Source organism: Lissotriton vulgaris, chromosome 8 (assembly GCF_964263255.1).
Source record: "Lissotriton vulgaris chromosome 8, aLisVul1.2, whole genome shotgun sequence".
Classification (NCBI taxonomy): Eukaryota; Metazoa; Chordata; class Amphibia; order Caudata; family Salamandridae; genus Lissotriton; species Lissotriton vulgaris.
The window spans coordinates 1358194762-1358482148 of NC_141696.1; the positions used below are offsets into that span (position 1 = coordinate 1358194762).

At 46.5% G+C, this 287387-nt stretch overlaps 1 protein-coding gene across 3 annotated transcripts; it reads left to right on the forward strand.

Moving 5' to 3' along the window:
- Positions 1 to 7836: 7836 nt before the first annotated feature.
- On the forward strand, positions 7837 to 242109 carry LOC147698732 (transmembrane 4 L6 family member 5-like). 3 transcript variants are annotated; one of them, XM_086935310.1, is made up of 6 exons: positions 7837 to 7913; positions 206630 to 206812; positions 213847 to 213912; positions 218769 to 218914; positions 228319 to 228505; positions 241535 to 242109. In XM_086935310.1, exons 2-6 carry the CDS (start codon positions 206642 to 206644, stop codon positions 241553 to 241555), a joined length of 591 nt encoding a protein of 196 aa, XP_086791436.1. In that variant the 5' UTR covers positions 7837 to 7913; positions 206630 to 206641; the 3' UTR covers positions 241556 to 242109. The 3 variants fall into 3 exon arrangements, with proteins under 3 accessions (XP_086791436.1, XP_086791434.1, XP_086791437.1); XM_086935308.1 differs by lacking the exon at positions 7837 to 7913 and adding an exon at positions 75351 to 75613; XM_086935311.1 differs by lacking the exon at positions 7837 to 7913 and adding an exon at positions 75359 to 75521.
- Positions 242110 to 287387: the final 45278 nt, after the last annotated feature.

Sequence of the window (287387 nt, forward strand, 5' to 3'; positions counted from 1 at the left end):
AAGAGGTCAGTGGGCGTCCCACCAGGGTGACAATCGCAGGGTCAGTTAGCCAGTGACGTAATTGAAAATATTGAAAAAGGTGAGGGTCTGTGATATCATAGCCTTCTACATCGCCCTTTTAACTGTTGTTCTTGTCAGGAGCAAATTTTCAACAATTTATAGTGTGGACAGTGGTAGGTGAATGCCCTTGAAAGTATATTTGTGGTAGTCTACAGACTCACAGGACCAACTTGTATTTATATTTGTGTAAAGGTAGTTAAATAAGACCCATACTAGAATTCAAAACCTGATACAATAGGAGCCTTAACATTATCAGAGAGGATATTATCAGAGTTCTGATATAACGATTACACTGCAATATGTCACCTTCCTGCATGGCACCAAAGGGACAAGTTGATTTCTTACAGGACGAGTCGATTTCTGAAACATCCTGCATCTTTGACAAGTAGAAATCGGATAAAATTCCACATACAGTGGCTTAAAAAATACCAGCATGCTAAATATTGTAGTCTAAAAAGCCAGTACTGGGTTAGTAGTGATTGCTATTCCTTGAAACTTACTCCTTCTACCTTCCTTTTCTACCCTCATATACTAGCCTTCTGAAGCGGAAACTAGAGTTAGGCACAGGCATGCTTTCCGTACAATGTGTTATGTACATTACCCATTGGAGTAGACCTCAGGCATATTTCATCATATTCCAAGAGTATGAGAGTTGCTAGTCAAATTACAGTGAAATTATGAAAATGTCACACAAATGTAATCTGAAACCTTGGCAGCTATGCTTATTCCGTAGCAAAAAATCAGAATTGCGGAAATTTGTCATTATCGCTCCAGTGTGCACTATAACTCCAAGAAAACCTGGTGTTGACGGAGACTTCTGGAAAGCTTACTACTGCTGTGCCCAGCAAATGAATGTTAATCAGCCTTCATTCTGTGGCTCTAATTATGCGCGCAACGCCCATTGGGCTGAAAGGCGAAGCCATCCCCGTTGTGTGTCGGCCCAGCCCAGCACTTCACAGGTCTTTAAAAGACCATCTACTTGTTAAGAAGGCTTTGTTGTGTTTTCACACCTTCTTAGAGCCCCTGCAGCTCCGCTCTACCGTTGGCTTGAATAATTAGCGCCCTCTCCCCGAAATTATTTATTAACCACCCCCCCCCCCCGAAATGTGGCTCTACTTTCTCCTCTACCTCTAATCCCTCAGCTATCATCATCGCGTCAGTATTCCTGCTTATTTGTTAACAGCACACTGCATAGCTCAATTGTTTTCTAGGTGCTTGAGAGGGATACGTTCGAGGGCAATACATTTTATTACCAATGCCTAGCCAGTTCAGGGGTGGAAAACCCTTCAGAAGCAGTACTGTCCCATACAAAAGGGAGAATTGGTGTGTACATCATTCAACACAGAAGTTAAATGTATATAGTTACAGAGTGAGTCAACAACAGTAAAATAATTTACAGTAATTGCCTACATAAACTAGAAGACTGTCTCTGTTATTACTAAAAGATGGCACTTTACATCTTTCAGGCATAGGCATTGTCCAGATGCAATTTTCCTTTTTATAGTAAAGCAAATACTTGAACATTGCATAACTGTCAGAGATGATTTGCTTCACAATGTCCAGTGTTTTAAAACTGCTTTTATTATATTTGTGCCTATCGATGTAAACTGTTATTCATGATTGTTTGTATTTTGTGTGGCCTGGGGGCTAAAACACCAATTAATGATTGGCTATCACCCTAAAAATCCATTACTATCAAGTAAATTACAGTGAACTAAAGTCCTTTATTACATTGGTTTAAAGCACATTAAGTAATTATTTTAAGAATTGTGAGAGCCCAATTTATGCTAGGGAGACGAAGTGTATGTGGATCCCGCGGCGGATGTTCTTAAGGGCTTTTATGTGTATAACGAATAATAATGGCCACGGGTGGAGGCCTGTAGCACCCTGCAGTTTAATGGCTAGCTGGGGAGAAGAATACTCCTATGCAAGGTGAATATGTTCAATCGAGGCATGGTAAACATTATGACCGAAATAATAATGAAAGTCAGACTATTTCCAAACCAAAAAAACAATACACAGGCTCCCCATCCACTGTAGAAAAGCTTATTTTGACAGAGAAACAAAATCAAGGCAAATCTGAAAATCTTGAGGATTGCTCTGTATGTGACATTGTGCATGTAATGGGAATTCCTGAAAGAGCGCTCAGCAATATGGAACTGTTGTTCAAAAAAGTAATTTCTGGACTGTTTAATATATCTGAGATATCGAAACATTGTACTTTTGAGCACATGCATGGATCTCTCACTCTGGTTCCATTCTGCTTCCAAACCAATTATTGTTAAACTATCCAGCTACAAGTATTGTGATTCTGTCCACCTACTCATGCTAGACTGTCAGCAATATAAATGTCTTTTTCAGACTTCACACTTTAGTACAACCGGCCCAATTCTACCGCCTGGAATTGGTTATTTTGGATGACCATTACACTTACCATAAAGCCGCCAACGGCCAACCGCCTTGGCTGAAGACTGCACATAGCACTTTACTTTGCCTGTTGCACGGTCATATAAGATCCTTTCTAATTAAACCTTCTATGGCACGGTTGTACTTTGCGGTCCTTGCACACACATGCTTATGAGGCTACTAGCCTTTAGCTAACCATGTTGGCAATCACATTCTGCACTTTATTTTGCATGCTGTACGTTCATATATACTCATCTTAATTACCTCTGCTCTTGCACAATTGGGGGCAGGCAGCGCATAAGGTACTGCATAGCTCAATACATATAAGGTCCCAAAGCCGAGACCGTTTGCATTGCAAATGCTTGTTTTATATTTCCCATGACTCACCCTGGTACAAACCTTACCTAAAAGTGATTTTATCATATTTCCCAGAACCAGTGTAAGTGTATTCATTGTGCTAGCCTGTTTTAAGTATTTCTTCTGCACTAGTAGGTATAATTCATTGCCTTTGCTTCTTTTAAAATACTTTATATGCCAACAGTAAAAGATATCGGCCAGCAGTTACTTCCCTCTGCAGGTCAGCCTGAGTTGTAATGTGAACAGTCAGGAAACGAAAGCTGCTTTTAGTACAGATGGAATTACTGGGAGAAAAGTAAACGAGGACGGAAAAAACAAAAGCCTCTTTTGAAGGGCGGGAATTTCCCGGGGAATCCCCGCCGGCTCTGCAGCGTCAGTGGTATTAACATTATTTCACAGTGCTGGATTTTCAGGGCCATTAAATAAAGATAATGAGCGCCCTTGAATTCCAGTTACTGGCCTGGCCGCCTGCCTCTGGTGCAAGACTTTCCAGGGCGACCCTGCAGCGGGCGGAGGCCAAGAAGGAGTCCGGTATTTATTTGTAATCCTATAAAATCGAAGAACGTTTTTATGAGCAGTGATTTTAATCTTCGTTAGACATTAAGGGCCAGATGTAGGAGCCCTAATACCGGTCGGAAACGGCCGATTTCGGCCGTTTCCGACCGGTATTAGGGTTTTGAGATGTAGGGGGTTTGAAAATTACAGATTCGGTATATTTACAAATGTAGGTAGCACAGTTTACAGTGCCACAGGCCGTTAAGAGTCGGTATTTTACCACACAATCCTATTGTGTGGTAAAATACCGAATTCAGGTGTGCATGCACATCTGTGCATGCACACCTGTGCAATGTGACACACAGACATGCCCTTAGGGCATGTCTGTGTGCCACATTGCACACAAGCCTGTATTTGGGGTGCTAGAGGGTGTCAAAGTGACACCCCCTGCACCCTTGCTGGAATCGGTATTTACCGAATCGGTAAATACCGATTCGGTAATGCCCATTGATTCCTATGGGCTTCAATGCCCATAGGAATCAATGGGCATTACCGAATCGGTATTTACAGAATCGGTAAATACCGAATCTTAACAATTCAGTATTTACCGATTCTGTAATACCTACATCACCCTCCCTCTATTTTACCACTTCTTAAATACCGAATCGGTAAAATTCGGTATTTAAGAAGTGGTAAAATGAAATTACCTACATCTAGGCCTAAGAGATTCAAACAATTCAACTTAGAGTATGAAGGAGAAAGGGGTAGTTCAGAAGTACAGTCAACAAGTTGCATTTTGGCTGAAGACTTAAGTTCACATTATACACTTGGCTGGACGATAAATTCTGGCTTAGTGTAAAAGCAAAAGGAGAACATATGTGTTAGAAGGTGGTTCTGACACTATGGGCCGCCCAGATTTTTCGCTTTTTCAGCATCTAAGTGTTGAGCTTTTACTGTGGGGGAGCCTCATAAATTGGGACTCACCCACAGTGAACTTATGAGGAAAGAGACTGCATGGGGATTTTACTGGTGCCCCCCTGGTTTGACCAGGCCACTGCGCAGCAGCTGGAGTAAGGGACACCGGGCTCCTTACATGCAGACACAGGTGTACATGCGTGTGCACACGTGTAGGGGCTGCGCAGCGGAGATTCCTAGCGTGCGTAGTCCAGGAGCTGCTACAAAGAGAATGGTGTGGCAGGACTTATGCAGAATTGGGTGGTGGCATGGAATAGGCTTTATGCACTGGGAAGGAACATGACAGGGAATGTCCGTGTGTTTTACTGTTTTTCACTTCATTATTCCCCTATGGGGGTGTGGAGCCCATGGGCTAGAGTAACGTTCATAAGGCCTACAGATTCCAGACACGCACTAAAGTCCCCTGTAACGGATGTGAGAAGAGTATTCTGCGGAGTCAAAAGTCATATTTGTACTGCTTTTGGGTCATCCAGAACTGTCATATTTCTTTGAGCCAGCCATAACCAGGGCCTGGCTGAGGGCTGACCTCAGCAGGATGGATTGATAACCTTTCTTCCACAAGCTAAGGCCTCCTCTCCACAAAGAAAAGATGGGTGGGGCTACAGGCTCATCCATCAGCAGCTATCACTGGGTGCCAAGCACCAGGCTGCACCAAGGAGGGAAGGCAGCGAAGGGGGAAGGGGCTTTTTCAGAGACCATGTGGCAAGAGACCCTGGACAACGCCATTTTGAACAAACCCAGAGGCTGGGCAGGAAGGAGGTAGCAGGGGCAGTGAAGTGATGTGTCGCTGTTTGATAGGACAGACCGAGACTTCCTGCCAGCCCCTTATTCAACTTTTAAAAAGTGCTTGCACAAGAAGAGAAGCTCAGTCTGGGGTGTGGTCTGCTGAAGCAGAAGGTGCTGGAGCCTGGCGAAATGGGCAGTTGGAAGGAGGACCCCCCTGACTGCCTCCAGGGTCCTGAACAACACCAGTAGAAGAGTCCAGGACCAGTGCGCAGAAGCAGGGGCCTCTGCGCAGGGAGAAAAGAGGCCCAGGAGGAGAGCAGGCAAAAGGCTGATGCAGGGAACCAGTGAAGACCTCACCCTGCAGAGTGCACCCTCTTGGGGATCAGGAGAGCAAAAGAGAGTGTTCCCAGTGGCTGGGGCTGGCCAAGAGGAGCAAGAAGAGACGGAAATTATGAACATCAGCCACCGGGGAGCCGAGATATGCCCCCCAGAAGGTAGGTGACCTTTGACCCCTGGAGGAACCGATGACGCCGCCGGTCCGGGAAAATGCCCCCGGGGTGGGTCAGGTCCTGGGGCTGCCCCCGGAAGAAGGGAAGCTGGGGAGCGCCGCCGCGCTCCCAGTGAAGGTGCCCTGCAGGGGGGCCAGGAGCCAACCCTGGCCGCCCACCGAAGATGGAGGCAGGGGAGCCCCATCACGCCCCCACCCCACGAAGAGGTAAGACGGGAAGCGCCGTCGCACTCCCCGTGAAGGTGCCCAGTGGGGTACCAAGATCCCACTCTGGCCCCCGCCGAAGATCAAGTCGGGGAGCGCCGTCACGCTCCCCGTGAAGGTGTGCGGGGAGAGACCCCAACTCCGGGCCCCGCCAAAGTCAGGGCGCGTCGTTGGGCACCCCGTGAAAATATGCCCTAGAGGCCTAGGACCCCATCCCCGGGCCCGAAGAGTTGGCAGAGACTGAGGGAGTGCCACCACACTCCCCCGTGGCAGGAGCAAGGCTGGGGAGTGCCGTCACACTCCCACGAGGGCTGGACGACCGCCGGTAGGCTCGAGTCTGCCCACCGGAGCGGGCAGACCAGAACAGATGTGCCGGCTCCCGCGACAGCACACAAGGGTGCTGGCCTGGAGGGGAGCCGGCGGGGGCAGCCGGGGGTGGGCTCCCCAGGCTGCCCTCCAACGTACTGCATGGCGGGAGGCCCAGGTGGGACCGGGCCTCCGTGAAGCGAGACACAGCCGGGAGTGGGCTCCCCAAGCTGAGAAAACCTACCTGGGGGTCCAGGTGGGACTGGGCCCCCCAATGAGGAACTGGATGTGGCGCAAAGTGCCAGGCCAAACGGCAGCACGGCTCTCCCCTATGCGGGGGAGCCGCTATTGAAATATTCATGAAAAGGAGCACAAAGCGTTCCAGAATGCCTTGCCAGGCATTAGGAAACCTGTAGTTTTGGTGCTTAGTGGACTCCAGAGGAGGGGATTATTTTTTAGAACAATGGTCCTTAGTAGAGCATCTATAAAATAAAACAGATCAATATAGGTCTTAATAGGTACTATAGTTTTTCAATGTCCAGCCGGACAGAGAATTTTAATTTTCAAAATAAGAGAAATTTTGTTACAATAAAATCACAAACAATAAACCGGGACACAGTCCTGCACCCGATATTTAGGAAACAAGGGGACAATAAACATTAAGCATACAGTACAAGAAGACACAGGCACCAGTTTGCGCAATGGGGGCTTGATTTGGTCATACAGTTAAGCAAGCTCACCCATATAGTAACCACAATAATCATATGTAGAATAGAGATGAGTGGCACTAATCAATTTGTCGACGGCGTATAGATCCCAGGTTCAAATTAACATGGATCATCGTCAGGACTAAAACAATAGATTTGCCTGTTATTTAAGAACAAAAAATTGCCTTGAGGGCTGCGGTGTGGAACCCTCAGGAGTGGAGCGGTATGCCCGTTAGGTAAATGGCGGTGAATCCGAGCTTACGCAATTCAAGGAAGACCATAGGCGGAGTACAAGGTCATTCCCAGGTTGTGGGGAAACCAACTATCCCAAAATGCCTTGATCGGAAACTGCCATCCTTGCAAGGAACCGCAAACGCATCGCCGTCACCGCAACAGACGCGGACTCCAAACATATGTCGATCCAGGGGGGGGGGGGTTTGGGGGTGGGCAGAAAGCCCACTAGAAACAAGGTTTTTTTTAAACGTTTGATGTCGGGGTGGGTCTGCCCAAGATGGGTATGCCAATGCCCACACCCCTCCCTCCAAAAAATTCCAGTCACTCTACCCAGCTGCGGGGTAGAATACCCACTAGAAACCAGGGATTTATTTTAGTAAGTAAATTAGGGGTGGGGTCTGCCCAATATGGGCACACCAAAGCCCCACTCCCCTGCACAATAACAGCCTGTCGGCCTCCCCCGGGTGCAGACGGGGGCAGTAGCCACCATATCTGCTCCCGGAGGGACAGAAAGCCCATTAGATGCCAGGGTTTTTCTATTACAATTAATTTTGGGTTGGGGGCAGGGGCGTAACAAACATCCCCGTGGTGTGGGATGCCCCCAGTGTCCAGTACATGAAGGGGGCCCCCTCAGCTCCTCTGCAGAGAGCTGTGAGAGAGAAAGGCTCTAAAGCAGCAGCTGCAGTGTGCAGCCTGCTCTGAGCTCCTCACCTGACCCAGGACTGAAGCGAAACAAAATAACAAGTTACATTGTTTCTCTTCAGTCAGAGCCACAAGCCAGGCCCGGAAAAAGGATGTGGGTGGGGGCCCCAGAGACAGCATTCATCACAGGGCCCTGCCTCTGAGAAGGGAGGAGGCAGCACAGATGAGAGCTCACATGGGCAGGAGAAGGTTTGGAGCTCCAGGAACAGGACTCTGCTGGGACGCATTGGAAGGTAAGCAAGCATTGAAAGTGCAATAGGCTTCGCATTTGTTTGAGTTGGAGCGTCTCCCTGGATGGCACAGAGTGTTTCCTCAGTGGCCTGCAGTGTTCCCGATGCTGACAGTGAACATGTTAACGTTCCATGGTCTCCACAGAAGAGATGAAAAAAAATGGCTCAAGAATGTTTGAAAATGGATGTACGTGTAGAAAATGACAGAGAGTACTTTTTTTAATAAGGATTTCTGCGTTGGGTTTTCAATATACAGGAAAAATTGGCCCACATAACAGGTTGCGGTGAGAGTACGGGTGAAAACAGACTAAGTACGGTGCCACTAGGTCAAGGGGAAACCCAAAAACCCCTGAAATAGAGTGGGCAAGAGCCAACCCTGTTCACTGTGAAGACAAAAGTTTGGTGCACACGTTGAAAAAATCAATTCAAAAGGGACCACATGTATCAATGGTTTTGTTTAGAAAGCAGAAAAACAAAGGACAAGGTCCATAACAGAAAGTAGTTTTTCTTTGTTTTATGTGATAGTTGGTCCTCCTTCCAGAGGAGATACCAAGTAGCGATACCAATGGTTTAAAAAGAAAACTTCCACTATTCGGGAGCAGGGAAAAATTACGGAAAATGCTGCATGTGCAGTAGTGTCAAAGAGGAGTAATGCTCCGGATCCGGATTGAGTATTACTCCTTTTTTGACACTACTGTACATGCAGCATTTTCCGTTTGTGACGGCTGTACCCGCCCGTCAGTTTTCCCTGCTCTTGAATAGTGGGAGTTTTCTTTTTAAACCATCAGTATCGCTACATTGGCACTCTCTGTATGATTTACTACCCCTTTCAGAACCGGGTTGGAATTATCACCGGTTCCCCGATCCCACGTTGATTGGCCTTTTTTCAGCCCTGAAGAGTCACGGATGACTACCCGCCTGACGAAACACATGTCGGCTGGCGTTTTCTTGGTATCTCCTCTGGAAAGAGGACCAATTATCACATAAAACAAAGAAAAACTACTATCTGTTGTGAACCTTGTCCTTTGTTTTTTTGCTTTCTAAACAAAACCATTGATACATGTGGTCCCTTTTGAATTGATTTTTTCAATGTGTGCACAGGACTGTTGTCTTTACTTTTTTTAATAGTTCAATATAGCGCAAGCTCGCCCCCAAGGTATTGGAGCGCTTTACATGAGCACCAGTTACATTACACAAGGCCACACTTATTTTGTAAGCACGCGGATATTAAGTGATTTGCCCAGAATCACAGGATGTTGAACCAATGCTCAGACTCGAGCATGATCCCCCAGTTCCAAAGCCAGCATCTATGGCTGTTATGCCACTTTTCATTTGTATCAGTGGTCTTCCCAAATGCAAAGGAAGGTAGAACATGTCTGTGGTTGTTGCACATTTTTGAGCGACATTTGAGACCAAGTGTAAAACTATCTGGAGCCTTCAGCAAAATTTCATTTTTTCTTTTGTGCTCCCCCCTTGGAACACATTGGTAGTATATGATGCTTTTGGTGTCAATTTGGCACTGTCTGGTGCTGGCACCTAGGCACCTGCCTAGTATTATTGACTCGCTTTATCATCAGCCCTTTATTCACTTTTAGACTCTGGCCATGTGCGTACGTACCAATGGTGCAGCATATGCAGTGGCATCGGGGCCTAGGAATGGGAAGGGCACACTGACTATAGCTGTCTTTCACTACCCAACCAGGAGCCAGGGGGCCATTTCCAACTCCTTAAATGAGGGCAAGGGAGACTTGTGCTATGCCACTGACTCCAGCTTAACTGAAAACTCACATTTTAGGGGCCTAAGCAGTACTATAGAGTTGGGGAAAGTCATTCACAGGTTCCCCAGCACAGAACCTCAATTTTCTTTTTTTTAATACATTTTAGGTATTCAGCTTACGCCCATGCTGTGCACTTTTTATTTTATGTTTGTTTTCCTATTTCTTGTTAGTCACATTGATAATATTTTTTATTGAAGAATTCAATAAAGAGCATGTTATAAATTGGTACTTACAGTCTAATGAAGCATAGAATGAGCCCCCAGAACAGCAACAAAATGCCAAAAATAATAGAGATATATTCAGGGAACTAAATGGGAATGGAGTGTAGCAAACTATCACCAGAGTCATATGGGAGAGAGTAGGACACACATTAGAAGGGAAGGACATTGTGGGTCGGAAGGGGAGAATCCATGTAAGATGTCCTATCTAATAAGCGTTGGCAAAACCAATAAGTCTGACGTTTGTTGCAGAACTATTGACTGTGCCAAATTATGTTTCTTTTGCTTTAGTTTATTATGACTTTATTGTTCCAAGATGGCTAATGGAGGCTGAGAGGAGAAAGACATGAAGAAATTATTGAAATACTACAGGGTCTAGATACAGTGGGTGGACAGTGGTCTATGAGAGACATTGAAACACTACAGGATGTAAATACAGAAGATGGACAGTTGTGTATGAGAGACATTGAAATACTACAGGGTATAAATACTGCAGGTGGACAGTTGTGTATGAGAGACAATGAAATACTACAGGGTGTAAATACTGTGGGTGGACAGCGGTGTATGAGAGACATTGAAATACAGGGTGTAAATACTGTAGGTGGACAGTGGTGAATAAGAGACAATGAAATACTAAAGGGCATAAATACAGTAGGTGGACAGTGGTGTATGAGAGACAATGAAATACTACAGGGTGTAAATATAGTAGGTGGATAGTGGTGAATAAGAGAATGAAATACTACAGGGTGTAAATATAGTAGGTGGACAGTGGTGTATGAAAGACAATGACATACTACAGGGTGTAAATATAGTAGGTGGACAGTGGTGTATGAAAGACAATGAAATACTACAGGGTGTAAATACAGTAGGTGGACAGTGGTGTATGAAAGACAATAAAATACGACATGGTGTAAATACAGTTGGTGGATAGAGGTGAATAAGAGACAATGACCTGCAGAGTGTAAATACTGTAGGTGGATAGTGGTGTATGAAAGACAATGACATACTACAGGGTGTAAATATAGTAGGTGGACAGTGGTGTATGAGAGACAATGAAATATGACATGGTGTAAATACAGTGGGTGGACAGAGGTGAATAAGAGAATGAAATACCGAGTGTAAATTCAGTGGGTGGACAGTGGTATATGAGAGACAATGAAATGCTGAAGGGTATAAATACAGTAGGTGGACAGTGGTGTATGAGAGACAAAGAAATACAAAAGGGTGTAAATACAGTGGGTTGACAGTGATGTATGAGAGAATGAAATACAGGGTGTAAATACTGTAGGTGTACAGTGGTGAATAAGAGACAATGAAATACTAAAGGGTGTAAATACAGTGGGTAGACAGTGGTGAATAAGAGACAATGTAATACAGGGTGTAAATACTATAGGTGGACAGTGGTAAATAAGAGACAATGAAATACTAAAGGGTGTAAATACAGTCGGTGGACAGTGGTGTATGAGAGACAATGAAATACCGGGTGTAAATATTGTTGGTGGACAGTGGTGTATGAGAGACAATGAAATACAGGGTGTAAATACAGTAGGTGGACATTGGTGAATGAGAGACAATGAAATACCACACGGTGTAAATACAGTAGGTGGACAGTGGTGAATGAGAGACAATCAAATACTACAGGGTGTAAATAAGGTTGCACGACATAGACCATGAATTAACACTGGGCAGGGAGTAAACACAGTGGGCTCTGAAGTTGTGTCCCCCAGATGTCCTGCAGAGAACTGTACGTCAGTGCCCCATAGCCAATTACAGACCCTGCATCACGCACATAGGTCAAGCTGTTTTTATTCTCTAAAATTTCTTCCCATACTTTCCTAAATAAGTAACCATTCCAGAATGGTTGATGTGCATTTTACCTGTAGAAGGGTACAGGGGACATATGGGTGTCCTTGTGTACTGTTGGAAGTGCTGTGATGAGAGTGGGTGGACTATTAGAAACAAACAAGGAAGACGTTCATATCTTGTTCTCTCTTTTCCATAGTGCCTTCGACATGCCTTGGTGTAGAAAAAACTATCACTAGGTAAAGAGGGGAGCATGTCATGGCCACTCGTGAGATTCTACAGAACAGCCCCATTTCAACACCAGCAATGTTCCATGATTGTGTTATCTATATCTATACTACTATTATAAAGAGAGAGCTGAAACCTTTGAGGCGGGTAAACTCAAGAAGTACAGCACCAATCACAACACCCAATACAGCATTGTAAAGGGGAGATGCAGCAGATGGACATAAGCTATACAGCTGGCCACCATATGCATTACAAAGGTCAAACAACCTTAGGGGTAAAGTAGTCCCTTGTGGGCGTTGGTGTGGGCGTGCAGCGTTGTCAGAGGGGCGTGGCACAACAGCGTTGTCAGAAGGGCGTGCCACAAATAAATAAAAAAATGGCCGCGAACTTCAGTAGCGTGCCTTTCAGAACCAATGTGCACGCCCATTCACACTCCGCCTTCGCGTCTCACACGTCCGTCTACAAACACCAAGCTGCGCCGCATTCACGCCCATTGCCAATCAGGCGCCATTAATCATATATAGTGCGGCACAACCTTTGTGGGCGTCAGCGTTGTCAGAGGGGGCTGCACCAAAATTTAAATAAAAAGGGGCACGGCTTTCGCCACCAATGTGCGCGCACATTCACGCTCTGCCTTGGCATTCTGATCACTTCTCACACGGCCGTCTCAAAACACCAACGGGCGCCGCATTGACGGACCTTGCCATACTGCCTACAAAACTTCACTAACAAAAGAAAACTTTACTCCTTTATGCACGTAAGATTTGTCAGAAGTGGCTGCAGAAAAAAAAGGGGGCGCACAATCGCGCCATTCACTCACCGCGACATTCACGCTCCAACGGCTCCAGCGGACACTGAAGGCAGGCAGCGTACCACACGATCAAAGCCACTTCACAATTAAAATTTAGTCCGGGGCTCAGGCGGGGCCTCAAACCAGCCCTCGCAAGCAAGGGATCACGCCGGGCACTGTCAGCGTACACACATTAACATCAAAGACAACCCGCTTGGGAATTATATAACCAACACACTCCACAACACACAAAAGCTGCAAAACTTAAAGCTGAGGACACACACATAACGAAGGACATGCAAATACGGGACAGCTAAGGAGGCACAAATGAAGAACGCTGTTACTAACAGTGCATGCACAACCGGACAAAGACGTTCCAAAACATTGCACACATAAGATTTCATACCCGGACAACGTCGGGACGGGCTGCTAGTTAATAAATAAAATAACATGACATAATGTTGGTCCTGCCATAATGGTGGTACATATCGGCCCAATGTGCTCACCCATGGTATAATGGTACCCAAACCGGGTAAAATGCGGGCCCTGGCATAATAGTGGTAATTCCTGTCTTATTGCGTGGTGGTGCAGAGCCCTCATGCTAGCTTCGGCATAATGGTGGTAATTCTTGGCATAACATTGGCACATATGACATGCCAATATGACACATAGATATTCAAGGTAGGTTAGAGAAAACAAGGGTACCCCGTTAAGCGAACCTGGGGTTGTAATGTACATAGAAAGAACAATGGTTCAGGGGTGGCCTAATTAGGTCCAAGGACACCAAAAAAGTTATTTTGTCTAGATACTGAATTAATTAGGCAGCAGAGCATGTAGGGCAACATGTGTGTTTTTAATCATTATAGGTTGCAAGTTGGTATTACACAAACACATTCAGGTGCTCACATGAGTGATAAGGTGCGTAACACGAAATATCACACGCATATCCGAGTGACGTAACGAAACTTCAGGGGGCCATTTTGATGTCTCCTCAATATGTTTTGGGCCCTTGCCTGTTGCAGGTACTTGACCTACCCACGCGAGTGAGGTACCATTTTTATCGTGAGACCTGGGGGAACGCTGGGTGGTAGGAAATGTGTGCATCCACATAGATTCCAGAACTTTTCCTCACAGAAATTTGAGAATAAAGGGATTTTTTCAGCTAAATTTGAGCTTTGCAAGGGATTCTGGGTCAGGACTCCCCTAGGGGTCTAGTTTTCAGAAATGTGTGTTTGGTAGTTTCCCAAGATGGATGCTGAGCCCGGGGCCAAAAACCTAGGTGATTCCTTTTGCAAAACCAGGTTGTTTTGTGATAGGCAATTTTTATGTCTCCTCAATTCGTTTTGGGCCCTTGCCTGTCACGGGTACTTGACCCACCCATGCGAGTGAGGTATCATTTTTATCAGGAGACCTGGGGTAACGCTGGGTGGTATGAGATTTGTGGATCCACATAGATTCCAGGACTTTCCCAGATAGAAAGTTGAGAAAAAAGTGATTTTTTTTTCAGCTAAATTTGAGGTTTGCAGGGATTCTAGGTAGGAAAGCGTTGGGGGACCCACACAAGCCATACCTCACTGGACTCCCTGTGTGTCTAGTTTTCAGAAATGTGTAAGGCCAGGAGGTTTTGACCCCAAGCTCGGCGGCCATCTAGCACACATTTCTGAAAACTAGACACCCGGCGGAGTCCAGCGAGGTACAGTTTGCGTGGATTCCCCAATGTTTCCCTACCCAGAATGCCCTGCAAATGTCACATTTAGCTGAAAAAAACACATGTTCCACATATTTGTGGGTAGAATAACTGTGCCCGCACAAATGTCCTACCCCACAGCATTCCTCTCAGTGTCCTGAGTAAAATGATACCTCACTTGTGTGGGTGGGGAAGGGGCTGGGACTGGGAATAGCCCAGAACATAGGGATTTAGTGTATAGCACAGACAATTCTAATCGCTACATTTTTTTAAAAATACGTTTTAAGCCAATTCTGCATTGGACACCCACCCAAGTGAGGTATCATTTTACTCGGGACTCTAAGGAGAATGCTGTGAGGTAAGAAATTTGTGCTGGCATGGTGATTCCACATAAAAAATATGTGGAAAACATGTTTTTTTCAGCTAAATTTGAGGTTTGCAGGGGATTCCGGGTAGGGAAACTTTGGCGGATCCACGCAAGCCATACCTCATTGGACTCCCCAGGGTATCTAGTTTTCAGAAATGTGCGGGTTTGGTAGGTTTTCCAAGATGGCGGTAAGTTCGGGGCCAAAAAACCAGGTGCTCTCCCAAAACCTGGTAGTTTTGTTATAGGTAATTTTGAAGTCTCCACAGTACGATTTGAGCCATTTCCTGTTACAGCCACTATGTCTACCCACACATGTGCGGTATCATTTTTATGGGGAGGGCTGGGGGAATGCTGGGTAGTAGGAAATTTGTGTCAGCCCGGTGATCCTACAACTTTGTCACACAGAAATGTGAGAAAAATCGTGTTTTTTTCAACAAATTAGAGGTTTGCAGGGGATTCTGGCAAGGGAAATGTTGAGGGACCTACACAAGCCATAACTGGATTCCCCCAGGTGTCTGACGAGGAGCAGAACCTGTATGATGAAGCATGACATCTAGCTTGCTAGGTGTGTGACGGTTTTAGTTCCGAAAAGGGAATTCCCCCTCCCTTTTTACCTTCTTCTACGCTACACGCACACTTGTCTTGCACACTCTCCCCGGGGAACTTTGTACCCCTCTTGTGCTACTAGTCTTCCGGACATGTACACTGGACCCTGTTAAATAACGTCTTCTTACGGTTCCCCCCTTTGTTAATAAACTTTCCCAAGATGGCCACAGAGTCCGAGGAAAAAAACCCAGGTGACCCCCCCTTGCAAAACCAGGTTGTTTTGTGATAGGTCATTTTTGATGTCTCCTCAATACGTTTTGGGCCCTTGCCTGTCGCAGGTACTTGACCCTCCCACACGTGTGAGGTATCATTTTTATAGGGAGGCCTGGGGGAATGCTGGGTGTTAGGAAATTTGTAGACCCATGTGGATTTCAGAACTTTCCCACACAGTAATTTGTGAAAAAAGTGATTTTATTCAGCTAAATTTGAGGTTTGCAGGGGATTTTGGGTAGGAAAACTTTGGGGAATCCACACAAGCCGTACCTCGGTGGACTCCCCCGGGTGTCTAGTTTTCAGAAATATATGGGTTTGGTAGGTTTCCCAAGATGTCCGCCGAGCTCGGGGCTAAAAATCCATGTGACTAACCTTGCAAAACCAGGGTGTTTGGTGAGAGGTTATTTTGATGTCTTCTCAATACGTTTTGGGCCCTTGACTGTCGCGGGTACTTGACCCACGCGAGTGAAGTACCATTTTTATCGGGAGACCTGAGGGAATGCTGGGTGTTAGGACATTTGTGGATGCTCGTAGATCCCAGAACGTTCCCACCAGGGCCGGACTGAGACCAGCATCCAGCCCTGGCAGGTTGCTTCTCCACCGGCCCTGGTAATGGGAGGGGAGGGGGTTGTTACCCGCAAAGCACTGCTCCCGCTTTTCTTACAGAGGGCCGATTTTGCAGCACTGCTACAAAATCGGCACTCTGTAAGAAAAGCGGCCCCCTGCGGCCACAAAACCGGCCCCCACCCCTCCAGCCCACCGGGGAAATGCCCGGTGCCCGCAAATGCCAGTCCGGCCCTGGTTCCCACACAGAAATTTGAGAAAAAAGGGATTTTTTCTGGTAAATTTGAGGTTTGCAGGGGATTCTGGGTAGGATAATGTTGGAGGACCCTCGCAAGCCATACCTCCCTGTACTCCCCTGGGTGTCTAGTTTTCAGAAATGTGTGGGTTTGGTAGGTATTCTTAGTTGTTTGCCGACCCCGGGGCCAAAAACTCTTGGAAACCCCTTGCAAAACCAGGTTGTTTTGTGATAGGCAATTTTGATGTCGCCTAAATAAGTTTTGGGCCCTTGCCTGTCGCTGGTACTTGACCCACCCACACAAGTGAGGTACCATTTTTCTTGGAATGCGGGGTGGGTGGAATTTTGTGGGCCCACACAGATTCCGGAACTTTCCACCACAGAAATGTGAGGAAAATGTGTTTTTCTTTGACACATTTTGAGGTTTGCAAGGGATTCTGGGTAACAGAACCTGGTGCGAGCCAGACTAGTCACCCCATCCTGGATTTACCTGGCTGTTTAGTTTTCAAAAATGTTTAGGTTTGCTAGCTTTTTTTAGGTGCCAGCAGAGCTAGGGTTCAAAATCTACAACTAGGTACTTTGCAAAAAAAGGGTCTGTTGTCACTAAAAAAATGTGGTTTGTCCACATTGCCTTTTGGGCTGTTTTATGTCGCGGGCACTAGGCCTACCCCCACAAGTGAGGTACTATTTTTCTCGGGAGACTTTGGGGAATGCGGGGTGGGTGGAATTTTGTTGATCCACGCAGATTCCAGAACGTTCCACCACAGAATTGTGAGGAAAATGGGTTTTAAAAAACAAATTTTGAAGTTTGCTAGGGATTCTGGGTAACAGAACCTGGTGAGAGCCAGACGAATCATCCAATCCTGGATTTCCCCGGGTATCTAGTTTTAAAAAATGTATAGGTTTGCTAGGTTTCAGTAGGTGCCGGCAGAGCTAGAGTTCAAAATCACAGTTAGCCACTTGGCAAAAAAAAGGTCAGTTTTCACTGTGAAAATGTGGTTTGCCCACGTTACGTTTTGGGCCGTTTCCTGTCGCAGGCACTATGCCTACCCACACAAGTGAGGTACCATTTCTCTCGTTAGACTTTGGGGAATGTGGGGTGGGTGGAATTTTGTGGCTCCACACAGATTCCAGAACTTTCCACCACAGATATGTGAGGAAAATGTGGTTTATTTTACATATTTTGAAGTTTGCACAGGATTCTGGGTAACAGAACCTGGTAAGAGCCAGCCAAGCCACCCATCCTGGATTTCCCTGGGTTTCTAGTCTTCAAAAATGTATCGGTTTGCTACATTTCCCTAGGTGCCGGCAGACCTATGGTTCAATCTCGGCAGCTAGACACTTTAGGAAATAAAGGGTCTGTTTTCACTGTGACAATGTGGTGTGTCCACGTTGCTTTTTTGGCTGGTTCCTGTCCCGGGCACTAGACTTACCCATACAAGTGAGGTACTATTTTTCTCAAAAGACTTTGGGAAATGTGGGGTGGGTAGAATTTTGTGGATCCATGCAGATTCCAGAACTTTCCACCACAGAAATGTAAGGAAAATTTGTCTTTTTTGACAAATTGTGAGGTTTGCAAGGGATTCCGGGTAACAGCACCTGGTGAGAGCCAGACAAATCACCCCGTCCTGGATTCCCCTGGATGTCTAGTTTTAAAAAATGCATAGGTTTGCTAGGTTTCCCTAGGTGCCAGCAGAGCTGTCTTTGTTTTGGGATAGAAGTTACTTCTTTTTTAATGACAAATTATAGCCGAGCGTACGGTGCGCATTTAGGTTGAAAGGCTGAATGTGAACTGCTAGTAATGTACCGAATGCTGCAGCTGGTACATACAGCAACACACATACAACCACACACACAACCACTCATACAACTGCACACACACACAACCACACACACACACAACCACACACACACAACCACACACCCAACCACAACCACACATACAACCACACATACAACCACACACACAACCACACACACAACCACACCGTCAGTGTACTTTTTCACCAGGCACAGACACCATCAGTCGCCAGTGCACGCTTTCATCGGGCACAAACACCACCAGCCGTCAGTGCATGCTTTCACCGAGCACAAACACCACCAGCCGTCAGGGCACGGTTCCACCAGGCACACACCACCAGACGCCAGTGCACGCTTTCACCAGGCACACACACACCACCAGCCGTCAGTGCACGCTTTCACCAGGCATACACACCACTAGCCATCAGTGCACGCTTCCACCAGGCACACACACCACCAGCCGGCAGTGCACACTTCTACCAGGCACACACACTACCAGCCGGCAGTGCACACTTCCCCCAGGCACACACACCACCAGCAATCAGTGCACACATCAATTGTTAACGCATCCACAATTAACTATTGTAGCAATCGCAGTATGGCGCACTTTACTTTCAAACATATTCATCTAAAGCGCAGCATGCCATCATTGCTACAAAAATAAATACAAATTTTTTTGACCTACAATTTATAGACTTTTGTTGCAATTGGTGTTGCAATATTTAGCAAGGCTAATAGCTCAAACTTAATTAATGCGAGAACTATTGCATTGCAAATGCTTGTTCACTGAGGTGGCATTTTCTACTGCACAAGATACTCAATTCTCACGGCTTCTGGATTGTGCTGGATGGTGATTCTTAATGATATCACGTCTACTCCCTCTCCAATAGAGTAGTCCACTTTGCTAGCAATGAACTTTCATCCAAAGTGGACCTGCTTTTAACATAGGAGATTGTGTTCCTCATGTCCAGGTCATGATACAAATGGTGGTCGGTGGAAGCTGATAGTTTGCTATACATTTTTACTTGCATTCCAGATTGGGGAGGCAGCCAACTCGTCCTTCCTGGTTAATCAGTTCAATCTGCTTTTGTAGGGCCTTTGCCACCACTGAGTGTGAAAGGTACATATGTAGTGTATTGTGGTACTGGAGTCAAGCTATCCTGGCTGATGATGGTTGAAAGCCCAAAACCGGTCCTAGGATGCTTGTTTCCAGTCCAGGGAGGACCTGGCCTGGCAGTTCAGCCTGGACTGTTCCCATTGGGTTCAGGGTCAAGACTCATTTGCATATGGCGGGGTCCAAACTGGAATGGCATGGTGAGTAAAAAAACGATGGATTTAGGGTGAATGTATGACATTGTTCTGCATTCTGTCCATCAATTATTCTTTTTGCATTTTCACCCGAGTGGGACGGGTATGCTCAGACGTGAGTCCCGTGCTCTCCATGCCACTGGAGTCAAGCTATCCTGGCTGATGAGCGCTGAAAGCCCGAAACCGGTATTAGGATGCTTGTTTCCAGTCCAGGAAGGACCTGGCCTGGCAGTTCGGGCTGGACTGTTCCCATTGGGTGCAGGGTCAAGACTGATTTGCATATGGCTGGGTCCAAACTGGAATGGCATATTGAGCAAAAAACTTATGGATTTAGCCCCAGATCTCTGTACTGGGGTGAATGTATGACATTGTTCTGCATTCTGTCCATCAATTGTTCTTTTTGCATTTGTCACCCTGAGTTGGACAGGACTGCTCAGACAGGAGTCCTGTGCTCTCCATGCCACTGGAGTCAAGCTATCCTGGCTGATGAGGGTTGAAAGCCTGAAACCGGTCCTAGGATGCTTTTTTCCAGTCCAGGGAGGACCTGGCCTGGCAGTTCGGGCTGGACTGTTCATATTGGGTGCAGGGTCAAGACTGATTTGAATATGGCTGGGTCCAAACTGGAAAGGCATGGTGAGCAAAAAAACATTGGATTTAGGCCCAGATCGCTGTACTGGGGTGAATGTATGACATTGTTCTGCATTCTGTCCATCAATTGTTCTTCGTGCATTTGTCACCCCGAGTGGGACGGGTATGCTCAGACGTGAGTCCCATGCTCTCTATGCCACTTGAGTCATGGTATCCTGGCTGATGAGGGCTGAAAGCCCGAAACCGGTCCTAGGATGCTTGTTTCCAGTCCAGGGAGGACCTGGCCTGGCAGTTAGGGCTGGACTGTTCCCATTGGGCACAGGGTCAAGACTGATTTGCATGTGGCTGGGTCCTAACTGGAATGGCATGGTGAGCAAAAAAACTATGGACTTAGGCCCAGATCTCTGTACCGGGGTGAATGTATGACATTGTTCTGCATTCTGTCCATCAATTGTTCTTTTTGCATTTGTCACCCCGAGTGGGACGGGTATGCTCAGACGTGAGCCCCGTGCTCTCCATGCCACTGGAGTCAAGCTATCCTGGCTGATGAGGGCTGAAAGCCCGAAACTGGTCCTGAGATGCTTGTTTCCAGTCCAGGGAGGAACTGGCCTGGCAGTTCGGGCTGGACTGTTCCCATTGGGCGCAGGGTCAAGACTGATTTGCATATGGCTGGGTCCAAACTGGAATGGCATGGTGAGCAAAGAAACGATGAATTTAGGCCCAGATCTCTGTACTGGGGTGAATGTATGACATTGTTCTACATTCTGTCCATCAATTGTTCTTTTTGCATTTGTCACCCCGAGTGGGACGGGTATGCTCAGACGTGAGTCCCCTGCTCTCCATACCACTGGAGTCAAGCTATCCTGGCTGATGAGGGCTGAAAGCCTGAAACCGGTCCTAGGATGCTTGTTTCCAGTCCAGGGAGGACCTGGCCTGGCAGTTCGGGCTGGACTGTTCCCATTGGGCGCAGGGTCAAGACTGATTTGCATGTGGCTGGGTCCAAACTGGAATGGCATGGTGATCAAAAAAACGATGGATTTGGGCCCAGATCTCTGTACTGGGGAGGATGTATGACATTGTTCTGCATTCTGTCCATCAATTGTTCTTTTTACACATGAAGGGATGGCACCTCAGTATGCTCCCTCCTCATGTATCTAGTGCTATGTAGTTAGAATGTCATATTAGTAGGATTCCTTTCCGGCTGCTGTCCCCCATGTCACATTGCCAGTCTGTGCAGTGCTCACTCTTCTGCCTTCTCCCTGCTCAGGCCTTTGTATCCAGGTTGATATGGGCTGGTTTGGACTAACAAATTCTTCAATAAAGCAAAGAGAAACTCTTTATGCACACCCCTCTTGTTTCAGCAACTTTGAGCAGGAAGGCACTACAGTTGATGTCCCTTGCAACAAACAGATGTATTTACCTTGTGCCCTTTCCTGTCCAGCTAAGTAAAATGAGCAGCATCCAAGCACAGCCTGTGAATTTCCAGGACGAGTCTGGAGAGACTATACACCTTTAGATGTTGTTATTATTTTGGGGCACTTCATTTGGTGGTTTGCCAGATTATCCAAGGACAACACTGTAATAAACACATGTCGCAGCTAAGGTAGGGTGCATTGCATTTAAAAAGTGGGACATGTGATTTTAAGTTTTCATGTCCTGGTAGTGAAAAACTCCAATATTCGTTTTTCACTACTGTAAGGCCTACTTCTCCCATAGAATAACATTGGGCTACCTTATTACATTGAATTAGTGCTAACTTTTGATTGGGCGCAGGTAGGAAAGTCTTGTATGGACTCAAATAATTGTAATTTAAAATACTCTTTAATGCTAAAGTCAGGTTTTGCTTTGCAATTTTGAAAATGCCACTTTTACAAAGTTGATGTTTCCATTCCCAAAAACTTCTAACGCCTTCTAGGAGTTTCCAGCTGCCTGGGCTTGTTAATGGCTTCCCCATTAAGAATGTGTATTGGGCCCAGACAGTGAAATGTAGTAGACTAGACGTGGGTGGGAAGGGCCATCCCAGAAGGATGGTTGGGGGTGATGCTGATCCCTGCCCAACTTACATTTCAAAGGGCTTTTCTCCAGCACACAAAGGGGAACACGACATTAGTCTTTTGTCACCTCAGACTTCTTGAAGCCTTGACAGCGTAACAGAAAACTTTCCAGAACCAGATGTGGTGCCTCACAGAACACCTCACCAGGCAAGTTCAACAGTTCAATATCCAGCTTAAGGTACCTCTCATCAAAAGACTGAGAATTTCATCAGAAACACAATAATTATTGCTTCAACAAATCCAATAAACAGAGCCACATAATAATGGTTTTCAAATGTCGTCCACTGCATTCCACCGATATGTGCCTACTACAACTCCCAACACGCACTGGTTTTTTTTGCATATTTTTATATAGCGCGAGCTCGACCCGAAGGTATTGGAGCGCTTTACATGAGCACCGTATTTACATTACACATTCAGGCACTGGGAGATGATTTTCCCAGAATCACAAAATGTGGACGCGACCTTGAGGCTCGAACCCTGGTTTCCAGCACCAGCGTCAGTCTGTATGTAATCCCTATTGATACTCACATTGTTGTTTTTTCTTAGCCACCTCGTCACTTTGGAACCAGGATCGAGTTGGGACTGGGTCAATTTAAACCTGTGGGGAAAACGTCTGGACCATGAAGGTGTTATGTGGCCAATTACGGGTTAATCTGGGTTAGCTTCAACTTGAACCATCACCTCTGCTACCAGATCTATCAACACACAGGCATATCCGGAAAGCCAACTAATGGGTCGCGCCAGCAGCTAGGACTGGGAGTGGTGCAGTCCTGATATGGACTTCGGTGCTCCCCAACTGGAACGAACCGTCACTATATCTATTTGGTTACTTTCACCTGGAGATGCTGCAACATTCTTATTAGAATGACAGACAAAGGTTGTTCTTTCAAAGCTCTATATAAAGAATTAAATTAATAGGCAGATTACAATAAACAGTTTAGCAGCAAAGCATACATATCATGAGTACAAAGAACTCAGTACAGTTCTAAGTGAAATCAGTACAGATTCACCTTCTAAAGGTGGGGAAAAGGGGGTCTCTTGTTTACAGAAATCCACATCCTTTTATAGGACTTTAGAGAAAGAAATTCATATATTCCATGCAAATATGTGATTTTCAGGATTTTCACCACTAGGGAACAAGCAAGAAGAAACATTTTACTACAGAATACATTCAAAGATTCTCTCATGGTAGCAATACCTTGGGTTTTAGTCATTCTCACAGCTTGGTTGAACGGTTAAACTGATACATTGTTTAGCAATAGCCCGGGACCGTTGGGATGGCCTTGGTTAGGTACAGTGAGGAAAAGTTTCTGTGAACGCTCTCTGTGAGGATCTCTTATTGCATTATTTAGAACTGAATGACAGCAATAGTCATCATGTTGTATATTGTGATGCTGATTAAAGATTGAAGATAATGCAAATATTATCTAATGTTAGAGTAAGCTCAGTTCATAATGTGTTTTATAAAAAAAGAAAAGCGGCTCCTTCATCATCTTGGAACAGTAAATTAAAACAAAATTAAAATGATTGCTGTGTTCTTTATGACCATGTGGAACAGCATCAGCCAAAAGCATTAGCAAAGCCTAAAGGTCAGGTAATGCCATTCAAAGACAAGTTTTATTGGCTTTTCTAATCCATGTTCTGATCTGGACAAATGAAGTCAGTAGGTTTTGAGATGTTTATATTAGAAAAATGCTGCCGGGCTTCAAAGAGCTCTTTTTCGGTATACTTCGATCAGAGTACTACACAGAAGGATGGGAAAGACACTTAAAACACATTAATATTGGCATATATTTTTGGATCTTGAAAAGAGGTCCACAAATTATGAACTAGCCATTTGGCAATGCTGTGACATACTTTAACGTCAGTGGTTCACTAACTGTTGTGGTTTGCAAACTTCAAAGCAAAAAAACACCATTTGTGTTTCATTTGGTACCTTTCCTGTTGAATGCAAAGTATTTTTAGATTTTGTGTTCTATACACTGCTTCGATATAAACAAAGGTCATGATTATGGATTGAGGCGTTATTTATCCCCCCTGATAAATAGCGATACCATGGGATACATTATCCAACTTGTGCGATAAATAACACCTATTATGAGTTTATAGGGAATAATGTGCAGATTTTGGTGTTTAACGTACCAAAATCCGCATGAAAAGGTAATTATTGTATGTTTTCCCTATTAAAGTTCATCAGATTTGACCTGCCAAAATTGAACAAATGTCGCATTATCTAGGGCATCCTTTTTTGGAAGCATTTAATGAGCCACTCATAATTATGTCCAAAGTGCTTAACATAAGTGTAAACATGTAGACTGGCAAGGCATTTTGTGACTTACGCTTAAAACTTTCAATCTTTTATGAATCTATGTAAGCACTCCTTCAACTTTTTGTTACATATGAAGCATATAAATATTTCAACATTGATAATAATGAATACAAATCTTTAAAATATAGAAAACTATAGGCTAACTAACAAATAAGTACATTAGATTCTGTTGAGAAAAGATATCTATCAACTCGACTTGCCAAACAACCGCCTATCACTTAGATCTCTTCTTGGTAGCAGAATATACAGTAACCAGGGACAGAACATTTAGGAGTTGTGTGTGCTACCTGGATAATGTGCTTGCGGCAGTCCAACCGCCAAACTCAAAATAGGGTGGTTGTACCACTGGTGTGGCTGTAACCGCCACGGCTCAGCGGATTTGGCAGTTATATGGACCGCCAAACTCGTAATCACCCCCTTAGTCCAAGGCTACTAATAAAAGCAGCACATGACAAGATTATAAAGTTAATAACCTCATGAGTTTATTCAATAACAGTATCATTCAAGAAAGCAAAACGTTTGATTAATTAGCAAAAGAATTAGCATAACTATAAGTATCTAAATAAATGTGCAAAATAAAGTGATATAGAGTTGTCTCCCAAGAAAGCTCAAACTGTCACTGCAGAACAGCTACATCTGGCTCTCCTCCAAAATAACACATCTTTTATCCTTCATGACAACCAATACATCTGTTAGTTGGTACAACACCCCTAAAAACTCCTACTTCCGACAGTATATTATTGGTAAAGCTGGACAGATTTACTTAAGATTATGAAATCATGCATTATGAATCAAAGGAATGCAATCATTGTTCAACTACCAGCAGAGTTCCGCTAAGTGCCCTTGAACCTGTAAAAGAAACACATCCTTCCCTCAGAGAGCACAACAAATTATTATACATTTGTATTAGAACAGACCATGGCTAAGGCTGTAATTTCGATAATTTTCTCAAACGAAGAAAGACACATGCATGTGGAATGCTTGTACACCTGAAATAAACATATACTTTTCTTCAGCATTTCATGAATGAGCATGCCTTTTTTAACGATTATTTTCTAGTAAAATAAAACTCTCTATTAAATCCCTTTGATCATTAATAGCTAATTATCCCTCTACTCTATTACAACACTTCTTTCATCATTCTTGTTTTTTTTGTCAATTTATTTTCCTGCAAGGCTTTCAAGTCATCATAGATTCTGACCTTCATATCATAAAGAACAATCTTCTGTTTGTTTAATCACACGTATCACCTCTATTTTATTACTAAATTTTTACCAATCCCACCAAACTATGAGCCTTTCCTTTCCCAAACAGAAAGTGAGAAGTAAAGAGGAAAATGCTGCTGTTGCTGCTTCCCGGCTGGCCATTTTACTCTGAGCTATTTGTAACAGTAATGTGCAGTTTTTAGAGTTGGTACTATTTCTGTATTTGTTTGCTGGTTTTGTTAGTGGCTTTATCCCAGGTCCATGGTCAGTTGAGTAGGGAGAACACTCTGCAGCAACTAATTTGGCTGTGCCTTTCCATGAAGACATATTTTTCTTTTTGCGGTCTACTTGGCCGTCACATGACTTCATCAGTAAGCCATACTCTCTTTAAAAAGAGGGTTGATGCACAGATGCACTCCTGATGTAATATCAGGGAGAGCCATTTTTGAAGCATACATTGGCAACCCATTGCAGGCAACACTACAATAAACAAGTTGTTCCTGCGACCCCTTTATCATAGGTGCGTCCTTGTTTTTATGTGTGGGGCATGCACTATATGTGAATAGCATGTTCTTTAGGTTTGGGTATTTATTTGAATTTGTGCCCTTGCCTTTTAGATAACTTCTACGGTCTACTTTACATATTTATATATTGCGAGATATCTATCAACGAAGTTAAAGTGTGTGTCAAGTAAAATCTATAGAAGATGATGTAGGTGGGTGGATTTTTAAATCTCAAGATTTTGTCAAAGTATGTTAACTATTTGGGCAATAATTTAATACTTTATTAGCTCTCTATTTTTTGACAGATTCCTACAACTAGTGGATCACGGAAGAAGTATACAGTTCTCTTCCATTTACATTTGCCATTTTGTTTTCTTTACGGAGTTTTATATAGTACAAACTTGACCCGAATCAGATATCAGAACACTTTACATCGCACCAGTTGTGTTACATGGGGACACTTTCATTTTTTGTTAGGCACAGGGAGATTAGGTGATTTGCCCAGAATTACAGGATGTTCAGCGTCATTGCCGAGACTCAAACCCAGTTCCCCAGATTCGAGGTCGACCACCCTAGCCGTTAGGCCAACTCCTCTCCCCTAATTTCAAGCAAGAGACGACTTTCTTTTGGGTCTCAGTATAATAATTTTATCCGGTAAAGCTTTCTCACTCAGTCCTCCTATTTTGAGGGTATTTAGGGGTAAATAAGTGAATAAACAACCATAAGGATCATGTGATATATGCACAAAAAATTATTTTATTAAAATCTTTTTTTTTAAATGGTTTGGAGGGCATATTGTATGGCTGCTTCTGTAGGTAGATTCATTTAACAACAGGCTACTGTAACAAATGTAAAGCCAAAATTATAGTTAGCATTGCTGTTATAGAGAATGTGTTTTAAAAATATAATGTCTTCATGTACTCATAGTTTTTTAATTGTTGTTTAGATAAATTGAAATAATTTCTGTCCTGAAGAAGGCAAAGAAACTTTTTGACAAAACGCTGCGTCGACAATCTTTCTGTTTTAATGTGATATATTTTTTTTTAATTTGTATTTGTCATTGAGTTCTTAAATAATGAAGTGAACATAAAAAATTATATCTATGCAATTAGGAAATTAATGTTTTGAAATACACTGGTGAACATATGAATTTGCACTTTATAAATTTGTATTTGAAGAATTTCAAAACAATTTGTTAATGTTTGTATATGGACTTATAAGGGTTTTAAATAAATAATTTAAATGTGAGTACATTATTGATTTTTTAGCTATTATTGTTACACATTTCAGCAACTTGTATATTAATTTGATGTCTTTTCTTTCTATGGTTACAATATTAGGAGTTTTCGTTTATGCCAGAACAAGTACCTATACCACATGATCCAAGTTTTGGGTGGGTGTCAATAACCACTTGTATATTCATCTTATTTATATTTTGATCTCTTTGAAAGGGGGTTTCTTTCTTTTTGTGCCTCACAGACCCGTCCCTTTTCTAAGCATAGGGTACCCCCTTATTTTGTTGGATCACTGCATCTTTTACTGCAATTTGCACACAGGGCCGGCTTTTGGGCAGTGCGACTGGTGCGGGCGCAGACCCGTGGAGGAGGCGCTGACCTCAGGGGGGTACTGTGTCTACCAATAACTTATGATTGGAGAGATGAGAGGCACCTTTGCCCGGTGGTAGTGAGAGAATATGATGAGGCTGTCATGGGGTGTGGGGGCACTAAAAATGATTGTCGCACAGGTCACCACAAAAGCTAAAGCCAGTCCTGTTTGCACTGATTTTGCACTTTTTAATCAGCCCAATCTCTTTTCCTGTAAAATTCCAAACTTCTCTTTTCACCATGTGCCCTAAATGTGGAGGTAAGTCCTCATCTGTGAGAACTTGGAACAAACCAATTTTTGTTTCTGTTGATTTCATTTTGAAATCAACATCAGGATATTTTTTTTTAATGCAACCACAATTCAGTGTGCAATAAATTACACAATTTAACTTTCATAACAGATCACTACCTAATACATTTACTGGTCTTACTTCACTAATTATAGATTCATGCTTATTTATAGGAGAGCCTATTTATATAGGAACATTTGCTGGCAACTAACTAGTCATCTGCTTATTTGAAGCGCCTACAGCTAGAGATTTCCCCAAGGTCAAAGGTTTGGAGCTTACACTGGTCTAATCCTGGAACGGGCAGCAAATAAATCCACCAAAAATGATACAGAATGGCTATTCACTTCTCCTTCAATAAGTGGGCCACTCTAGTCTACCTCAAGGGCTACACCAAGCATACAATGCTCCTCTCCCTAAGGCACCATCAGTGCGTCTGACTCAGCCCATAAGGAACTCCGAGTGTGGCTGCAAATTGTGGAAAAGTATCACTTATTCCTAATTCATTTGAGGTTGAGCTACGTTTTGCTGACATTTAATATTCCGTAGAAATCCCATTACACTATTCTTAATTTGAGGTTGGAAAATTGGGACTGAAGGCTATTTCCATTGAACTGACTTGTATTTTGCATATTTTACACAGCACTGGTAAGGCTGGGGCCACTGACTGTGGCATCCCATTTTGTGCCATTGAGTCAAGATCATCATCTGCTGCATGGGATTCATTTGAGCCCTCATTTGTATTCCAGTTGTAAATAGTTTTTTCATTAAATCACTAGGGGCCAGATGTAGGTAATTCCTATTTACCGACTCTAAAATACCGACTCATACCGAATCGGTATTTAGGAGTCGGTAAATAGGAAGCAGGCAGATGTAGGTAAAAAATTACCGAATCTGTAAGAGTCGGTATTTACAGAATCTGTAAATACCGAATCTGTATTTCACATTGAATCCTATGGGCCTTGAAGCCCATAGGAATCAATGTGAAATACTGAATCGGTATTTACAGATTCTGTAAATACCGAATCCTGCAAGGGTGCAGGGGGTGTCACTTTGACACCCTCTAGCACCCCAAGTACAGGCATGTGTGCCATGTGGCACACATACGTGACCTAAGGGCATGTCTGTGTGTCACATGGCACAGATGTGCATGCACACATGTGCATGCACACCTGAATTCGGTATTTTATCACCCAATAGGATTGGGTGGTAAAATACCGACTCTTAAGGGCCTGTGACACTCTTAGGAGTGTCACCTACATATGGATTTACAGAATCTGTATTTTTACCGATTCGGTAAAATACCAAAGTGGTAGATTTACTGAATCGGTAAATATACCGATTCTGTAAATTCAGACCCACCTACATCTCAAAAGCCAAATACCGGTTGGTAACGGCCGAATTCGGACGTTACCGACTGGTATTTGGCTACCTACATCTGACCCTAAATGCTTTTCCAAAGGTCATCTTTACCAGAAATGTGACAAGCTCTAGATTTCATCTGACCATTATTAACATTGCTATTAAAACTCCTACCTCTAGAACCATTTCTTTCACCTCCTGGAGGACCGTGGAATCACACGCCAGGAGTTTGAAAAACTCCTTGACCAGGTTTCTGAAGGAAATGAGTCTGCGACAGCATCAACTTCACTTTAGTTGACCTCTTTTTCAATTCACATTAATAACGAGAATATTTTGCATATGCAAGCATTTCATCCAATGACTTTGCTTGGCTACACATCACTAACAAAATCGGGAAATGAACACATGCTTTCTAGTACTGCCACATACATGCCTTTCCATTAAACGCAACCGTGCATCCATCCAGTTAAAGTATTTCATCAAGGCAGGCACTGCACCATCACACACACACACACACACACACATACACACTTAACTAGGCACTGCACCAGTAATAACCCAACCCAGAATCATTATAGTTTACCCTCAAGCACAGAATAATCACCACTTTTCCAAATTGCTTCTAATTCACAACTTAACTATTAAGGATCTTCAACTTCAAAAATAACTTCAACTTATTTTTAAACCTGTGTGGTACCTTTAATTCTTCCATTGATACTTTTATCTAACTCAAGTTCTCCAAAACCCATAAATCCTCACATGAAATATACAATGTCAAGACAAATAAAACTTCAATTATTTTTAATAATGCACCATCATCGACAGACCATGATTTACTACATACCGCTCAGGACACAATACCCAAAGCACAATCCAGGCGCTGTTCAATCTGTTAGGCAGCTTAGTGCACTCGGAGTTCTTTTTCCTGCTTTGCAATGTCCTGTGTGTAGCGTCGTGCTGCTAATAATGACGCTAGGCACGGTTGGTATTTACGAGCTCTTTATTATACTTCTTTACTGTTCCCCGTCCCTACCCTATCTAACCCTTTCCTGTCACTGCTCCTCCTCTTCCTCTGTACCCCTAGCTCCACCCACCAACAACTAGACTGCACACAGTATTACATCTCCCCCTTTGTTAACAAAATGATAAAATAAAAGTCTGACTTGATCATAGTTCTTCGATTAGCCGCACAGGTCGTCAAATGTCTCGTCTGGGTCGCAGGACTACACCTCTCTCTTCTGCTTCAGCTTCGGTTGGAATCTCAAGTCTCTGTATGGCAGCTGCACTGCCAGGTCTCTCGGAGCCTGGTTGTTCATTCATTTTGCTGAGGGCATCCTTAACAGCCGGAGTGCACCGTTAAAAATGCGAGACATTCCTAGTAATCCTCCTGTTCTCTGACTCAGCTGTTACCATTGTACCCTTTTGTTGGGTAATCATTAAAGGTTCAGCTCTAAACTTGCAATCTGTCTTTTTCTGTTGTTCCTGCTTGACCAACACACAGTCCCCTTCATGAAGAGACGGAGATCGGGCTCTCCTCCGCGTGTCAGCATAGGACTTCATTTTGTTCTTGTGCTTGTGGTCGGCTACCACTAGCTCCTTATGTACTTGTGTTGGCGACACCGGTCGCAGGGCTCCTTCCCACGTAGGTATTCTTGTTCTGATTGGTCGTCCTAGCATGAGTGTGGCAGGACATTTCCCCGTGGTGGCATGGGGTGTCGTTCGATAGGCTCTCAGGACTTCATTGAGGGCCACTTGAAAGTCCTTTTTATCAATGGTGGCCTGTTGGAATGTTTTCTTTAGTGTTGCCATGAATCTCTCTACCATTCCATTGGCCTGAGGCCATAGGGGAGTGATCTTGCGATGCTTGAAATTGAGATGCCTCGCAAATTCTCCGAACTCATGTCAATTAAAAGGGGGGCCATTATCCGTCTTGAGTTCTTAAGGAACACTCCAGGCAGCAAACACTTCATCCAACACAGCAATGGTGCTCGTGGCACTGGTGGATGATACGAACTGTGCTATGGGAAATCTCGAGTATTCATCCATTATTACTAGGACATATTTGCCCGACGGAAGGGGTCCATAGAAATCCATGGCGAGCTCTTGCCAGACACTAGTCGGTAGCTTTGACATCTGTAGAGGAGCTGGAGGATCTCCATGATTGACCAGTTGGCCCTGGGGGCAATCTTTTAAAGTGAGTTCCACCAATTGATCAAGTAGCGGGAACCATACTCGCTCTTGGAGCGCTCTTTTTGTAGCGATCACTCCACGGTGACCCTCATGGGCTAGATTGATGACGCCCTGACAGAGTTGCATAGGGATGACAATTTGTTGATCCCTCAGTAGGAGCCCCTCTGAAGTGGCAGACAGTTCTTCACTCACATGCCGGAAAGCCTGCATCTCTTGACGGACATGTGGGTTGCACCCTTCCTCCTCATTGTCGTGATGCCATTGATTGGTCCGCAGTCGACGCATCACTTTTTGAAGGATATCGTCTTGAGCTCTGGCTTCACACATCGCCTCCAAGGGAACCGCCGGTGGTCTGGCTTGGTCCACTACGAAGTGGATGTACTCTTCTGCCACAGATGGACGTGAAGCCTGTGATGCTTGAGGGTGTCTTGACATGTAATCGTATACATGTATTCTTGTAGGCGCAAACCCCAGCGCTCAAATCGAGGTGGTATTTTGGCCCTGGGGTTGCCGAAGATGGCGACTAGCGATTGATGATCTGTCACTAGCGTAAAATGTTTGCCGTATATGAAAATGTGAAAGTGCTCACAGGCCCACACGACAGCAAGGCTTTCCTTTTCGGGTTGGGAGTAGGCCTTCTCAGTGTCCGACAAACTCCGGCTGGCATATGCCACGATGTGACTCTGTCTGTTTCGTTGTCAAATTGCACCAGTATTGCACCCAGTCCCACCGGGCTGGCATCAACAGTGATTTCGGTGTGTCTCCTGGGGTTGAAATATGCCAAGTTGTCCACTGACTCGACCGCTCGTTTGATGTCCTGGAACGCCTGCTCACATTGATGAGTCCAGATGAATGGTTGACCTTGTTTGGTAAGGACACGTAGCGGGTGACTGATGGTGGCGTAATCCTTTATGTATCTAGCACAGTAGCTCGCCATGCCTAAGAATGATCGAATGTCGCTCACATCTTGTGGACTTTTGGTATCGTTCAGTGCTATCACCTTCTCAGGATCAGGCTTCATCCCTGCTCCAGAGAACACATGTCCAAAGAACTTAAGAGTTGATTGATGGAACTCACACATGGCTTTGTTGAGTGTGAGGTTGGCCTCCAGGAGGGCATGGCACACCCTAGTGCCTTGTCATGCTCTTGAACATCTGAACCGTAGACTAGAATGTCATCACTATAGTTTAGTGTATTTGGTATGTGGCGTATGGTTTGGCGAATGGCTTCCTGAAAGATCTCCGCCGCAGATGAAATTCCAAAACTGATTCGTTTGTAGCGGAACAAGATGAGTGGCAAATGTTGTTATATAGCGCAACTTTTCATGTAGTTCCAGCTGGTGGTATCCTTTATTTAAATCTAGTTTGGAAAAGACACCATTTAAGGATGAAATCATGTCACTTAAATGAGGACCTGGGTGGCGCTCCCTTTCAATGGCAGTATTGGAAAGCCTCATATCTACACACAGGCGCACCTTTTCGGGTGTACCCTTTTTGGCACGATGACTACTGGTGAAACCGACGGTGTTGGCCCTTCCGTCCGCTCGATAATGTCCGTTCTCAGTAACTCTTGGATTTCAGCCTCCACGGCTTGCTGAAGGTGGAAAGGCACCCGCCTGTGATGTTATGCTACAGGACGTATTTGTTCGTTAATGTGTAACCGGATCTGGCATTTGTTCATTTTTCCCAGTCCGGTGAACAGTTTAGGGAATTTATGTATGATGTCCGGCACATCGCTTACCCTATACAGAATTTCGACCAGCCTAAGACGCTCCACAGTGGGCAGACTGAGGAGACAGTCAGCTTCCGGGCCTTCAATTACATGTATATAGGCCGGCACTGAGGTGGTTTTGTGCTTAAGTGTAGTTGCAAATTTTCCCAGGCATGGGAGAGATTTCTTCGACATCCATGTGAACACTCTGACATGGGCCGGGCTCAACGTGGATTGTGGTTTCATTTTATTGTATTCAGTTACAGGGATATAGTTCAGTGATGCCCCACTGTCCAGTACAAACTTGGTTTCATGCGTTCCTACACTGATGTCTAATCTTGGTATTTTTTTAGTTGGTCTGGATCGGCTACCATGCTGGCATACTCATCTATGTACACCGATTCCAAACACGCTGACCTCAATTCTCTGGATGGAGACCTTCTAACCCATTGGGACCTGCAAGACTCTCTGCTGCACCGCCTTTGCATGATGTCGCCTTGTGTCTGGTCGAGTCTGCAGGGCTTTCGTCAGGACTAAACAGACATACAAACATAGAGTAATTACTTACACATTTTGTGAAGTTACTTAGATGGCTAACTGGTAAATTTATTCAGTGGCCATTCCAACTCTTTTAATCTATATTTAGAATAAGAAGAGGCTCCGTCAGGGGTACAAGCTGTGTTCCAGCCACAGAGCCACGTAGGAGAAAGCTTCCGCCTCTTGTGCTGACTCTGCCCCTGGTTTAGTCCTGACGAAAGCCCTGCAGACTCGGTTGAGCCATAGGGGGCTGAAACATGTCGACACAACTCTTGAAGTCATACTTTTAGACCCAGTCACACGGTCTAATATAAGTACCATAACTTTTTAGTCATTAGATCCACACCATTAATAAAAACTTGGGTGTAGACCTAATTTTTAATTTTTATTTTTCATTTTTCTTCTTTTTTTGGGGTCCCTACAATTGTAACTCTCACCTCAATCTATCTCTGGACACTGCAAATCGAAACCAGAGGAGCCTCTGAATGAGGCAGGCACCTAGCACGTCTTATGGTATTCAATGATAACTGCCACAACTACAATGTAGGGGCAGATGAAAGATTTATACCGCTATTCCAACCAAAACATTGTGTTTTTGAGAATACCATAAATCTATCCAAAAGTTGAGATTTGTTACAAGTGTCCATTTCACACCTAATAACCTACTCATTATAAACGTAGTCATCAGTTCCTCCTTTTCTTAACGGGCTTGGTGAAACATGTATTGTTCATAGTCCACATTTCTTTTATGTAAAAACCTTTTATTTAATGCATCTCGCACCTTGACATATGATCCTGTCTCAGCTGTCGGCAATTCCTTTATTAACTTACTGACTTCTTCCCCTACCAGATTTCGTAGTGCGATTAACATCTCATCGTCATCCGTGACTTTCGATCCTTTCATATAGTCCTCAAAATCCTCGAACCACTCCTGCCATCTGGGGCCCATGGCTCCTCCAGCTTTCAGGGCCAGTGGTTCTGGGGCACGCAAGTATGAGACGCCCACTGTATTTGGCGGGATCGCCGCTGTGGCCACGACATTTCGCTGCGGTTAAGTCGACATTTTGATGTACTACTTTATCTCTCTTCCTTTGCTCATGTTTCCTTGTCTTTCTTTTCTCACTGTCTTTGCCTTGGTTATGCTTGTTCTTTTGCCTCACCTCTTACACTTGCATGTGCTTGTTTGCTTATTTCACCCTTTGCATTAGATTGTGCTTGTTTGCTAGTTCATCTCTTGCAGCAGCTTGTGCTTGTTTCCTGATCTTCTTTGCACTTGCTTGGGCTTGATGACAAAATTGGAAACTGCCTGACTTCAAAATGGCCGCTTCTTGGCCTCGAAGGGGGATATGTGGGGACAGCCTGACCTCAAAATGGCCGCCGTGCTCGAAATCTCGTTCCTCCCGAGATTTTGCCTCCCTCCAATGCAATGCAGTTACCGGCCGGCTTCAAGACACTCACCGGGCACATGAGGTCTACACTGGATGCTGGTGGCTCCGTTCTTGGCCCCTTCCACTCGCCCAGGATCTCTTCTCACCAGGTAGGACCGGGGTGGGCTCCTGACGTCGCTACCACGCCTGCAATTCCTTGCGCATCTTGGGTGAGCACCCGATGCTAGCGCTCAGCGCGCTTTTCGGCTGGGCAACTTCAGCGCTTGACCGCGCTTTTCTCGCTGGAGCTTCACGCGACCGGCTGGTCACGGGGCAGCTCGTATTCACCGCTGGCCGCTTTTTCTCGGCGGCGGTTCCTGCCAGGCACACGTGTCGCGACGGCGACTTCCTCAGTGTGCGGCACGGGACGGGGAACTCGTATCCAGGGGTCCAGGGGTGGCAGACTGCACCATCCCACCCTCATCGCCAGCTGTAGCGTCGTGCTGCTAATAATGACGCTAGGCACGGGTGGTATTTACGACCTCTTTATTATACTTCTTTACTGTTCCCCATCCCTACTCTATCTAACCCTTTCCTGTCACTGCTCCTCCTCTTCCTCTGTCCCCCTAGCTCCACCCACCAACAACTAGACTGCACACAGTATTACATCGTGTGACCCAGGTGTGAGGAGCTGGTGTGTTGCTTCTGATGTAAAGTCCCGAAGGTGAATAGCACATATGTAAATAAATGTCAAATAAATATGAAAATCAACTCAAAATTCAAAGAAAGCTCCCTGATCTGTTCCCCTTTTCCAATTCTCTAACATTATCACATGCCTCATTGTAGAAATAAAACAGTTCCCACAACTGTCAGAGTTTTCTGCCTCCCCATTCACCCAAGCCAGTGGTGCCTCTTCTCAGCACCTTGATTCAGAAAAGGGGGTGGTGATGAACAGAGTGTCTGAATTAAGCAGACCACTCTTACCCAGTCCAAAGATCAGGGCTTGATCCATCACCGTTTTTTAGCTCACTGCACCATCCCAGCTCAGAACTTGGCTATATGCAAATTAGTCTGACCCTGGCCCAGTGCATCATGGGAACAGGGCAGACCAAACTACCAAGCCAATTCTCAGCACCTTGGCGCCCTTGGTCTAAGTTCGCGCTTTACAAGTCCAATATTCATTCATTCATTCATTATCCTGCTAAGGGTGCCTCAGCTCTGTAAAGTAGCCTCGTTTAGTTTAGTGTTTCAAGTAAACAGTTGAACAGGTTCATCCAATTGACCTGCTATAGGGTATTCACGCTGCCCTGATCTTCCCTCTGTGTGTAGGGCCATGCCCTCTCCCACAGGCGACTCCCTTACCTCCTCTTTCCATCGGGATGGCCCTTTGGGGGATCTCCAATGCTTTGCTATGGCTCGCCTAGCCAGTACCAGCGTCAAGACCAGGAACTTTGAACTATCTCTACTGGGTCCAGCGGCACCTGTAAGCCTCAGAGGCAGATCTCCAGGGGGCGCAGGTTCCTCTTTTTCACTACCATTTCCATTGTTGTTGTGACCGACTGCCCATAGGTTACGATCACCGGGCACTCCCATGTCAGGTGAAGGAAGTCCGTGTCTCTCAGAGTGCACCTAGGGCAAATATTGTTGTCAGTGCTGTTCAGTCTGTGGGGTGGTAAGCACGTGGGGGCAGATCTACGAGGAAGTGCTGCAGTGTGGCACCACAAGACCTTTGGCTGCGCAACGCTGCAGCACTTCCGAAGCACAGGGATGTGACATATTTACAAGAACATGTTGCATCTTTGTGCTTCCCCCTGTGCTGGCGCACAAACTGCAGCCGTGCGCTGGCGCAAGCACCCTTGCACCATGGTGCAAGGATGCCTGCGTCGTGGGGAGATTGTTTTTGTGCATGAAGGGGCACCTTCCTGAACAAAAACAATCACTACAGGCATTTTCCACCTTCAATGCGTGCTGTAGAATGCAGCACACATTGAAAGAGGAAAAAACAAGGAGAAATGAAAACATTTCTCCTCGTTGCGCCTCGCTGCGCCTCCCCTGGGGAGGCGTAGCATTCACACGCATCTCCAGATTTACGATTTCTCGTAAATCTGGAGATGTGTTCCATTGGTGTTACGTGGGAACACCCACAGCAACACCCATGGAACGCCCCTTCAATGCAAAGTGCTGCGTGTGAAGGGACCGTATTTACAAGGAGAGGAAAAGCCACGCAGGGTGGCTTTTACTCTCCTTGTAAATATGGAGCAGTCAAATTTGGAGGAGCCCCCTGCGCCACCAGTACGTCATGAAAAGTGACGTACTGGTGGCGCAGGGGGGCTTGTAAATCTGCCCCTTGGTGTGTAGATAACTGAAACGTGTGTATTTAATACTAGTGTGTCTGGACACCAGTCTAGTGTACTCCAGCACCTTGGCCCATTTAGGATCCCTAAGGTCCCTCCCCACTACCGCCAACCCCCCCACATCCCCAGACCACCTGCAACCTTGTAAGGGTTGGCAGCAGCGCTGCTAATATTGATGTACATATTCAGAAAACAAGGCTGCAGCCCCCTCCAAATGTAAGCAGTATTTGCAGTCATTCATGTTGTGGAGGTTGATTGTGGTAGTCCTTCCACAGTGTCCCTAGTGTGTGCCTCAGGACGGCACATACCAGGAGCAGTGAGTTTAGCAGCCGGTCCTCGGGGACCATATCCTCGAACTCCCAAAACTAGGGTTACCACCTGACCGGTTTCCTACCAGCATAACTGGGATTTTAACCAGTTCAAAAATAAGCAAAATCACCAAACGCCTGTATTGTAGCCCTTATGTGTACATGCTTCAAGCAGAAAATATGAATAGAACGCACTTTTAAATGTGATTTAGTGCTGTGCTAATGATCCCTGACTAATAATTAAAATAAACTAAGGTGGAAAACTCATGTTACAAATGAACACATACGATTTTGCTAAAGTCCTATTTAGTGCCATGTCCGGGCCTTTGCAGAGTATTAATACATCACGAAATGGCCAGTATTTTCCTTTTGGAAAGGTGGCAACCATATTCCCAACCTGGTAACCATCAGTTGCTGTCTGTAGTCCTGCTGCTGTGAAGAACCAACCCCGCGCTGTGGGAATTCCTACTAGTGGATGAGCTGGTGACCGGCGCATACAATGGGCAGTTGTATGTACAACTCTCTTCCAACATTCAATTGCAATTTTGAGTAGTCGTGGGAGTCTACCAGTCCGAAGCTTGGTGTCCCATCAGCGGTGCCACCAAGCCCTCCCCAGACCCCCGGTCACTGTCCCCCAATGTGCCTAGCCATACCAATCCCTGTCAGTCCAGCCACCTGGCCACCCACTGAAGTCATGCCACCAGGTAGTACGCCTAGAAGTCCAGGGCAGTGCGTCCGGCCTCCTGTGTAGGTCTTCTGAATATCACTAGCGAGACCTTCAGTGCCTGCCATCCCAGATCATCTCCCTCAAAAACGTATCCACCACCTTGAACCAGGACTGGGCAATCCGAGCTGGCAGATTCACAAAACAGTATAATATTCGCTGCAACATCACCATCTTCGACAGCTCAGGGTGCACCATTATGGGCCGCTTCAGAGAGCGCCACAAATCTCAATTGCCTCTCAGTGCCCGGATGGTTTCCCCCAGGTTGCCTTCCAAAGATCTCTGTTGTCCTGGTATAATTTCACCCCAATGTATCTGAGTGTTTGGGGCTCCCATATAATACCCATCCATGTCACTGCCACAGGGGCATGCCGCAAGGTGGGAGATACAAGGAATGCGCACTTATTATCCAGTTTGTGCGCAGGCTACAGAATACACCAAGGCCCTCAAGGAGAAGCATACCGAGGGTCAAGCCAGACATGGGCGGCCTTAGGCATGTGCAAGCTGTGCACCTGCACAGGGCCACCAAACCCCAGAGGCCACCACACCAATATATATCCTTAATATAATAATCCTCTGAGGATGGATACATATTTACATGGCGGCCCCTGGCAGAGATTTGGCGGCCTCCGGCTCTGTTCCACTTCCAAACACCCTGACACCCCCCCCCCCCACCCCCTTTTCATTGGCCTCCGCTCTCCGCCCCGACTGGACCACCTCTTCCGGGGACCCCTACCTACGCTCCCTGCCCACGGCCGCCAAGAGCCTAGAGCCGCCCCTGAGCCAGACTTCGCATTCCGGAGGTCCAGGAGCATGTCATCAGCATGTAGGGACACAATATGCTCCACATTGTGCAGCGCTATGCTCGTCCCTTGGCCCTCTGTCCGTAATACGCTAGTGAACAACTCAACCTCTAATTTTGAAAGCATAGGGGTGGTGGGCATCCCTGCCCCATTTGCTGGGTGGTGGAAAATGCACCTAATATATACAGGTGCCCGTTAGGAACAATGACCTGCGGCCGCATACTAGAGCATGACCCATCTGAGCATGCCCTCGCCCAATCCCATCCGCTGCATCACCGCCAGCAGGAAATCACATTCAAGTGTGTCAAACACCTTTTGAAAATCGACGGAGAGAATAGCTGCAGTTGGGTGCCACTCCTCTGGCGTTTCTTTAAGGACCCGGAAGAGGTGTCTAATGTTTAGTGACATATTGCGTTGGGGTATAAAGGCATTTTGATCCCTGTGTACCAACATTGGCAAATCTGGGCATAAGCGCCCTGCCAGGATCTTGCTAAGTGTCTTGTAATCAAAATTTAGTAGCATGGACTTGGGCATTTATGATGATGTCTTCAGTGCTGCCCTTCCCTGTTTTGGGACGTGGACAATAAGGGCCTCCTGGGTAGTTGGGGGAAGTGGTTCCCTGTACATTGCCTCTTTATAGAGCTCTTCCAGGTCTTCTATAAGTGTCTTTGCTTATTTTTATATAATTCTGTGGGAGCCTGTCTGCGACAATTGTATATTCCAAGCCAGGCAGCTGGTTTAATCTCTCCTGCTGTTATCAAGCCACTTAGCTCCTCTCTCTCCGCTTGATGATGGTGCTGCAGTGTCACCCTATCAGAAAAGGCCCTCCTCTGTCGCCTTGTCCCACAGCCTATATAGCACCTCGTAGTACAATGTGAACGCCTGCGTGTGTGCTTCTGCTAGTCTTGTAATAGGTGTGCCTCTGCCCTTAGAGTGTACTAGCCAAACAAGCAACGTGCCCACTCTGCCCCCTCAGTGTAGTCCTGGTGGAGATATTTGCAGTGTGTGAGCACACGCCAGCATGCTGCAATCTCAGTATGTCTATTTTGGGCCTCCCGAAGTGCCTCCCCATCTGATCGCGTGGTGTCCATTCTACACTTGTGCATATGGATAGCCTTCTCGAAGGGAGTGAGCTCAGATTCAAAGGTCTTCCTTACCTTACAGCCTAGGCAAGGGAGTGTCCCCTCACACACCTTAAAGGCTCTCCACTCAGTGCTCACCGATCCCTCAGCATATTGGTTGACCCATAAGTACTCTTGTATGGTTTCAGTAGCATAAATTCGGGACCCCCTCTAATCTTAATTTATGAACAGGGAAAAGAGAGGACAACATCTATCATAACACAATGAAGTTCCTCCATGGCCTTAACATACTTTTGCATAAGACAAAGCTCATATACTTAATTAATAAACCTTCAGATTGACACAGGTACACACATGATTTTCATATATTTTTTGATATTTTATCATTTTTTTGTAGTATATCAAAAAGGACTTTTTTTCTTTATATTTTTTCTCTTTTACCATATGTATTCCACAATTAATCAATAATACATATGTACATATAGACATTCAAATTCAATACATAGTTTCTTTGTCTCTATAATTCAGTATCTACATAAAAACACTTTCTGTAATGGAAAATGAGCACCCTGTCAGATACACACTTCTCAACATTCATACCTAATCATTCATACAAATATATACACTTCTATTTACACCCTGAACAATTTCTGTGGTTGAGGTAACACTGATGTTAATCGTGAATCTCCACGCCAGGTCGACGCGCGTTTCGATGGACTCGTACCACCTTCCTCAGGACCAACAAAGGAAGAGCTTACTCTTCCGCGTGTGTACACAGGGTACCCTTAATGCAAATTTGACCAGATGTATAATATAAGATTCTATTTCTTCAGATGTTTGATAGGTCATATGGTTTTAATCATTTAGTCAGTTGAAATTTGTATGCCCAAAATTTAGTTGAGTCAATAGACTTAATGATTATACTTGTCTGCTGTCTTCATGCCAGTTTTCAAAAGAAAGGGATGGCAGAAAAAAGAAGGAAAAAGGAAAGGCAGCTCCGTTTTTATTCTTATTAGTCGTCGATGGCCTGATCTCTGTGGCTCCTATTTCTCAATTTTATCTGATCTCTTTATATATTCGTCCATACTCGTTTCTTAGTCACATCAATGTGTCAAAGTATAGGTGAGATCGGGGCGCCAGCACATCCCGTACGATCTGGTCGAAGAAACGCCGCATGGTTTCTCCTAATGGGCCTGCGGGCGTAGGATCCTACAGGTATTGCACCGGCAGACTGCACGTGGGTATCGGAGTCTCAAAATAAAATCTTTGATCAGGACGAACCTGGGTGATGTATGCAACCATGCTCCATCGTGTTCACTGTTAAATTGCGCTTAGGTCCTGGTTGGTGTACTGCAACCATTGACTATCATTGGCACTTTATGACTTCTTGGCGCTATTCCTACCTAACACTTAAAAAAATGATATCTCTGGTTTCCTTTACTGGATTTTTGTAATTTGGTGTTATTTTGCTTATTAAATTTTACTCTATTGTTTTAATTTGGTTTGGGATTTCCATTGTTTTTTTAAACGTTATTACTGTTTTAGTGCAGCATAAAAACTTTACACATTCCCCTTAGTTAAGCCTGTCTGCACTGTGGCATGGTTACCGAGGGGTTGAACTCAGGTTAATTTGGTGATTTTGACTGTCCACACTGATAAGGGTTGTGATTATACCTTCAGGCGGGTAGTCACTCATCCCAAATAATAATTCAGTTTCTTACAACAAGTATCTAAATAAATCATCAAAATAGACGAGCTTGGAGTCTGCCTCCCAACAAAGTCCAAAAGATCACTGCAGAACAACTCCAAGTACATCTGGGTCTCCTCCAAAATAACACATCTTTTATAATGTTTCATGGACAGAAGGCACTTGCATTTCATAGAATGACATTATGCAAAAGGGATGAATCGAAAATGTTTCATTCAAGGTAAGCCAACAAATCTATTAGTTGGTATTACACCCCAAGAAATTCCTACTTCCTGAGGCATCCTATTGGTTAAAGCTGTATATATTTAATTAAGGAGATGAAATAATACATTATAAAACACAGGAATACAATAAGATGTTGAAGTATCAGCAGAGCTCATCCAAGAGACTTTGAACTTGTAACAGAAACAAAATCCTTTCAAAGAGCAGAATACGTTAATATACATTTTTATTGGGACAGTTTATGGCTGAGGCTGTATTTTCATTCATTAAAAGACACATTCATGTAGAATGCCAGGAACACCTATAATAAACATGAACTTTTCTGCAGCATTTCATGAATGATTGTCAATGTGGCCTGGTGTAATCTAGTTATGCTAACTGAAGCATGTCGAAATTCATGATTATTTTCTAGAAAATTAAAACTTGTTAACATTTACATCACGCAACTGGAATGGTGGGACTCCTGGCTAAATTGTTGTGTAATATGTTTCCTTTAAATGACATTTCTCAACCATATGCCTTGCATTGAGTCCGCTAGCACAGCATATTTATTTGGGTTCTCTGAATGTGTGCCTTCCTCCCTTCTCCCTCAGTCGCCTCCAACCACAGTGACACAGGCAGTAGAATCCAGTAGTTTCATCTGAGTTCAGCTCACGGCTCCATCCATGTGGCCGTATTCCTTTTGCGCCACCTTTAGTTCAGTCTCAAGAGCGATGATGCTCCTTGGTTTTTCAATGAGCCTGTTTATATCCATTGATATAGAATGGTGGGTAAATGTGCATTATGGAAACCATTTGTGGCAGCATCATGCACCTTGCGAAATACCATTTAAGCGACAGGATGGCCAGTGAATCGAATGTTGACTGTTGCTATCTGTGTGACCAATAGGTCACACGTTAGAGTAATTTTCATGCTTGCAAAATCAAAATTTAAGTACCACAAACCTCAACAATAGTGGTACCTGTTTTTACAGTGCTCAGAGAGAGTACATTTTTGGCATTATAGTCTGTGTAAGTTGTCATGCATGACACCCTGCAATGTGACACCTGAACCACCTGCCCCACACCCCTTTAAATGATCAGCCCATCCCAGAGGTGCTCCCATTTTGGAGACACTGTCAACAATTCGAGAAATCTGTGCACATCCAAAGTGTTAAAAATGGGCATCTGTGGGGCCACACTCAAACTTTTTGTCTTCCTCCTCCCTTTTTGCTGAATTCATTTTAGCTGGCCTTGGGCCTCTGTGCACTTTACCAATGCTAACCAGTGCCAAAGTGCGTGTGCTATCTCCTTGAAACATGTTAGAATTGGTTTGAACCCAACTGGCATATTTAATTTACTTTTAAGTCTCTAGTAAAGTGGCACTACGTGTGCCCAGGGTCTGTAAATTAAATACTGCTTGTGGGTCTGCCGCACTGGTTGTGCCACCCCCTTAAGTAGCCCCTTAAACAAGTCTCCGACCTCCCATTACAGATCCTGTGAGTGCAGTTTAAACTGCCATGTCAAACTGGCAAAATAAGCATTTTTGCCAGGCCCAAACCTTCCTTCTAATACATATGTCACCCATGGGTAGCCCTGGACAGCCCAGAGGGCAGGGTGCAATATATTTAAAAAGTGGGACATGTACTATTAAATCTACATGTTCTGGTAGCGAAAAACTCCTAAATTAGTTTTTCACTACTGCAAGGCCTATCTCTCCCACAGGATAACATTGGAGTTGCCGTATTACATTTCATAAGTGTAATTTCCAAAGGGGACAAGCTAACTGGTTCATATTCGGTGTCTCTGGAAACCAAATTTAAAATCCTAACTTATGGTAAAGTTGGATTTTAAACAGAAATTCTGAAAATTCCACTTTTAGAAAGTTGCAAAAGAAACAATTGATGGAGGGAATGCTGGACAATGCAAACAATCATCCCCAGTCACAAGGATCTGGGTCAAATCCATAATTATTTTGCTCACCATATCACCCCAGTTTGGACCCAGCCATATGCAAATCAGTCTTGACCATGTTCCTTGTCGGAACAGTCCAGCCCCAACTGCCAAGCCAGGTCCTCCCAGGACCGGAAACAAGCATCCTGGGACCGGTTTCAGGGCATCACCCTTCATCAGCCAGGCTAGCTTGAATCCAGTGGTGTAGTGAGCACAGGACCTACGTCTGGGCATACCCTTCCCACTTAGGGCAACATATGCAAAAGAAACAATTAATGAACAGAACGCTGGACAATGCAAACATTCACCCATAGTCACAAGGATCTGGGTCAAATCCATCATTCTTTTGCTCACTACACCACCCCAGTTTGGACCCAGCCATATGCAAATCAATCTTGACCCTGTTCTTTGTGGGAACAGTCCAGCTCGAACTGCCAAGCCAGGTCCTCCCTGGACTGGAAACAAGCATCCTGGAACCGGCGTGAGGGCATCACCCTTCATCAGCCAGGCTACCTTGAATCCAGTGGTCTAGTGAGCATGAGACCCCCGTCTGGGCATACCCTTCCCACTTAGGGCGACATATGCAAAAGAAACAATTGAAAGTTGGTATTTTCTTGACTTTGCCAGTTGGTGCCTGCAGCCTGTCTTTGGTAGAATACTGGGTGTAGTTGAGCTTTGTGTATACCTTCAAGACAGCCACACACAAAAGGAGCTTATGTGTGACTGGATGGGCCATCACTGGAAGGATGGGAGGAGGAGCTGGGCACAGCCCAACTTACGCTCAAATATCTTGTGCCCTGTCTTCACCCAAAGACTCTAACAACCCTACATTGACACTTCAACCAGCTTGGAGCCAGGGAAGAGGCGGTAGGGAATTACTTGCACTTCAAAGACACTGTCTGGAAGCTTCTCTCACCTTCCAGAACCAGAACAACAGTGTATAAAAGAAAGACATCAGACACCACCACTTCAGTTCACTTCTGGACCTGTGGATACTCTGCCAGGAAGACGGATTGCTATTCTGCTAAAGGCACTGCCACTCTGTTGGACTGCTACTCTGAAGGAAATGCTTCCTTGCTGTGCTGACCTGCTACCTGCTGCCCTCTTCCCTGGGGAAGAATAACTGGACCTACAAGTTCACCTTGAACCCAGGCCCCAGAGTGACACAAAGGGCTAGACTGTTGGTCTCCTGATCTGAGCATCAGGGACATAAAAGGCTCCCCCACAGCTCCTGGACCCGTCTTCAGCAAGTTCCTGACTCTCAAGAGGCACCTCTCATGTCCTGGACCCTTGGTGTGGCTCTCAAGTTCCTAAATTCAAGCTTTTTGGCTCTTTGTGACCGTGGACAGGCACTTTTACACTGGAACCATGCTGCTAGAACAGAAAATCAATGTGAGCCATTTCAAGTCCGTCTCTTTGTGCAGCAAGCATCGATATTTGTTTTGACCACCAACGCGAGGCTCTAGACTGCCCATCCGCGTTACCCGGCCATCTCCTTGCACCACGCCGACCACAGCCAGTAACACTCTCCTTGCTTCCGGTGATCTTCTTTCACGCAAACAGACTCTTGCCACAGAACTTGATAAGGTAAACTTAATCTGGGACTCTATACGTTCCACGCTCCATCACAGTCACTGTCAAACTGAACTTTTGACTTTGGACCGGCCTAGCTTGATGAGATAACCACAGTTGATGCTTTCTGTTTCTAGGTGCTATTTTACAGAGTAGGCTTCTCTTGGCCCCCAAGAAGTGAAGGTATACCAGCCTACTGTGTGAAGCAGAGAAAACAGGTGTCCCTTTAACTCTTTCCTAATGTACTAAACATCACTGCCACAGACTGTGAGATTATAGATGAAATTGTCTCACCCGTTCCTCCTCTCCAACACATACACAAGATATCTGGACTAATGTTATTGAAAGCCAACTGTAAGAAAGTGCCCCTATTTGACATGGTCACCCCCACTTTTTTGCCTGGCATTTGATGTGATTTCGTCTGGAAGTGCATTGTACAAGTGTTTCCCACAATTGGCAATGGATTTAGCGCTCTCTATAAGCCCCAAGTAAATGGTACTCCTGGTACCTATGGCCTGGCTCTGGCCAGAGGGTTCCTATGGACTGCAGCCCAAATTGTGCCACCCTAAAGGACCCCTCACCAAACACATGCAAGGCTGCCAATGCAGGCTGCGTGTTTTGGTGCAGACAAAAGTAAAAACACAACATGGCACACATACAGTGTGCCACGTCCCTTAACACTGTATGTGATATTTGTAAGCCACCCCTACCACGGGTCTGGGAGGCGTAAGGCAGGCTGCCTAATATTGCATGTGAGGGCAAACCTGCATGAGCAGATATGCCCCGGTGCTGGTCACTTTCACTACTATCAGTGTCGGCGGCGTTTGACACGGTCCTGCATTCACGGCTTTTTATGCGCCTTACCGAGATAGGGGTCTCTGGGGCAGCCTGGGGCTGGATCAGGTCCTTCTTGGATGGACGGGTTCCGCAGGTCTGGATTCAGCTGTCCTCTTCTGTTCCCCAGACAGTGAACACAGGGGTCCCTCAGGGGTCCTCTCTTAGCCCCCTCCTTTTTAATGTTTACGTTACACCTTTGGTTTACATGGCAGAAAAACTGGAGGTGAAGATTATCACCTACGCTGACAATACCCAGCTTCTCTTTACATGGGCGAAAAATATGGACTCAATCTCTTCTGCGAAACACTGCTTGTCTTCCGTTTTTAAATGGCTTGCCTCCGCGCAGCTTAAATGCAATGAAGAGAAGTCCAAGATTCTCCTCTTCGGTAAATTTCCACCTAAGTTTAGGGACACTCTCTTGCCACCAGAGTCCCCCCCGCCTACCTCTATTGGGAAGCCCGTTAAGAATCTGGGGTTGTGATTCGAGGAGAACCTTTCTTTCTACACTCAGGTCAAGAAGCTTGCCGGCACCTGCTTCGGCCTGCTTAAAACCGTAAGAAAGTTTTTCACCCTTCTGCCTAGGGCCGCGAAGGAGACAGTCATCTGTGCCCTTATTCTATCTCGGCTGGACTAAGCCAATGCTCTCTATGTTGGCCTTCCTGGCTACCTGCTTAAAAAGCTTCAGGTGGTCCAGAAGGCGTCAGCCAGGCTTTTTCTTGACTTGCCCTCCAGAAGCTGTATGAGCCACCATTTGTGCTCATTGCACTGGCTGCCTGTGGCTGGAAGGGTTAAGTTTAAATCATTAGTCGTTGCCCATCGTGCACTCTACGGTCAAGGCCCTACTTACCTGCAGAAACGCTTCTCTTTCTATGCCCCTCTGAGACAACTGTGCTCCTCGTCTCAAATTCTGGCTCTGGCTCCCAGTTTTAAATGTCAGACGTTAGGTAGCAGCTCTCTCACCCAGAAAGCTCCCGTGGCATGGAACTCCCTCCCCTTTGCTCTTCGGAACATCAAGGATCCACTGGCTTTTAGAAAGCTCCTGAAAACACATCTCTTTGTTTAAGCTTCACTCTCCACCCCTCATAATGGCTCAGCGCCGGGACACTCTTGAGTATCTGTGCGCGTTATAAAAATAACACAACATAACATAACACGTGACCAGGGAAGCAATTTTAAGACATGTGCTGCACACTGGTGAAAACAAGTTCCCCAGCAACATGATGGCTTCACTAAAGATAGGGATGTTTGGTATCAAACATCTTGTATTAATAAACTCACACTGATTCCAGTGCTGGGTGTCTTAATACATGCATCCTGAGGACACCTTAGAGGTGCTCCCTGAAAACCTACCAGCCCCTGGTGTGTTGGCTGAATGATTTCTTCCATCCTGCCACCAGACAGGAGTGTCTGACCCCCAAGGGTGAGAATCTTTGCTCTCAGGAGGCCAGAAACAAAGCTTGCTCTGGAAAGGGTGTTTACAACACCCTTTAAAATGTGAGTCTGGCTCCCCTCATCAGAGAGGAAGCCGAAGTCTATTTGTCCAGAGCCCTTTGGAGGGAAAAATAGCTAGTCAGGTATTCGTGCCACCCCCAGGCTAGGACCACCCTATGGTGGCCTAATCTGAGGTGGATACAACTTTTCAGAAGTGGCCATCTTTGTGAAGGCAAACTTAGAAATTATGGGACAGGGTTATGCCAACTTCATGCAGGAAGTAGTCATATAGGGGGTGTGGTGACCCCAAGGGTCAGTAGCCCATCAGCTACTTACCCTGCACTCCCCTAACACACCTAAATTAAGCTTTTAGGGGATCCCCTAACCACAGAAAATCAGATCCTGCTGACCTGAAAGAAGAAGACGGAGATGAAGAGTCGCAAATGCAACAACAGAAAACCCAGCAACTGACTTGGCACCAACCCTGTCGGCCTGCCTGCTGACCTTGACAATTTCACCAAAAGGTGATTTGTCTTGCAGCTGCTGAGTCCCCAAAGCCCTGCATCCTGCATGCAACCAAAGTCACCTGAGAGGACTTTGAGACCGCAGAAACCCGATGCCTGAAGACACCATTGCACCCGTGACTACAAGCCTGAGCTGAAGTAGGCCAACAGTGTCATTGTGGTCCCCCAGCCCTCCAATGACCTAGTCCACTGTGGCTTTGCCCCAGTGAACTCTCCGACGTCAGCTGTAGCCTTTGCACGCAGGCACCCTCGACCGCGACTGCTCCTTGTAAGAAAAACATGACACCATGGAGAAGAGGACCAAAGGTGTCTCTACGTCCCGGAGCCTCGTGAGGCCTCAGCACCCCTGTCAGTTCTGCCCAAATGCCCCCCCCATCAAAGTTTGCAGCCTCTTTTCATAAAGACTGATTCCAATAGAGTAACATTGGGCACTCAATATTGTTTTGCACCTCTGCACCTGGCTGACCTTGTGCCACTGCTGTTCTTTTGGTGCTGGCTTGGACCTTGCCCACTACTCACCTTAACTCCTTAACCGTGGCGCGCATTCCGCTGTGGTGCGGGAGTTTTAATGAGTGGGCGGGCTGCGTCGGCCAACAGACGTGCGCAGCACTAGCGAGGTAGTGCTCGTGGCGGCCATTGGCCAATGCGCGCACGGAACGGGTTAACTCCTGGAGATTGGTCCCAGAAGTCACTGTACTGTATTTGTATGTCACAACTACTTTTCCTCCCTTAGAATAACATTGCAACTTCTAATTGCACTGCATCAACTTTTTGAATTTAAACACATTTCTCTTGAAACATTCCTTACCTGAACAAATTGATACTGTGGCCTAAACATATATAAAGATACCTGTAATTTTTATAAATTGGTGTTGACCTCCTTTTTGAGTGGTGTGTATTACCTATCATCTATTTTATGCATTTCCTGATATCTTGCACTTCTCTATGATATGCCTAAGGCTGCTCGACCATACTACCCCTAGAAGAGTACCTTGGGATTGCTAGTGCAAGCTCATGCCCACTCATAAAGGAATCCCTGGACTCTTTGCATGATTTATCTCATTTTGACATATCACATAAAGAGCCAGCTTCCTACACCAACATAGTAAGGAATATATCCAGTACAAAAGTAACAATTATCATACATATTGTGGCAATATCAAAAATGATGAAGCTGTTCTGCATGGAGAAAGTTAGAATCAAATTAGTTGGTATTTTGTCCTCCTATTTAATTTCCTAATAATAATCTTTAGTAGCTAGAAAGCCTGCCCTACTGAGAAATGGACTACAGAATCCCCATGCCTAATGAGAAGGGAAAGTTGTGCTCAGCTAACACAGCACACAGTCTGTTACAGGTGTGCTGAGCAGATGACATTGAAGAGGTGTTATTCATGCCAGAGACATAGCATTGTGTTTTATATGCAACCTATCTCACAAGGAACATTAAACGGTTTCTTCATGATATTGGCATGTGGTGGGAATAATAGAATGACGATCTAAGTTGCAATACATACACATATAGGTAAAAGTCATTTTGCCTGACTTGTCATGTAATCCATCATGTGCTGCATAATTTACAGACTTTAACAAAAAAAAATGTTTCTAGCTCAGACAGATCAAAAGTTACTAAAAATACACCATTCATGCCCGATGGTCAATGGGAGGCCTTGTGTGAAGATTGAAAGATCATCTTTCGATTGCCGATTGCTCTAAATATGTATTAAACTGATACTAATGGGTAACACCTTTGTCCAGATAGTGCTATTATGTCTAAAAATGACAAAATAATGAAGTAAAACTGTCACAAGTTGTTCCACAAAACAACGCATAATATGCCTTTTATTGCCTCATCATTCATTCTCTCCTGCTGCATCATTTGGTCTCCGTGCTGCACAATTCCATTGGACCAAGCTATAGGCCAGTGACACACACCTGCCACAAAACAAGGCATGTATGGGTAATGTGTGTTGTAAAGTAAAACTAATGTGACAATTTCATAAATGTAGTTAAGCACTTACAATCAAGAGGTAGAGAATCAAGATTCCTAAGGTTGCTTGTCCTTTTACCCCTCCGTTTTGCTTTTCACTTTGCAAATCCGGGCATGATTGAGGAATTCCTCGTTTACTTACCGGTAATTTTTATTACTCCGAGTACTGGTCTTCCTGAAGCCAGAAAGGAGAAGCCTCATGGGTAAGGAGTACATCCAGGAAGACATACGAGGAGGTAATGAATGAGAGCCCAAAGGGCCCTTGAATTCTCAGAATCCGGTGTTACTGGAGCAGGCAGCCTGCTCTGTTGACAAAAACCCTGTGCCTAAGGTTCAAAATTCATGTTTGAAAAAATATTTATTCGCTCATACGACTATTGAGGTACCATATTTTGAACAGGACTCTGAATATGATGTAGGTTAAAGCACTGGGTGGTACAATCATTCTGATGTTTACTGCACTAGGGCATCGGTAGTGGACTTGAAAAAGCTGGCCTGGACAAGACCCCTCTAAAACCAGCGACAGAACAGATTAAATTACTATGGCCTCCCAATTAATTATCAAATTATTATCTCACTATGGAGTAAAAGGAAATAAGATGCAATTGAAAAACCTAGTATTTATTTTCTTTTTTTAAACAAATGAGGGTGGGTGTTGTAGGAAGGTGGATACCTGACTATGGTTGCCCCCAACTTTTTGCCTGGTGTTTTGCTGGTTTTCCGACTTAGTTGGCCTGGGACCCTGCCAATCAGGACCCCAGGCCTACTGCTCTCTCTCTAAAATGGATTCCATGTACCTTAGGTACATTTCCAATTGGTACTGGGCCACCTTATCAGATCCTGTAACTCAGGGCATAGGTGTACCCAGGGCCTACCAGGGGCTGAAGCATGTATTGTGCTACCCCTGGCTGGCCATCTAAATCTGACACAACTGGCTGCACGACAGCTGGGGCAAGGTGGTGTAAACACCCTTTGCTTTAGATATAGTATACCTATATCTAACCCTAAAATGGACACACAGATTCTTATCAGTCACTCCTATGGCAGGCCTTGACAATCCTGAAGGCAGAGTGCTTGGAATCGTGTGAGATGGTGCTCTGGCATGAGCTGAGCCCGTTTGCAGCTTGCGGAACCAAGTCCTAATAGCTGTTCCATGATAACGCATACCATATACTCTTAAGTGCATTATAATCCTCGCGGTTAAATGCTATCTTTGGTATCGCTTTATCAAAACATGTCGAGTAAGGTGTCATACGAATTGGAATACTAACCCCTCACCAATTCTGGCGACGGGGTTAGCATTCCACCCTTCTAGAGGGACACGACATGTATGTAACTGTGAACCCCGGTTAAAGTTAACTCGAGCCTCAGCATCACAAAATGGATGCTGCCACCACAGACACAAGTCTGACCCCCTGCAGCGGGGAGTCCTTCCAGCGAGGGGAGCTTGGACAAAGGGTTTCCTGTCAGGGGCGGTGCTAGCACCATCCCAGACAGGGTTTTGTGTATCCTGGGTAGGCAGGGCTTTACAGGAAGGTGACTGCAAGTGGCACCCCGGTGCTCACTACGCATCTGCCGGCTAGAACCAGTTCCAGGGGCACACCAGCCCCTGAGCTGGGGAAAGTCCGGCATGGGAGAGGGGTGTAACCACCCCCCTTCCTGGTCCCACCCCTAGGGCAGGACCTAGTCGCGTACCCACCCCTTTCTTTAGGATAAAGGCAGGAGCGGGGACCCTTCCAAATTACATCATCTTTGAATCAAGAAACTACTTTCTACGAAAGGAACTCTCGACTTCTTCTCAAGATTTCTCCCTTGTGGCTAAGGAGTAGTCACCCTGCATCCGCAGGCACCATCTAAGAACACTGCGGTTTGCTGCACGTCCTTCCTCCGGAATCCGACTAACCAGCTCGACGAGACCCGGCTTCCCTGACACCTCTGACCTCTACCTACCTCCACAGCTAAGCTGAGAACCGTAGGTGCGACGAGAACTCGAGGGACCGGCCATCATCAGAACTGCACGACTTCTATCCAGCACGACCGCCGAGGGATCCTCTGGTGAGTGCTTTGGGGTCCGAGAAGCCCCGACCCTGAGCAGCTCCAGCACCGAAGACCAGCCCCCCTGCATCCACGAGATCTGCGTGGGGCCCTTCTGCTTTTTGGCTGCTCACCGCGTTGTCTGGCTACTAGCCCGCTGGCTTGTGGCCTTCCCGACGACGACCGACGACTTCACCACTGCTAGTCTGGTTGCTCCAGACTGGCCCTTGCTCCCTTCTAAAAGAGGAGCACCCCGGACCCTCCTGGTCCACTCCAGATGCCATTTTAGGTCCACCGCGTGGGCTTGAATTTGCCAAGACTTGTTGCCCCAATCCTGGGTCCAGCGACGTCGACAGCATCAACCATCGTGGGACAGCTCGCACCTCCATCCTGGTCGCCGACAATGCCTCCTGGTCCGTGAGACTGCAGAGCCCAGCGTCGCCCACTCACCTGGTCGAGGTGACTCCATCCGGTGCCCTCTTGGTACCCATCTGATCACTGGCTAGTGATTCAGGACTTGGTCCCCTCTGCTTACAGGTGTCTTCCATCTTCGATCCAGGCTTGGATCCACCAAACAATCTTCACTGGTCGCCTGCCAGCAACTCCTTCTTTCAGGCTCCTGGTTCGTCAACGAAGGTTTCCGACGTCTTTTCAGACCTATGCAGCCGCAGCCCCTGGGCTAGGTAACTTCGGCATTTTGGTGCCCCAGCATAGCCTCACTATCCAAGGGTCCAGATTCACTTTCGTTTTCAGCCTACCTTATCGGGTTCGCCCGAGAACACTAACTTTGCTTTTACTAGCCTCCATAGACTTTGTCCCGCATCCCGCGTGAGAGTGCACACTCTGCACCCGAGTCCCCTAGGCCTCCTGCTAGTAATCTGAAGGTTCAGTAACGTAGTCCTAGCGATTCCAAAGCCTATTAGTCCAGTACTTACCTGCTAGTAATTTCGCATTCCACTTTCATAGTATATGGTTTCCCGTGCCCCTCGGGCATTTGTGTAAATTGTGCAACTTAAAGTATTTTCGTAAGAGTTTTGTTGTGTGCTTAGTACCCTGTCCTCATAAAGAGTACAGGGCTGTTGTGATCTAAATAAATACACTGTTTATTTTCATAACACTTGTGTGGTGTCCTTTCACTTGGTGTTCAAGGGGTATATGTGATGGTATAACAGCTGGCTTAACACGCCCTCTAGAGTTTAGCCCGAAGACTGTCGTATCCATGCTACTAGGATAGCTGGTCTATAAGGTTGACTTACAACCAATCACCATAAGGGTCGGTTGGAATGATACACAGTGATCACTAGAATAGTGAGCACTACATATCAGGCCAACTTCTCACATTGGTGAGCAGCGGTTGGGATTTGAGCTTGCTGTTGTTTTACCACACGTATCCTAAGAATATCTTTGTGAAAGATCACATAAGTATAAGGTACATATAACTTAGCTTAGAATACTCTGAGTTCTACTGAACCAGCTGTTGTAGTTCAACAAGGCTTAGCACACCTTGACTACAACTCTTAGCAAGGGATCAGTAGAAAAAAAACAAATATTGTAGGTAGGTGCATCACTTACACCACACTAGAAGCATGTGTAACCACGGAGAGTCTTCAGAGACCCCTCTTGTGGTTGTGGACCCTCCACAGGTCCCTTCCAGATATGCTGCTTTTAGCTTCCAGGAGATGAGACAAATCTGTACATCCAGGAAGCTAAAACAGGGTTCTAACCCTACCATTCCTTTTCTGATTGGTCTCTTAGAGACTTATGATGCAAGGAGGTCTGCCAACACAGATCCTTCTCATCCAGATGGGAATCTGCCCACCTTAGAGGGACCCTTTAGTAACCCTGACCACCCCCTCCAGGCAGCAGATGATGCTGAGGAGGAGGAGGAAGAGGAGTTATCAGAGGATGAGGCAGACAAGGGACAGGTAGAAGTCAGGAGACTCACCAGGTCCAACTTAAGTAGGCATGAGAATGGATTTGGGGGACCCCCAGGGCCACTCTCAGGCAGACTTAACATTGGGAGTGGACGAGTTAGGTCTCTGTCCAGAGGCTCTAACAGATCCATTCGAACCAATGGCTCTCAGACCTCTTCTCACAGAGGGATGACATCCCCTCAGAGGAGAAAGCATGAAGCAAAAATGAAGGAAGTCCATCTGAGGATTGAAAGGGAAGAACTTGCCCTGGCCAAAGAGAGACTTGCCTTTGCTAGAGAGCAGAAATTGTGTGGGGCAGACCCCACTTGTGGCAGCATTCTCCCAAGAGAAAAAGACAAGAGTTTAGACACTAGACACCTGAGTAAGATAGTGCCCCCCTTTAAACAGGGGGATGACATCCACAAATGGATGACTGCTTTGGAGAGGGCTTGCACTGTACAGTGTGTCCCCCAGAGTCAGTGGGCAGCTATCTTGTGGCTCTCCTTTGAAGGCAAAGGTAGAGATAAGCTCCTCACTACTAGAGTTGAGGATGCTAACAATTACCAAGTCCTGAAGAATACACTGGTTGATGGGTTTGGTTTAACCACTGAACAGTACAGGTTGATGTTCAGAGACACCCAGAAAACTCAGTCTCAGGATTGGGCTGACTTTGTTGATTGTGCCACTAAGGCTTTTGAAGGCTGGCTACTAGGAAGTAAAGTTACTGATTTCAAAGGATTGTACAATCTAATTATGAGAGAACAAATCTTAAGTAATTGTCAGAACCAGTTATTACACCAGCACCTGGTAGACTCTGATCTGACCTCTCCACAAGAATTGGGTAAGAGGGCAGACAAATGGGTCAGAACTAGGGTCAGGCCTAAGAACCAGGGTGGTGACCAAAAGAAGGAATCAACCAAGCCTCAAGAGAAGGGTGGGAATAAATCTTCTGATCAAACCACAGGGCCCCAAAATTCCTCTGAAAAGGGTAGGTCCCAAACTTCTCCTAAAACCCAAAAGAAACCTTATTGTCATACCTGCAAACAGGTAGGCCATTATAAAAGTGACAGCAGTTGCCCCAAGGCCAACAACAATAAGGAGAACATACCCCCAGGTAATACTCCCAGACCTCCTGTTACCACTAGTGGTAATCCCCCAGGTGGTGGGAGTGCCCCCAAGAATGTGGTGGGCATTACTTTGGGAAACCAGGTGGATTATGGCCTAGCCAGATCCCCTGACACAACTCTTGTCTGTGAGACTTGCATGGGGTTTGCCAACTTCACTACTGGTTCCCACATTTTGGGAAAGTATAGACAAGAGCCCTTTATCAATGGTCAGAAAGTTGAGGCATACAGAGACACAGGAGCCAGCATCACCATGGTGATTGACCATCTGGTCCCCTCTGCTCAACTGACCCCTGGTTTCCTTTATCAGGTGACAGATGTTCATGGAGTGAAAAGAAGGCATCCCATGGCAGTAGTCGAGCTCAGCTGGGGTAATGTCACAGGGACCATGAGAGTGGCAGTGACAGACACCCTACCTGTAGATTGCTTACTGGGGAATGACCTGGAACTCTCAGCATGGGCTGAGGTGGAGCAAGAAACTCACTCCAGGGTGATAGGCCTACCCAGAAAGGTTAGTGGGGCAGTAATAGCTACAGCCCCAGTCCAAGCACCATTCCTCCCTGAAAAGGTTGGAAGGGCAGTGGTAGCCCAGGCTCAGACAGACTTTCCAGAACAGGATAGGAGGGCTGTGACAGTCACAGCCCAAACACAAACTGAGTGCCTTCCTGAAAAGGTTGGCAAGGCTGTAATGGTCTCAGCCTCTACTCAAACAGATAGTGGGGTTGTGAAGCCTGAAACAATGGATCACTCCACCCAAACAGAGAGCATTGAGGAGGAAGAAAAGTCTTCCCCCTCCCAGACACTAGGTGAGAGCCAGCCTCCTCAGGGAACTGACTCTACCCCTGGTGAAGGAACTGCCCCAGAGGTAGTCAGGCCTAGCCTGGCAGAGCCCCTGATGACAGTGGAACCTTCCCAGGTGGGACCCAGTCTGGAGCAGGTAACCTGCCCCTCTCTACCCTGCCTCAGTCAGCCCAGGGCTGTAGAGGTCAGGAATGCCAGTGGTGGGCCCCAAAGGGCCCCCTGTCCAGAAATTCCCAATCAACAGATTAGGATCACTGAAGCTAGTAAGCCTAGCCAAGTGAAAATAAAACAGACTCCTGAAGGATCCTCCTTAAAAGTAGTTAGGGAACTCCCACAGCTGGACACTGTTGGGCACAGCCAAACCTGGGGCCTAAAAACCCCAAACCTGACCTGTCCCTCCAGTAAGCCAAACAGAGGGACTCAGCCTCCAGCTTTAGGTAGCCAGATGTTGACCCTGAGAGCTCATAGCAACTCAGTCATGGAAAGAAAGGCAGATTTGGTGAGTAGTGAGTGGAGGAAGTTGAGCCCAAAAGTAGTGGAGCCTCACTTCAGTACTCCATCCCAGCACCAGCCTTTTTCTTTGCCAAAACAACCCACAGGTAGTGATTCCCTATGGTGGAGACCCTCAGATACCCTTAGGGTGAGGGATTGCTTAGTGGACCATGATACAGGGGGTAACCATGCCAGTGCATGTACCACCTCATATGGCCACTCAGGCAATATAGGCTTACCTGGTCAAGGATAGCCTTATCTCCTTTCGTTTGAGGGGGGGGGGGGGGGGGTTGTGTAGGAAGGTGGATACCTGACTATGGTTGCCCCCAACTTTTTGCCTGGTGTGTTGCTGGTTTTCCGACTTAGTTGGCCTGGGACCCTGCCAATCAGGACCCCAGGCCTACTGCTCTCTCTCTAAAATGGATTCCATGTACCTTAGGTACATTTCCAATTGGTACTGGGCCACTTTATCAGACCCTGTAACTCAGGGCATAGGTGTACCCAGGGCCTACCAGGGGCTGAAGCATGTATTGTGCCACCCCTGGCTGGCCATCTAAATCTGACACAACTGGCTGCAAAACAGCTGGGGCAAGGTGGTGTAAACACCCTTTGATTTAGATATAGTATACCTATATCTAACCCTAAAATGGACACACAGATTCCTATCAGTCACTCCTATGGCAGGCCTTGACAATCCTGAAGGCAGAGTGCTTGGAATCGTGTGAGATGGTGCTCTGGCATGAGCTGAGCCCGTTTGCAGCTTGCAGAACCAAGTCCTAATAGCTGTTCCATGATAACGCATACCAAATACTCTTAAGTGCATTATAATCCTCGCGGTTAAATGCTATCTTCGGTATCGCTTTATAAAAACATGTCGAGTAAGGTGTCATACGAATTGGAATACTAACCCCTCGCCAATTCTGGCGACGGGGTTAGCATTCCACCCTTCTAGAGGGACACGACATGTATGTAACTGTGAACCCCGGTTGAAGTTAACTCGAGCCTCAGCATCACAAAATGGATGCTGCCACCACAGACACAAGTCTGACCCCCTGCAGCTGGGAGTCCTTCCAGCGAGGGGAGCTTGGACAAAGGGTTTCCTGTCAAGGGCGGTGCTAGCACCATCCCAGACAGGGTTTTGTGTATCCTGGGTAGGCAGGGCTTTACAGGAAGGTGACTGCAAGTGGCACCCCGGTGCTCACTACGCATCTGCCGGCTAGAACCAGTTCCAGGGGCACACCAGCCCCTGAGCTGGGGAAAGTCCGGCATGGGAGAGGGGTGTAACCACCCCCCTTTCTGGTCCCACCCCTAGGGCAGGACCTAGTCGCGTACCCACCCCTTTCTTTAGGATAAAGGCAGGAGCGGGGACCCTTCCAAATTAGATCATCTTTGAATCAAGAAACTACTTTCTACGAAAGGAACTCTCGACTTCTTCTCAAGATTTCTCCCTTGTGGCTAAGGAGTAGTCACCTTGCATCCGCAGGCACCATCTAAGAACACTGCGGTTTGCTGCACGTCCTTCCTTCGGAATCCGACTGACCAGCTCGACGAGACCCGGCTTCCCTGGCACCTCTGACCTCTACCTACCTCTACAGCTAAGCTGAGACCCGTAGGTGCGACGAGACCTCGAGGGACCGGCCATCATCAGAACTGCATGACTTCTATCCAGCACAACCACCGAGGGATCCTCTGGTGAGTGCTTTGGGGTCCGAGAAGCCCGACCCTGAGCAGCTCCAGCACCGAAGACCAGCCCCCCAGCATCCACGAGATCTGCGTGGGGCCCTTCTGCTTTTTGGCTGCTCACCGCGTTGTCTGGCTACTAGCCCGCTGGCTTGTGGCCTTCCCGACGACGACCGACGACATCAACACTACTAGTCTGGTTGCTCCAGACTGGCCCTTGCTCCCTTCTAAAAGAGGAGCACCCTGGACCCTCCTGGTCCACTCCAGACGCCATTTTAGGTCCACCGCGTGGGCTTGAATTTGCCAAGACTTGTTGCCCCAATCCTGGGTCCAGCGACGTCGACAGCATCAACCATCGTGGGACAGCTCGCACCGCCATCCTGGTCACCGACAACGCCTCCTGGTCCGTGAGACTGCAGAGCCCAGCGTCGCCCACTCACCTGGTCGAGGTGACTCCATCTGGTGCCCTCCTGGTACCCATTTGATCACTGGCTAGTGATTCAGGACTTGGTCCCCTCTGCTTACAGGTGTCTTCCATCTTCGATCCAGGCTTGGATCCACCGAACAATCTTCACTGGTCGCCTGCCAGCAACTCCTTCTTTCAGGCTCCTGGTTCGTCAACGAAGGTTTCCGACGTCTTTTCAGACCTATGCAGCCGCAGCCCCTGGGCTAGGTAACTTCGGCATTTCGGTGTCCCAGCATAGCCTCACTATCCAAGGGTCCAGATCCACTTTCGTTTTCAGCCTACCTTATCGGGTTCGCCCGAGAACACTAACTTTGCTTTTACTAGCCTCCATAGACTTTGTCCCGCATCCCGCGTGAGAGTGCACACTCTGCACCCGAGTCCCCTAGGCCTCCTGCTAGTAATCTGAAGGTTCAGTAACGTAGTCCTAGCGATTCCAAAGCCTATTAGTCCAGTACTTACCTGCTAGTAATTTCGCATTCCACTTTCATAGTATATGGTTTCCCGTGCCCCTCGGGCATTTGTGTAAATTGTGCAACTTAAAGTATTTTCGTAAGAGTTTTGTTGTGTGCTTAGTACCCTGTCCTCATAAAGAGTACAGGGCTGTTGTGATCTAAATAAATACACTGGGGGCGTGGCCAAGATGGCGGGGTGAGCGGACGCTTCCTCCCGTAGCTCCTCCGGCCCGGCTCAGCTCGAGCACCGATTTCTGCGCTTTTCTCCCCCCGCAGCTGCTTTGCGGGTGAGGGGACTGTGCCGGAGTTCCTGGTGCACCTATTGATACTACTTTGACTCCTATCGCCCCGGGGGACGTGCCCCGAAAGTTTGCTCAAAGTTCGGAGCACGGTGGAGAGCCTGGGAGGCGGAGCGTATTGCATTGCTGTCCAGGCGCCTCGGCTGGGCCTGGTGCTGAAAGCTGGCGATCCCGAGTGTTCGGGCCCGACGTGCTCCGGTGAATAACAGTGCCCCCCGGCCGGAGCCTATGTGACCGGTGTCACCGACACGCAGCGGACCCTGGACCTCAGCTGGCGCCTTGGCACCTCGATACCGACGACGGTGCATGGTGTGGTGCGGGCCCCGGACCTGACGGCGAGGACCAGAGACATCTACGCGGCAGCCGGCCTGGATGGACCCGCTGGCGAGACTGTGAGACACTGGCTGCGGACCTTTCTTGCTTACTGTGCCCCGGGGGTCGCTGGCGGTCTCGCCAGCCCGGGCCGCTCTACCGGGCCCCGCCCTGCCGCCATCTTCTCCCTGTGGAGCTGGAGCTGGCGACCTCCACCCGTGCCTTAGGCGGGCGGGTGCCTCTTTTAGCCTTGGCTCCTGACCTACTTTACCAAGGGGCGCGCTGCTGAGGGACCCTGACTTTGGCCCCCGATTGCTACCCTGGTCGGTACAGCGACCGTCTCGCCCCGGCCTGAGCCGCCATTTTGTCGAAGGTGACGCAGCACTTTTGTCTTCGGCAGGGCCTCACATCTGGTGCCCACGAGTGGCTGGACGCATCTGCGGCGGCCGGCCCTGGACCTAGCCCACTGCAGCGACCACGGTGGCTGGGAGAGGAGGCTCGAGAAGGGGTGACCGCACGCTGCCGGACATGCTCAGCAGAGCCCAGCAGCTGAGGGACAGGACGCAGCCGTCGCCGGGGTCCTCCCGGGCCTCGGCAGACGCAACTGGAGGTGAACCGCCGGTTACGAGGTCCTTCATGGAGGACTTATTTAGTTCCCTTAAGGACGACTTCCAGACGCTAAAGAAGGAAGTAGCCAGCGAGGTCCGTGAAGTGCGAAGGGAGGTGGAGGGCCTTGGCGAGCGTCTTGACACGGTGGAAACGGCGGCCCAGCGCAGAGATGAGGAGATAGTCCATCTCCAGCAGGACGTTCTCCGTCTCCGGGAGCAGTGTGTCGAGCTCCAGGCCCACTCTGAGGACCTCGAGAACAGGTCCAGGCGGAACAACATCCGGGTGCGGGGTGTCCCGTCCGCAGACGAGGGGTCGGATCTGGTGGCCTATCTGCAGGACTTGTTCCGAGAGATTTTGGGAGAAGATGCAGAATTCCCGATCCGCATAGATAGGGCGCACAGAGTGGGCCGACAGCGCCAGTCATCAGCACCCCCACCGGACATTCTGGCGTCCCTGCCCGATTTCCCCTTGAAGGAGCGCATCATGGCAGAGGCCCGCAGGAAGCAGCCTCTAACTTTCAGAGAGCGGCCAGTGGCGCTCTACCAGGACCTGTCCGCCATCACGCTGCAGAAGCGCAGGTCCTTCCGGATTGCTACAGACTTTCTGCGGAAGCACGAAACGCCCTACTCCTGGGGTCACCCCTTCCGCCTCATCTTTAGGTGGAACGGAGTGTTACATCAGCTGCGCTCCCTCCAAGACATCTGTGGAGTATTGGGACTCACGGCCACGGAGGAAGACGGGGCGACGCCCACATGGAGGCGCTCGGAGAGACGGAACCGGCGGAGATCGGCGAGGAGACAATCGTCGGCGACTGCGAGTCGCCCTGATTCCCCTACCATCAGGGCGGATATGGAGGAAGCCCTGAGGACAGCGGCCAGGAACTTGCCTGAATCCAACGGCGTGGCCATGACGGCCTAACTTCACTCCGGGGGGAGGGATGCTTAGCTTCTACGATGCTGGGTTGGGGCTGGAGGTTGGGGGGGAACGGTTGGAGGTGAGTGGCTGAACGTCCACTTGATTGTTTTCTACAGACTTGCCCGTTCGGGCTGGACTGAGACAATGGGGTGTTTTTCTTTGTTTGTGTTTTTGGCTGGTTGCCATGGGTTGGTTCTGGGAGGGCTTACGAATTGTTTTGTTGTGGGGGGGGTCCCGTCCGATACTGCCCAGACACGCGTGAGGCCGGTTTTGGCCTTCCCTGAGCTCCTGCCCCGCGCGCCCCCACCGCTGATCCCTCGCTTGCTGCACAGCGCTCCGGTTCCCTGGGGGAGATGCCATCCTTGAAAGTGGTGACCCTTAATGTTAAGGGTCTGAACAATCCCGTGAAGCGCAGAGCGATCCTATCCCTACTAGAGGGGACGCAGGCGGACATATGCCTTCTGCAGGAAACTCATTTGCTATCCGAAGATTGTCATAGGCTGCGCTCTGCCAAGTTCCCCACCCAATTCTTCTCTTCGGCAGCGACCAAGACTGCAGGTGTAGCCATTCTTCTAGCTAGCTCTTTCAGGGGCGAGGTCTTGTACAATTATGCCGAACAAAAGGGGAGGCTCCTGGTGTATAGGATGCGGCTTGGGGGTATTGCCTTCACGGTTGGCTCCGTTTACAGCCCGAATGATCACCAGGATCGTTTCCTGGAATCAGTGTTGGTGGATGTCACTGCCTCGCCCGATCGCCATGTTGTCTTGGGGGAGACCTGAACATTGTCTTCGACTCGGCTATGGATAGATCTGCCCAGCGCTCTCCACAGACGGGGGAGCTTTCCCGCGTAGTGCAAGATCGGATCGCAGAGATGGATTTGCATGACCTCTGGCGCGCTATGCACCCCACCGATAGGGACTATTCCTATTTCTCTCACGCGCACCGCACTTATTCGCGGTTAGACTACCTCCTGGTGAGTGGTCCGCTACGCACGGCCGCCACGACGGCGGACATTGGGGTCCTGTCCCTGTCAGATCATGCACCGGTTTCCGGTGTCTTTGCGTGGCCGGCGGCCTCCCCCTCCAGAGGGTTATGGCGGCTCCGGGATACTCTTCTGCATAAGAAGTCGGTCGTGAAGCGAGTGGAGGAGATCATTCAGGACTATCTAGTCCACAATGGCAACTCCGACACATCCCAAGCGACGCAGTGGGCGGCCTTGAAGGCGGTCCTCAGGGGGGAATTTATCTCCATTTCCTCGGCCGAGAACAGGGAGCGGCAGTGCAAGAGGGACGAACTGACTGCGCAGGTCAGGGAGCTTGAACAGGTTCACCGTCGCACGGGGGCTCCTCGAGTTTGGAGGCAGCTGAAAGCGGCGAGGAAACTCCTTTCTGCGCTAGACCTAGATCGAGCGGAATATGCGGCGTTGCGCCTGAAGCATGCCTTTTACACGGGCGGGGACAAATGCGGTAAGCTCCTGGCCCATCGGCTCAGGGCTGCGCAGCAACGCAATGTGGTGAAGGAGCTCGTGGGTGCAGACGGAGTTTCTGTTTCCGGTGACGCGGAGGTAGCGGACTCCTTTCGTAGCTTCTATGAGGAGTTCTATGCCGCAGAACCCTCCTCGCCGGGGGACGCTGAGGATTATCTGGAGTCTGTGACCCTCCCGGTGCTTGAGCCCGCCCAGGCGGACCACCTAGAAAGAGACATCCATGTGGAGGAGGTCATCTCCGCTATAGCGCGATTGAAACATGGTAAAGCCCCGGGCCCGGATGGCTATACGGCCTTGTTCTACAAGACCTTCTGTTCTACAGTGGCGCCTATCCTAGCTCGCCTGTTCAACTCCTTCTCCGCACCGGGGGCTATCCCGCCGGACCTCCTTTCCGCGACTGTGTCGGTCATTCCGAAACCCGGGAAGGACCGGACCCTGTGTGGTTCTTATAGGCCTATTTCGCTTCTGAATGTTGATCTTAAGCTCTACACGGGGATCCTAGCGGCCAGACTTGGCCTGCACCTACCGGGCCTGGTGGAGGCGGACCAGGCTGGCTTTGTACCCGGTAGACAGACAGTTGACAACACCAAGAGGGTAACGCACATCTTGGAAAAGGCCTCGCGCGTCCCGGGGGAGCGGATGTTACTGTCGGTCGATGCGGAGAAGGCCTTTGATAGGGTTCATTGGCCGTACCTTGAGCTGGTTCTCCGGAAACTGGGAATCGGCGAGAAGTTCCGCACCATGGTCTTCAATTGCTATAAAAGACCGTCAGCATCGGTTCGGGTCAATGGGCACAGCTCGAGTAGTTTTGTCATTGAGCGCGGCACGAGACAGGGCTGCCCCCTCTCGCCGCTTTTGTTCGCTCTCTATACGGAGCCGTTTGCCCAGAGGATACGCGATAATCCAGACGCTATTGGGGTTAAGATGGGTCAGTATACACATGCTATTAGCCTTTATGCGGACGATGTCCTGTTGACCTTGGATGACCCCAGGAGGTCCCTCCCTGCTTGCGTCCAGGAATTGGACGCCTTTGCACGCGTGGCCGGTTTTAAAATGAATATGGCCAAATCGGCTGCCCTGGACGTGTCGCTTGCCGCGGACACCAGGAGAGACCTTCAGCGTCTTTTCCCCATGCAGTGGTCTTCATCCACGGTGCCATACCTGGGGATCCTGCTGGCGCCCTCGCTGCCTGAAATGGTCAAGGCAAATTACTCTTCCCTTAGTAAGAAGATTAAGGAGGAACTCGACCGATGGAACAAGGGCCTGCTCTCGTGGTTGGGCCGTATCGCAGCGGTGAAGATGACGGTGCTGCCTCAGATCTTGTACCTTTTTCGAGCTCTACCTCTCCAGCCCCCTGTGGGTTGGATACAGCAAGCGCAGGCTGACATCTCCCGCTTCGTGTGGCAAGGACGCAAGCCTCGGATGAAGAGAGTTCTCTCCACGCTTGCTCCGGAGGTGGGAGGTCTTGGTATCCCGGATCTCCGGAAGTATTTTCAGGCGGCGCAACTCAGATATTTGGTGGAATGGAGCAGGTGGGAATCTGACAAGCATTGGCTCTTTCAGGATCAGGCGGTAGCGGGACGTACCCTTCAGGAGGTTCCGTTCCTGCGGCGCGCGCATCGCCCGGCTAACCTCTACGCCTCTTTTGTCACCCGGGTCCCCCTGCGGGTGTGGGACGCGGTTTGCGAGCTTCGCGAGCTGACTACCTTCCCATCACCGTTTACGCCCATAGTTGGTAACCCGGACTTTACTCCGGGCTTAGAACCGGGAGCTTTTACCCACTGGGTTAGTGCGGGTTGCAGGGCACTTTTTCAGATTTACGGGCCGGAGGGCGTGCTTCCTTTCCAGCACCTTCGACAGGAATTTGGTTTGACAGAGGTGGACAGATTGCGCTACATGCAGGTCCGCCACTGGGCTCTCCAACCCCAAGTGCGCGATGTCGCAGCCCGTCAAATCACTCCTTACGAGCGATGGCTAGTGACTCGGACCTCGGATGCCAAGCTTATTTCCGATCTATATAAATTTCTTCAACCCCCGCCGTCTCATTTCCATAATCCGGGGAGGGAGCGCTGGCATAGAGAGTTGGGCAGGACCCTGAGCCACAAGGAGTGGGACAAGATTGCATATCGGGCGAGGCACTCTGCATACCACACTGGGCTGACGGAGACTTTTACTAAGGTGTCTACCTACTGATATTACACCCCGGAGAGGCTCTATGAGATGCACAAGCTCACCGATAAGGGGTGCTGGCGGGGCTGCGGACAAGAGGGTACTCTATCACACATTCTTTGGGATTGCCCGGCACTGACTGCTTACTGGACGGAGGTCTTGGATGAGGTGGATAGACACTTTGAGATTGAACTGCCGCGCTTCCCGGCGTATGTCTTGCTAGGCCTCCCCAACGACTTAATGTACCCGCTGAAGTCCCGTAGGGGTAGGCAGATCGCTATTGCGCTAGGCTCGGCGGTCCAAAATATCCTTGTCCACTGGCGCACCTCCACGACCCCCTCCATCACTGGTTGGTTGCATAGACTCTGGCAGGTACTGGGTATGGAGAAGATGTCGCTTACAGTGGCTGGAAATGTAGATCAGTTCGAGGAGCTCTGGCACCCCTTCCTGGCACTGCTGTCCACAGAATTTAGGGAGCTCACATGTCCGAGGTACCTGCGCCTTCTTAGGCTTACGCCACCGGCGGCCCCGGCGGATTAGGAGGGATGGGGCTGGAGGGCTTAGGGGTTGAGGGTAGGCTGTTCGGGGCGGATGTTTCTTATTAAGGGCTATTGGACGGGGATGTTGGGGTATTATTTCCCTTTTTTTTTTTTTTTTCCTTTTATGGGGGCGGGGGGCTTGGAGGGACTGCGTTGTGTTTTACTGTGTTGCAGGAAGCTACTTGCTCTTAGCTTTGGTGGGGGGGTCGGGGAATATAGGAGGGTTGTGCGCACTACCTTACTGCCTTACAGCTGATGCTTTCCCTTCCCCTCCTGGATCACCGACCTCCCCCCTTTTCGACTAGAACTGCTGCGACATGTCTCTTTTTTCTTTCATTGTACTGTATGTAACCTTGACCTCCACCTCCCTTCCCCATGTTCCTTTTGTTATAACAATAAAAATGCTTTAAACCTAAATAAATACACTGTTTATTTTCATAACACTTGTGTGGTGTCCTTTCACTTGGTGTTCAAGGGGTATATGTGATGGTATAACAGCTGGCTTAACACGCCCTCTAGAGTTTAGCCCGAAGACTGCTCGTATCCATGCTACTAGGATAGCTGGTCTATAAGGTTGACTTACAACCAATCACCATAAGGGTCGTTTGGAATGATACACAGTGATCACTAGAATAGTGAGCAGGTGTGTTTTAATATCCCAAGGAAGGCTACTCCAGGTTTTTCTACCAGGTAGGAGAAGGCACGTCCCCCAGAACGGGTGGGGCGCATGTGAGGAATAACCTAGAGATTACGTGAAGTAGAGCTTTGCATTCCTAACAAATGATGATGGAGAAATCTGTCAGCGATGTATAGGATGGGCCTGACTTTTTATAGAGCTTTAAAGACCAGGCATAAAGTTTTGAAGGTGAGCTCTTTGGATCAAGGCAGCAGTGCTTAATTTGAGCCAGTGGTTTCCAGTGCTCAGCACTAGCGTTTAATTGTCAGCACTGGCTCTAGTGACAGTTCACCACATGGTGGTGCTGCCTATCTAATTTTGAGATGAGCACAACAAGTGAGTTCAAAAATCAATATAGATTAAAAAAAGAATAATACCTGCCACTCACACCATTTACATAGCTTTAGGGGACCCGTTGTAGTCTGAATTTTCACACTGGTAGGAGTGTGATGGTTAGTGACACTGGAAGGGGCAATGTGTGGTGCAGGCTACAGTGGCCTCCTGAGGAGGGCCCTGGTACTTACTTTTTTTTTTATAAATTAAGCTCTGATTTAGGTAGCCAATGCAGCTTCACGAGATGAGGGACAACAAAGGCTTGGAAGAGAAATGTATGATCGTGGGAGCTGCAGAGTTTTGGATTGATCAGCAGAGCACTCTAGGTTTGGAGAATTACGATAATCAAGCCTAGAGCAGTGCTTAATTTCTGTTGGTGTTTGCTGCTGCTTAACACCGGAAGATACTTATGAAGTCTACCACAAGATGGCACTGTCTATGTTTGTGAGGATCGTACTCATTTAACAGTGAAATACACTTTAAAAAAAGAATTTTAGCTCAGCCTGGCCTTTCTTACTGCTGTGGGTGGCCTAGAATTGTCCACACCATCATATTTATAAGAGTGTGATGTTTTAAAGGAGCGTTTCTACTAGAATGCGGCAGTGATGCAGTTCAAGTCAGTAGTCAGGGCCGGCTTTAGCTCTGGTGGTGTCCGGTGCGATAATCTTTTTGGCATACCCCTCCCCTATGGCCTCCTCCTTGGATTCCCTCACTACCACCCTGCAAAAGTGCCCCTCGTTCCTCCATAGCTCCTCTCTCACATACATTTCATTTATTTTAAAGCGCTGGTAATGGCTGACTTTACTAATCCACTCAGCTAACCATATAAAATCCAGATCTGTTCTTTGCAGGAGGCATATTAACCCTCTGAGCTACTTTATGGCAAATCAAAACTGCCACTGAACACAACTCCAATCTCTCTCTCTAGCAGGAACATTAATCACAAGAGTTATTTTGACATTGTTATTGCTATCTGAAAGCTGGACTGCACAAGGACTCTGCAGCATGGGCTTTTAAATGGTAATTTTTTGCTAAACACAGCGACCCCCCCTGGGGTCAGTGCCCTCCCACTTCTGGTCAGCACCCATTGCGGCTGCAGTCGTTGCACCACCGGAAAGCCGGCCCTGTCCGTAGTGCAAACTGCAGCGGCCTCCTGAGCAATACCCTGGCTACTGGCACATGTTTATTTACAAATTAAACATTGGCCTAGAAGTAATCAGCATGTGGGTTGCCATTCTCTGATGACACCCCAAAACATTGTGTGCATTATTGGATGCAACATTTGTTAGGGCCACAAAGATGTGTGCAGCAATGGCAGGTAACAAAACAGATATATGTGTTTCTTGTGACATAGATGCTATGCCTGCTCCACCATGGTTTCTGGCCATAAATGTTGCTCCGGCCTCAGTAGTTTGAAGAGCACAGTTTTAGTAAAGCATCCACATATAGCTCCTGACATGTTTGATGTAGATATTGTAATGGCATGGGGTGGCATCGAGAGCTTGTTGTGCTTGGCAGGTGTGGTACATGTAGCTCCTACAGTCTTCTGTTTCAGAATGCCAGCTTCATGCCAGGGTAGTGCTCAGAAGGTAAACCATAGCTGCCACTGAATGCTACTGCAACTCGGGCACTATTCTCACTTGTGGCAGCACATTATTGCCCTAGCTATTTGTGGTAATCTAGTTGCCCAGCTAGGTGTGTGTGTGATGTTTTTGCCAATTTCTGTGAGTACGCATAAAGATACTACTTTGTAGATGTTCAACAAAATTAAATGTCATGATCTTGGCCACCCCACTTCTCTAGGTACAACCACTTCTCAACTCCCATGTAGAAATGATAGATACGTAATGCATACAGGTGATGGTAAAATCCCACATGTAGTCTGCATGTGCATTTCGACTTTCTAAACCACAAGACATTTCACATGCATACTTTACACCTTTTTCCGAGTGTTAGTTACATGTGCACCTGGAAGACGGATATGACTTCATGTTTTAATGGCAATCAGTCAAGTAAGTTCAACATAGACCTGCCAAAGTCACAAATTGTGGCAATAAATGGCAGATCCCGATTCACATGATGTGGATCTGTTGAATAAATGTATGCTCACGAACAAGGGAGCAGCCAGAAAATTAAAATACCCCCGCTTGAAACATAGCTCTATTCAGACCGAGTGTGTGAATTGAGTAAATGCAATCCCCCTCAAAAGAATTCCCTCCACCCTCCTTCCATCTATGCAGCCATCTGTCCTTTCCCTTCACCTTACCATCTACCTACTCATTGCCTATCCATACATCCGAACTCATGTATTTGTCCATCCAAACCCATGCATCCATGCATCCACCCACCCATCCATCTATCCATTGAGACATCCATCCACCCACCAATCCAACCACCCATCTGTATGTTTATATATCCACCAGTCTTTTAAGAATTCTTCCATTTACTCTTCTCCATCTGTCCATTCTTCTATCCTTCCACCCATTCACATTTTCACCTGCCAGTCTCTTCATTCTCCTATCTAGCCTTTCCCTCTTCCAGTAATCTTTTCTCACTTTTATCCAGTCATTCCTTAATTTTACCCTTTCTTCCTACTTTTCAATTTTCTTCCATCTTTTCTTTCACATTTCCTTCTTTCCTGTCACCCTTCCTTTCTCTTCTAGTTCTTTTTCTCCCCTTTCTATCTACCCATTTATTTCCTCTTAACCTTACTTCTTTCCGACCTTTCTCTTGCATGCTCTTTGTTTTCTTATGAACTCCTCTCTCTGCATTTCCCCTATTTTTAGGTTTTGCCTGGTGAAAAGATGCGCTCTGCGCATCTTTTTCGCGCAGGCGAAAACCTATTGAGATATATACGGGAGACAGGAACGGCCTCCGCCTTTCATTGGCTAGCTCCATAAATGGAGGCTAGCCATTTGAAGACGGGCCTGTCCGTCAATGCCGGACCAGATTCGGGGGCGTTCCCGAGAATTTTTGGCTTTTGGCTACGTCACGCGACGTCAGCCAAAAGCCGGGAACGCCCCCGAATCTGTTCCGGCATTGAGCCGGCACCCGCCTTCCTGACCTTCTCAGTTTCTTCCCTCAGGCTCGGACGGGAATAATTATCTCTCCCCTCCACTCCTCTTCACACCCACTCACTCCCCTCCTCCGAATTCCGCCGCCGCCCCCTCCTCCACGCAGCCGATTCTACCCCTTCCCGCCCCCTCCCGCCCCCTGCTCCTTTCCCCGCCGGCACCAAGACACCAAGGTGACTTAAACTTGGTAGAGTTGGAGAAGGGAAACTACGTTGTGCAATCTGAGGTCGATACGTTAAAGCGGAGCTAATTGGAGGAGGAAAGGGGCAGACAGCCAATGTGAGGAATCCGCAGCGGAAAGGGTGGAAGGAGCGTCCAGAGCGCAGGAGTGCGACTTGCAGCCAATTGGAGGAGACCGTGTTTTTTCTATGGACCGCCCCGTTCGTCTGGGAGGACCACCCTAGGAATGTAACGCAGGTGACTCCCTCCTGCTGTACAAACAAGGTGGGTGGGGTGGGGGAGGGGAGGGGAGAAGCCTGAAGGGCAGGTGTAATTTTCTCTGTAAATAACCCCTCCTTAATGATGCCCCTCCTTCCACCAACCACACCCAGCAGCGCTCCTATCAAAGACTGTGCACTCAGCTAGTGGGGTCAGCAGAGGGTTAATGTGCCTGCAACAGGGCAAGAGATCATGTGGTTATTGGAACCCACTAGTTACCGAGGCATACCCTAGTACATTAACGTGGTGTGTAACTATTTCTACTTTGTGGCTCATGTGCAATCTGAGGTCGATACGTTCCAAACCATTTAGGATAGCTCTGTGGGTTATTGTGACAAATGTGCAGCCAGTGGGGGACAGATTACAGGTTCAATATCATAGCTCAGTGGATTGCTGTGCCTGCTGCAGTAATCATGTGTCACCTGGTGGAGGTAAGTCACTATGTTCCATCCCCAGTATCATAGCTCAGTTGAGTAGGATGCGCACAGCAGTGGTCAAGCGCTTATTTTATCTGCAGTTACCCATATTTCTTTTGGGTTGTGAGAAAAAGTGAAGCTGCAACTAGTAAATTCCTGCATATATTGAAGCAACACATGTTCACACTGGAATGCCTGATGGGTGTTGCAGCTACATGCACCCATGTGTAATCCATCACTACATTCATATGAAAAAATATGAGCATTGTAGCTCACATCGCAGCTGTGTAAGCTTCTTTAGAAAGTTTTCTCCTGCTTTTAAACGCCCCTACCCGTCAGCCGGAACAGCTGTTTGCTTAGCAGCCTCAATAGCAGTGAGAACTCAAGAAAACAAGCTTATTTTCCGTTTTAACTGTATTTAAAAATTAATGCAGACAGGAATGCAAAATGTAACATCTACTATTTAAAAGTATTATTACACGGGCATATAAGCGATTCTAAGTTGTGCTGGAAGCCTAGCAGAAAGCAAAATAGGTATGTAATTGTGTCTGCCCGGAAGCAGAACGTTAAGGAAAATTCCCATCACATAAATAAGGAAAATTCCCATCACATAAATAATTGCACGGGGCACTTCATGGTTCACTGACAAATACGTCGAAATAGAAATTTTTGTTATTTCTGTACTTAACCCTTTTTCCTGGATGCGAGCTAACAGTAATGCTTGAACTTGTTTCCTGCTGAATATAGCGCAAGTTTCTATTCTGCTGCCATTGGAATTTCGTTAACTCCCTTTAGCTGACAAGCATGCCTTTCATTGAATAGCAGAGGCATTCAAGTTTGTTACGCAGCGAGCCCCGGGGGAAGCAGGGCAGATGCAGGGGAGAGGGAAATGGAAGGCAGCCTCTGCTTGCACGAAATGTGGTTTTCAGCGCAGAGCGTTAGGTTCCCGCCCCCCCTCCCGCTGTCTGTTGCCCCCGTCCCGATGTCTGTTGCCCCCCTCCCGCTGTCTGTTGCCCCCCCTCCCGCTGTCTGTTGCCCCCCCCTCCTGCTGTCTGTTGCCCCCCCTCGCGCTGTCTGTTGCCCCCCCCCCTCCCGCTGTCTGTTGCCCCCTCCCCGCAGATTTGTCATTTTCCTAATGCAGCTTCAAGAAGCTCGCGCGAGGGCCTCGGTGCATGGATGATGCATCCGTCTTCACCGCCTGCGAATGAGCTGCGTCAGTGTGGCCTAATGTGGCATCCCCGAGCCCAGTGACACTCCTCCAGGGCCGGCGGCGGCGCCCAGTGCCGAGTGCTCAGCTCAGTAAGTGCGTTTTAATGACAACGGAGCTGGTTAATGGCCGAGGGCGGCTAGTTAGTAACCCGTGGTATTTAATGGCGCTGGAATCGCTGAACGTGGATGGTCTGTGAATTAACAGGAAGGCCTGGTATGTGGATGAATCTGGATTTGAGAATCATACGTTATAGGATTATTTAAGGCAGGGTCCTGCGTGAGAAGGGACAAGAATGAGGGGGTGCATGCAATAAGGATTGCTTTGTGCAGTGCCACATGGGCACCCTGGAGCCACTCCGGTTCACCATTACTAGAGGGATTCTGCACATGGCCTGGGGGGGGTTGCCAATGTGTACATGTCTTTGGCTTTTTTAAAAATAATAAATAAGATGACTATTTCTGTCTATTAGCAGGCATGTCTAGCCAAAAATAGTGCTGCAAACATTCCAATCCGCGATCCATTCGAGAATGTCTTTGTTTTAGAGGTTCCTGCTGAGAAGTATTATTAGCCTCCAAAGGCACGCTGTCTTGTAAGTGATCAGCTGTCAGATACATGCTTGCATGCTCGCTTTCTGAGATTTATAGATATAAAGGTATTTGTTTGAAATGTTAAGATTCATGATTCTCTCTCCCCTGCACAATGGCCTCTTTACTATCCTAACAGATTATGTTGTCGACGCCGAGACTCGACCCTGGCCCCCCAGCTCCATAATGTCCGTGTTCCCGTTCCTTCCCGCACCCCCCACCCTCCCCCCCTCCCGCTGTCCGTGTCTCCGGCCGTCTGTCCCACCTCATTTACATTAGAACATCTTCAGTCCTGCTCTTTAATAACCAGCTCCCGCAACAACTCCCCGTGCCAAGTCCTCGCACACACTCTTTACATAAAACGATATTCTGCTGCCATTGGAATTTTGTGTGCCCCTGTTGCCTGCTTGTGCCTCTGTGTGCCCCTGTTGCCTGCTTGTGCCTCTGTGTGCCCCTGTTGCCTGCTTGTGCCTCCGTGTGCCCCTGTTGCCTGCTTGTGCCTCCGTGTGCCCCTGTTGCCTGCTTGTGCCTCCGCGTGCCCCTGTTGCCTGCTTGTGCCTCCGTGTGCCCCCGTTGCCTGCTTGTGCCTCCGTGTGCCCCTGTTGCCTGCTTGTGCCTCCGTGTGCCCCTGTTGCCTGCTTGTGCCTCTGTGTGCCCCTGTTGCCTGCTTGTGCTGTGTGGGTGTGTGTGGAGGGCTCTGTGTGGCTGTGTGTGTGGGAAGCTTTGTGTGGCTGTGTGTGTAGGAAGCTTTGTGTGGCTGTGTGTGTGGGGGGCTTTGTGTGGCTGTGTGTGTGGGGGGGCTCTGTGTGGCTGTGTGTGTGGGGGGCTCTGTGTGGGTGGGCTCTGTGTGTGTTTGTGTGTGTCATTTGCGAGAGATAAAGCTAGTGGCATTGTAAATGACAATGCCATTTATTTATGTTAAAAAAACATAAATAAAAATAATGTCAAGAGCAATGCCAATAGCTCTAACTTTAACAAAGGCAAAACCATTGCATTGTAAATGCTTGTTTTTTTATGATGTGCATGCCAGCTGAAAGCCTATGACCTTCTCTCATGGTATTTCCTAGCAATGCTATTTATTAGTATTTTCTCTGCAGAAGTCAGAGGCCCCATAAAAAAACAATTCATGTTTATGGGCACCCAGTTCACCAGCTAATCAGGCACAGTGGCAGCCCGCTTAAACTGCTGAAGTGTGTGGGAGGGGGGTACCTAGGCCACTGCTCACCGGTTGACCTTATGTACTTGGAAAATCTGCAAGCACTGTGGATCTTCTGCAGTGATAGCTTTAAGGTTAGGGGGGGGGGGGGCAGGGTGTTGCAAGAGGAGGGCTAGGAGGTCCCACTGGATTTTTTTTATGAAAACCACAAAGCCGTACCATTTATGGATCCTCTCCAATATTGCCAATCGTATAAAAACACAATTTTGCACATACCTTTAGTGGGAGAAACAGATTAGATGAAGTAAAGATTAGATGAAGTACAGCAAATGCACATTTGAGTCTGACTAGGGATGAATTCCTCTACCTGGGCAAATATTAACCCGGGGGAGACAAAACATTTAAACAAAATTAAAGCGTCTTTGCATCTAAACAACTAACAAGTGAATGATGATTTAGGTTTACGTGTATGCATAGAGATGTACAGTTCTGAAGATTTTGGTGTCTCAAAAACCTTAGTTTATTCGTATGACTCATTAGGTCACAATTTCTTTATGAATGGGACCCCCTTTGTGTCAAATGGTGTCAAATCCTTAAATGGGCCTCCATTTCTGACATAACCCAAGATGACGTAAACAAAATGTTTCTAATGTGGTAAAAGGTGGTACACTAACCCCGAACAGGCACCTGCATAGGTAGACGAGAGCCGAGCGCTTTAGATAGGTGTGCAAGAGCAAAGGCCATTTGTGCTTGTCCTTTAGCCCTCTTAAATAGAGCACAAAGTTATCTTTAGCGCTCCATGTTTCTTCATTTGTGCCATGTTTATGTTGGGGATGTGTGCCTGATGTAGTTACACCAATACAACATTTGTGTCAGCTCAGTTCCACATTAGCGCTGGTTCTGATAGGTGATGGGTATGTGCTACTACACATTGCAGCATTAAGAGAAATAAACACATGAACATAATTTGCAGCGCAAAAACAACTTATGGTCTCGAGCTAAAAGAGCACAGACACACATGCACAAAAATAATTTGTAGAGAGATCTTTTCATGATATGGCCAGTGGTGTTACACCAAATGTTTGGGGTGGGGGGAGGGGCTACAGGATGTGTTGAGGGGCCACTGAGTCTTCGATATCTTACATGGCCATTAAAGGATTGGTGGGCATCAAAATTTGGGGACTCCCTCCACCAACACTGGCACTAGGAATCTACCAGCATGTCTATGATTTAAAGGACATAGTCTGTCTCGAGGCCCAGGGTCATAGAAGAGGCAACTGCGTCAGCACGTGCATGCTTTTGGGAGGTAAAGAAACACTTCCGCCCGTCTGGACAGTGTCCCGCTTTGTGAGTTGAAAGGAGAACCCACGGCTGCCCTGTTAATCAGTGATAACGGGGTCGTCGGCCAGGGGGGCAGCGCTGCACACTTCCGGCTAAACTCAGGCAGACGGAGCACGTGAGAGCGCGGCGCTCGCGGTAGCCTGCCGCCTGGCCAATCCACGGTGGGCGCTCAAGGCCCTTCCAAATTCCTCTGCGATAGCTGCTGTTTGTCCCGCGTACTCCACCAGACAGAGGGTGGTCTGTGCACTTCGGAGGCTGGCGCTGAGTGTAACGGTGAGCTAGAGGGGCCATTATCAAATCCCAGGTGTCCCAAAATTAATATTCGTCTTCGCAGGCCTTTTTCACTAAGGATTCTTAAAAAAAAGGTAAGTGGACAAACATATCGTCCAGCATCGCAATGCCAGTGTTAATTTCTAAGAGAACTGTTCCTTGAAGATTGTTCAAGGCTGACGGGGAAGTTAGACCTGGGCGCGGTGAACGCAAGCGCCGAGGGGGTGCTTCCTTTAAATGCGTATGTACCAAATGCAACGGCGCGCGCCGCAGCACAAACAACCCCGCGCAGTAAAGGGCGCGCGCACACTTCCAGGGCACCGCTGGGGTCAGCAACACTGCCAGCGTCGAGAGTCGAGACTCTAGACGCAATGGGTCACGTGATGGGGCCACGGCACATCTGTATTTAGCACTAAGCCTGTGGCCGTCGTCAAGTCTTGCAGCGCGCGCTCAGTCAGCTGTGTGGGGTTCTGTAGTGTTTTTATGTCCCCGCGCGCCATCTCTGGGGCAGCAGCCCACTGAAAACATCTGGTGTCGGCGACCTGAAAAGCTGAGTGCAAGTGATGTTTACATTACAGCATCCTGAGAACAATGTTCGGATGGGAAAAAGCACAGCCATAGCTACTAGAAAATTAGAACCATTAGACTTTTTTTTCACTTTGAATCTTGAAAAATGACGGGAAATGACTGTGCGCTCTCATGAAGCATTCTTTGGAAGTGTATGTATTAGTGAAATCTTGACAGAAAATCCATCTGTTCTACATGGGCATGTTTTCTTTATGGACATTTGAATACCTGATTAGGAATTTCAAATTTGCCTCGATCTTACATATTTCTTTATTATTCAAACATTAGACGCGGGAGGGGTATCCGGTGAGGGAGGTTCTTGTTTAATGGCAGTGGACTCAACTACCCATTTAATAAACATGAACATTAGCATATATGTATATATTTATTTGTATTTTTGTATTGTGTTATATGTTTTACAGGCTATCATTATTGATTACCATTTAAACGTGAGTGACATTAATAGGGACTATTACCCAGGCCTTCGATTATCAATGTTATATTGCTAACGTGTTCCATGAATGACTTATTGAGTTTCGAAATCAAACTTATAAAGAATGCCCCGAAGTTGAAAAATCCTCTCCATGCAAACTAACCCATCAAAATATCCACGGTCATTGTCTGTCCCTGGAAAACTGTGCAGACTTTGGCTAGTTAGCGGCTGTATATTCAGCTGTCTTGTACTTAGGTATGCCTGTATTTATTATATTCCATATTTAATTGAGGTTTGGCACAGTAAATAAATAGACATCTAGTAGCATGGATAACTTCAGCTTGGGCTGGCAGTTTTTTAAGCGAGTAGATGGTGGCGGTGCTTCCGGTAGAGCAGCTGTTATTAACCTTTTGACTTCTGTAGACCCTCGATAACCCGGGTACCACTACCCGAGAGATGTCTCTGATTTGACCTGTAGTGAATATTGCGTGTTTTCAAAGCAGAAGCCCTTCCCTAATGTCAGTGGCGGCTGGTGACATCTGAAAGTGGTGAGGCGTAAACTAATTTTCATACTGCGCGTCGTGAGCGAGACAGCCTGAACAACCTAGGAGGATTCGGTAGATTCTCCCCGCAAAAATTTTGAAAAAAGAGTGGACAAATGGTGCATTTTCAAGCAAATTTGCGAAAGCAGGAAGGTTATTAAAGCAATTGTGAAAGTGCAGTTATTACATTAATAAAGAGATGTCATATAACATAGGTAGCTGCTTATTCAGTATACTGATAAAAGCAGTGACTCACAGACCTATTTACATCATGTGCATTTTTTGATCTGCATAGGGTACATGTTCTTTGCAGCAGGCACATTACCCTTCTGCACTACCTTTCCATGAGTCAAAATTTCCACAAGACAAAACTCTGATATCTCTCTCTCTCTCTCTTCTCTCTCTTCTCTCTCTTATATTAATCACCAGCGTTATCATGACCTTTTTCTTGTTTCTAAAAATTGCCAGAGGCCAGTGCAGTGGTAGAGAGTGCTCTTAGAACCATAATATACTTGCAACTTCATTCAAATTACGCACTAGACAAGAAAGAGAGCAATATGCTGCCTAAATAAAAAGTACCAACATCCTGGAAAAAGCAAAGTAAAGCATGTGAAATATAAGCAGGAAGAATACCAAACCACCCATCAATCAGTCATTGCAGTGCCACAGGATTGGTGCACTTCCCCACCTTGGAAAACAATGCTGTTCAAAAAAAGACAAGAAAACAAAAGTTTAACATTTTTGCCCACTCTTAATAATAAGAGTCCGTCGTTTCTCAGATGGCCTGAAAGAGGCCTACCCCAGCTCACATAACGTACAGATTGCCACATGTGGTCGCCGGCCTGGGCTCTCAGGTTTCATTTCTCTTACAGTAAACGCCTGGGTACTGGCTTGTTCTAGTCAATAGCTCTTCACTAACGATGAAGCCATGAACCCAGAAGCAGTTTCTACAATAACCCAGCTTGATTATCTGTGCGTGAAACCAGGATGCAGAGTGAGAGCCGGGGATAGACCTTCACAAGATGGACATGACGTAAATACCATGCTTTACTAAATATTTACTAATTTACATTCGACTGACTCAGTACTGACCTTGTTGTTCAAAACTGCAGAGCAAAAAGCTCAACGTCACAGCTTGCTCCCAATAAAGCAGCCTTTTGCGCACAGGACAGAATGGTGACATAACGTTTCCCTTTCCAAAATAGATGGAATTTGACACCCGCGCCTTGTCTCCACTTTTGTCTATTTGTACAGTAGTTGTATTCCACCAGAATAAACATTTAACCAAATGCGACGATGGAGACTGATCCGAAACAAAAGAGACACACGCAAGATGCACTCTGCACGCCGAAGCCCTGAGCATTCAAACAATATCCTAATAGGTCCTTTCATTTCCCGACACCCAGAGACTACTCCGCACTTCTCACCCGACCTAGCAGCACCTCCCTGTTCCTCAAGTGCCTAGAACTGGTCCCTGATCTACAACTCTTCCAGCAACATTCCTCACGTAATTATGCTTTATGCAATCATTCTCTAGTTTTTCAATCTACGGGAACTGTCTGGTGGCAAACTACTCACAATTAGTCGTGGACGGTTCTAACAGGGACCTGTAATGGTGGGAGCACAGACGTCGGCATTGCACCACAACAGCAAAGCAATTATATTATCATAGTCTCGGCTGCTCTGCAAATAAGTTTGCAGTGAAAGCCACAGTGTTTTATTTAAAACATAAAGTGCAACGACAGACCTTGTAAGCCAACACGCCGCAATAATACGCAGCCACAGCACCGCCACCTGCACACTCCAATCAGGTCAGAATTTGCCTGGTGGCCCAAGTCACTTAAGTGCTGCTTAGCTTTTCGAAGGAAATTTTCATTAATAGGCTGTCCGTGTAATATGCACTCAGTGCAACAAAGTGACACCTGTTTGTCGTGTGTGGTATAAAGCGCTCTGCCTCGACGAAAACCTGAAGGGTTTGCTTCAACAAGGTGTGAACTAGCCAGCGACTGCGATGTTTTGCTGCTAACTGCCCGTCTCATTTAAAAACGTGGCATGCATGGGTGTCAGGGGCCTGGCCTGGAAATGTCATCTTAAACCATTTACGGGATCCTCGCAGTTGCTGCTCGCGGAAGGGGGGGGGGGGAGTTGGATGGAGGTGGGGGGGGGGTGTCGCACGGGGATATTAAAATACAATTTTAAAATCCTACCTGAGCAGGTCCGCGTCGCTCCGGGCCCGTTGGCGCCTACAGCCCCTCGCTCTCAGCCAATCCTAGCTTAGGGCATGCCATATAGCCATGATAGGTGATTGGCCATGCAGTACGGTAATCATCAAAGCAACCCAACACCCACGCGCGGCACCATCCTGCTGCAGCAGCCAATCCTGGTGCAGTGTTAACAGCGCCACTGCGCCAGGATTGGCTACGAGCAGGATACGATTCTGCCCATATTGAGACCAGGACCCCGGGTCCCTGCCTTTGTCGCTGAGGAGGGAGGGGGGGGGGTTCTCCCACCCTACGCATGCGCGAGCCAGTCTAAATAGTGAGACTCCTGGCTTTCACATGCGCAGTATGTACCCCGCTTCTCTCTCTCTATTCTGCCTGTGCGCACTGTGTGCCTGCCACTCTCTGCCGCAGCCCCGCCCCCCACGGCCCACTTCCTAATGCGTTGCCCGATTCTGTCGGGCTTTTCCCGCCGGGGCCGGTAGTGAGCAGTTTAAGTGTGCGCGCTGCTCAGATTTATTTAAAAGCATACTTTAACTTTAATAATGTTGGCAGTGCCGTGCGGTCGCGTCCATGGCTAGTGGGGCAAAGCCCCAACGCCCCCAATGGACGCACCGCCACTGCCTAATGTATGAAAACGTGTGTTGTGAAACACCCAACAGGTGAATAACGGTGATTCCATCTAAAAATGCACGTTTCTAGAATGTGCTTTTGTTTTGCCAACTTGTCATGTTTGTGATAAGCTAATGCAAACCCCATTAATAATAGTTAAATATCTATGTGATTGTTTAAATTAGAAACATTTAACACGTTGCTGCAAGAGCACTCTGGCGCCCCATGTTTATTGTTTAGATTAGAAGTTATTCTGCTGTCATAAATCCTATGACCTTTTCCTTTCAATTTCCAATCTCTTTTATCTCTTCTATTTCCTTTACATGCATTTAGACTCTTCTATTTCGTGTACACTATGCATTTAGACTCTTCTATTTCCTTCACACTATGCATTTAGGCTCTTCTGTTTCCTGTACACTATGCATTTAGACTCTTCTATTTCCTGTACACTATGCATTTAGACTCTTCTATTTCGTGTACACTATGCATTTAGGCTCTTTTGTTTCCTTCACACTATGCATTTAAACTCTTCTATTTCCTGTACACTATGCATTTAGACTCTTCTATTTCGTGTACACTATGAATTTAGACTCTTCTATTTCCTTCACACTATGCATTTAGGCTCTTCTGTTTCCTGTACACTATGCATTTAGACTCTTCTATTTCCTGTACACTATGCATTTAGACTCTTCTATTTCGTGTACACTATGCATTTAGGCTCTTCTGTTTCCTTCACACTATGCATTTAGACTCTTCTGTTTCCTTCACACTATGCATTTAGGCTCTTCTGTTTCCTGTACACTATGCATTTAGACTCTTCTATTTCCTGTACACTATGCTTTTAGACTCTTCTATTTCGTGTACACTATGCATTTAGGCTCTTCTGTTTCCTTCACACTATGCATTTAGGCTCTTCTGTTTCCTTCACACTATGCATTTAGACTCTTCTTCTGTTTCCTTCACACTATGCATTTAGGCTCTTCTGTTTCCTTCACACTATGCATTTAGACTCTTCTGTTTCCTTCACGCTATGCATTTAGACTCTTCTGTTTCCTTCACACTAGGCATTTAGACTCTTCTATTTTTTCATAGAATGTGTGAATGTAAGACATGGGCATAGATGCTTTCATTAGTGCACCTGCTCTGTAGGATTGTTTGTTAAACTAAAATATATCAGATACATATGATATTCGCGCTGATGCCTTTCCAACAGTGGTAGTTTGTCCTCTTGCTAAGTTAATCATTACATCGATCTCTATGAGCTTTATCGTTGTTTTCATTATATGAAGTAAAATAATGTCAAAGATAAGGGCTTTTTCAACAAATCTCTTGATCAGATCCTATAAAAATCCAAGCATCAGACTGCAGGGGAGAGAGGACTCCACATGGGCGTCGAAGGTCAAGACTGAGCACAGCATCAGCATCCGCTTGAACAAAAGGCTGGGGTGAGGCATTCGACCCCCACAGCCTGGTGCCAGGGCTGGGCTTGTTCTTGGACAGACACAACTACCCTTGCCCTTGAGATAAGAATAGCAGGCTCGGTATTCTGGATGAAACAACAGACCCTGTTGTCCCAGACCATGTTTGCACACCACCTTTGAAACTCAAGAGTAGGCTTATTATTTACTAATCTGTTAGAGCTAGCCTAGTGCCTAGGGATAGCACAATGAATGTGTTAGGGCTATAACATTCAATAACCATGTTAGAATTTTTAATTTATTTCATTATTCATGAATTGCTTTGGTGCTTTGTTTCTGTATTCTGTGATTTTACCATTCATATTGTGTGCCCCAAATAAGGCTTTTTACAATAAGCATGTTAAACTTCATATTCTGTTTCTAGTGACCCCCTTTACATAAGAGGGTATGGAGTTCCTGAATTGTCTTATGAGACTGATCATTACCAGGAAACACTTCCTATGCAATACTGGTCAGTGGGTTGTGTCTTGCATGCACTCCAACTGGATTTCTAATTCGGGTTAGCACACTGACTAAGTCCTTAGTAGCTATAAATCTGACAACTGCTACTCGAGGGGACCCTAGAGAACATATCAGAACCTCAAACCAATACACAAAAAACGGAAAATAACAGAATCAAGTATGTATATAAACATATACACAAATTATGACTATTTATTTAATTTACAAATAATACAAAAACAAAATGTTCATATTAACGGGAAGGTTAAAGCTTTTCAATACATGCTTTATTTCTAAAAGTCAATGTGCTGTGTTAGATACTAGCCCATCACTCTATTTTTTTTACTCTTTATGCATGTTGTCCTTTTGTTGGCACAAAACACTGCTTTATTTGAGGCCAACAGTCATTCACACTAAACTCAGTTTATTGTACGTGCATCACTCCCACAGATAAAAGCTGGGACAGCAACATCATTTTTACCCCCAATTTTTATTTTTTTCACAATCTTAAAGGTGACCTCTGTAGGAGAGTAGGGTCTGCAATCCTATGATCACCCAGATTTTTTGCTTTTGTTTCACTGGTTTACGACTTTCTCTGGCTGTGGGCCTGCTAATCAGACCCACAGCCTGGCTGTTCTCTTTCTAAATTACGAAATGTACCCTAGGTGCATTTACCGATTGGTACTGGGCCACCTTATCAGACCCCGTAACGCAGGGCATAGGTGTACCCAGGGCCGCCAGGGGCTGAAGCATGTATTATGCCACCCCTGGTTGGCCTCCTAAATTTGACACAACTGGCTGCACGACAGCTGGGGCGAAGCCGTGTAACCACCCTTCGCTGTAGGTATAGTAGCTCTATATCTAACCATACAATGGACACCCGAGTTCCTATCAGTCACTCCTATGGCAGGCCTTAACAATCCTGAAGGCAGAGTGCGTGGGCTCGTGTGAGCTAGGTTCAGGCCCGAGCCGAGCCCGGTTGCAGCTTGCGGAATCAAGACCCAATAGCTGTTCCATGATAACGCGTACCATATCGGTAACTCCGGTGTCGCGTTATCAAGGCATGTCGAGTAAGGTGTCATACGAATCGGGGTGCTGCCCTCTCACCAATTCTGGCGATGAGGTTAGCATCCCACCCTTCTAGAGGGACACGACATGTACGTAACTGTGAACCCCGGTTAAAGTTAACTGAAGCCTCAGCTCCACAAAATGGATGCTGCCACCACAGACACGAGTCTGACCTCCTGCTGCTGGGAGTCCTTCCAGCGAGGAGCACTTGGACAAAGGGTTTCCTGTCGAGGGCGCTGTTCGCACCGTCCCAGACAGGGTTTGTGTATTCTGGGTAGGTAGGGCTTTGGCGAGAAGGTGACTGCGGAGTGGCACCCCGGTGCTCACTACGCATCTGCCGGTTAGAACCAGTTCCAGGGGCGACAGCCCTGGCCTGGGGAAAGTCCGGCAGGGGAGAGGGGTGTAACTACCCCCCTTCCTGGTCCCACCCTTAGGGCAGGACCTAGTCATGTACCCACCCCTTTCTTTAGAATAAAGACCGGAGCGGGGACCCTTCCAAATTAGATCATCTTTGATTCAAGAACTACTTTCTACGAAAGGACATTCAAGACTCTTCTCAAGATTTCTCCCTTGTGACTAAGGAGTAGTCACCCCGCATCAGCGGGCACCAACTAAGAACTCTGCGGTTTGCTGTAAGTCCTTCCTCAAGGAATCCGACGGCCCAGCTCGACGAGAACCGGCTTCCCTGGCACCTCTGACCTCTACCCACGTCATCAGCTCAGCTGTGATCTGTGGGTGCGACGAGACCTCGAGGGACCGGCCATCATCAGAACCTGCACGCTCTTAAAAACCAGCACGACCATCGAGGTAACTCTCTGGTGAGTGCTCTGGGGTCCGAGAAGCCCCGACCCTGAGCCGCTCCAGCACCGAAGTGCAGTCTCCCAGCATCTCCACGATCTGCGTGGGGCCCTTCTGCTCGCTGCTCAGCACGTTGTCTGGTCACTAGCCGCTGGCTTGTGTCCTTCTGTGACGACATCCGAGAATCCGTACTGCTGGTCTGGTTGCTCCAGACTGGCCCTTGCTTCCATCTTTGCGAGAAGCACCCCGGACCCTCCTGGTCCACTCAAGACGCCCTCTTAGGCCCACCACGTGGCCCTGAGAACTGCCAAGGCTTGTTGCCCCATCCTGGGCCCAGCGACGCCGACAGCATCATCCTTCGTGGGACAGCTCGCACCTCCACCGTGGTCGCCGACAACGCCTCCTGGTCCGTGAGACTGCAGAGCCTAGCGTCGCCCACTCACCTGGTCGAGGTGACGGCCAACCGGTGCCTTCCTGGTACCCTCTGACTACTGGCTAGTAGTACGAACTTGGTCCCCTCTGCTTTCAGGTTTCTTCAATCTCCGATCCAGGCTTGGATCTCTACGAACTATTCAGCACTGGTCGCCGGCCAGCAACTCCTTTTCTTCCGGCTCCTGGCTCGTCAGCGAAGACCCCGACGCCTGTAAGACTTGTGCAGCCGCAGCCCTCGTGGCTAGGTAACTCGGCATTTCGGTGCCTGCATAGCCTCCTTACTCTAGGGTCCCGAGTCCCTCGCTTCCGACTTGCCTTATCGGGTCCGCCCGAGACCTTAATCTTTCCGTGTCCTCGGACACTTGTTCCTAATTGTGCACTTGAAGTATTTGCTAAAGAGATTTGGTTTGTGCTTAGTACCCTGTCCTCATAAAGAGTACAGGGCTGTTGTGATTCTTAATAAATATACTGTTTATTTTCATAACACTTGTGTGGTGTCCTCTCACTGGGTGTTCAAGGGGTACATGTGTGGTAAACAGCTGGCTTAACACGCCCTCTCGAGTCTTTAGCCTTAGACTGCTCGTATCCACGCTACTAGGATAGCTGGTCTATAGGTTGACTTACAACCAAACACCATAAGGGTCGTTGGAACGATACATAGCGGTCGCTAGAATAGCGAACGTTGCATATCGGGCCAACTTCTCACATTGGTGAGCAGCGGTTGGGATTTGAGCTTGCTGTTGTTTTACCACACGTATCCTAAGAATATCTTGTTGAAAGATCGCACAAAGTACTGTTAGTACATATAACTAAAAGCTTAGAATACTCTGAGTTCTACTGAACCAGCTGTTGTAGCTCCTCAAGGCTTAGCACACCTTGGCTACAACTCTTAGCAAGGGTACAGTAGGTAAACACGTAGTGTAGGTAGGTGCATCACTTACACCACACTAGAACCAGTATGTCGGACAAAGGAGGAAACTCTGGGTCTCCCCTTGTGTCAGTTGACCCTCCACAGGTCATCCCTTCAGGATATACTGTGCTGAGCTTCAAGGAGTTAAGACGACTGTGTCACTCCAGGAAGATTCAGCAGGGGTCTAACCCCACAACGTCCTTTCTGATTGGTCTCTTGGAGACTTATGATGCCAGGAGAGCTGAGAAACTTCGTAGCTCTTCTAATCCAGAAGGAGACATGCCTCCCCTCGAGGGAACCCGAGACGATCCTGACCTCATTCACCTCGCAACTGAGAACGAGGATGTGGAGGAGGATGAGGATGAGGATCTCTCTGGGGATGAGGCAGATAAGGGACAGGTAGAAGTCGTCAGACTAAGCAGGTCCAACTTAAGCAAACATGATAGCGGTACTGGGGGACCCCTGGGGCCACTATCAGGTCAGCTTAACATTGGGAATGGACGAGCCCGATCTCTGTCAAGAGACTCTGGCGGATCCCTTCGAACCAATGGCTCTCACAACTCTTCCCAGAGAGGGATGACGTCCCCTCAGAGGAGAGTGTACGAAGCTAAGGAAAGGGCAGCTAATCTGAGGATCGAAAGGGAAGAACTTGCCCTGGCCAAAGAAAGGCTTGCCTTTGCTAGAGAGCAACAGTTAAGTGGGGTAGTCCCCACTGGTGGCAGCAATGTACCTAGTAATAGGGAAAAGAGTTTCGATACGAAACACCTTGGTAAGATAGTGCCCCCCTTTAAACAAGGGGACGACATCCACAAATGGATTACTGCGTTGGAGAGGGCCTGCACTGTGCAGGGTGTTCCCCAGAGTCAGTGGGCAGCTATCTTGTGGCTCTCCTTTGAAGGAAAAGGAAGAGACAAGCTCCTCACCACAAGGGTGGAGGATGCTAACAATTACCAAATCTTGAAAAATACACTCGTTGAAGGGTTCGGCCTAACCACTGAGCAGTACAGGGTGCTGTTCAGGGATACCCAGAAAACGCAGTCTCAAGATTGGTCTGATTTCGTCGATTGTGCCACTAAGGCTTTTGAGGGCTGGTTGCTGGGCAGTAAGGTTACTGATTATCAAGGATTGTATAATTTGATGATGAGAGAACAAATTTTAAACAATTGTCAGAACCAGTTGTTGCATCAGCATCTTGTCGACTCGGATCTGACCTCTCCCCAAGAATTGGGAAAGAAGGCAGACAGATGGGTTCGTACAAGAGTTAAGCAGAACCAGGGCCAGAATCAAGGTGGTCAGAAGAAAGCAGACCAGAAGGGTAAAGATTCTAAAGGGGAACAAAATGACCAGAAGTCTTCGACAGGTCCCCAACAACCCAAAGAGGGTGGGGGTCAGGCTCCCCAAAAGAAGAAAGAAGGCCAATCCAAAAGATGGTGCCAGTACTGTAAAAGTAAGTCTCACTGGTTTAGTGAGTGCACCAAGAAAGGAGGAGGGCAGACTCCTGCCACTGCAGCCCCTAAGGCACCTGTGCCCCCTAGTACAGTCAGCAGTGGTAGTGCACCTCCCAAGGGTTTAGTAGGGTTAACCCTGGGTTCTGAGGGGCGTGACAACTTAGTTGGCACACTCACTCAGGCTGTCCTTGTCAGTACAGGGGACGCAGACGTATCCCCTGACGTAAGCCCCAATACTTTGGGCAAATACCGACAGACGCCTTTCATAAATGGAAAGATGGCTCAGGCCTATAGGGACACTTGTGCCAGCGTCACCATGGTGACGCCTAACTTTGTGGACCCTGGACAGATCATGCCAGGTACAGAATTCCTGGTGACCAATGCAAGCAATGTCACTACCAATCACAGTATGGCAATTGTAGCTTTCTCCTGGGGAGGGGTAACTGGCCACAAGAAGGTTGTAGTTAGTCCAGACCTCCCAGTGGATTGTTTGTTGGGCAATGATTTGGAGTCGTCACAATGGTCAGAAGTGGAGCACCGGACTCACATGGAAATGTTAGGTTTGCCAGCACATGTGTTCGCTGTGACTAGGTCACAGGTCAGGAAATGCCCCACTGAACAGGTGCTGGATCCTGGAACAACGGACCAGACACCTCCCAAGAAAAAGAGCGGTAGGGTTAAGGCTGCGCCTTCCCCCTTGCCCCAGGTCGAGGATCAAGTCTCAGAGGAGGCTGACCTACAGGAATTGAGGGAAACTGAGCCAAGGGAATTCGAACTTGATCAAGTTGAATTCTTGGGTTCAGGGGGACCCTCAAGGGAAGACCTGGGGAAGGACCAGTTAGACTGCCCTTCTCTTGAACCCCTCAGACAGCAGGCTGCTGCTGAGGCTGCTGGGAACGCCACAGGTACCCACAAGGTATACTGGGAAGATGGACTCCTGTACACTGAGTCAAGAGACCCCAAGCCTGGCATGACCAGGAGGCTGGTTGTACCCTTGTCTCAGCGTGGTTTCCTACTTACCTTGGCCCACGAGATTCCCTTAGCAGGTCACTTAGGCCAGACGAAAACGTGGGACAGGCTTGTCTCACACTTTCACTGGCCTCACATGAACGAGGATACCAAGGAGTTTTGCCGCTCCTGTGTCACTTGCCAAGCCAGTGGTAAGTCAGGTGGCACGACAAAGGCCCCCCTTATACCAATGCCTGTGGTGGGGGTGCCCTTTGAACGGGTGGGGATCGACATCGTCGGTCCCATGGAACCACCTACAGCCTCAGGGCACAAGTTTATACTGGTGGTAGTGGATCATGCCACCAGGTATCCTGAAGCTATTCCCCTTAGGACCACTACAGCACCTGTTGTGGCAAGAGCCCTAGTTGGAGTATTCTCCAGAGTGGGCTTCCCTAAGGAGGTCGTCTCCGACAGAGGTGCAAACTTCATGTCGAGCTACTTAACTGCTATGTGGAAGGAATGTGGTGTTAACTACAAGTTCACTACACCCTATCATCCACAATGCAATGGGCTTGTTGAGAGATTCAACAGGACCCTAAAAGGGATGATTCATGGACTACCGGAAAAGCTTCGGCGTAGATGGGACGTCCTGATCCCCTGCCTCTTGTTCGCCTACAGAGAAGTCCCGCAGAAGGGGGTTGGCTACAGCCCTTTTGAACTTCTGTACGGGCATCCTGTAAGGGGACCCCTGTGTTTGGTGAAGGAAGGATGGGAGAGACCTCTCAAAAAGCCTGCAGCCAACATAGTGGACTATGTGCTTGGCCTCCGCTCGCGGATGGCTGAATACATGGAAAAGGCATCTGAAAACCTTAAGGCCAGCCAAGAACTCCAAAAAGCTTGGCATGACCAAAAGGCTGTCTTGACTGTTTACCAGCCCGGACAGAAGGTGTGGGTGTTGGAGCCAGTGGCCCCAGCAGCACTCAAGGACAAATGGTCCGGGCCCTACACCATCCTGGAGAAAAAGGGAGAGGTCACCTACCTGGTCGACCTGGGAACTCCCCGGAGCCCCCACAGGGTGCTTCATGTCAACAGGCTAAAAGCATATGTCGACAGGAAGGACATGAGTTTGCTCATGGCCCTAGATGAGGGACAGGAAGAGGAGAGCGACCCTCTCCCCGACCTGCTCACTCAGAATCCTGACGATGGCTCGGTAGATGGTGTTGTCTTTTGTGGCAGCCTCTCCGAACATCAACAGAGCGACTGTAAACAGGTTCTTCAGTCGTTCAGGCATATGTTTTCTCTAACATCCAGTCAGACCGATTGGTGCACCCATGAGGTTGACACTGGTGACAGCTTGCCGGTCAAGAGTAAAATCTACAGGCAGCCTGATCACGTTAGAGACTGCATCAAAAGTGAAGTGCAGAAAATGTTGGAGTTGGGAGTCATTGAACCCTCGGATAGCCCTTGGGCTAGACCCGTAGTTCTAGTGCCGAAACCTCACACCCAGGGTGGTAAGAGAGAGATGAGGTTTTGCGTAGACTACAGGGGTCTCAATGCAGTCACTAAGACTGACGCCCACCCAATACCAAGGGCAGACGAGCTTATCGATAGATTGGCTTCGGCCAACTACCTAAGTACGTTTGACCTGACGGCTGGGTATTGGCAAATCAGGTTAGCTGAGGACGCCAAGCCTAAAACCGCATTTTCAACCCCTGGTGGGCATTACCAGTTCGTGGTGATGCCCTTTGGTCTGAAAAATGCACCTGCCACCTTCCAACGGTTGGTGAATCAAGTCCTTACTGGGCTGGACGACTTCTGTGCGGCGTATCTTGACGATATTGCTGTCTTTAGCTCCACCTGGGAGGATCACCTGGTCCACCTGCGGAAGACGTTAGAGGCACTGCAAGCAGCAGGTCTCACTATCAAGGCCACCAAGTGCCAGATAGGGCAGACACAGGTTGTATACCTGGGCCACCTTGTAGGTGGAGGTCAGGTTCAGCCACTGGAGAGCAAGATACAGTCAATCAGGGACTGGGCTCCTCCAACCACCCAGACTCAGGTTCGAGCTTTCTTGGGCCTGACTGGTTACTATAGGAAGTTTGTCAGGAACTATGGTTCAATTGTGACACCATTAAACGAACTGACAAGTAAGAAAATGCCAAAAAAGGTTCAGTGGACAGCGAGCTGTCAAAAAGCATTCGATGACCTAAAGCAGGCCATGTGCACGGCGCCTATCCTCAAGAGTCCGGACTACTCCAAACCATTCATTGTCCAAACAGATGCTTCTGAGTTGGGTGTGGGAGCTGTTCTTTCTCAACTGAATTTTGATGGTCAAGACCAGCCCATTGCTTTTATAAGCAGAAGGCTGACCCCTAGAGAGAAGAATTGGTCAGCTATTGAGAGGGAGGCCTTTGCTGTGGTTTGGGCCCTGAAAAAGCTGAGGCCATACTTGTTTGGTACTCACTTCAAGATTCAGACCGACCATAAGCCCCTCTTGTGGCTAAATCAGATGAAGGGTGAAAACCCCAAACTGCTTAGGTGGTCCATTTCCCTACAGGGGATGGACTTTACAGTGGAACATAGACCTGGTACTGATCATGGCAATGCCGATGGGCTCTCCAGATATTTCCACTTAGAACAAGAAGACTCACCTGGTCAAGGTTAGCTTATTGTTCCGATGTTTGGGGGGGGGTCATGTAGGAGAGTAGGGTCTGCAATCCTATGATCACCCAGATTTTTTGCTTTTGTTTCACTGGTTTACGACTTTCTCTGGCTGTGGGCCTGCTAATCAGACCCACAGCCTGGCTGTTCTCTTTCTAAATTACGAAATGTACCCTAGGTGCATTTACCGATTGGTACTGGGCCACCTTATCAGACCCCGTAACGCAGGGCATAGGTGTACCCAGGGCCGCCAGGGGCTGAAGCATGTATTATGCCACCCCTGGTTGGCCTCCTAAATTTGACACAACTGGCTGCACGACAGCTGGGGCGAAGCCGTGTAACCACCCTTCGCTGTAGGTATAGTAGCTCTATATCTAACCATACAATGGACACCCGAGTTCCTATCAGTCACTCCTATGGCAGGCCTTAACAATCCTGAAGGCAGAGTGCGTGGGCTCGTGTGAGCTAGGTTCAGGCCCGAGCCGAGCCCGGTTGCAGCTTGCGGAATCAAGACCCAATAGCTGTTCCATGATAACGCGTACCATATCGGTAACTCCGGTGTCGCGTTATCAAGGCATGTCGAGTAAGGTGTCATACGAATCGGGGTGCTGCCCTCTCACCAATTCTGGCGATGAGGTTAGCATCCCACCCTTCTAGAGGGACACGACATGTACGTAACTGTGAACCCCGGTTAAAGTTAACTGAAGCCTCAGCTCCACAAAATGGATGCTGCCACCACAGACACGAGTCTGACCTCCTGCTGCTGGGAGTCCTTCCAGCGAGGAGCACTTGGACAAAGGGTTTCCTGTCGAGGGCGCTGTTCGCACCGTCCTAGACAGGGTTTGTGTATTCTGGGTAGGTAGGGCTTTGGCGAGAAGGTGACTGCGGAGTGGCACCCCGGTGCTCACTACGCATTTGCCGGTTAGAACCAGTTCCAGGGGCGACAGCCCTGGCCTGGGGAAAGTCCGGCAGGGGAGAGGGGTGTAACTACCCCCCTTCCTGGTCCCACCCTTAGGGCAGGACCTAGTCATGTACCCACCCCTTTCTTTAGAATAAAGACCGGAGCGGGGACCCTTCCAAATTAGATCATCTTTGATTCAAGAACTACTTTCTACGAAAGGACATTCAAGACTCTTCTCAAGATTTCTCCCTTGTGACTAAGGAGTAGTCACCCCGCATCAGCGGGCACCAACTAAGAACTCTGCGGTTTGCTGTAAGTCCTTCCTCAAGGAATCCGACGGCCCAGCTCGACGAGAACCGGCTTCCCTGGCACCTCTGACCTCTACCCACGTCATCAGCTCAGCTGTGATCTGTGGGTGCGACGAGACCTCGAGGGACCGGCCATCATCAGAACCTGCACGCTCTTAAAAACCAGCACGACCATCGAGGTAACTCTCTGGTGAGTGCTCTGGGGTCCGAGAAGCCCCGACCCTGAGCCGCTCCAGCACCGAAGTGCAGTCTCCCAGCATCTCCACGATCTGCGTGGGGCCCTTCTGCTCGCTGCTCAGCACGTTGTCTGGTCACTAGCCGCTGGCTTGTGTCCTTCTGTGACGACATCCGAGAATCCGTACTGCTGGTCTGGTTGCTCCAGACTGGCCCTTGCTTCCATCTTTGCGAGAAGCACCCCGGACCCTCCTGGTCCACTCAAGACGCCCTCTTAGGCCCACCACGTGGCCCTGAGAACTGCCAAGGCTTGTTGCCCCATCCTGGGCCCAGCGACGCCGACAGCATCATCCTTCGTGGGACAGCTCGCACCTCCACCGTGGTCGCCGACAACGCCTCCTGGTCCGTGAGACTGCAGAGCCTAGCGTCGCCCACTCACCTGGTCGAGGTGACGGCCAACCGGTGCCTTCCTGGTACCCTCTGACTACTGGCTAGTAGTACGAACTTGGTCCCCTCTGCTTTCAGGTTTCTTCAATCTCCGATCCAGGCTTGGATCTCTACGAACTATTCAGCACTGGTCGCCGGCCAGCAACTCCTTTTCTTCTGGCTCCTGGCTCGTCAGCGAAGACCCCGACGCCTGTAAGACTTGTGCAGCCGCAGCCCTCGTGGCTAGGTAACTCGGCATTTCGGTGCCTGCATAGCCTCCTTACTCTAGGGTCCCGAGTCCCTCGCTTCCGACTTGCCTTATCGGGTCCGCCCGAGACCTTAATCTTTCCGTGTCCTCGGACACTTGTTCCTAATTGTGCACTTGAAGTATTTGCTAAAGAGATTTGGTTTGTGCTTAGTACCCTGTCCTCATAAAGAGTACAGGGCTGTTGTGATTCTTAATAAATATACTGTTTATTTTCATAACACTTGTGTGGTGTCCTCTCACTGGGTGTTCAAGGGGTACATGTGTGGTAAACAGCTGGCTTAACACGCCCTCTCGAGTCTTTAGCCTTAGACTGCTCGTATCCACGCTACTAGGATAGCTGGTCTATAGGTTGACTTACAACCAAACACCATAAGGGTCGTTGGAACGATACATAGCGGTCGCTAGAATAGCGAACGTTGCATATCGGGCCAACTTCTCACAACCTCCAGCTTCCATATTTTAACCAGTGCCCACACAGTGGAATAAAGATGGATTCTGCAGCGTGGATTATGCTAACTTAGAACATATTCTCTGTGCACACATCTGCCATACAGTATAGGTATGTACACATGCAGACACACATACACTACACCCACACACACTGGGATGTTATATAGGACACAGATGTAATGAGCTTTACAGATAGTTTACACTGCAAGGCTGGGAGTCTACTTTCCTCCAAAGGCATCAAGGAAACAGTTCACACTGCCACCAGTGTCCGTACCCTACAATCCGTTGAGGGGACAGGATCACTGACAGAATATCGACAGTCAAAATATCGACTTGCCAAAATATCGAGGTAAAAATATAGAATGCCAGAATATCGACTTCCTATCTACAAACAGGTAAGTACAAAAATATCGACTCCAAAATATCAATAGGAAAAAATACAGACAGTTAAAATATCGAATTTTTTAAATATCTTAAAAGTAATTTAAATGTAATATAATAATAAATCTAATTAATTTAAACATACTTAAAATACTTAAATAAACATAAAATTAATAAATAATTATTGTAACTTAATTTTTTTGAAACATATATATATATCTATATATATATCTATATCTATATATATATATATTTTTTTTTAATTTATTTAAAAAAAAAAAAAATGTTAGGGGCTTTAATTAAAGAAAAGCATCACATAATATCTGCATGCTGGTCATCTTTCTAACCAGATTGGAGTGAAGTGTGTTAAAAATATATATATATATATATATATATATATATATATACATATTATTAACAAAACATATACAATATTTTTTTCCGTAGGATAGCGAGAGGGTTAAATTTACTATTCACACTCCAGAGAGTGCAACAGTAGGGAAAGCGTTGGATAGCGTAGGGATAAAAATTACTATTCCCACTCCAGACAGCGCAACAGTAGGGAAAGCGTTGGATAGCGTAAAGGTAAAAATTACTATTCCCACTATAGTGAGCGCAACAGTAGGGAAAGCGTTGGATAGCGTAGGGGTAAAAATTACTATTCCAACTCCAGAGAGTGCAACAGTAGGGCAAGCATTGGATAGTGAGAGGGTAAAAATTACTATTACCACTCCAGAGAGAGCAACTGTAGGGAAAGCGTTGGATAGCGTAGGGGTAAAAATTACTATTCCCACTCCAGAGCGCGCAACAGTAGGGAAAGCATTGGATAGCGTAGGGGTAAAAATAACTATTCCCACTCCAGAGAGTGCAACAGTAAGGAAAGTGTTGGATAGTTTAGGAGTAAAAATTACTATTCCCACTCCAGTGAGCGCAACAGTAGGGAAGGTATTGGATAGCGTAGGGATAAAAATTACTATTCCTACTCCAGAGACTACAACAGTAGGGAAAGCATTGGGTAGCATAGGGATACAAATTACTATTCCCACTCCAGTGAGTGCAACAGTAGGGAAAGTGTTGGATAGTGTAGGGGTAAAAATTACTATTCCAACTCCAGAGAGTGCATCAGTAGGGAAAGTGTTGGATAGCATAGGGGTAAAGATAACTATTCCCACTCCAGTGAGTGCAACAATAGGGAAAGTGTTGGATACCGTAGGAGTAAAAATTACTATTCCCACTCCAGGGAGTGCAACAGTAGGGAAAGCGTTGGATAACATAGGGATACAAATGCCTATTCCTACTCCAGAGAGTGCAACAGTAGGGTAACCGTTGGATAGCTTAAGGATAAAAATGACTATTCCCACTCCAGTGAGTGCAACAGTAGGGAAAGCGTTGGATAGCGTAGGGGTAAAAATTACTATTCCAACTCCAGAGAGTGCATCAGTAGGGAAAGCATTGGATAGCGTAGGGGTAAAAATTACTATTCCCACTCCAGTGAGTGCAACAGTAGGGAAAGTGTTGGATAGCGTAGGGATAAAAATTACTATTCCTACTCCAGAGAGTGCAACAGTAGGGAAACCGTTGGATAGCGTAAGGATAAAAATTACTATTCCCACTCCAGTGAGTGCAACAGTAGAGAAAGCGTTGGATAGCGTAGGGATAGAAATTACTATTCCTACTCTAGATAGTGCAACATTAGGGAAAGCGTTGTATAGCGTCGAGATAAAAATTACTATTCCAACTCCAGAGAGTGCATCAGTAGGGAAAGCATTGGATAGCGTAGGGGTAAAAATGACTATTCCCACTCCAGTGAGTGCAACAGTAGGGAAAGTGTTGGATAGCGTAGGGATAAAAATTACTATTCCTACTCCAGAGAGTGCAACAGTAGGGAAACCGTTGGATAGCGTAAGGATAAAAATTACTATTCCCACTCCAGTGAGTGCAACAGTAGAGAAAGCGTTGGATAACGTAGGGATAAAAATTACTATTTCTACTCTAGATAGTGCAACATTAGGAAAAGCGTTGTATAGCGTCGAGATAAAAATTACTATTCCCACTCCAGTGAGTGCAACAGTAGGGAAAGCGTTGGATAGTAGGGGTAAAAATTACTATTCCTACTCCAGTGAGTGCAATAGTAGGGAAAGTAAATACTTCATATATAAATATAAATAACATAAATATTAATACCAATTACAAAATAATTAAAATATTTTACAATTTTATAAAATATATTAATTAATCAATTAAAATTACAAATAAAAATTAACTTATAATAAAAATTACCTACTAGTACTAAATATTTACCAATTACCAATAAATTAGTTTACTATATAAAAATAAATAAAAATTAGACACAAAAAATATTTAAAAAATATAATTACTTACAATTAAATTACTTCCCAAGCTATTCTCCTATAAACACACAACCAACTACAGAAAATAATGTAATAAAAGTAACATATTTATCAATTAATCAATTACAATAAATTACAAATTATATTTTAATTAATTACCAATTATTAATTAATTAACAATTAATTCTAAATAAATAACAATAAAATAACATATTTAATTAATTATAATTAAATTACTTCCCACCCTATTCCCCTATAAACCCATAACCTGCTACAGAAAATAAAATACTAAAATTAACATATTTATCAATTAATCAATTAACTAATTACCAATTACATTTTAATTAATTACCAATTAATAATTAATTAACAATTAATTCTGAATAAATAACAATAAATAAAATAACATATTTAATTATAATTAAATTACTTCCCACCCTATTCCCCTATAAACCCACAACCCACTACAGAAAATAAATTATTAAAATTAACATATTTATCAATTAATCAATTAAAATTCATCACCAATTATATTTTAATTAATTACCAATTAATAATTAATTAACAATTAATTCTAAATAAATAACAATAAATAAAATAACATATTCAATTAATTATAATTAAATTACTTCCCACCCTATTCCCCTATAAACCCACAATCCACTACAGAATTATATTACACACACATTTTAAATTAATATTAACTTACCTTAAATTCGATATTTTTGTTGTCTATATTATGTCTAGTCGATATTATGTCCATTCTATATTTTTGATTCGATATTATGTTCATTCTATTCGATATTAAAATTTTCTAGTCGATATTTTGGTAGTCTATATTATGTCTAGTCGATATTATGTTCATTCTATATTTTTTACTCAATATTATGTCTAGTCGATAATAAAAACTCGATATTTTGACTCTATACCGAGGGGACAGTAGGCCCACTCTCTATGAAAGGTACACTTGGTGCGACCCTGCGGACCAAGAGCCTCTATCTGGGTCAAAGCACTATATGGTACCTATCCGCAGCGGCTCTCAGTGCATGTGCATGTGTTAAATGTGTGTTGAGACTAAAACAAAAATGCAAAACTGGGCAGAAACTTACATGCTGGTTCACTTAGAGGATCATGTCTGCAAATCATGCAGGGGACAGTCCCATCCCAGCGCCTTGAGACCCTTACGGGTGAGTAGTCGCGCTCTACAACACCCTTTTTGTTTGATTGATCACAAGAAGTGACTCTGCTCAGTTATTACAGTGTTGTTATTTATATTTATATATATTATCATTATTCTATGTCTTCATTATTTCCTGGGATATTTTAACATAAACTTTGATTGATTGATTGATTGACTGGTTATCTGTTTGAATATAGTTCCCTTTCTGAGAGACAGTGTTGTTTTGCTAGTGGTGGGCCCCCATGTTGTTTGAAGGTTCCCAGGCCATGGTCTTGTCCATACGTCTGCTCTTGCATAAGATTGACCGTAACCACATAACCTGCAACTAAAATCTTCGGCCATTTCTCACTCGCTCACTGAAAAGTGATCGCAGTCTATGCAGAATAATTTCAGGGATTAATATCAGCCTGAGGACCGTCATAATTCTCCCCCAGAATTATGATTTAGAAATGTCAGACATCGTAAAAACTGAATGCCAGCCCTCATACAAATAAGAGCGGAATTGCAGAAATGTATGAGATTCGATTAATTGAATTAAATCATTCAATCAATTAAATATGTTTTATTCCATATATAGATAAATAATAAAACCACAGAATACATATTACCATCATAAAACATCTAAGGAGACATTACATTTTTTTTAATCATAAATAAACATTACTGCAACCCCCGCCCCTTTAAATCGGTTCCACAAGAACAATCCATTGCACCCTCACCCATATCTATTCCTGTTTACAATTGATCGTTTTAATAAAGTTTAAAACTGCACAGATTAATTTAATTAATTTCAGCACAACGTGGCGCGTGATCACGGAATACATGATTCAGTCACTGCAATTTTTCTGTGTATTAATGGATTTGTAACAGTAGCTGCATCGTCTGGCATTTACTGCTTCATTTGCACAATCAACAAAAAAAAAAAAATTCTAGCTCCCACAAGCCAAAAGCTTCTAAAACAAGTATTGGCAAAACAAGAGGTCTGGCTTTCTTTTAGTGAAGGCAGAGAACCACAATAATACAGGTAGACATTTGGTCATAGACAGCAAACACATATTCTTACATGTACAACTAAGCCCCGCACAGCCATACAGGTGTTGATGCACACACATCTATGAACTAACTAGCCTGTGAGGTGCATGTATGCAAGCTGGCTGTGTGCTTTTGTGATAGTTTGTGGTGCCTGTGTACTCAAATCTTGGCACAGATGAGTTGGTCTGTGTATGGACTGTAGCAAAGCCAAATCTGCTGGAAATGCCAATGCTTGTTGATAGGTCTAGTTTTGTTGTTATTTGTCACTGTATTTATATCGCGTAAACTCGTCCCGAAGTCGACGAGCGCTTTAAGCACGATTCGCCCAGAATCACAGGATGGTCGGTCGACGCCGAGACTCGCACATGGCTCCCTCGCTTCAAAGCCGGCAGCTCTGGCCATGACGCCACCGTTTTGTTTCTACCTAGAAGTATCTTGGCCGTCATGTCGCTCCATTTTATGAGAATACCAAGTATCCACTTCTGATATTTATTTCATTGTGTCAACGCTGAAAGATTGAAATGCTTTGGAAGGGCGGTAATGTTACTGGGCAGAAAATCGCTCAAAAAAAGAAATATTGTATCGTTTATGGATGCAAAAAGAATGACTCCTTTGTACTTTTTAGCGTGTAGGCATTTTTGATAGCGATGAACGTCACTCTTCGGGTGCAAATATTGACAGCAGTTGCACAGACACTGACAAAGTTTACACTCACAGAAAAGGTGTTAGGATAGTCCTCGATGGCTGTCCCCTGCGGTAGGGTCTTGGTACTATCCGGTGCACATGTAATACCCCTCTCCACTGGCTGTTTGCAAGAAGAAAGGATATCTTCTATTGGCAAGCTTCGTAGGGGCTGCAGGCTCGAAATAGGAGACCCTTGAGAGGTCACGGCTCCCTTACAGGGTCAAACCTCGAGAGACCAACTCGAGAAACCTCACCCCGCATGGGGGCGCCCCCATTAGCGTGGGTGAAGTTTGGGACGGCCCCCAGGCTATCTTTCAAAGACCAGCCAGGTCCTTTGCACATCTGTGGTGTGGGTTACTACAGCACAAGAGACAATTAGGGATGCATCTTGCATTTTTTTCTGTAATATGTCATGTGGGTGTGCTGATGAGTTCCCTTAGCCAAAGCACAACATGGTGCCTTACTCGAGTTTAATATGACCCTTGAACCCCATGATGCACATCTCTTTAAACATAGCTGCTCCTCCTTCTATGTTTTGTAACATATGGTTTAAAGTGAACTCCCAACGGAGGCCGCAAGATGTCATTCCATCTTCTCAGTAGAAATGGGGGCCCATATGCCCAAATCTCAATCTATACATTATTTTTTAAGTGTCAACTCTGCTAAGTTTTCAACTGCTGTGATATATGTCACTATTAACGGACTAAGAAGGATTATTTCATTGTGCTTAAAAAATGTAGGGGTTAGTTATGATCAGACGAATGTATGACGTTACAACGCATACATTTACAACGTATGCCTTTTCAACGCAGTTTTTACATCGCAACATCCTTTACAATGCACTCCATTACATCGCATGACACTACATCGCATTTTTAGAAACTACCTTTACAACGCATTCCATTACATCGCATTATACCTTTACAATGCATACCATTACAACACATACCATTACATTGCATTTAAGGTAAGTATTGGATAGTATAGGGGTAACAATTACTATTCTAACTCCAGGGGGTTCAACAGTAGGGTAAGTGTTGGATAGTGTAGGGGTTACAATTACTATTTTAACTCCAGTGGATGCAACAGTAGGGTAAGTGTTGGATAGTGTAGGGGTTACAATTACTATTCTAACTCCAGGGGGTGCAACAGTAGGGTAAGGGTTGGATAGTGTAGGGGTTACAATTACTATTCTAACTCCAGGGGGTGCAACAGTAGGGTACGTTTTGGATAGCGTAGGGTTATTATGCGTTGTAATGGTATGCGTTGTAATGCCTGCGTTGTAGTGACATTCGATGTAGTGTCATGCGATGTAGTGTAATGTGTTGTAATGTCTGCATTGTAGTGGCATGCGTTGTAAAGGATGTTGCGATGTAAGGACTGCATTGTAAGTGTAGTGTGATGTAATGGTTGCGTTGTAAAGGATGTTTCCTGATCAGACGGATGAGCTTTATTAACAAACGTTTATGAACACCCATCTGCAAACACATTAGGGGATCACTAAATTAAATTATACAGTTGTGCTTGCATAACATCTGCTGCATTGTTATGTGCTTACTTTACCCATACAGAATTTTCCTCAAAGATCAGAGCTTGCATTGAAAGTGTACTTTCTGGACAAGAGGAGCAGTCATTGCTTTAACCCCCACTGCGTTGTTAATTTTTTAACAAGTCATTCTGAAATATGAACACTGAAAATATGAATACTGAATGTCCGTGAGATCGTAGCGGGCCATCCAGGTGGCAGAATTTGCTAAGACTCAGGGGTATATTCACAAGAACGTGTGATAACTACCGCAAGAGCTGCGTAACGCAACTTTCAACATCGCAGCCAATCGTGGGAAAATAACCCTGTGTCAACGTAGAACTCACAACAATGCAGAAGCAAGCGACAGTCATCAGATAATGCTTCAAAAATCGGAGAGAAAATCAACATCACGCCGCAAAATTGCGAAATGCGAACGCAAAAAAACATGCGATAAGGCCAATCGCGGTACAAAAATCAGAGAAAACCAGCCACAGCCCTGCAAATCCCACGCGTCTGGCGGGAAAATGTACTATAATAGAAAGAAAGGGAAAAAAAACAATTCAAACTGCGTAGCACCATGAATGCACCCGGACCGAGCGAGTGCAGCGGACAAGCCGAACCCCACAAGCCCCACGGAGGACCTGCATATTCGGGGAAGTGCAAGGACAAGAGGAAGAGGAAGATGGGGTTCAGTCCGCAGGAGGACCGGATCATCATCACGGAGGTCATAGGACACTACCAACAACTGTCCAGCACCTCCAATGCGGCACAGGAAACCCAAACGGAAATATGGCAGGCCATCGTCAGCAACGTTAATGCAGTCGGAGAGGCGAGAAGGTCACTGGAGGAGGTCAAGAGGCTCTGGCATGAAGTGCACAGCCAAACCAAGGAGAAGCTCTCCGCCAACAGGAAGGCAGCAAGGACGACTGGAGGTGGGAGTCCTGCAACACAGGAGGAGATTGATGAGCTGGAGGACTTGGTGGCCACAGTCAGCAGTGTGGAGACGGTGGCAGGAATTGGGGGCTTGGACACAGCAAGATACAACCTGACCCAACAGCAACAGGGTGAGTAATGGCCAGGGACGGGGGAGACCGGGGGAGATGGGCACAATGGCACACATGCACAATTATGTGTAGCACACTGCACACGCACAATGATCAAGGAACATGACACGGATAGCCTTGGCACACGGCAGCACACATAGAAAAGCCAAGAAGGCCCCCGTCCACACTGTGCACAAAGGGTCGCCCTCCAGACCACCAATATCACAATGCAGCACACACATAGCAATCACAGAACATCAGCAATGACGGCAATGAGGTACAAAGTACAACACAAGCACCACAGGACATGACTCCGAACAGGTCCTGTACGTGTGAAGTAACTGTCCAGTTATGTCTGCCAGTGCCTGACACTGTGTGATGATAATGCACAGGTACTACCACACATCTGTCATGTAGTCGAAAAAAAACACTGACTAACATCAAATAGCCAGCTACACCAAAACAGTCACAATGTACATTGTCATGCAGTCTACATGTATACACCTGCAAATCTACAACATACATGTATGATATGATATGATAAATGGGATTTGTAGAGCGCACGTTCACCAGCGGTTTCTTGGCGATTGAGTGGAAGGGCTGAGGGGTACAGTAACGTGATGGAATTAGTTGTGGGCTAGGGAGAAGAGCAAGGTTTTAAGTGACTTTCTGAAGTGAGCATAGGAATGGAGGAGACGGAGTTCTTGGGGAAGGGAATTCCAGAGGAGTGGAGCCTGGGTAGAGAATCTCAGGCCTCCATGCCTCTTGCGACTGAAGGAGCAGGGGGACAGTAAGTTGGAGCCGGAAGAGAGTAGGGCGCGGGGAGGGACATAGCGGTGTAAACGGGAGGAGATGAAGGTGGGTCCCTGGGAGGATAGGGCTTTGTGGATCAGGCAGCTCAGTTTGAAAAGGCTGCGCTGGGCCACTGGGAGCCAACGGAGGCTCCTGAGAAGGGGTTTAGTGTGACTGAACTTAGGCTGGCCATGAATAAGCCTGGCTGCTTGGTTCTGGATGAGTTGGAGTCGTTGAGATTGGTATGCAGGTATGCCGGCGTACAAAGAATTCGCGTAGTCAATACGAGACATGACTAGTCCCAGAGTGACCTGAACGAGAGCTTCACGAGACAGCAGTCTGCTGAGTTTCCGAATACAGCGCAGATGGAAGAAGCAGGCGGAGACTACTGAGTTAATTTGAGCCCTCATGGAGAGGTCATTGCTGATGGTGATGCCTAAGCTCTTGACAGAATCGACTGGGGAAGGAGGGGGACCAAGGGAGAGGGGTCAGAAGGTGGAGTTCCAGGGGTTACCTTGGGGCCCAGTGAGGACTAACTCAGTTTTGTCGGGGTTAAGTTTGAGCTGGTTGGAGTTCATCCAAGAGCTGATGAAGGTCATGATGGTATGGACGTTTTGAATGGAGAAAGGGGAAGGGTCAATGTTAAAAATGAGCTGGAGATCATCAGCATAGTTAAAGATGATCACTGATCTTTTCTGAAGTTCAGAGATCAGGGGAAGGATATACAAATTGAACAAAAGTGGTGAGAGGGAGGAGCCCTGCGGGACTCCACAGGTGAGTTGCTTTCCTTCTGAGGAGAAGGGGGGAAGGGAGACTGCTTAAAAACGGTCTTTGAGGACGGAGGCGATCCTTCTCAGTGGTGGCCCCCGGATGCCGGCGCATTTGACACGGTCGAGAAGGACAGCGTGGTCGACGGTATCGAACGCCGCCGACAAATCCAGGAGCACCAGTGCCTGTGAGATGTTCTGATCAGCCCCCTTTCTGAGCTCATCATGGATGGCCAGGGCAATTGATTCAGTAGAATGTTGAGGCCTGAAGCCGACTTGGTGGGGGTCCAGAAAGTGGGTGGATTATACGAAGGTACTTAGACAATTTGCCACAAAGGCCTCCAGGATTTTGCCCAGGTAGGGGAGGAGAGAAATTGGGCGGAAGTTACAGAGTGCTCCAGGATCAGATCCTGCTTTTTTGAGAACGGCGAGACCACAGCAATTTTGAAAGAGTTGGGGACCACGCCAGAGGAGAGGGAGTTGTTCAGAAGGGAGAGGGGGGGGATTAGGGATGTTAAGGATGATCTCCCGGGTAATGTGAGGGGGACAGCTGTCCAGGGGAGAACCGGACTTCACTTTCCTAAGGAGGGAGAAGAAAACTTCTACAATAAGCGTGGGGAAATTGGAAAACAGGACGGGGTTAAGGTGTGCCTCATTAACATCAAGAGGTGAGACGGCTTTGGGAATACTTTTTTTGATTATAATAATATTTTCGATAAAGTAACTGTTGAGGGAGTCACAGAGGGATTGTGAGGGGAGGGGTTTGACAGTGACACGATCAGGTTTCACCAATTTGTCCTCGATGGAAAAGATGGTTTTAGATTTACAGGTCGAATTCAAAATTTTTGCGGAGAAGTATTCAGATTTAGCTAGGAGGATGGCTGCTTTGTAGTCCCGTAAGGCCGTAAGAAAGATCGCTTTCTTGAGGGGACAGTAATCTAGTCTCCACTTGCGCTCCGATTGACGCAGCGCGAGTTTCTTGTCTTTAAGGTTTTTTGTGAACCAAAGTTGGGCATCGTGGGGCGTCTTCTTCTTGAGGACTTTCAGGGGGGCAAAGTTATCTCTAGGCATGAGCGGATTTTGCGGATTGACAATCCGCGAATTTGCGGATTTGCGAATTGCCAAAATCCGCGAATCCGCCCGGATTTTTTTTTTTTATGTTCGCACGGGTTTCTGCAAGTTCGCGAGGGTTTTGTACAATTTCGCAAATTGCGAAATTGTACAAAACGTGTGCGAACTTGCAGCAACCCGTGCGAACACAATTATATGAAGAGAAAGAAGCTCCTAGTCACAGGAACAGCACGGGGATTGCGCTCATGAAAGTCAAGGATGCAAAGGCCTCTACCCAGCATCACAGCTGATTTTCTACAGTAGATTTGGGAAGAGGCACACCTGTCCAGCCTCGAAGACGCTCATGATTGTTTTTGGGCTAATGAATGAGTCACTGATTTTGAGCATCAACTAGTTCGAGCGACCATGCAAAGGCCGCCCTCTACCCAGCATCACAGCTAATTTTCCACAGTAGATTTGGGAAGAGGCACACCTGTCCAGCCTCGAAGACGCTCATGATTGTTTTTGGGCTAATGAATGAGTCACTGAATTTGAGCATCAACTAGTTCGAGTGACCATGTGTGTGTTACTATGCAATCGCCCTGAAGGGCGCAGGGGTCCCTTGAGTGACCTGTGTAAGGCTGTAACTATTTTACAATGGCGCCAGCAAGCTGCCAGCGCTGTTGTAAAATAGTTACAAAGTTAGCTTGCACAGGAAGCACCTGCTTCGTTTTATCTAGTGGTTCCTGTGCAAGCTAACTTTGTAACTATTTTACAACGGCGCTGGCAGCTTGCTGGCGCCATTGTAAAATAGTAGCATGAGTGGGGGTTCAACTTTTGAACCCGTTACGCTCGCGGATTTTTTTTTGCGGATTTTGCGGGAAATCCGCAAAATTCGCGGATTGCGGATTTCCCAAAAATCCGCAAAATCCGCGAGCGTAACGGATTTCCCGCTCATGCCTAGTTATCTCTCGCCTGGGCCAGCCAGGTGTCAAGATCTTCAGCCTGTGTGTGAGGTGAACAAAACAGGTCGGTTAAATGGGAAGGGGAGTGAAGTGTAGAGGTGAGGGCAGTACAGAGGGAAGGGATGTCTACACGACTCCAGTTCCTGACCATGTTAGGGCCAGTCGTGTGGGCTTTGGTGGCGGTCGGTAGGATAACGGAGAAGGAAATAAAGTAGTGGTCTGACCAGGCACAGGGGTAAACCCGGAGATCAATGATGTCCAGGTTTAAAATCCAGACCTGGTCCAGGGTGTGCCCTTTGATGTGGGTGGCCACTTTAATCTGCTCTGTAAAGTTCAGCCCGATTAATAAATCAGTGAAGTGTTTAGAGCAGGTGTTCTCATACATGTCATGGGGACAATAATTAAAGCCCCCTATAATGAGGAGTTTGGCGTGGTTGATTGTTAGCTCTGCAGCCAGGCTACTAAAAACGGGAGAAATTTTTGCGAGGGGGTAGGTGGCCTATAGCAGATAGTGCATGTTAGCGGGAAACTATTAGAGTCAAGTTTGAATAATAGAATATCAGCAGAGGGAGTTTTGGGGGTCGTGAGGGAGGTGAATATATGAGAGTGGGAAATGATGTCTGCAACTCCCTCCCTACCTTCCCATCTGGTCTGTTGGCCTGGAGAATGTAGTAATTGTCAGGCAAGGCAGCCAGGATATCTGACATGGACTCAGATGAGAGCCATGTTTCGGATAGGAGCAGGATGTCTGGTCTGATGGAGTCTAAGAGGTGGAAAATCTCAAGCTGGTGCCTGACTAGCGAGTGAGTGTTTAAGTACCAGATGGAAAGATGGTTGTGGTTTAAGCTAAGGGGGAGGGAGGGGGTTATGGGGTGTGGGGCCCTAGGGCTCGCTGAGGGGATTTGAAAGGTCAGGTCTTGCGGAAGGGCGAGGAAGATGTGGGTGGATGATGATCGAATCCCAGCGTTGTATAACGTACTGAGGAGATCAGTGTTGATGGGCCATTTTCTCTGGAGAGCTTTAAGCTCAGTGGCAGAGTAGGAGAGAGTGAATCGGGCAGGGTCAGTGGCCCCTGGCCACGGCTGGCCGCGGACAGGCGCAGACGGGCTTGCCTTTGGCACGCTAGCGGCGCGCCCGCTGAGCGCGTCCGCTGCGCGACGGGAAACACATCTCTAGTTATGGACAGCGGCACGGCGCGAATCGCAGTGCTCTGCCCCCAACTGGCAGTGAGGAAAGAATGCCGTCCTGCGTGAGCCTGCACCCTCCACAACAATCGGGAGAGCCCTGTGGTGGACCGGGGTGCAGGCGGAATGCGCAGGAGGTAAGAGAGGACTCTCTTCAGGGACGTCAGTGCAAATTAGCAATTAGGTAGGTTAAATTCAGAATTTTTAAAAGTACAAAGTATAAAACTTTGAAAGCGGTTGACTGGGTACCAGGGGTTCTATGGGAGACTGCTGAGCAAAAAAACGCCGAGCCTTATGCCTCAACAGAGCTTCCCGCAACGTACCTCTCAGCGCGCTACCACAGTGCGAGTAGAAACACCTCCCCAGTTAAGGACAGTGGCACAGCGCGAATCGCGGTGCTCCGCCCCCAACTGGCAGCGAGGAAAGACTGCCGTCCTGCGTGAGCCTGCACCCTCCACAACAATCTCTGTTACCCTGCATCTCCCCTTTCTCATTGCAGAGGGACAAACAACACCTCCTGCAGAGCAGACCACACATATCTTCAGTGACGATGAAGAGGACACCCTGATCATCTGCACCGACACCCTCTAACGGATTGTAGATAGCCTCCGCACCCCATCCCCAGAAGCAGGCCAGGGCAGCTGCCCCGAGGTGAGCCCACCACCTGCTTAGACCACACATCAGGAAACACACACCACAACGGCTGTCTCCCAACACCCCCGACCAATTCATGGAGTTCCAACAACGTATGTGGCGTTGCCAGGTGGAGTTGGCTGGCCAGCTGCGGGTGTGCAGCCAAACTCAATGCCATACGTGGATGTCTGAGTCCCATCAGGGACCACGTACAGTCTCTATCGGACGCCCCCTGTATGCACTGTGCTCCACCACAGATCTTGGCTGAACTCACTGGAACAATGAATCTAATACAGGAACTGTGTGGTCAGACAAGTGATCAGAGCCGAGTTGGCACAGATGCGGAGGTCAATGGAGACTATGGAGCAGATGCAGGCTGGAAGTCGGTCTGCCACGACTGGACACCAGCGAGTAGTTACTGGGAACTTCAATGCCCTGCAGTACTTCATCTTGCCATTGCTGCCACTGAGCAGGCCCAGATGACTGCAGCGGGAACATCGACACACACAGCTCCTACCCCTGATGTGTCCGTGGCACACAGTAATGATGCACTTTCACCTTCACTGTCTGTTGTGTCAGTGGCACACAGTGATGCAGCTATCACCCCGCCACACACACCGGACACACCGTACACAGAACCCGTATCAGGGGAGTAAGAATGGTATGGGAATTACTGTGTGAGGAAGGAGGCAGTAGCATCCACCACCGCCATATGACCCGTCCCTGCCTGGTTATGACCTGTGCATCCTGCCCTGTGAAACAGCTCATACGGACCCCCGGTACACTCTGCGACATACACCCAGACCCCGACACGGACTGACTTTTCATCACTTCTGGCAATTACTCAGCAATTCTGCTGCGGACTGCACTCTCCCACTTCCTAATCACATCACAATCCCCAAAGGACTGTGTTTGGCCAACCACTGGGCTTCCATGTGATGTGGGCTTGGATGGCCATGTACAGCACCAGCTGCATCACTCAGCTGAATGTGAATAAAACATTCTAAATCACACAGATGTGTCAATACTATGTTCAATCACGTATGAAAGTATGGCTGGATGTAGGGACAATGATTGCACATGAAGGACACCATGGTAACTGTCACCTATGCACATGTGTATCCCTGAGACACATTGCTAATTGGTTGACTGTGGAGGTGAGTAAATGCTGTGTCCCCATTGCACATCAACAATAATCTCACGACCCCTCAAACTGGGCACCCATGTAGAATAAGGTGAAAATCTCTGGTATTCAAACATCTTTTTCAGTCCCAATGTGGCGCAGGCCGATCTTTCCGCTGTACCTTTTACCCTTACCTTAGTAAGCGTTGCTTCCTTCCTCCAGTTCCCGCCCATCACCCTAGGAGCAGTGGTCGTCAAACATTTGTATGCCGAGACCCACCCATCAACATTTTTGAGGCGTAAGGAACCAATGAGAATTTCTAGAACCTGGTACTCTATATCATTGACAACCATAAATGTTCACCAGAGAAATTGTCAATCTGAGGTTACACCTCAATAGTACCAGTTTAATAGCCAAATATAGCAATAAGCAACAAAAGGGTGACCAGCACAGCTTTACAAATGGCCTTCTACTAAGCGTCAACACCTGTTGCTGCTTTTTAGTAACTTTTGAACCTTTTGTATAAATACATTTTTTGGGTTAGAATCAGCAGATAATGTGGCAGATGATGGATTATGTGGTAAATGCGACAAATCTATAATCATGCTAAGATCGCTGCGGCCTCACATTCACATAATTTCAGTAGCCCTTGCTGTAATGCATGGGCTGCAACTTTATTGCACGGCATTAGAGACAAACCATATCATACTTCATGGGATGCTGACAGCTTGGCATTTACTGCTGCATGTAACTGGAGGTAGCTGAACATCGTTCATCATATTTAAAACATACATACATTATTTAGGTCTTTCACCGTCTGGTGGCTACATATAAAATAACAGGCAGCTTCAATGAATAATAATACATTTTAAAAAGTTGTTACTCAGTCGGAAATGCACTATAATACATTATGAAAACTCTATGAATGAATGCACTGCATATGTGAAACTAGAGAGCCACAGAATTAAATTGTGGTTGGTGCAGTGGAAAATAGTGACTTGTGTATTTTTAGTGCTATGAGTTCACAGTCTGCGACAGAAAGCACTGTGAACATGTAAGTCTTTATTTTATACTTGCATTACACACAGTATAAGATAGACTGCTACAAAATGCACAAAATGTATTACAATAAAATGGTGCTTCCAAAATATAGTGGCTGCTTTCAAATATAGAAGCTTATTTATAAGCCCCTTGCCCTGTATCATTTTTTATGACTCTCTGGTTGCGCAGACCCATATCTACGAGGCCATGCAAATTCACTTTGCGTGGCATGTCATGGCCTCCTAGATATGGTGTAGGGCAACACTGCGCAAGTTGATGTGTTGCCTTACACTGTGCCAGGGGTGGGGCGTTCCATGGGTGTTGCAGTGGGTTTTCCCATGGGTTTTGACACATTCCCAGATTTAAAAGCATCTGTGAACCTGAGGATGCGTCAAAACTGTGCGCTGCCCCAGGAGATGGGTAACGAGGAGAAATATCTTTATTTCTCCTCAATTGTTTTCTCTTTCTATGTGTGGCACACATAGAAAGAGGAAAAAGCCTCCATGGGTTGTTTTTGCACAGAAAGGCGTGCCTTCTTGCACAAAACCAAGCCTGCAAACAATGCAGACACCCTTGCTCCATGGTGCAAGGGTGCCTGCGTTGGCGCTAGGCACCAAATTGTGTGCTGTCAGAAAGGACAGGAATGCACTGTATTTTATAAACACAGTCCAATCCTGCCCTTTTGAATTGGCGTAGGGCAGCACAGCAAAAATACCTGCGGAGCTGCCCTACACCATTTCATTGTAAATGAGGTCCATATATTTTAGTAATATCCAGACCCTATGTAATGCAATTTTTTTAAACATAACTGTCCCTTCAACACATTCTCAGGGATAGTAAAAGCTATGTAAATACAATGATAATTGAAAGCAAGCACTTCACAGTTCAGTTGACTCTGCTTTACCACTCAGAAAGTTTCAAGTGATTCAATAAATGAACTTCAACAGCACTCTCCTTTCCTGAGAAATCAAAGCCAGGCAGACAGTTAAACACACCTTTCTGCCAGTGTACTGGTGGCCTGAAAGAAATGCAAATGTGCACAACAAGTTCATCTGCCAATCCTTTACATTTGCAGATTAACTCGTTGTGCACATTTGCATTTCTTTCAGGCCAGCAGTAACCTGGCAGAAAGGTGTGTTTGACTGTCTGCCTGGCTTCTGTTTCCCAGCACGGGAGAGTCCCTGAATAACGCTCCAGGGAAGGCATTTTAACTACCCTGTCTGGAACGTTTTCTTTTAGCAAAGGAAGAGCACGACCACCTTTCCATGACTCCATGGCCCCCTTTCAGTCACGGCCCACAGATTGAAGACCTCTGCCCTAGAGCAATCCTTGGAGATAACGAAAAATTTAAAATCCGGCTGACGTTCTGACCCATGCCCTGCAAAAACACTAGCTGTTTTATCTGAGACTAATAACCTGGAGGTCAATACGGTTCTGAATCTTTCATTGAGCAGTGGCCAGGTCCCCGCCATCTGGAAGAGGGCCAAAATCCTTCCTTTGTTTAAAAAGCCCACAGCGGACCCAACAATCGCATCTAATTACAGACCCATTTCCCTCCTGCCTTTCCTAACCAAAACCATAGAAAAATACGTGAACTCAGTGACTACCGAGTTCGTAGAAGCCAACAAACTCCTCCACATGAGTCAATCCGGTTTCCATATAAACTTCAGCACGGAGACGGCCTTACTCGAGATCTCAGAATCCATCAAAGAGACTCTTGATGCAGATGGGAGGGCGGCCCTGATCCTGCTGGATCCTGCTTTCGACACCGTGCCCCACTTCCGACTACTACACAGATGAGGGAGGTGTGGCTTAGGTGGCACGGTGTTAAAGTGGTTTTCCTCCTTTTTGGAGGAAAGAAGTCAGGAGGTCTGGTCCCTCCCTTTTGCGCCTCGCATTCCTGGCCTGAAAGTTGGTGTTCCTCAGGGCCCCATCCTTAGCCCTTTGTTTGTTAACTTGTACTTGGCCCCCCTGGCCCTTCTGGCGGAAGCCTGCGGTGCAACAATTATAACCTACGCTGATGCTACTCAGCTGCTGTTCACCTGTAAAAAGGGTGAGGATCTTGACGGAGAGAGGATTATTAAGTGCTTAACCAAGGTTTTTGCCTGGTTTAGACTCAACCAGCTACAAGGCAATTCAGAGAAATCCGAAAATATTCTTTTCGGCCCGTTTATTCAAGACGTGTGGAAACATTGGTGGCCATCCGACATGTCACCCCCTCAGGCATCAACAGGTGTAGGGAAAAATTTAGGGGTAAATGGGATGATTCTCTTGCTATGAAAACCCAAGTTCAATCGGTAGCTGGCACCTGCTACAGCATTTTAAAAATGCTTCAAAAATGCCTTCCCCTCCTGTCGCTCCCCCACTGAAAGACAGTGGTCCAAGGTCTCATCACTTCAAGACTAGGGGCTAGATGTAGGTTCCAAATACCGGTCAGTAACGGCTGAAAATACCGATTTTCGGCCGTTACCAACTGGTATTTGGATACTGAGATGTAGGGCATCTCAAAATACAGATTCGGTAATTTTACTGAATCGGTAATTTTACCGAATCTGTAAAATTACCGATTCGGGAAAATTACCGAATCTGTATTTTGACGTGTAGGTAGCACTGTAAACAGTGCTACAGGGCTTTAAGGATTCGTTATTTACCACCAACTATTAGTTGGTGGTAAATAAGGAATTCCTATGTAAATGCATAAATGCGCATTTACACATGTGCCACATGGCACACATACATGCCCTTAGGGCATGAATGTATGCCACATGGCACACAAGCACTAATCAGGGGTGCCACTTTTGACTTTTTTGGTATTTACCGAATCGGTAATTACCGATTCGGTAATTGACATTCATTCCTATGGGCCTCCAGGCCGATAGGAATCAATGGCAAATACCGAATCGGTAAATACCGATTCGGTAAATACCGAATCTTAACGATTCGGTATTTTTTACCAAATTTTTATCTACATAGGAGTTACTGATTCTATAATACCAAATCGGTAAAATTCGGTATTTTAGAATCGGTAATTTCCTATTACATACATCTAGCCCTAGATTATGTAATGTTCTATATCAGGGCCTCCTGGAAGGTTTACTAAATAAGCTCCAGGTTATCCAAAACGTGGTAGCTAGGGCCATTCTTATGTTGGGTCCTAGAGTATGGATCTCCTCTCATTTGAAGAACTTACACTGGCTACCCATTTGCAGCAGAATACTCTTTAAAGCTCTTGTGCTGGCCTTTAAAGCACTACATGGCACAGGAGCCCACTACATCAGGAAACGGGTGACTTTTTATACTTCCGGTAGAAACTTGAGATCATCACACCAATGCCTGATGACTGTGCCTAAATTCACTCGCTCTCGCCGAGGTGGCCAATCCTTTCAGGTGCAAGTGGCTCACATCTGGAATAGGATGCCAATAACACTCAGACAAACTACCGATCTGTTGTCCTTTAGGAAAGAACTCAAAACGTGGCTGTTCCTGCAATAATATACCACTAGAATTCTGCCCTGAAATCTCGTCATTTCTCGCATGTACTGCCTAGCGCCGGGGCACTCTATTGAGTAGCTGAGCGCTCTACAAGTATTAAATAACATAACAGGGCTGTGTGTAGGAGTGACCAAATCAGTAGCAGGCCATCAGAGGTGACCTACAAGACATGTGACAACAGGACTGCACATCCCACTTACGCACATCTGTGTGGACACATTCTGTTATGATGTATGATATTGCTCCACAAGGTCAAAGGTTGCACACAACACTCACATTGCTGAAGTCACTTAAGTGCACATGTCTGCCAGCACCTATCCCAAAACAATGTCTGGCTCACAGAGGGTGAACTTGTAAAAGGGGCACACCTCCATTGCACATGCGTAAGTCAGTTCCTCCCTGTGTATGGACGATGCTCATTGTGGCATACGAGTGGACAATCAAATCCACACACATCACAGTTGGACACCAGTGGGATGACATAGACTTTATAAGCATGTACTTGTCACTGCGAATGAGGCAACAGCCACAAAAGGCAGGGACACTTGCACGCAGCATGGGTACATGTCAAGGTTCAGACATTGTTGTCGCAAAAATGGCCGCAAATCATCCCAGATAGCAACGCTCCCAGCCCACCTCGACTTGCTAGATGAGTCATGTGTTGTTTGGCGTCTGCCCACTGCCCCGTGTGAAGGGGCACGACTCACTGTCCATGGGATCTGCATAGTGCTCTGCCACCGAAGTGCGCTGATTTCCTGCTCTGCTGAGTGCCACAGTGCTGTTTATGTGCTGTCCCTCAGCAGTGTGTCCGAACTGGCAACGTTGCCAAAGGAAGCTGTGTTTCTCCGACCATGGACCTGCTTCACCTTGCACAGGAGTTTGTACACACTCGTTGTTCCACACACATGCATCCAGAGTTTGGACGCTGGCAGATGTGTCCTCTGTTGGGGTGAGATATGTGAGCAATCCCCACGATGAAACATGTTGTTGAAACCTGTGTTGGGGGTGCCAATCGGATGTCAATCAATTAGTGGTTTATAAGCATGCTACTCACCCGTGAGGGTCTCAATGCGCTGGGGGGCGGAGGGGGAGCAGCTCCGGGTCAGTTGAAGAGCCAGGTCCTCTCCTGGAATCCTATGGGAAGCCGGTAAGGCCATCATTAGGGGCTTTGCCAAGGGCCATCTCAAGCTTAAACGTACGAAACAAGATTCCCACCTTACACTCCTAGAGGCTCAGGCTGCTCTACTTGAGGCTCAGCCTCCAGAGGGGTGATGGGAGGCCCACGACAGGAGACTTGCGTTTCTCAGGGACGAGATCAAACAGACCTCCTTGGAGGCAGCTAAACTGCTGTGGAGGTCCTCCGTGGGCAAGTATATGGGTGGTGAGACAAAAATGGGAAAACACCTACACCACTTGGCCACCTAAACAATGGCCAACCGTATCAACCCAGAGGTGATCGGCTCAGACGGAGTGAGCCAGCGAGCCCCCTTTGCAGTGGCCCAGTGCTTTGCCACTTACTACGCTACTCTTTACTATGCGCAGCCTCCCACCCTCTCGCTCCCAGAACTCCTCCAGCGTGAACAACTTTCCCTTCCGTGACTTAGCGAGTCTGATGCAGAGGTTCTCGACCTCCTGGTCACCCTGGAGGAAGTCAGCGATGCCATAATCACGTTTGGCAATTTAGGAAAATAAGGGGCCCCTGCCTGATCGGATGAACCCTGGCAAGGAAACAGCATGTAGGGGTAAAGACAGAACAAGAGTGCACCGGGTTATGTGCCTGGTAGAAAAAGGGTTATGTGCCTGGTGTTGATTTCTTATGATATTTTATTTTTATAACATTTTTTTTCTTAGCAATTGTTTTTCTTAATTCATTATACGTGCAAATTATTATAGGTAAAAAGAGACAAATTATGTGCAAATGGTGTAAAACTAGACAATTTGATTAATTCTTAAAAAATACAGAAGTGCATTCCTTTTCAACGCGTTTCGGCGTGAGCCTTCTTCAGGAAGTCTGTATTCATGCCCCAATATCTTAAACTGCTGGCGGATAAAGCACAAGCGGATATAAGTGTACTGTAGTATGATAAGGAAGTCAGTCCACCTGCTGGTATGTAGTTGTGTGGAAGATATTCTATCTGACGGTGGTCTATGGATGCGTAACCGATCGGTCCTCCTATGTTCACTGATTGTATCGGTGGGTTAGCGTGGTATTCTTTCCAATGCACTGACTATATAAAAGTATATGGTACCACCGATCAAAAGACGCTTGTTTGATGCAGGTAAAGTGTTTACCCTCATGAATCCAGGGAGGACTCCATCTATGATTTTAAGGATCCGTCCATCATCCGATCGTCCGTCTGTACGGTCCGCCAGTGAACATAGGAGGACCGATCGGTTACGCATCCATAGACCACCGTCAGATAGAATTGTCTAGTTTTACACCATTTGCACATAATTTGTCTCTTTTTACCTATAATAATTTGCACGTATAATGAATTAAGAAAAACAATTGCTAAGAAAAAAAGATGTTATAAAAATAAAATATCATAAGAAATCAACACCAGAGTGTTTCCAGTCATTAGTTATTTAGTTTTCCTTCCCCCTTTTTCTACCAGGCACATAACCCGGTGCACTCTTGTTCTGTCTTTACCCCTACATAATCACGTTTGGCTGCAGGTAAGACACCAGGGCTGGGCGAACTCCAGCAAGAGTTCTATGCGTCCTATTGAGACACGCTGATCCCCCATCTTCTGGAGATGTATCGAGAGGCATCTGATCGAGGCTTATTCCATCCCAAGATGGATACGGCCACTATCGTGGTGATCCCAAAGTCTCAACCCCCCTCGAGGCATTGCCCCGATTACCGCCCCATCTCCCTCAAAATATTCACCTCAGTCCTAGCCAATCGTATACAGTCGCACCTGGCCACATTGGCCCACCCCGACCAGTGCAGGTTTATGCCCTCCTGGGGAACCCAGCACTGCCTTCGACGACTCCACCTTGCTTTAGCAAACCGGCAGCAGCTATCCCCGTACCTATCCCTTCTTCTCATAGATTTTGAAAAAGCATTCGACCAGGTGGAATGGCGTTACCTAGAGGAGGTATTAATAGAAATGTGTTTTGGGGCCCCCTTCCGCGGCATGGTTAAGACTCTTTATTGCAAACCCAGGGTCCAGGATTTAGTCAATGGAGCCCTGTCAAATCCCTTCCCCATCAGGAGAGGCATGAGGCAAGGATGCCCCCTCTCACCTTATTATTTATGTTGGCGATGGAGCCCTTTGCCCTGTCTTGTATGGTCTGACCAGCTCCTCACAGGCTGGAGATGGCCTGGCTTCGAGGAAGATAAGATCGCCCTTTATGCTGATGTCCTACTGCTATTCCTAGCAGACCCGGCTCAGTCAGGCCCCCGATGCCTCCGGGCCTTGAATCTCTTTGAACAAACCCCCGGCCTTCGTTTGAACTCAGCTAAATCCGTTCTGGTCCCTCTTCATCTTTCAAGAGAGTGCTTTGACTGGCAGTCGTTGATACTTCTTCGTCGACAGTCCTTCAAGTATCTGGGGATTTGGGTTGCCCTCCTCCCTGACCTCGCTTGGTTCCTCAACATCACCCCATTACTGAAGAAGGCCCGAGCTGACCTCCTCAAGTGGCAAACCTTACCACTGAACCCTATGGGCAAAATAGCTTTATTTAAAATTATGGTCCTGCCCAGATTCCTTTATGTGCTCCAGAATACACACCTCTCCTTCTCACGGTCGTGGTTCCGAGAGCTGGACAGAATTGCCATCAAGTTCCTTTAGTGGGGTCGGAGGCCCCGATTGGCCCTTGGCCACTGTCAGATGCCGCCATTTGACGGCAGTCTGGGAATGACAAATCTCTACCTTTATTTTCTAGCAACTCTGCTCCTCACCATACATGATTGGTTTAATAGTGGCTGGTCTGACCCGGCATACCACTTGGTACTATACACCCTGGGCCTATCTATCCTCCAAGGGATGCTTTAAGGGAGTGCTATCCCCCAAACTCGCCGGGTGCTTTTGGCCTGGCGAGCATCTTTGAGCCACACCCAGTGGTCGTATAAACGAACCCAGCTTACCCCACTGTGGTGCGGCACATGGCTCGTGGAGGTCACCAGCTTCTCGGACTTTAGAACGTGGGACCTCATTGGCATTTCCCTACTGGGTGACATCCGGGGTGGAAGTCGCATTCGCACCTTCCAAGAACTGCAAACTCGTTACTCCCTTTACGCTTCCCAGTTCTACAGATACCTCCGCAATACGCCATGCCCTTCATTCTCACATTTCAGATGGTACCTCCCTACCCGAAAATAGCCCGCCTGAAGCCCAGACCATGACCGGTAACCTGGGGAAGAGGGGAATCTCTTGTATTTATCGTTCTCTTATCAATAACACCCCTAACACACTCTCACACCTCAGGGTAAGATGGGATGGTTGGCTTGGGTCTTTGGATGACGCCGACTGGAGGGATGCATTGATGGCCCCCAAAACAGTCATGGCCTCAGCAATGCTTTGTCTGGTTTAAGTATATTACTTTCACACTGCTTATCTTACGTTGCTGCATCTCCTTCGCGCTGTGCTCCGATCCAACGCATCCTGTCCCGATGCACCCACCGACAAGCTAATTTTTATCACATGGCGTGGCATTGCTCCGCTTTTACATGCTACTGGGAGTCAGTAACTGGGGAAGTCACTGAGGTTCTAGGCTGCGAGGTTCCTCTTGACCCTATGAAGGTTCTGCTGGGTGTCACCGAGGTATCTAATACACAATATTTGTGTGTATATCCCATGAAGGATATACACCGATTTACACAAATAAATGAATGAAGCACTGATCCCAATTTATAGAAAATGATTCTTTAGCATTCAATTCTCTCTTAAATCTTAATTATACAAAGCATTAGGTATACTGTCCAATATACATAAAACATAAACTGTGAATAAACAAGGGGTGTAGGTTGTGATTTGTGACTGAATGTGACAAGTGAAAACAACGTGTATACATAAAATGAAAGTTTTTTAAGGTATCCACTGTAAATCACAATAGTCTTAATGGATTAAATTAGTTCTTTTGTTCCTTGGGACTTTGTGCAGTTGGATATATAACATAGCACGTCGACGTTTCGACCCTAGTGATGATATGCTGATTATGCGCATCTGGAGCGGGTCTTCATCAGGACTAGAAAAGGGTAGGACAGACTATGAATGTAAATAACACGGGGTCAGGACCTTCTAGGGGTCAGTGCTTTAAAAACGGAGGAAGGGACACCCTTAATGAGCTCACCTTGTTATTGCGTGTGTGGTTCGTCTGGTCCTTTACTGATGATGGTGCTTATCAGCCGACAAGGCACTAAGTGCTGTGAGTTCACTGCTTCTAAAAATAATTTATGATGGAAACCTTTGCTAAATACCAAACTAGAGATCTTCAATTTTTTGGTATACCATGGTCAAGGGGTCTCACCCTACCTTATCTTCTAGATTCTACCGGACCAGCCGGTGGGATTATTTTCTGGTCTGGGTCGCCTTGGCAATTGCCTAGGGAAAAACGGGTGATGTCTAAGTAAATGTGGGTACGGCCTGTACATCTTAGTCTAGCTGATAGAACGTGGGTTGTGATTGAGCTGGTTTAAAATCCGATCGTGGGTGACCCTAGGAACACACCATCTTCAACTGGTTATGGCACCATGTACAGCACACGACGGTGCTGTTTCTTTCTGCCACTCGAGCGAATTTTCAACTCGAGCAGTAGCTTTCTCAACACCAACAGGTTTCTCAATGCGAGTAGTACCATGTGCAGCACAAGAGGGCGCTGCTTCGTTCTGCCACTCGAGTAGATGTTCTACTTCAGTGTCAGCTTTCTCAAAGCAGACAGAAGGTTTCTCAATGCGAGCAGTAGTGGCCATCCGCAACCGCCTACATTGAGAAATCTCACCAGGAAGAGGTCTGGACTTGCTTTTCCTTGCTCGCACTCGCCAACTTAACGTAGGGGAGCACGAGCGAGTAAAAACTTCAGCTCTGTGTAGTAGGGTGGAGTTTTTTGGAACTGCGCGCGGAGTGCAGAGTGCGAAAAACTCTGCAAACTCCATGAGCGGAGTGGACTTTCACGCCCATGCTTAATTTTAAGCTCATCCACATATCATTTTATTATATGTCTGACAGTTTACCAAATAGAGAACATAAATATCGACCTAAGTGACGTAACCTCACACAAACTATTAAACCCTGAAGTAGAAGGCTGTATAACCAATTATCAGTATTACTCTTTTGAATGCTTCCCAGTGTAGGATTGGGACCCTACTGATGAAGCATATCACACTATGCAGGTGAGTCTTCATCAATCTATGTGAGGAAATGGATGTTTGTTAACTCCATTAGACTCTTGACTATTTCTTCTAGTTGGTTTGTACTTCTTGTATGTTTATGAACATCTTAAACCATTCATTATACTCCTCTCACTCAGTGTGTTTGCTACTTGTGCTGTACCTGCCTGTATGTGTCAGAGAATCGTGTTATATTCCTTCTGCAGCTGCCGCCTATCTGTTACTTATTTGTGCTATGGGAGGTTGCAGTGCTGCTGTCCATGTTAAACCTCTTTTGTGTTGTGAAGCTGAGTATATAAGGTTCCACTACACATATGAAAAATGGATTCACAGTGCCAATGCTTATTTTAAAGCATTATGTGAGTAAAATATTTGGCATGCAGATGGGGGAAGGCCAAGAAAAGATCCCACTTTGTGAGGGAACACAAACTAGAAGAAGTGCAAAGAAGTTAGGGGCAGATGTATCAAACGATTTTTTGTCGCAAACGCTGCGATTCGGTAAAAAGCAGCGTTTGCGACAAAAAAAAACTGAAAATGCTATGTATCATATAAAACGCATCGCAATATTAAGGAATCGCAAATTTTGCGATTCCTTAATATTGCGTACGCATTTAAGGAATCGTAAATTGCGATTCCTTAAATGTCATGTAAGAAACAATCAAGTTTTGCAAATTCACACTAAGAAATCGCAAATTACCACCAACTTGTAGTTGGTGGTAATTTGCGATTTCTTTTACAAATGCACTTTTTGGCATTTGTAAAGGTGCCATGTGGCGCTCATACATGCCCTTAGGGCATGTATGTGCGTCATATGCACACACATGTACATTTCAGGGGTGCAGCAGGGTGTCCTTAAGACACCATTGCACCCACAAAATTATTCTCAATTTGCGATTAGCAAATTGTGAATCGCAAATTGAGAATAACTTCACATTCATTCCTATGGGCCTCCTGGCCCATAGAAATGAATGGGAAATGATTCCTCAATTGCGATTCGCAATTTGCTAATCGCAATTAAGGAATTTTAAGAAATCGCAAAAAAAAATCGATTTTCTACATACATACCATTTTGCAAATCTCAATTAGCGATTTCTAAAAAATCGCTATTTGAGATTTGCAAACCTGGTTGTTGATACATCTGCCCCATAGTTACTTAGGCATTCTCTTTTCTTACAATAGTACCTGGGGTGCCCATCTAGAAATGGTAAAATCCAAGTTTGTTAGATCAGCGGAAGCATTATTAGATTTGCATGGAAAATAGGAAACAAACCCCTTCCTGAAATGTTACAGCTCTTTAAGAGCAAGTGCTACCAATTGTTTCTTTTGGAGCATCTGTTTGGGGGTTGGATGACTTGTCATTGATACAAACATATGAAACCTCTTTTCTATAGACATTTAGCCATCCCATGTTCTGTTCTTGCCTTAATAACACATGGTCAAACAAATGTTTTCTATCTTGAAGATAATGTACTGGTCAGTGCGATCACTAGTTGGCACAACATATGGAGCAAAAAAGGAACTTAATTTATTAGGGATGTTGTTACAGATTGCCTCACGCTTAAAAATTACGATAGCATTTCTTCATTGGCGTATATAGGTAAATTAATAAAAGAAATAGAGGAAAATATAAGAATCAGGAGACCTGCTAGCATTTTGCGTTTCAGCAAAAAGGAATTGAGAATGCTATTCTTTCAAAAAAGAAGACATGTTAGAGAAATAAGAGAAGGCAAGAAAATGTGCGTGCAAAGATATATGGCAGGCCCTGTACAGCAAGGACTACAAGGGTATATATTAAGGGTTACAAATGCCCAAGTGCGTTTTTTATCTGACCAGACTACGGGTAGGCATTTTGAACCATCTAGCCTTATTTAAAAAAAGGCATGTGCAAAAAACAAACTTAGGTGTCCATGTGATGGGAAGACCATTCAAGCAACTGTACATTCTATCTTGTTTTGTAAGTTCTATTCTGATATTAGACAAACCCTTACACCCCCACCTTTTTTAATGGAATTTTTTAATTTTACCCGGGTGCTTTAATTTTTTACTTAAACTTGATAGTGGTGTTATTTGCCGATCTCTTTCTGCCTATGGACCTCATAATGCATTTTTCATTGCAGGTGTTTGACCTCCCCCTCCCCCACCGGCAAACCAATCTACACACTGCCCACCAGATCAGGAGTTTTCTCCTGTCTGGCAGGCAGTTCTTTGGCATTCCCAGGGTGATGCCTATGAAATAGACTCCGCAATGGGAACAACAAAGGCAGCCCCTGAACCCCATGGACTGCTGCAGTCCATGTCTACTTACTGGTGTGCATGCTCACGGGGGGCACATGTTGTTCCCCCCTGTGTGCATCCACATGGCGTGACTCACAAAGGGGTCCTGTAGGGCCCTTTTTGTTTCCTCACTGCCACACTTTTCATGGCAGTCACACCGCCATAAAAGTGTGGCAGTGAGGAAACTTGTAATATGCTTCGCCAACCATATTGCAGCCTGAATACTGCTGCGCCACTGCCACTTGTGATTGCGGTGGTCCCCAGGCAGACGGACCGCCCTGGTCGTAATGGGGCGGTCGGAACACTGCCACCACTGCACCCCACGAGTCTAGCAGTCCCTGAACCACCAGACTCGTAATAAAGCCCTATATCTCCCAAGCATTGAAGAGATGAAATTTACTTCATCATTTTGAAGAGATCCGTTATGAAAAAGAATAATTAGATGTCAACCTTTTTTGCTGCTAGATTATGTGCTTTGATCTCCTTCCCGTATATACACTAGCCTTAAAGAATGCTTATGACGTGTCTGAAATCTATTGCATCTAAGCTAGTACTTTAGGTACTGAATTTGTACCCTTGGATCTATGAATCTATGAAGGGCTCTTGGCCTTTTCCTGCAGAGCGAGACTGATATAATTTATTCTTGATAAATTTTAAATAATGTTTTAATGTATGAAATTGATAATTAATTAATGCATGGTTTTTTATGTATTATAATTGCTTTGTGTACTTTTATGGATTTGAATGTAATCCGAATAAAGTTTTTTTATTTGAATAAAAGAGTTAGCCCTCACAAAATATATGAGCAGAGTTTACATTTGAATTTACTCATGAAACAACATTTTTTTTTAGAGGAGTTCTCCACGTTAAAACATTTTTGAAACACTGCTGACAAGACGACTTTGTAACATTTTTGAAGATAGTTGATAAGCGACCATTTCTGTCTTTTTAGCCACTAGCATTTTGTATGCTGGGTTTTAAGCCTATAGTGAAACTGTTAAAAAGGAAAACTACAAGCCCTGCAATGCAACATGCTGTTGGTTGAAGAAATAACAAAATAGATTATACTAGCCGTAGAATGGTGCCAAAGAGCAGAGTCGTGAAATGCAATCTAAAATGTACTTCCTGCTTTCTTTCTTTGTTCTTGTAAAAATTGTAAATTGATACTTGTATAGCTTACTACTCACCCGCAAGGGTCTCAAGGCGCTTGTACGAATACCACTGTGGAACCTGTCCTGGCTTTCCCTGTGAGGCGTCCACTCCTGGGCACCCCCAGGGTGAAGGCCAGGCATCCTTAGCGTTGTGGGAGCCGTTGTGGAGATTAAGCAAGCTATTGCCCGGAGTTGCAGAGTGGGACTCTATGATTTATATACAATAAAAAATTACAGAAATTAAAAAGAATAGGTACCGAGGCGAGAATTATCAGGTCTGTGGAGTTTTTGAGCCCAAGACCCGCCGAGGCAGGGAATTGAACCCTGGTCCCGGGCTAGACCTCTACATCAGGGTCTGCCACTCTAACCATTGAGCCACACTTCTTCTTTTGTGTAGAAAATCATGTGTTAAGTAACCCAGGGGGTAAGAGGACAGAGACAGCCTTTCAGATGCAGTTGAGATTATCATACTCCCTAGAAGACCTGAAAAAACATAATTTACTACAACAATGCGAACAGCAGCAGCTAGGCATGTCTAGAGATACTCAATAATGAAAAATAATTGTCCTCTCACCACTATTCTCGAACACATGCTTGACCTAGAATTTGGCGCAATTTAAGTGGTGCGCTTACAGCACCACTATGGAGTGCCCTCCTTAAACAAGTGCACCACATGCTGTCTACCAGTGCTCCCAGCACATGATAACACAGAGCTTACTGTAGATCTCTATCTAAGGAGAAAGAAACGGTACCAAAAAAAACCCCAATAAAAACCAAACCACAACATTCTTTAAGTCTGTCTGCAGACAGCTTCTGCTTTTTGAAGGACTGCTTGTCAATCATTTTTCAAAAATTCAATTAGGAGACATGGAGAGTGTTGGGATATGGGCCAGCTTTTCATAGCCATTATCTTTCCTGTGGTTTTCTTGGTTTGTCATTGCATGAATGAGCTGTCCATCATGGCCATGTCAATTCATGGATAGCTATATTATCCCATTTGTGTTCCCATCAGGTTGGGGTATCAAGTAATCCTTTTGTAGACTGCAATGCACATGACGTGTAGCTTTTAGTTAAGAGGGGAACAAACAAAAGAAGCGAGAGGAAATGTACAGGTCTGTTGTTTTTCCCCTGCCTTAATGGCAACTATGTTGACAAACAGATGAAAATGCACTGGATAGCTCTGTTTGTCAGGTAACTGTGGGCGCTGGTTGGGGCTGTCATAAAACTCACTGATATTTATGTTAGGAAGCTTGGTTCTCAAACACAGTCAGTGTCATTCTTCATCATTGTGCTTGCTTCTTACCTCATTGAAGATCCGCAATCAAAAGAGATAGCCTGTGGGATTCATTGGAGAGGGCAATGTTTCAATTGCATGTCTGGAACCCTATAATACACCAGAATGGGTGATCAGTAGTATAATTTGTCTCAAAGATACTAATGGTGCCCCCTCCAGAATAAAATTCATTTAGGATAGGGACGTAGCATAAGAGACATAATTATCCAGCCTGTTCTTTCCTGTTTGTTTCTACAGCCTGTAATTAGGAGATAGTGTATGTTGTTTGATGTATTTACTTTTGGCTCTATGACATTAATTAATGATTGATAGTCATTTTGTTCAGGAAACGGTTGCTGTTTGGATGCCTTACCCTGTTATAAAGATCTGGTTTTATTCACTAATCTGCCTTACGTGTTCATTTGTTATTTTCCTGACAATATATCATGTTGTTTAGACAAGTTCTTTAGTCATACAATTAAGATGTGTGTGCATTTAGGCTTTCTGAAAGGTGCAACAAATTAGTAGCCTTTTGTGCTGAATCCGCTGCTGTTCCATTTTACAAAGTAAAGACGAGTGCCAATTCAGGCTTTCTTAAAAATGCATCAACATACTTGCCTGTTGCCCACATTCAACTGCTGTTGCAACATTGTTAGTAAACAACTCACTGAATTCTCTTGCTAGCAAAAAATACTAAAAGTGAATTACAGACAGCTATCTTGCCTTAAACAATTTTCATTGCACACACCATGCCTCTTCCACTAACACCGACTGTTATAAGCGTGCTAAAAACCATTCTCTACCTTATTTCTTTTGCTCAAACTCCGGCACAACGAAGTATTAACATCTTATTACAAGTATTACCTTTGCACTGTTACTTCAAACATACTAAATATTCGCCATTTATGAAAAAAAATCTCTTGTACCAAAATACCCATATATGCAGACTTGTTTGTGTTATTGTATAATACTGCTGTACCACGCCACCTATTGCTTCATAGCTTTCCATCTCTTTTCAGAAACTTCCCCTTTTATTATTGCTTGTACTGTTGTGGCAATAAACACCAATTTCTATACCGAATTACATGCAAATGTCAAAAAAAGACAAATAAAAGAATATATTTCCTTTACAAACACTACCTATAGCATGTTAACGATTGCTAAAAAACGAATTACTAGCCAATCTTACTAACCTTTTTATTTTCATTCGATTAATTTCTGATGCATCATATTCTACTTTGCTGTCCATAGTTGTTACACACAAAATAAAAGCACATCTGTTCATCTACATGTGAATCAAAGTATGTGTTAGGGTGGTGATTCTTGACCTGTGGTCCAGAGACCCCTGTGGGTCTGCAAAGTCTACTTAGAGGATCTGTGACTGCTTACAAAATTAAATAATATTTACAGATAAAGTGTGCATCATTGAAGAGGCAAAATATACAATTGAACATTTTAAAACGTTTTTAGGTCGAGCAGCGTAGTCTGCTCGAGACCTTTTGTTGCCCGTATCTGGGAATGTGGACAGCAATGTGCCACGCACTTTTCCTTTCCAGTTTTCACCACGGGAGCACGCCTCTCAGACGCGCTTGCGCAGACACGCACACACAGCCCCTGCTTTCGCTTGGCTTGCATGCAAACAAGACGCACACACACACAGCCAGCCCCCACCCCCTGCACACACACAGGCGCGCGCGCACATACACACGCTGCCGCCCCCCCTGCACACACACATACAGACATGCACACACAGACACGCACGCATACACACGCACGCATACACCCGCCGCAGCCCCCAACCCCCCCCTGCACACACAGACACACACCCCCGCCCCCCCTTACAACTAAGCCCTACTCACCGCATCGCCGCCACTCCTGACTTCGGCAGCCACCGCAAGGCTCTCCCTCAGGCATGGGAGCCCCGCCCGCGTCACCAATGCTGCTCTCTAACACTCCGTGGATGCGGGCTGCACGCAGAAGGCGGAAGTCCCGCCCCACGACCGGCTTCACGCTGCCGAACTTCCGGTTGCTAGGTTTTATAGCGCGCCTATCCTGTGGTCCATGTTTCGGTGCCTAGCCACAAAAGCGTAGGTAGTTTTATAGTTACTTCTTGTTTTCTCATTACCCGATGCATGTATATTTGCGCCTTTATACGCAGTTCATCACGGGAGCTAACTCATATTTTAACTTGAGAATCTCTTTATTCTTTCTGTCCTAGTTTAATATGGAGATTATTATGCGTTCTCTTCAGTGGTGTTCTAACAGAGATCTGAGATCAGCATTTCATTTGGCTGCATCTGTCCTCCCGTTCTAGTTGAATCAGTGAGACTTTTTATGCTTTTGGTAAACTTTATTTTATCCGCTGAACTTCATTGGTAACTAAAAACGCGCTACATGGCAATGAAAATTAGTATATCTTTTAGGGTAGTTGGCAGACTGCCTTTAACTACTGTCTGTGAGGTTGCGGGTTCGAGGGAGGACGGCGTGGAGGAAAGGCTGGAGGACGGCATGGAGGAAAGCACTGCTACTCATTTATCCAGTGTCTCAGAATAATCTATTGCCTCCGCTCACCCCGATGACAGCAGCACCAAGTTTAACCTGCATCATTTGGCACAGTGCTGTGTCACTGAAGACTGTTTGATTGGGTTTTTGTATACATTTTATTTTAGAATGATTTACTTTTGCCTCGGAAAGATGGTATAGAAAAATGAGTTTAATACGAAAAATATATTCTGGAATTTTTTTTATTTTTATTTTTTAAATGTATGACATGTAACACCAGTGATACCTTATATAACAGTACAAGAAATACTTTTATCACATAGCGTACAGTCTGTCATTCACATATACATGGCATAGGAAAAGTGCAATACCATTCCACATTCCGTGGAAGAACAATATTTGTTCATCTGTGTGGTTTTTTTTTTGTGGTTTTTTTGTACTTATTGGCTTGTTTCTATTCTGTCTGCTTTACTATCTCTCATGAACTCTGCCTTCCCTTCTTCATTGCTCTCTGCTTTCCTTTTTCCCATGTTGGCTTTTCCTTCTCTCATGCTCGCTGTCTTACTTTTACCCTTGCTCGCTGCCTCCCTTTCTCCCATAACCCCTCCTTTCTATTTCCTGTCCCCCGATACACACTGCCTTTTGTTCTGTCTTAAGGTCTACTGTTGCTTCTTTCGTGGTCTCTCATCCTTTCTTCCATGCAGTAGGGTGTAAGTTTCCCCTTAGTCTGTGCCTTCTGTTCTCCCATAAACAGTTTTTAGGTTGTGCCTTCTGTCATAACTTCTATCAGAATCTGCTCTCCTTTCTCCATTAGTCTATTTGTCTTCCATACAAATATTTTATTTTGCATACACTGTTTCCTCCCTTAAACACATGCACTCTCTCATACATTATCACATACAACCTACATTCCTTACTCCCATACAGTCTGTAGTCTTCTCCCATTCAACCAGACTTTCTTTCTCCTATATGCGCAGCCTTCCAATTTTTTACTGTCTCCCTGAATTTGCCTCATACATGATGCCTCATTTCTTAGGATATCCTATCTCCCATTCACTATACCTCCCTATTTCCCATACAGCATGTGTTCCTTTCTCCCATGCAATATTCGTAACTTTTTCTAACCTAATCACTCGGGGACACCACCACATCACTCGGGGATACCACCACATCACTCGGGGACACCACCACATCACTCGGGGACGCCACCACATCACTCGGGGACACCACTACATCACTCTGGGCTACCACCACATCACTCTGGGACACCACCACATCACTCAGCCCAACCACGTCATCACTCAGCACCACAACAGCACTGTCCTTGCTTGCTACCAACAAGCATTGCCATAGCCAATAGGACTCGCATTAGGAAAGTGTAAGCTATTGGCTTTGTGAATAACAATGCTATTAATTTATATATTTTCAAAGCCAACACATATTTAAAAAATTTGTCATTTACAATACCAATAGCTCACACTTTCCTAATGCGAGACCTATTGCATTGCAAATGCTTGTTATAAATGTGAAGAAATCTAAAATTGGAGGTTGAAAAGTAATTTAGGATCGTCAGATTGATGTGTGTGAGCATGGCAAGAGCATCAAACAGAATATAGTATGGACAGTATTAGATCTGCCACCTTTGGGTGGTACTCCCTCAAACCTTTTGTCTTCACCCCTCCTGTTTTGCTGATTGCGTTTTTGTTGGCTTTAGGACTCTATGCATGTTTCCACTGCTAACCAGTGCTAGGGTGCTTGTGCTCTCTCCTTTAAACACTGTAAAGATGGGGCACACCCAATTGTGCATTTAATTTACTTGTATGTCCCTAGTAAAGTGATACTACATCTATCCCTGGCTGGACATTAAGGGGCCGATTCCGATCTGGGTCGGAAACCACTCAGACCGAGCCGGATCCGGGGTGTTTTCCGACCGATCCGGACTCCTGCAGTCCGACCGAGCGAGTACGATGCGGCCGTATGCTGTCGGACTCGTTTCGGTCGGACTCAGCTGGTCGTACAACGCGTACATGGGATCCCATTGACTGCATGGGTACGTTCCGGACAAGTGCGCCTCCTACAGTGTGTACGCGTCAGTGCCATCTGCACCGTACATGCCTGTGTTGGGGAGACCCATGTCTCTCCCCCTGTCTCTGAGCCGTAAGGCTGCGGGTAACGGGGTCCAGTGCGGACCCCCAAAGAGCAGCTCCAGGAGCTATTTCGAACCGGAAGCTCCGACTCGATCCGGCTGTCCGAATCGCGCATCGTACTGACTCGGTCGGAATTTGCCTCCATTGCGCGCCACGGTTAGCTTACGGCCGAGACGTACGGAGCGGTTCGGACCCGGAAACGATTCAGCCGGAGATTTCGCACTTGTTCGCATCGTACTTCGTCGTCCGGTCCCGTGTACGAACCAGACGGAAATTCAGCCTCCGATTCTGGCCCGCTAATCCCGAACTCGATTCGGAGTCCTTCAAGCTGAGATTGGAATCAACCCATAAGAGCCACTAGGGGGCCTGTAGCATTTATTGTGTCACCCACTCAAGTAGCACTTTAAAACATGCCTCAGGCCTTCCATTCCAGTCTGTGTGTGCAGTTCTTACCTGCCATCTCGACCTGGTAAACCCTTAGCCAGGCCTAAACCTCCCCTTTTTCTATTTTCTATTTTTGCTGGCATTTCTTTACATATGAATACAGACTCAATACAATCAGTTTCTCTCTCTATATTTATTTATACAAAGGGAAGGAAAACTCTTGATGAGTGTCCTATGCTGTCCACTAAGCCTTCCTGGCCAGAGCTCGACAGACTGACAGCATGTGAAGTGTGGAACAAGTATTTGAAACGCCTTTGAATACAGCCTGGCTCTGCAGTCGTTCAATCTTCCATTAATTTACCCTCTCATCTCGAGTCACACCTCTCATTGCCACTGAGCAGGAAGCATGTTCTGCATTGGTGCTCGTGAAGGAAGATGACGCTTTTGCTTGTTTACACATAATAAGTAATATTTATTTAATACTACTTTAATAAATATATAATACATTTCCTAAACCCAGAGGTTCTCTATTTATTGCTCAGGCCGCTGTGGAGGACTTCAATTTCCAGGGCTCTTAATATGACATCTTTCCCATGGTCGCTAACAAATGTGTTCGTTTTCTTTTTCAGTACCTTCCCGTTTAGGTGCTATGAAAAATAAAAAAACACCATGGTGTATTTTTAACAAAACTTTTGTTCGAAAATAAATATTATAAAAAAATAGATGAATCAAAAACGTTAAAAACATAAATACCGTAAAAACGGAATGGTATCTAAAAAAATTATAACCAATTAATCAAAAAAGGTACTTTCGGCACTTGTGATGAAAAAAATGACAATGGCTGGCGGGGAACGCCAGGATTACTTTAAAAATAGAATTCAATCCAAATCGTGCATTGTATAGTAAACACACACCTGCTACAACCTTGAACACAATCTAGACATTTCTGCCAATTTATTTAGAAAATGTCCAGGTTTTAACACCCTGGCACAAGCGTTAGAAGACCTGCAGATCTTATGCTCTACAGAAGGCTCTCCTGTTATAGCATCACTATTTTCAGTCCTCAATGCTCTTTTTAGATCGAGCCTGGGCATCGAATGCGCTGCCCTGCGAGGCATGCTGTATTCGAGTATGGACTTGAAGCTTCGCCCTTATTTTTCATTTGCTTGTATCATTGTCCTTTGTAAATGCTGGTGTCTCATTCGTTAATAGGCTTTTTAGACCCACCTTAGTACAGCCTTGTCTTCATTGTAACCTCCCATGAGGACTGGCCCTTTTACTTCTTTTGTTACACGGTACGTCTTATTTAGTCTGTAAGCACTATTTTTTTTATTGAATTTTTCCTACTGCCGTCAGGACATGCTTTCCTACAATATTCAGCACACTATGCACGCCTTCACTTTACAAGCAGCCCGGGACAATGGCGGCCAAATCTGTGAAGTTAAATGAATCTCACATTTACAAGAGTTTGAGCTATTGGCATTTTAAATGAAAATGCTTTATTTATGTCTTGATTATCAAAACAGATAAATAAAAGGCTTTGTCGTCAGTCCCGGCCCGTGGAGGTTAGTGTGGTGGGGCCGGGTGGGTGGGGATCTCGACTGACGATGGTGAGAGAAAATTAATTATTTATGGAATTTCCCCTCGTGGTTGTCTGTCGAATCCTCCTCTAACACTGCTCCACCGCTCTTACCTGCACGGGCCACGGCTGATTGCCATTTACAATGCTAATAGTTTAAATACTGGCAAATGCGAGACCTATTGCATTGCAAATGCTTGTTAGGGATTTGTCGCATATATATGTATCTTGTTTTTCCTTGTCATTGAGGGGCATATTACCAAGCAATAGCGATAATTATCGCTATTGCTTGGTTAGAGACAAAAATTTACCGCTGAGCTGCGGCGATTTTTATCGCAAATAAACCTTGGTATTACCAAGGTTTATCGCAAATGCGATAAAAATCGGCCGCAATGCATGAATATCGCTGAAAAGTCTGCGATATTCATGCATTACCGAGCTAATGCTCTTAGCCATGTTAGCCACCTCCAATTGGATAACATGGCTAAGGACTGCTTAGGGCAGGTGTTAGCTTTTGGAGATATTCGCGCTTAGCGCGAATATCTCCAAAAGTTGTTAATAGGAGATAGCGATGTTAGCGACTGTTTCCAGTCGCTAACCTCTAGGCACGCCCACTTTGCATGTCATTAGTGATAAATATCACTGACATGCAAAGTGGGGCCCAAGATGGTCGCTATCTCCTACTAGCTGTCGCTAACTGGTGTTAGCGACAGCTAGGTAATAGGGAGATAATTTTATCTCTGCTTTCTTGGCTTTTAAAGCCAATAAAGCAGAGATAAACCCCCTTGATAATATGCCCCTGAGTTCTTTGCATTCATCCCACGTCCATTCTACGGTTCAGTTTGTCTGTTTTCAGCTGTGTTTTAATCAGTTATGCTTCTGCTATTCTTAACCTTTAGACCAGCACCTGTGAAATACTATTCCTGCCAGTGCTGTGAGCGTTCACCAGTCTGGACTGCGGGAAGTTCCTTCACTTTGTGTCTACCTGTGCTAGTGTGACCTTCTTTTCTGCTTGTTTGTCCTTTTTGCTTCGTTTAGCTTTGGTTTTTTTCACTTCCAGCCCGGGCTCTGCTTGTGTTTTTTTTGCTTTTTGTTTACTGATTCACGTATCTGGTAAGAGCTACTTCTTTTATTCTCCATTTTCAGAGCATTTCTGGTTGTGTCTATATGCTGCTGTAATCCGAAGAGCGGCCATACACGGTAGCGTGGATACTCCATTGGGGGCTGAATTAAAATGTTCAGAACTATGACTGTGTTCCCTTGACAACTTCAGAGAGCCACTTATTCGCCAGAGTACAGTTTCCTGGTTCTCACTGTGAACACTTATCTATTTATAGAACTCAGCCTGCGTGGCCACTTTCGGCTGTGCTCTCTTTAGATGCCAGTTTGTGGCTATGGACAACAAACAATTGAATTGAAGGCGACATCTGCAGTTTTGCGTAAACTGGTGCAAATCACCAGGCCCTGCAGTATGTGTATCCCTCTCAGAACAATGCCCAGCTCCTTAGCCGTCAGGTATCGACCTGAAACGGAGACTACCGACACTTCTCAGAAGGGGTGCAGTAGTTTTAACGGGAGAGTATCAGCACGTCTCAAAAGAAAATAGGTATTCTGCGATAGTGAGTACCTGCACTTCGATTTTCTATGAGCACATTTGTAGCCTTGTCCAGTGCTTCATTTGTAAATAATATGCTTACAGGGGCCTAACGTTTTTCTTAGAAGCCAATTTCCGAGATTTCGGAATACCAGATCTGCCTTGGTTGATCCCATCTCATGCCTCTTTCCCTCCACTCCACCTGCCTACCCTTCCTTTATTCAACACTTTCTTTGTCCAACAGTCCCACCTGCCTCTTTATCCCACTCTTGTTCATCCCTGATTCCCCCCTTTTCGCTGTTTTCCTACCTTTCTCCATTTTCTGCCATTCTTGCTCCTTGCCCTGGGTCTAATTCTGTTGATGAAAAGAAGCCGCGCTCCCCAAAAAGGAGAGCTGGTGCCCCCCACTTGAGATCAGTGGAATAATGAAACCTTTGAGGGAAGCGCCTGCAAGGAATGGTGAGGGGGCCCCTGCTGTACCCATGCCCTGGTATTCACAACCTGCCCTGTCGAAGTAATTCATCGCTGTTGCCCAAATATGACACTTTACAACGCACGCATTACAACGCGTGTCCTTACAACCCATTTTTTACTTCGCAAAATCCATCACAAAGCATGTTGTTACAACTCATAATCCATTACAACGCAATTACTATTCTAACTCCGCTGGGGCATTACTTTGGGGAATGTGTTGTAATGGATTATGCGATGTAATGACATGCGTTGTAATGGATTTTGCGATGTCAAAAATGAATTGTAATGACTAGCGTTGTAACACGTGCGTTGTAAATGATGTTTCTCCTGTTGCCCACATGCACAAAACCAGTGGAGTTTTAGTGGTAGAGTTAACATCAAAGATAAAACGACTAACCACGTTGTATCAATGTACACTGCAGTCATTCACATAATATAAAATCGTTTTTTTAGTACTCTGTGGTAAGTGCTTTGCTGTGTTACATAGTAAGACGTTTGCTGTGCACTGGGGTACATCTTTCACATAGCTCTGAGGTAAGACTTTTACAAGCACCTTGGTATTTCCTTCATAGTGCTCTGGGGTAAGTATTTTGCATTGCTTTGTGGCAAGCCTCTTGTAGTGTTGTGATGGAACTGTTTCAAGGCACTCTGTGACAAGTCACTCCCAGAGCACTACTCTAAATAGGTCACAGAGTTGTGCAATAAGTCTTTCACGGCATTTTGAGGTTCGTGTTTCTTATGCCTCAGCAGCAAATCTTTTGTAGTGCTCTGGGATGTTTGACTGTGCTTTGTGGTAAGTCTTTCACGTTGCTCCAGGGTAAGTTTTCTGACTGCTCTCTGGCATGCCCATGGCAGTGCTCTGTGGAATGTCTTTCAATGCTATGGCTTCTGCAGTGCTTTGTTGTATGTCTTTTCAGTGTATTAAGGTAATATTGCTGAAGCTGCCACTCTAAGGTGCATAGTTATCATAGGGTTGCATCACTTTTGCGCCAGGCAACAGGCTACAAAAGCGACGCAACTCTTAAGTTTGATTTATCAGGCCAAGCAAGGCCACCTTGCGTGCCCTGAGCGGCTTGCTAAATCCAGAGTAATGCAACACAGTACAAATTGCTGCGTTGCATTACTCTGACCCGGGAAGGCGTTCCATGGATTCTGAAGCATTCATAGATTTATCAATACTGGTAGACTTGGGAATGTGTCAGAGGGCTACGCCTTTCATGGGGAGGCGTAACAAGGAAAAATACCTTTTTTTTCTCCTTAACACTTCCTCTTTCTATGTCTGCTGCATTCTGCAACACACATAGAAAGAGCAAAATGCCTCAGGAGATTGTTTTTGTGCAGGAAGGTGCTCTTTCCTTTACAAAAACAATGCTGCTTACAACGCAGGTACCCTTGCACCATAGTGCAAGGGTGCCTGTGTTGGCGCTAGGCAGCACTTTGAACACCAGCACTGGGAAAAGACAGGAGTGCACTGTATTATGTAAAATACAGTGCATTCCTGCCCTTTCCTTGTCACGCAAGCATAGCGCAGCAAGGTGACTTGCTGTGCTGTGTGACGTTTTGGTAAATATGCCCCTCAAAGATTATATCTGCAAGGAGATGCCGCTAGGCGCAAGCCCAAGTACATGGGAATTATCACGGAGCTCAGCACTACAAGACTTGCATGAGGAGACTTTATGGGATCAAAATCTACTTTACACCAGTTTTTAAAACACTGCTCAGCAAACAAGTCAGAAGCATCTCTTTTTCCTGAGGACAAGGGAAACCTTGGAGGAGAAGCCATTCTTGGTTGTCAATTAACATATATATGTTTACAACCTCAGTGCTGTGTTGCAGACTGCTACAAAAGTTATTTCAAATGAAGGTAGATGCAGTTGTGCTTTGGACTGTGCTCATCTCTAGACTTCATCCTAAAATGGGGCGAAACCACAACCGGCAGTGCGTCAGACTGTGCAAAGAATCACTATTGAATTTACTCTGCATTTTCACAATCCTTTGAAATCAACAAAGTAGTCTTCTGTGGCGGTGTGCACTGCTATGGATGGAGCGTAGGTAGGCCACAGCACATTGGTGCTAATACAAGTGACACCACGCAATGGCCCGAGCGACAATCTGCCCCTTTATTTATCTCCTCGTTCCGAGCCCAGCTCTCGGAGTAAAAAGTGGATTCATTGTTGGGTAGAGGTCAGGTGGCACTCTACATCCCTCCCATTTTTTAAAAGTTCAACACCGGTAGCTCACAGCACCTGGGTAGAACACACAGAGTCTTGCAGTCGCTGGCTGGGAGTTGGATTTGGTCAGAGACGATACTTCAGGCTCCGGGAGGTGTTTTCAGTTCCACAAACAGGAGGGTTCCCTCCATCACTTTCCCTAGCTGGGGAAATCAGCAGGTGCTCCCTTGCGCTCAATGGGGAATTGCCAGTCCTGCAAGGCCCTCCATTTTCAGTCTGTTTTGCAGGGTTACTCTGCCACAGACGGGTGGGTGTTGCCAAGTACTTTTCCTCTTCCTCAACGTCTTCTCCAGCACCACTTGCCACCGGATCCATTTGTAGCTGGGACTTTTTTAAACCATGTGATATTCCTCGCTACTGTGTGGTTACCTCTCTGAATGGTGACCATGCTGCCGTCAATCCTTACTACCTTCCAGACTTCCGGCTCATAGGGTGTTCGAAACTTCCTCCGGGGATGTCTGTCCTTCCTGAGAACTTGGGCCCGATCTGCAAGGTGGAATTCAGAACTCTGCACCCCTGGCTGGCTTAGTCATTGTTGACTTGTCTCCTTCTTTGTGTAGCTGCGACATCCAAACCAGCAGATCGCCACTCGGGATCATCTGGAATGCTGTCTCGTGTGGGCTTCCTCAACAGCAGATTGACCGGGACGCAGTTTGTCATGCTGTGTGGGGTCTGTCTGCAGGCTCGCAGGAAATTGTGTAAACAACACTCCGTATCCTCACCCGGTCTACCTCTATCCTCAAAGCTCTGTTCAGGGTATTATGAATCTCTATACTTCCCCGTAGGCTTGGACCCAGTTAGGGTAATTTCTTATGGTGAATGGCAAGCGACGCAATGTACTCTTGGAATTCTTGCTCCTGGAAGGGGGTTCCGTTCTATAACTTTATTTCTTCCGGAAATGTCCTCTCAAGTAAAGGTCTGACAATAGGAGAACCCCTTACATACGTGGAGAAGTGTAGCTCAATGGTTAGAGCGGCAGACCCTGATGCAGAGGTCTAGCCCGGGACCAGGGTTCAATTCCCCGCCTCTGTGGGTCTTGGGCTCAAAATTCCACGGACCTGATAATTCTCGCCTCGGTGCCTATTCCAATCATGGAGTCCCACTCTGCAACTCTGGGCAATAGCTTGCTTAATCTCCACAATGGCCCCCACAATGCTAAGGATGCCTGGCCTTCACCCTGGGGGTGCCCAGGAGTGGACGCCTCGCAGCACGCCCCTTTTCGTAGAGAACTGGGATGGCCCCAATGATGAAGCATGTCACCGTGGGGCAACACCGGTGAGTGAGGGGACTCTAGAAAGAAATTTTGCTTTCTTACATATTTTTGGTACACACTGACTTAGTAAGCAGTAACCATACAACACCTACCAGGTCTCTGGACCCTTCACATAGGGTTCCTGTATTGCATGTACGCAACCGGCACACATTCTCTGTCAGCTTTCTTGCATCCTCACTGGTCCGGAGTCCTACCAGACTGGCTTCAGCCATCAGTTCAGTTTTCTTCATGGGTGAAAATACGCCATGGTGACTTTGTCCAAGAGGGCTTCTTTTATGGCACAGAACACTTTTTCAGCTTAAGGGCTCCAGTCCCGCGGAGCACCTGTTGGTGTGAGGACTCTTAGTGGCTCAGACACCATGCCAACGTTGGTAATAAATTATCCGCAGTATGTCACCATTCCCAGGAAACTACCTACTTTGGTCGGGTTCTGTGGCACTGGTACCTTGCGGGTGGCTTCGGCTTTCCTTGGGTCAACTTTCAGTCTTTTCTGCCAGAAGATATATCCAAAATTCCCAATGAAGTCCTGGAAAAAAGAACCCTAGTTTTTGTGCAACATCAGATCACCAGGCATTGTGGGCTGGCTCTCAAATGGGAGTGGTGTTCTTCTAGATTCGCTCAGGTTGATGACACCCAACAGTCCAGAGAGGGCTTCTTTAATGGCGTTCTGAAACCTCTGCAATGGATGAAACTCCGAACCTCAGTCTCTTATATCTCCTAAGGCTGACATGTGTAAAAAAGTCATAATGTTGTGTCGTTCAGGGGTAAGTTCTAACTAGTGATAGCATGAGTTAAGTTCCAGGTTTATGAAACATTTTGCCCCTTTGAGATCTGCCACAATGCTGTTAATCGTTGGTGTTATATGGCGTTCTTGCTGAATCGCTAGATCTGGCAGCCTCATGTCTACATACAACCATATGGCTCCGGGCTTTCTCAACTTCATTGCAATGATGAGTGGAGACACCCAGGGAGTGGGTCTCTGACCTTCTCAATGACCTCTTGCTCCTACAACTCTTTCAGCACTCGCTTGACTTTTGGTCTTAGGTGGAAGGGGACTCTCCTGTGCCATAGCACCGTAGGTTTAACGGAGTCATCGAAATGCAGTTTGATCTGCCTGCCCTTCAGCTTCCCCAGGCCTTTGAACAGTTGTGGGAACTCAACAAGTAGGTCGTCCGCATGTGATTCATGCACTTGCCTTGCGAAAAACCCCATATTATTTAAAGACAAGGGAACCCAATAGGATTGTTCAGGGGCCTTGGGTATTAGTATGCTGTGAACACAGTGGTCCCTCACAAGGACAATGAGAGAAGGAATGAATATAGAAAAACAATTAGATCCATATTATGCTGTCCAGCCGGACTGGAATCTCTTTAATGTAATAAAAATTAGGAAAACAATAAAGTGGGAACGAAGTCTTGTGTCAAGCAAGAAATGGACAGAAAATTCTCAGGCAAAACTTAGTGCTTGAAATTTCAACAATTCGAAAAGCAAAAATGAAAAAAGACACCATTACACATTTAGAATAGTAATTTTGGTTGTGTTAGGGTGTCGAGGAGTCGACGATGTTTCGATCCATACATAGAATTGAGGATCATCATCAGGGCATTAGGTTACATGCCCGAGTGATTGCCAACTGCAAGAGAAGAATGGCCTGCAGTGGTATAATGAGTTTCCAAACGGCTGGTGAGCACTAAGGCCGATACTAAGGAGGGATCCATGAAATTGGGGATCTGCGAGCAATGGACGAGTGCGATCACTCGAGCCAGCAATCATACATGCCTGTATGTGAGCCGCTCAGTGGCAAAGTGTTCAGAACAGGTGCCGGTATAGTTACACCAGCTCAAGACCTTAGGTTGTGTGGCAACCAAGCAGTGTGCGTTTTCCACCTTCCATGACATGGAACTTTGCATATGTCAAGCGTACATTGTTCTTGCCTCTCACTTCACCCACATGCATTGGATGTAGTCGCCTTTAATGGCTGACTCTTCCAGTGAAGGACACTGTGAAGACATTGTCTTCTTCCTCATCCTGATGCATGCCAGTTCCACAGCTGCTGAATGCCTCCGCTTCAGCTGTGTCTTTGAGCTATAACTGACGTAAGGCTGCAGTCTTTCTCCTTGAATATTCAGTGTTGGGCTGTGGTCTTCCACTCCGGCAGACTTTCGCGAAGTTGTTGTCTTTGCCACACTTTGAGCACATCTTTCCTTTGGTGAGGCATGCTCTTGGAGTCTTGTGTTCAAAACCACAGTTTCCATAGCCCCCACTGGGCTCGGGGTTTATAGCCGTTTTTGCCAGGCCTTGGCGTCTCAGCACTGTGTCAACTTGTTCTTCTTTTATGCTGGGATATTTTTGGAACCCAGGGCCAGTCACAGAGTTTTCCCGGAGCTATTTCCATATTTTCAGCCCGGCTATTCCATAGATCGTGTCACTGTTCACCTGTTAATTCCGAGGCACTATTAACTAAGGCTTGTAATTCAATTGTCCTGATGATGATCCTACTATTGATTTGAAAGAATCGAATGGTCGTCGACCAATATAAACAGCATGCACATTAATCCATTGTGTTAAAAGAAGTGCATTCACTGTTTCTACTAAGCTTCCTACAATTTGTGTTAAAAGAAGTGCATTCACTGTTTCTACTAAGCTTGCTACAATTTAAATTCAACAAGCTACCCTTGTCTTGCCTGAAATGTTTTTTTTTCTTTCTGTATATATCATGTGTGTTTATAGGATGCAGGACTGTGTCCCACTATATTAATGTGCTCTTCTTCTTATTTTTTTCAATCCATTGTTTCATTAAATCGAATGTCCGGCAGGACACTCCCAATATAGCACTGATTCTAGTCTATATTTATCGTTTATAGTTTTGCTTTGTGTAAGGACCATTGCCTGAATTGGCTGAGGCACTGCTTCTAATACAAGTGACACCACACAATATACTTATGTGTCGACAATTGACCGAGCGACCATCTGCCCCCTTATTTGTCTCCTCAGACAGAGCCTGGTCCATGGAGGAAACAATGGGTACATTGTCGCATAGAGGCTGGGTGGCACTCTACACCTCGCCCGATTCTCATCCTATACGGCATCAGAACCTGTTGTCATAGAATTATGTTTTTGCTTGATGGACGATTTTCCAAGGGTCACTATTAGCATTATCAAATTCATGGATAACGTACTAGAGCATCTTTTATTCCTCATTAAACTTTCACTTAAGACTGAAAACTATGTACTGAGCCACCCGGGCTATCCAATACATCCATGTGTCAGCAGGCACCACCTTAGCAGGGGTCAGTCCCAGAGTAGTAATTGCAGTGTGCTTGTGCTCCCTTCATGCACACTGAGTGTATGGTTTGTCCTGTGCTGTCCACCCCCCCTCCCCCCTGCCCCCCCCCGCCCCAGTTCAAATGATACTGTCCTAGAGAACGATGAGGCCTCTTCAAACACATGGGCTATAGGTCGAGCATGGCACCTGGATTAATTAATATCACTGTGTTTGGCAAATGACTTCAGGAAAATGAATTGTCTTGTTTTGCATAGGAGGAACGTGTCTTTATAACGCACTTGCACTTTTGGCTGCACAGGACGATAATTTGGCACTTGACATTATATATTAATCTACTGTCCAGATTTTAATTTGTCAGAACTGCCTAGGCATTTGGAATATTTTATGATGTTTTAATGAAATCAAAATGTTTTGCGTAGTTCAGGTGGACTGGATTTAATGACACACTATCACTTTTTCCTCCATAGGATGCCAAACTGGCACTAGGCATTTGTGCAGCCATGCATCTTATTCGCTGTCCAGATTTACTGTGGCTTAGATGATTAACTAGTGGCACTAGGCACCTCTGGTGTTTGTAGGGCGAGCCTGGGCAGCGCATGCGCTGCTCTGCAAGGAATGCTGTACTCAGGTAGGGACTTCAAGCTCCGCCCACTCTCTGCCTATATTTTTCATTGGCTTGTGCCATTGTCCACTGTAAACTGTGGCTGTTTATTGGTCAATAGGCTTAGTAGTCTCTCCTTATTACCGCCCGTTCTCATTTTGTAACCTTCCATGGGGACACCCCCTGTTACGTGTGTTGTTACTCGGTAGACTTTAATTACAGCCTCTGAGCACTATTTTCTCAAATAGCTTTGTCCTTCGTGCTGTTGCGGGCAGGACACGCTCTCTCCTAATGCTTTTAAAAACATTTTATAGCACGAGTGCATTTGCAACGCAGTAGGTCTCGCATTTGCAAGAGTTTAAGCTATTGGCATTGTAAATGACAATGCCTTTTATTTATCTGTTTTAAAAATAACACATTTACAATGCCAATAGCTCAAACTCTCGTAAATATTGCAAATGCTTGTTTTCAGCTTGCTATTCAACATCTGGTTAAAAAACTTGATACATTGTCCCTGTGATGATATATCACAGCAGTCACTGATACATTGTACCTTGCTTTGTAAATTTTATACATTGCCAAGGAACAAGTATTTAAACCTTCTACTGAAACAATGGGGTTTGAGACAATGCAGACCGGCATTATTGAAACTGAGAATGCTAGAAGATGAGATGTCTATGTACTTAGTTGCTATGTTTTTAAAAAGTGTAATTAGATGCAGATCAACTATGAATTGAAATATTTAAGACTGTTACTTGTCACTTCTTTAAGTTTTAAATTAATTGTATTAATGTTTATCTTGTATATTTGCTTGTGCTTTTGTGATTTTCCTAATTGAAATCGAATAAAGCTATTTTCTGATTGATTCTGATTTAGCAGGTAGTCTGTTTATGTATTTTATTAACCAGATAAAATGTCCTATTACTTTACAGTAATCTTAATTACCCCGATTTAGAATCCTCCTCGTCCCAGTCCACATCCCTCCCGACCTTGTGTGCACCTCCACAAGTTTTTTGGTATGTTACAGGAGGATCAGTGGGAGGAGAGGAGCTTTATACTTCTATCATGGAGATAGAAGAAAACTTCAGCTGAAGGGATCTACGATCCCTCTCGGGGAAATTTCTGTCAGAGGCGGAAACGCCTCACAAGTTAAGACTGGGACGGGGAGGATGTAGATCAGGGGGTAATGTTACCTTACCTGCATGGTTGAGTTCTAACTTCCAGACATCGAGCTTTGTAAAGTTGAGGGTGAAATGGATGGTTTTAAAGGATGGACCAGTGACGTTGCAGTATATGTAGTTCGGGTAGGCACAAGATATCTATAGCCCATTTCACAAAGAGATTCATAAACCCCTGCACCGTTGCAGTACTCTTGCGCATCTGTGCACACTTATGAGTTTTTACATTTCACAAACCTTTCCAGGAGGACGTCTGAAAAGCTGCACCACTCCCAGCTTTCCAGGAGTACTACTGGGACAGTCAAGCAAATTATTTGAGGTTACTATTCCGAGAATGCGGAATTGTGCTAAGAGCACACTTCTGTTTTGGTGCAGGGCGGCCCAGCTGCACAGTTGCACATTTTTCTCCATGGGAAAACCAACTTTCCTTGTAGAAAAACCCCTTCTTCGGCTACCCCCACAACATTTGGTATTTCCATTTCCTTTCCTCTCCTGGAAATGAATTTATTTCATCCCTTGGCAGGAGCAAATTTCAAACCATGTCTAGGGTGGGAAATGGACACAAAACAGTTTGTAAATGTTACCAAATGCTCAGGTTTGTGGGCATTTAGAAGCTTATATTGCAAATCACGCCTTGACCCACCCACTGCCTCAACCAGGTGCGAAGTCTACTCCTGTGTAATTGTATGAAGCCGTGGTGTACAATTATGCAGGAGCTGCTAGGTCTCATTTTTAGGTATCTCGCCTAGCGTTGCAGTGCGCAGCACGCGAGACTTCATGTAGGGGCTTCTGAAAGCTGACCACATGCTTGTGCGTCGGCTTTTCTTTTCGTGGACTGCCATTGGCTTTTTCATGCGTCTTTTAAAAAGACAGCACGCAGTTTGGCCAAAGGCGGGCACATTGATCCGCCCTTGACCTAGTGGTGTCTGTTACAGCAGCTGCATCCGGTTTTAATTATAAACATGTGATTATAATTAGCGTGGGCTCACTTTGCTGCCTTGCTCCCTCGCCCCTGCTCCTCTGTGGTGCGCGCGCACCACTGGTTTCGATTCCGTGCTTGTTATTAAGCGGTGCTCATACCAAGTACAATCGCCACCCGTCATCACTGGAACGCTTTATCACACGGGCATCTTGCCCCCCGGCTGTGGAATGACCTTCCTCTCGCTCTCAGATCTAGCCCCAATCTGTTGGCTTTCGGGAAAGATCTGAAGACCCTGCTTTTCAAGCAATAATACCGCCCCTCTAAGCTACGCTCCTTTCACTCGTCCTCTTTCTCCACTCTGGACCTGTGAGGCTCCGACAGCGCCGGGACACTCCTCGGAGTAGCCGTGCACTATAGAAGCACCCCCTATAACATAACATAACATCTACCACACAAGACCGGTTACCACATAGTATATTTTACCACTCGCCATGTCACCTTATCCTACACATGCATTTGCCATATTTTATGACATTGAGATCTTCCTCAGAGCGGAGTGCTGCCGGCAAAAAACGCTTCAACGCCTCGTCAGGGGTAGTAAATGCTATATAAATGCAATTATAATTTTAGCATACGGGACACTGAACCCAAGACGACAAGTGCCAGCTTTTCATTCGAGAAATAATATCTGACCACACTTGACATTTACTACATGAGCTTCACCCGTCATTTGTCAAATTTTTACTGTGACTCTTTAACCCACTGGGAGTTTAAGGACACTGAAATTTCCCACATTTTATGACATGGGAAGTTTTACACACAAATGTGTTTTAACTCTACAAAAAGAGCATTTATCATCTGATGTTAAAATGCTGACACCTACCACACGAGTCCCTTTTCCTGCGCTGGCGTTTGCCATATATATGCTATATGTGGCCTTTAAAAACACACGTTTTCTAAAGACATTTCCCTCTTCTTAACTTCTACCACTGAGACTTTCACCACTTGCAAACTTTTTCTGAAACGGTAAGGTAACAGCCCTTTGAAGGAAGTATTTAATTAACGCAGACAACATCTTGCATGCAATAAGACACCTGTCACCCCATATGACATAACCATTCACCACATGTGAGCTTTCACATACTAGCATTTCCATCTTCAATTTACCCCACAGACCTTTAGCTAGAATTTACCCTCATGCTCGCTGAGGTGGCCGTCCTGAAGGGGGCACTGGCACTTCTGCACCGCCGCAGACTGGGGGTATTTAAAGCGAGATGGAGCTCCAGGGTGGCGACTTTCACATGGATGTCAGGAGAGCCTACCTTCACACTCTCACTCTTCACTCGCTTTACCGTCACCCCTCTAGTCCTTCCCTCATCTCTTATTGCTCCCTCTCTTACTTTCTCCTTCTTCCCTGTGCCTCGCCGAGTTATTCTCTGACTGAATGCTGCAGAGCCGATAAACTTCGATAGGGGCGCCGCACGAGTCAGTCAGATGCACAGCTCACTGCTGCCCTCCTGCCCGTTTAATAGCTGAGCGGAGCCGAGGGGGCGGGGCTATGAAAAGGCGGGAAGATCGCAAGCGGGCTGCCTGGAGCCCTGATTCTCAGTCAGGGTGCACCATAGCTTCCTGGCTTGTGTGGCGTCACATGATCACCACAGGACACTCGCCAAGACACATACGAGATAACATCTATGTGCACAGCTCCACCACAACCAATTCCACAGGAGCATTCAACCCGCTAACGTCTCACTCCAGGGCACCCTCACTCACAGACTCCCTCATGCAGTTTTGAGGAATATTTCTGTACTAACTGGCACATACATAAATCTCAAATCTCATTGGACTCTCCGTTATGCATACACTTCAACGGAGTCTCTCATTCATACACTTCAATGGAATCTCACTCATTCACACTTCATACACTTCAACAGTCACTGATTCATACACTTTAACAGTGTCACTCATTCATACACTTCAACAGAGTCTCACTAATTCACACTTCATATGCTTTAACAGTCACTGATTCACACACCAACGGAGTCTCACTCATTCATACACTTCAACGGAGTCTCTCATTAATTCACACTTCATACACTTCAACTGTCACTCATTCATACACTTCAACAGTCTCACTCATTCCTACACTTTAACGGAGTCTCACTCATTCATAGACTTCATCGGAGTCTCACCCATTCACACTTCATGGAACTCTCACTCATTCATACACTCCAACGGAGTTTCACTCATTTATACACTACTACGGAGTCTCACTCATTCATACACTTCAACGGAGTCTCACTCATTCACACACCAACTGAGTCTCACTCATTCATACACTTCAACAGAGTCTCACTCATTTCTACACTTTAACGAGTCTCACTCATTCATAGACTTCAACGGAGTCTCACCCATTCACACTTCATGGAAGTCTCACTCATTCATACACTCCAACGGACTCTCACTCATTTATTCACTTCAACGGAGTCTCACTCATTCATACACTTCAACGGAGGCTCACTCATTCATACACTTCAACAGAGGCTCACAAATTCATACACTTCAACAGAGGCTCACAAATTCATACACTTCAATGGAGGCTCACTCATTCATGCACTTCAATGGAGGCTCACTCATTCATTCACTTCAACTGAGTCTCACTCATTCATACACTTCAACGGAGCCTCACTCATTCAAACACTTCAACAGAGGCTCACTCATTCATACACTTCTTAAAAGTCTCACTCATTCAGACACTTCAACAGAGGCTCACTCATTCAGACACTTCAACAGAGTCTCACTAATTCATATACTTCAACGAAGGCTCACTCATTCATACACTTCATGAAAGTCTTACTCAATTCTCACCCCGTCGACCTCAGAGGACTGTAACAAAAAGAATGAACACTTTTTCTTGTAAGAAAATGGGTGCAGAGAGCTGCGCTTAATTGACCAACACATTTGAGGACAAATATATATTAACCTTTGGGTTCAATTATTTTCTGATTTTATATCTGTCAAACAACTTAAAACTGTGCGCATTCGACCTTTCTCAAAGCACATCTAAGCTTTGGTGGATTTGGAACAAATTTCCTGAGGTTGGTATTCATGTGTTTCGGAATTCGGATGATCAGGTCCTGTGGCAGGCACGACTCGTGGGCGGCAGAATTTTTCATCTTGGAGTTTTCAGCCCATACATACGATGTTAAAAAAGCATTTGCAAAGCAATAGGTCTCGCATTTACACAGGTTTAAGCTACTGGCATTGTAAATGACAATGCCTACTATTTTTGTTTTTTAAAACATAAATAAAAGACATTGTCATTTACAATTCCAATAGCTTAAACTTGAGTTAATGCGAGACCTATTGCATTGCAAATGCTTGTTGTTAATACCTGTGTAGATCTAGCCATTTTCTGGAGTAAGCAAGCTTTTATGGCTGAAAATGCCAGTGTGAATAAAGTCCATCGTTTTTTACTTCTCTCCTACGCCCATATCTGCAAAGTTGAGAGAGGTCAATTCAGCTGACTGATGAATGTGCTTTTTCATGAACTTTGAAAAAGTCAATACGTGTGATTCTCGTGCACACGTCACATCTAATTGTGTAACTCAGAGGGAAGGACCAATTGAGGCACCTCTGCTCCTTGCACTTAGCGGGGAATGCCTTTCTCAAAGTTCTTTCAAAATAGGCCTACGGTGAAAAAGAAAGCAACGCCATCAGCACTGGCCTCACGTAGGCTGAGAGGTCCAGTGCTTTCAGGCCACTGACCTCTGCACCAGTAGTGTGAAGGTGGAGAAAAAACGACCTTTACCACGCTCATGGAGGAGTGGCTGGAAAGGGCAGTTCCCTGGAGCGGAGAGAATAATGAAGATTGACATATTTTGCTGAAAGAATATTGTAGGTAGTAACTTCTGGAGCTACATCGCTATAACTGAATTATGAGATTTGGAGTCATTACATCACAGATAAGTTTTTCTCCCAAATGATTGTTAGAACTTTACTTCGCAGGAAAATGTATATACATTTACACACATACTCATATATATACACACACATATATTTAGATACATATATACACACACACACATATATATCGTATATAAAAGTGTATATATCTATCCATTAATAAACATATACATTGATATAGTTCGGGCACCAAGTTGCAAGCGTGCAGCTTTCCACCAAACAATGTGCTTGCCAGGGATGGCTTGCACTTCGTCTAATTATTCTATAATTTCATCCCTTCCATAGGCATCAAAGATGAGGCAGGCGGCACACCAGCTCCTTGCAAGGATTAATTGCATGAAAGAAGGATGTGTTTCGGCTCTGCAGTAGCCTTTGTCAAATTGGAAAACACATATATGCCTTAATTTAAAAAAGTGGAAGTCATGTATGGAATTAGAAGGCATACATTCTGTCCAGCCAGGAACCACGACTAACCGATGCATATGATTGTTTAATCAATTTCGTATCAAGAATTCATGAATATATACTTATTTTCTACATTTTTCGATAACTGTTAATTAAACATGCAAATGAAGAAAAAGGAAACATCACTGATTCATTGACATAAAAGAGAGACCAAAATCCAGCCTGATCCCAGAGTGTGGAGCCTGAGTAAGGCAAGAGAATATATAATACAAGTTCATAAATACATGCATTCGAGCGCCGTGCAAATCACCTTCAATAATATTAGATAGCAAACGTAATGGTGCATAATGGCGGTACAAAAGGGGGTGGTGATGGATGGAGCATCTGAACCAATCAAACACTCACACCCAGTCAACAGATCTGGGTTTAATCCATCACCGTTCTTTAGCCCACTCTGCCACCCCAGTTCAGACATGGCCATATGCAAATCAGTCTGCCCCTGTGCCTCATGGGAACAGTCCAGCCTGAACTGCCAAGCCATGCCTTCCCTGGACCGGAAACACGCTTCCTAGGACCGGTTTCTGGCATTACCCTTTGTATCGCTTTGTTCGCCCTAAATTGGCAGGGTATGCTCAGACGTGAGTCCCTTGCTCACTTGGCCACTGGATTCAAGATAGCCTGGCTGATGAGGATTATGAATCCGAAACCGGTCCCAGGATGCTTGTTTCCGGTCCAGGGAAGACATGGCTTGGCAGTTCGGGCTGGACTGTTCCCATGAGGCACAGGGTCAGACTTATTTGCATATGGCCATATCTGAACTGGGGTGGCTGAGTGAGCTAAAGAATGGTGATGGATTAAACCCAGATCAGTTGACTGGGGGTGAGTGTTTGATTTGCTCAAACGCTCCGTCCATCATCCCCTTTTGTATTGCTGATGCATAATGGCGTTCAAGTTGATAACATACCTCGTAAGAAGCTGCTGCCCTAAGTGATTCATGAAACAAATTACTGACAGGGATATCCAACCTCAGAATTACATCCCCCCTGAGGTATAATAGCTCTTGTGTATATGCTCGCTGTTCCTGCCGTATCTGGAAAATACATTTCTAATGAATTGAGCATAAACCGTGTGGTTCTAACAGTATGTATCACAAACTAAAAGCATTTTTTTAAATCAGATTGGAAAAAAAACTTTTCTCAATAGACCCTATAACCCATGTGAAAAGTAACGCGCAAAGCTGGACAGGTCCCATAGGCATGTATGCAAAAATATTAGTGGACATAGATTCCAAATGAAATATATGGGGTTCGATTGGGGATGGCGTGACACTGTACATACAGGTACTGCCTGTGCCTGGCTGGATAGACAGGGTCATACATCATAACTAACTATTATGGAATAGTTCCTACTTGGATAAAGAGATTCCCAATGTAAGATAAAACCAATTGTATCACATGTGTACCCCCTAAGACAGCCCATGGAAATTCTAACGCATAATCAATCTGTCCAGGGAAGGATAAATGTAATCAGGTGCATTTCAGGTAAATAAAAAGAACAGAGGAAATAAATTGGCAGTAGAAACTTTCAGCAAACTCGCTGACTTGCATTGGGCACTCACCTGCACGCTGTACTGATGACATGAACAATCCCTGAGAAACTTGGAGTCATGATATATAATTCAACTCAACTTCAAGTTTCCTTATGGATTAAACTGTGACGAGGAATTAGCCACACACATTGGTACCTAGTGCTCCTGTTTTTCCTCCACACATGTTTCCGTATCAGGCAGCTGGTGCTCCCACTTTCCAAAGCTCTGTTTACTGCACTTGAAGAATCGGAGTGAGGGCTGCACACGCTGAGAGGGACGCATGCATGTGACTCGGACTACAATGTAGCGGAAGTGAGTATAAAGATTGTGGACATTAACAAAACATGTTTTCCCCGCACAGAAAGAACTTGTGGGTTGGAATTATCACCACATGTCAAAAAGCCTTGAAAAAGTTGCATGTATATATAAAACAAGAAGCAACGAAACACATGTTGGCTCACGGCTCACGAATCTGAAGAGACTACAAAAGAAAATAAAAGAATCAAGTTTCAACTTCTAAGCAGATAGTGTTCATGTACATGTGCTGCTTGAGCTATAGCATAACCCACTAAAATGGCAAACCTACATAAAGTTGCTGTGCAAAAGGCCTTTTTCTTCCAAAAACAGCCATCATTACAAATGTACGGGGACATACCCTCCAAGAACAACTTAATTCAGGCTGGTGGGAGGGAGTAAAGTTCAAATGAATACTACGATTTGTTGTGGATTGTAAATCCCATCTGAACTCTTTGGGTCAGGTTTGCATCAGAAAAGTAACAAAAACCAAACACTTAGAGGATCATTAGGATCCCGCCATCCCAACCTGATTTACCCCCCGCCATAATAATACGGCGGGGGTAAATCATGTTGGGATGGCCGCAAAGTGCATCCGTCACTTATCCGCCGGTCGGCCATCGTTAAGATTGCCTGCCAGGCGGACTTGGCCACTAATACGGTGGCAGTGCCTACCAGGCACGCCATCCAAATTAGGATGTGTGCTGAAACTGTCCTTTCCATGGCTGGCAGGGTTTGCATTGGGGACCCGTTGCGGGCCCCCGGGTGGGGTGGAGGGTAGGGATGCACTTGGGGGCACCCATGGTACCCCCTTCATTCCCATGCACAAGGTGGCAGGCACCGTGCAGTGCCTGCCACCTTGTGCATGGGAATGCATGACATTGCACTTTGGCATTGCGGTGGGTGCTGCTTATCGCAGCACCGCCGCAATGTCAACAATGCGGAATGTGACCGCCAGGGTGGCGTTCGCATCCTAATTAGTTGTGTGGGGCAACCGCACGTCTGGCAGCCTTTCCCAGACCCGCGAGGATGGCAGGCGGACTAAAGTCCGCCCGACATCCTAATCAGCCCCTAAGTGTTTGTAAATCTGAGCCTTCCAACACATACATATGCAGGGAAAAAACTACAGAACAACAAACTTTAGCTAAAACTAGGAGTAATGGGAAAGAGCACATATGCAAAATTAATAAATTGGAAAGTGAGTCCATATAATTGGAAATGGATTAACGCAACAGTACATCCGCCACTTATCCGCCGGTCGGCAATCGTTAAGATTGCCCGCCGGGCGGACTTGGCCACTAATACGGTGGCGGTGCCTACCAGGCACCGCCATCCAAATTAGGATGTGTGCTGAAACTGTCCTTTCCATGGCTGGCAGTGTTTGCATTGGGGACCCGTTGCGGGCCCCCGGGTGGGGTGGAGGGTGCGGATGCACTTTGGAGGGCACCCATGGTACCCCTTCATTCCCATGCACAAGGTGGCAGGCACCGTGCAATGCCTTCCACCTTGTGCATGGGAATGCATGACATAGCACTTTGGCATTGCGGTGGGTGCTGCTTATCGCAGCACCGCCGCAATGTCAACAATGCGGAATGTGACCGCCAGGGTGGCGTTTGCATCCTAATTAGCTGTGCGGGGCCACTGCACGTCTGGCAGCTGGTCCCAGAACCACGAGGATGGTGGACGGACTAATGTTCACCCGACATCCTAATCAGCCCCTAAGTGTTTGTAAATCTGAGCCTTCCAACACATACATATGCAGGGAAAAAACTACAGAACAACAAACTTTACCTAAAACTAGGAGTAATGGGAAAGAGCACATATGCAAAGTTAATAAATTGGAAAGTGAGTCCATATAATTGGAATTGGATTATTGCAACGGTACAGGGAAGCAATTATCTTGTCTGGCTTCAACATGAAGTAGGAGTAAAGAGGGGCAACAAAAGGGCAGAGAAGTGGTGTAGCAAAGGACGTGTACCCAAAGTTAATTGCTATTCACAAACTGCACTTTTCAAGTTACTACAGCCAAAAAGGGACCCAAACCAGTAGTAAATTACGCCAGCTCACAGCTGAAGTATGTCCAGCACCACACATGGCCAACCATTGGTACTGCAACACCCTACCTTAGAGAATAATGGAGATTGGTAGTTAAAATGAAATCCCATAGGAAATATCACAAAGTTACATAAAATGATTTAAAATAGTAAAACATATAAATACATATCATTTTATATTTTAAAACATCTAAAAAGAAACATTTATTTGATTATAAAATATTGTAAAACATTTTTGAATGTATACATTATTGTAACATGAACATTTATTATAATATAATTACATTTCTCTTCATTCATTCTTTATATCACCCTTAATAATTATTAATGCATTATAAAAATATTTTTTTACTTTAGCCATGAAATTATGATTTCTTTTCACATGTCAAATGAGTTATTTGTATTTAATATATTTAAATGAATTAACCATTACATTAAAAATGAAGGTAATAATTCTGTAGCATTTTAAAAAAAAATCTACATGTAAAATAAATACATAAAATTATTTTACATTAATATTTTGCATACAATATTTCTATTAGTGTTATTGGAGGAAAATAAAACGTTTTTACTTGTCCCTATGCTTTGCAATAAGGAGACTGCACAGCTGGGGTGAAGATCTTGTGAATTTCCAAAAGTAGTAAAGTTACTCAAAGGTGTAACAGTTAATTTCAGGTGTAAATTGTAAGTGTAAGTTACTTTTATGGATAGCCCAATATTGTATATGTCGGAGTCCAGTATCAGTGTCCTAATATTTCTGTGTCAGTGTATTTCAGTCCCAGTGTTGTGGCTTAATGGACTTAGTGTCACTGTCTGTATGTCTTGATCCCTGACTCTGTGTCTGTGTCACAGATTTGATGTGCTCTTGTAGTCAGGTTGTTTGTACTTATAGTGTTTATGCAACACCAATGCTGCTTCCAAGCACTATGAAGAAATTAAAGCGAAGTAAGGGACATTTTTTTGAAGACTAACGTGACTCGCTTCAAAGAAGAAGAGCTGGCAAGCCTGAAACAAACAATTACATGTTGGCAAATTTATTTTACTGTGCTGGCTGGTTAATATATAAGTTACACTTTTCTTGTGATTGTGTACGGTGTGTTTTGGTGAATAAATACATTGCATCATAAAGTGCATCAAAAGTACAGTGAATAAACATTTTTCTTTTGTTGAAATGTTGCAAAATGTTCTTACGTTTTGTGTAAATTGAATTGCAGTACAAAACAGAAAGGAAATGTTGGTTGTTTTGAAAATGTTTGAGTGCCGAACAGGGTTTGCTCTTCAGCACCAATTGTGTTGTTATATTCGAAAATGAGCTACACGTTTATTTTGCTAGCATCATTTCTTGACCTAGAAGCCCATGGTTGTTGCCAGGGGCATATCATGAGGGGGGGGGGGGGGGGGGGCTAACATTTATAAGGGCTTGCATCTAAAGCCCCCTCAAGCCCCGTGGCAATGGCCCTGCCTTTACTGGACGTGCAAGTAGTCAATCAATCAAGGATTTATAAAGTGTGGCAAATCACCCATGAGATTCTCAAGGCACCTGAGATGCTAATTGCTTCGTGGTGTCCGAGTGTTTACAATAGCAACACAACCAGTGGAGTGGTGTGGCTCACTGGTTAGAGGCGGCAGACCCGGAAGCAGAGGTCGGCCCGGGACCAGGGTTCGATTCTTGACGCGGCAGGGTCTTCGGCCATGGTCAGCGGACTCGATAATTCTCGCCTCGGTGCCTACTCCAACCATGGGTCCCACTCAGCAACTCTGGGCAATAGCTTGATCAATCTCTACTAACGGCCCCATCAGCGCCGGGGATGCTTGTCATTACCTTGGAGATGCCCAGGAGGGACCATCTCACAGGGAAAGCCAGGATGGGTTCCCCAGCGGTATACAGCGCTGGGACGCCCCTTTGCTGGGGCAGCTGTGCGCTTTACAAGTATACAACATTTAACATCTGCCAAATGTTTTGCTTGATTGGCTTGATGGAGCCCAGGTATCCATAGGGACTGCCATTGATTCCTCAAAAATAAACAATGGAATCAAAGAGCGGAGATTGAAAGACAAATCTGGATGCTGTAGGAACCAGACGTCTGGTGGCCGGAAAAGAATCACCAGAATGGTCCTGCCTCTTCTAACATGAAAAAGGGTCATCTTGAATCATTTCCCAAATCTGAATTAACACATCCAGATCAATTGCCTCCAGATTCACGCTCCACATCTCTAAAAATGTAGTTTCTTATTGAGATGGGAGGCAAAAATGTTCTGAGGCCCTGATACATACGGTATATCCCCTAATCTAGGGCCAAGTGTCCTGAAGAGGATGTATGTTAGTACAACGTGATAATTTTGATCGCAGTACTTAACAACACGGTTTTCACAATGAAAATCATTACAACGACTTGCGTTGGAGGGCGCTGGATAGTGGATTATTTTAATTTTCTATTCCAACTCCAGCCCACGTCACAGTAGGGAAGGTGTTGGAATAGAAAATTAAACTATTCCTTAACACCTTGGCTGCTAGGTGTTTTCCCCCCCTGTGCTGGAAATTACTCTTCTGCTGTATTCATGACGAGCTCAGCTCGTCATCAGCACAGCTCAACTGTGCATCATGACGAGCTGAGCTCGTCATCAGCATCGAAAGGGTTAAACAAGAGCGCCATCCAGCGCAAGTTGTAGTAATGACTTGCGTTGTGATGGCTGTGTCGTTAAGGCCCCGCGGTGTAAACACCGTGTTGTAAAGGATGTTTCCCGAATATTTATAGTTCCAATTTGCCACTGTTTTGGATAAGCATAGTGGGTTTCAGTTTGTATCCTACTGTTGTCCAATCAAAATTGGAAAAAATCCTGCGCTAATTCAACTGCTACCTATTTCTCATATTTCCCACCTGAAGCATACACAATCCACCAAACTTTTAATAGTGAAGGAATCTGCAAGTTGTGGCATAGCAGTGGAGCCAAAGGCCCTGATATAAGCAGTTAAAACAGCCCCCTTGTTCTTGGTTGTGTGGTTAAAGAAAATCATAATTGGGGTTCAGTGCACCTCTAGTGAACTTGTGCCATGGTGCCACTGTTGTACAAAAGACAGCTCCACCCACATCTCGACAGACTGATCAAGCTAGAGCATTTATAGAGTTCCTAGTGCAGAAGCTGATGGGGAAATAAGGAGACCAGAGGGCAATTTCTGCTAGGAAACTAATCAGGAGTGAACCAGAGAGCACCATGGATTTTTGCACTAGTCATGCTCACCGCCTCCTGCACCCCATCCTGTAGATGTACTTCGCTCTGCTGCTACTGTTGTCCACAGATTATTTTGGATGCTGCAATATTACTGTCTCTCAGGGTGCTGGTTTGACTGAAAGATGACAGGTTAGCGCTATGCCAGAACACAAATACATAATTTCTTCTGTGCTAGTCCTGTACCTCGCTTCTCACCATATTTACTTGCACTTCCTGCCCCTTTAACTACTCCCCCTGCCTGTGCTTCTACCATATCACTACCGCCTTTAGCAATTCTATCATTCAGTAAGGCCTCCTATTTATACTATTTTCCTCTTTATTTCCATGCTTTTCTCTCTCCTAGTCCTTGCTCGCCTCTTTCCTTTTCTCCTATTTTTATTTATTTTCTGTTCGTCATTCAATTCTGTCTTTATTTTCTCTTGTTTTCTCTCTCTCTTTTTCATCACTACCAAATTATAAATAAGCACCAGCTATAAAGAGATGGCAAAGAGAGGGTAACTGGTGTCAGAACGGGGAATGTGTGAGAATTATTCAAGCCTTTTCATCACCTTCCCGTTGTAGCAGTTTACACCCTAAGCATGATGTGTATGCCCAGACGTTGGTCCTGTGGTCACTGAGCCATAGACTCAAGCTATACCTCACTGATGAGACTCATGAGACCTAAGTGCGCTAAAACCGGCCTGGGATTGCTTTTGGTGCGTTCTGGAGGGAGCCTTGACTGACAGTTCGGGATGGACTATTACAATGAGGAGCAGGGTTGGTACTGATTTGCATTAGACAAGCCTTTTTATAGTGTGGCATGGTGGGCGAAAAACAATAGGCTGGAATGCGGCCTGAGTAATTGCCATTGACTGATATTTATTCAAGTATGCCATACATCACCTTCTTGTTGTAGAATGTGGAATGGGAGCATGAAATAGCCCAACATGACCTGCTGACCCCTACGAGCCTACATCTACATTCCAGTGAATTCAGAACTGCAGAGATTTCAAGTGATCTGATGTGGACCAACATGAAATGCCTGTAGTAGCAGCAAGAAACCAGTGGTGGGGACAACTACTGCAGCCATCCATCTCATGTGCCTCCCTCCCAATTCCCACAACTTCTAAAGTGACTGTTTGAATTAGGAAGATTTTATTGGGCAGAGATAAGTAACTGGCTTCTCCTAAAATGTCTTGATCTTTTGATGTAAATGTAAATGTACAGGAATTTATATAGCACAAATCACCGAGCGGTTTCTAAGCGCTTGCTTAGGGAACCCGTCCTGGTATTCCCCTGTGAGATAATCCCAGCAGGGTATCCGCAAGGTGAAAGCCAGGTATCCTGCCACGAGGGGCCGTTGTGGAGATTAAGCAAGCTATTGCCCAGAGTCACAGAGTGTGAACCCGTGAATCGAGTAGGCACCGGAGCGAGAATTGTCGAGTCCATGGACATTTTAGGACTCAAGACCCCGCCGAGCTGGGAATTGAACCCTGGTCCCGCGCTGACCTCTGCTTCCAGGTCTGCCTCCTCTAACCAGTGAGCCACACTTCTCCACTGATTGATTGATCTATTGTAGGGGTGTCAAACAGTGGTCCAGTAGGGCCAGAACTTACGTGTAGTAGATTTACCTAAAACTATTTTACAGTCAGTGTTTATCATGAAAATCTGATTGTGGAAAAAGGTAGGGCTAGGACCTTTCTCAAGATTTGCCCGGCGCTAACCGCCCTTGTACCATTCAAATTTACCAAGCAATGAGGCAGGCGCCGGAGACCAGAAGGCAGGAAACAGAAGTTTTATTCCGACGGAGCAGAACACATCAGATCAGACAACAAGGTATCGTCTCGAGGTGCTCTAACAGCCTCTCGGAAGCCTGGCCTCTTATACACTGGTTTATGGCATGTGACCTTTCTTTATTACAATCAGAACATTGTGGCATAAAGGAAAAGACATCCCCGTAATCCTCGTGTCAATCCCACCCCCATATACCTTCACAATAGAGGTCCTCAACCTGCTGATAAGAGGAGGGGGTCATCACGCAGCTAAGTGTTCCGTCGAGTCTTAGGATGTGTGCGCCTGATCATATCACAGGGGGTGGGGAGGCCTGGATCAATAGAGGGTCCTTTGAAGGAGAGCGACCTCATACAATAAGGGGCAGTAAATGATATCTCCCGGCTTAGGCAATGGCCTCGGACCTGAGTGGACAGCTGGACACGGGGTGAGGGGTCATCAAAGGAGTGGTATTCATGCCGTGTGGACAGACCAGTGCGGAGGGAAGGTTTATCAACAGAGGGGCATTCATGGGAGGAGAGGAGGTGTTGATCAGGCGCTGGCGTGACTCCCAAGGACAGGGTCATGCAGAAGGGTTATGCTCATGAGGGGGGGGAAGGGGGAGCCAGGGTGCGCGGAGGATGCTTGCTGGGTCAGAGGGGCGCGCTGGCGATCGATCGTGGACAGGGAGACCATGATATCTAAAATGGCTGCTGTGCACGTAGTACATAGGTGACCTAAAATGGCTGCCGTGCACGTAGTACATAGGTGACAAGCTGGCGCAGATGATGTTCAGATCGCAAACTAAAATTCCACAGTCCTCCCTTTTAACATGTCTCGCCAACTTGTCAGTTTGGATTTATCCCCATAAGGCCACGTATTTCTACTTCATAGAGGGGGCTCATGTGCTCATTTCGGAAGTCCAAAGTCTTTGGGCACATACAGTTAGAAACAAGGCCGCACAAAGGTGGCAGACATTGGATACCTAGGCAACACCCACATAATATCACAACAGGTATCAGCACGAAGGAAAACAACTTCCAGCCCCAATTCTTCAAAGTGTCCCAAAACCAGCTCCCAAGCGACCATCCTTCCTGTTCTTGGTGAACCTCTGAGGAAAGTCTGTGGAGGTGTTCAATGGCTTTGTAGACTGAAGGCGAGTTGTCCAGCACGTAGGTGCAGCAGCTGGATCCGATGATGCGGCATGCTCCTCCTCGGTCGGCTAGGACCACGTCTAGGACAAGACGATTTTGAAGGGTCACAAGGCGGACCGCCTGAAGCTCCGCAGTGTTGTTGGCGAGGATGCCAGCCGTGATGTTGATCGTTGTTTCTACTGCCTGGGTCAGGTGTCGGATAGCACGGCTGTTTGCCATTGGGCCCCACAGAGGAACAAGACCCTTTGCTGCATCCCGGAACTGTGCTCCGGTGGAGTCGGCTTGTCCAAGTTCGTCTGCACGCCTCTGCCGGTGATGGTTGGCAGGGGCTACATATGTGGGAGGAAGAACGAAGGCGATGTAACAGATACCCTTCCAACCCTTCGGGAGCCAGGTGTAAGCTTTGGTGCCACACACAAAGTACATGTTCGGAGAAGCAACAAAGGAAGGGGGGTCAGCTGAGTCCAATGTTCTGGTGATTCGGCAGGCGCTGTGACCCACCAGCTGCGTTCCATGGCCTTCGAGACACACGAGACCTGTGACATTGATAACAGACAGGGCCACAGTCAGAGTGGCGGTAGTTTGTTTCTGCAGATGAGTGAAGGTGGTTCTGGCTGGATTGTGGAGCACCTGTACTTCGACTCGTTCTTTGGCTGGAATGTCTTTGAGGAAGGTGGCGCCTGCGAGCGCAGGACACAGGGCAGCAGGGGTCTTTCCTGTTTTGTTCAGCCAGAACCCAGAGTAGAAGTGTGACACTGTCCGGCTGGAGGTGGCGTTGTCCTTGTGGCTCTCTTGCATGAGGATCAACCAGGCGAGGCAAGAGCCGTGAACTGAGAAGGGTGAAGGGATGAAGGGGATGGAGTGTCCAGTGGCATGCGGGAGCAACCCGCAGATCCAACAGTTCGTAGCATTTGCAGCAAGGTTGTGTTGGTGCAACAGTTGCACGAAGGAATTGTTCCAGAATTCCCTGCGCCTTTCTCGGAGCTGAGGCGACAGGGAGATTAGGTGATGCTCTTTCAGGGGTGTCGGTTGTGCAGTAGGTAGTAGTGCCTTGTGGGCCGGTGTGCTTTCCTCCAGAATCCAGAAGGAGGTCATGAGGAGGAGGCAGAAGAGGAAGACAATGAAGAGTGCGATTGTCTTTGATTTGTGCAAGTTGTCAGTCTCTGGATTTCTATACTGGGTATTTCCTGTTGCTTCCATCATCTTCTTATCTGGCTCTTCCATCATCTTCTTATCTGGCGCTTCCATCACCTTCAAGGGGCTCGGTAGTGGGCAGAACCACAGACTTCGTTTAGCTTCTCTCCCGGTAACCCTTGATTGTGTTTAGGTCACCGTTCTGAGATTTAACTTAGTCCGTGGCCTACTTAGCCGAAACTCCCTCCTTTCGACGCAGGAAATACCCTTCTCTGGATGGCACAGTGGGATCAGAGAATTTTGCAAGTTCGAGTGCCTCAGTATCGGGATAACAGTCCAATATCGGTCGGTCTTTGCTCAGGAGCTCTTCTTGGGCGCTGACGTTTTCTGTCGTGGCCAGGTTTGCAGAGACCTTCCGGCAATGATGCGCGTGCAGCCAGTGCTTCTTCCCCTCCACTCGGAGTGCCGTTCGGGTGGTGATCAGCACTTGCCAGGGGCCCGTCCACCGAGGTTCCAGACTCTTGGTTCGCTGGAAATTTCGTATCAACACGAAATCTCCCGGTTGGATGTCATGGCCGGGGCCCCTGGAAGCATCGGGGATGGCCTGCTGCACCTGTTGATGAATGACAGACAACGTTTTAGTTAACTTGCACAAATAATCAGATAGTAGGACGTCTGGGACGTCATGAATGGAGGTCGGTTTGGGAGCAGTCCAGAGATTCATCGGTCGCCCAAACACGACCTCGTAGGGGGTCAAATGGTGCTTGGTGGGAGTGGAGCGCATCGATAACAAAGCCAGTGGGAGGGCATCCGGCCAGTTAAGTCAAGTGGTGGCCACTATTTTTGCCAGTTTCAGCTTCAGTGTGGCATTATGGCGTTCCACTAGACCGGCGGATTGGGGGTGGAAGACCGCATGAAACCGTTGCTTCACCCCCAACCCCTTTAGGATTAGTTGGATAACCTCAGCTATGAAGTGGGGGCCATTGTCGCTCCATAAAATTAGACAAAGGCCATAGCGAGGGAAGAATTCCTTCAGTAGTACTTTGGCAGTAGTCATGGCAGTGTTGTCACGAGTTGGATAGGCTTCTACCCATTTGCTGAAGGCACACACGATGACTAGTACATACTTCAGGCTTTGGCATCTCTATAGTAGGATGTAGTCCATCTGAAGGACCTCAAAGGGGTGATTGGGGGTCCCAAACCCTCCCCGGGGTACTACAGTTCCTTTCCCGGGGTTGTGTTGCAGACAGATAAGGCACTGCTGAACTAGGCGTCTGGCGGAGTCAGGGATTTTGTCGTTGTGCCAGACTTTGGAAATGAGTTCGATCATGGGTGCAGATCCTATGTGTGCGGGGGAATGTGCCATCGTCAGTATGGGGATCAGATATGAGTCGGGCAGCAACCATTTGTTTGCATCCTTCGTTCGCCAGCAGCCCTCTTCGTCCTTCAAACCCACCCCTGTCCACTTAGTCAGTTCGTGAGGGGTGCTGGCCGACTGGATGTCTCTGATCATTTCCCTTGCGTCAGTCCATCTCTCTGCTTGTGACCTGGTCACATACATGCGTGTCATTGTCCTATTCTCAGCTGTGGTTCGTGCAGTGATGTCGGCCAATGCATTCCCTTGTCCGACTAAGTCTGTTACCCTTTTGTGTGCCTGACATTTGATCACCGCTAATCGTTTGGGGAGGAGAACTGCTTCAATCAGAGCGGAAACTAGATCTCCGTGGAGGATTGGGGTGCCGTGGGACGTCAGGAATCCCCTCTCCCTCCACAGGAGCCCAAAATGGTGGACCACTCCGTAGGCATACTGGCTGTCCGTATATACGTTCGCGGTGGTCCCTGCGGCTATGATGCATGCTCGGGTGAGGGCTATCAGCTCTGCTGCCTGGGCAGATCGTTGTGTGATGCAGGCTGTCTCAACTACTGTTCGGGCTGTCGTTACTGCATAGGCAGCTGAAGTGGTGCCATCTGGGAGTTTGATGCATGAGCCGTCTACCCATAGCTCTCCATCGGGGTCAGGAAAAGCAGTGTCTCGGAGGTCAACCCTACTCCTAGTTTGTTCGTCCGTGAGGGTCACACAGTCGTGGATGGGAGGAATGTCGGGGTCATTTTCAGGCAGGGGCAGTAATGTGGCAGGATTCAAAGTCGTGCATCTCTTTAGTGATGTGGGGTGCAAGCAGAGTCAACTCGTACCCTGTCAGTCGTGCGCTAGTCAGGTGTTGGGTCTTTGTCTGGTTCAAAAGGGTGTCAACTGCATGGGGTACTAACACCGTGAGGGAGTTTGAAAGTACAATTCCTTCGCTCTGGCGGATAGAGACAGCAGCGGCAGCTACCGCTCGAAGGCAGGCAGGTAAAGCTCTGGCTACAGGATCAAGAGTGGCGGAGAAGTAGGCACAAGGGCGCTGCTTAGGACCAATTGATTGAGTTAGGACAGACAATGCACACCCCTCCCTTTCGTGGGTGAAGAGGGAGAAGGGTTTGGAGTAATCCGGGGTTCCGAGGACGGGTGCTGAGCAGAGTGCATCTCGTAATTCCTTAAAGGAGGCTTGACACTCAGTGGTCCAAGGAAGCAGGGAGGGGACATCTTTGGTCAGCAGGGCAAGTAATGGTTTCACAATGAGGCTGTAATTAGGCAACCACTGTCTGCAAAAAGAGGTTAGGCCAACCAAAGAGCGGACCTGTTTTTGTGTTTTTGGGATGGGGGTGTCTAGGATGGTTTGGATTCGGTCGGGTGTAAGTTTCCTCCCTTCCTTGGACAGGAGATGGCCTAGGTAAGTCACTTGTGGCTGGCAGAACTGTAACTTCTTTTTGGAGACTTTATGGCCATTTTCTGCAAGAAAGTGTAGGAGTTGGACGGTGGCTGTCGTTGCAAGTGGGGTGGTGTCGGCCGCCAAAAGGATATCATCGACATATTGGATCAACACCACTCCCTCTGGTAGCTGGAAGGCATCCAGCTGTCTTTTGAGGGCCTGGCTGTAAATGCTGGGACTTTCAGTGTACCCCTGGGGAGCTCTACAAAATCGGTACGAGCGGGATTTTAAAGTGAAGCCGAAGAGATAACGGCTGTCTGGATGGATGGGGATAGAGAAAAACGCGTTCTTAAGGTCGATAACAGTGAAGGTGGTGGCAGTGGACGGGATGAGGGTCAAAATGGTGGTGATATCAGAGACTACAGGATATTGGGGTACAACCACTTTGTTAATCTCTCGTAAGTCGATGATGAAGCGGTACGCTTTCTCATCTCCTTCACCTTGCTTCTTAACAATAGGTAGGATTGGGCTGTTGCAGACGTTGCTAACCACCTCTTCAACCACTCCTGCATCTACCAGAGACTGAATGATCGCTACCAGTGCCTTCTCACCCTCTGGCGATATCCGATATTGCGGAAGTTTCGGGAGCATAGCGTCCTGTCGTACAGTTATGTGAATAGGATCAATCATCATTCGCCCCACATCAGAGTCATTTTTGGCCCATAGGTACGGACTACGGAGGCAGGGTGTCAAGCAAGGACATGTCAGCGTCAGTTATGGAGCACATGTGTAGTGGGGGACGGGATCTGGGCAAGTCTGGGTTGTCGTACAGGATGACTCGTATTCCATCTGGGGAACATCTAATGGTAGCTTGAAAATGCTTCAGTAAGTCAATGCCCATAATGGCGTCAGGGGAGTTGGAGGAAAGCAGAAATGTCGCGTCAGTAGTGTTGTTTTCTAGGTCAAAGGTAATAGGTACGGACAGGGGGTTAGTGGAGGGCGTTCCATCGAAACCTATCAACGTTATGTGTGAGCCAGACAAGGGTGCCCTTGGAATCAGTCGTTTTGATAACACACTACGTGTCGCCCCAGTGTCTACCAAGAATGGAGACTCTGTACCCAGGACCTTAGCGGTGACATAAGGACCTTGCTGGTCAACACAGAGCTCGACTGGATCCCTCCCTTGCCCCTGGCAGTCCTATGCAAAGTCGGGGGTATTTTCACCTTCGGACAGCTGATATTGGTTTTGTCGGGGACGGTCAAATGTGTTCAGTCTCCCTGATCTGTCATTGTTGGTGTCGTTGGTGTGCCCTCGTCCTTGTACCTTATTTCTTGGCCCTCCTGCCACATCCCTGGAGTCCCTATTTCTATTCATCTCTAGTAGAACCGGGCACTGGGATTTCCAATGGCCGAACCCTTTGCAGAAGGCGCATTGGTCATTGCTAATATCTCTACGTCCAGTGTGAGGTGTTGGGGTGTGATCTTTAGGAGGTAGATCTCTATGGGTGGTTGATTGGTAGTTCCCCCTTTGGTGTTCCCGTCCTACCGCTATACCCTGTATCTGGGCTATCATTACCCTTTCCTTTAAATCTTTCTTCTTTTTCTCGGACGCCCTATCATTCTCATTCTTTTGGTGCTCGTAATACTGAGCCATCTGAAGGATAGCTGCGGGTTTGGAGGCCCCCCAACTACTGTCACTCGTCTGCAGTTTTTGGGAGACTTCTTGTGTTAGGCCCTTTACATAATTTTGTACAAACAGGTGCTGTCCGGTTGCGGTGGTCATGTCTTGGCCACTGTAGTCGGAGAACACTGTCTCGAATCGGGAGAAGTATTCTGACACATCTTCCTGGGGTTTCTGTCGACAGGCCGTGACTATCGACCAGTCTACCTTTCTTTCTGGGATCAGGGTCTTTAATTTCTGGACTAGTTTGTCTGGGAGTTCCAGTATGTCTTTTACTGGTTTCCTCCCCGGCTCTCTCTGTCTATCTAGTTTACCGAGTTGGTCCCAGGTATGTCCAAACAGATCCGTGTGGTCAGCCTTCCGGATTTGCTTCCACACATCAGCTGGCAGACATAACCCAAAGAACAAGTCAATGTCTGCTAAAGTCATTATTGTCGAACCCAAGGCTGTGCCTAATTCGGTATAAAATGCCGTCGGGTTCTTCCTTAAATCGGGCAGGGTTTGTTTGAAGGTTAGGATATCTTGTCGGTCCCATGGTTGGTAAACCCAATTGTACACAACCCTCCCTTTTGCATTTTCATTATTAATATCATCGCTTGTTCCCTGGCCCCGTGGCGGGATCCAGTAAGGGGCCGCTTCTCTGATAGGCATCATAGTATTGGCTACTTCTACCGAGGTCGTTTCAGGGACTGTAGCCTTGGCTTCTGGTTTTTGTTCCGTGAGGTGGCGGAAGACCTCAAGCATCTGCATGAAGAGCTCCGTCGCCTCACGTTCAGTCCCATCTCCAACATCAATTTTCCTATACAGTGTTGTTAGTTTAGCAGGACCCTTACTTTGATACCTATCTTCATATGCGTTCAGGGTGTAGTAGCTGAATCGCAAGATGAAATGCCGTCTGTGGCTGTCGGCATGTGAATTATATACGCTCATTGTATAATCTTCGCTCTCCCTTCGTTCTACTAATGTCTTTGCTATTTTGTCGATCCCATCCCGCTCATCTTTGCTCAACCTATTTAGTCTGGCTGGTGATTGTTTGCTAGCCTCGGGATCGTCTGACGAAGTTGTTAATGTGGCTGGTGCGGAGGCCGTGAGGGCCGGTGCACTAGCGCTAGGATCACTTTCACTCATACTTGGGGCTTGCAGACTTTGTTGGCTGGGAGCATACGGAGGGGGCATATAGATGATTGGGGGACCTAGTAGTAACTCATCGTTCGCCCGCTGTTTGGAGGGTAATTCAGGGTAGAGCGCAGAGGGGGTCCTAACAGGACATTGGCCTGTCGACCCCGATTCTTGGGTTTGTATAGCTTCCTTTCTTTCTTTTATTTCCTCTTCTAGTTGCTTTGCGGCCAGGTGCTGCCTTTCGTAATTCTTTCCCTATTTTTGCTTCTTCTCTTTTCTTTCGTTGTTCCATTTCTTTGCGCCACATGCCGATACTGTCGAGCATAGTGGGCGTGGTCTTATTCTTCTGGAGCGCTATTTCTAATGTTCTTATTTTATTTTCATTAAAGGAACCTATCAGTGGCCACTGACTTTCAGGGTTCTTTTTCGTATATTTATGCCATAGTTTAGTGTAAGCTATAGCGACTAGTCCATACTTAGTGAACATGTCCTTATTAGGGGTGCCCTCCAGTGGAGCTGGATGGTTCATCTCTATTAAGCGGTCCGGGCTAAACAGGCTACCAACCAGTGGGGAGAAGATAGGCATGACGGATTACAACGGGGACAAAAGTCTGCACTACCTATCTTATCACGGCGGGCAAAGACTAGACAGAATATTTCTATTCTCCGTTGTTTGCCGGCGGTGAATACCTCAAACGAACCAATACCGAATAATCGGTCAATCAAAACAATTCAGTGGGGAGAATAAGTGGGCACGAAAAGTTATCGTTACCTACTCTTTCTCTCCATGCAAAGAGAGACCTTGTTCTTCCCTGTTTGCAGAAAAAGAATCTCCAGACAATAATCCACGAACGACAGTTCGGGAAACAGTGGGGGAGGAAGATAGGCACGACGGATTACAACGGGGACAAAAGTCTGCGTTACCTATCCTTCACTGTTTGCAAAGAGAGAGCCTGTTGTTTTCTCCGTTTGCAGACAGCGAATCTCCAGAGGTTTCAACAAAGCGTAATACTAGTATTATCCAAACAAAAACAATCTTTTCTCAATTCGTCGTGTTTACACGACCTTACCCGGACCGCATGGACGGTTTCCTGTCCTCTGGATCCAGCGCCCGATCGTCCTCTCTCCTTCGTGATGTTCGTGGCACTCCTGATGGTTCCCAGTCAGGACCGTAGATCACTCGAGAGAGGTCTGTTCAGAACTAGTGAAGGTCGGATGATCGGCTGTCAGACGAGGGTCTATCGGACACGAGCTCTTCCCGATCGTTGCAGTCGTTCACTCTGTCATCGGGACCTCTCCCACTGGATCCACGTGTCGCTGATGGGCCCCACGGTTTGGGACGCCAATTGTGGAAAAAGGTAGGGCTAGGACCTTTCTCAAGATTTGCCCGGCGCTAACCGCCCTTGTACCATTCAAATTTACCAAGCAATGAGGCAGGCGCCGGAGACCAGAAGGCAGGAAACAGAAGTTTTATTCCGACGGAGCAGAACACATCAGATCAGACAACAAGGTATCGTCTCGAGGTGCTCTAACAGCCTCTCGGAGGCCTGGCCTCTTATACACTGGTTTATGGCATGTGACCTTTCTTTATTACAATCAGAACATTGTGGCATAAAGGAAAAGACATCCCCGTAATCCTCGTGTCAATCCCACCCCCATATACCTTCACAATAGAGGTCCTCAACCTGCTGATAAGAGGAGGGGGTCATCACGCAGCTAAGTGTTCCGTCGAGTCTTAGGATGTGTGCGCCTGATCATATCACAGGGGGTGGGGAGGCCTGGATCAATAGAGGGTCCTTTGAAGGAGAGCGACCTCATACAATAAGGGGCAGTAAATGATATCTCCCGGCTTAGGCAATGGCCTCGGACCTGAGTGGACAGCTGGACACGGGGTGAGGGGTCATCAAAGGAGTGGTATTCATGCCGTGTGGACAGACCAGTGCGGAGGGAAGGTTTATCAACAGAGGGGCATTCATGGGAGGAGAGGAGGTGTTGATCAGGCGCTGGCGTGACTCCCAAGGACAGGGTCATGCAGAAGGGTTATGCTCATGAGGGGGGGGAAGGGGGAGCCAGGGTGCGGGGAGGATGCTTGCTGGGTCAGAGGGGCGCGCTGGCGATCGATCGTGGACAGGGAGACCATGATATCTAAAATGGCTGCCGTGCACGTAGTACATAGGTGACCTAAAATGGCTGCCGTGCACGTAGTACATAGGTGACAAGCTGGCGCAGATGATGTTCAGATCGCAAACTAAAATTCCACATGATGCATGTTGGAAACACTGGAACTCTTTATCACTTAATACCAGCATAGACAGGAATTGAAATGGTAAGGCAGTTCAGTAAGTTGATTTGCCTGCTGTAACAATCTGAGTGTAAAATGCTTTTCACAAGTTGGAATCCTTGTGTAGTGAAGAAGCTTTGTGTATTCATGTGCATGCTGTACTTGGTTACAGCTACGAACGTAGGCTATCTTCAATATTCAACAGCACACAACATCAACCTATAGGATACTATACACTAATGGTAATGTAGTGAAGTTATATTTGTTAAAATAGGTGTTCTGTAGAGCACAATGATGTAGCTTTTTGATGACTAGAACAACAACAAGGTGATGGATGGAATGTTTAAATGAATCTAAGCCCCTGGCAATCCCTTGGATAGCATTGGAGTCCATTGTTTTTCATCCTCCATGCCACAATAGACAAATACTCCTCTTGTGGAGAAGTGTGGCTCAGGGGTTAGAGGCAGCAGAGTGGAGAAGTGTGGCTCAGGGGTCAGAGGCGGCAGACCCTGAAGCTGAGATCGGCCCTGGACCAGGGTTCAATTCCCCGCCTCGGCGGGTCTTGGGCTAAAAATTCCACGGACTCGATAATTCTTGCTCCGGTTCCTTCTTGACTCACGGGTTCACACTCTGCGACTCTGGGCAATAGCTTGCTTAATCTCCACAACGGCCCCTCGCGGCGGGACGCCTGGCTTTCACCTTGTGGATACCCTGCTGGGGTTATCTCACAGGGGAATACCAGGACAGGTTCCCTAAGCAAGCGCTGGGAAACCCACTGCGGGTAGCTGTGCGCTATATAAGCTCAAATACATTTACATTTACATTTGTGGAATCTGTACCAACCCTGCTCCCCATGGGAAAAGTCTGTTCTGAACTGCCAGGTGGGTGCACTTCCAGAAGAGACCTCAAGCAACTCCAGACCAATTTTCCTGCTTGAGGCTTGTCTGTAGGGTGTAGCTTGAGTCCAATGGCACAGTGAGCATGGGACCTACATCTGGGCATTCCCGTCGCACATAGGGCATAAACTGCAACAACAACAAGGAGAAGGATGGAATGATTGAATTAATTTCAGACACTTGCAATCCCTTAAGGACGCATTCTAGTCCTTAATTGTTCACCCACCACACTATTCTAAAGGCCTGACTTATGCAAATCAGTACAGTTCCTGCTTCTCATGGGAATAATCCATCTTGAACTTATAGGTGAGAACTTCTCCGGAAAGGGCCATCAAGGAAGTAGCCAGAAAATGTAAATCCCCCCCACTTTGCAACAAATCTTTTATGGAACCAGGCAAGTGAAGCAAGTCATTGCCTTCCTGTCCAGAAGTTATTGCTTGTCTCTTTCATTCAAAACATCTAGTCTTTATCCTTTCCTCCATCCATCAACCCGCTGATATCCACCATTTCACCTTTACATTCTGTCATCCATTCAATCTTTCATCCATTGTTCAGTCTGTCACCATTCTGTCCATCCGTACATCCATATCCAAACCTATCCATCTATCTTCAAACGTATCCATCAAATCTATCCATCCAGACAGTCACAGTCATCCATCCTTTCACTCATCCATCACCCTTTCTTCCATCCATTCATCCACCTGTTCAATCATCCACCTATCCTTTTCCTCATCCATCCACCCTTTCACTCCAACCCCCATCCACCCTTTCACTCAATCATCCAGCATCCCATTCACTCATCAAGCCATCCACCCTTTCATTTAGCCATTCATCCTTTAACTCGTCCATCTACCCTTCAACCGATCCATCCATCCATCCATTCATTCGTCCACTTACGCTTTCACTCATCCATTCTTCCTTTCACCTATCCGTCAATCCATTCACCCATCCATCCATCTACCCTTTCATCAGTCATCCTTCTACCGACTTTCACTCATCCATCTTTACATCCATCCCTTCACTCATTCGTCCACCCTTTTACTCTATCTATCCAGCCTTTCACTCACTCATCCATCCATTCTTTCTCTCATCATCTATCCATCAACCATTTCATCCATCCATCGGTCCATCTTTCATCCCTTTCACTCATTCATCCATGCATCTATCTAACCACTTTTTCACCCACCCACCCACCCATCCATCCATCCATTCATTGTTTCACTCACTTACCCACACTTACACTGTAATTATTAACCTTTGTCTGCTGAGTTTACAGAAGAGGCCCAGCAAGAACCCCGCCCCTGCTGTAGCTGCTAAAGTGTAGGGTTGACAACACCCTTGAGGGCCGTACACATTCCTTAGACTGATTTTGCCTTAGATGGGGCTCGTTAGTAGGGTGTAGCGTGAGTCCTATCTTTACTTCAGTTGCTTGTGTTCCAGCTCAGGGAGCTTCTGGCTTGACAGCTCAAACTGGACTGTTCCTATTGGAAAAGCTCCAAGGCTATTTGCTTAAAAGTGGGTCTAATCTGAAATGGCATGGCGAGGAAAATATTGATGGACGATGGACTTTTGATTTAAACTCCCTCTGAGGCGGAAGCCGGAGGTATTTGCACGCTGTATTTTACTTTTAAAACCCTGTCACTTGTTATCAATTGTTGTTGTTTTTAACTAAATACTAGAAAACTTACGAAGCTCACCTGAGCAAAAGCGCCGCTTTCACGCGCTCAGCCTGCCCTCCCAGACCCTCCAGATACAGCGAGTCCCCGCTGTTAGAGGGGGAAAACGCCCACACCGCCAGCGCGGCCAAAGGCGAAGCCACGCCCACTGCGAGGCCACGCCCACCAGACTACATAAACGCTTGAAAAGCGTTTAGGATCACTTTTGATTTAAACTCCCTCTGAGGCGGAAGCCGGAGGTATTTGCACGCTGTATTTTACTTTTAAAACCCTGTCACTTGTTATCAATTGTTGTTGTTTTTAACTAAATACTAGAAAACTTACGAAGCTCACCTGAGCAAAAGCGCCGCTTTCACGCGCTCAGCCTGCCCTCCCAGACCCTCCAGATACAGCGAGTCCCCGCTGTTAGAGGGGGAAAACGCCCACACCGCCAGCGCGGCTAAAGGCGAAGCCACGCCCACTGCGAGGCCAAGCCCACCAGACTGCATAAATGCTTGAAAAGCGCAACAAATCACTTTTGATTTAAACTCTCTCTGAGGCGGAAGCCGGAGGTATTTGCACGCTGTATTTTACTTTTAAAACCCTGTCACTTGTTATCAATTGTTGTTGTTTTTAACTAAATACTAGAAAACTTACGAAGCTCACCTGAGCAAAAGCGCCGCTTTCACGCGCTCAGCCTGCCCTCCCAGACCCTCCAGATACAGCGAGTCCCCGCTGTTAGAGGGGGAAAACGCCCACACCGCCAGCGCGGCCAAAGGCAAAGCCACGCCCACTGCGAGGCCACGCCCACCAGACTACATAAACGCTTGAAAAGCGCAACAAATCACGTTTGATTTAAACTCCCTCTGAGGCGGAAGCCGGAGGTATTTGCACGCTGTATTTTACTTTTAAAACCCTGTCACTTGTTATCAATTGTTGTTGTTTTTAACTAAATACTAGAAAACTTACGAAGCTCACCTGAGCAAAAGCGCCGCTTTCACGCGCTCAGCCTGCCCTCCCAGACCCTCCAGATACAGCGAGTCCCCGCTGTTAGAGGGGGAAAACGCCCACACCGCCAGCGCGGCCAAAGGCGAAGCCACGCCCACTGCGAGGCCACGCCCATAACACTCACTACAAATGTGCCGGCCATTCCAGCGCAGCGGACGAGCGCAGCGGGAGCGCCTAAGGCAAGCCCGTCTGCGCCCGTCCGCGCACGACCGGGCCCAGGGCCAGACCCCCTGGCACACAGAGCTGCCATTAAGATTACCTACTCCCGTCGGGACCTTTTAAGCCTCAGACCTTCCATCGCCTCATCATGTGGCTATATTCACGACATGAATGGACCCTTTATTAGCTGTACTAACTGCCAGCCAGCCCAGCTCAAACTCTTTACACGAGTGCCTATGCCTGCAACCCACCTAATAGAAGACCACGAGATTGATATCCTCTTCCTGACTGAAACGTGGCTCACCCCACACTCTGACTCGGACATAGTGTTAGCCACTCCATCGGGCTCTCTCATCCAGTCTCTCCCTCGCCCATTAGGTAGAGGTGGAGGCATTGCCATCATCTACCGGGACTCTTTCACCTGTAATTCCAACGATGCACAAATTCCAGACTCTGAAAGCCTTCAATTCACAATCAAACTAGACCCTACGAATTCCCTCTCAGGGATACTAGTCTACCGTCCCCCTGGGCATTCCGGTTCTTTCCCCAATGCCCTCTTAGATAGTAGTAGCAACACAGGTCCACTCCGTCACAAATTTCATGTTAGTGGGAGACCTGAACATTCACTTCAACGACCCTTCAGACTCTGGAGCAGTCGACTTGATCACTGAACTAGCGGCCCTGGACATCCGTCTCCTTAACTCAGGAGCCACCCACATCAAAGGCCACCTGCTGGACCCAGTGTTCACCAGCACCCCCGCGATGCAAGAAATAGACTCCATCCCCCTACCTTGGACGGACCACTTCTTGGTCCTATTCCAACTCCCAGGAACCCTTAGGAAATCTCAGAAACTGCCCACCTATACCAGAGGCAGGACCTGGTCCAAACTTCCCATTGAAGAATGGGCTAAGACCCTGATATCAACTACCCCGGCCCAATGAAGAAAACCCGGCTAACGCCGATAGCAATTTCAGAAACTGGATCACGACCTCCCTTGATTCCGTGCTCCCACTCAGAACGCGAGAAGACAAAACCAACAACACGGGCTCCGCCCCGTGGTATACCCCAGAACTTCGTCAGCTCCGCAAAAACTGTAAAAGAGCCGAACGGCTTTGGAGAAAAAACTGGCAGAATGCCAGCAAAGAGGCCTATCACTCTTCAGTTAAACTCTATAAAACTGCTATTAAGCTCTCCAAAGCCTCCCACTATGACACCCGGATAAAGGAAGCCTCAAATTCCTCTAGGGAATCCTATCTTATCGTGAAGGAGCTATTGAAAGTTCCCATCTCTCCCGCTCCCACCACCCCCCAGGTAGACAGAAGCAATGACCTAGCCACATATTTTAACAACAAAATTGCCCGTATCCTTACATCCCTCCCCTCTCCTAGTCCCCCCACCCACAGGAACAACATTCAGCTCCCCTGTCAGACGGGAACACGCCCCCAACTTGAGACATTTAGGCCAGTTACGCCTAACGAGGTGGAAGCAACCTTGAATAAAATAAAAAGCGGATCTCCTTTAGATCCTGCACCCATGAGATTTCTCAAAAACGTGGCCCCCGTCATTATCCCTACACTCACGGAGCTCATTAACTGCTCACTTGCACGAGGATCGGTCCCCGATAGCTGGAAAAGTGCAGTGGTGAAAGCACTCCTTAAAAAGCCCCAGCTCGACCCAACAGATATGGCAAACTACCGGCCTATATCTCTCCTCCCGGGGATTAGCGAGATCACCGAGAAATTGGTTAATGGTCAACTCTCCCAATTCCTCGAGACGAATAACATCCTACGGCAATCCCAAACCGGGTTCCGCCCGGGACACGGTACGGACACCGCCCTTCTTCCCGTCATCGAGGAGGCAAGGCGCATTCTGGACTCAGGAGGATCAGTGGCAGTGATCCTCCTGGATCTGAGTGCCGCCTTCGACACGGTCAACCATCGCGTCCTCCTCCATCGGTTGGCGACAGCAGGGCTCACCAGGATGGCTCTCAGCTGGATATAGTCCTTTCTCACCGGATGCACGTTCCAGGTCTGGGACGGCAACTACCACTCGTCCACCCTTCCACTCACTAGCGGGGTGCCTCAGGGCTCCTCCCTGAGCCCCACGCTTTTTAACATGTATATGGCCCCTTTGGAAGACGTGGTAACACCATTCGGGATAAAAATTGTGAGCTACGCTGATGACACACAACTGGTCGTCTCCCTATCCCAACTAGACGACAACCCAGACAAATTACCAAACTGTCTCACCGAAATTCACGGTTGGATGTGTGAATCATCATTAAAACTTAACGGTTCCAAAACCGAAGTGATGCTCATGGGTAAACAATGGGTGACCATCCCCCCGGCGGTCTGGCCAGACGTGTTCGGGGAAATCCCCACCCCGAAACACGAAATCAAGACCCTCGGAGTCTGGCTAGCACCCGACCTCTCAATGAAGACTCAAGCGGCCAAAACGGCAGGGACCTGTCTTGGGCTCTTGCGGACTATCCGCAGAATCTTTCCCCTTCTCCCTCCCGTGTCCAGGAAACTATTAGTCCAAGGCCTTATATTGTCACGGTTAGACTATAGCAATATGGTCTACCTAGGTGCACCGGAAGCTACCTTGGCGAGACTGCAACGAGCCCAGAACGCAACAGCTCGCCTACTCATGAGCGTACCTCCCAGAGTATCCGCCAAACCCGCTATTAAGGCTCTGCACTGGCTCCCAGTCCGCCAAAGGGTGGAATTTAAAGCCATGTGCACGGCCTATAAGCTGATTAATGGCTCGGGACCTGCGATCCTCAGCGGCCTGGTTACTCCTTATAAAGCATCTAGAGCTCTACGGTCCGAGAACGAGCACCTTGCCAATATCCCCAAATTTAAGAGGACACGCACCGGAGGTCGACGTTTCTCTGTAAAAGCGTCCACTGGATGGAACTCCCTCCCACGCTCCCTCAGACTGGAGCCCAGCTACCTGGTGTTCAGGAAAAAACTCAAAACTCTCCTGTTTCCTAAATAAGCCCTTCGCCCCTCTCCCTCTCAGCAGGATATAAATCTTTATAGCGCGGGGATGCCCTCGGGTCACCAGGCGCTTTACAAGTCGCTAATAAATAAAAAATAAATAAATAAAAATAAATGTGGCCCACATAATTACTAGTTGTTAAGATTAATTCAAGAACAGTGCAAAGGGCAGAAACGCCTCAATTGGTCCTTCCCTCTGAGTTACACAATTAGATCTGACGTGTGCACAAGAATTACACGTATTGACTTTTTCAAAGTTCATGAAAAAGCATATTCATCAAGTAGCTGAATTGACACCTCTCAACTTTGCAGATATGGACATAAGAGAGATGTAAAAAACTATGGGCTTTATTCACACTCGAATTTTCAGCCTTAAAAGCATGCTTGCTCCAGAAAATAGCTAGATTTACACAGGTATTAACAAAAAGGAGACCTAGCAGATGAAAATCCATTTACTCCTGCATAATTGTACACTACGGCTCGATACAATTACACAGGAGTAGACTTCAAGCATGTGATTAGGGCAGTGGATGGACCGAGAAAGAGAGTGTATATTTTCAATGAATGTAGTATCAACAGTGACTAGCCGTGTGTGACCGTTAATGGACTCTGAACTGTATTTTCAGCAGGCACCTAGTCGGTGTGTTCATGAAGCCTCACTCACCAACCTAGTTGGTGGCATGTTTCATCATCGGGCCCACCCAGTGACATCTAATATGTCCCGGGTGTGCTTCGACGCCTGATTACAGAAGAGCAGGTATTTTTGCTGAGTGTGCAGTGAGGTGAGTGATAAAGTGAGAATTAAAACGGCTTCTTGATGGTCCCAGTACCCGAGGGTAAATTAAAGTTTAATAACTGGGCCTCCAAGAGCGGTTAAAAACAAGGCAAGTGGATGTGTGGTGGTTAAGTTAAGACCACCTACATCCAGTGTAGGTCGACATGTTTCAGCCAGTGCCTTTAATAATGCTGGCTTTCCTCAGGACCAATAAGTGGTGAAAGTTAAAAATTATATTTGAGTGAGTGTTGCACAGACTAAAAAAACTGTTGGTTTTCCGCAACTGTGGCATGTAACAGCGCCAAAGTCCCTGCACGTATATTATTATTATTATTATTATTGCATTTCTTATATAGCGCCAGAATCGACCCCCGAAGGGGTATCTCCGCGCTTGCCTTGGGAACCCGTCCTGGTTTTTCCCTGTGAGATAGCCCCTATAGGGCATCCCCAAGGTGAAAGCCAGGCATCCCGCCGCCAGGGGGGTGTTGTGGAGATTAAGCAAGCTTAATGCCCAGAGTTGCATAGTGTGAACCCATAATTAGGTCAGGCACCGAAGCGAGAATTATCGAGTCCGTGGACATTTTGAGCTTAACACCCTGCCGCGTCTGGAATCGAACCCTGGTCCCGGGTCTGACCTCTGCTTCAGGGTCTGCCTGCTCTAACCAGTGAGCCACACTTCTCCATATATATATATTTTTAACAATTAAGCAACGCTTCATGTGCTTCTTATGATAATTTGATAAAATAAATAAAAGATAACTTTTCACAGTGGGGGAAAGGCAGTTCTAACCTCAGATTATTTATCCCTAGTAGTTTCATATATTGAAAACTGTAATGAAGCACTAGCTTCCATCAATCTATGCCTCATCTTCGTCTCTCTTCTTTCTCTTTCAATCTCACTTTTATATTATTCATCTTCTCCTCTTATCTCCTTAATGAATTTTACATCTGGTCTTTTTAGGGTAACACATCTGCTTTCTCTCTCCTTTCTTTTTCTTACGTGTTTCCTTTCACCACCTCCTCTTCTTTTTCCGTCCTCCCTTTTCTCTTCCCTCTTCTTCCTCTTGCCTTTCTCTCCGCTTTCCATACCTTTCTTTCTGCCCTCTTTCTTTACTACCCCAGTGTCTCCCTTCCTCCATTTCTCTGCTATTTATGCAGCAGAAAAAGTTATAACTTCATCTGACAAAAAACTTGAATGTCTGACTCGCTTTTGCCTAATTTTTTCTAAAATTAAATACATTTTTCTTCCACAAACCTCCAAAGTATTATATGCGCTCAGTGCATTCCAGTGGCAAGGTCAGGCAGGCCCGCTTTTCAATGCCAGAGGATGCTTGTCACAAACCTGACCCCTAAAGTAGCCTGAGACAAGACGTGCGCTCCACTCCAGCTTTATTGTGCCCTTGAATATATGCTTCTCAATTGCAGAGGTGCAAGCAGGTGCGCATCAGAAGGAATTCCCATCCGCTTGCCAGGCAGCTGACTCTGCCCAATGGTCTTAAGGGGCAGAAGACCGTTGTGTCACCTGGGAACCTTCATAAGACCTGATCGGGTCATTAGATAGCGCTGCGGTTTTACTCAAAAGCAAAGAATTCTGAGACTTTCAGTTTCACTCTTCCCATTAAACATAGACCTACCTGCTGCCAGCAAAGTGCCCTTGACCCAAGACACAGGTCTGGTTTTCGGATATCAGGTAAGTCAGAGTTTTCCCCATTCTAGGGAGGCCAGCTCATCTCGCCAGCCCCGCCCTCAGATTGCTTTAAACTAAGCCCCGAAGGTACCGAACATACCGGATGCGAGGCAGGAGTCTGGTCCCTTCTATACAACCTGTCTCCCTCACAGTACTCGCTTTGAAGCGGCAATCACAGTGAAAGGTGATTCTATGTCAGGACAGGAGGCTCCGATTATGCTTTCTCATTTCTTTAATGAAATGCTCAGCAGCCAATCAAAAAACAAAACTACAAATCCCATGAACACTTGGGAATGACCATAGAGGATACACTATATAAGGTCCAAACACTAGTCCTTCTTTGCTGCTCCGCAGCCAGTTAAGTCTCTTTACCTTTCTTGCATTGCTTTTATTGATATTGCTCTGCTTATTGTTGTGTACACTTGCCTTATATTCCGCTGCTTGTGATTTTGTGCGCAGCGCTTTGTGTACTCTTACTCGGCTTCAGTGCCGGTATTGCGCGTCCGTTGGCGGCGTGTCTTCCTGGGAGCATGTGTTCACCTTCCTGCGCCTGGCCGCTTTTGTGCCCGGTTGCTTTGGTGGAGTGGGAGCAGGGGCCGTCGGCTTCTTGGGAGAGCGCGAGCGCTCTCGAGCCGGTGTTTTCAGCGGCAGCAGCGTCGCGCATGCGCGTTGCTTTATTTCCGGTTTCCAGGCTGTTCGCCGCACGCCGGTCGAGTGAAGGAACGCTTCTCACCAGCGCTCACCCCCACAGCCCTGAACTTTCGACCCCGTCTACGCCGGAGCACAGGAAAGTGTTTTGGCTGACTATTGTTGTGCATAGGCTCTGCCTAGAGTGGTTTTTGTTGGCAGGCTTATCTCCCTCCACGTTTTAATTATTTGCCTGGGGTTTGGTTCTTCCAACCTCTGCCTAGCCTGCTTTGGGGTTATCACTCCCCCTTATTTGTATCTTGGATACTCAATATTTGGTCAGTCATCTAGTGGGCATTGAATTTTGCATTTTGTGGCAATGGCTGATTATTATGACGCAGATGATGACTGCTACTACGATGAAGAGGAGGATGACTCTCTGGAGTACAACCTGGTTGAAGAACTAGATAAGGGTGTTCAACTCTCAGTGAACAAAGCGCTAGTTAGGGCTATTAACCCCCTAAAACGTCATTTAAATGAGTATGCTGTTCAGCAGGGCTGGTTACCGCCTTCCTAGAAGTCCGCAAAATCACCTCATAACCCTCATAAATCGGACTTTCAACGACTAGCTAGGGTTTTGTCTTCGGAAAAGCCCAAAACTTCTGCGTCACATTCCATGGAGGAGTCGGACCATGCTCAGGCCTCTTCAGGTCACGACTCTTCTCCTCCTAAGAAGCGTCTCTGCAAGGAGTGTTTTGTTGACGCTCCTGAGCGTCCCCCTCTTTTGAATTTCGAACCGGAGGACATTATCCATCCGAATTCAACGTCATGGTTGCCCGCTCCGGCAGTGGCTGCTTATCTTGAGGCGCATGTTCGCCAGCCCTTTGAGGCCCCGGTCCGGGCTAGACTGCGCTTGGAGGTCTTGCCAAGATAAATTGATGGACATGTTGGGGCCCCTCTCCAAAATCCTAGATCTGGGCTTCAAGGCGAAGGAGGCTTCGGCGACTGTCAATCCGGATGACCTCATTGAATGGGCCCAGAGGGCTGTCTGCATGTTCGGGAATGTTAACTGCGCCATTTCTGCTGAACGGCGTAGGTCCATTCTCCTTAAACTAGATCCGAAATTGGCGGAATTGGCAACTTCTGAAGCAGGCCCGGAGGCGCAGGGCCTTCTGTTTGGACAACCCTTCCTGAAGGAGCTGACTAAATTTGTGTCCGCCTTCAGCGGAATTGATAAGGCGCAGGCGTCCTTGCGCCGGGCCATGCGTCCGGTTTTTAGCAAGGCCGGACGACAAAGGGGACGATCGTTCGGCCGTGGGTCGCAGCAGCAGTCCCAGAGGGGTTCCTCGCAGCAGCGTGGTGGTCAGTACGACTCTGGTTACTCCACCCGCGCCAATTTCTATCCTTCCCGTAAAGGAAAAGGTCAATACGGCAAGGGGAGATCTGGTGGCCACCAAGGCCAATATCAAGATTCCGGAGCTACAGGTGAGCCTCATTCAAGCATGCGATGTGATGTTGGGGGGCAGAGTGCAATTTTTTCTGAACAATTGGCGCATGATCTCCAACGATGCTTGGGTGCTAGAAACCGTTCAGGGGTTCAAGATAGAGTTCTATCACCCAATACATCAAACCCGTCTTCCAACCCCTATGCTCTTTTCCAGTCACTCTCAGGCTTGTCTGTCGGAGGAAATAGAAGTGCTCCTCAGCAAGGGAGCGATTGTTCCTACCGAACGCCATCCAAAGGGCTTTATCAGCTCGGTCTTTCTGGTCGAGAAAAAGGAGGCGGGTCTCGCCTAGTTCTCAACCTGAAAGACTTCAACAGCGGGGTGGTCTACAGGCACTTCAAGATGGAGGGCATCCATCTTCTGCGGGATCTCCTTCGGGAAGGAGATTGGATGGTCCGTCTGGACCTGAAAGATGCTTATTTGTCAATCCCGATTTACGGGCCCCATCGCAGATTCCTCCAGTTTCAATGGCTGGGGCAATGGTACGAGTATCAGGTTCTCCCGTTCGGCCTTTCGTCGGCACCATGGTGCTTCACGAAATTGCTGAGGCCAGTTGTAGAACATCTTCGTTCCAGGGGGGTCAGGCTGATCATATATCTGGACGACATTCTTTTTATGGCGGATTTTCCTCTCAGGCTTCTGCAACATCTGGAGTGGTCCATCACACTCTTGCAGTCTCTGGGTTTTCTAGTCAATGTTCCGAAATCGGTTTTGGTTCCCACTCAGTCTATCGATTTTCTGGGATTTCAGATAGATTCAGTGACTTGCCAGCTTCTTTTGCCCAATCAGAAACTCCGTTACATCAGGAGGGAATTGACGTCAGCTTCCTCAATTTTACAGCTGGAGACCGGACCCCTTAGCTCTGGCCACGGATGCTTTTCTCCAACAGTGGCCATCGACTCTGTGTTATGCATTTCCCCCGTTTATGATGCTTCCCAGAGTGCTTGCTTACACGAAACGATTTCAAGCGGAGCTGATTCTGATTGCTCCCTTGTGGAAGGCTCAAACGTGGTTCCCGGTTCTCTTGGAGATGTGCTGCGCGCCTCCCCTCCTTCTTCCCCTGAAGCGGAATCTGTTGCAGGATCCTCTCGGAGATCCGCATCCCCTCATTCTCTCCGGCACTCTCCAATTGCTAGCGTGGCGAATCTTGGGGATCGTTGGTCAGTCCCAGGCATTTTTAGCGAAGCTGCCAACTTCATTAGTAATGCCTGGTCTCCCAATACCCACAAGCGGTATCGGGGAGCCTGGAAACGCTGGTGTGATTGGTGTGTTCAACGGGAGGTTGATCCCGTTTCAGCAGATATCAGTCTAGTCATTAATTTTTTGACTTCCTTGGCCACTTCCGGTCTGGCTTATCGGACCGTTAATAGTTTTTGTTCGGCTATTTCTGCGGGCCATGTCCACATTGATGGTAAGCCTGTTGGTGAACACCATTTGCTTTCCAAACTGCTTAAAGGTATTCGTCTTGCGAAACCCCCCACACCGAAGTATGTATCTTTGTGGGATGTTTCGGTGGTTCTGAGATTTTTGGAGGCTTGGCCTTCTAATCTTTTATTATCCCGTAAACAATTGTCTGCAAAACTGACCATGTTACTGTGTCTAGTTTCTTGCAAACGTGTTTCGGATATTCGCGCTTTAGATCTTGCGGGTCGCAGTTTCACCCCTGAGGGCGTTACTTTCACTCTCTCTAGGAGGACTAATTCCAACACTTCCTCCATAACATATCCTTCTTTTCCTGATCATCCCAATCTTTGTGTTGTCCAGTGTTTGAAGGATTATGAGGTGAGTACCGCTTCTTTACGCGCGGACATGCAAGGTCAGTTGTTGATCGCCTTACAGAAGCCTTTCCGTCCTGTTGCACCAGCTACTCTGGCTCGCTGGGTGCGCTGGCTCATGTCCGAGACGGGCATTGATGTTTCTGTGTTTGGAGCAAATTCTGCTAGAGGGGCAATGGCCTCAAAAGCTTATTCCATGGGTGTTACTCTATTTGACATTATGAAAGCTGCAGACTGGTCTTCAGACTCTGTTTTCAAACAATTTTATTATAAACCAATTGTTAGTGTTGCCTCTGTTGTGGTGGAGGAGCTTTGAACAAGCATAATCGGAGCCTCCTGTCCTGACATAGAATTCAAAATTTGCAAACATTCGTGACAAGAATTTTCAATTCTATTAAGGACTAGGAGGCGAGGATTATCCCACCCTGATTGTAACTATGTTGCATTTTCATGTACGGTATAACATTTGCATACTGTTGCATTTCTGATTTCCTTGTTTTCTTCCCCCCCTGTCTTGCTTTGATTTTTCTCCATTATTGGGATATTACGGCTCTGTATCTTGTTTCAGGTTCAGACCAGAAATGATGTGGTTGTTCTGCCTCGAGAGCCTCCTCTGTCTCCTTGTTCCCGGATCCAGGATACCTCCATCTTCTGCTACAGGATCCTTTGGATTTCGGCGGCTTGTTTGGAACTTTTGTTGTTACTCTACCTGGGATTGTTTTTTGATGTGGAACTATATACCCAAAGAAAGAGGAAGAAGGACTAGTGTTTGGACCTTATATAGTGTTTCCTCTATGGTCATTCCCAAGTGTTCATGGGATTTGTAGTTTTGTTTTTTGATTGGCTGCTGAGCATTTCATTAAAGAAATGAGAAAGCATAATCCTCGCCTCCTAGTCCTTAATAGAATTGAAAATTCTTGTCACGAATGTTAGCAAATTTTGAATTCTGTTGGCGCACGGACTCTGTCCGTGGCACCTACCTTCCTTCCTTTCACTTCACTTCTTGGTTCTCCTTAATGGTGAGAGTAAGCGGTTCGTGGAGAACAGTGCCCCATGTTTCCGAACCTGAAGGAAATTAATTATTTAGGCTGCACTCCACTCGCTCACTCACCAACTTCACTTGCAGCGAGACTCTGCATTTGGGTGTTTAAGAATAAAATCACGTATTTGTAGATACTTAAAAAAGTCATGCAGACTCTGGCTGCGCTGCAACAAGGGTCACTCCAGACAGTCTTCCAGTCCCAGACTCTCAGTAACTGAATTTGCCGCGGCAGAGGTTAAATTTACTGCAGCTGCTGCCTAGACTGAGACAGCGGAGCCCCACGGAGGAAATGGCAGTCGGCGGTGCCAGCAAGCAGTGCTGCCAGTGTCCCCCATGGTTATTTGCCACAAAATAGCCCAGCGCCTGCTACCCTCCCACACGTTAACTCGTAGCAGAATGTGATTTCTGGTCCCCGCGGCGCCTCATGGTTCACTGTAGCATTAAGCATTGCAGCCTGCACAAGGCGCACACGCCACAGCGTATGCTGCCAGCTGCCATTCCACAGTTTTATTTAGGCAGCACAAAAACAGCTTGTCCTGACAGCTCAGGCACTTTGCATTATGGTGACAATGCATTGTAGTGCGGTGATGCGGAGCACCACGCTGAAATGCGTTAGTCTCTAACACCTAATGCGTGGTATTTGGCAGGACTGAAAGTCAATCTATTTTGAAAGGGAGAGAGCGTGCCTCTTAACATAATCTCACTCTTTACATGAAAAAACGTGCGTCACTGTGATCTTATCCTAAAAGCAATTGGCCCAAAACTCTTTCATTTTCAAGGTGCTTTAAACTACAATCTCTCATGATAAAATGGAGAATGTGTTTCCTTACAAAAAATATTTTTCTATCAGTTAAGAACATGCCCTTTTAACCAACGTGTGTTTAATGTATACACAGGACTGTTACTGTTAACCAATATCCAACTCTGAAAAAGAACACAAAGTTACTTTAATTATTAAATAAAGTGGAGCACCGATTCCGACTTCCTGCGCCTGTCCTAGCCCTCCAGGATCTGTCTACTTACCACGTCTCGTGTTCTCCAACGACCTCACTTATGTTCGATTCCAGTGTGCTAAGATGCACATCATCCGTGCCTCCTTTTTAAACGGTGTCAAATAGTTAATTGTATGTACGTATGTATGTATAGGCATTTATATAGCGCACTACTTACCCGGAGGGTCCCAAGGCGCTTCGACCGCTGCGAAACCCTTCCTGGCTTCCCTGAGAGATGGACCCTTAATGGGTATCTCCAGGGTGAGACCAGGCATCCCCGGCGGTCTGGTGGGGCCGTTAGTGAAGATGAGGCAAGCTAATGCCCAGAGTTGCCGAGTGTGATCGCTGATCAGAGTGGGCACCGAGGCGAGAGAATTATCGAGTCCGCTGACCCTGGTCCAGAAACCTGCCGCGCCGGGAATCGAACCCTGGTCCCGGGCCGTCCTCTGCTCTCGGGTCTGCCGCCTCTAACGATGGCTCATGTTATACGTCCATTTGTTTTCAAATGTTAAGACTTCCTACTTTGTTTTGTTGTTTTATTTTTTACAACCAGAGGCCTGTGGCAGAAACAAAATGATGTAAAAATAATCAAAAACCCAAAACACAAGTTACATGTTCCTGGTTTTCATACTATCCTGTCTTTCCTCTTTTACTATACATAAATAAATATATAAATAAAAAATAGAGACCATATATTTTTACTGCTTATCCTCCGGGATGAAACTCATGGCTTTAATCATAATTCATTAGTCACTCATTACACACTACCCCTGTGCTACAAGACTCTTCTCCATCTTTTTCTTATTTATAAATAGCATGACGCTGCTACTGTGTTTTATATTTTTTCTCTTCAGATAGCAACTTTATAAAATGTCATTTTGAACTAACATTAACTCAAAAAGAAAGAGAAAATATTACAAAATAAATATTTTTACTGAATGCATCAAATATTGTAAGTAGTTCCCATTACCTAGGCTACTCCCCTTCTTTGGGCTAGGGGGTTGTTCTCTTTTTTGCCACAGGCCTCTGGTTGTAAAAAAAACAAAAAAATAAATAGAAATGAAAAAATAAAACAGAGTAGTTACTCTTAACATTAGAAAATGAAAGGACGCGTAACAGGTGCCATCAATTAATTAATTGACATTCTTTAACAAGCATTTACAATGCAATGGTCTTGTCTTTGTTAAAGTTAGAGCTATTGGCATTGCTCATGACATTATTTTTGTTTTTAAAACATAAATAAATGACATTGTCATTTACAATGCCAATAGCTTCATCTCTCGCAAATGCGAGACCTATTGCATTTGCACCCACACACACACACAGAGCCCCACACAGAGCCACACACACCCCCCCACACACACAGAGCCACACACACAGAGCCACACTGCCACACACAGAGCCACACACACACAGAGCCACACACACCACCCAACACACAGCCCAACAGACACAGAGCCCAACACAGAGAGCCGCACACACACAGAGCCCAACACACACACACACACAGAGCCACACACACAGAGCCCAACACACACACACAGAGCTCTCTGCCCAGTAACGTTCCAGGGAACAGAGGCAAGAAACTTCTGACAAACAAAATGTTTATGGAGTAGGTTTATCTCCGCTCTATGTGTTAGTCTTATTGATTTTATGTGGTCAGCACTGCACCTTGCACTTTAGTGGATTTGGCTCCTGACAGAGCCGAGTGCTGCTGTATCTACTGTATGATTAAGCCATGAATTATTTTCCCTTGATTGTGGTTTTTATATTGTGATGGTTTTAAATAACTAGAATAAAACTATCCCAAATGATGAGCAAATCCCTGCATGGTGTGTACACCAGTGATGTGCACATGGAATTTACACTTTCCTGCGCTGTGAAAGCTGTGGACTTTATATATTAAGTCGAAATCGTCACTCAGGCATCCTGTGCTAAGAAGCAAAGGATGTGAAATCACCAATGCTGTGAACTAACCAATAATGCACATACTGTTCTATTATAAACACTTCCTTTGGGCTGCACACTGACCAATAAAGTGTAGTAATAAATTGGGAGCACATTTATCACTTATATGTACATATGACAATTATGAAAAGAACTCGCCAATTATGCAGTGCACAATGGCCAATTATTCGCACATCAACACTGTATGTGCTCTCGAAGGAGGTGGCAAAGTATGCACTAAATGATGCACACACACATTTATTGTATTCACGCAACTGACCTTTATACACACACCCAGAATTGGTGTACATGCCCCATTACAGTGCACATTTGCCAGTAATTTGCCCAAACATTCATGCACTGGCTCATAATGAATGTGCATTCTCGTGCATTTAGTGCAAACTCCGCAATGATGTGCTCACTTACGCATGCAATGCACTTCTCAAAGTATCTTCTCCCCAGTGGTGTGCACAATCCCCATGAAATACACTAAACACAGAGCACAACAAACGAAGGAGTGTATGTTCGTGTGTTCCATGCAAATCTGTCAGTTATCACGCTCTTTTGCACTCTGTGCACAAATGTCTTTGATTGACATATTCTTATAGGAAGTGCCCAATCATTTGTGGTGTGTGCACACTCCTGACATGCAGATTACGTGTTCCTGTATTGTCCAAACTCCGGCCCTCATTCATAATGCGTATGATTGTCAATTAAGTTAATTCATATAATCTGGGCAGGTAATGTATTCACTCATGAATGAGGACACCTGTACATGTCGTGCACGCTGAATTACGCTTTTATTAATCACACTCCTTCCCCTTCAACTGCTACTCTTCAATGGTGTGCACGTTTCAGGCAGTTCACAAGCGTGTGCTGTGTAAACTCCTGCATGCTGTGTCATGTATGTATCAACCTGTCTTCTACGTGCACCCGTCCGTGCAGTGTACGCACAGTCAAAGGGCATATTCAAGTATTGTTTACATATGCCGACTGTGTGGAAATGAGAGCATGTTGTGCACTTACCAATGAAGTGAACAGTTGTACATGTGGAGTCATTAACCCTTTGGCTTCAAAGTGTACCCTCATACACACTATTATTGCACCCAGTGTACAAGATAACGGGTGATCCCTCGTGAAATGCCTACTTAGCAGGGATTGTGCAAATAGCACATGAAGTTAACTTGTAGCCACGTTGAGAAAACAATTGCTTGCTACATGGCTCCTGTATTCTGCTCACACACGCCAATGTGTGAATTGGTGAATGCAGGTCACACGCACTAATAATGTACAAGCTAACGAATGTGCCCACTGTGTGCAAATTTGTGAAAGCTGCGACTATACATCATTTACATGGACACAGCCTTGGCTCGCGCCGTGCTTGCTCCTATGTCTAGTGCTCTTTCATCAACAGTGCACACACTTCAGAATGATGTACAGCAGCTAATAATGCACTCACCAGTCATGTGCAGTCCTGGGCGGCATGCAGGCGGTCGGGCTGGGCTGGCGGCGGTGGCTGGGCTGGCGCTGCTGGTCCCCATGCTTCTCTCTGCCGGGGAAGGGGGGAGGGGGAACCGGCGGAAGGCGGGCGCATGCAGCGCAGCGGGGGAAGCCTTCTCTGCTCTCAGCCGGGGAAGGGGGGAGGAGGAGTCGGCGGAAGGCGGGCGCATGCAGCTCACAGAGGCACCCGCACATATTAAATATTTAAATGAAACATTAAGTCGCAGGGTAGGCACCCGCGTAAATAATTAAAGGAGCGGGGTGGCCCCCTTTAACTGTGGAGAGGAGACTGGCGGCGGAATTAAAGGGCGTGTGCTCACTGGAATGGAGGTGTCTGAGGGAGCTGCTGAGGGAACATCCCGAGCCGGCAAGAACGACACAGAAACATGGACCGGACCGGGGTAGACCAGAAATAGAAAAAAAAATGTGAAATTAAAAAAAAGAAAGGAAAAAAGATAACGTGCTGGCTTACCTTAATCAACAAAGAACCCAAAAAAAGAACCTGATAAAAAAACGATAAAAAAAAGTAAATAAACAAAACACCCACCAGTCACAAACCTAAAGCCAGAGAAACAAACCCGATAAAAAATGTAAATAAACAAAACACCCACCAGTCACAAAGGGACGGGCTAAAGCCAGAGAAAGAAACGCAAAAAACATGCCCCTTAATCTGAAACAGACAGGGTTTAGCTACAACAAATTACGTCACATAAACCTCTTCTCCAATGGCTGGCCGCCATTTAGGGAGCCAGCCAATGGAGAAGAGGGGCGGGTTTTAACCTCGCTACTCTGAGACATAAGATCTCGCCAGCGAGACTGCGCATGCGCAGCCTACGGTAGGAGAGACCTAAAAAGGAGCCACAGGTGACGTGCATCTTAGTATACAGGAATTGAGCAGGAGGGAATTCGCTGGAGAACATGAGATGCTAGAAGTAGACAGATCCTGGAGGGCTAGGACAGGTTCAGGAAGCCGGAATCGGCACTCCAATTTATTTAATAGCTAAAGTAACTTTGAAAACGTAATCGTAGTTGGGTAATGATTATCAATAACAGTCCTGTTTTAAACATTAAACATGCGACGGTTGAAAGGGCATGTTCTTTCCCCATAGAAAATGATTTTCTGTAACGAAGCACACTCGGTTTTAACATAAGTGATTGCAGTTTAAAGCACCAATTGCTATCAGGATAAGATACGCAGGGCTAAGCACGTTTTTTCATGTTAGGAGTGAGATCCTTTCCCTTTCAAAATAGATTGACTTTGTGTATACAAATCACCAAACTATGATATTATAAGTATAGAAGCAGCATAATCAAGAAGAAATACACTGGGTGAGGCACGTTCTATTAAATATAAGAGTGAGATTCATTGAAGATGTACACACTATTTCTTTCTGAAAGACAGAGAATCTCTGTGTATCGATCCTATCTACAACACTAATGTGTATATGCAATATAATAAGATGTGCAAACTGGGGCATGGTTGGGAGAATCCAGATTTAGCTACATTAAAGTAATCTTTAAATCCCAGATAGAGGCACTATTAAGTAGGAGTATTTTGACAACAATAAACTATTTGAGGCATTGGGAATCTTTTGAGTTCATTACACCAATCTAAATGATGAATTGTCTAAAACGTAATCTAGTAGTGCATCTATGGAATTGCACTAGTAATTTTAAACGAGGCACAAGTTACAATTGAGGCGTCCTGCCCCAAAAGTAGTTAATAAAGTTTCAATAGTAGGGGTTATTAAATATAACAATGTAGATTGCTGATTTAGATCCATAGAACTTTTAGAATGTTACTATTATTCTTTTCAGAAACCCGTATCATGGGGAATGCATGGATAATATTAAATCAGGTGCAAGGTGGGACACAACGTATGAACTGAATTTAATCTTTTAAGGTGAGAAAAGTTTTTTCATGAGAATTGGTAAATCATGGGAATAAGGTAAATAATAATATAACATAAGTACCAAGGTTAAACCTATTCATGTATTTTAATAGGTCATTTCTATCAAAGAAGACATAATTCAGAAAGATGCTGAATATGTACATGAGATTAGAGTAAGTGCAAGAAGAAACTACTTAAAAAAAGAAATCTGCTATTAACCCTAAAGTAAGTGTGTGGCACCTCTACATAGTAATATTAAAACAATTATTATTCAAAAAAATATTGAATACAGAGAGCCATTGGAGACATTTGTTTTGCATAAGTTAATTAAAACCATTGCATAACAGTAATAAAAAATAAAAAACCATGATAATAAATCACAAAAATATGTACTTTAGCTAAAAACATCAATTGCTTTCATGTCTAGTTTAAAGGTTTTTACATAAAGCGTGGTGAAGGGCCCTTCGTCAAAGTTTGAGAAATGCAAGCTAACTTCAGGTAATGTTACAAGAAGGTGCCCGCTTCTCGGGGGCCGAATGATGAAGGCAGTGTTTCCAGAGTTCTATCCCATTAGTTCTCCGACTCTGTGGCCCTTATCCTTAGCAGCATTTGTTTAGCCTTTGGGGGAGTTCTCTACTAAAGTGCATGTGCTCTGTGCGATTAAGTGGCCTAAAATAAAATTCATGTTATTACATCTCCTTACTCAATAAGTATCACCCAAAGGCAGACCACCATCCGGTTCTTCATCTGTTTCCGTTTGCAGTGCCTATTTTGCCCTTGAGCCATATTCTTTATTGAAAGTGCTTGTGCTTTGACCCGTCATGGAACCTAAAGCAGGCTTTTATAGAGCGAGGTCATAGGTGATCCCTAATCACTGAAGTTTTGCAAAATGAGGTGGCATATGATGTTATATTTATGGATGAAATATGTTCATGGCATTGAAGGGGAAGTGAAATAACACTGAACTTTGGGAAACACCCTCTTGACACTATTAGTGTGCATTGTACAAAATTATGTTCTGTCAGTAATAATTCTAACAAAATTATTTTTTTCCTATGTATGTAGTTCATTTGCATAGAATATGATGTATGTCTTGAATGTAAGTTATGATTTGTATGTTATATATTTTTTATGTTGTAATAACCCTGAAGAAGCACAGTGTGCGCAAAACACGTGTTGGCTGTAGGCTGTATAATCCGTATAAAGAGACTTACCAAGAGATCTAATGAAGAAAGAATACAATCAACCATCGAAATAATGTTAATTATTTGATATTGGAACTGTCTCAGTACTCTTATACATATATCATTATTACTACACTGGTGGGGACCAGTGAACTGAGATTTAACATTGAAAAAACATAGGTTTCAAGGACGTTATAGTTAGTTGGACATTTCTCTTGTACAAAACCAGAGAAGTTCTGCTGTTATAGTTAGTTGAGCTACCAATAACTCACGCCTCCGCAATGCACTGCTGATGATGTCACATATTACATCATTCATGACATGGTCAGTGACATCACTGATGACATCTCAAACGACATCACTGATGACATCATCCAGTGGCTGTGTGTTTCTGTAAAGTTTAAATACGTTTTTATATATATATATCTATATGTATATCAAGAGGTATTGAAGAATGAGTAGGTGTTTAAGTGTCTAAATGGATGATTTGTGTATGTAAAAAAGAGAGGGAGGCCTCCTTTTTAGTACAATCTGGGACAAGGAGCTAGAGAATGAAAAAACAAGGGGAAGTCCCAAGACACTCAGCTAAAAAGAACCCTTTTGTGTATTTGCCTATTGTATCTCTGAATGCCAAATACCATCTACGGATGTACAATCTTATGCAATTGACACCATATAATACCTGAATCAAAAATCTTAAACAGTGTGTGAGTTTCTAAAAAATGTACAGTTTATTACAAATCAATAAAAACAATGTTACGCAACATGATAATAGTGCCAAAAAATCAAGTACAGTTTCATTATAAACATAAAATCATTAAAATACACAGTTAAAAATGGTCAAGAAATCACAGTTGTTGGAGTAGTCGACACAGCGTTTCGGTGTGTAAGGATACCACCTTCTTCAGGACAAACAATTCTATGTAAAAGAACATTACAATTAGATACACATCATAGTTCACAAAACCTAGTACTCTTAAAGATCACATAGTTACTACTTTTTTATGTTTAGGCACATTTTTAACACACACTTAAGTAGATAATTTCCCTTAATCTAAGAGGACTTCGCATTAGTACATCTTACAAGCATTTGAGATATAACAGGTTACACACGTGGTTCTTAGCTTTGGTGACTGAGGGTCACCAACTAGGTAGCTTCAGGGGGAATTTTCAAAAAGCATACCTGTGAAATGAATATTTACTATTCCTCTTGTGTAAAATGTAGGAGGATGACTGAATCGATGTCACTCAGTTTTGTAGAGCAGCTGGTTTGTTTAATTCCAGTGCGAGTTCCCTTTCTGAGTGTCTTGGGACTTCCCCTTGTTTTTTCATAAATGGATGATTTAGCAGGTGTGTGACTGACGGTATAAGTGAGTGATTAAACATGTCTTACTGAATGCATGGGTTAGTGCCTAAACTGTGCGAATGTCTGTATCAGTCTGTCAGTTGGTGTGTAAGCGGCTGCATGGGATGGTGAGTCGCTACATGAGTGTCTATAAGGGTTATTGATTGGTTGTCTGAGTATCTGTATGGGTGCCTGAGTGTCTGTGGGGGTGTGTGACTGTGCATAGATGTTTGTGTGGGTGATTCACTGGGTGTATGGGTTCAAGAGTGCATATGTGAAGGGCTGTATGGGTGGGTGAGTGTGTGTATGCGTGTGTTGGTGAGTGAATGGATGTCTCAGTCGTTCATGTGTGAGTAACTACAAATGTGAAAGGCAGTATATGTGAGTGTTGGAGTATATAAATTACTATATGTGAGAGAGTGATTGTGAGAGTGGTTGTATGGATGAGTGTGTGCTTGTATCAGCTTCAGGGGGAATTTTCAAAAAGCATACCTGTGAAATGAATATTTACTATTCCTCTTGTGTAAAATTTAGGAGGATGACTGAATCGATGTCACTCAGTTTTGTAGAGCAGCTGGTTTGTTTAATTCCAGTGTGAGTTCCCTTTCTGTAAGGAATATAGGCTACCCTATATTCCTTACAGAAAGGGAACTCTCACTGGAATGAAACAATCCAGCTGCTCTACAAAACTGATTGACATTGATTCAGTCATCCTCCTAAATTTTACACACACAGCGGTGAGACGAAGAACAGTCTGCCCAATGTCTGACTGGGTAGGTGATGGTCAAGAGGGTGATCCACAGCCAATCTCCTCTATATCTACCTGGGTAGCTCCACTGGGCATCGGCCATATTGCTAGGTCTCAGTGGTGTGATGCCCACGGCAGCAACACCCATGTTCTGGGCCAAGTAACAGCGAAAAAGATTTAACAAATCCTCAAAAAGCAGACCGGTCACAAATATATAATAAACAGCACGTGCACAATCCGGATGCACCAACAGAGACCTGAAACACACTAGGTATGGCCGATCAGAAACGCAACCACACCTCCACTTCTCGCTGTAGACAGGCTGCCTATGGTACTTCTAATTTGATGTACTGCAATCTGGAACCCTAGCTGAACAGATTGATTCTTTGCATGACTGACTAGGTGTGTGAGTAACTCTATGGATGAGTGGTGGTGTGTGAGTGTCTGTATAGGTGTATGAGTGCATATGATAGTGCTGTTTTTTTTTTTTTTTTGTTTGTTTTTTAAACCTTTATTTATCGTAAACATAGTACACAGCGTCTGCCTACAACCCCTACGGGCCGGCCGCTATGACAATATACAACCAAAGTACCTTGCTCTTCAATAGTTGACAAAAATAACAGCACCACGATGGACTGGCAAGGAGCCACAGGAAAAGGATAAAGAGGTTTCATTTTATAATTTTGACGATTCGTCCTAAAGTCAGACTGGATAGTTGAGTGGGCGAGCCACATAACAGGATATCCACAAGTGAAACATCGTTATCAAAACACTGGGGCAAATCATTACGATAAGGATAAAAAAGCGCAGAAGCACATGTCGCCCTGGTTAGCGCCCGCCCAATCAATATAGCACCACCTGAGTTGCAGTCTAGTTTGTCTACGATATGATAGGATATGAGAGGGATCATTCTATAGCAGTAACAAGAGGAATCTGTCGACATATAGAAAGGTAGTTATTACTTGGGAAAAAGCGTATCAGGATATGCGCCCTCAGACAGTAGTAGAAAAGGGAAGGAAGAGCAAGATATGTAATCATTCAGTAACTATGCAGTAAAATCGATTTCGTGGTCATAAAGACAATAAACCATGTGATAAAGACATAGACGCAAAGCGCAAAAATCGTCCCGGGAAGAACCAACCCCAGCCCCTCGTCTGACCCAAGATATATAAGGAAGGAAAAAGAGAAAGAAGAAAAAGAACAAGAAGAAAAGGCCATAGAACCAAAAAGAAAGGGAAGAAAAAATTGAGCCCCATCCCCCCCACCCTGCACGTTGAAGAGGCTACGGCCCTCCCCCCCTTACTAACGTGCCTGTCGCCCCAAGAATACCCACATAAGGGAAAAGACGGGGGAGAGTCAACACAACCACACTCCTGCCCCAACCCACTCGCACAAAGCAGCTCAGACTCGATCACATACAGACCCGCAGGTCAACAAGCAATGGCGGCGTCGTAGTATAGTTCAGCAAAGCGTCCACATCAAAATGGGCAACCGGGTATCCATCCTACGATATCGAGAGGAAGAGTTCACCCCTGACCAATTCTGACCCTTCCATCCAAGCGTGGCCACAGAAAGTTGGTAGTGCAATACTTAAAAAGATCAGGGTGGCAAGGCAAGCAAGGCAAAACCAGCCGCACGGGTGATCCCGCCATCCAGAGGCTGAGAAACCAAACTTTCCAAACGTTTAAGAACATCAACAAAGTACTAGGCCACCTCACCAAGTCGCAACTCAATAAGGGAAGATCGGATTCAATGGTCACAGGAGCAATTCCATGGAAGCGATCCGCCTGCAACGTAGGTTCAGGTCCCAGAGTCACATTAACGCAATCGGCTGGCTCGAAGCCGCCTCCATCTATGGCCAGGGTCCCCAACAGGACCACCCGTGGAGGGATAGCCGCCATACCCATCTCCCGCATAACAAAGTCTGTGGCCCACCTCTTCGTCGGATCAGCGGGGCTCTCATCCATCAGCAGAGCTATAATGGCGTCCAGCCGTCTATCGAGGTCTTCGGCTCCCCTTACCCAAGCAACACGGAGGGAGTCCAATGCAATGAGGATGTGTCGAGCCGAGGGCTCCATCTTGCGAGGCCAGTCCAAGCTCGTAACCCCACACAGTAGCGCCATCATAGACCTCGAGCAGCCCACGGGAGACGCTGGCGACAGTCGCGCTTCATGGTACGGGGTCGTGATGCTCAGGATAACCACTGCAGGATTACCGATCCTCGTACCAATGGGATCCGGGACACACAGTGCGTAGGGCTTGCTTCTACAAACAGGTTACACAAAGCAAAGTCTGCTTCAAAATGGCGTCCCATCTCCGAGCAGCCAAGCTCTACAAGCAGCTCCGAGAACAAAGGGACTGCCTCACAAGCCGATATCGTGGACTCCTTAATGTGTGCGTCTGCTTCTGGTGTTGCGCTCGGTCTCACGCTCATCCGTTCAGCTCCAATGCCGTAAGCAGCATGTCGGGCCCCTGGATGTCCCGGCCTGCACAGCCGCGGTCTCCGGAGTCCTCTACAGCCGGCGTCCGCATCCGGCCCCTCGGTCAGTTGCCCGACTCCGTCTCGGCTCAGGCGGCAGAAATCAGAGAAGGGGGATGCCAGTATCGTTGAGCCCCAAAATTACGGCCAGTTACTCCCCGGACCTTCCGACGCCGCGGAAGATTAGCGCCAAGCTGGAGCAAGTGGGGGAAGGCAGGATAATTCCAGGATTTGTGCCGCGGCGAGCGGAGCTCACAGCCTAAGCGGCCATCTCGCTTCGCGCTCGGCCACGCCCCTCATGATAGTGCTGTTTTGATGAGTGACTGCATGTATGAGTGACTGTATGGGTGATTGAGTCAAGTGGATGTGTGTGTAGACCTAGGAATCAGTGAGTGGGTATGTAGTAACTGGTATTGATGTGTCTATGGTTTCGAAAATGGTAGTCTGTATTTTAGAGTGGGTGTATCAAAGGTTATATTATGGTGTGAGGAGGTGCATCAGATTATCATGTGGATGATGCCATCAGTGATGTAATTTGAGATGTCATCAGTGATGTTAAAGACAATGTCATGAATGATGTAATATCTGACATCATCAGCAGTGCATTGCGGGGCCGCAAGTTATATTTAGCTCAACTGACTATAACGGCCAAATTTCTATGGTTTTGTACGAGTGAAATGCCCAACTAACTATAACGTTCCTGAAACCAGTGGTTTTTTCAGTGAATTTCAAAGGTTTTTTAAATGCTAATTTCTAACTATAACGTCCCTGAAACCTATGGTATTTTCAGGGAATTTCAAAGGTTCTTTTCAATGCTAATTTCTAACTATGCCTACAGAGGTAGGACATGTCCAGAAAGAGGAGGAAAGGTGCAGAAAGAAGCTAGAGATATGCAGAAAGAACCAACAGAGGTGCAGAAAGAGGACTTGTTGCAAAGTCATCCTATGCCCTGGGCAACCCACCAACTTTTTGCTGACTGGTACTGGTGGTAACTGAGTCTGACTGACTCTGGGCTCTGCTTAATCAGGCCCGGAGTCAGTGTTATGCTGAAAGACATCTAGAATACAGTGAACACACCTACACAAACTAGGGTACACTATGGGTTGGGATACCCCTGTGATTGTAATGACCTCCACTGTAAAGCCCTAGTACATAATAGGGCAGGGGGATTAAAACTACAGCTAAGTCCATAGCATATTATAGGGCATGGCAGTTTAGAGGCCAGCAGCCCTTTTCTACACTTGCATGTGTGCACTGCTGAGTCTGACGTCAGTTTAAAAGTAGCCCTGTGTGTGCAGAAAGAGTCAAGATAGGTGCAGAAAGAGGCAAGAGAGGTGCAGAAAGATGGAAGAAGGGTGCAAAAAGAGGCAAGAGAAGGGCAGAAAGAAGCAACAGAGGTGCAGAAAGAGGCAAGAGAAGTTCAGAAAGAGGCAGCAGAGGTGCAGAAACAGGCAGAAGAGATACAGAAATAGATAAGAGGGGTACAGAAAGAGAGGAGAGGGGTGCCGAAAGAGGCAAGAGGGGTACAGAAATCTGCATGAAAGGTGCAGAAAGAAGCAAGAGCAGTGTAGTAAGAAACAATAGAGGTGCAGAAGGAGGCAAGAGGGGTACAGAAATAGGCAAAAGAAGAGCAGAAACCAGCAAAGGAGATGTGGAAAGAGGCTAGAGGGGTGCAGAAAGAGGCAAAAGAGATGCATAAAGAGACAAGAGCAGTGCAGAAAGAAGCAAGAGGTGTAGAAAGAAGCAAGAGAAGTGCAGACAGAAACAACAGAGGTGCAGAAAGAAGCAAGAGCAGTGCAGGAATAACCAACAGAGCTGCAGAAAGAGGCAAGAGGGGTACAGAAAGAGGCACAAGGGTTGCAGAAAGATGGGATGGAGGTGCAGAAAGAAGTACGAGAAGTGCAGAAACAAGCAACAGAGGTGCAGAAAGAGGAATGAAGGGCGGAAAAAGAGGCAAGAGAAGTGCAGAAAGAAGCAACAGAGATGCAAAAAAGGGAGAACAGGGGTGGAGAAAGTGGCAAGAGAGGTGCAGAAAGAAGCAAGAGATGTGCAGTAAGAGGCAAGAGGGATGCAGAAAGAGGGAAAAGTGGTACAGAAAGAAGCACGAGTGATGCAGAAAGAAGCAAGAGAGGTACAGAAAGAAGCAAGAGAAGTGTATCAAGAAGCAACAGTGGTGCAGAAAGAGGCAAGAAAAGTTAAGAAAGAGGCAGCAGAGGTGCAGAAACAGACTGAAGATGTGCAAAAAGAGGGAACAGGGGTGCAGAAAGAGAGAAGGGGTGCCAAAAGAGGCAAGAGGGTTACATACATTTGCAAGAGAGATGCAGAAATAAGCAAGACCAGTGCAGTAAGAAACAACAGAAGTGTAGAAGGAGATAAGAGGGGTACAGAAAGAGGCAAAAGAAGAGCAGAAACAAGCAAAAGAGATGCGGAAAAAGGCTAGAATGGCGCAGAAAGAGGCAAGAGAGGTGCAGAAAGATGGAAGAAGGGTGCAAAAAGAGGCAAGAGAAGGGCAGAAAGAAGCAACAGAGGTGCAGAAAGAGGCAAGAGAAGTTCAGAAAGAGGCAGCAGAGGTGCAGAAACAGGCAGAAGAGATACAGAAATAGATAAGAGGGGTACAGAAAGAGAGGAGAGGGGTGCCGAAAGAGGCAAGAGGGGTACAGAAATCTGCATGAAAGGTGCAAAAAGAAGCAAGAGCAGTGTAGTAAAAAACAATAGATGTGCAGAAGGAGGCAAGAGGGGTACAGAAATAGGCAAAAGAGAGCAGAAACCAGCAAAGGAGATGTGGAAAGAGGCTAGAGGGGTGCAGAAAGAGGCAAAAGAGATGCATAAAGAGACAAGAGCAGTGCAGAAAGAAGCAAGAGGTGTAGAAAGAAGCAAGAGAAGTGCAGACAGAAACAACAGAGGTGCAGAAAGAAGCAAGAGCAGTGCAGGAATAACCAACAGAGCTGCAGAAAGAGGGATGAAGGGTGGAAAAAGAGGCAAGAGAAGTGCAGAAAGAAGCAACAGAGATGCAAAAAAGGGAGAACAGGGGTGGAGAAAGTGGCAAGAGGGGTGCAGAAAGAAGCAAGAGATGTGCAGTAAGAGGCAAGAGGGATGCAGAAAGAGGGAAAAGTGGTACAGAAAGAAGCACGAGTGATGCAGAAAGAAGCAAGAGAGGTATAGAAAGAAGCAAGAGAAGTGTATCAAGAAGCAACAGTGGTGCAGAAAGAGGCAAGAGAAGTTAAGACAGAGGCAGCAGAGGTGCAGAAACAGACTGAAGATGTGCAGAAAGAGGGAACAGGGGTGCAGAAAGAGAGAAGGGGTGCCAAAAGAGGCAAGAGGGGTACATACATTTGCAAGAGAGGTGCAGAAATAAGCAAGACCAGTGCAGTAAGAAACAACAGAAGTGTAGAAGGAGATAAGAGGGGTACAGAAAGAGGCAAAAGAAGAGCAGAAACAAGCAAAAGAGATGCGGAAAAAGGCTAGAATGGCGCAGAAAGAGGCAAGAGAGGTGCAGAAAGATGGAAGAAGGGTGCAAAAAGAGGCAAGAGAAGGGCAGAAAGAAGCAACAGAGGTGCAGAAAGAGGCAAGAGAAGTTCAGAAAGAGGCAGCAGAGGTGCAGAAACAGGCAGAAGAGATACAGAAATAGATAAGAGGGGTACAGAAAGAGAGGAGAGGGGTGCCGAAAGAGGCAAGAGGGGTACAGAAATCTGCATGAAAGGTGCAGAAAGAAGCAAGAGCAGTGTAGTAAGAAACAATAGAGGTGCAGAAGGAGGCAAGAGGGGTACAGAAATAGGCAAAAGAGAGCAGAAACCAGCAAAAGAGATGTGGAAAGAGGCTAGAGGGGTGCAGAAAGAGGCAAAAGAGATGCAGAAAGAGACAAGAGCAGTGCAGAAAGAAGCAAGAGGTGTAGAAAGAAGCAAGAGAAGTGCAGGCAGAAACAACAGAGGTGCAGAAAGAAGCAAGAACAGTGCAGGAATAACCAACAGAGCTGCAGAAAGAGGCAAGATGGGTAGAGAAAGAGGCACAAGGGTTGCAGAAAGATGGGATGGAGGTGCAGAAAGAAGTACGAGAAGTGCAGAAACAAGCAACAGAGGTGCAGAAAGAGGGATGAAGGGTGGAAAAAGAGGCAAGAGAAGTGCAGAAAGAAGCAACAGAGATGTAAAAAAGGGAGAACAGGGGTGGAGAAAGTGGCAAGAGGGGTGCAGAAAGAAGCAAGAGATGTGCAGTAAGAGGCAAGAGGGATGCAGAAAGAGGGAAAAGTGGTACATAAAGAAGCACGAGTGATGCAGAAAGAAGCAAGAGAGGTACAGAAAGAAGCAAGAGAAGTGTATCAAGAAGCGACAGTGGTGCAGAAAGAGGCAAGAGAAGTTAAGACAGAGGCAGCAGAGGTGCAGAAACAGACTGAAGATGTGCAGAAAGAGGGAACAGGGGTGCAGAAAGAGGGAACAGGGGTGCAGAAAGAGGCAAGAGGGGTACATACATTTGCAAGAGAGGTGCAGAAATAAGCAAGACCAGTGCAGTAAGAAACAACAGAAGTGTAGAAGGAGATAAGAGGGGTACAGAAAGAGGCAAAAGAAGAGCAGAAACAAGCAAAAGAGATGCGGAAAAAGGCTAGAGTGGCGCAGAAAGAGGCAAGAGAGGTGCAGAAAGATGGAAGTAGGGTGCAAAAAGAGGCAAGAGAAGGGCAGAAAGAAGCAACAGAGGCGCAGAAAGAGGCAAGAGAAGTTCAGAAAGAGGCAGCAGAGGTGCAGAAACAGGCAGAAGAGATACAGAAATAGATAAGAGGGGTACAGAAAGAGAGGAGAGGGGTGCCGAAAGAGGCAAGAGGGGTACAGAAATCTGCATGAAAGGTGCAGAAAGAAGCAAGAGCAGTGTAGTAAGAAACAATAGAGGTGCAGAAGGAGGCAAGAGGGGTACAGAAATAGGCAAAAGAGAGCAGAAACCAGCAAAAGAGATGTGGAAAGAGGCTAGAGGGGTGCAGAAAGAGGCAAAAGAGATGCAGAAAGAGACAAGAGCAGAGCAGAAAGAAGCAAGAGGTGTAGAAAGAAGCAAGAGAAGTGCAGGCAGAAACAACAGAGGTGCAGAAAGAAGCAAGAACAGTGCAGGAATAACCAACAGAGCTGCAGAAAGAGGCAAGATGGGTAGAGAAAGAGGCACAAGGGTTGCAGAAAGATGGGATGGAGGTGCAGAAAGAAGTACGAGAAGTGCAGAAACAAGCAACAGAGGTGCAGAAAGAGGGATGAAGGGTGGAAAAAGAGGCAAGAGAAGTGCAGAAAGAAGCAACAGAGATGTAAAAAAGGGAGAACAGGGGTGGAGAAAGTGGCAAGAGGGGTGCAGAAAGAAGCAAGAGATGTGCAGTAAGAGGCAAGAGGGATGCAGAAAGAGGGAAAAGTGGTACATAAAGAAGCACGAGTGATGCAGAAAGAAGCAAGAGAGGTACAGAAAGAAGCAAGAGAAGTGTATCAAGAAGCGACAGTGGTGCAGAAAGAGGCAAGAGAAGTTAAGACAGAGGCAGCAAAGGTGCAGAAACAGACTGAAGATGTGCAGAAAGAGGGAACAGGGGTGCAGAAAGAGGGAACAGGGGTGCAGAAAGAGGCAAGAGGGGTACATACATTTGCAAGAGAGGTGCAGAAATAAGCAAGACCAGTGCAGTAAGAAACAACAGAAGTGTAGAAGGAGATAAGAGGGGTACAGAAAGAGGCAAAAGAAGAGCAGAAACAAGCAAAAGAGATGCGGAAAAAGGCTAGAGTGGCGCAGAAAGAGGCAAGAGAGGTGCAGAAAGATGGAAGTAGGGTGCAAAAAGAGGCAAGAGAAGGGCAGAAAGAAGCAACAGAGGTGCAGAAAGAGGCAAGAGAAGTTCAGAAAGAGGCAGCAGAGGTGCAGAAACAGGCAGAAGAGATACAGAAATAGATAAGAGGGGGTACAGAAAGAGAGGAGAGGGGTGCCGAAAGAGGCAAGAGGGGTACAGAAATCTGCATGAAAGGTGCAGAAAGAAGCAAGAGCAGTGTAGTAAGAAACAATAGAGGTGCAGAAGGAGGCAAGAGGGGTACAGAAATAGGAAACAGAGAGCAGAAACCAGCAAAAGAGATGTGGAAAGAGGCTAGAGGGGTGCAGAAAGAGGCAAAAGAGATGCATAAAGAGACAAGAGCAGTGCAGAAAGAAGCAAGAGGTGTAGAAAGAAGCAAGAGAAGTGCAGACAGAAACAACAGAGGTGCAGAAAGAAGCAAGAGCAGTGCAGGAATAACCAACAGAGCTGCAGAAAGAGGCAAGAGGGGTACAGAAAGAGGCACAAGGGTTGCAGAAAGATGGGATGGAGGTGCAGAAAGAAGTACGAGAAGTGCAGAAACAAGCAACAGAGGTGCAAAAAGAGGGATGAAGGGTGGAAAAATAGGCAAGAGAAGTGCAGAAAGAAGCAACAGAGATGCAAAAAAGGGAGAACAGGGGTGGAGAAAGTGGCAAGAGGGGTGCAGAAAGAAGCAAGAGATGTGCAGTAAGAGGCAAGAGGGATGCAGAAAGAGGGAAAAGTGGTACAGAAAGAAGCACGAGTGATGCAGAAAGAAGCAAGAGAGGTACAGAAAGAAGCAAGAGAAGTGTATCAAGAAGCAATAGTGGTGCAGAAAGAGGCAAGAGAAGTTAAGACAGAGGCAGCAGAGGTGCAGAAACAGACTGAAGATGTGCAGAAAGATGGAACAGGGGTGCAGAAAGAGAGAAGGGGTGCCAAAAGAGGCAAGAGGGGTACATACATTTGCAAGAGAGGTGCAGAAATAAGCAAGACCAGTGCAGTAAAAACAACAGAAGTGTAGAAGGAGATAAGAGGGGTACAGAAAGAGGCAAAAGAAGAGCAGAAACAAGCAAAAGAGATGCAGATAAAGGCTAGAATGGCGAAGAAAGAGGCAAGAGAGGCGCAGAAATAGGCAAGAGAGGTGCACAAAGGGAAGAACGGTGCAGAAAGGCAAGTGGGGTGCAGAAAAAAGCAAGAGAGGTGTAGAAAGAAGCAAGAGAAGTGCAGAAATAAACAACAGAGGTGCAGAAAGATACAAAAGAAGTGCAGAAAGAAGAAACAGAGGTGCAGAAAGAAGCAAGAGAAGTGCAGAAAAAAGCAACATAGGTGCAGAAAGAGGTATGAGGGGTGGAACAAGAGGCAAGAGAAGTGCAGAAAGAAGCAACAGAGATGCAAAATGGGGTAACAGGGGTGAAGAAAGTGGCAAGAGGGGTGCAGAGAGAAGCAAGAGAGGTGCAGAAAGAGTGAAGAAGGGTGCGGAAAGAAGCACAAGTGGTGCAGAAAGAAGGAACAGAGGTGCAGAAAGAGACAAGAGAGGTGCAGAAAGTAGATATGATTTGCAGAAAGAGGCAAGAGAAGTGCAGAAAAAGAAAGAAAGGTGCAGAAAGAAGCAACAGGAATGCAGAAAGAGGCAAGAGAGGTGCAGAAAGAAGCAAGAGTCACTTGCACACCATTAGTACCCATTTAACACCCACATTTAGCAATTTGTAACAGGTGACCATTCTAGGTTTGCAAGGGACCTTCCTCCACGCTGTAATACTTGTTGTTGCATTATTGGTTACGTTTAAGCTAAAAACAAGGCTTTTTTTGTTAAAATCTGCAGATTAGGTAGCAGATGATGAATTATGTGGCAAATGTGGAAAATGTATAATTGTGCGAAAGTTGGTGCAGCCAAACAGTCGCATAATTCCAGTGTCCCTGCTCATACCTCTGACTAGGTCCAGAAGTGCTCCTCGGTGATTCCTTCGTTTTTTGTCTCATTGAGCTCATAGTTTAGCTTCTATGGAAATGAGGAAGACTAAACCTGAGGTTACCACTCCACAACACAGACTACCATACCTCATAATTACTCTCCATAACATATAATCCCACTCTACTTAATTCCCATACACTAAATACTACATACTTTCTATCCCATAATTTCACTGCACAACATACCACATAATTCCACTACACACAACGTACATCCACTCCACTCCAAAAAACATTAGTAAAACACTTTTACATTTACAACGCCAATAGCTCTAACTCTTGCAATTGTGGGACCTATTACATTATAAATGCTTCTTTAACTAGTAGTCGCGTTTGCAAAGTGGTGGAGAAAGGGGGCTGGGCCTCCAACCAGCGCTTGGGAATTCCGCTGCGTAGGACTTACAGGAGGTACCAGGAGGGCTTCTTGGCCCCCAAAGTCTCTCAGTAGTCAAGTGGACTTCATCTCTCAACTAGTATTGTGCCCTGAGGCGCGTTTACAGAGTGATGGAGAAAGGGGGTGTGTGGTTTCCGAAGACCTCTTAGCAATCCCACTGTGTGGGACTTAGTGAAGGTAACAGGAGGGGTAATGGGCGGAGGGGTAGTTGGCCCCCAAGGGCAACCTTGGTGGCCAACTACCCATCCTATTACCCCCAGTAAGTCCCACGCATCAGCACTGCTAAGTTCTCATAACAGGCCATGCCCCCTTTCCCCACCACTCTGCAAACGCGTTCCCTGGTGCCCTCTTGGATGGGGATTAAAGTCCACTTCGCTGCTGGGGGCCCTTAGTGGCCTACCTGATACCTCCAGAATGTCCCAGATAGTGGGATTGCTGATAGGTGGACAGAGGCCACGGCCCCTTTATCCACCACTCTGGAAACGCGCCTCCTGGCGCTCTCTTTGTTGGGGGATGAAAGTCCCCTTGCCTCCTGAGGGTCCCTGGGGGCCAACTTGTCCACTAGGTACCTCCCGTAAGCCCCACACAGCTGGATTGCTGAGAGTGGTTCGAGGCCATGCCCCCTATTTACACCACTCTGCAAACACGCCTCTTGGTGCAGTGCTGCTCATGGTATGAAGTCCACTTCAGTCCTGAGGTCCTCAGGACACAAGAGGACCTCATCGCCCCACCAGCAGTGCACAAAGAGGCGCGTTTGCAGAGTGGTGTAAAAAGGGGCATGGCCACAGACCACCTCTCAGCAATCCTACTGTGTGGGGATTACTGGAGGCACCTGGTGGTCTAGTTGGCCCCTAAGGACTCTTAGGATTGAAGGGGACTTAATCTCCCAATTCAGAACACGCCAGGAGGCGCGTTTGCACAGTGATGGAGGGAGGGGGCGGGACCTCTGGTGAGATGCCAGCTTTTCTTTTTTTAAATATTTTTAGAAGGGGGCTGTGTGGCCTCCCTTCTTTTAGTATTTTCTGGGCCCTGGGGACCCATCCCCCAGCGCCTGTAAACAAAGCGCTTCGTTTTCCTGAAGCCCCCGCAAGGGCCAGATTCCGGGGGCTTAGTTAATCGTGTGCAGCAAATCCACCTCAGCCCTCATATTTTTAAATTTTTTAAATTCTTCAGGAACTGACCTGAGTGAACCATTAGCTTTGAAAATTTTGTGATGATTCGCCAAACGGCCCAAAAGAAAACACACTTTTTAACTAAAAACAAGGTCCTAACTATAACTACCTACTGCCGATCGCCAGTATATATACTAGCAGCGCGCCCCGACGTTGACCGCTGCAGGAGACGCGCAGCACAGCGGCCAGCAGCAGAGTGTACTTACCAGCATCACGTGCGCTGGGTGTTGTTTCCTTGCCCCCGTTTCCTTGCTCCTGGCCGCTTCTGCCCACGCTCGTTTAGTTGCTCCTGCCCGCTTCTGCCCACGCTCCTGTCCGCTTTTGGCATGTCGGACTCCGTAGTCTGTCGGTTCGGCGCTCCTGTCCTGCCCACTTCTGGCCACGCTCCTGTCCGCTCTCCGAGCACTTTACTACTTTACTAACATGGCGGACTCGTGATTGTGATGTCAGCACGCATTAAACGCACACGCCCACCTCAGACATGGTGCTACTTCCAAGGGACTACTTTATGAAAGAACGTACCTTTCCCTTCTAAGGTATATTTTTTTATGGTATATCGCCTATGTCCATCTGCTTACCCTGACGTTTCCTATGATGTATTGGGTGTTTTGATTGGCTCTGTGGTTCCTGAGTTTACCTGGCTCAAAGGTGTGTGTTCTCTCTTTATAATAGTAGTATAGATATATACAATATATATATATATATATATATATATATATATATATATATATATATATATATATATGTATATATGTATATATATATATATATATATATATATATATATATATATATATATATATATATATATATATATATATATATGTGTGTGTATATATATATATATTATATATATATACATATATATTGCCTACTGGCGATAGCCAGTAGGTATATATAGTTAGGACCTAGCTACCATAGGAAATCCACAACATTCTATTGGGAATAACTTTGGCGCCGGTTGAGGAATTTGCGTGTAATTTTCCGAAATTTTGGCCAGCTCCGCTCCTTCCCTGAAAGTTTCGGGGGGCTTCGTGAAGTGGGGGCTGAGAAAAAAGGGGGGTCCCAAAACGTGTTTTCCCCATGAAATTTTCCATAGGACGTTCTGACACGGCTACAGCCCGAACCGCTGAACGGAATTACGCCAAACTTTGCAAACTTGTAGGGACTGGTACACAGATGTGCCTTTGCTACATTTGGTGAAATTTGCTCCAGTGTTTATTTTTTAAATTAACTTCAAAAACACATTTATATCTATAGGCGCGCTTCCAGCGCTCACCGGTACGCGTACCGGGGAGTGCACCCGGCGCGCTACGGGAGTGCGTGAGCGGAAAGCTGATTGGCTCTCGGGTGTCTGTCGACATTCTAAACAGTCTGGAGAGTCCGCCATCTTGTGTCTCGGTAGAATCGAGACACAAGAGGTGAAAATAAAAAAGGGGGAAATGATTATAAGAGGGCAGGGTAGACACCCCCTGACCCCCTAGGTTTTCTGAGGGGGGCCTAGAAGGACCCTGTGCTATTTTTTTTTTTGAAATTTCCGCGGGGTAAGCGCTGGGTGCGTTCCCATGTACGCTTACAGGTACGGGTACCCTGAGCGTACCACGGGGAAAACCAGAAAAAAAAATATTTTTGGGCCTGGGGGTCCTTGTGGGACCCCCTGAGCAGGCCTAGGGGGTCAGAGGGCTTCTACTCTGCCCCCTTTGCGTGTTTTGCACCTTTGTTTCACTGCTTTCTTGTGCCTTGGTTCTACCGAGGCACAAGATGGCTGCCAACACTTCCTGGTTTGGAGTGTTGACAGACAGTGGCAGCCAATCAGCATGCCTTTCACAGGAAAGCAGCATGCTCATTGGTTGTCAATACTTCTAACCAGAAAGTGTTGGCATTCATCTTGTGCTAGGTAGACCGAGGCACAAAAGAAGCAGAAAAACAAACATGTATAATGCAAAAAGGGGGCAGGGTAGAAAGAACCAGACCCCTTAGGGCTTCTCAGGTGGTCCCACAAGGATATTAACATATTTAAACGTTATCCGCTAATAGAATTAGCATTTAAAAAAACTTGCGAATTCACTGAAAAAACCATAGGTTTCAGGCCTTATATAGTTAGGAATTAGCATTAAAAAAACCTGGCAAATTCACTGAAAACACCATAGGTTTCAGGCCTTATATAGTTAGGAATTAGCATATAAAGAACCTTTGAAATTCACTGAAAAAAACATAGGTTTCAGGCCTTATATAGTTAGGAATTAGCATTTAAAAAACCATTGAAATTTCTCCGATATAGTTAGTTGTACTAACTATATTTCGCGCACCCGCAATCCACTGCTGATGATGTCACATATTACATCATTCATGACATGGTCAGTGACATCACTGATGACATCTCAAATGACATCAATGAGACATCAAAGAGGCTCAGCGGATCCTGACAGATCTCAGTGAGATCTGATTGGCTGCCACCACTTCAACCAGGAAGTGGTGGTAGCCATTTTATGGCTCGTGACTCAGTCCCAAGTCCTAAGAAAGCACACAAAGAGACACATGTAGGAAACCCTGACCCCCTAGACCCTATAGGGCCCCTGCTACGGACCCAAAACATTGTTTTTCAAATTTTGCAGCAAATTCGCAGAAGATCCTCAATCCGCTGAAAACTTTGTAAAAAACACAAATGCTTTTCCGTGCTTGTTTTTTTAAGCCACCAGCGTTGTGGGACGGGGTGCACACGGTCTCCTTCCCAGGCCGATTCTGGCCCCAGGGCCACCTTTCCCCAGGTCCAGGCCACAAAGTAAAGTTGGAGGGAGGTGCTCAGAATACTTTCAGCGACTGGGACCCAATTTCCCTGTCCCCAGCCATAATTCCAAATGGGGATGGAGCACATAGCCACCCTCTCTGGCTCGTTTTTGGCCCGAGAGACCCCATTCCCAGGCCCTGGCCAAGCAGTAAAGGGTTAGGGGTACGCAGCCCCCTACTCCGGGCTGATTTTGCCACCAGGAACCCCATACCCAGCATGAAAAATGTTCCAGCCTGCTGGAAGCAGACTTTTCAGCTTTTTCCATGCCCGCAGTGAAGCAGGCAGCAAGATAGATGAAAAGATTTCTCCTACCTGCAGGGAGCAGAATTTTTTGCTGCTACCTGTGGGAGAGAGCAGTGGTGGCTCCCGCTGGAGGCAGGGAGCCAGCTAGGGCCACAGGGGCCTTAGAACTTCCCTGCAGCCCCCAAATATAGTGTGGTAGGTGCTGTGGGTGGGCACCGGGGTACCCACCCTTTGTTTTCCGGGCCCTGGAATCGGCCCAGGAGGAGGGCCACATGCTCCCCTCCCCTGTAAATATAGTGGCTGGCCCTAGAGATGGGGCCCGGGGCCAAAATTTGCTGTGGAGGGGGCCCCCCTTTCCCCAATATATGTGCCTGGCCAAGTGGTTGCATGAGTGGGGCAATGTGTTGCCCATCCCTCCCATAAATGCACTGGCCCTGGGATATTTGGTCCCTGGGGACTAAATAGCCCTGCGGAGGGGGAGCAGCATGCCTTGTCAGCTTAGGTTTAATTAGTGGCCCTTTGGGATGGGCTCCCACAGGCCTATCAAGCACTGGCGTAATGAAACTTTGAGAGGACCCCCCTGCAAGGTACGTGGAGGGGCCCCCTCGGGACTCATTAAGGAGCTCTCCAGGCAGAGTAATGTGATGTGGGAGCCCCTGGAACTAGGGGACCCGCACCACACGATCTGCGGGGGCCTGTGTTATGCCACTGCTATCATGGCTCGGGAAAGGGGGTTGCACTGCCCCCTCCTCTCCTTTATGTGTAAAAGCAGCCCTAGGAGATGCGATTACAAGGCTCAGGGAGGGGTTGTGGTGCCACGGGGCCACCAAATCTCCTTTAATTTCAATAGTGGCTCTGGGGGATGGGTTCTCTAGGCCATAATAGATTTGTAGAAGGGGCAACGCAGCTACCCTCTCTTTAAAAAAGAAAAGTCTCTGGGGTACCCAAGGCCATACTTTGTGGCCAACCCCACTGTGTGTGGTGTGTGTTTGGTTGCCTTTAGGCGGGGTTGGCCACAGGGCCTGGCCACAGACCACAGTCCTTGTGGCCATCCCCCGGCCGTGTGCAGCATAGGGTTGACTGTATTTGGGAGATTGGCCGCAGGTCCTGATGACAGACCTGACAGACCAGGCCTGTGGCCAACCCCCGCCATGCATGACCGAACACCCTGCATGGGGGGGTTGACTGCAGGGCCTGACAGCACACCAGGCCCTCCAGCCAACCCAGCTGTGCACAGCGGGGTGTTGGATTAACGTATGGTAATTAAATATTACTTTTTGTTACAAATACTAGAAATTCACAGAAAAAAATAAAGGTTAATACAAAGTTATAATTAGGTGAAATGTTCAGTTTTAACTCCTTGCATGCTTCGGACGGCCCCCGGCTGTCCAACGTCACGGTGGGCATGTGCGGAGGACGGCCGGGGGCCGTCTGAATCCCGCCCACTATTTAAACCGCCCGCACAGCATGAAAATGTGCGCAGCATGCGAGGGGTTAAACTCTAAAAACCACTGAAATTCACCAGTTATAGTTAGAGTTATCTCGTAACTGCACCCCATGCCCTATGGTAACTATAACTGGCGCCCTCGCCATGCACAGCTAATTACCCTAGGCCTGGGAGGGAGGCTGTCCTACAACGGTATTTACATAATGGCATTTTTAATGCAGCCCCTGTCTCTGAAATCAACAGGGCATGCATGAAATATCATATTCTGCGAGTGGCAAAGACTAAGGGGGGCTGTCATTGGTGGCCGTTTCCATTTGACATCTGATCTGACCGTATTTGCAGTCTCATCTATTGGTAAATGACAGTGTTTCAGAAGGCAGAGAGTGACCCCCCTCCCCCCCCACACCACCATCCCACTTCCCCCTCCGCCCCCCCCCCCACCCCCACCCCTCCTTTGGTGCTCCATCTTTCTTACAAATTGCAGTGACGTTTCTGACTTGAAAAGCACCTTTGGTGCATTGCACATTTGTTTGTGTAAATTTTGCGGAATTACAACTTTACGGCAATAGGAAGGCTTTGTAAATAAGACCCTAAATTCGAATCAATTTCATTACTGAACAACATTCTGAAAAAAAAGTGGACCAGAGAGGATTAAGAAACGGTGCAATATTTATGTGGAAAGAGAAGGCCCTCTAGTGTGGAATTTCGATACTGCATTGCTGAAACTCAAATTGACTTAATAGTGGCTAATAAACTGTAAAGTACAGAGAATTTTGATATGCTCCCCCCTGACATGACTAAATGTGCATATATTGGCGGAGTGGGACCCTACTAGAATATTGTTTATGAGTATCTACAGACCCACACATCTTTGGGTTTTCTCCAACATTTATAGCGTACGATGTCAATTAATTGAGAAACAAAATAATAGAAACACGTTTCTGAAAACCTGTACAATGCAAAAACAACACCAGTGGGAAAAAAATGTATGTACTTATAGATTAGTTAACAATAATAGATAAGGGAACAGTTATAAATATAATGTTAATTTAGTTTTTTTTAAAAAGGCTTTTTGGACCGCCAGAGAATATAGGGAACATATCTCTAATATTTAAAAAGGGACAATAGTAAACAGAAAAAAGAGTAGGGAAAGAGTGAATAGGGACATTGAGTGTACAGAAGAGGACGGTACAAAAAAAAAATAAACGGGTTATAGGGCAAATAAACCAAGTTAAAAATTTTAAAAATAGGTAAAGGAGGTGATTGCGGATGTTTATCCCCCAGTAAGCAATGCATGGGGAGTGAAATGAAGAGCAAATATGAGGAGGGAAGAAAGTAGTGGAAAGTTGGTTTCTGGAGATAATTCCTGGAACAGACATTTTGAAAAAGTGAAACTTCGCCCAGGACAGGAAGAGGGTGATGGGAACATATACCCATGCAAACCGGATAGACAGAGCAATAGAGATAATTAATTTCGTGATTATTTGCTTTTACACCTTTAAAAATCATCTAATAGGGCAAGTCTATGAATTGGTTTCTACCAAATGGTAAGCAGCATTGATCTTGAATTTCTGCATCGGTAGTACACTATGCAGGTCAAAAAGTCCACTGGTCTTGATTCAGTGAATCAGGAATGGAAATGTATGTGCACAAAGCAGATATTTTGTACATTTATGTGCAAAATAGTTTAAGAATTGAACTCAAGGTATCACTCGATATAGAGACTGTGAGCCCACCAACGTGGCGATGACGTATATCTAGCCCTTGCCACAACATATATTAAATGCCACTTTTCACATTTTTACTGGAATCTTATCCCCATTCCACACCCATTACTCTTGCCATATTCCACTGCTAGAATCATGCTGTGTCCATATCATTTTGCCCCTTTACATCCACCTGAAACTTGACAACCTTTTTTTGCACTTAAAGGCCACTATACCGCCTGTGGAATGTCATAAACTAAACACAATATTCTTGTATTTCTGTTTTGGCCTCCAGCTAAGTACTGTACTTTGCTTCTGTTCCTTATTGTCCTCTGTTTGAAATGTTTCTTTGCTGTTAGCACAATTGCTTTTTTTAGCGTTCCATTTGTTGGTGTTTGCGCTAATCAAGCCAGCGTAGACCTCTCTCTGGATTGTCAATAACGTTTTTTTTCGTTTGCTTTCTTTTAGTGGTCGTTCACCATGTGCACTGGCAGGTGCTCGAGGGCTATTGGAGTGGTATTGATCCCCCTCGCGGTGTGTGCCACAATAGCGAATCTTCTCCTTTTCTTTCCAAATGGACAGATCTTAGAAACCGATCAAATAACGGACCTGGTCTGGTTTTTCGGTGGCATCGGTGGAGCAGGGTTGCTGGTAAGATAAAAACGAACTCTGGGCCTTATATTGTGTATTTGTGTATAACTACTGTAGCATGTTTAGAAATGTTCTACTAATGCACTAATCACTGGAAGCAGGCATGATACTGAAGGGAAAACTGATCAGTCCTGTAGAACAAGCATTGACAAAGCCAGTAGGTGTGGCTTATTTTTGGTGTTTGTGTTCTTTGTTGTAATGGTTGTATGTGTTGTCTTATTTTTTGTGATGCACGCAGAGAAAGCAGACTTGCAGGCATCCATCTGCACATAGATAAGACCTAGAAGGAAAAATATACAAACATACAGGCAATTCATGGAAAGATTTGTATGCATCTGACAACACACATTTGGTCCCATGCAGTCATAGGTGGTATAAGGTAAGATGAATAGATGGATGGATGGATTGATATGCAAGGATGAATGTATAGCTAGATGGCTGTGAGTTCTTGCAAAGGAGGATGGGTAGATAAATGGGCGTGGTTTCATTGATGGATTGATGCAGGTGTAAAACGGTGGCAGAATGCTTGGTTGTGGTTGTATGGATGAGGGTGGGTGGGTATGTGCTTGGATGAAGGCAGATGATGGGGCAAAGTTAGGGGTAGATGTGTGTGGATGGGTGGATGGATGTCTGTGGATGGAAGGATAAGTAGATGAGTGCATGGATGGAAACGTGTGAGTGGAAGGGTAGATTCAGATTACTGTGGGTGCATAAGTGTGGGTTGAGCATGTGATCAGTAAATTAATAATAAGTATTTTATGACCGTGAAATCCAAATGTAATGTGACATTAGGGTTGACAAACACAAGCTTTCCATGTGATAACATGAGCACTACCAGGCATCATACTGGATTCCTCCAATTTGTAAGCGTACCTTGTGACTTTAGCGACATTTAGAGAAGTGCTAGAAATTACATAGTGAGAAAGGAAACCACATTTTAAATGTTTACAAATGATGTGTGGATTTATTTTCTTGTTTTTAAGCTTTAAAGAGTAAAAAAGCCTTTTTTTAAATTAGATTTCTTATTTGATTTTCATAATACATGAAAAAAACACTATAATAAAGTAAAAAGTACCTCACTTCAACAAAAGACCTAGACTAAATATGATCCCAATAAGTAATAATCAGACCCCCAGGGTATAGCGGCATGGATAAGCAAATTTAGCGACACAAATATGGACATTGAGCGGCACAAATATAGAAATTTTGCAGCATTTTTGCTGCTCTTTATTTTACTCATAATCATTCATTTTCAGCCTGAAATCGCGAAATCCTTGAGGGTCTGTGTAGGGAAGTAAGACAATGACTATTGACAGTGGTACTCATGCTTGAAGCTGGCTCTCGGGATCAGCACTGCGCATCTAGCTGCCCAAGTTATTGTTCAAGCTAAATATAATTTATTTTAAGTAGGTTAAAAAGTGAATCCCACAATTAAAACGTATGTTAATGTACAATTCTACATACGTTTCAACAAGTGTTAAAATAACTACAACCAGGCAAGTAACTTTATTAAATTATTGTCTATGTTGCACACTCATAACAAACTACGAAAGGCGCTAGTCGCCAGTATGGAAGGTAAACAGATGTTTTTTTTAAAAATAGTGACATGGATAACTTAAATAAATGATTTGGGTACTTTCCTCACATATTAAATATCCTGGTTCTTTTGGGCATACTGTGCCTTAAACCATATACTCTGAGCATTTACAGCACTGTGAGATATTTTTTCTGTATAGTTAAGCTATTGCTGCTAGCCTATGAATGCAGACCAATCACTCATATTAAAAAATTAATTTAATCTCAGACATCTGCCTCCAAAAGAGTCTTTCAGGTTGCAAAGATCTACAAACCCAAGCCATTGCTAGTAATATTATCCAGTGCATTGAGAGATCATACAGGTATGCCATCTGGTGGCAGAACAATCCCCTAAGATTAAACAGATTGTACAGGCTCACAAAGGTGTCCTCCATGTTTCTAATGTCATCCACAGCGCATCCCCACGGGCTGACAGTGACATCTCACAACCTCAGATGGTGCCAGCTTGCCACAACAGTCAGTGCCTGCGAACCAAGGGTTGCGGTGCATCACTGAGCGGGGATCAGCATATTTCACAAATCATTACACCAATAGAACTTATGTAAAAATCGCAGCCTTTTTTTACAAAAGTGCCTATTTTGCAGGCATATTTGCAGAAATCGCAGCACTTTTACAAAAAAGTCTGAGTTCGCAGGCACTTTTGTAAAAATCGCAGCATTTTTACAAAAGTGCCGATTTTCGCGGCAAACCGCGAAATCGCGAAATCCTGGAGGGTCTGAATAATAGGATCAAAAGAAAGAAGAGACAGAAAATGAGAAGAAAAATAAACCCCAATAAGGAACAGATGAGCCATCATGGTTAACCGAATGTATGACGTTACTACGTATACATTTACAACGCTGTATTTTACATCACAGTCGTTACAATGCAAGTCGTTAAAACGACTTGCGCTGGAGGTTGCTGGACTTAGGAATAGTATGATTTACTATCCCAAATCCAGTCTACGTACAGTAGGGAAGGTGTTGAAAGAGTAAATCATACTATTCCTTAGGATAGAGCGCCATCCAGCGTAGGTCATTGTAACGACTTGCGTTGTAATGGCCGCGATGTAAAGGCATTGCAATGCAATGCCCGCGTTGTAATGGATATTTCCCTGGTTGACCAGCACAGTTTAAGCAATACCTAGTGTAACCCTCTCTCGAGTAAAACATTCTCCCACCAAACCTATAACGCCACAAGCCCCAAACAAATCATCCCAGACTCTAATCCCAAAATAAAAGCACTCCAAACTCTATTTCAGTTAAATGGTTAAAAGAAGTAGTCCCATACCAAAGGAAAACAGTCAATGATCACAAAGTCGCAAAAAAGGAACCTAAACCTTAACAAAAACATAAATTTGATCCTGACCTTGTAAATTTGGCATTCTCACATAGCCAGCCTATAAAGCTCAGCTATCCATTCTTGATGCGTGGGCACATGTGCTGTATGCCACTGTCTCAAAATGCAGATCTTAGCCACCATAAGAACCGCCAACATCCAGCTACGCCAATGGGAGGTCGCCTTATCCAAATCTACAAAGTCATGTAATAAGCCATTTAGTCTGATTCGTCATACACTAAGTCAACTAAAGAGTAAACTCCACCTGCACAAGATCTTCTGGGGCACATGGCCCAAAGAAGTCCGGAATGTGGTGTCGCCCTCTGTGTCAGCCTTGACCTGGTAATCTGAAAAGTCTGACCCAGCCTGCTCACAGAAAATGAGCCTAATCAAACATAGTCAGAGATTATTAAGAACCTCTGGAGTAGGTCTCCAATATGCAGAGGCAACCACAGAACAAATCCAACATTTTCATCCGGTCTACATCTACTCCTAGCAGGCAAAAACAAAGCAACTGTAGGTGGAAATTCCAAGAACTCCCACAAAGTGCCTCGTTTGCAGTGGTTTGTGGTTCAGGTTGTTCGGCCATTTTGGGCTTGAAATCTGCTTGTTTCAGTATATTGCCTGAGGAGCAATTTGTTTAGCCCCACCATGTTCCTCCTCCACATTCGAACACAAAGAAACTGGTGTGTTTCTCCCGATTTGCTTTTGAGCCAATGTTTTCATCCAAACCTGTTATGGAGATCACCTAAGGTAAAAAATGACACAAGCACTCAGAATCCAAGAAACAATACCACAGATTCATGACATTAATGACGGAACCTGGGACTGTGTTTTTGGAAAAGACTTCAGCCAATTGAAAGCTATCCTTTTTGTATCCACAAAGAATCAAACAAATTGAGCACAGCACATAGAAATAGGCCGCAAACTGCAGACCATGGCTCCTCACATAATACTAAATGATTGCCACAACATAAGACTGTCAGACAGTTTCATATGTAATCTCGGTAAATTGTGAGAATAAGGGGCCAGATGTACAAATGGATTGAGTAATAGAAAATCCCTGCACTTAGCAAAATCACTGGATTTGCAACTTCCAAGCACCTTTCTCTAAAGTACAAAACTAATATTACTGTGAGTCCAAATCTTTTTTCCAATCTCATAAAATGGGTTTTGTAACCCATTCTGAATCAGAATTTGAAAGTTGTGTAAATGGATTGTTCCTTCCCAATTGTGATTCGATATGCAGTGTATCAATGGTTTGTGACCGCAGTTCTAATAGCAAACATTGAACAGCTATTGACACATCAAAGAAGGTGGTAACCGATTAGCGAAACAGGGACGTGGGCAGTGATACCCCTGATGTTTTCTTACATGGAAAACCTATTTTCTAAAAGCAGCACTGGTTCCTATAAGTAACACATCCTGCCTTAATAAAGGGTTCTATTTTGGAATGCAAATATAGGGATGGTGGTCTGATTCCTGGCAAGCCACATGCCTGTGCTTGTAGAAAGTCACAGGTGATCGCACACTTCAACCTCACTAAATAATATTCTTTAGGCAGGGTTTTCTGTAATCGCCCTGCAAATGGTGATTTTGCTACATGATGTATTAATACATAGGTCACTTTGTAAAATCAAGGTCTATTGGCAAAAAGTTGGCGCACAATTTGTGACAATTTTGTGTGACGCAACTCTTAGTACTTCTGACCCAAGATATATTGTGTAGTCTGAGATCCGAAGTGTTTGGGTCTGTGGGGTGCATTACACGTAATGTGCATGAAGGAAAGCTCTGAAGTGTTGAGGTTGATGTCTGTGTTGGGCTCTTTGGGAGTTGATGTGTTGAGCTAGCAGGTGGTGTGTAAATTGTAACAGGGTGGGCTAAGAGAGCAGTCCTTGAAAGGAGTTTGCTTGTGAGAGGGAGAGATGGAGTGTTTGTGGTTTGCAGACTTTGTAACATCTCATTTTGGTGGTCCGTCATCAGTTTGATGCGAAGCATATCATTTCTGGGAGGTGGATATGAGATTTGTCAGGGTCTATATTAGATATACAGTGGCTGTAGGGAAATATGAGGCAAGTAGTCACTCCTCTCATGACAAACATACCTCGGGGAGGTCAAATCCCTTTGAGAAGAGTTTGTGTGCTATTCTTTTGGGGTATCTGGACTGGACTGTATGGCTGGTTGACAGAGGGAGGCTGTATTGGTAATAGTTGTAGGTTTGGTTCTTGGCAGTATTTTGTTCTTTGTCAGTATGGAAATGGCCATGCTCCAGGTTATGGTCCCAACTACTGTAATTTATGCTGGCATTATGCAGCCTACTTTTATTCTAAGTGGTGTGGGGGTGATAATGGGAGCTGGGGATGATGGTGAGCTAAAAGTGTTGTAGTCAGTAGATCTGGTAGGTTTGGCACCTCTGGTAATAACCCTTGCCAAGGTAGGCACTTTGTAAGGTTTTCAGGGCAGATACCTCGGGATTGGATAATTCACATTAGGCAATTGCCCCATGAAGTCACCCTTTAAGGTAACATTTTCTGATGGCTGTCTTCCATATTGGTAATCATTTCCTATATTTCCCTAATCACTGTAGGGAATGCAGTAAATGTTATAGGCATTGGTCACTGTGGGACAGACTCTAAGAGTCACAGCTAAAGTTTAAACTGTGCACCCGTAGGGTTAATCCCACCATGAGAGTACAAGAAAAAAGAGATGTACGAATAGGTGTATTCAGGAAATTATTTTTGGCAAGCTTGTGGATGTTCACCCACTTTCCAGGTAGACTCACCCAGTAACACACATTTGTTCTGTCATTGTAGTGGATTTTCTAATACCCAAATTCCACAATATTATCAGACTTTTCCTATTGGCACATCTCATCTACAAGGGCAAAAGTCGACCATTCCTGATTGTTTGCATCAGCAAAGTGAATTTGCCCTTGCCCTTTTTTGCACACCTGTTGTACTAAAGTTCACAAAATGAGCCTAAGACCTATAGTTAGACCTAAGGGGCCCTATTCACAGAATGAACTTAAGACTCAATCCTAAACTTACTACTATTTTGGTATTCACAGAATGCACTTACTACTTTTGGCATTCACAGAATGAACTTACTACTTTTGGTATTCACAAAAGTTAGGATTTTGTCTTAAGTTTGTCTTAAGACCAATTTAAGACAAACTTAAGAGAAACTTAAGACAGTCTTAAGACAGACTTAAGACAAAATCCTAACTTAAGTCTGTCTTAAGTTTGTCTTAAGACAAACTTAAGACAAAATCCTAACTTCTGTGAATACCAAAAGCCGTAAGTTAATTTTGTGAATGCCATAAGTAGCAAGTGCATTCTGTGAATACCAAAATAGTAGTAAGTTTAGGATTGAGTCTTAAGTTCATTCTGTGAATCGGGCCCAAGGTTCGAAAGTTAAAGATTGATTTTCGATTTGAGCATTTGGGATGACACAGATGAAAAGTGGAGAAAATATACAGTTAAGGATAAGAGGGTTTGGCTTGTTTTTTTGGAAAAAGGAAGACAAAGGTCAGTCTTACACTGTGCCATCGCTTTGTAATTGTTCTTAAAAGATGGTTCTTCCCTACCTTTCAAAGCCACAATGCCAGAACTACTTGCTATACAATGGAATTCTCATAACATTTATTATAATGTATTACAGCACTTTTGAGTCTTAATTTTTAAAAACTAACAGTTAATTGTTTTACTTTTACTACATTTTAATGTTTAGTTGCAATAGTTATAATAGTTTGGGAAATTTTGAATGTGTTTTATAAAATGTGAAATGGACTGTATGTATTGGTTCTGAAAATACGGATACATTTTGCTTTACTTACCTAAGATCACGAAAACCTTTATGAACCATGGCATATGTGTTTTCCAGGTGCCCAGCTGTGAAGGATTTCGTACAATTACTCACATAGGCTTATGACTTTATTTTTGTGGAAAATGCAAACTTTTTTGGCATCCTTAAAGAATTCATGACTTTAATAGAATCTCCGGAGTATTCACATGTCTAATTATATCTACGCAGCAAAAATAATGTAAAAAGTTAAGTGAAAATACTTTTGTTTGTGGTTCCTTATCCATGATTGTGGGTTTAACCACGCTACCTTTTTGCAGGTTTTCATACCAGCATTTATGATGCTGTGTGCCGGTGGAGAAGGATGCTGCGCTAACAGATGCGGGGTAAGAAAGTAACCTGTGCGTTTTCTAAAAGCATCAAATACCTTGTTAATGCATCGCCGCTTGATATCACAAGTTTAAAATGCTGTACAACAAAATGTAGATTTTGCATTTAGAACTTTATTTACAATTAGCGTGTTGTTTTTTTAATTTAACAGCTTTAATTTTATTGGCACTGAAGCATTGTTTGTAAAACTGTTAGAAAGACAGAACATTCAACCGTAACAATTCTGAGAATTTCGTAAATTGACTCATTTATCTGTCCTGATTACTATCTCAAGCCAACCCCTCTTTACTATGAGTCAGACTGTCCTTACTCGTACTAGTAATGATCGTCTTAGTTTAACGCCTAGACTCCACACCCATACCTGGAGCCATTCTCACGCTTCATCTAATAAGACCATATCAGTTGATTTGATGACGTAGTTAGCTGAGCTCTTAAAGTCATTGCTCACAAGCAGCGGTCATTAATATAGGATTGACAACTCTAGGGGTGTACTATTCCGGCATGATGGAAATAGAAGCAAAGTGCATCAGGGTTCAACTTTCTCACCTTGTTATGGAGAGCTGGTATAGTTTCTCTGGTGGTGATACTCATTAGGTCACAACAGTTGAAAATGAAAGGTGTCCTAATGATAGCCTTGTGCATTTAGAACCATATGAAGACTCGAGGGACAGCCAAACAAATATGTTTCATAATAGTCAACACAGATGCCACCAAAGGGATTAAGCCGGAAAAACGTTGTAAAGGATTATTCTGCCTCTGCTGAAAGACGGGGGCCTAATTCACGAGGACCCTTGCGCCACCAGAGCATCACTTTTTTTGATGCTCCTGTGGCGCAGTTGGCTAGCCCATACTTACAAGGCCTTGTAAATATGGTCCCCTTTCAAGCAGTACAATGCATGAACGGGGCGGGGCGTTCCATGTGTGTTGATGTGGGTGTTCCCACACACTCATGGAACCTGATGCATTCCCAGATGTACAAGGTACACAGCATTTTGTAGCACACATAGCAAGAGAAAAACACCTCTCGTGATGGTTTTTGTGCAGAAAGGTGTACCTCCCTGCACAAAAGCAATCACCCCTACAACGCAGCAACCCTTGCACCATGGCACAAGGGTGCCTGCGTTGGCGCATGGCAGCCCATCGTGTGCCAGCTCAAGGGAAAAGGACAGGAATGCACCGTATCTTGCAGATACAGCGTATTCCTGCCCTTTTCTTTTGCAGCATGGCAGTGCAACAGGAAGGCTGGCGCTACTGCAGTGCGTCCAAAAATTGTAAATGAGGCCCACGATTTATTTCTTTTTTTTGGTGACCTTAATCTGCACAGCACACCCGATTTATGCCATGCAAAACATGAAAAGAAAAAAGAGTAAATTTCTTGAAGATGGCTGGATACTAAGGGGCATATTTACAATGCCCCTGCGGCACTCTTGGGCCGCCGTAGTGTCACTTTTGTGATGCTCCGGAGGCGCAGTGAGCCGGCCCATATTTACAAGGCCACTCAAAGCCGCTCTGCTTGCTTTTTCATGGCTTTGTAAATATGGAGTAAGGCAATGCCTTAGTCTGCATGGAATGGGCATTCCATGGGCGTTACTGTTGGTGCGCCCATGCAATACCCATGGTTTTTAACACTGCCCCATATTTACAACATAGCGTAAGTCTGTGGCTTCACCAAAACTAACGCTTTTCCAAAGCAGGCGTAACAAGGAGAAATGTTTACATTTCTCTTAGTTGTTTCCTTTTCCCATGTGTGCTGCTAGAACGCCGAAAACACACCCAGGGATTTTTTTCGTGCAGGAAGGTGTCGTTTTGATGGCTAAAAACAATCATGCAACAACACTGGCACTCTTGCACCATGGTGCAAGGGTGCCTGTGTTTGTACTCGGCTGCAGTTTGTGCACAAGCGATGGCAGAAAGAACAGCAATGCGCTGTGTCTTGTAGATTCGGTGCGTGCCTGCCCTTTTCTTTTGACAAAGGGCAGTGCAGCTAGAAGGCTTGCAGCACTGCCGTACGCCAAAATATTGTAAATATCCTCCTACGAGTCCGACCATGATCTTTGTAAGAAACTTAAATTATGAGATTTCAGAGTACAAAAGCAGTGGGTCACCCTGCGTTTGGCAAGGACAACGCAAACGCTCCATAAATACAGGCCCTCGTATCCAAATGTGAATGTTTTATTAGAAACAAACACAACTGTTCCAGACAACAGTATTGAACAATAGGCCCAATATAGGACATTAGATGAGTAGATGCATTGTCTCCTCCACTGCTCCAGTGCAATTGAAGGCCTGTCCAATAGATTACATGGCCACGATGAATTGACAACAAAAAGAATGCACATTCAGGAAGGACCAGAATAGCAAAATAAAGAAAGTTCTTCTTATAGAAAACATATTAGCTGTATTAATTTGAGACTGTCTATGTGCTTCTAAAAATAGGATTCAAAGCCAATACCATTAGAAATCTAATGTTTTGGTGTTCGGCCTTTAAAATGATTTATTGTGATATGAAATCTTTTTTGTGGTAATTTACTGAAATCTATGAAGTTTGTTAAATGTACGCAACGTAATGCTAATAAAACTACCAAGTAAAAAGTAAGCACATGAAAATATATCCCCATATCTCTAAAACGTGGTGCACAAAATTAAACTATCATTTGTGCACAAAGGGGCATATGTACAAGGGAAGTGGCAGAGTGAGGCGTTGGCTTTCCTGGCTTAACGCCTCACTTCGCCACTTCAGAAATGCAGGGCTGCACAATATTTACAAGAATATGGTGCAGCCCTGTGTTTCCCCCTCCTCTGGCACTACATTTTACAGTCTAGCGCCAAGACAGGGACCTTTGCACCATAGTGAAAAGGTCCCTGTCACCCATAGTGCAGGGGTGTTTGCATGCAGGGGAGATTGTTTATGTGCAGGAAGGTCCCCCTTCACATAATAGTACAGGATACAGAGAAATAAACATTGCTATAATAGTCAGATTTGGGTCATAAGCTTGATAAACAATTTTTAATTTCTTATTCTCGTGACCTGTCTAGATTAAGTACTTCACTGGCAAGAGTTTAAAAATCCCTCAACCTGGGTATGCTATTCAATAGATACCTTTCCTGCACACCCTAAAGTGATAATGGGACAACCAAGAGTGCATTCCACATTTTATGTTACGTCAATTCCTCTCCTTGTGAAACTCTCTAAAACAAGTGTGCTTGCGTTAGCCATAGTCATTACTGACAGGACTATTGCAATGCCTAATGCACTGGCCAGATACAAAGGGTCTTTCTAAAGCTCAAGTGAATCTGGATCATCAATTAATTTTCACCCTGTGGAGATAAGACAGTGTCACACCTGCCATAAAGGCTTTGCATTGATTATCAGTCAAAGAGAGCAAACAAAGTAAGAACCTGTTGATAAGACATGTGCCTGAGGTCAGCCGATCAAATTCTAATTTGCCATCCATCCAGTCAGATGCAGGAGATGTACTGGGTTATTCTTGTATGTCAAAAGTACCTAACTTTACAACACAATTCTTTTAATTTTTTTCAGACAGCTGGAGACCGATCTATTTTATTTTTTCTATGGAAAGATGTTGCTAATCATACATGTACCACTGGTTTTGATACCAGCTAGCCGGGGGTGTAAAAAGCTGCTCACTCCTTCAATTCAGTCTTCTAACTATATCTAATATTTTAATATTCTTTCACAAGTATGCTACAAAATGCTACATGTGGCCTGACTGGGCTTTGTACAGAGGTACAATGGCTTATTCTTACGGACTTCCAGTGCCCCTTCTAAGGCTGCATACCACAGCCTCATCTTTGACATTTTGTCCTCTAATGTTCAGCATTTTAGCTTGTAGGCCGAAGTATCTTTCCATTTAGTGGTTTGTACCTGTCCTCTGTGGTGTTGTGAAGTAAATGCAGAGACCTGTGTTTAGCCCTTTAGAACCCATTATTCTCTTGTCTCTTGGAAATTGAACAACAATGGCAAAAGCTCTCCTCACAGTCATTTCTAAACCATGTATGTGAACATGTTAACATTACACTCCAAATAGAACCTAATGTATCTTAAGTACCATCAGCTGTCATTAACCACAACCCTCCAAGGTTCATTTTCAAATGTGTGTCAATCTTGTATCAAAAGTTATGAATTGGGATGAAAATATACCTTGTGCATATCATTGTCTTAAATCCATATTCAACTTTTATGTATGTCATGTCCACCGTATTTTCCTGTTCTCCGCTTTGCCTGGCTCTCATACGTACTCTGCAATTTGTCCTGCTAATTATTGGATGATAAACAATTTGTGTGGAGGAGCACAGCCCCCCATGTGTGAGTGACAGGATTTTGTGTGAAAGCTATTTGTCAACACTAACAATCATGTCTATGTAAAGCGATGTATGTACTGTAGGTGTATTTTTTTGCTTTTACTAGGTCTACTATAGTTTAGCAGGAAGGGAAAATATAGGCATTTTTTTTAAACAGAGGCACTCACTCAATATCAGCAAACTTTCTTCTTAGGCTGGGAGGGCTAATAAAACACTGTAACACCACCATGTAGCGGGCGTGAAATCTTGTAATGGTCATGACCATGGTATGTGGACCTTCTGTGGTCAGTCCAGCTGTCGCTATGGTTTGGCATTGATCAAAGTTAAATTTGATGCTGGCACAGGGTAACAAGATTTGCATGGTTCTGAAGGGTTAATTCCCCCTCATTCCATCAGTTGGTACCTACCACAGTTATCCAAGCCATACAAGTTCCGAGGAGTGATTACGTTGCCAGTTTATTTGATCTGCAGATAATATTACAATTATTTGCCCACCCTTCACCAATCTCTTTGCCCCTCTTTCTGCCAGATGTTTCTTTCCGTGATCTTGTCTGCAGTGGGAGCTCTCGGTGGAATATACTGTATGATCATTTCCGCGCTGGGTCTGATTGGTGGACCACTTTGTGACACAGGTGACGGATATATTTATCCTTTCAGAAACAGCAGCACCTGGGAGTAAGTATACAATACTAATTGTAATGTAAAATATTTTATTTTATGTTGTCTTTTGACATTTTACTAATATTTTGATGCAAGTAAAAAAAAATAAGACGTCAGGTCCTTTATCTGTAGTAAGTGTGTGTTTAAGAATGGATAAAGCCTCAAACGCCTTCAGCGAACATGTGGAGGCTAATGCAGGTTTAAAATAATGAACAGAACAAATAATAACACTGAGCAACCCAATATCAAGAACGCCAGTACAAATTAGAGTAATCTTTCTTTGTCTTGTATTATTTCTTTTTTGGATGTTTCCAAAATTCCAGGAACCACTTCAATCACTCCTGTAGCCAACACGTATTTCGTCATTTGGTGTATAAACCATTGACTTCGTCAGGGCTAAAATGTAGACTTCATTCCGTACTGTTTTGTTGTCATATTTTCCCAATTTGATCCAACAATTCTCCACAAATCGTTTCCATTATAGTTGGGACGTTCCTATTCTACTATAAATTCATGGGCCAGTAGTGTAAAGTATCAACACTCTGACTGGTTCGTCAACCATCAACAGGAGAGGACTCGAACCAGTGTACAAATGCTTTGCATTGTAACGCTTAGAAGGGGAGGAGGGCCCTGCACATTCTACGTGAGAGATTTAACCCGGGCTGTCATGGGCATCAGACTAAAAGAGGAGGAATATAAGGACCCCCCATATATATACCCCCACAAACGTAGGTCGCATCACATCATGCCAACCACATAAAATCCACTGTCAAACACATTCTACCATCAAAAACTGAAAACAATGAACCAAAAAAATGCTATAAATGCTATATAAGAACTTTCCCGTGCTAATGACTGAGACATCAGCGATTTTGCAGAGGCTAATAATCTGTTTCACTCTAGCCAGTCCGGCTTCAGGCAGAATCTTAGTACTGAGACGGCATTACTGGAGGTATCTGAATCCATCAAAGAGACCTTGTACGTGGGTGGCAAAGCGGTTTTGGTCCTTTTGGACCTATCCGCGGCATTTGACACCGTGCCCCATGGCCACCTCCTGCAGAGACTGAGGGAATGCGGGCTTGAGGGTACGGTGTTGAAGTGGTTTACTTCCTTTTTAGAGGGCAGAAACCAGGAGGTTTGGGCACCCCCTTTTTCGGCCAGGGTGCCGACTTTGAGTGTGGGTGTTCCTCAGGGCTCTATTTTGAGCCCTGTACTCTTTAACCTATACAATGCCCCACTAGCATAATTGGCGAAAGATAATGAGGTCTCGATAATATCATACGCCGATGACACCCAATTGCTGTTCATATGCTGGAAGGGTGAGGAATTCAATGGGAAGAATATCAATAAGTGCCTAAAAAAAACTTTTGCCTAGTTTAAACATAACCATCTGAAATGTAACACAGACAAATCTGAAATCATCTTCTTTGGCTACCCCCCGCTGGATGTCTGGAAACAATGGTGGCCCCAAGATATGTCGCCTCCCCAGTCCGCGGTTAGGACTGTTAAAAACTTGAGTGTAAAAATGAATGATGCGCTCTCCATGGCACCTCAGGTTCTGTCGTCAATTGGAACTTGTTTTGGTCTGCTGAAGATGCTCCGGAGGTTTCTATTTCTACTACAGATTGAACACAGAAAAATAGTTATTCAAGCACTTATTATCTCAAGGCTGGACAATGCCAATGTCCTATATCTGGGTTCCGGAGTTCTTACGTAATCAACTGCCGGTGGTGCAGAACGCAGCAGCCTGGGCTGTCTTGTGCTTAGGGCCTAGAGACCGGATCTCTCGCCATCTTAAGAATTTGCATTGGCTACCAGTACGCTTTAGAATCCGCTTTAAAGCTCTGGTCCTCGCTTTTAAGGCCCTGCATGGTATAGGTGCACATTATATCTCTAGGAGAGTCTCTTGGCAGATCTCTCAGATCTACCATCCACATCTTATGGTCACGCCTAAACATCTTAGAGCCCGCAAAGGCGGTCGCTCCTTTCAAGTGCTAGTGGCTGGACTGTGGAATAAGCTGCGTCTCTCACTTAGACAGGTCACTAATCTGCTTGCTTTCCGGAAACAACTGAAAACCTGTCTGTTTCAGCAAATAAACTAATATTTACGTTGACTATCTGGTCTTCTTTTCTCTCTCTTCCTTGTCTCCGCCTGCTCTGGGCCTTCCTCTGTCTTAAGCGCCAGGACACTCTTTTGAGTAGCTGCGCGCTTTAGAAATCCTTTTTAACATAAAATAACATAACATGTGACCATCATATCAAAACAACACAGCATTCAGGGCCCACAAAGGAGCCACGTGGCAAACTAGTTCCATAATGCAAGCTTTCAAATAAGGACAGAACCACCAGCTAAAGGAGGAAAGAGCAGCACACAGGTAGACAAACAAAGTCTGGAGGACACATCCAGCAAGCCCCCACCCAACTCTCCCAGACCCACCCAAATCAGGAATACACATAGAATAAAAGAGCCACACAATCAAAACAGAAGCAGAAAGAAAGGTGAAGGGGAGAAAGGCAAGATGTTAATACAGTGCCAAAACAAGCAGCATTAGATAAGATCATTCACTGACCCTGGGTTGACCCCCAATAATTTATTCTCAAACCCTGGTGCAACGGAGTCCTCTGAGTCAGACGTAAAGCTGTGATGTTCCAGAGATGGACGTTGAGAGGAACTCTTGCTGACCCTTATTGAAGTGGTGGTCTCAACCCCCCTCGTTTGTTCTAATGCCACCTGTGATGCAGTAGGCTGAGATGCCCCCTGCACCGAGATCGTTGTCATACCAGGCACGGAAGCTGCTACATTTCTGGCACCTCAGTGCGCACGTTGCCCTAGTTGTAGAGCTCATGCCAGTCCCAGGCTAAAGACAACTCGGTGAAGACATGTACTTTACCCACATCCTGGACTCGAAGCCAAACAGGGAAAATAAATGAGTAAAGCAGGCCCAAGTTGTGCAGTTGTTTCTTTACCACAAGGAACAATGTCCTCTGTGTCTGTACTTGGAGAGTGAAGTCACGGTATAGGGAAACCTTTCAATTGTCCACTGCAAAGGCTCCATGCACACGCGCCTGCTGCAGGAGTTGATCCCTGTCTCGAAAATGCAAGAGGCGCGCTGCCACAGGGCGCGACAGGGCCCCAAGTCAAGGCAACTGCATTGGTACTCAATGAGCACGTTCCAAAGCAAAGAATTTGGAGAGGCCCTCTGGATTCACCACCTCCTGCAGCTGATCTTCCAAGTAGGCCAACAGTGAATCACCCTTGACACGTTCAGGCAGCCCACAATACCGATATTATTACAGCAGACACGACCCTCCTGGTAATCTAGCCAGGCCATTAGGCACAGTGTTTGCGCCTCTAGACCTGTGATGCTATGGTCCGCAGATTAAACATTGGGAGTCAGGGACTGCACTGTGCCCTCCTAAGCATGGACCCTCTCCGAAAGTTTACTTGAGTCTTCCCGGATAAGGCCCAGCTCCACGGAAAGTGAGTCAATTTTACCTTCCTGACATCCCCAGAGGTGTCTATGGCAGCAAGAAGTGCCTCAAACACGCCATCCATATAGGTATTATCCCCGCTACCAGCATCGTTTGATTCCCTCATGGGGGTGCTTGCTGTTGCATCTTCTTTGGCTTGTTGTGTGTGCCCCAACAAAGAATAAGAGAGCACTTGAAATAGGTGTAGTTGGACACAACTAGCTATCTGTAATTCCAGTCAATCACATCCCAGGGTGGGCCATGAACACAACCAGTCACTCATCAAATGTCGCGGGGGTCAGGAAAACACTGAAGGGCATAACAAAGTAACACACGGGATCCAAAACAACATGGATATGGGTGGACCACAAGGGGCAGCCACCTAGAGCAGTGTAATCAACCATCCCCTTCAATAGCACTGTACATCAAAGGTAGTCCACCTCCCCAGGACCACACCATAAGGCCGCTGCTCACCAACACTGAACGTCCCACACCGGTCACCGTAGAACCCCTCAAAAACACAAGTAGAGCCAGTTCTATGCAACATGAAGAAGAGGTAGCACGGTTGGCACCATGGGCCCTCGTGGGGAAGTAAGAGCCAGCCCTCGCAATCTCCATCAGAAAATCACAAGGGTATCCCATGGAAGGGGTAAGGCCAGAGATACAGCAGACCACTCCCATCCAGCAGCATTAATGCTCCTCTTGGTGCCCAGTTAGGCAGATGGGGCTGGCAGGGCAAGGAGGCCTTCGCCCCGCAGTCAAGGCCTCCCAGGGGCTCCACAGCCCTCAGTGTAACTCTCCTTCAGGTCTAGGGGAGAGAGACGGAGGCAAAATCACAGCCGCTGCGATCACAGAAGGACCATTATCTTGGGCATGGCAGAATTTGGTTGTGGATGTCCCTTATTGTGCTCCAGCTCCGAACACAATTACTGTATTTCTGAGGTGCACATGTCCCCAGGGGCTCTCAGTACGGGCAAGGGAAGCAGCAGCAAGAGTCAAGAATGGCTCAGGAGCTCGGCCAGCAGAGTGCTCTAGCGTGGCTTCTGCGCACAAAGCGAGCTGCCATTTTGTAGCCGCTCCAGCGCCCAGGGCAGTCCAACCCCTTCAACTCCATCTCTGTTCCTGAGGTGGTGTTCGAAGACTGTCACGGGGCACCAGCACTCCAGGAGCTCTAACTCTATTTGAGTGGGGCGAGTACGGCAGGCAGGAGTGGCCAGGGCTTAGCAGGTGGCTAGGAGATCGAGCTGTCCATGTACTTAAGCCACGGCAGCTGCTCCGCCTCCTCATCTGTGAATTATACCACAACTTTCCTGATGCCCTTACTGTCCACAAATATATCCTGATCTGTGCCTGAAAATAGAGTGAGTACTTTGCATGACTCCATGGTACCTTGCAGAGATTGCAAGAGGAGGACTCCTTGTTAAAGTGACAATTCTTAAAACCACATCATCAATTCTTCTGTTACATGGTGTCTGTACCTTTTGGTACTGCCAATACCTGAAGATGCAAGGTGTGAAGTTTTCAAAAGATTAGCGGAATGAGGCAGAACTCTAGAATTTCCTTGGGATGATCACACACTACAGTGACTCATAGCAAACATGGCCACCAGGACTGGTCATCTGCAGGGGCTCTTGATGCAACAGAGTGAATGGATGTGGGATGAAATTTAATTACAAATGTTCCAAGAACTAAAGATGCCAGACCATGACAAATCTTAGCTGGAAAAAGACACTGAGATGGTTGTCGATACCAGCCCTGTATCACTCTGGGTGACCAAGGAATGACACCCACCCCCTGCCTATGATTGTCAAACCATGACTATCATGGCGCTGTGCTTTTGTACATTGAGACAAAAAACATATGCATATTGTGATATGACACACTATAACTCATAACTCTATTGACACCCTTTGAGCATGACCATGGATCACGAACACTTGGTGCCATTTTTTCACTGGATCAATACTGCCTGCTTCCTATTGAGAACTGTATCCTCCAATTCGAAGAGTGCCTTTTCCAGTAGAGTGATGAAGTGGTTCCGCCACCAACAACCTCTGTCAGCTTCATTATCCAACCACCCACAAGGAGCTGGAGGTGGAGCACAGAGGAGCATGTTCATGCCATATTGGGGACTGCTATGCCTCTAGCCATTGACGAGGAGGGGGGGGGGTGTCGGGAAGTGGGAATATAGAACTGCCAGTGGAGGACTTTGGGGAATAATTCATATGTGACTAACAAAGATAGTTTCTGTAATTACCTGGAGTAATACATTGATGTGATGGTGGACAAGAATTTGACTTGCCAGGGAGAACAGTATTTGTTTAATCACAGTTATATTGAAGATCTGTTACGGAGATTGTTGGACTTGGCCCTTCTGGCAGGTTCACCCCTGAACTTTTTGCTTTTAATGGTGACCTGGTGATGGTGATTTTTTGGGTTCTGCGCACTTTCACTGTGTCCCAGTGGAAAGTGCGTGCGCACTCTGAGTGCGTGGAGTAAGGTTGGCCTGCCCTCACATAGGAATGCATGGGGAATGTATGTGTCCCTGATAGTTCCTGATGCGTGGGGTGTACAGGCTCGAGTCTGGTATGTGCGGACTCGTGTGATTGAATGCTGCAAAATGATGTATGCGGCGTGTGTGTGTCTAGTATGGAAGTGCCACTTCTAGACATGGCTGTACGTGTGCTGTGAGGGTGCTGGAGTGTGATTGGCTGGAGCTGGCTGGCAAGCCTGGCTCCAGGAAGTCTGGATGGGTCTCCCCAGGAGTGAGTGGAGAGATCAGCATGAGTGATGTGAGGGAGGGCTGCACCTGGTTCCTGAATGGGGCTGGGCTTTCCCCACACAATTCTGGATCCACCCCCTGTGGAGCGTCTAACGACCCTAGCCTCCCTAGTGAATGAAAGGGGTGGTTGAGCCATCAAGGGTGCTCCAAAACCAGCTGCGACTGGTTTCTCCCCCACCCTGCACCAACAGAAAAAGGAATTTACAGTATAAGAAGGGGCTGTGTCCCCTAACAAAATGTTCTCTTCCAGGATCCTGAGGGGGCTGCTGCTGTTGTTGGGCAGGAGGACCGCCACTTGGACTGCCTCCCTGCCTGGAGGCCCAGTGAGCTGGCTCTGGGCCCAGCCTTGCCCCCCTGCCTGCCTAGAAGGACTTTGCTCGAGTTTATTCCTGCCCTAGCGCTGAGAGCGCTTTACTTTTACCCCTAGCGCCTGGGAGCGCTTTATTGCCTTTATAGCGCCTGGGAGCGCTTTGTTTGCAGGAAGCCGGTGCCCACCCGGCGATTGCCCCGTATTTGCCGATTTTGTAGCCCTGGCAGGTGCCCACCCCACCAGGGACCTGGGGCCATTGGTTTGGCCCCATATCGAGTGCCCACCTCGCTTTGTGATTTAATTGCCGAGGGAGCCACCCCTCGAAAATCACCGCGGCAGCCCAGGGGCATTGAAATCGTTCCCGGGCCGCTGCCTAGTGCGACCCGGAAGTGCCGCCTCCACGTCCCCAGGGCCGCGCTGCCACTGGCTGCCCTCAGCAGCGTGACCCGGAAGTGCCCGCGGCTCGCCTGGTTGTAGGCGGGGCCTCGGGACAGAAGGAGAGCGGCGCCGGCCTTCACGGGGCTTCCGGGACTGAGGGAGAGCCCCGGAGTGCTGCCAGGAGGCGGAAGAAGAGCTGGGCAGAGGAGAGCCGCCCCAGGAACAGCCGCCACACAAGCCCGGTGAGTGCACAAACCTCTCCCGTGACGAGGGAGAGAGGGGGCACATCGGGGCATAGAATCATTGCCCGCACCCACGAAGGGCGCCACCGAGTGGTTCGAGCCTGCGAGGCTCGGACGCATCCTTGCTAATTCGAGCCCTGAGAGGCTCAGAGGCATTTGGAAGATCTCGAGCCCCCAGGAGGGGGACTCCGACGAAGGGGCCATCTTGGAGAAGAGCCCACGAAGGCTCTTGGGGACTCCAACGTCGGGGGTGATTGCCTCATGGTTATTGAGAGCCCAGAGAGGCTCCAAAGCGCCACAGTTCTAGTTCAGAGCCACAAGGGCTCTAGGGGGCATCACTTGTTTGAAGAGCCTACGAGGCTCAGGGGCATAATTGATGTTCAGAGCCCAGAGAGGCTCAAAGGCCCCATTGATCTCGAGCCCAGAGAGGCTCAAGGGGGCACAGTTGTTTTACGAGCCCTGAGAGGCTCGGAGGGCCATTCTGTTGGTTTAGAGCCACGAGGCTCCTGGGGGACAGGAGTGCTTGGTGCAGAGCCTGGAAGGCTCCAACGTGGTCCCCACCATTGTTTTCACCAGTTGCCCAGCACTTTGTGGGCAACTGCTACGTTTAGGCCCCTGACACTGGGACACAGGGCGGCCTAGCCTTAGAGAGGCCAGCTGGCCTAGGGACAGTCACAGGTGGTGACTAATGTGATTTTTGCGCAATTGTGTTTCTTTGTGTACTAGTATTACACACAGTGCCATGTCATGCCCCTTGAATGCCTGTAGTTCTTCTGATGAGTGTTGAATCTAGTTCACACCCCGTTAAACCCACTTGCATAGATTATGAGCAATGCCAGGCCAATTAGCCCTTTCAGATCAAATTATCATTTGGTGAAAAAAGTTGATAGATGCTGCCATCAGCGTCGCTAGGCATATCAACACATTACAGAGAAATAATGGGGTTTATTTACAAGCCCCGTCCACTGCATCACTTTTTATGACACTCCGGCAGCTCAGAGTGAGGCCCCATATCTAAGAAGCCACTTTGCCTTGGCTTTTAATGGCCTCATAGATATGGTGTACAGCAACGCAGCACAAGTCACTGCGTTGACTTACACTGCGTCAGGGAGGTGTTCCATACTCGTTGCAGTGGGTGGTCCCATACAACACCCATGGGTTTTGACGCATTCCCAGATTTACAAGGATCTGTAAACCTTGGACTGCGTTAAAACTGAACGCCTCACCAGGGCAGGCATAACGATGATAAATGTGTTTATTTCTCTTAATTATTTTGTCTTTCTATGTGCGCTGCATTTTGCAGCACACATAGAAAGAGGAAAACATTTTGTGCAGGAAGGTATTCTCTTCTGCACAAAAACAATCCTGCAAGCAACGCAGACAACCTTGCATCATGGTACAGGATGCCTGCGTTGGTGCTAGGCACCAAAATGGGTGCCGGCGATGGCCGAAATGACAGGAATGCACCGTATCTTGTAAATACGGTGCATTCTTGTCCTTTCAAATTGGCGTAGGGCAGCGCAACACAAAGTTGCTACTGGACTCACTTAGCACAGCTCTGTGGGTGCTCCTTAAACAAGGACAATCAAGTGCCATGTCAGGTTCCTGGGTCGGGGGAAGAATTCATACATAGGTCAGTCTTGGAGCAAAAATATTCGCTGCTTACAGTGTAGAGAAATAATCCTTTCCAAACACTACATTCCTATGCAGAGAAGTTTCTCCCAAAAGAAAGGTATTATGTAAAGCGTAGAGGCACAACGACACATAAGCTGTCAGAATTTACCTTGTGTAAACCCTAGAACATATACGTCATACACCATACCACCAGTGTCCGTGTCATCCTTTATTTCAGTATGTGGGCCTAGGGCCCAACGACATTACAGCAGGGAGGTGAAATCAAGACAGAATATAGGTTCTGGGTAAATTGAGAGGTTTTTTGCCCTTCAGAGAGTTGTTTACAAACATTAAGGATGTGAGCAATTTATTTTTTAGGTGCATGCCCTGTAGATAGATACTCCTTCGACACAGTGCATTTCAGTCAGGAATTATCCACCATTTAAAAAATAATTTAGATCACCACTGGTTGAGGGATAGACGGGACGTAAGAGGATCTTGTTAAATTGTTTCCTTTACTGTTGTAGACACCTCAACGGGAAAGAATAGTGCCTTGCTGTTGGCCTCTGATCCTGCAGTCCACCTAACTACAAAAATTAATATTTGTGTTTTTTGTTTTTAGAGACACCTATCTGTTCAACCAGACCTTGTGGAGCACCTGCGTAGCCCCTGTAAACATCATCCTTTGGAACATCGTCTTATTCTCGATTCTCCTGGGCATTAGCACCATTGAAGCTGTCTTGTGCCTCGTACAGATGATCAACGGACTCCTGGGATGCCTGTGTGGCACGTGCATGAGAAAAAGAAGGGTCAGTTTATCAGAACAGGGCCAAGAAAATTGCCTCTTGCCAATTTCTCCCTTACATGCCCATGTACCCAGTGCCGCCTTAACGTATGGGCACGCTGGGCAGTTGCCCGCGAGCATAGATGCCCCATGCAGACCAGAATTAAACACAAATTTTCCGTTAAACATTTTTAGGTCTCGCCTAGCGTTGTAGCATGTATGCGCTACTCGCTCTGAGAGGCATAATGTAGTAGGGTGAGTTTTACAAGTGGAGTTAAAGCCCCGCCTCTTGTTTTCATTGGCTTACGTCATCGTCCATGCTAAACCCTGGCTTTCGATTGTAAATAAGGATTATTAGTCCCTCCTTGTTACCGCCCTGTCTCCTTTTGGTCCCGCCCATTCGGACTGGATCTTTACTTGCGGCGGTACACTGTCTCCTTTAACTAGTCAGTAAGCACTAAAAAAAATGTCATTCAGCATCACGCTTTCACTTTTAAGTTTGAGACATGGGGCCGCAGCGAGACATCACGTCCTGGTGCCAGAGCGGCTAGTTTTAATGGAAATTGACACACCGGCGGCCGCTGCCCACAGCCTCCTCCCGCCATGCTTTAATTGAAGTGCATCTCTTTTGTTGTGTATTCGCCACGCAAACAGTGTGTTTTTTTAATTGATATTGACACAGTGGCGGCCTCCTCCCGCCGACCTTTAGTTGAAGTGCATCTCTTTTGTTTTGTACTCGTCACGCGAAAGGTCTTTTTTTATTTGAAATTGACAACACAGGCGCCATTGTTGTCAATTTAAATGAAAAACAATGTTTGCGTGCCGAATACACAACAAAAGAAAAGTGAGAGTGCGCCGTATTAAAGCTAAGGACCCCTCTCTCCTTCAGCTGCACGCTGATTAATACACGCTCACTAATTAAGCACAAACTTAAGTTTGCTGCGGTCGCTTAGTCACAGAATCTAGACATAGTCTTCATTACAAAGAGTTGGGCGGGTATAGCGTCCAAACCAAACCTGGTACAAGCGCTGCCTATCAGCTACACCACGCCCACAGCCTCCTCCTGCCGCGCTTGAATTGAAGTGCATCTCTTTTGTTGTGTACTTGGCACGCAAAGTGTTTTTTTTTTATTGAAATTGTCAACACAGGCACCGTTGTTGTCAATTTCGATAAAAAACAATGTTTGCGTGCCGAGTACTCAACAAAAGAAATGTGCAAGTGCGTCATATTAAAGCTAAGGCCCCCTCTCTCCTTCAGCTGCACGCTGATTATCACACACTCACTAATAAAGCACAAACTTGAGTTTGTGGAGTTCGCTGAGTCACAGAATCTTGACATAGTCTTCATTACAGAGATTGGGCGGGTAAAGCGTCCAAACCAGAGCTGGTTCAAGAGTTGCCTATCAGCTACAACATTTTTAAAGTGAACAGGATGGGAAACAAGCATTTGCAATGCAATTGGTCTCGCATTTGTGAAATTTTAAGCTATTGGCATTGTAAATGACAATGCCTTATATTTATCTGTTTTCAAAATCAACACATAAATAAAAGGTTTGTCATTGACAATGCCAGTAGCTGAAAGACTCGCTAATGCGAGACCTATTGCATTGCAAATGCTTGTTAATCCTGTGAGTGGATGTGTAGGCAGGGCCAACTGCACTGCTGTGCCCGGAGGTCTATAATGCTGTTAAGACTGTCCTGAGTGTACCAGGAAACAGTACTAGAGTAAACCAGAAGATCAGAGGCTAAACAAGCTGCAAGATATCAGCCTTATAAACTTAAAATACATTCTGATTGAAAAAGTATTCATTTGTAGACCTAGAGATGTAGTAAAGGCTTTCTTCTTAAGATAAAACTGAATTTAATCTGGTGAGCTGAACTTCCCGCCTACCATAACTGACAATGTTTCATCCCTGCCCCCTGCTCCCACACATTACCTTTGCTTACAGTGCCAGGAGCTGTGGTGCTAGTCAAGTCAAGTCAAGTCAGATAATTTATATAGCGCACTACATACCCAGAGGGTCTCAAGGCGCTTAGGGGGGAGAGGAGGATTACTTGTCAAATATCCACGTTTTAAGTTGCTTTCTAAATGCTAGGTGGTTCTGGGTAAGGCGAAGGTAGGTGGGGAGTGAGTTCCATGTTTTAGCTGCCAGGTATGAGAAGGATCTGCCTCCCATGGTGGTCTTGTTGATGCGGGGTACAGTGGCGAGGGCTTGGCTGGAAGAACGTAGTTGGCGGGAGGGGGTGTAGAAGGACAGTCGTGAGTTGAGGCATTCTGGTCCGATGTCGTAGAGTGATTTGTGTGCGTGGGTTAGCAGTCGGAAAGTGATCCTCTTATTGACGGGTAGCCAGTGGAGGTCTTTCAGGTGGCCAGAGATGTGTTCGTTACGCGGGATGTCTAATATGATCCTGGCTGAGGCGTTTTGGATTCGTTGGAGTTTCTTCTGGAGTTTGGCGGTAGTACCTGCGTAGAGGGTGTTACCGTAGTCCAGTCGGCTCGTGACCAGAGCATGGGTGACAGTTTTTCTGGTTTCGGTGTGGATCCAGCGAAATGTTTTTTTGAGCATGCGAAGAATGTTGAAGCAGGATGAGGATACGGCGTTGACTTGTCTGTTCATTGAGATTGAAGAATCCAGGATAACGCCTAAGTTCTGTGCGTGGTTTGTCGGGATGGGTGCTTTTCCAAGGGCTTCCGGCCACCAAGAGTCGTCCCATGCAGAGGGGGATGTGCCTAAGATGAGGACTTCTGTTTTATCTGAGTTCAGTTTCAGACGGCTTTGTTTCATCCATTCGGCAACTTCTTTCATTACTTCGTGTAGGTTGGTTTTGGCGGTGCTGGGGTCATTGGTGAGAGAAAGGATCAGTTGAGTGTCATCCGCGTAGGAGATGATGTTGAGGTTGTGTTGGCGAGCGATGGCCGCAAGGGGGCTCATGTATACGTTGAAGAGGGTGGGACTGAGTGAGGATCCTTGTGGTACGCCACAGATGACTTCAGTGGCCTCGGACTTGAATGGTGGAAGGCGGACTCTCTGGGTTCTTCCGGTGAGGAACGAGGTGATCCAATCAAGTGCTTTTCCTTGTATTCCGATGTTTCTGAGGCGTTGTAAAAGGGTGCTGTGGCAGACTGTGTTGAAGGCTGCAGAGAGGTCGAGGAGGATGAGGGCGACTGTGTCTCCATTGTCCAGTAGAGTTCGAATGTCATCTGTTGCTGCGATGAGGGCGGTCTCAGTGCTGTGTTTTGCTCGGAAGCCAGATTGTGAGGAGTCGAGGGATTTGTTGGCTTCTAGGAAAGCGGAGAGTTGGTTGTTGACAGCTTTCTCGATGACTTTGGCTGGGAAAGGAAGGAGCGATATGGGGCGATAATTTTTGAGTTCGGTGGGGTCCGCTGTGGGTTTTTTCAGAAGGGCGGTGAGTTCAGCGTGTTTCCAGCTTTCCGGGAAGGTGGCGGAGTTGAATGAGCAGTTGATGACGTCTCGGAGGTGCGGTGCTATGACGGAGTCTGCTTTGTTGAAGATGTGGTGAGGACATGGGTCTGTGGGGGATCCTGAGTGGATAGAGTTCATCAGGTGGATGGTGTCCTCAGTGGAGATTGGGTTCCAGTCGTTAAGAGTGTTCAAGGGGGGAGGATGTTCATCATATGGTTGGGTGGGTTGGTCTCCGGGTTCGTTGTCGAAGCTGTTGTGGATGTCTGCAATTTTGTTGTGGAAGAATAGAGCCAGGGAGTCGCAGAGGGCTTGAGAAGGGGTGATGTCGTTGGAGTTGGCCGAGGGGTTGGTAAATTCCTTGACGATGTTGAAGAGTTCCTTGCTGTTGTGGGCGTTGTTGTCTAGTCGATCCTTGAATGCTGTTTTCTTGGCCTTTCGGATTAGTTGGTGGTGTGTGCGGGTGGCGTTTTTGAAGGCGTCCTTGGTGCTGGTGGTTGGGTCTTTTTTCCAGGCCTTTTCAAGGGAGCGGCAGAGTTTCTTGGACTTCTTAAGATCATCGTTGAACCATGAGGCCTTCTTGCTGCCAGGTTTGCTTTGACGTTTTTTCAGTGGTGCTAGGATGTCGGCGGTGTTGGATAACCATAGGGTGAAGTTGGCGGTGGCTTGGTCTGGGTTAGAAGAGTGGGCTGGGGTGTTTAGAAGGAGCGATGAGGAGATCTGGTCGATGGTGATTTTGTTCCAGTTTCTTTGCAGAGTTGGTTGGAGGTGGTTGGTGGGTTTCGGCTTGTTGTAGGTGAAGTGAACGCAGCTGTGGTCAGTCCAGAGGAGATCCGTAGTGTGGCTGAAGGAGACATGATTGCTGGAGGTGAAGATGGGGTCGAGTGTGTGACCTGCGATGTGGGTGGGGGAAGTGACCAGTTGTTTAAGTCTGAGGTTGGCGAGGTTGTCCAAGAGGGTGGTGGTGTTGCGGTCGTTGTTCTTTTCAAGGTGAAAGTTGAGGTCTCCCAGAAGGATGTAATCTTTGGATGGGAGCGCGTGTGGAGTGATGAAGTCCGTGATGTCTTCACTGAATTTTGAGCGGGGTCCTGGTGGTCTGTAAAGGAGGGTGCCTCTAAGTGTGGTCTTGGGGTCGATGTGGATCTGGAAGTGAAGGTGTTCAGAGTTGGCGAGGTTGACGTCAGAGCTGGTTGAGATGTGGATTGATTTTTTATGGACGATAGCGATTCCTCCTCCTGTGTGGCCGGTACGGTCCTTGCGTGTGATCTTATAGTCTTCAGGGATGGCAATGGTGATGTCTGGGGCGGAGGAAGCGTTCATCCATGTTTCTGTAAGGAAGGCGACGTCCGGAGAGATGGTGTCTAGTAGGTTCCAGAGGTCAATGGCGTGTCTGTGGACCGAACGGGTGTTGAGCAAGATGCATTGTAGGTGGTTGGCGTCAGGAATCTGTGGTGTGGTCGTAGCGGAAATGTTGTCGGTGCCGATGAATTTGCAGGAGTAGCAAGAGAAAGGTCCATGGGTGTGTCCAGGAGCGGCTTGGACGCAGTTGGGGGCGCGACCGGGGTTAAGGGCTAGGAGGGTGGCGGCATCGTAGGTGATGCGGGAGGGCTGGGCAGCGCGAGGGGCAGGGGGTATGGCGCTGGGCGCGGTCCAGGCGCGGACGGGCGTAGATGGGCTTACCTTTGGCGCACCTTTGGCGCGGATTGGGCGCGGTCGCTGCGCGTGGACGCTGCGCGTGGGAAGAACTGTCATATATGGATAGTGGAGGGGGAGGGGCGAGGGCGTCTCAGCTGGGAGGCGGGGCGGGCACACGAGGACCACAATAACAATCAAAATGGAGGCGGAGGGGGGAGCACAGCGTTGCGCTACAGGCAGACGTGCGACCAAGAGCAAAACAGCACTAAATAAATCACAAAATGTAAGACAAGTAAAGCGGCAGTCAAACAGGCAGCAGGCAATAATATTTGGCAGCTTCAAATGCAGAGCAGCGCTACGATACCAATGCCAGCAGGGGAAGCTGGAAGCGGCCACTCGGCTCGAGGAGAGGAGTGAGTCACGGCGCTCTAAGGTAGGGAAGCGCTATTTTAGGTCAGTGGGAGGGCGTCTCAGCTGGGAGGCGGGGCAGGCACACGAGGACCACAACAACAATCAAAATGGAGGCGGAGGGGGGAGCACAGCGTAGCGCTACAGGCAGACGCGCGACCAAGGGCAAAACAGCACTAAATAAATCACAAAATGTAAGACAAGTAAAGCGGCAGTCAAACAGGCAGCAGGCAATAATATTTGGCAGCTTCAAATGCAGAGCAGCGCTACGATACCAATGCCAGCAGGGGAAGCTGGGAGCGACCACTCAGCTCGAGGAGAGGAGTGAGTCACGGCGCTCTAAGGTAGGGAAGCGCTATTTTAGGTGAGTGGGAGGGCGTCTCAGCTGGGAGGCGGGGCGGGCACACGAGGACCACAACAACAATCAAAATGGAGGCGGAGGGGGGAGCACAGCGTAGCGCTACAGGCAGACGCGCGACCAAGGGCAAAACAGCACTAAATAAATCACAAAATGTAAGACAAGTAAAGCGGCAGTCAAACAGGCAGCAGGCAATAATATTTGGCATCTTCAAATGCAGAGCAGCGCTACGATACCAATGCCAGCAGGGGAAGCTGGGAGCGACCACTCGGCTCGAGGAGAGGAGTTTCATATTGCCTTTAGCACCAGTGTCCCACCAAAGCCAGTGCAGGAAATATTTTTACCCTAGTAACAATACCTGTTTTGTTTTCCTACAGCATGGAGAGCTGAGAAATATTTAATACACAGCAAAGGGCTGGGCGTGGTTTGCGAAGTAGCGCTACAGGAAGCTACGCAAAGTGCACTTCGCACTACGCGAGCTACGCGTAGCACTACGCGAACTGCGTAGTACCCTGTTCGCACTGTGCAAGATGCCATTTTCAATGATTGCACAGTGCGGACAAGCATTCAGCACTGTGTAATCATTGAAAATGGCATCTTGCACAGTGCGAGCTGTAGTTTTCTTCCGCTCGAGTAGATTTTTACTCGAGCGGCAGCTTTCTCAACGCGGATTGGTAGTTTCTCATCGCGAGCAGTCGCAAGCATACGCAACCACTCGCAATGAGAAACCTGACCTCCTTGCATTGAGAATCTCACCGGGAGGTTTATTTTCCACGCTCGCGATCGGCAACTTGACGTTGCTGATCGCGAACGAAGAAAAAGTCTCGCTGGGATGTCATTTTGCTTGCTCCCGGTCGCCAACTTGATGTTGAAGACCGCAAGCAAGCAAAAGATTACCGCTGCACTATGCTACGCTACGCTTTGCATGTTTGCACTGTGCTACGTGCAGTTCGCGTAGTGTGAAGTAGTGCAAACTTCGCAAACTACATGAGCGTAGCGTAGTGCTTTGCCCAGGGTTATACAGCACCTCATCATCTCTAAATACATCTCACAGTATTACCTCTAATGCCTGGCACACCGCCCTAATGTTTCTAATATAAAGACATCACAAGGTGATACTCACCCAACTCCCTTCACCGTGACACCTCCCAATAGAAATACTTTCTACATCTCCAAAAAGCACCCCAATCAGGAGCAGAGTTACGTCACCACAGAATCCCTGATATTAACACATGTAAAGTAACATATCCTCACAGAAACAACTACCATCCTTTTTACAGTAATACCCCCACTATTCCTCTGATGCTAATACATCCTCTTACACCTCACACAGTACCACTGACTCAAATCCTTTGGAAATAACACTTTTAATACCAGAAAGTTTTAGCCCTCAATAAACTTTAGAGTGACTCATCCATGGTACCCTTTTTGTTTCCACTCCTCTTCTCTCACCCTTCGTTTACCACTTTGTTCACCACAGACCTACTCCGCCTGAACATATTAAGCCCCTTTCAGCTGCTACTTGCCCTGGTGACTCTTGCATGTCCTCCTGTAGTATTCCCTTCTCCCGCTGCAGTTTTCCCTTTGCTACTAGCACATTGGCAATGTTATCCGATGAATACTCTGGGCCTGATTTACAATGGTACCTTACACCTTTGAGTAAGTTTACACATTTGAATATTCGCAAACTGCACTTTTGTAGTAACTTATACTTTTGTAGTAGCTTACACTTTTTTTGTAAGTCCAGCATTACGCATGGCCAACCACTGACACTGTGGACCTGTCCCATAAAAAAATAAGGGAGCTTGGGTCCTAGTACAAAAGTGTTAGCTATTCGAAGTGTAAGTTACTACAGAAGTGCAGTTTGTGAATACCAAAAAGTGGTAAGCGAACTCAAAAGTGGAAGTTACTACAAAAGTGCAGTTTTGTAAATAGCACATTGTAGTAAGTTTTGAAGTACTTCTATAGGACTACAAAACCTACTACAAAATGCAGTTTGTGAATCCGGTCCATTGGCCCTCGGAACTCCGTGAGGTCTGCCTCTAGAGTATCTAGGTTTCCCAGGGTCATTGATATGAGACACTGACACTCCTGCCAAAGCCTATAAACCCATGACCCGAAAGGGCATTAGCATTGGGAATGGGCAAATAATGCTTGATATCACCAAGCCTCCTGACTCTGATGTTAGAAAAAAGATGTTATTGTATACACTTCAGTGTGACCCAACAGGCTAAGTTGAAGTATATTATGCAACTTACAGTTTCAACCAGAAATGGTTTCAAACATCAGTATACTGTACCTTAAATATGGCTATTGTGCCAGTGAATTTCAGTGTCGAGGGCACACACTGAATTATGGGCATCCTCTAATCAGTGTGATTGCCACTCGGAGCAGGAGTCTAGAACATGTTCTGACAAGGGTGGGAAAACCCAGCAGGCAATTGCAAAAGTCAAAAAGGAGAGCATGGCATAGATATTGTGCTACTCATTTGCATACCAATTACATGCATATCTCAGACTTACTGATACTGTCACTCCTACCTTATTTTTTCTAAACATTCTCTTTATTGTTTTAATTTGTTCCATTTCCACGATAATGCTATATCATAAACTCCCTGGTAATTTCACATATTTATCCAATCTAGAATTGCAGTTGTTATGTTCATCCCTGAATACAACATATTCAACCCTTGCCTTGTTTGCTTTTGCTCTTTGGCACCCGCCCCATTTGGATATCCATTTGCAAACACATGCCATTTTAGGTTTGTATTCCTCATCCTTGAACCTTACCTGACTTTATTGTTGTCCTTAGGCTACAGAGCAAGTTATTCTATGAGTTTGGCCCATTCATACATCTTCTCTCCACTGCATATCTCCTTCTTCTCGGAGTTTCAACCTGAACGACAGTGTTTATGCAAAGTTGATTGACAGTGCTATTTCTTACTTCTAAATGGCCTCCCTACTTACCAAAAGTATCTTTGGCCTTGTCCTCTCACACTTGCTACAGTTTGTCCTAAGCACTGACCATTTTCTCCTTTTTTGATCACTGTGTCATCGACATGAGCATCACAGTCTGCTACTCTGCCCTTTGTCCATCATCTAGATCTTTTCTCTGGAGGTGAATGTTCACCTGAAACCATCTCTATTTCCCTTGGAAAATGTAACTACCCTTGTCAATCTCTGTGTCAATATTTAGGAAAACCCCATACAAATGACCTGCAGGGCTAGCGGGCAGTTTTCTTGGCAGCGGTGTGATGATTCCCTTTATTACGGAGTCAGGGCCTATTAAGTAATGCATTGATGAAATCAACAATGTCTGTGGCTAGTACCTGTGGGAATTGACTAATACAAGAAGCAGTGCAATAGTTCATCAGTAGATTGGATGCTTTGATTATCTTTGCTGATATAATGTCTTCCAGTGGCTTGAACTAAGGCTGATAGGAGGGTAAGTCCAACTCAGTACTAGTGAGAACCCCTAACAGATTTGTGCTTGGCACTTATTTCTCTCACTCTTTACCATCTTCATCCAATTTCATCTGGTGATGATTTCATTTCCTCTACAACCTCTTGTCCAAAGACCTCACACCCTTCTCGTACCCCATTCTCATCCACTCAAGCAAAGATGAATCAATGGTTCTCTACCACCTGAAGCTGTTCGGCTTCATGGCCTTATGATAACTCCTGTTATCACTGAGGATATATATTGCCCATTGTATGATGTCCGCAATAACATTCAGTCTCTCATCTTTTCAAGTTATGAATTTATTCCTTCAGCCATCTTGGCCAAAAGTAACCATCTGGTTCATTTTATCAGCATTAAAGTATTTCCTTCTTCACAGATTTATGTGACAACCCTGTCCACATAAATCTTCTAATTAAGCCCAAAATGTACACAGCGTCACTTCCAGGTGAGACCCTAATCAGTCTTCTCAACAATCTGAACTATGTAACAACATTGTCTGTGGCCCCCTATACTACTTTCTGGCAAACCTTTGAGAAACTTTACCACATACAATATTTATCTTTTCACCTCAACCTCCACCCCTTCAGACATCAAGCAGGCTAACTCAGTATGCACTATATACATTTTAGAAATGGTTCCTCATGCTTGTTTTTCAAATCTGACATTTGAGTCATCCCACCTCACTTCAAATGTCCACACTTAAATCATTGGTCCCCTTCTGAATACAAACGTCACCCCAACACCCTCAAGCATTGCTGCCTCTTCCCCATAATGAAGGGTACCCTGCCTTCGCTGGAATCTCTCTCAATCGACAAAAGATCTTTCACTTTTAAAGCTCATAAGCTTCTTCTTCCAGTAGAATAGACCTTCTGACTCTGCCACTCCTCTTAGCCACCATGACAAGGGGTGAGAGCATCATGACCCCTTCCTAGAAACTGACCTGAAACATTTAAAGTATCCCTTGCTGTCTTTATCTTGCCTGTGACATCTATCACCCTCATTCATAACAGATGACTTTATTTTAGTATCTGCCTGAATACCCTCAGATGTGTCCTCTTCGCGGCGCCCAGTTCACCAAATAAACACAAATATTAATTTCATGTGCTTGCATGTTCTGTCCCATTAGGGTTTCTGTTGCGGCATATTTGTTTTGTGCCCCACAAGGGCTAAGAAGTGAAATTCATAGCATTCTTTCTTTAATTATCTTTAATTAAAAATGTCTAATTCTCGAATAATCACAGCAATTTCTGAACAGGATGACTGTCTTGTATCTATTCCAAAAAGAGAATTTGGGCTGCTATTTTTTTAAATTCTACTTGTCTGTTTTGAGATGGTGTGGATGTGGAACTCCATAACATCAAATTCAGGACACCCCAAAATTCAATTTACGTCTGGAAGTTGCAATCCGAGAATGATCATGTGTTAAAAGACACTCTACTCAACATAAAAACCACCATTAGTTTAGCAGACTAGAAAATAAGTAACTGGGACCGCACAATAACTGAGTTCCATATCTGGGAAAAGTTAAAGGGTTTTATTACAAAATTCTTAGAAATCAAGCAATGCAAAATGAATGACATGAAGGCCCAAATGCAAAGTTATACAAAGTAGTCTTAAAAGAGAAATATTCTAAGTCCCAAATGAACGGCAACATCGTAAAAGTAGAAAAGGAAAAGTCCTATGTATGTATGACTCATTCCCAAATCAAGGGGTTCTTATACACAATTCTTCATATCGACACACAGAAAATGCAGTGCATGATCCAAAGTGTCAAACTACTAAATAAATCACAGTCAGAGTCATAATAATAAAGCTTATAACAATAACCCACGTTAAAAAACACTTCGATCAGCCTCTGCACTATTGCTAACCAGAGAAATAAAAAATAATATGAAACAGTAACACTAAACTATACACAGTTGAGCAATGCTAGGCCCAACAACGGAATTATAGCGGAGGAAAATGTGATACATGTTTTAGTTTAGAAACATTTGAGCATTCATTCACAATACATGCACTCCACTACATCAACATTGTCTTGCCTGTGAGGAAAGAAGATGTGCAGGAGAACGAGATGTAAGGGGAAGAGCAGTAGTGGAGCGAGCAGCATCAGAACAGAATCCATAATGACTAATATGGTGTTTTGTGAAAATGTATGTATGCTTATCAGGTGTGGTACTGTACAGGGAGGATACAGAGAGTACAGTGTGTGTATAGGCTACATACATGCATGGGAGGCATGTGTGCCTGTGAATGGTACAATCCAAAAAGAAGGGGTGTCCAAGTGGGGGAACAGAGTTTACAACGCAACTTTTACAACAAAGTACCTTTACGACGCAACCATTACAACGCAAGTCATTACAACGACTTGCGCTGGGGGCCGCTCTAGGATAGGGAATAGTTTTAATTTACTATCCAACACCTTACCTACTATCCACGGGGACTGGAGTTGGAATAGTAAATTAAACTATTCACTATCCAGCGCCCCCCAACGCAAGTCGTAACAACTTGCATTGTTAAAGTTGCATCGTAAAGGCATGCGTTGTAAAAGCATGCGTTGTAACGACGTACATCCTTCCAAGTGCACACTTGTCAATGTATTTACCCCAAAAGTTCATTGTTTTGATCTGTGTGCGTGCTGCCCGGATCCGTGGTCTGCCCAAATGCCACGTTTTAAGACAGTTCATCAAAAGTAGGAGCGACATGCCACTCCGTTACCGGATGCCCAGCTGATACCAGAATCTCAATAGATTTTCAACTTAATTAGTCCATTTTCAATAGGTTTTATTCTTAGTATTCAAACGTTTATATGCTGTATATTTTCATTTCATCATGCCACATAAGAGATATTCTTGTACTTACAATATATCTAATGCTGCAGATATGCCCATCCTGGCCTTTTTTCTGTAGCAAGAATATATACAAATAATCCTCAGTTGTAAATGTAATTCCCAATGCATTTCGGGCATTGTTTTGCCCTTTGTCAGGGGTACACTACAAAATAAAAGTCAACCAACATTAGATGATATGCTTAAGTCATGATATAATCAGGATAATAAATCAAAAACAGGGGGACTGTGTAGTTGTCTGTGAATGTCAGATTTTTCCTTTGTGTTAATAGCGGTAACAAATACTTATCTTTTTCATAATAGTGAGTATTTGACTGGACAATGATTTATTGCTGTTGCTGTGCACATTTTAATCCATGAACCTGTGGTCACTCCCCTAGATCCGCCTCACCATGAGTTAGCTTTGGACTTCTCAGATCACGATTTTCCTGAGAGTCAAGTGCAGAAGAGGGACTTGGCCCCCCTTTCTCAGAATTAATAGGAGGTCGGGCCCTGGGACATTAGGAGTAAAAGGCCGCAAACCCCACGGCTGGGGCCTAGTAACCTCTGTGTGCCCTGTGGCCCTCTGGAAGTCGGTCTGATATGAGTTTTTCTCTTACATGAAACCTTCATAGGAATATAGCCAATTTAAAGGTACCATTTTTTATGCATTTTAATATTTCATGAGCACAGTGTGTATATGCCTGTCCACTAATGATTTATCTCACCAAGTGGATTGCCAAGAGGCCCAGAAAACGCATCAAATGAATGCAGAAAATGATACCATGGCTTTACCACCTTTTTTCTACACTCAATTAATGCACTTACAGTGATGTTTTTCGATGCAAGAATGCAGACAAGACATATCTAGCTGAATGTGTTTTTACTCTCTATGCATCACTGGGATATTTACTAAAACTATTTTGTTTTGTTTCCTCTTAGGCTGGTGTTTCTTCAATGTAAAAGAGTGCTTCAAAGATTTCAAATGCAGGAATGGACATTCAGACTCGAAGTGTAGAATGATGCAGCCCACTTCAATGCAGTGGGTCTGATAGTGAAGAAAGTTTAACAGCATGAAGAGCTTGGTCCACAATCACTGCATAACAAGTCAACTTTCATATGGAAATCTATTTTCTTTACATCATATTTTCTATTCATATCACCAAGTGTCTTCCTGCACAAGAACACTGAAGAGTGGATTAGTACTGGTGTCAACATCCACTGCTTTGTTCATTGTGAGTTAACTAACACATGTGTGTACTTTTTATTGTAGAATGAACTGCCAGCAATTGTGCTGGTAGAGGTGTATGTATAACATCTCCAGGTATGTTTTCATATTATTGTAACCATGGCTTGACAGCAATGCATAGCAAAAATGTAAAGCTATTAAGGGGTATTTGCTTAAAATACAGATTTTAACTTATAAGTAGAAATGCATTGTAGCAGAATCAGAAACGTCATAGTTTGGTTAAAAGTGATTCATTAAAAAATTGTATTGACCACTCTTTTATCTTGCACTTTTTCACACTTTCTGTCATTGCGCTCTCTGTCAGTTAGCCAATTACCTTTGAACTCACTGATTCATCTCAAGGCTACTTTGACTCACACCCTTAGCAGTCAGTAGACCTGGTACTTTTCACTTCAATGTACAACTTGACCAATCTAACTCATAATTTGTTTGGAAACAACTGTACACAATTAGTGTTATTTGTACATTTTTTCGTATGTATTTTTCTGTGTAATTCCTTAGTATGAATCTTGTTTTATGATCTTGAATTAATATTGTTTTAACTTATTTCAAACAAAAGTATTATACATTTCGAGAAACTCGTTTCTTCTTTGAAACAATGTAGTGCCTTAGGTTGTATACTATATGTCACATTCGTTAAGGCCCTAGCAACCCATACAGTTGCTGCTTGACTCCTCTCTGTGCTCTGCCACAATGGGAAAGTCTTGTTTTCTTTTGGAAGTTACTGTCAGTGCTTTCTGTGCCTTTTTTAAAGAATAAGAGCAGGAATGGCAAAGTCTTTCTTCTTTGTTTGTGGATAAAAAGGGAAGTAGATCCTGATATTCTCGCATCCGTTTCCCCATCAGATGCGGACTATCCAATAGCTATCAAATAGATATTATTGCCAAGAAAGACTTGGGCCCCGATGTAGGTAATATTGATTTACCGATTTTAAATTAACGAATTTTACAGATTCGGTCATTGAAAATCGGTAAATCAATGTGGTTGACATGTAGGTATTTCCAGATGTGGAAATACCGATTCTGTAACATTTGGTATTTACTGATTCTGTAAATACAGAATCGGTATTTCCCATTGATTCCTAGGGGCTTCAAAGCCCATAGGGATCAATGGGAAATACCGATTCTGTATTTACAGAATCGGTAAATACCGAATTTTGCAAGGGTGCAGGGGGTGTCACTTTGACACCCTCTGGCACCCCACAAATAGGCATGTGCGCCATGTGGCACACAGACATGCCTTAGGGCATGTCTGTCTGTCACATGGCTAGGTGTGCATGCACACATGTGCATGCACACCTGAAATCGGTATTTTACCACACAATGGGCCGGATGTAGGTCGGTCGGTAACGGCCGAAAATCGGTATTTTTGGTCGTTACCGACCGAGATTCACAAAATGGTATGTAGGGCCACATATTTTACAGATTCGGTAAATTTACCGATCGGTAAATTTACCGAATCTGTAAAATACCGAATCGGTATTTTTACCGATTCGGTAACAATGAGATGTAGGTGGGACTCTTCTGAGTCCCACAAGCCTTACAGAATCGGTATTTTACCATGAAATCCAACTTCATGATAAAATACCGATTCCGGTGTGCATGCACATGTGTGCATGCACACCTGTGCCATATGACAGGCAGACCTGCCCTTAGGGCAGTTATGCCTGCCACATGGCCCCCCGAATCTTTTTTGGGGGTGCTAGAGGGTGTCAAAGTGACACCCCCTGCACCCTTGTCAAAATCTGTATTTACCGATTCGGTAAATACCGACCGGTAATGCCCCATTCATTCCTATGGGCTTCAAAGCCCATAGGAATGAATGGGGCATTACCGGTCGGTATTTACCGAATCGGTAAATACAGATATTTACCGATTCGGTAAAAGGAACATCTGGATGTTCCTACATATCCACCCCTAAGATTTACCGATTTTTAATTACCGAATCGGTAGAATTCGGTAATTAAAATTCGGTAAATCCATTTTACCTACATCTGGGCCAATATGATTGTGTGGTAAAATACCGATTTTGTAGGGCCTTTGGTACTCAGAAGAGTCCCACCTACATCTGAGATTTACCGAATCGGTAAAAATACCGATTCGGTATTTTACAGAATCGGTAACTTTACCGAATCGGTAAAGTTACCGATTCTGTAAAATGGGCCCCTACATTTCAAATCATGTATACCGGTCGGTAACGGCCGAAAATACAGATTTTCTGCCGTTACCGACCGACCTACATCTGGCCCTAGAAGGCTACTGGACATTGATGCCGGTAAAACCCATCCCAGAGATATCTGGAGCCCACTCACTTCATACCTGGCACTCCGCACAGATGTGTGCACTTCTCCCATGATGCGCTCGTAAGCATTGTTTAATCAACATAAATGCCTCAAACTTTCCATCTCCTATATTTGTATGAAAGTATTAGTGTGGTAATTGGGAGATAGGGATGTAGACAAATCACTGACCATCTTGAAAAGTGTGGAAAAGGCCGCATTATCGAAACTGGTGCACATTAACAGCTTAATCGCCTTACAAAGCTACTACCTTGTTGCTAAAATTACAATGAACTAACCAATGTCCTACCCCCACCCTTACTGTCGCACCCACAATACCCACCCCTCAAGTATCTCATTAGTATTGAAGCCCTTTGCCACATTTTCAACTTTAACTTACCCCACCAGCCTAAGACTGTCAGGATTAAACTCTAAGCAACTAAACTTCTGAACCTTGAACTTCCTGCCTACTCTCCATTTCCCCATGTTTCACCAATGGCAATGCACTTCAATTTCTCTAACCTCCTGGAAAACCCTCCAGGCCAGCGCCACCCAGAAAAAAGCTGCAAACTTACCCCCCAACTCTCTGTCTGACCTCCCCTGAGCTTCCTGCTTACCCACAGATATTCAGTGCCCGCTCCACTAGCTCTTTCAATTCCAATAGGTACAACTCCATCCCTACCCAAGCAAGATGAACACCATTGCTCTGGAAAAATTCAGTGTTGTCATATTGAATATCTGATGGCAAATGCAGGCAAATCAAGGTCCATGCAAAACAGACTCAACTCCCTTTTAATCTTCGTGCGCACCCTGTCCACTGCTGCTGGCTTCACAGCTTTCCTCCACTGCCTGCGTGGAATAAACTCTGTCCACATTACACAGCACCCAGACCACTGTGCCTTTATCCGCTTTAAGTCATGTTTCATGGCCATCATCAAGATCAGACCCTTCTCCAGAGCAAGACCATTCTCAATGTGGAGAACCAAAACATTCGTACATCTTCCTCCCACCAGCATGCCATTTAAACACCTGATAAATGTGCACCTCATGCACCCTTTCCCTTACCAGGTAACTGAAAATAAGCGCTGGTTGAAACCCAAGTTGGTACCATAGCCCCTCGAGGCCGCCTGATGTACCACCCATTTGATTGAGGATTGATGGCTACATCTTCCACCGCCGGTCCCGCAACCAGGCCTGAAAGAAAAACAGCAGTAAATAGTCACATGGAAAGCACTTATGCGCTGACCTCCCCTAATGCAATTCAGAAAAGGGGGTGGTGATGAACAGAGTGTCTGAATTAAGCAGACCACTCTTACCCAGTCCAAAGATCAGGGCTTGATCCATCACCGTTATTTAGCTCATTGCACCATCCCAGCTCAGAACCTGGCTATATGCAAATTAGTCTGTCCCTGGCCCAGTGCATCATGGGAACAGGGCAGGCCAAACTACCAAGCCAATTCTTCACCAGAAAGGAGACAAGCTTCCGGTATAAGAATTGGCTTCGTAGTTTGGTCTGCCCTGTTCCCATGATGCACTGGGCCAGGGTCAGACTAATTTGCATATAGCCAAGTTCTGAGCTGGGATGGTGCAGTGAGCTAAAAAACGGTGATGGATCAAGCCCTGATCTTGGGACTGGGTAAGAGTGGTCTGCCTAATTCAGACACTCTGTTCATCACCACCCCCTTTTCTGAATCATTTTTGTCCACCATAAGCGTGGAAGGGTATACTCAGATGTGAGTCCCTAGCTCATTGCACCATCAGGATTCAAGCAAGCCGGGCCGAAGACGGCTGAAATGCCAGAAACCGGTCCCCGGTAGCTTGTTTCCTTCCCAGTATAAGAATTGGCTTGGTAGTTTGGTCTGCCCTGTTCCCATGATGCACTGGGCCAGGGTCAGACTAATTTGCATATAGCCAAGTTCTGAGCTGGGATGGTGCAGTGAGCTAAAAAACGGTGATGGATCAAGCCCTGATCTTTGGACTGGGTAAGAGTGGTCTGCTTAATTCAGACACTCTGTTCATCACCACCCCCTTTTCTGAATCACTCCCCTAATACAGGCACAAATATCTGAAAGCAATCTGAAGGCCTATGCCCCAGCTGTATGATGTCCTTCAATGCCCAGCCGCAATTGCCAGCATTGGTTGCAGCTCCAATCCAGAAGGAGTGTGTCCCATAATCGGATGGGGTGACCCCCCTAATGCCATCACCGCCTGGCGGAAACAGGAGAGGAGCTGGAAGGCTGACACCCTCGCCCCAGACTGGCATCGGAAACCTACCCCCTCCCGGGAAACCTGCATTGTGCAGCCTATCTGTCACACCATGGCACTGGCAGAGCCAACCCGCCACGAAACATCCTCCATTGTCACTCCTCCCCTGCCCCTACAGCCCAGCAACTGAGACACTTAAAAGGCTCCAAAGAACATCCAGGATATCAGAGTGGAAAACACGTACACCTCCTCATCTCCCCTGCAAACCAATGGCAAATGTCATAGAACCCATCAGAACAAGTTCCACGATAAAGGTCTCCGAGGTCTCCCCAAGCAACCTTGCTCCCTTGCCCTGCCCTCGAGTATCATTTGCCCCAGCTCCCAGGCTGATGTGGCCAACCCCCACAGCAATTTGCCCATGAAGGCAATACCCGCTAGCTTCCCTTCAATTGTCATACATGACAAGCCTTTCTCTATCAAATCCAGGATAAATTGAACACCATCTTCTGTCCTACACCACACTGCCTCCCTGTGCTGTGTCCTTGATGCCAAAAATGTATGACCAAGCCTGACCATAACCTCTTCTAGGCACCCTAATGTGTTACCTACTGACCACAGCTCCACTGGTATAGAGGTCTTAGATCTGTATGCTTCCATGGCCAGCCCATGGAATCTCTCACTGAAAACAAGAAAAAGTATCCGCAATGTCATTGTATACCGTGCCCTGAAAGAGATATCACGCTGCAGGCAACCCAGCAGAAAGACAAGCAACAATTTTAGCACCAGTTCATCTCTCTCCGACTGCCTGTTCACCACCTGCTCAACAGCCATGTTGTCCACCCAGAACAGCACTTTCTGGTGAGCCAACCCTGCTCTCCACAGTGTAATCACTATCACTAGCGGATATTGTTCCAGAAATACAATGCTTCTTGCTCCTGCCTTCTCCTGGGCCGGCCACTCCTGCGTGCACCAGCGACTATGCCAAAACAAACCAAAGCCCAGACCTCCAGCTGCATCTGAGAATATCTGCACATCCCAGTTAAGATTGTCCTGCCAGGCCAACGGAATTCCCTTGAAGGAATTCAAGAAAGATCCCCACATTCTAAGGTCCTCTTTAACCCCGTACATTATGGTGCGGCAGTGATCCCCCTGTAAGATCCAAACCTAGTCTCCAACAGAATGTCCTGCCTGCACTGACCACCCTGGAGGTGCAATTTAGGTGGCCCAAAAGGACCTGCAATTTCCTTACCTTCACCTTCTCACGAGCCAGAATATTTGTCAACAATGTCTGCATGACTTACTTTTTGTCCAGTGGCAGCCTCACCTCTATTTTTTCCTCAACCAGTTTAATTCCCAGAAAGGATAGAACTGTACTCGAACCCTCTGTCTTTCAGGGAATGCCCAGGTCACCCATGACCACTTGGAATCTTACCAATGTGTGCAGGCTGTCCACCAAGCCGAGTGCCCCTACGAAAAAGAAGTTATCAAAGTAATGTGTCACCAGCCCATGACCCCAATGCCATGTAAAGAGTCACTGCAGAAAGGATCTAAAACACTCAAAAGTGCACGAGAGATTGAACATCCTATTGGCAAAACCTTTTCCACATAACATTTTCCTTCAAAGTGCATGCCCAACAGTTGAAAGTCATCCGAACGAACCGGAAGCAGCTAAAAAGCTGACTTCACATTGCATTTTGTCATCTGTGCCCCTTGTCCTGCTGACACCAAAAGGGACATGGCCCCTGATGTATAATACACCAAAACCATTTCTTCAGAAATGAAATCATTCACTGACCCACCTTCTGGCAAATAAAAAGTGCTGGATTAAGCAAAACTGCCCTGTTCCTTTTGGGCACCACATCTATGGGTGACACAATCAAGTCTGCCATTGGCCAATACTCAAAAGGGCCTGCCATTCTACCCTCTGTGATTTCATTATCAGGCTGTGAGTGTTTGTTCTTTTGCGGATCGCAAATTATTTTCCCTGCTCCGAACCCGGGAGCCCTCATACCCCAGTCGTAAACCCATCCTGAAACCGCCCATCAAGATCCCCGCCTCCTCTGGCTGGTCTTAGATCCCCAGCCAGTATTCCACCCTTTACAGTTTAACCGGAGTGCGAGCCTTTCGCTCTAGGTCCCTGTGCCTCTCTCCCCCCGCTGTTACTGAATTGCTGTTGTTTTGGTCCCTGACTGCCAGCATAAGGCTGCCACTGCCCCGTACTTTGCCCCTAGCACCCACCTGTGTTCCGGAAGCAGTGGAAAAGCGCATGCCTGCCAGCGCATTTGGAGCACTTATGCCGAAAATTGCAGTACTCATGAGTACACATTCCCTTGTTGTAGTCCCAACATGCTCCCCCAGAAATTACCTGTCCTTTGGTTGGCTGTCATCCCCCCACCGGGTGGGGCACCCTTGAAAGGGCTTGTAAACTATTGGCAGGCCACTGGGCTTGAAAACTGTCTTCCAGAACGTAGCGGGTTCATGGTACGCTGCCATAGATATATAACCAGTTCCCCCCACATAGCCCCAGGGTCCTAAGCCAGTCTTGCCCTGAATTCTTTGTCATATTGAGCCCAGTCCTATCCCCTAAAAGTCAGTTGGGCCTTGTGTATGACATCCACATATTTGAACGGGGTAATACAGTGGTCTGGGAACATCTCGCAGTAGACACTGGCGTTAATTAAAAATGCTGCTGTCAAATTGTCTGTTGTCATGGGAACCCTCAGCCTCTTGGCCTACTCGTAATACTCCTCCTTTGATGGTTCCTTTAAGCACGGCTCCCTATTGAGTAGCTTAAACATCTCTGTAAATTACCCCTTTCAAATTTTTTCTTTTGTCGCCAGCATTAGGTTTGCCCCCAACGGCTTCATCATCCCCATATATGGCAGTTGTTTTACTTTCAGTTCCTTGCTGTCTGGCCCACCCTTCTTGCCACCTCCTTACCCCTCACATGTTGCACTAGCTTCCCCTATGCGCTTCCTGCCATGTGCCCCTCTGTTCCCCAGTCCTGCCGCATGTGCTCCTGTTTCTTGCCGCTTCGCCATGGGCCTCCATGTTCCCGATGCCACACTGTGCTGGGCCTCTCCCGGCTTTAACACACTAGACAGGAACGCAGCCGCAGTGCCTCCACAGGTTCTTCCCCATCGCGCACCTCGCCTTATTCAAAGCTACCCTTCTCATAATCCACCAGTGACATCCCCAGGGTGTCCTCCGCACTGATCCAGCTCGGGCCTGCCCCCACAGATCCCCATTGTACATTGCAAGGTATCCAATGTGATGTATGACACCTAAATGTGGTTATGGAAACTCCAATGGTATCTGACGTTTTTTCCTTCTCTACTTTCTGATTTATACTTTTACAACAACCTAATTAGAAGAAAAAAACGAGCACATTGCTTACATCTGTTCTTATGGTCTCCTAGCTGTGCTAACTCTGAAAACGTTCTAGGATTTGAAATGTTACCTGTTTAATTTATGAGATTTCTTTTTAAATCGTCCTGTTACTGAGCTTTTTATATTCTGAATTCGATATTTTACTTCAATTTTCTGTCCATCGCAGTTTTGCCTCATTTTCTGCTAAGCCCATGTAGGCCCACATTTCCTACTCTTTGTTTGTGCACTCTTGGAGCTTGGCGCAATTTAGTGCTGCATAAAAGGGCCTTTGAAATGTAAAGTCGACACTATGCTTTGCGCCACTTGCATCATGCGAGTGCCCGAGCTTTAGTATATGTGGAAGATGCTATGTGCCGTAGGCGTTATGTTTTGTCAGGTTATGTACGAATAGTGAAATTCCTCTAAGGATACAATCAAAATACTGAATTATAATACCTTAACTAGGAACTAGTGGAAAAAAGGGGAAAGTTTAAAACACCAGAAACACTGGTGCAGAAATGACGCCAACGGCAGCCTAGGATACTGACAGATCCACCGTACATCAACATTGACACATACAGGATATACCACGGTGTAATGTCTACTCTACTGGCTCTGAGAAACGGAATACTCAATGAAGACATTTTCAATTACGGGTGTACTGGTAAGAGCTGATTACGGACCTGTGTATAATATGCCGGACAGCTAATTCAGATACAGATGTGTCGCTTGTTGTCATTGAGAAAGAGTGATGCCGTATTAAGGCAAAGCAGCCGGCGCTAGGTAAATACCGAAAATACGCTCCCCGGGGGCTCCACGGGCCCCCAGGCCTTCAGGGCCCTCCAAGCCTTCATCTGGGCCCCATTCAGCACAAGGCCAATGAACATCTGTGAGATATGGGATATTTAGGGGCCCCTCTTCTAATTCTGCACGGTGGGGCATTATTTTGCGTTTCGCCACTGTCTTTCCAGGGTTGGATTAACATAAAAAATAGGTCTGGGCACGCAAAGAAACATGGCCCACATTTGCTGATTGCCTTTCCGCAAAACACTGCTTGGGCGAAGTATTATGAAAAGAGGGAGGGGCGGGGGCTCTGACAGAGGCATATGTTTTTAACTTTGCTTAGATAAAAAAAAACACAGATTATTTCACCTTAAACATCAACAACAATATGGGGGATTCTTGTTCAGCCTTCATATTTGCACCTGTGACCTCAGCTATGCAAATGACTGTCTGTTGATGGCTCAAGATGCACTTTAATGCACTAGGCACTTTCCACCGTCCTGGTCCCCAAGAGGAATGTCATGCATCTCTGCTCCTCTGTTGTTACTAAACCTTCAACATCGTCAGCCATCTGGGGACATGTCATGCTGCCTTCGTATTTGCAACTTTCATGTGACCTCGGCTTTGGAAATGATTGTCTGTTAATGGCACAGAATGAATACCAGTAGTAACTCCGGATCAACTGTTTTATATATTCATTTCTATAATGCACCTGGCACTTAATACAGCATGAGCCTGCAGGAGGAATGTTGCAAACATTGCGGCAGCACCGCTGTCCTTATACTTACACCTTTCATGTTGACTCTGACCCTGTAAATAGTTGCCTATGGACTGATGAGAGCCAACCCTTTACCTTTCTTAGGCAGGTCGCTCCCCACGACGCACAGCACCACCTGTGTGTCCTGCCCTTTGCCCCAGCTGCCGCTGCTGAGGAAAGTTCGAGGCCCTCCTCCACCCGCATGCGCCTGCGCCTCATACCTGGTGGCCAGTGGTAGGCCATAAGTTTATCTTCTGTAGTGCTTCTGTATTATTTGTTTATTTTTTCCTTCCTCCTTGCTCCCTGTTTATCTTCTGTGCCCTGTGCCCTTTTGATGCAAGCGGAGCGGAGTTCACTACCCAGACTTAGTCGGCATAGCTTCATGAAGCATACGTGCATGTGTGATAGCGATTAATATAGACATAAACGTCAGCACCCTCGTTGTTTTTTCTTTTTGCCGAATGCTAATCAGCATTGGCAAAAAACATTGACAAAAAGATTCATTATAGAGGGGGAGGTTATGCATCTTCATCCTCGCCTCCGGGATAACTGTTAAAGCTCAAAAACACGGATTCGAACCATCAAGTTCACCAGGTGCTGTAGGGTTTTCTATGAATAAAATGTAGTGTTTATCTTAAGCATGGGCGGAAAATCCGTTACGCTCGCGGATTTTGCGGATTTTTGGGAAATTCGCAATCCGCGAGATTTGCGAATTTCCCGCAAAATCCGCAAATTCGCACGCAGCGGATTTTTTTTGCGGCGCGCGGCGTTGGTGATACAATTTTTGCGGCGCGCGGCGTTTATCATCGTTTGCCGAGTTGTTTTTCTCGATAGTTTGCGAGTGCTGCGCCATTTTGGATCTTGCTGTGTGATCCCGCGGGAATTGGCGAGCGTATTACGTCATCGCGGCTTGCCAGCGATAGTTTGTCAACGCGAGTACGGCGAGATCACGTCTCGCGGTACTTCGCAATTGCGAGATTTGAGATGCGGCGAGCGAAAATATAAAATTTGCAATTCTGCACAAGAAATCCACCAGCAAGCAGCATAAACCTTCTAGAAATGATGATTTTTATCTGAATAACTCCTTAGTTTGACATTTGCCTGCACTTTTTTAGCGAGGAGTCCATTTTGGGGAGGGGGGCAGGGGGGTGGGAGGAAGGAAGTGCCCCACAGTCTTCAACTTCCTGTTCCTGTTCAGCAGGCTCCTCCCAGTGCTTTGTCCATCTCCTGGTCACTTTTCATTTGGGTCTGGAGCTGGAAGGATTACTTTTTGTGGATGCTGCTGGATATTTGGATTTGAGGCCTTTTTTACTTTCTTTGGATCACTGTTGGATTAGAAATTTTACAAGTAAGTTTGTTTGGGGCATTACAGTTGCTGAAATTAAAATTTTGGCATTTTCGATTTTTGGGCTGTTTTGGGGCCTTTTGCCCAGGGGTACTCAGTGGTGGGTGGACTGAGTCTTTCTGTGGGTTGTCTTGAACTTAGTGAGTGATCACTTTCTACAAACTAATCACACCACCAACGATCTAAAATGGACTGTGATTGAACAAATCCTTGGGGGCACCAACATCTCTGAGAGATTGTTTGAAAAGGAACAACGTTGGGTATACCGCCTGGGCACCCATATCAATGGCCTCAATGACGATATACCTTGGGGCTCTGTCCTCAAGTAATGTAAAAATCCCCTGACCCGTAGCTGTTCCGTAAACTCCTGATGTCTGTGGTGATTGTGTCCCACAATTATCTGACTAATAAAAGTTAGACCCATAAGATGAGTATCCATCTCATCTCATATGGGTTATCTTTCATCCCCTTCTTTACTGCAATTCTATCCCATGGGCCATGTCTGCCTATTCCTTATTCCAACCATATGGGTATTTCGGCTCTCTATGCGCACCATAACAAACTCCACTTTGTTTACTTCTCCCCGCATTGGCCCACAACTCCAGCGCATGCGCATCAAACACCAATATCCTAGTCCTATTGCTTCGGCCATGACAGCCGATCAGGCACGCATGCGCGTTAAACAGCCCTGCCGTTCCGGAAGTGAGTATCCTCTACCGGAATAGGTTCACGCTCTATTCCTCTCCCGCTTTTCTCACGCATGCGCAGTACGCACGCTTCCCTTCCCGGAAGCGCGGACGCGGGATTCCTTACCGGAGGCTCATAAAACCATCCGCACTCTCTAAATCTGGATCGACGAGACCCGGTCCCGAGGGCTGAATAGGCGTACCTGCAGGAGACGGGCGCCGTGGGCGTGAGTAGTACTCTGGGTGCAAAGGACCATTTAAGCTAAGTACTGTTACTGCTTGCTGACTGTGTTTTGTCCCTCTTTCTTCCCGATTTTATGCTTTCCTTTTAGGATGTGCCAAATGCGCCGTCCCCTCCCTCCCGCGGTCTATGGGGTGGATTTTCATCCCTGGTGAAGTGAGAACTTCCCTTTTCTCACCTCTTTCGCTGCTTTTTTGTTGAATGGTCACTGGCCATTTGGCCCATTGATTGCAGAGTGATTTAGTGTTGCCTGAATGTTCTCACTGCCATTCGCCTCCTTTTTCACCTATTTACCCTCCCTGCGCACTCACACTGTTAGATTCTGCAATTTGGCAATCTACCATGAGAGTGTCACTGCATAAAGCTATACTACCTACCATTTAGTCTCAGCCACAGGCAGAGCCACGCACCTCTGCTATTAGGTATGAGTTGTACACCCTGGCACCTTGAGCACAAGTAATTAGCTTAAATCGGCTAAATCTATCGACAAAAAATTCTAATTGTTTGTTTGTCTTGTTTTGTTTGTCTGTTTTTAATCCCCACAGGTGCTTTTAATTTTTGTCTCTAAATTTTAGAGACCGGAGGTGTGTGCGTCCTACCTTCGGGTGGTGAAGCCCGCCCCCCCCCTTTTTTGCACTTCACAGACTTTTTAACTTTCAAGTCCTCTGGTTGGGTGGGCCTTAGAGTGCCCATACCGCCGAGGTTTACACTCTAGGTCCTGACGAATGCCAGGTTAATTATACCACACCGGCTGAAACATGTTCATGTTGACCATTCACGTTGTCACTTAATGCTAGTGGGAGTAGATCATCCAATTAGTTGGCCTTACTCACCATCACATTTTTTAACCTTGTCCTTGATGATCTTTGATTAAAATTAATTTTTTGATACATACAAGGCAATTTTAAGTCACCACTTCACACTATTCACGTAATTTTTCACATAGCCCTCCCACCCTCACAAGACCAGCTCCGCAGTAATTCTGGCGTCGCAGCACACCGGGGTGGCATTCGGTCACACCCGGTGGGGCCCGATGATGAAGCAAGTCACCGACCAGGTCGGTGAGTGAGGGCTTTCTTAACAAACCAAATGGGCTTTGTTGGTTCCTTGTGCTCTGTGCTTTTTTCCACTTTAAACAGAACAGGAACACTCTTTTGTTGTTGATGTCTAATACAGTTTGGGGACTAAGAGTGTCCATGACTCTCCCTATCTCTCTTGTTGTTTATGAGTTGTCTTGAACTTAAACATCATGGAGGCCATGGATGGATTGGGATTGTGCTGATTTTTCAGTGATTTTCGTTTTTTGGGGCTGTACTTGTGGCCTTTTCACGAGGGGTATTTGAGTCTAGCATGGGCCTAGTCTTTCTGTAGGTTGCCTTGAATTTAAACATCATGGAGGGCATGGATGGAATGGGATTGTGCTGATTTTTCAGTGATTTTCGTTTTTTGGGCCTGTACTTGTGGCCTTTTCACCAGGGGTATTTGAGTCTAGCATGGGCCTAGTCTTTCTGTGGGCTGTCTTGAACTTAAACATCATGGAGGGCATGGATGGAATGGGATTGTGCTGATTTTGCAGTGTTTTTCGATTTTTGGGGGTGTTCATGGGGAGGGACAGGCCATGTGGCTGGTGGCCATTTTGAGTGCAGCTACAGGCACTGGCCATGTGCTGGCAGGCAAGTGGCCATTTTGAATGCAGGCTTTGTTGTTAGGCCTCCAACCATTTTGCCTACTTTTCAACCTTTATTTATGCCCAGGGGTAGTGAGTCTTGCATGGGCCTAGTCTTTCTGTGGGTTGTCTTGAATTTAAACATCATGGAGGCCATGGATGGAATGGAATTGTGCTGATTTTGCAGTGTTTTTCGATTTTTGGGGGTGTTCATGGGGAGGGACAGGCCATGTGGCTGGTGGCCATTTTGAGTGCAGCTACAGGCACTGGCCATGTGCTGGCAGGCAAGTGGCCATTTTTAATGCAGGCTTTGTTGTTAGGCCTCCAACCATTTTGCCTACTTTTCAACCTTTATTTATGCCCAGGGGTAGTGAGTCTTGCATGGGCCTAGTCTTTCTGTGGGTTGTCTTGAATTTAAACATCATGGAGGCCATGGATGGAATGGGATTGTGCTGATTTTTCAGTGATTTTCGTTTTTTGGGCCTGTACTTGTGGCCTTTTCACCAGGGGTATTTGAGTCTAGCATGGGCCTAGTCTTTCTGTGGGCTGTCTTGAACTTAAACATCATGGAGGGCATGGATGGAATGGGATTGTGCTGATTTTGCAGTGTTTTTCGATTTTGGGGGGTGTTCATGAGGAGGGACAGGCCATGTGGCTGGTGGCCATTTTGAGTGCAGCTACAGGCACTGGCCATGTGCTGGAAGGCAAGTGGCCATTTTGAATGCAGGCTTTGTTGTTAGGCCTCCAACCATTTTGCCTACTTTTCAACCTTTATTTATGCCCAGGGGTAGTGAGTCTTGCATGGGCCTAGTCTTTCTGTGGGTTGTCTTGAATTTAAACATCATGGAGGCCATGGATGGAATGGGATTGTGCTGATTTTTCAGTGATTTTCGTTTTTTGGGCCTGTACTTGTGGCCTTTTCACCAGGGGTATTTGAGTCTAGCATGGGCCTAGTCTTTCTGTGGGCTGTCTTGAACTTAAACATCATGGAGGGCATGGATGGAATGGGATTGTGCTGATTTTGCAGTGTTTTTCGATTTTTGGGGGTGTTCATGGGGAGGGACAGGCCATGTGGCTGGTGGCCATTTTGAGTGCAGCTACAGGCACTGGCCATGTGCTGGCAGGCAAGTGGCCATTTTGAATGCAGGCTTTGTTGTTAGGCCTCCAACCATTTTGCCTACTTTTCAACCTTTATTTATGCCCAGGGGTAGTGAGTCTTGCATGGGCCTAGTCTTTCTGTGGGTTGTCTTGAATTTAAACATCATGGAGGCCATGGATGGAATGGGATTGTGCTGATTTTTCAGTGATTTTCGTTTTTTGGGCCTGTATTTGTGGCATTTTCACCAGGGGTATTTGAGTCTAGCATGGGCCTAGTCTTTCTGTGGGCTGTCTTGAACTTAAACATCATGGAGGGCATGAATGGAATGGGATTGTGCTGATTTTGCAGTGTTTTTCGATTTTTGGGGGTGTTCATGGGGAGGGACAGGCCATGTGGCTGGTGGCCATTTTGAGTGCAGCTACAGGCACTGGCCATGTGCTGGCAGGCAAGTGGCCATTTTGAATGCAGGCTTTGTTGTTAGGCCTCCAACCATTTTGCCTACTTTTCAACCTTTATTTATGCCCAGGGGTAGTGAGTCTTGCATGGGCCTAGTCTTTCTGTGGGTTGTCTTGAATTTAAACATCATGGAGGCCATGGATGGAATGGGATTGTGCTGATTTTTCAGTGATTTTCGTTTTTTGGGCCTGTACTTGTGGCCTTTTCACCAGGGGTATTTGAGTCTAGCATGGGCCTAGTCTTTCTGTGGGCTGTCTTGAACTTAAACATCATGGAGGGCATGGGTGGAATGGGATTGTGCTGATTTTGCAGTGTTTTTCGATTTTTGGGGGTGTTCATGGGGAGGGACAGGCCATGTGGCTGGTGGCCATTTTGAGTGCAGCTACAGGCACTGGCCATGTGCTGGCAGGCAAGTGGCCATTTTGAATGCAGGCTTTGTTGTTAGGCCTCCAACCATTTTGCCTACTTTTCAACCTTTATTTATGCCCAGGGGTAGTGAGTCTAGCATGGGCCTAGTCTTTCTGTGGGCTGTCTTGAACTTAAACATCATGGAGGGCATGGATGGAATGGGATTGTGCTGATTTTGCAGTGTTTTTCGATTTTTGGGGGTGTTCATGGGGAGGGACAGGCCATGTGGCTGGTGGCCATTTTGAGTGCAGCTACAGGCACTGGCCATGTGCTGGCAGGCAAGTGGCCATTTTTAATGCAGGCTTTGTTGTTAGGCCTCCAACCATTTTGCCTACTTTTCAACCTTTATTTATGCCCAGGGGTAGTGAGTCTTGCATGGGCCTAGTCTTTCTGTGGGTTGTCTTGAATTTAAACATTATGGAGGGCATGGATGGATTGGGATTGTGCTGATTTTGCAGTGTTTTTCGATTTTTTTGTGCTGTATAACTGAACTGATGTTCCTCTGTCTTCCATTTTTTTTAGGTGCACAAGACTCAAGAGAACCACCAGTGCCAGGAAGAAGTCCTGCAGCGGTGTGTGTGCGCAGCATAACGTCAAGCGACGTCACGTCTGGCCTCAGACAACTCTACAATTCGTGCAACTGCGGCCTGCTGTCTGACCTGCTCTGAAGAAGATGGCCCCAAAGAAAGGTCTCCGTAGCTCCTCTAGCAAGAAATTTGCTAGTAAGGAGCAGAAGAAGCAAGTTACCAAGGAGGCTGGTGTGCCACCCGCCACGTTTTTTGGGAGAAAAAAAAAAAGTACGCCTGCAGCAGCAGGATCTGCTGGGGACCAAGCTGGGAGCAGCACCCCTGCTCCATTGGGTTCAGTGCCTCCACCACCACGCCAACTTAAGTCAAAGCCCTTGAGTGCTTCAGAGGCAGTCAGTGTACTTCTCCAATCACCATCGACCAGTGATGTTGGCTCATCGCAAGAAAGTAGCAGCAATGTCCCTGAATCAACACAGGTTGTTGTAACTCATCTGACAAGTGTTGAACAACCACAGCCGCAACAACAACACCATGTGCAAGTACACGCCCAAGTACATGTGGAAGGAGAGGCAGCAAAAGGAGATGCGCAAGCAAAGGTGCATGGAGGTTCACAAGTGCCCACAATAGTTGTTCCTCCCGAAGTAGGGGCACATCAGGAAATCGACGATGAAGCCGAGGTATCATTGGAAGCCACTCCTCCTGATGATCATTCATTGTCTTCCACATCCCTAGCAAGGAAAAGATAAAGGGGGGTGTCTACATCTTCTTCAAGCCCACCTCGTTCTGATGCAAGTGATCTGTCTTGGGAACCACAACTGCGGTCTGACAGTGAGGCACACCATGATCTGACACAGGTACCTAAGCGTAAAAGGAAGGTCGTCCAAAAACTCAAACCTATGGAGTGTGATGAGGCTCAACAAGAAGTGACAGATACTGCTGGTGATGAAGCCTCTCACGATGACGACGAGCCAGTCATCACAAAGGTCACTGCAGCCCCACCGGGCATGCAGCAAAGAGACATTTTGACCCTATCCCGAGAAGCTGCTGAGCGTGATGATGATGTCGGCGAGGAGGCAATGGAAATGGAATCATTAGATTTGGAGTTAAGTAGTACACCAAAACCTACCGCTTCCATATTTCTTCCTCGCAAGAAGGTACCCACCTCGTCCTCGACCTCAATTCGTGGTGGTGAAAGTGCAAAACGTACTGAAGTTCGACAATCCACATCCTCCACTTCATCTGGCATTAGCAGCAGGACCACCACCACCAGTATCGCCGCCTCCTCCGGCCCCCAAAGACATTTCAAGTCTCCAGTTTGGGACTTCTTTAGTGTTTGCCCAAAAATGGAAAACGTAGCCATTTGTAGCCTTTGTAAGGTTCGAGTTGGTCGTGGTAAGCTTGGTTCTAACTATGGTACCGGAGGCCAGAGAGGTCATCTTAAGAGAGCGCACCCTGTCCAATGGCTTCCGCACCTAGAGGCGTTTATGCAAGCCAGAATTGCACGTAATGAAAACGTTGATTTTTCATCTGATGACGACGAGGAGGAAGAAGACGATTCAAACACTTCACTTACACCCAGTACCCCTGTCAGCAGCACACCCCATGTGAGCCACACTAAGAGTGTGGGAGAGAGTGAGACATCAATGTGGAAAAGTACATCAGCGAGCGTAACTGGGTCGAAGAGATCATCATCATCCCGTAAATCCTTGGTCCAGGGCAACATTAAAAAGATGTTGTTTACAGAAGCGCAATATGAACGCAACCACCCAATGACGCGTCTGTATAACACTAAGCTGGCTAAAATGCTAGCTCTGGACCTTCTCCCTTTTTCTTTTGTAGAAGGGGTTGGTTTTCTAGAATTAGTGGCAGCGCTCTGCCCTAAATGGAAGGTTCCTAGCCGGTTCTATTTTGCCCGAGTTGCGGTTCCAGCACTACATGAAGATGTTCTGAAGGTGATTGGGGCAGCTTTGCAGAAGAGTGCTGTTCACACTATACATCTGACAACAGACATGTGGACCAGTGGCGCAGGCGCTGATTACATGTGCATCACTGCACACTGGGTCTCTTTTTCAGGGGCTAAAGCAAAGCTAAACGCAGGTGTTGACACGGACATTGTTTTTAAAGCTGCTCGGAAACATGCAACACTAGCCATGTTTGGTTTGGAGAAACGTCACACAGCAGAAAACATTTTGGATGTCTTTAACACAAAGGTCCTTAACTGGCTGTCCCCACTAAAACGCCAGGTTGGTTATGTTTCCACGGACAATGGCGCCAATATAGTTAAGGCCATGAGGGACGGTTACTATTTCAGAGTGCCGTGTTTGGCGCACTGTATAAACCTGGTTGTCCAAAAATTCTTGGCTAATAAAGCCAGTGCAGCGTACAGTGTATTGGACACCTGCCGAAAAATGTGCAAGCATTTCAGCCATTCTTTTAAGGCCCGGAAGCAGCTGAGGAGCCTGCTATATCAACGTAAAATGTCAGTGAAAGCACTCATCCAGGAGGTGGTAACACGTTGGAACTCAGCCTTCTACATGCTTGAGCGTCTGTATGAGCAGTATATGGAACTCGATCAATATTTCCTTACAGAGGGTACAGATTAGCTGAGGATGGGTGGGCCGCAATGGAACATAGTTCAAGGCCTGACACGCATGCTTCGTCCTTTTGAGTTCTTCACGCGTGCAGTCAGCAAGGAGGACTCTAATTTGGGAAAAGCTATCCCATTGTTGTACATGCTGGAGGACCAACTGAAGGAGGTGTGTTCTGTGTTTGAAAAAGATGACAAAAACCAAGACTCTTTGCTTCTGGCTGAGCAATTATTAGAGCTCCTACAAGGTGATGAACGTCTTAAAAAGATCCACTCAGAACAGCATTACATTTGTGCTACTATTCTGGATCCACGCTACAAAAAGGCGCTGGCAGGCCAAGCATTCTTTCCTTTTGATGATGAACATGTTCCAAAGTACAAACGTTGGCTAGCCTTGTCAGCCAAGAAGTTTGAAACAGAACGGCTGAAAATTGAAGGAAATGGCAGTACATCAGCAGGCCATCCCCAGTCAAAACAATCCACTTCTGCACCTGTGGCTGTGGCACAAGTGACCTCTCAGCCGTTAAAGACACTGGCAACCGGATCATCTGCACGAGACACAACAGAAACATTGGAGGCTGAAGAGGATTGGCTAGCTCTGCGTGGGTTTGGTTCTCAAAAGGTCAGAGGCACAGCAAGAGCTAAGCAAAGTGGAGGAACCTTGGAAGAGGACCTTGAGTCGATGGTGAAGGACTATCTGAATGACTCAACAGAGGTCTATGTTAATTCTGACCCATTGGCGTATTGGCATGGGAAAAAAGAATTGTGGCCACAGCTCACCAACCTGGCTTTAAACTACTTGTCTTGCCCACTCACAAGCGTGTCTTCTGAATGGGTTTTCAGTGCTGCTGGTGGCATTGTAACTCCCAAACGGAGCCGCCTCTCGCCCAAAAATGTGGAGAGGTTAACAATGATCAAGATGAATCAGCACCTCATACCACCAGATTTCAGAGTACGAGAAAGCGTGCCGGATGAAGAGGAGGTGGCCAGCAACATAGATGAGGGAATTTCTACTCTGTCAGGTGACACTGAGCTCACCCTGCCTGAATTCGCAGAGTATGATGACGAAGCCTTATTCTTATTCCTGGACCGTGATACCGAGCCCTGAAAATGAGACAACGAATCAATAACTTTCTTTTTCGTCCCTATTCACTTTTATTCCTGTCTGTCTGTCTTTCTTTGTTGTGCACAGTTAATATATTACAAACTTTAATCAGATAATCACAAAATCAAGCCCATCAGCAGAACTGTCTTCACTGGTTTGCTAATTGATTTGAAGTTGCCGCAGTCTGCATTCCTCAGGTTCACAATTTCAGAAGAACATGCTCCTCTATCCTCCTCCTCCAGACTCCTATTTCCATCAAACCAGAGGGCTGGTTTACGCCCAATGAAGAAAGACTCAGCACTTGTGGGGGTGTTGTTGTACCTCTTTGCAGGTGAGTTGACGGCTCTGGGGCCATTGCTGGGAAGCTCTAATACCGGATAAAAGTGTTTTGGACCAAATCCCAGGCGGAAAATTATTTGTGTTTTTGATGACTTGCTTGCCTTTGAGGTGCTCTTAGGGGGGCTTCCTGGTGTTTGCGGGTGAGTTTCGTGGTCTGGGAGCACTGCTGGGACACTCTAATCTTGATTGCATTTGCTTTTCAGGAAATCCGTTGTGGCAACCCCGACTTATGGCCTAGCTACGCAGCGCGTTTGGACCGAAGGTGAATAAATATTGCAAGTATGAGATTTTGCTTTTGGCCTGTTTGGGGGTGTTATGCTTCTTGGCGGGTGGGTTGGCGGGTCTTGGGGCATTCCTGGGAAGGTCTAATACAGGGTAGAAGTGGTTGGGACAAAATCCAGGCCGATTTTTTTTGGGCTATTTCTGACATTTTGCTCAATGTGGCCTTTTCGGGGGCCTGTTTGGGGGGCTTCCTGGTGTTTGTGGGTGAGTTTCGGGGTCTGGGAGCACTGCTGGGACACTCTAATCTTGATTGCATTTGCTTTTCAGGGTAATCCGTCGTGGCAACCCCGACTTGTGGCCTAGCTACGCAGCGCGTTTGGACCGAAGGCCGAGAAATATTGCAAGTATGAGATTTTGCTTTTGGCCTGTTTGGGGGTGTTATGCTTCTTGGCGGGTGGGTTGGCGGGTCTTGGGGCATTCCTGGGAAGGTCTAATACCGGGTACAAGTGGTTGGGACAAAATCCAGGCCGATTTTTTTTGGGCTATTTCTGACATTTTGCTCAATGTGGCCTTTTCGGGGGCCTGTTTGGGGGGCTTCCTGGTGTTTGTGGGTGAGTTTCGGGGTCTGGGAGCACTGCTGGGACACTCTAATCTTGATTGCATTTGCTTTTCAGGAAATCCGTCGTGGCAACCCCGACTTATGGCCTAGCTACGCAGCGCGTTTGGACCGAAGGCCGAGAAATATTGCAAGTATGAGATTTTGCTTTTGGCCTGTTTGGGGGTGTTATGCTTCTTGGCGGGTGGGTTGGCGGGTCTTGGGGCATTCCTGGGAAGGTCTAATACCGGGTAGAAGTGGTTGGGACAAAATCCAGGCGGAAAAGCCTTTTGGCACTTTTTGTAACTTAGGGTTCGTTAGGGTTAGCCCTAGCAGCAGGATTGCATGTGTTTCGGGGTGTTCTAGATTTTTGCAACTGAGTTCTGTGGTCTTAGAGCACTCGTGAGAATGTGTAATTTTGGTTGCAAGTCATTTGAAGAAAATTCATGGTGGGAAAGGGGGGATTTGGCATAGTTAAAGAAAGCCTTTGCCACTATTCTTAACTTAGGGTTCGTTAGGGTTAGCAGTATTTCTATTGCATGTGTTTGAGTGGGGGGGATTTCGAGTCTTAGAGCGATGCTGGCTATGGCTACTTTTGCTTGGTTGCTTGCAAGTGGTTTGAATGCAATCCACGGTGGGTAAGGGGTAATTAGGAAGGGGGTACTTCGGCCTACTGTTACTTTCAAAGTAAGTTTTGTCACCAGTTTTCTGCTAGGCCTCGTTTTTTGAGATTTGATTGGGGGTCTTCTACATTTTTGCGACTGGCTTTAGTAAGGGTCTGGGTGGGAGCACTGCTAGGAAGATCTAATTTTGTTCTAAAAAACACTTTACAGTACACCTAGCTTGAGGGTAAAGATCCGCTACATTAATTTGCTCATACTTATTTATCCTTCAAAAGGTGACTCAGACAGAGTACGCACTTTCAAAAATATTGTACTGTCTACTAGGAAAATCAAATTGTGACTTTTTGCACTCCACAGCCTACATACCTTATATTTATTTATCAGTGGTGTTGTAATATTATATCACTTCCTGTTTTTCCTTGAATAATTACAGGCCGGGTTTCAGTCTCTGTAATGGGGAAAAAAGTATGGAGTCAGGCTTTACAGTAGCGAGCCACAATTCAGCATCAGGCAGGCAGTGGACAGGGTGTCTTCTGGTGACCAACATCGATGGACGAAGCGTCGGCTGCAATGGAGGAGTGCCGCTAATAAGAGGATTTTTTTTCTGCAGGCAACTTACTTACCACTTCCAACAGGACCACTACAACCACATAGATACAGTATCCCTTGCCTTTTTCTCTGACTGTGACTGCATTTCTTGAATCTCTCTCTGCTTCTAAATTGATCCCTTAACACATCACTTAGTCCACTCCACTATCACATCTGCACCACACATAGTCATTTGTAAGTGCTCCTACGTAATTCGCAAGTCGCAGCACGCCCCAGGCCGTAGAGGACTGGGATGGCCCCAATGATGAAGCATGTCACCAAGGGGCAACCCTGGTGAGTGAGGGGACACCTAGAAAAAAAGCAATTTCTCCTTTTCTATCTACTATACCTTCCAGACCAACCCCACTGAGTGTTGTTGTGAATGGATTTATAGTGACCAGCAAGGCTCTCGGGTATCTGGCTACAGAGACCTTATGTTGAATATCGTTATCAATAATTCCACACAGGCCCTGTACTGTCGCATTCTTTCTTCCACAGTTGTCGAATGTACTACTTACTTTTCACTGACATGCATGCAGTAGTGCATGCACTTTCAAAGATTGATGGATAGGTTTGTACCCAAAGATTTGTTTATGTTCAATTGTTTGTCTATGCTGTGCTTTTTTTTACAGGGTGTCTTCTGGTGACCAACATCGATGGACGAAGCGTCGGCTGCAATGGAGGAGTGCCGCTAATAGGAGGATTTTTTTTCTGCAGGCAACTGACTTACCACTTCCAACAGGACCACTACAACCACATAGATACAGTATCCCTTGCCTTTTTCTCTGACTGTGACTGCATTTCTTAGATCTCTCTCTGCTTCCAAATTGATCCCTTAACACATCACTTAGTCCACTCCACTATCACATCTGCACCACACATAGTCATTTGTAAGTGCTCCTACGTAATTCGCAAGTCGCAGCACGCCCCAGGCCGTAGAGGACTGGGATGGCCCCAATGATGAAGCATGTCACCAAGGGGCAACCCTGGTGAGTGAGGGGACACCTAGAAAAAAAGCAATTTCTCCTTTTCTATCTACTATACCTTCCAGATCAACCCCACTGAGTGTTGTTGTGAATGGATTTATAGTGACCAGCAAGGCTCTCGGGTATCTGGCTACAGAGACCTTATGTTGAATATCGTTATCAATAATTCCACACAGGCCCTGTACTGTCGCATTCTTTCTTCCACAGTTGTCGAATGTACTACATACTTTTCACTGACATGCATGCAGTAGTGCATGCACTTTCAAAGATTGATGGATAGGTTTGTACCCAAAGATTTGTTTATGTTCACAATTCTTTGTCTATGCTGTGCTATTTTTTCTTGTCTCCCAAAACCTTTCCCAAAAACCCCCGTACCCATCCATTTTTCAAACCCTAACCCTCTTCCCTCGGGCTGTGTGGTTTTGATTGATGTGTGACTAAATTACAGCAATAAATCCACACACTTGCTGGGGAGGATAAGGTGATAGCAACAGGCTGGTGAAGAAATCCGAGGATATATTCTTACTCTGCTTGACAAAGAACCATTGCTAATGTGAAAGAACTTCAACCGAATTAGTAGTTATACATTACCATTTGTTAGGCTACAATGTGGCACTGTTCTACTGTACTTCTGTCACCTGCTATATTCTCAGTTGTACCGTTGAATTGCTCAGGAGGACAAACCAGATTTCATTTTCTTTTTGTTCATAGGCATGCAACTGCCACTGTGTCACACCACTAGTACCACCGCTATGAGGAAATTTTATCCGACCAAGATTGCCAACCTTATTCGCTGTTTCCCGTGGAGCCAGCCCTGGGTCTAGCCCTACTTTCAAACGCAAATTACAGGTAAGATAAGCGTTTGGTGGTTTGGGGGTATAATGGAGTATTAGTACGAGAGACGAGAGACTGAAGGTAGTACTACTAAAGTCCTAGGACTCTTGGATTCACTTCACTTAGTCTGTGAGAGGCACTTAGTGTTGAAAACATTTGGGCATTTACACTTAAAGGAAGAAAATGGAACTAAACTTTCAGGAAAACAAAGTCACTGTTAAACCCCCACCCACCAGGCAAGCAGTAAGAAACGGGTATGCTCAGATAAAGTTTGAAAAAGTATATTTATATCCCTAACAAAATAATCTCCCGCAAGACCCTCCCTAACCCCAACCATTGTCCTTCAAAAGTCCCCAAAAACCCAACTCCCAATTCCCACCCCCCAAAAGTCTCAAAAAAAGGGGCAAGGGACACTATGGGTGGATGCTGTCAACGTTTTGGGCATGGGCATCATGCTCTTGGCGGAGCAAGGCGTGCTCTACGCGGAGCCCCTCCAACTGGTTGGAAAAGTGGTGGAGCTCCTGCTGGAGGCGGGACACCATCAGGGTACTGCGGCGCAGGCGTGCCTTCAATGCCTTGTAGGTGCAACGGCTGTGAGAGGAAGCTGTAGCTGTTGTCCTTGCTACTCGGCGGTGGCGTTTGGCTTTGGCAGCCCGGCTCAGTCTGGGTGGACCACTGTGCTGGGTGGCACTGGCAGCCCGTGGGGGAACGGAGGCCGATGCAGACGACGTAGTTGTTGTGGTCGACTGCACACTTTCTTCGTCCTCCAGGGCCACCAGCCGCCGATTTTCGGCCACAGTGGCATCGATCCGCCGTTGCCAGGCCGCTCTAGCCAGCTCCTTCCTCCTTGTTCGTTTGGAAGGAGAACCTATATGAAGAAAGAAAGACATAGTCTGTAACCAATGCTCTTTAAGATTAACTCAATCATTCAGCAGAAATTTGTGTTGCACTACAACTAGCAACTTGCAAACGCATTACATAACTATTGAGGCCAGTATCTATCTAACCTCACACTTCTTCATCCTTGCTCTAACATTAGTGGGAGTTTAAGGAACAAATTCTACGAGCACTATGGACTTCCATTGGAGTCGACTATGAAAGTACACCAGTCTTATTCTTCTTCTTGTCTCTTGTTTTGGAAAATTGGTACGTTATCTTCTGCAAGCCGGCATAATGGCAGCGCAGTAAACTTGCACCCGAGAAAAAGAGACGCACGCCATGAGGAGTGACCTAGACTTGCGTTGCGTTACTGTACCCGTCCAGAACATGCAGGTGGTGAAGCTCTTACTTTTCTATTACGGGTGGCACTGAGAATACTCTGTTACAACTCAAGGGCTACTGCTTAATTAATTTAACTTTCACCCTACAGTGGAAATGAGTACTAGAAATGGAAAATTGAAGAAGATAAATAATCTGATTATCTATCACTTCACATGGGATGTTTTTGCTTATATATGGGATGACTTTAGGTGCTTTGCTTTTTATTGAGTGACCAGTGATACATCCACACATGAATGACTGAGTACTACTAAACTTATTAAGAGAGGTAGGGAGTGGCCACCGTAATAACCGGATCTATGCAGTGCTTGCAATACAAACTACTGCTACTATTGATGGTAGTATTTGGACAAAATTAAAAGTTCTTTTCCTTGCCTTTCCTACACTGGAACGGACGTGCGGGTGCAGTGTTACATGCTCTTCAAAGTTACACTTAGTTCATCCACTGACCGTCTACTCTCTCTAGATCATGGGTACTCACAAACTTTCTCTCAGGGGCTACATTTACAGTGTAGTTTGGGGCCGAGGGCCGCACTGGTGGGGGCGGAGTCAGAGGGGGCGGGGCTAAAGCAAAACGATAACTTGTGACCATGAGGTTGCACACAGGTCCCTGCAGCAGATGCCCTCATCCACTGAGCCACCAGACCCAGCATTTACATACATCTCTCTCCCTCCTGCTCTCCCTCCTGCCCTCCCTCTCCATCTCTCTCTCCCTCCTGCCCTCCCTCTCCCTCCCCCTCTGTCATGTCACTGTGTGTGTGTCTATCTGTGTCAGCCTTCAGCCCGGGTTGAGACCACTTCCTCAACGCGCACACACAGACAACAACACCAAAGTACTTAACAGGTCTTTAAAAGACCATTAACATATTATTGAGGCTTTGTTTGTTGTAGCGCCCCTGCTTCTCCACCCTGACAATCACTGCTTGCCCGGCCCCACAGAGCAGAGGCTTTGTTCTATTTCACCTCTTTGTGGCCTTGCATCTCCACTCTGCTCTGTGGGGGCCGGGGGAGCAGTGATTGTCAGAGTGGAGATGCAGGGGCGCTAACAGGTGAAATACAAAAAAGCCTCTGCTCTGTGGGGGCCGGGGGAGCAGTGATTGTCTGCAAGGTCTGCGCACCGCCAAGGAAGGCTTGCCGGGCCACCACCGGCCCGCGGGCCGTACTATGAGTACCCCTGCTCTAGATACACATATGCTATCTAAGAGTCAGATAGTAGCATGATCCAGGTATATGGACACATACAGTTTCTGTGTCACCCACCCAGGCTGTTGTCCTTCCACCCATCATTGCTTCATCATTCACCCAGCCATGCATCTCATATTCTTGCCTTCCCAGCTAGTCTTCAATCTCAATAAGTAAGGAATATATAAGAGCTTACCTCTGGCCGCCACCACCACCGTCTCAACTCTCACAGCCGCCGCCTCCTCCCCTGAAGAATCGCCCTCCGCCTCCGTGTCGAGCACCACCACCTCCACACTGGCCCCGCCACCAGATGTTCCACCTACAAAGTACATTTAAGAATGTTAGAATAAAGCACTCACTAGTCTTTGGTCTAGGAATGAAGACATGTGAAAACAATGTAATTTGTGACTGTCTACGTTAAAGTAAAAAAAAATGTCCCTTTTTCCAGGGAAGGTTGTCTTGCTGCACTTTTTGGCACAACTGATGAAGGCTGTTTTTTTAACACGCACCATTTTTCTCCACACAGACAGAAGATGGACTTCTAACAACAAGATCAAGTTGAAACGAGGTGAGAGCTCGGCTCGACCACAAGAAATGTCTTCAATTAATCGTCAGCACTAACCACTTTTCCATTATCAGTTAAACGTTTAGTTTTATTATGACTTCATTTTAATAAATGTGTTTACTTTTAATAAAGCTTTTAAACTTAAATACAATCTGTGTTTTTTGGTCCAGACTAGAGTGACTGAGCGAAAGGTTTTGCAATTTTTGCAAGCATGAGTCCAGATAGAACACTTCAAAAGACATTATAGACAATCCCAGAGGACTGCACTAAGTTGATAGAGCTATTGCTGACTAGAATCATGGGAGTTTCGCCAACCGTGCAATCTTAGTTAGCTACACAGACAGACTAATAAGAATAATCTAGTAATACCACAGGGAGTCATAGTAGAGGCAGGATAAGAATTTAGATACAGTCTACAAGAAGAGCAAAGACAATTTTGAAAAAAGTCAAATGAGGAACGCTAGGAAAAATAGGTACTAGTCTAAAATGAAAACTTACTGGGGCCAGCAGAGGAGCCCTCGCCTGCCCGATCCTGGCCCTGTTGAACAGCATCCGCCGCCTGCTGCTCCTGTGTCCTCCTCTCGCCCCTGGGGGGAGCTGACGTAGAACATGAAAGAAAGAACAGAAAACATGGATGATTGTTGCTTGTCAATGTCAACCAAATCAAACATTTCAAAAGAACAATAACAAAATATTTCCGCGAAATTATATTGATTAGGGTTAGTTTTCATTTATTTGCGGACCTGTGACTTCGAAAGTCACGTAACTCACTAAACAAAGTACTGAAACGTTCACCTAGGACTGGCAGGCAGCAGTCCGCAGGCAAGACGCAAAGTGACAGACAAACTCCATTGTGATTTCAGTCAGATCAGTGACAACACTAACAGTTGCCTGCTACATTAGCAGTCATTTAAATAGTCAAACTATCAATCCACCGCCACTATTTTTCTTATTGTCAGGGGTACAAAGGAAGGGGCAGATTTAAGCCCCTTGCGGCTCTTTTGCGCCGTTCTTGCGTGACTTTTGTGACGCAGCAGCTAAACAAAAAAGGGCGCCATGGTGCGGCGTATAATATTATAACAACGTGACGCATTTGGGAGATGCATCCCGTTATAAAGCCCTGCGCCATCAGGGGGCGTTCCGGCGCAAGGGAGGGCATTCCTGCGCTGGAACACATCCTAATAGTGGCTGAGGGAAATCTACAAAATTTCAATCAGTCACCTTTAGGACAATGATGCGTCACACAAACCCTGCACCTGCTTGAAGCAGACGTACGGCTTGACCCAGCATTGGGGAGATAAGGTACCCCAGAGCATTGCTGGAGCTGCGCCATCGTTGTGACGCAACTCCAGCAGTAAAGCTTCGGTGACGTTTTGGGCCCATGGTGCGCCGCATTGCAAATACGGCGCACCATGTTTGGTGGTGGTAGCGGGCCGCACAATTAATGGCGCATCCCTGCTACTTTGCAGGGATGCGACGGTAATTGCAATTATGCCCCTTAGGGGCATACTTACTTACGCGTTCTGGCGCATCTCCAGAGATGCGCCAGATCAAATGCGTCACGCAAAACTACCCTTGCGACACGGCAGATGCGCCTCATTTACAATGCGGCGCGCCCTGGCGCAAGGGTAGGCACTTGCGTGACGCATCTCGTCACGTAAGAGCGGCGCATCGCTGGAGTCACGTCGCCAACGCAATGCAACTCCAGTAATGCTCAGGGCCACCCAATACTTAACCTGCTGTGTCAGTCCTTTAGCCTGCTTCGAGCAGACATAAGGAATTGAATTGACGTAGCAGCGTCGCAGAAGTGCCTGCGTTAAATCTTGTAGATTTCACGCAGGCAATTTTGCGAGGCGCACAGCCGCCGGACCGCCCACCCTGCGTACTAGGAACGCACCCATTGTGGTGCAGGCCCATGGCTTTATAACGTGACGCATCTCCCTAGATGCGTCATGCTGTAAATGACTCGCAGGGATGCGGCACGTTTACGCCGCTGTTGCGTCACGCAAGGCAACGTAAACGTGGCGCAAGGGGCTTGTAAATGTAATCTGCCCCCTAGTGTCTAGCATTACGCAGTTCTGTAAAGTACACTCATGCATAATAGTTACTCAGGCCAATGAGACCACGAAATAGAAAACAAATAAGCATAGTAGCAACGCCACTGAGAAGGAGAGCAGTGCACCTGAAATGCACAGAAGATTTTGAAATATAATTTAACTACAATGTAATCGTCATCAGCGGCATTATTGGCTTGCTCCATGTAAAAAACAAATATTTGCAATACAACAACACAGAGCAGGAGAAAACATCATAGTAGTGAGTGATTAAAGGGCTACTACTACTCACCAAGCCCGGGGATCTCCAAGCCGAGCTGGTCCAGCAGGTCGCGCTCGCGGTCCAGGAGGTCCGTCCAGCGATGGGTGACCTGGCTGTAGGTGCGCTGGACCCCGTAGAGGTGGGATATGGCCCAGCACACCTTCTCCCACCGCTTCCGGCGCTCCCGCATGTTGTAGCCGCCGGCCGCGATCCTGCCGCCTCCCGCGATGGTCCTGGGCAGGCGGCGCTGGACGAAGTAGACCAGCGCGCCCACTTCCTCCGGGCTGAATATCTCCCGTCGCGTCACCTGCTCCCCCCTCAATCTCCCGCATGCTGTCCTGGCACTGGGTCCAGCACTACTCCCCGCCGCCGCTGCGGCCCTCAAGTGCCTGGGCAGCTTCACGGCGCCTGGCTTGACCATGGTCTGGGCAGGTAAGGTAGGAAGAAGTAGAAAATTAAGAAAGAATAGGATAGGGAAGAAGAAAAGAAAAGAGTTTAAAAAAGTAGTTTAAAAGTAAAGAAAAATAGCAGAAAAGACAAAAATATACAGCTAGGAAAAGAGAGGGATAGATAAGAAGCAAAATCGTAAAAAAAAAACTGAAAACAAGCAAAGGATGGCAAAGATACCAAGAGGATTAAACACCATGCCCAGACACAGGAAATGAATGAAAAACAAGATGGCCGGCGCCCGTTCACGAGCGCGAAAGTAAGTTCGCGCGAGATTTTCCTCGCGATCTCGTGCGAACCTCTAGATTTCCCGCGCGATCTCGTGCGAACCTCTACTCGCAATGCGCTTACTGCGCGAGATTATACATAGCGGGCGGAAACGGAAATACGTCACGCAAACAAAATGGCCGAGCCCGTACTCGACCTTGGGGTAAATTCGCGTGTTGCGCTGCAAGCGGCTCGCGAATACTGCAAAAAAACTCGCGAAACAACAAGCCGCAAAAAAATAAAATGCTCATTCGCACGAATTGGCGGCTTCCGCGGTCGGTTTCGCACGACGCCGCGCCCCGCGAATAGCGCGAAAAAAACGAAAAACGATTTCAGCAAAAGCAAAAGCAATGAGCAGGTGCAAAAGGTCAACCTCATGATTTGTAACGAGTCTTTGTAGTGCTTCCTGAGGGGGCCCTCCAGAATTCGGTTGCCTGCTTGCAACTATTGTGTGACCCTGCTCTGACCTTAACTGTATGCCACAAAGGTCCTGATTTACAGCTAAAGGAGCAGACAAGCAGGTGCCAGGCTGGAACTTGAAATTCTTTCAGTGACACATTAATTAGCCCCTAATTCATTATTGTCAGTTGGGGCAGGGCAGGTGTTGTTAATAAACTAACCCCAAATTAATTCATGTCAGTTCAAGCAGGGCAGGTGGGCTTGCTTTTCCCCCCCATCTTCTACAGTGATGATGAACCAGAGGGTGGAATTAATGTAACAGAGGGTGGCATGGGTCAAAGAGAGGGTGCCAGTGGTGAAACAGAGGGTGCTGGGAGGCTGTGATGATGAACCAGACGTAGAAACAACATAGTCGCGACCGTTGCGAGCCGACAAGTAAGTTCGCAATTGCGAACTAGTACCAAATCCTCGCCAACTGGCAGAAACAATTGCGAACACACAAAAAAAAATTCAGAAATTCGCGGGAATTCGCGGATTTTGCGGATTGCGAGTTCGCAAATCCGCAAAATTCGCGAACGCGAGATCCGCAAAATTCGCCCATGCTTAGTTTATCTCTGGTTTTGTTGTAGAAGACACTTGGGGAGAACCCCCCAAAAAATGTATTTAAATCAGATTTGCCTCTGAGCAATGCCTTTACACTTGGTACTTTAAAAGGTAACTATAGCTGCTCATAGTGTCATAAAGTACACAGAGACGATTCAACATGACCCCCGCAATGTTTTGCTTTAAATCGCATTCAATCCATCTTCCAAACAAGCATTATAAAAATGACATAAGTTAGATCACCTAATCTACTTAGAAACAGGCCTCATCGCTGATTTGGACCCAAATTGAGGTGGGGAGGGGCAGACATACCACAGACCAGCTTGTTGGTGTGGAAAAGCCAGCTTTATTGGAAACAGGTGTACCTTACAAATACATACCCTTGGCCTGTGCCGAACAAACTAAGCCTCACTAAATATGTACTTCCTAACATACCCCGCTCCCCCAACCCTAAAATTGGATCCCCCCTGTAACAGTTATAAACACCAACTTGCAATTTCCAACTGTCCTACCTACTTAACTATATAGCTTCTTATATCTATCAACTGTAAACCCAGACCTCATAACTCCCCCCTGCACTATTAGAAAAAAACACACCACTCGAAAGTCATCCTATCGGCTTTCGACCCCCCCCTTAGGCATCCTGTCTCTTAGGATATCGGCACACTACTATGGCCCTATCCAGTGCCTCTTTCAACTGCACAATGTACAACTCCATCCCATACTGAGATAGGTGTACCCCGTCCTCCAGAAAAAATTACACTGCCCAATAGCGTAACTCCGGATGTTCCATCCTACCCAGGCCTTCCTTCTTGCAAAAAACACCTCATCTCCCTGTTAATTTTCGTGCGCTCCCTCTCTATGGCCGCCAGCCGTTCCGCTCCTCTCCATATCAGCCTCGGTACAAATTCAGACCATATAACATGGCAGCCGGACCACTGGCGCTGCACTTCCAACAAATGTGTCTTCATCTGCTTAACCAAAGCCAGACCCTTGCACTGTACCAAATCATTCTCCCCTATGTGTATAATCAGCACATCCGGACACACTCCCCTCTTGACCACCTTACTCATCGCTGGCAACAGCTCATGCCACCGCATACCCCCTTTTCCCTGCCATTAACACACAAACAATCCTGGGTCCAATCCGAGATTCAAACTCCGTCCCTTTTCCCATTTTGCACGTTCCGCCCTTTTCACGAAGGAATGACGATAGACAGTAACGCCTCCGCCAGTCCCGCCACTGCACATGTAAAGACACATATGTGAGCCACAAGAAAAACGCCATCAAGTGTGGTCCTCCAACCCCCTTCCCCGCAGCCTAATATACATCTTATAGCAGTCCGACTTCCAACGACCTAAGCGCATGAGTTCCTCCCGCCCCCAACCCTGTTGTGCTGCATCCGTCGCTGTCCCAATGTGGAATGAGTGTGTCCCAAAAACCCTTGAGTCCTCACCCATGGCACGTAGGGCGTGCCGCAGGACCCCTAACAACTGAGACGCCGTCACCCTGCTATGGTCACCCCCACAGAAAACTGACCCCTCTGTCTGCGTCGTCAACAACCTGCCCCACACTGCCGGGCACACCTCACTTGACTCCACCGGACCCAGCACAACCCAAGTCCCCACCCCCCGTTGGCCGGTCTTGGAACATCGCAATCTCACCGCCACCTGCCGGGTCCGCAGGCCCACGTCCCCCCAGAGGATCCCGGGCTCCCGTTGATCCCCACCAGCTCAGAGACTCGGAACGGCCCAAAATACATCCAGGACATGAGCATGGAAAAAAGCACAGTGTCTTCCCGATTGGCAGGCGACGACACACACCGGCACCCTTCTCCCATGCCCAACCTTCCAACAAACGCGCCCCCAGTTCCCCCGCAGACGGTGCATAGCCCCACCAAAACTTCCCCATCAAGGCGATAGCCACCAATTTCCCAGCAATCGCCACTTTTGACATCCCTTGTCCATTATTCGCAGTATAAACTGCACCACCTGCTCGCACCGCTGCCAGCGACCATCCTGCTGCACCGCCCCACCATCCCGGAACTCCCGCCATGCCTGTTCGTACGCTTTCCAGGTAGAAACCGCCACTGAAGCTCTTACCAGCTGTTCGACTCAGTTTCTCCCGCATGGCACAGCCCCAGCGGCACCGGCGTCTTGTGTTCGTCCGCCTCTGATGCTAGCCCATGGAACATCTGCCACTGTGAACGAGACAAAGCATCCGCAATGTCATTGTCTATCCCGGGAACATGCCGAGCTTGAAACAAAATATCATGCTCCAAAGACTTCATAATAAACACCCTCATCAACTTGAGCACCTGCGGGTCCTTGGCGGACTGTCTGTTAACGACCTGTACCCCCGCCATGTTGTCCACCTACAAAATCACCCGCTTATGCGCCAACTCCGACGCCCACACTGTCACTGCTACCACCAGTGAGAAGAGCTCCAAGAAAGCAATGCTCCGTCCCCCGCCTTGTCAATGCGACGGCCATTCCTCCGCACTCCACCGCCCCTGCCAATACAAACCAAAAACGCCCATCCCCGGCTGCATCCGACGAAATGGTGACATCCCATTCCCAGTCCTCCGGGGGCACCATGGGCACCCCATTGAAACTCTTGAGAAAAGCCTGCCACATGCGCAGGTCCTCTTTTGTCCCTGCTGACAAGCAGAGGTGATGGTGCAACAACGCCAGACCCAACCGCCTGCAAAATATCCGGCCTGCCCGAACGCAACACGCAAAATTCAGATGACCCAACAGAACCTGGACCTCCCGCACCAACACCTTCCGCTTCCTCAACATACCATCCACCAATGCCACCATAAGCACCTTCTTGCCCTCCAGCAGGCGTGCTTCCATGGCCATGGCATCGAGCTCTATGCCCAGAAATGACAGCACGGTACTAGGACCCTGCGTCTTCTCTGGCGCCAAGGGCACACCCAGGTAACCCATGAGTTCCATAAAACCGTCCAGCTGCTGGTGGCAGTCCGCCGAACCAGGCTCTCTCACCAAGAAGAAGTCATCTAGGCAGTGGGCCATCGTCGCCTTACCGGTGTGCCAGAAAACGCCCCACTGCAAAAAGGTCTTGAAGCGCTCAAACAAAGCGCACAAGATCAAACAGCCTATGGGCAGCGCCTTATCCACAAAGATGTCCCCGTCTATCTGAATCCCTACCAACTGGTGATCTTCCGGATGCACCGGCAGCAGTCTGAAGGCCGACTTAATTTTGCATTTTGCCATGAGGGCCCCCTCCCCCACCGAAGCCACCAGCTGCTGCGCCACATCCACGGACGAATAGGACACAGAGGTCAGCTCCGTCGATATGTAATCATTCACCGACCTCCCCTCCGGCCATGACAAATGCTGAATCAGGCGAAATTGCACCCGGCTCCTTCTTGGGCACCACGCCGATAGGGGAAATAATTAAGTCCGGAATGGGCGCCTCCTGAAAGGGCCCCGCCATCCGCCCCTCACGCACCTCCTTAAACAACTTTTCCCGTACAACCGCCTTATGCGCATTGACCGATTTCAAATTCTCCACCCACCGAGCAATCCGAGGACCCTCATACCCCAAGCGAAAACCCTTCTGGAAACCCTGGCGCAGAACACCCGCGTCTTCAGTGCGTGGATAGGACGCTAGGAGGGTCTCCAGCTGCTCCAGCCTAACCGGCGTATGAGCCTTTTCCCAGTGCCCCCGCCCCCTCTTTTCTCCCCTGCCCCCAGATTGGGTCCCTGCTGTCACCGGCTGTTGTCCCTGCGGACCACCTCCCACCCCCCAGCACCCCACCACCGGGTGACGCTTCCCGCACTTGGAGCATTCGTGCCTTAAGCGGCAATACTGTCTGCCACACACCTCCTTGTTGTTGTCCCAACAGGCTTCGACCGCGGCACTAGTGACAGCCCCCCCTTGTCCCAGCCCCCCAAGGGTGGGGCGAGCCTGAAAGGAACGAGGAACCAGCTGCAAGCCGCTGGCCGTGAAAATGTTGTTACCAAACTTCGCACCCCCCCCATCGTCTGGTGATACAGGTCCGCATATCCCGCCACTTCGCGTCTGGGTCCCCCGTCAATCGCGCCCGAAACTCCTCTTCATAGTATCCACGCGTATCCCCATACGTGACCTGTGCCCTTTGGATCACGTCCATGTATTTGAAAAGCGTGACCGCCCGCTCCGGGTACTTCTCACTGTATACGCTGGCGAATATCAAAAACCCTGCCAACCAATTTTCAATCGTTAAAGGCACCTTCGGCCACTTCGCCAGTTCCTGCTCCTCCTCCTTTGATCCTTCCTTCGCCGTCAGCTCCGATGCAGGAGCTTCAAAATATCTACATAATCCCCTTTCCAAATTTTCTCCTTGTTGGCCGAAGGACAGGTGCGCACCCAGGGGTTTTGTGATGCCCATATATGGGAGCTTACGCACCAGTAAATCGTGGCTCTCCTTCCCACTGTCACCCCCCTTGGCACCCCCATCCGGCTTAACGGCCCCTTCCCCACCGACGCCCTCCGCGTCCGGGCCCACACCCATATCCTTCACGTACGTCCCCTTATTAAGTCGCACTCCTTCCTCCCCTAGCATCAGTGCCCCACCCGACCCGCTTCCTGCTCCGACAGCCTCCTTACCTGACGTCAAGGTCGGCGTCCGCACCGTATCCCCCGCCTAACCAGTTGAGCAGGGGGGGCCGCCACTCTCTCCGATCTGCTCCTCCTCGAGGCCTGCAACTCACTAGGAACAACATTACTCTGTTTCCCCCCACCACGCCCCCACCCCTCCCAAATCTCTCCTTCCTCCTCGCTGTCTTCATCAAAATCCAAGTGAGACCCCTGTAGAGCCCCATCACACCAACGGTCGCCCTCCATGGGCTCCAGCTGACTAAGCCCCGACTACTCCCTGCAGTTACGCAACAATTCACCCGAAGCCAATACACTCCCTCCTCCTCTCCTAAGGTTCCATCTCAGGGTCCCGATCGGTACTGACAGACCTCCGTCCCTGACCCCCAGCGGCCGTTTCGACCCTTTGGGGTGGGGCTGGCGCGGGACCTACCACCCCGCCTCTCATAGGGCTTAATTGCCCGGTCCCTCATGGGAGTGTGACCGCCCGCATAAAGCAGAGCCGGCCCATCCTCTGGACGAGTTGGAGCCGCATTCTGCTCTCCCGAGCACCTCGCCATCCGTTCCTGTGCGGAGAAATATGTGGAGTCCGGCATGCTGGGGTTAACATGATTCCCTACCCCTTTTGAACCCCCGCTTCCCTCCACAGTCCCCCTGACCTCCTCCCCCACCCTGCTGAATGCCCCCCTCGCCGCGCCCGGGTGTCCCGTCACCTCGCCCTCTCCCTCTCCAGACCCCGCCAACCCCACACCCCATCCCCCCAACTGCCCCCTCCGCCTCCCCCTCACTCTAAGCCAATGTGTCCAATTCCCGCTGCACCGAGCCCCCACCCCCATGTTCCCCCTGTGCCCCACCGATCCTCCCCTCTCGGGTCCCTGAACACCCCAAACCCCCCTACCCTCCATGTGTCCTGACCCCACCAACTGAGCCGGCCCGCCCCCCAAGGCCCTCCACTCCATGTCTGCCCCCGCCCCCTCGCCCTCCAATTCCTCACACCCAGACCCCCGCGACCGGAACTGCCGTCGCTGTCATCCTACCCCCCCATGGTGCATTGGCCTGGCCCCCCACCGCACTCCCAACCCCCGTAGTGACACCCCCAGTACTCACCCCCCCAGCATCCTCCCCTGCGCCACCCTCCCCCTCTGTGTCCGAGCTGTCAATGAGGAGGGGGGACACCCCCACAATGACCTCGTGCCCAGGGGCATTCCCCCTCCTGCTCACTCTCTCGCACTTGTGAACCCCCATTGGGCCCCGCCACTGAGCACTCCCCCCCTCTCCTGCACCCCAACTCCATGCACCGGCACCGCCATCATAGCCCCCCAGCCCCTCTAAAAACGAAAGCTGCGGCCGCGAGACATTGCCCCACCGCGCCGAGCACTCTTCCCTGCTCCCCGGCCCGCCCCCAAACGCCACCGCACATGCGGCGGCTCTACAGCCAGGACCGCCGCTGCGGCGTCGCTCGATGCGCGCCGCGCCGGCCTTACCTTGACACCGGGGCCTCAGTAGTAGTAGTAGTAGTAGTAGATATTTATTGAGCGCATATTTCACCCTGAGGTCTCATAGCGCTTTGCCAACATAAAGACTAGAGGGGAGAAACAGAGATTAGAATAACCAAGTTTTAAGATCTTTTCGGAAATGTTTGGGCTTCATTTCCTGGCGAATTTGTTTCTGCAGTGAGTTCCATAGCTTAGGAGCAGCTTTGGAAAAGGACCTGTCCCCATTTTTTACAGTCCGAACCTTGGGGATCTTCAACAGGAGCTTATTGGATGAGCAAAGGGGGCGCCCTGACTGATATTTTACCAGTTTCTTTGCTAGATAGACAGGACCCAGGTTGTTCAAGGTTTTGTGGATAAGGCAATATAGTTTAAAGGAGACCCTCTTTGTTATTGGTAGCCAATGTAGGGCCTGACAGCCGCCCCACAGTTGGCCGCAATTAACAACTGGCTCACGGCGGCAGGTGATGAATTCGCCCCCCTCAAGCGGCTTTCAGTTAAACGGGCCCACGCAGCCAATCGTTGGTTTACTTCCGACCTTAAAGAAAAAAAACTAGCTGCAAGAAGGGCCGAACGAGTCTGGAGAAGAACTTACGACCCTGCCCTAAAAACCATCTACTTGGCCGTTCTGCAAACCTATAAAAAGAGCATCCTGGAAGCAAAAGCCGAATATTACACCAACAGGATAATGGTTGCAGAGTCACAATCGAAGGAAATCTTCTCCACTGTCCATGAACTTGCCTCATCCACCAGAGCCACGGCAACCATCCCCCCGTCCCAATCCCTCTGTGACTCGCTCAACGAGTTTTTTATAGACAAAGTTGTTAAAATTAAACACAACATCCCCCCCGCCCTCCTCCACCTTTGTTGATCCTTCCCCTCTGCCCACCACCGTTAAACTGACTAACTTTCCACTTCTAACTGCTGACACCCTTTTCCCTTTGCTCCAACAGGTCAAATCAGGCTCTCCCCTGGATTTTGCTCCTGCTTGTACTCTCAGGGAAGTCTACTCAGCCTGCCCTACCCCCCCTTTAACCCTTCTTAACGACTCACTCATTCACGGTCACGTTCCCAGTTCACACAAATCGGCGGTTGTCATCCCAATCTTAAAAAAATTGGACGCCGATCCCTCCACTCCCTCCAATTACCGCCCCATCTCACTCCTCCCTTACCTTGCAAAAGTCCTGGAAACTCACATCACTTCTACTCTGAGCACTCACATTGAGGCAAATCACTACCTCTCCCCCCGCCAAGCTGGTTTCCGTCCCCTGCATTCTACAGAAAAAGTGGTCATCTCAGTCATGGACAAGCTGCGTGAAGGTATCGACATCAACCTTCCGCAAGCCCTGATTCTCCTAGATTTATCCGCCGCTTTTGACACGGTGGACCATACCATCCTCCTTAACCGTGGCTTAGCCTTTTCTTGGCTGGAGTCTTTCCTTGCTGGGAGAACACAGGGAGTCCGCTTGACTGGCTTTGCGGCGGCCTCTCGCAAGGTAGAATGCGGGGTCCCTCAGGGTTCATCACTTTCCCCTCTTTTGTTCAACCTTTACATTTTTCCCCTCATTTTTATGTTACAGCAACTGGAGGTCACCGTGTTTAATTACGCGGATGACCTCCAGTTAATCTTCAATCTGTCCCATTCCTCTTCATCTGCTCTGAACGTCCAAACAACCATGACTCTCATTCAAGATTGGATGAACTGCAGCCACCTCAAACTCAACCCGGACAAGACCGAGCTGGTCTTGACCGGAGGTGGCTGCAGTCCCTGGTCCCCTTCCTTTTGGCCCCCCTCCCTTGGTGCCCCACCACTTCCTGTGTCCAAAGTGAAAACCTTGGGAATCCTTCTTAATCCCCAGCTCACTGTTCACCCGCAAGTCAGCTCCGTAGTTTCTTCATGTTTCTTTTCCCTTAGAGTAATCAGGAAAGTCTCTCGTTTCTTTTCCCCCTCAGCTTTGAAAATTATCATGTTGGCCATGGTACTCTCCCGTATAGACTATGGAAACTTGGGGGCAGATTTATGTTAACTGGCGCATCCCGAGGGATGCGCCAGTTAACATGCGCCACAGTGCGCCACAGCTACGCCACCCATGGTGCGCCGCATTTATGATGCGGCGCACCATGGGGCAAAAACGGCACAGATGCGTGACGCATCTGTGCCGGAAATGTGGCGCATTGCTGGAGTTGCATCGCAAGCGCGACGCAGCTCCAGCAATGCTCTGGGGGGGACTATTCTTTCAATGCTGCCTCAAGCCTTACGCCTGCTTCAAGCAGGCGCAGGGTTTTGACGCAGCATTGCCCTGAAAGTGACTGAGTGAAATCTCATAGATTTCACTCAGCCACTTTCAGGAGGCGTTCCTGCGCAGGAATGCCCCCCCTGCGCCGGAACGCCTCCTCATGGTGCAGTGCTGTACAACGTGACGCATCTCCTAGATGCGTCACGTTGTAAATAGGGCGCAGGGATGCGCCACGTTTCCGTGCCGTTGCGTCACGCAACGGCGGCGTAAACGTGCCGCAAGCCCTTCATAAATCTGCCCCATAGTCTATAATGGAGCCCCTGCATACATGATCCATCGACTACAACTGGTGCAGAACCAGGCGGCCCGCCTGATCCATGGCCTACCCAGATATCATCGGGTCACTCCATTACTCAAAACTCTGCATTGGCTCCCTGTGAGAGAGTGCGCCCTGTTTAAACTCGGCTGCCTCACATATCAGGCCAGATCGGGCACTGCTCCCGAGTTCATCCGTTCTCTCATTAAGCCATACTGCCCAGGCAGAGAACTTCGCTCGGCCCATTTGGCCCTCCTCACCATCCCCCGCTTCAAAAAGCAGAGGGCGGGCGGAGCGAGATTCGCTGTCCTGGCTCCAACATTTTGGAACTCCCTCCCGGTTACCCTACGCACCTCACCTTCTTATCTTTTGTTCCGGAAAAATCTTAAAACCTTTCTGTTTACACAAGCCTACCCTTAATCTCCCTGTTGCTGCCACCCACTGATCACCACTAGCGCCATGAAACCGCTGGGTATGCGAGCGCTGTACAAATGTTTTTTAAATTCAAATTCAAATTCTTAAGGCTCGGAGCTGATGGAGATTGGGAAGGCAGATTCCGGACCAGTCTAGCCACTGTGTTTTGCAACACTTGTAGTTTTGATAGAAGTCTTTCATTAATGGATGCAAACAGTGCATTGCCATAGTCCAATCGGTTGATAATTAGGCTCTGTACAAGGGGCAACCGGGAGCAGAGGGGAATCCATTTAAAGATTTTCCTTAGGGAGCGCAGTAATCCGTAACTGGTATGGACCAAGGAGTTGATGTGGTCCTTCATGGAAAGTTTATTGTCCATGATAATACCCAAATTACGAACTGTTATTTTGGGCGAAGGGCATGACCCGAGTGAGGGAGGCCACCAGTCCGTGTCCCATGTGTGTTGTGCGTCTCCAAAGAGCATAATCTCGGTTTTGCTCGCGTTAAGGAGCAGGTGATTAGTTGACATCCATTTATTTACTGATGACATGCATTGTTTGAATCTGCGCTGTGTGTCAGTGGGATCTGGATCAAGAGTGATCAACAATTGCATGTCGTCGGCATAAGATATTGTGTCAAAGCCATGGTCTCTGATAATTTTGGCCAGAGGCAACACATAAAGGTTGAAAAGTGTGGGACTTAAGATGGATCCCAGGGGGACGCCTTTATCAATGAGTTGGCTATTGGAACAGAAACCCCCTAATTGTACTGTGGTGGACCGTTCCGACAAGTAGCTTTTTAGCCACTTCAGAGCCGGGCCCTCGACACCAAACTCTCATAGACATTCCATAAGGATGCCATGAGAGACGTGTCAAAGGCCGCAGACAGATCGAGCAGAATGAGAATGGCCGACTGTCGGGCATCTAGGGAAAACCTGATGTTATCAATTATCTCCACCAAAGCTGTCTCGGTACTATGATAAGACCGGAAACCTGATTGAGATGAGTCCAAAAGATTGTTTTCTTCCAGATATTTTGATAATTGCTGGTTTACAGCCGCTTCCATTACTTTGCCAAACAGGGGTAGGAGAGAAATAGGCCTGTAATTGGCGAGTTGTTTGGGGTCAGCCGTTGTTTTTTTTTAGAATCGGTCTAATAATAGCTTTCTTCCAGTGTGCGGGCACAGTGGCTTCTGAAAGTGAGTGATTCAGGATATGGGTTAGGTTGGGGATGAGTGCTGGACCAATTATGCGTAGGATCTGTGCGGATGCAGGGTCAGTTGGTGAACCAGATTTCATCCTATTTAGTAAGACGGAAGTGTCTTCTTCTGTAAATTTCCTAAATTCTTTGAGATAAAGGGTGTTCAGGGGAGAGTTTTGTTCTGACTATGTGGTGTCTTGGTGACTTGTGGAAAGCATTTGTGGATGTCATTGATTTTGTTTACAAAGAATGTTGAGAGTGAGTCCGCCCCCTCCTGTGAGACAATATATGATGGTGTGTCTGAGGGAAGGTGTGTGAATTCCTTTACAATTTTGTAGAGTTCCTTGTGAGAATTGGAGGCTTGATTAATACGGGATCTAAGATAGGATATTTTAGCAGTAGCTATGTTATCCATATATTGTTGGTGTTGAGTTTTGTATTGATGCCTATCTGTTTTACTTTTTGTTCGTCTCCATTTGCGTTCTGCCTTTTTGACGGCACCCTTAGTGATTTTTAAGTCAGGGGTGAACCAGGGGGATAGCTTTTTGCGGCAGTTGATTTTGTTCTTCGGGGCAATAGAGTCTAAAGATTTGACAATGGCCGCATCAAATTTTATTGCTGCCTCATTTACGTTAATCATTTCAGAAGGGGAGATAGGGACAAAGGTTGTTAGGAATGATTCCAGGTTAATCTTGTTCCATGGACGACTGAACTTCGGCTCTTTCTTTGGGGCAAGTTGAGATAGCCTTAGACCCAATTGAAAGTTGAGAAGCTGATGGTCTGACCACGGGATGGGGAGAATTTGATTGATCTTAACGTGGTGTGAGTTAGTAAATAGCAGATCTAAGGTATGAACAGCGTTGTGAGTGGGACCTGTTATCAGTTGCTTTAAGCCCAGTGAGGCCAGGTTGGTGATAAGGTCTCCTGTATGAGAGTCATTTAGGAGCTCGGTGTGATAGTTAAAATCTCCAAGGAGTATAAACTTATCAGCCGTGAGAACATGTGGCGCAATCATTTTGTTAACTTATTTGAAAGGTGGGTTTTATTTCCTGCGGGTCTGTATAGGAGTGCCCCTTTCCATGTTTCGTTTCTTGTGCCTTGTAATCTAAAAACACAGATTTCCCCCCAGTCTACCTGGATGGCTTCTACAGTGTGTAATTTAATGTTTACTTTAAATGCAATAGCTATGCCTCCTCCTTTGTTCCCTATCCTATCATGCCTGATCATCTGGTAGTCAAGGGGGAGTGCTGTCATTAAATCGGGCTGTGAGAACTCGTTTAGCCATGTTTCGGTAAAGAAACAGAGGTCTGGCTTCTCTGAGTCAAGTAAAGATCAGATTTCCAGTGAGTGTTTGGGGAGGGAGCGTTTGTTACAATATAGTGCCTTTACAAACTCTGAAACTGGCTTAGATCGATGGGCAGTGAGAGAGAGGTGCTATTCCCTGTTGGTACGACTGCTTTAGTGATGTGTTGGCATTCTGGAGTAATAAGATGAAATTATTAAAAACAGTGATTATTTTTTTGCAATTCTAATAACAAACAAACAAAGTGCGGTCGTCACCTTCGCCGAGTCCGGGCTCTGGTCTAATGCCCTCGTAGTGTATGTGTCTGCTGCGCGTCCGCTCTGCACACTCCCTTTTGGCTGTAGGCAGTGGGCGGGACTGTAGCAGTAGCTAGAGTGCTAACCTCACCTTGAGACTGTGGGGGAGAGAAAATGGTGGAGTCGGCGCCGGACCAGGGGAGACTTCAGTGGTGTGGGGTATGCAGCGCAATTTAAAAAGCAAGTTATTAAAAACAGTGATTATTTTTTTGCAATTCTAATAACAAACAAACAAAAAGTGCGGGCGTCACCTTCGCCGCGTCCGGGCTCTGGTCTAATGCCCTCGTAGTGTTTGTGTCAGCTCAGCAGGTCTGTGTGGCCTGCCTCTTCTAAGAGGTGGAGGGCCTCCAGCACCTTCGGATCCGCATACTCCACCATCGCCGGAGACTCCACAATCTCCCACGTCGCGCACGGAAAGTGCCGCCCACAACACCTGGTAACCAGGAAAATACGCCGCACACTGCGCTCCGGCCCCCAGTCACCGCCACGAGGCCCACGCAGACGAAAAGGCTCCCAGAAATGCAGCCCTCCACCCACAACAGGAAAGCCCGCAAGGCACCAACACAGCCCACTACCACAGGCCTAACACCACACCACAGTCACAGGCCCCACCAGCCAAACCGATAAAACCTCCCAGAACACCTACAGCCGGCTGCTGGGACACTACCACCAAAATGGTGGGTAGTTTTACAAAATGTCCGGCTAAATATGCCACCAGCCCAAAGGTAGCAAACGACCAGCCCAACCAGCCCAAAGGAGCCCACCAAAGCCCAACCAGCCCAGCTGAGGTGCTGGGCTGCCCTTCTTCCCCCGGGCCAAAATCCCCCAGGAGGGCCAGGCCTCCCGCTGGTCGACCCCCCCTCCCAAAGCCCTAGTGTTCCTCGGGTGTACAGTGTTTCAACTCAAAAACAATGTTCTATTAAATGTTGCTAAACAAATAAATGGAGGACCATGGTGACAGTGCAGTGCTAAGTTATTTTAGGCATTTAAAAAGATTACGGCAGCTTACTCTAAAAGCTCTGTAAAGACTAGAGGACATGGCTGCACTTAGCAAACACACGCATGGGCAGTAACTAATTCTTATACCTCATGAAACAAACAGAAATGCATCATATGCACTTACCCACTTTAGCTAAAAGCCAGGTTTGTGGCACTCCTCCTAGGGAGTGGAAATTGCAGGCTCGTCTCCCGGTGAGGTGAAACCCTGCAACTTTAGGAACAAAGCGTCGTTTCTGTGGCTTAATCGAGGAAGCTTTGCATCTGCCTCTCTTTGTTACAGATAAGAAAGTACCTTCTTGAAGTGAGTATGTCTGCTTGGGAGTTCAGTCCTGCATCAGGTTGTAATCAGCAGCCTGAACGGCTGAACCCCGAGCATGCAACACTTAATATAAAAAAAACTGTTACATTTCTTCAGTTGGCTGTGGTGAAATCTGCACCTAAAAATATTTACTAGTAGCTTATGTTTTTTCCCAGTCTTTTATTATCCTGATACTGCTAAAGGGGTTTATTTGGGTGGAAATAAATTTTTATTGTTAAAGTCAATGCTAACCACTTTGTTAGGTTCTGAATCCTGAGTTTGTGCTTTTCCAGACCAAGTACTCTTTAAAAATGCCTACCAGAATGAATTGATTTACAAGAATGATTCATTGTCTCTATATGTTTGTGATGTAAAGTGCTCCTACATCCTCCAATGGTAATGATAGATGCTGTAAAATTAATGAAATATGTGTGACAGATGTGCTATGGAGTAATGAGAGGCACTGTTGAAGGGTGATAATAAGGGAATTACTGAAGAACCCCAACAAAGATTGTTGTATCTTTTAATGTTTGACATTTAAATCATACAAATTGCTGGGGGGTCCCCGGCTTCCAGTGGTGAGTCAATGGGGGGTCCTCCGAAGTCAAAAATTTGGGAACCACTACACTAGGCACTTTCCACCGTCCTGGTCCCCAAGAGGAATGTCATGTATCTCTGCTCCTCTATTGTTACTAAACCTTCAACATCGTCAGCCATCTGGGGACATGTCATGCTGCCTTCGTATTTGCACCTTTCATGTGACCTCGGCTTTGGAAATGATTGTCTGTTAATGGCACAGAATGAATACCAGTAGTAACTCCGGATAAACTGTTTTATATACTCATTTTTATAATGCACCTGGCAATTTATACAGCATGAGCCTCCAGGAGGAATGTTGCAAACATTGCGGCAGCATCGCTGTCATTAAACTTACACCTTTCATGTTGGCTCTGACCCTGTAAATGGTTGCCTATGGACTGATGAGAGCCAACATCCGCAGCAACTTGGGACTAATTGATTCTCCATATCTGTGTAACAGGAATACAAAGGGGATCGCTTAGGCCAAGAAAAGCGGGAGCCTTAGGCCAACTATAGAAGCCTTGCACAGGCCAAAATAGTTGTCTTTGCACTTTGCACCTCTGGGCACTCTCCGGCACTTTATTTTACTCCCTTTTCCTCCACGTTGACACCAAACATCTGTTCTATAAATTCACTTTTCTAATTTACCTGGCACTTTTAACCGCATGAGTAAACAAAGAGGTCTACAATGAATCTCAATGTTGCACCTCTGGTATTATATAGAAATAACGGTAGCACCCTCCATCTTCCTCAGTAACTCTGGACCAATTGCTATGATTGTCTAAAATTGAATACTATGGGGGTCGACCATTCCTTTTACAATAACTTTTCACAGATCATAAAACCACTTTTGCACACTGCACTTTTCTTGCGTCCTTCGGTACTTAGCTCTGTTCTTTTTCATCTACTGTTATGTAGTAGCAGCTGGAATGGCTTGCGGGTGAGTGGGGCTGGGGTTTGCGCGGGGAGGGGGTCGTGTGGGGCAGTCGCATGGGGGTAACTTAATAATATATATTAAAAAAATTAACCCTACCTTTCCGCCGGCCGGGTG

Coding starts and splice junctions, on each gene's coding strand:
- LOC147698732 (XM_086935310.1), top strand. CDS start 206,642: ATGTGCACTGGCAGGTGCTCGAGGGCTATTGGAGTGGTATTGATCCCC. Junction 213,913..218,768: donor GCTGCGCTAACAGATGCGGG/GTAAGAAAGTAA, acceptor TCTTTCTGCCAG/ATGTTTCTTTCCGTGATCTT. Junction 228,506..241,534: donor CGTGCATGAGAAAAAGAAGG/GTCAGTTTATCA, acceptor GTTTCCTCTTAG/GCTGGTGTTTCTTCAATGTA.